Source organism: Monodelphis domestica, chromosome 3, assembly GCF_027887165.1.
Source record: "Monodelphis domestica isolate mMonDom1 chromosome 3, mMonDom1.pri, whole genome shotgun sequence".
Lineage (NCBI taxonomy): Eukaryota > Metazoa > Chordata > Mammalia > Didelphimorphia > Didelphidae > Monodelphis > Monodelphis domestica.
The window spans coordinates 327,248,094-327,536,451 of record NC_077229.1 but is presented as its reverse complement, the minus strand read 5'-3'; the positions used below and the strand labels follow the sequence as shown (position 1 = coordinate 327,536,451).

General features: G+C 34.4%; 1 protein-coding gene across 2 annotated transcripts; it reads right to left on the bottom strand.

The window, feature by feature from the left end:
* Positions 1-75,190: 75,190 nt before the first annotated feature.
* Positions 75,191-260,361, bottom strand: HNF4G (hepatocyte nuclear factor 4 gamma). 2 transcript variants are annotated; one of them, XM_007486938.2, is made up of 12 exons: positions 260,049-260,361; positions 184,279-184,424; positions 153,252-153,363; positions 97,034-97,205; positions 93,729-93,823; positions 90,666-90,772; positions 86,856-87,011; positions 83,224-83,311; positions 80,705-80,857; positions 80,097-80,333; positions 78,985-79,107; positions 75,191-76,099 (listed from the first exon to the last, which is right to left on the bottom strand). In XM_007486938.2, exons 4-12 carry the CDS (start codon positions 97,177-97,179, stop codon positions 75,978-75,980), a joined length of 1,227 nt encoding a protein of 408 aa, XP_007487000.1. In that variant the 5' UTR covers positions 97,180-97,205; positions 153,252-153,363; positions 184,279-184,424; positions 260,049-260,361; the 3' UTR covers positions 75,191-75,977. The 2 variants fall into 2 exon arrangements, with proteins under 2 accessions (XP_007487000.1, XP_007486999.1); XM_007486937.2 differs by lacking the exons at positions 153,252-153,363; positions 184,279-184,424; positions 260,049-260,361 and adding an exon at positions 99,042-99,258.
* Between the last annotated feature and the right edge of the window lie 27,997 nt (positions 260,362-288,358).

Sequence of the window (288,358 nt, the reverse complement as noted above, 5' to 3'; positions counted from 1 at the left end):
CATTTAGAAGAGTACTATTCAACAGTGTTAGTGCTAGCTAAAACTCTATGAGATATTGAATGAATCAGCATAGAAGAAAAATGTTTTAAAATACATTTTTGCAGATTATAAGATTACTTAGAAAAATTTAGTCAAAAATTAACTAAAAGCATAAGGTCAGCATAGTGAAGAATATAAATGAAATCTAGACAAATCATCAACATTCCTGTATGTTACCAAAAAGCAAAACAAAACAAAACTTGGCTGAGCTAGAAAGTGAAATTCCCTTCAAATTACTTACTATCAGGCATTTTTCAGAAGATGATATCAAAGATATCAATAGTCCTATGAAAAATGTCATAAAGTACTAATAATTAGGGGAATGCAAATGAAAACAACTTTATACCACCTCACACTCAATGATTAACATAACATAAAAGGAAAATGGCAAATTCTGGAGGTAATATGGTTACATTAATGCACTTTCGGTGAAGCTATGAACTGACTCAATCATTCTGGAGAACGATTTGGAACTATGGCCAAAGAACTGTAAAATTGTGACTGCCTCAGCCATACCACTATCAGATATATAATTCAAAGAGATGAAAGAAAAAAAAAAGAAAAGGCCCAATATATACAAAAATATTTATAACAGTCCTTTCTGTGGTGTCAAAGTATTGGAAATTGAAGTGTTACCTATCAATTGGGGAATGGCTGAACAAATTATGGTATATAGTTGTGATATAATGATTTTGTACTATAAAAATGAGAAAAGGATAATTTCAGAAAAACCTAGGAACTCAAATAAACTGAAGTGAAAAAAAGCAAGAGAACAATATACATAGTAACAGCAGTATTATTATGATAACTACCAGCAAAAGACTTAAAAACTCTGATCTGTGGCAATTCCAAATATTCATGATTAAAAAATGCTATCTACATATAGATAACTGATAGGTTCTTACTTAAGTGATTCCTTCCTTCCTTACTCACCCCTTCTCCTTTTCCATTTCCTTTTCTTTTTTTCTTTCTTCCCACAATGTGAATAATGCTGAAATATATTTTGCATGACTTTATATTTAAAATAAATTTCATATTTCTTGCCTTCTCGGGGAATGGGGAAGGAGGAGAAAGAGAATTTGGAAGTAAAAGTAAAAACAAATAAAGTGAGATTTTTAAAAATTTTTTTAAATGACTACAAAATATTTGGGATCCCAACTATCAAAATATACCCAGGGACTTATAGGAATTCAGTTCTGAAATACTACTCGATAGAAAGTCATACCTAAAAACTGAAAAAAAAAATTTTTTTTGAGCCAACCTAATAAAATTAACAATATAATTTAAACAAATTTAATTATTAAGTGCTATACAAATAAAACCCTCAAAATGCTTTTAAAGAAGTAAACAATAATAATAAAACTTGCAACATCTATAATTTAAAGGGTAACAATAACATTAAAACATAAAAGGGAAGGGGGATAGGCATCTTCTCAGTACCAGATCTAAAATTAGCCTACAAAGCAGTAATTGTTAAAATCAATTTGGCGTTAGTTAAAACAGGTTGATCATTAGAATAATTTAGGTACACAACTTTCAAACAAACATTTTTTTAAACCTCCAGGTTTTTCCATTACTGAGGTATTTGACAAATCTGTTTAGAAAATCATAATAAAGATTGGCAGAAATTGTAAAATAATAAACATTTCATAGAACATATGAGAGGAATAACCACCTATTTATATTCAAAAGAATCTTGAACTGTGTTAATGCCACAAAGGCACTCAGGAAAATGGCTCACGAGTCAGTCTTAGAGGTGTTACAGCCAGCAAGTACAAGAGATGCAGGCTCTCTTTTATTAACATAAATCAGCCCCACCCCTCATTCACCATTGGCTGGTTTCTAGAGAGTTATAATCTAGTCACAAGAGCCAGCTGATCAGAATGCAATTTACAAAGGAATTCATTCACATTAAAGTAAAGCATCTTCACCTGTTAGCTTTTTGTTTTGTTTTGTTTTAAATTTCATTTAGTCAATTTAGAACATTATTCCTTAGTTACAAGAATCATATTCTATTCCTCCCTCCCCTCCCTCCACACTTCCCATAGCTGACGCGCGATTTCATTGGGTATTACATGTGTCCTTGATCAGAACCTATTTCCATGTTGTTGATGTTTGCACTAGGATGTTCATTTAGAGTCTACATCCCCAGTCATATCCCCCCTCGACCAGTTAGCTTTTTAAAGGCAGTTAATCTATCATGTGTGCCTTGTCATGTCCTATTGATGTGGAGATGGAGAAAAGAAGCTAAAGCTAAGAACATGAAACTTAACTCAGTTTTCTTTTCTCCTTACTTTATTAAATGGGCTTATGAGAAGAGTCCACCATCATGTCAGGACCTGTTCTCCTCACAGGATACCAATATAAATTCCAAGTTTTTTTATCACTCAGATGTTATTGATACCATAAGCAAATCAGAGGAGCAAAGAATAAGCTACCTTTCAGAGATAAATGATAGAGGATAACAAAAGAATAAAATAAGCATATAAACTTGATTATATAAAACTAACAAGTTTTTTCACACACACACACACATTAAAAAAAAAAAAACACTAACACTTTTAAGATTACAAGGAAAGCTATTACTTGGGAAAATAAATGGCATCGATAGGACCAGCTAAAAAGGAAAGCAGTGCCTGTTGATACTCATAATATTTAGTAAGACCATATGTTGAAACTCAGAAGACTCGTGGTTACTTCATATCATACTACTCTCTACTACAATTACAGTGAGGAACTGGCCAGGTAGAAATGGCAGCCCTGATGGTAGGGGTTCTGCTTCTCTCCCTTTAGAACAGGTGGCCTTTACCCATCTGTATTATATGTGCACATAAAGAGAGAAATGTGCCTGTGCAGATGGCAATGGCAAACAGAGGACTTATGAGGAAGGGAAGGGGGGAGATTTCTCCTCCCAGTCTATGAATTGGAGCCAGGACCACCTTGATAATAATGTTTATAGGCCTCTGTGCTCAATAAGCACCCTTACTTTTCTAGGAGACATAACTACTGAAGGTAAAGTTGTATAAGTCATGTTGTTTGGACCTCTCTGCCAATTATAACAAAATAGTAAAAATAGGTCACATTTATGTAGCATTTAAAGATTGTTATATTGCTACAAACATATTATCTCACATGATTCTCAAAAGGAGGGAGGATTTTAATATTCCCATTTTACAGATGAGGATACGAAGACTAAGAGAAATTAAGTGACTTGTCTAGGCTGTTAGAAGGTCCCTGAGATAGGATTCAAGCTTTGGACTTCCAGGAATCTTGTAATATGTTTTTTGTATATGTCTAAACTCATTAACTGTACGAACTCCTTAATGGCAGGAACTTTTTTTTTTAATTCATCTTTGCTTCTTCAGTGCCTAAATAGTGCCTTATCCAAAGCAGTTACTTTATGAATATTGGAGTAGTACAAATCACACACTGCTGAGATTCAGAAATATTTGATGTGAATGGGGATGGAAGGAGGACTTCTTGAAGGCTCTCTAGTATAATGGTTTGGGTACTTGACTTGTAATCAAAATACTGGAGTAAAAATACTATCTCCCTCATTTGCTAGCCCTGTGACAGAGGGGATGGACGTAGGTGCCCCTAAAGAACATGGATGACATAAAACCATCAGAACCTGCCATTGAAAAGAAATAAATTAGTATAAACAGTAGATAAATGCATACATGCATATGTAAATGCCATGATAGACTTGCCTGCTTGTAAGTAGTGCCATTTAAACATGACTAGTTCATTATCTGATGTAATACTATTTTTCTTCTCATCACCCAATACCTGGACAATTACAGCAGCTTCTGGATGAGTTGATTTAGCTCTCTGTTGCAAGTCTGGACCCATGCAGGTCAATACTCCACTCTGCTGTCAAACTGATCTTCCTAAAGGCCTAACTCTGTCATTTCCCCAATCCCACTTCAATAAACCCCAGCTGTTTCCAATCCCTTCCAGGATAAAATGCAAAATCCTATGTGTGGCATTCAAAGCCTTCCTAGTCTGATGCCCTTCTCTCCCTTTCCCATTACTTACACCTTCTTGCTCTAATTATACTTGGAGATTCAAAGGTATTGACTTCTTTGCTGTTTCTCCCACAAAGCATTCCATCTCCACATTTGGGACATTTTCATAGTCTGTCCCCATGCTGAGATTCTCCTCCTCCTTATGTCTGCCTCCTGGTTTTACTTGCTTCCTTCAGATCCCATTTTAAAAGTCCCCTTCAATGTGAATCTTTTCCTAATTCCCCTCAATGCTCATGTCTTGGTCTCTATTATTTCCAACTTGTCCAGTGAATATCATTTGTACGTAGCTAGTGGCACGTTTTCTCTCCTTTAAACTGTGAACTCCTTCAGAGCAGGCACTTGTTTTGCCTTTAAAAAAATCTCCTAAGGCTTAATGCTTGTTATAATGCTTGTTATAATGCTTATACAAACTAAGCACTTAATTAATGCTTGTTGACTAACCAAATGGTTATCAGCAGCAGTACATAAAGTTAGTATGGAGTTATTGTTGTCTGTCTCTCTTTTCTTAGAGAACCAAGGATATCATGGGGTGAGGGTTTGACTTGTGCATGAGTGAGACTTAAATGAGCCACAGCTCCACAAAGACATCAGCCACTTTCTTCTCTCTTCCAGAGTCAGCAGAGACACATAGGAAGCCAAGAGCCAGAAAGACTAGTAATGGCAGGGAATACAGTGGATGACCTTGGAAAATCTGATGTCTGACCAAGCTCTGAGCACTCCATGGCACCTGCTTCCACCACCCTTATGGCCATTGGAATGGCTTGCTCCCATCTGCCCATTTCAAGAGGGATGTCTACACTTTCTTGGAGTAGACATTTCCCTTAACTCTTTGAAATCTTTGAGATGTATTGACTGCCATCAATCTGGTTTAGCCCTTCTCTTGAGATAGTTTTATGAGGATGTGACTGCTGCACTTGGTACAGCTTTTTAGAGCTACAGGGGAGAGTTGGGGGAGAGGTGGACACTAAGCAGATGCCAAGGTGGATGAGCAGCCTTGAAAAGGACTCAGAAAGTCCTTTAAAAAGAGGTTCTAATCCTTCCTGAACACTCCAAGTCCCTCTACCAATATGGTATAGTGATTAGAATTAGATTAAAGCTCGGAGGACATGAGTTCAAGTGAACAAGTGACATATGCTTGATTTCTGAAAATAGGAGAATTATTTAGAGAAGGTATTGATCTCCAGTGATAGTAGTTTCTGTAGCTGGGGTTTTCTTGTTCCAGTGAAATAACAGGTTCAGTTTCAAGTCATCACCGCCCATTTAATGCCTTTTCCTATTAAAAACTAACAAACAAAAAATTCTCTTGTATTCTCATCTAGTTTTATAATTTGTATCTCATTTAACAACCATGTGACTTAGACATTATTGGATTCCCTTCTTATTTTGATCATACTCTCCTGCTTTCCTAGGTTCTACTAGACTGTTTCTGAGCTAATCATTTAACTTCTATGGCTCTCTGAAAGCTATAAAAACTATAAACTTTGTTTCCTTTGGAACTTTGACTCATCAGGAATTTCTTCTAAGCAGATCACACTACCTACGTGGATCACGATTCCACCCCACATACCTTCTCATCCTGTTTGATTCAGCAACATGGAATTTTCTCTTCTCTGTCTCTCTGTCTCTTTGTCTCTCTTTCTCTCTCTCTCTCTTTCTGTCTGTCTCTCCTATCTCTATGACTTCCTTTCTCTTTTATGTATGTACAGATATTTGTATTTATGTTTATACCTATATGTATATAAACATTATAAACAATTATAAAACATATGCATGCATATATGTATATGTAATATTGATTTGTTTATACAGAACAGACAATGTTGCTTTTTATATTTTCTATAACTCGCTATTGTACTACTATAAAGATGAGTAAACCTGCCTGATTCCTTCTTATATTCTTCATCAAGGCTAGTCTTGATTTTTTTTGACAATTATTGTGAAATTTTGAAAAAGGAGAAGGTAGATCTATAATTTAATAATTAATGATAGGAAGACACATGTCTAAAATGGGCATTATAATATTAATAGTATTCCTAATAGTATTGTTGCAAGGAAAGCAATATGGAAGATGGTAAATAAATAAAGTATATACAATTGTCCCACAGCTATATCATGGTTCACTGTATTGTGGTTTTTTGTTTTAATATATCTAATTCTGTATCACAGAATTTTCACCTATATAGCAGGATTTTGCAGATGAATGCTATACTGTACACAATGGAAATGCAATACACCACTACAGCTTGTGTAAGTTTGCCAACATGAGATTGTACACCTCAAACTAATGACTACTGGAATGAAAGAGGACCAGCTACAGTGCTGTGTTCTGTATCCTGGGCACTAATTGGCTCAGTGACTGTAGCATTGGTCTGTTTGCTCTTCTGCTACTTAGCAGATTTTCACCTGTTGCTGGGGGCTCTGAAACATAACTCCTGTGATAGGTGAAGGATCACTGTAATAGTCTTTTATACAGAGGAAGTTAGGGTAGGGACAAAGGGTAGAGCTTAAAGAATATATAGTCACAGAATCACACTGTCCATACATTTGCTCTAATACATACTAGTACAAGAATCTTCTCTACAATATCCCTAGCAAATGATCTCCAATGTAGGGGCACTCACCAAAGAATCTCGTTCTACTCCTTGATAGCTCTAACAGTTAAAAAGCTTTTCTTATATCAAGATAATCTGAGCTTCTTTAAAATTTCTACCAGTTACTACTAGTGCTAACCTTTGAGGTCGATAAAACATCCTGTCTTTTCTACTAGATATTTCTGCAAGTTCTGGAAGACAGAAATCATGTCTCTTCTAAGTCGTCTCTTTTCTAAATACAGTATCATTAGTTCCTCTAAATAAACCTGGTAATGAACAAATAAAGCCCCTTGTCACCTGTCTTATCTTCCCTGAATTCAGTTTGGTGTAACAATTCCCTTCCTAAATGTGGAATTTTAAGTCATATATAGTGCAAAATGGCAGAATAGTTTCTCACATACATCTTCAACCTAATAACCTCAAAATGATCAGATGTTTGGTAATTAAAAGTGAATTCACAAGTTAGAAAATAAAAGCACCAGGCAGTAATAAAACTTCCTGTAATAATGGTGAAGAACATAAATATGTTAAAGTTCTCATATTTTGGCAGTTAATTTAAGCAATTATACAAGTTTGTGTTTCATATTCAACTTAAGTGACTTTTTCCTAGTGTACTTATGGTCACAATTCAGTCTGAATCACTCCACACAGAATTATAGGAAAATGTTCATACTGCCAATCCACATGAAGGGATGGGAATGAACATGGTACAGTATGGAAGAAGATTTGGCTAAGACCACAGAAACTAAAAACCTTAATAGTTGTTATTCTCCCTCCATGAAATTGACTGCAGCATGACCCATTTAGGTCATCTCATCCACAGATTAAGGAGGTGAGGATGCTAGAGGCCCAAGCAAGGAAAAAAAAATGTATGAACCATAGTCACAGATGGGAGTGGGATGAGAAACATGAGGAGAAACCCAGACACCGGACACTATAAATATAAGAAAACATTAAAAGAAAAAAAGTAAGAGAGAAAGGCTAAATGTACAGTTTGTTACTCCATAGATAAACTAGGTGGCATTCATAGATAGAAAGAAAATGACTCAAAAATGGCATAATATCTTGAGTAATAAATATAATATGAAGGAAACTGTATTATAACCCACAAGTAAACTATAGACCACAATTTAAAAGAGAATCCTGGAGAGAGATCATGGAACAGTTAGAAGGGTGAGGATAATTATTCATCAATTAATTTTTTAGAAATTTTATGTGCCAGGCACTGTGCTAAGCTTTGGGGATTGATAAAAAAGCAGCACAAGAAGTAGCATCTGGTCTCAAAAAGCTCACAGTCTAATGTGGGAAATAACATGCAAATAACCATCTATAAATTATACACACATGAAAATATACATACAAATAATTATAGAGAAGTCACATGTTTATTGAATGGGATGTATGTGACATCATTAGACTACTTTATGGAGATCAGTTAAAATAATCAGAATCCAATTAAGTCAGAAACTAAAACTCTTAAGGTGAAAGTAACTAAGAAAAACCAACGTAGCAGCTAATTTGGAATGTACAGTAGATCCTCTCTTTAAATTCACAGAAGTTCTAAAAAAAGAGAATGAAAGATTTGGACCATGAAAATACAGACATGAAAGAAAATTTGGCATAGGAGAAATAAAAAATTAGATTGCAATAGCAAATGAATTTTGTGCAAACCAAGTGGTACACTTTGATTGGATGTGCAAAGACAATCTCAGTATAATGGGTCTAAGGAAAAAGGCAAAATGACAAATTTCAATACCTAAATATGATATTGTGAGAAATAAGACAAGAAAATAGACAAATTTTGAATATGAATAACAAAGTACTAGTTGATTAAATTGTCATAAAAGGATACCAACTGTTTTTAATTCAAGCAACAAATGAAATAAGGTCATTTTTTTTTTCATTCAAGGTTGCAAACTAAAGGCAGGGAGAAGCATTGGTAGGTCATCAAAGATGCAAATGTTTCTGTGGAATACCTGTGCCTCTGAATAAAAAAACATTTTTCATGGCTTCTTGTGGTCTACAGAAAACACTTAAACATACTAGATTTGCAACCAGTCAGCCACTGACTTTTCTGAATCAGTTTTGTATTCCAGTGGAAGCTATTGAGACTTTACAATGTGCTTGATTATATTTGGACTAAGGATCTATTAGAGTGAGAATTCTAGGTTTTGACTGCACATTGACAAGCATTAAAATTTGCATCAGAACATAGAGGTAATATGTGAATTTTTTCTTACATTGAAATTGTAGCTTATTCTAATAAGGCTTGATTCTTGTCAGAGAGAATTCATTGAGTCTTCTCTTTCAAAGACACACCCCAAAATCCTTAAAATCAAATGAGAAACACTCCATTTGATATTCTAAGAAATGTAAGTGTAAAATTCAAATATCAATTCCAAACACATTTTAAAAATATACAGGAAAATGGTCTAGGTTATGAAGGAAAAAAAATTAAAAATTCAAATTTATTCCACATTCATGAAAAAAGAGAAAGTGAAATACAAGATTCAAGCTCAAATGACAATTCTCCTGAAGTTATGCCTTATCAATAAGAGAACAAAGAAAAAGACATACCTCCAACAAAAAAAGGGTCACCCGATGAATTCAGTAATGGGATGTGGGTTGTGGTACAAAAAGAAAATAATCTAGCCCATGGATGGAAAACAGATTAGCTAATGAAGAGAAACACATTAATGTACTAGAAAGATCAAAAAGCTCTAAACCAGGAGACTTGTGGAGTAGGGGTAGAATATTTTGTTTCTAGCCCCAGCTCTGCTTCTCATTTCTTAACCTTAGACAAGGTATTTTACCTGTTTGAGCTTTAGTTTCTTTATTTATACAGTCATTAGATAAACCAAAATTATCATTGAGATCTCTTCAAGCTCTGCCATCCTGTCATTCAACTTATAAACAATTGAAATTGATGAAATTTATAGGTATAGTATCACTACTTTTGAATTTTGTAAGTGCATTTTAAATTCACAAAGAAAGAAAACTAGAAAGGGGTTGAATCTAATTCTAAAATTTTAATGTATTTAGGAATTTATGTATACTTTTGATTCATAATTCTATATGTATATAATTTAAAGGAAAACATTACATTCCCAATGGGCCCAGTGACTCCAAAAAAATTGGAGCTGAAGTAACATTATACTTTTCCAAAGACTTGTGAATATTTAGGAAGAAGTGAATTATTTATTCTTGTTAAAATACAAAGTACTGTTAATATGTGTATTCAGTGACTCGCTAATGAGAATCCAAGATGGAATTTTTTTCAGTGATCCTACCTATTTAACTTGATGGTTTGACACTTAAATTAATTAAGTTCTAAGGTCACTGAATTATAGAATTTCACTTCGAATTCTAAAGGAACAGTGAAGACATCTAGTCCAACCAGTACCCGAAAAAGAATTCCTTCTGTCACATTGCCTTTGTGATCAATCCAATTAAAATTAACCAACCTAATGAAGTACCTACTGTGTGTAGGGCATCAACCTAGGTGTTAGGGACACAAAACCTTTTTGTTTTTAAAGAATTTCTGTTTCAAAACAGCTTACAGAGGCAAGAGATTTAAGTATATTCTTTCAAGATTTTTATTTCTTTGTTTATATTTTACATTCCCATTTGCTCCATGGTCAACCAATACATAGATATTTAAACCAAAGAAAATTTAAGAATCAGAACAACTAGAGAAATCCTGAGAGGCAGTAGAAAGTGGAAGCAAAATTAAGCCTTAAAATACACTAAGGATTTTAAGAGATGGAGATGAGCAGGGAGCTTCCCAGTATGTTAGAGAACAAAACAATATTAATGATTCTAAAAATTCAAGTCAATTATGAACTAAATAATCTCTAGATCCCAAATGCAAACAAGAAAGCAGCTATCTAATAATAGCATCAATTAATATTTTCCAAACTCCAAAAGTATAACTTTATTTGAAAGCCAAAAAATCTTATCGACAAAATTACATATTATTTTCCTATATTTTGCAAGTTCTTATAAATAATATATCAGTTATAATATATTCTGTATATACATATATAAATAATATATCAGTTAGGAACAATATATATATATATATATCCTTCTTTGACACTTCTACACTCTGATATAGGGGTTCTCAAACGTTTTGGTCTCAAGCTCCCCTTTATACTCTAAAAAATTGAGAATACCCCCAAATACTTTGGATTTTTTATTGGTATTTATCATATTAGAAATTTAAAAGTCTCAGTATTTGTATGAAAACATTTTTGACTCCAGTATAAAAATATTTTGGTCCAATGATCCCTAGAGCATATTTTTGAGAGCTGTTACTCTGATAGAACTGTGACCTCATTAATGCAGATCCTCCAGGGCCATCATCAATAATTTTGATCCCAAGATTAAGTTTCACAAATCACACTGGGGATACACTCAAATTTACTGTTGAATAAAATGTTTGTTTCAAGGGCACAAGGCTCTTTGAGAGATTTTAATCCGGAGATATTGTGAAAGGCTGTATGAGGTAAGCAAGGGAAGTATTTCTTGGGAGGCCCTCACTTATGATAGAGAAGAAAAGCACTCTCCATTGTTTTTTAGTCTCAGTAATTTTTTTTTGGCTAAGTGCATTCTTGTACTAAGAGGATACAATGAAGTCATTGATGAGGAAGTACAAGATTTTTAAAAATTAAATACAAAGAAATTTGGTGAAGACTAACAACTAGGAGAACTAGATAAGTCTCCTTGTGGGATTTGGCACTTGAGCCATGGCTCAAAGAGGAAATGAGAAGGGAGAAAAGTTCAGCCACAGAGAAAAGTCTGGTGAATAGAAATAGTCCTGGAGAATAAGTGTCATATGTGAAACATGCAACTTACTTGCCACATATTAAACAGGTGGCACATATGAAGTATATGCTAGAAATAACATGTGAAATACATGATATAAATATCTTGTTTGGTCATTGTGAATACTTCTGTCATTTATGAAATGTATATGCAACGTCTACATGAAGTAGATGTTCATCCCTGCTCTATACAGACTGTCATTTACATCAAAATTCTTTCTTTTTCTTCCTCTCAAGTAGATCATTTGTCCTATCCTGTGTCTCTTCATTTTAAGTATGCAGACTTCTCCCCAAAATCTACAACTTCAAAATGTGGCCACTGGCAATGAAACACAGTGATAGAAAGAGAGAAGAAACCCAATTATCTAGAGTGCTGTGTGGCTACCATATTAATATTCCCTGTCATTTTTATTCAGGTGCATGAATGATGTACTATACGAACTATTTGATATTCACTGATAATATGACTATTCTAATTAAAATGTGTCAGTCCAAATAAACATTATAGGATAGCTTGCAATTTTAAATGCAAATTGAATAAAATGATTTCCCTTCATTCCAGTAGCTGAGGTGTGTTTTATTATTTAGAGTGCAAAAACCTTTAGCTATAATATGATGATTTGGCATGAATTCGTTACAGTTGTACCACTTCCATGAAACCCTCAGGACCCTTTTATTTTTGACTAGCAGTGTCAGTAAGTGGGAAGTATGTGTGATAGTCTGTTTTGTGTTGCATAGGATAATTCTAAAATTTCAAGGTCTACAACTCAAAGGTTATTATCTGACCTATATTTTTAGAAACATGTGATGGAGTTTTTTTATGGGATCATTGAATCCAAGAATTGGAGGAAGAATCTCCAAGATAATTCAGATATTTCATTGATGCATTTGTTAGAATTTTGACTTTTTATTTACGGTAACTGGCATTAAATTCTTAGGAGTAAGGTTCATCAGATAAAAGCTAACATCTAGAATATCATATTTAAGATAGAAGACCTGATCAAGTTCAGTTCCTAGCTCTTCCATTGAATCTCTTTCAAAACTTGGGCAAGATATTTAACTTCTCTAAGTTCTCAGTTTCCTTATTTCTACACATGAGAAAGTCACTGTATGATGAGCTCCAGGAAATTTCCAGGCCTTAATCATACAATTCAATGATCCTTCTATAAACCTTGTGTCAGAAACTCTCAAGACTAAAAGGACTCAGGTACACTCTAGGGACTTCTTTGCTCTCTTTCTTCATAATTCTCACCCCAAAAAACTTGGTAGAACCAAGAAGCATCAACTGTGTACTGAGACTGACTCCTCACTTAGAAAGGAACAGTTTACAGTGTTAACGAATGAAGTTTTATTTTGAAGAGGAAAACCACAGAAATCAGTAACTTGAGCTCTTGAAAAAAAAAAGACACCATTCAAAGAGTGAGTGGCCCTCTTTGAAAGATCTGAAACTCAATTTATCCTTTATTTAGAGTCATAAGTAGATACTGTTCCAGACAAATGCTTCCTCCTGTTATCTGTGCAGATACCAGCAGGCAATGACAGGTATACCTCCTCTTGGTCCAAGCAGCTTCCAATAGACATGTTCTGCACCATCTTAGTGGCATGCCTCCAGAGGGCTCCTTGTCTGGCAGTATCATCTCTTTCTCTTGATTTCAAATCTCTAGTGATTCAATGCCAGATAAAATAAAGCCTTCCTCACAATGAAGTAATTTCCCTTTACAACTACCCTTACCCAACCTGGTATCAAAAATTTTTTTCCAAGTTGAAAAACATCCAACCACCATATTCAAGAAAGCCACATCCTCCAAAACTGGGTCCAGATGCTATGACTACAAAATTTAATGTCTTTAAAACTTTTTAAATCCTTTTGGTTTTTTGTTGTCATTTACAACCCATAATTTGCTGATACACCTCATACATATTCAGTCATGTAATAAACAACAATAGTGGCAAAGAAAAAAGAGCTTTGTGACAGAGAAAAATACTTAAGCAAAATTGAAAAAAATTGGCAATATCCATCTGATGAGATATAAAATATTCATTCACTGTAGTCTGACACCTCCATACTCAGAGAAGAGGAGTAAAACGTGTTCATTATCTATTCTCCATGATAGCATCTTCTACAATGTGTTATTGTGACTAATATAAATATAGCTCCTTTTCAATATTTTTGTTTACTTCGTTTTAGTCATTGTTTATATGGCTCTCCTGGTTGGGCTTACTTAATCTACATACATTCATGCAAATCTTCCTGTATTTCACAGAATGACTCATATTCTGTATTTCTCAAAGCTCAATAATATGAACTCCACTTGAGTTATTGTTCCTCATTGGTTTGGGAACTGACAAAGCAATTTGATTTCTGCAAAATTTTCTCTCTTAAGATTCCTAGTGAATGTCGATCAGCCTACAGAGGTAGGATTTATTCTTATTCCCCTAGACTATATCCAACTACAACTAGATTTTTGTGACTGAAAAGAAAGAATATTGTCTGAAGACCAGCTACCCTAAGTTGGGTATAAAATTAAGCAATATAAAGCAGAACCAGAAGAATACTACAAAAATAAGTCATTTAAATAAAAAAAACAGTAAATCAAATCTGAATGTTTTATACATTTATAGGAACCAATAAAAGATATTTTTATTTGAGAATTAGAGGGGAAGGCCCTCAGTTTGTGGGATATTGAATATATTAGCAGTTACAGTAACTCACTGGGTCACTTTGCTTAATTGTTTGTTATCACAAGTTCAGTGGGAGGACCTATGGTTTCAAATCAAAACACTTCAATAATTTTTAAACCATATAAAATAAAGTATATAAAATAAAGTAAAATTGAGTTTACCTGCTTAAAAGTACCATCTTCATTGGGTATTGGTTACACATCCTAGCAGTATGATTCAATAAATCCACAGTGCCATATTTTTCTTTATTTAAGATAAAACTCTGCTTTTATCACTTTCTCCCTCATTTATCATGGTCTCTCTAATCAGATCATTCATGAATATGTCATTGCTCTCCAACCTCTAAAAATTTCATTTAGCAAAGAAAACAAATATCCAAGTTCCACTATGAGTCAGACTCAGCCTGCCCAAGCTGGTCTAAGAGAACATTGATGTTTAAAAATGTGCTTTCCTCCTTGTACTTGTGCTCTCTCTATCTCAGCCTTTAGAATTGTAGCCTAGGTACTGTCAGAGCAGAGTAAACATTTTTGTCATCACTTCTTTGACAATGTCCCTGTGACTCCTAATTATTTTACCCCTTAATCTTTGAAGGCAGCCTTGACTTTTGCAAATCATTATGTGGGAGATTTTATAATTCTTCCTGCTCCTTTTTCATTACATGTTTGAACAAGGGCATTTGAATGAGTATCTGGGGAGCTTTGCTTCTAGAATAGCTTCTGCCAGAGCCTGAAATCTGCTCAATTGCATTGCTACCCTGCAGCAGTTCTCAATTATTTCACTTGAAAAGACAAACTACTCTTTTAGGCCTGTGCAAAAGTATTAAGCCCAAACTGGGAGAAATTAATCTAGTCTGGGGATTTTTTTAAAAGCAAAAGCAAAATCCTGAAGTTTAACTCAGCTCTAGGTCCCTTCTCTTTTTTTCCCCTCCTTTAGAGATAGTCCACATATATATTTTTTTCTTTTCCCACCTAAATACATAACCCACATTCTTTCATTACAATTTAGGTTTTCCTTTCCTTAACTTCTAAAAATGGGTTGTTCATCCAGTTCCTCAAGTGCAGTCTTTCAAAAATATTCTAATGAAAGAAGGCATCAGATTGTCTTACCCATCAGTGCCACTGAGCAATGGGACACAAACTGATTTACTTAGAAGGGTTTGTCTTGCACCAAGACATTCTGGTGTGGTCAAGAAACTAGGAGGAAAGAAAGGAATAGGCCCCTAGTAGGTGCCGGGTACAATGCTAAATATTATTTTATATGATCCTCATAATAACCCTGCAAGGTGAGTACTGTTATCCCCATTTCACAGTTGAATAAACTGAGGCAGGTAATAGTTAAGTGGCTTTCTTAGGGTCTGATACTGGATTTAAATTCAGGTCTTACTGCCTCCGGGCTCAACTCTCTATGCCCTGTACAACCTAGCAAAGAAATCTTTTGTCAGATATCAAACTGTGATTACTATTTTTGTTTCTGTTGTTGTTAACATCAGTAATTATAAGACAAATTTACACAGTGAATGAAAGCATGCTCAGTTGAGTAGGGATTTAGCCTAAGAGCCTGATCTTGGCTCTGGGCAAGGTGCAACCTTTCACTGTCCCAGACATTGGTCTGAGTTCGTAAGTTGCAGAGCAGGGCCCGATGGTCATCTACTGACCAGGAGGGGAAGGGTTCCTAAGGAACAGATATGGTCAAGGTGTATGAACCTCTCTCTGCTATAAGAAATGAGGAAAAGTCCATCTCAAAGAGATATGGAAAATCTTTTAGGAAGTGATGAAAAATGGAGAGCAGAACTGTAAGAACAATTTATGCTCTAACATCAGTGTTATAAAAGCAAACAATTTTGAAAGATTTAAGAATTCTGAATGATGACATGATAAGCAATGATTCCAAAACATTTAAATTGAATTTCATGAAAAAGAATATCAACCTTTTAAGAGAGATATGATGAACTAGTGTACAGAACTAATTAATAGATTTAAAAATTCATTTTTTGAGGGGACACAGGGAGAATATGTTCTGTTTTATTCTGATTGTGTATGTAATAAAATATTATTTCTTCTTTCCTTCCTTCTCTCATCCTGAGCTATGAATGTTAATGAAATTACAAATCCAGCCATAAGAAATAATAAGTAAACGAGTAAATTAAAAAATGGTTATGTAGATGCATGAAAAAATAATGGCTAAATGAATTGATATATAAGAAAATAAATAGATGAGTGAATAGATATGTGAATACATTCATGGATGAATAGATAAATGAATGAATAAAGCACTCTGATCTCATCCACCATGCTATCACAGACTCTTTCAAGCATGAAGTTCATGAAGTTAAAGAAAATCCTATTGAAAAAACTGAGGAAAAAGTAAAAGCTAAAATAAATCCCATGGAGAAACCATTCCATGAACCACCATCTCCCAGAAGTTTATTAAAATTCTGAGCCTCCTACCATTCCCAATCAGCTGATTCCTTTTCTTGCTGTTTTCAGCAACTATCATCAGGTGTGAGTTTACTTGAGGTTCTTTTCAGTACACTCCTCAAATGCGGTTTTCTTTAGGTAAGACCCCAAACCTCTGCTAAAAGGAATATCTCTCTTCTGCTAGCTTGAACCTTTGCCAACACATGGGGTAAGTCCTCCTGCATTTTCCCTGCCTAGCAAGAAACACAGTTCTTCCTGTGTATACTCTGCTAGACCATGGGTTTTTGTCATCAAAGGCTGTTTCTCTTATCTTCCCCTCCTCCTAACCTGTACTTTCATAAGCCCTTGTCCAATTGGTCTCTGCTTTACAGAGACTCCTAGTTACCAAATCCAGGTTTAGATAAAGTTATTAAAATCTTAAGACCTTTTCACCTTCTGATATGCCAAATACTCCATTCCTCCCAAAATATGTCCCACATGTTCGGGATCCAGTAAAACAATGGCTCCCAAAGGGCTCATTACTGAATAAGTCAAAGAATTTTGAAGTTTTGTTTTTGTAGATAACAGAAAATTATAAAATTCATTTAATATAACTTTTCCTTACTTAACATGCATAGATAAATGTAGTAACCCCAAACCACAAATGTAATAGAAGACTATTAACTAATAAGATCCCATTCCTTAAGAATGTATGAAGAGCAGGGTCTGATGCAATCCTCTGACATGAACTTCTTCACATGCTCAGGTATTTTGATGATTTTTGCTAACTTACTTTGTGGTGAAGAGGGACATTTTTAATTGACTATTGACCCAGAATTTAGTGTACTGACAAAAGAAACTAACAGGACAGATTGATCTTTTTTTCTTCTTCCTAACAGCAATGAAGATAAGACATTCTGAAAGATTCTGAGTGGGGAGCAAGGCTTTGGGAGCTTCTCTCTCCACCTGCACCAAAGCCAGTTAGTTACCCCCCTGCTATGTTGAGCCTCTGCTACGGCTGTCCTTTTCTTACTCTTTGGGGAAGGAGTATTGATTTTAGCCATAATTGTGTCAGCTTCAAAACAATGGAAGTTCACACTAGAATCTCCCAGAAGACAAATGTGGTGAGCCATGGAAATTTATTGAGCTTCTCAAACAAGTCCAGTAACTGATGTAAAACTGATGTACTATCAGCTATACCTGGTGAGATACCAGGGACCCAGAATAGTAGGATACCTGCAGCAACCAATACACTATGCCTAAAGTTAAGATGTTAAGCCACATTTAGAAGGGCGATCGATGAGTCAAACACCTGGTAGCAAACTATTGAAGTTTGAAGCCAGACTCCCAAAGGATTAAAGTAGCAGATGTACAAGTGTCCTTAGTTTGACAGAGGATGTGTTTGTACTTCTAGTCTCATTTTACCTTCTCGATAAATATCCCTGTTGTAAAGGCTAATTTGTGTTACTTGGTTAAATAATATTTGGGAGAAGAACTAATCATTGGATCCATTAACAATATGAGAGATGCTTAACTGGTTATTGATTTGGGGGATAATACACTAAAATGGAGGCTCAAGTTAATGGAATGAGAGAAAATCCCATAACCCCTTTCTGTAACTTTCTAGAGTCGGAACGGAGATGGAGTTAGTCAACTCTCAGGGGACCCAATTTTTCAATGTAAATAGAAGTTGGAGTAAAGACTCCACCATTTGAAGATCATTTAATGAGTAAAGACCCCAAAATTTGAAGATCATTTCATGTATTCCCAAACCTCAATACCTGTCAAATATTGAACTCCCAAAGAACAACAAAAATATGACTTCTTAAAGGAGAGAAATTGTTTACTAGCAACTTAAATATTCAGTAGGATTCATTTTCTTACAGCAAAAATACTTACGTAGTAAGTGAAAACAATAGAAAACCATTGCAATTCAGTTTCTCAATTTCTTCCTAATAGGTATATACTAAGTAATCAAAGCTCTTGAATTGTTTAGATTGTTCTAGGTGTATAAGTGGAAATTTTCCTATCCTTTGGACTTCATCTCACAGCATTCTTTCCTCATCCCCAAATTCCCTTATCCCTTTCTATTTACATGCATCCTTTACTTTATGAGTTTTAAGCTGTGGGTTACTCCTCTCTCATTCTCTTTTCCACGTGAAAAGCTAGTGAGCTCTCTCCGTTTCTCTAGCCTTTTACTTTCCCTTTGCTTCAAGTTAAATATTAACAAATATTTTAAAATATAATACTTGGAATATTGAATATTAATTTTTAAAATTTACATTGGCAACCCAAGCTGTTTTAAAAATAGAGGAAATTGGTTCAATAAGGTTTAAAGGATCAATACATTCTGTTCTTCATCCCTAGAATGCAACTTTTTCCCCCTGACTCATAGACTCCCTAACTTCCATCAAATCTCAACTGAAGTGGCCCTCAAGACAACTTCTATTGGAAGACTACTTTGATCCCTTCTAGTAATCAGTACCTCCTTCATGGATATCACTGCTATTTAGTAGTTTTTAGTCATGGTCAACACTTTATTACCTCATTTGGAGTTTTCTTGGCAAAAATACTAGAGCAGCTTATAGTTTCTTTTTCCAGATCAGTTTATAAAGGAGGAACTAAGACAAATGGGTTTTAAATGAAATGCCTGGGATCATACAGCTAGTAATTATCTTGAGGCAAAATTTATATTCACAAAGATGAATCCTTTCAGATCACAAGTCCAGTGATCTATACCCTGGGGGCTACCTAGCTACTAGTGGGTGTAACCTTGACCATATTTTTGTACTGAATTTTATGTTATTTCCCCAAAAAGAATATAAGAACACTGACGGCAGGGACCCAGTACTTAGAAATTGACTGATACATGGTAGGTGTTCACTGAATGTTGTTAAACTGAATAGAATCATTCTGTCACCTATGTGACCTTGGGCAAATCATTTATTAGTTTACTTATCTTTAAAATAACAGTCTTGCATTTGATAACTTCTGATGTCCTGATACTTTATATGAATTCTCTGATTTTGTAAGCTTTATAGTAATCTATGGTTCTATAAGTGAATTGAGTTCCAAATATAATAGCTATTATATAAAGGACTTTGAAACCTATTGACCTCTTTTGGACCTGTTTTTCTCTACTGTGTATGATGTCTTTTTGGAAGGCATTACATCTTGGAGTTATCTTTCTAAATATAAATATAGTCACACATCATTTCTTTATCTGTTAAAGTTAAAATTAACTAGAACTCATAAAATTTTATATTTAATTGAATAACTATCTATGGCATATTGCTACCCCATTGAGAACTTGCTGCTATTCAAGAAATATTTCTACTCAATGGCTTAATAAATCCCAAACTCATAAAAAGTATTTCAGATTTTTTCTCTCCTCTCCTCCCCTCTCCTCTCCTCTCCTCCCCTGTCCTCTCCCCTCTCCTCTCCTCTCCTCCCCTGTCCTCTCCCCTCTCCTCTCCTCTCCTCTCCTCTCCTCTCCCCTCCCCCCTCATTCCCTCCCCTCCCTTCCCTCCCCTCCCCTCCTTCATAACCTCTCATTAAGATGAATATAATCCTCACAAAAATGAATCCTATTCTTTTAAGATTTAATTAATAAACTAATTTTAGTTACATGTAGAAAGAATTTTTGACAACTGTTTTTTGACATTTTAGGATTTCCATTCTCCCTTGCCCATTCCCCGAGGTGTAAAATGGTCTAATATAGCTTATACCAGTACTTTCATTCAATATATATTTCCATATTGCTCATGCTAGGACAGAAGGCATGTGCCACACGCAAAAAATGATGAAGGAAATGAAGTGGAAGATTATATGTTTTGCTGTGCAATAAGATTCCAGTAGTTCCTTCTTTGGCCATGGATAATATTTTTCATCATGAGTCCTTTATGGATATCTTTGGAACTTGCTTTGTTGATAATAGCTTAGTCCTTCACAGTTGATCAAAATATTTGTTATTGTATGTATTCTTCACCTGGTTCTGCTCACTTGAATTTACATCAGTTCATATAAGTATTTCCAGGTTTTTCAGAACTCATCCCGTTTGTCATTTCTTATGACACAATAGTATTCCATTACAACCAAATACCACAACTTGTTCAGTCATTTACTAAGTGATGGGCAACCCCTTAGTTTCTCTGCCACACCCTAAAAAATCTCTTTTAAAAATATCTTTGTACAGACAGGCCATTTTCCCTTATCTCTGATCTCTTAGAGATACAGACCCAGTAGTGAAATTACTTGATCAAAGGGTATATACATAGTTTTATGATCCTTTGAGCCTGGTTCCATATTGCTCTCTAGAATGGTTGTGATTCCATCTATTCTTCCTTCTGTTTCTTCTTGACAACTCTAGGACTTTGCTATAACAAAGTTTCTCACAAATCTTTCATTTTTCCCTCATCTCTGCCTGTATGCCATCTGACTAAAATATTTCCCCAATACATAAAATATAGAAAAATTTACCCATATCTTTTAGCCCCACTTCCCTCTTTTTTATTTCATTGATGAACTTCCTAAGAAAAATATGTTGGCTACCTTATGCTTACACTTCCACATTCTCTCATTCTATTATTCCTTCCTCTCCATCTTATTGCTTCTTCAGTTATGCTACTGAAACTACTCCAATGACATTTTAATTTTTACATTTACTGACATTTTACTTATCTTAACTTTTCTGAAGCATTCAGTTCTTTGGCCACACATTTTTAGTAAATTTGTCTCCTCCCTTGGTTTTTGACTCAGTGCAGTCTTATAGTTCTCTTCACCTCTCTAATGTTTTCCTCTCTTTGGGATCCTTTGATCACTCTTTATTATATCCCAAATTTACTCTAATGTGGGTATTTATTAAGATTCTGGCTTTGTGTCTCTAATTTCTCTCCCTTAGCCATCACATTTGTTCTTAGGACTTTAAATATCTCCTCCATGCAAATGAATCTTAAATCACTATGTGCAACATCAGAGGGACACAGACCTTCATTTTTTTTAATTCAAAGATACGTTATTTTCCCAATTACATGTAATAACAATTTTCAACATACATTTCCCAAAATTATAAGATCCAAGTTGTCTCCCTTCCTCCCTTCCCTCCCCTCTCTCAGAGATAATAAGCAATTTGATCCAGGTTATCATGCAAAACAGAACTTCCACATTGGACAGAACTTCATTTTTAACCTGCATCAGCAAAACTTTTCAACAATATACTACAAAAATATGAAAACAACTAGATGTGTGGCAATATTGTGACATCATTATTATAAGGCTATGGACATTTACTTAGATGTACAAAGGGACTAAGGATACCCTAAAAGATTTACTTTACTTGATATAATCACAGGAACTTCAAATTCAGTGTCTATAATTGAGCTCATTATCTTTATCCCTAAATCTGCTCCACTATCTGACTCACTGTTTCTGTCTGTGGCACCACCATTCATTCTTCTAGCCTCTCATATTGATAACCTTTATGTTATCTACTCAAGTTCTATTGATTCTACCTCCAGAAGACCCATTCTATCCTCTTTATTTCCCCTGTCACCCCCTCATTACCTGTCAGTCCCTCTTACAATGCACTTAGACTATTAAAATAGTCTCCTATAGGTTTTCCTGTCTTTCTCTCCCCACTCTATATTGTCCTTTAAATCACAATTGTGAACTTTAAAATACTCCACCCTTCTTAGATCTTACTTTATGGTGAAGATAAAGTTGTAATCTCCTGACTGAACAATGAAGGTACTTAGTTCTTACTTTATAGTGAAGCTAGAACTTTAAGCTAAGTCTATTTTTAGATCTTAATACAAAAAGGTGTTAAGTAACTATAAAGGTTAAATTAATCACAGAAAGGTTAAGTAGCTAACAAAAGGTGAACTTAACAAAGAAGTGTTAAATAACTCAAAAAAAGATATAATCTAATCAAAGAAGATGAGATCTAAAGAATGGGCAGTCCTGGAGAAAAGCCTCTGATGTGATTGGTAGACATGAAAATTTAGAGAAGGTGACACAAAAGTAAAAGGTCTATATATTTCACATCACTTCCTCTCTCTGGTACCTTTGGCGGAGAGAGGTGGTTGGTGGCAGCGTGCTTGGCCTTTCGGCATCTTGGTGTGGTTACAGGTATTGTCTGACTTGGTGGTGAATTTCTGGCTGAGTTTTTCCCTCCTTTACTTTTCCAACTTTATCATCTTAGAAGTCTCTAATCTTCTTCAGAGACCTAGTGGCTGAGATCTTGAACTCCCCTGGCATAGGCCAAGAGGGAGAAATCCTATACTTTCTTCCTTCTTTCTCCTTAAATCCTTCCCTCTATGTTAATTTAAATTACCATAAATTTCCAAACTGACTTGGATATTTTATTTGGGATTTTTCCTTGGAGACCAATTAATTTAGATTTTAGTCACAACCCTGAAATTATCTTTACACTACCATGAAAATCTTTATTATCTTGATGATATATTCCTCCTAAAAAATCATTCACATATTCCTGTAACTCAAGGTCCTATTCCAATTGTCACTACCCTATATTTCCAATATTTTTTCCTAATATTCCTGCATTTTGCCCCTTTGTGTATTCTAACTTCCAATCAAACTGGATTACTCTCTGCTCCCAAAGCATGTTCTACATTATAATTACTTCATACCTTGGTCCATGCTGTTCCCTCCACCTAGAATATCTTCCTTCCCTCACTTTGCCCATTAAATTCTTATGTACCCATTAAATTCTAACCCAAGTGGCACCTGATCAATGAAACCTTACAGGAAACCCTGGCTGATTACACAGAGCCTTCCCATCAGGTATAACATACCCTACTGCTTCAATCTGTGCTCATGTCTTATTTTCTTGATGTACTACTACCTTTTTTTGATCACACTGACAGAGACTTTTCTAAACTTTGTCTTTGTGAAGACTCAGCACACTGATCCACACGCAGTAGAGGCTTAATAAATATCAGATGTTATTATCACTATATAGTTATGAACAGTGATTTCATATTTTCAAAAAGGCCATTTCAAATTATGTCATAAAATTGGAATTGTAAATATTTATCTCTTATTTGACAGTGTGTGGAAAAGTATAATATACATACATGCTTAATAGATCTTTTAATAATAAACTACCATTATGCATGTGATGTATTTGGAAAAAACCCACATCCCCAGAGTAAGAATATCATGGTTGAAGTCATGGTTTTTCGTTTTAGTATCTTGAAAATGACACTAACCTGCTCAGTTTTAGCATCCTGGTCTACAAAAGAGGTAAAAAAAATACTTCTACCACCTGTTAAAAGCAAAGTGGTATAGAAGAAAGAACATGTGATTTGGACTCATACAATTTCATTTCTAGTCCTGGCTCGGTTATTTTCAGCAAAATGTTTTAAAATATGAAGCAAAATATATAGATAACTAAGGAAAATACCCTCATTAAAATAGTTACCAAAATATATATTGAAAAACAAATAAGTTCACTGTCTCTATGTTAAGAGCTCTTGAACTAATTGATTTCTTTACTCTAAATCTATGATCTCTAGGTTTTCTTCCCAATATAGTTTCACTGAGGGCTAACTGAGATAATATATTTTAAAATGTTACATATGTGTCAACTCTTGCTTTATTATTATCATATCCCATATAAAAGCTTCTTGATCAGTGATTGGTGTGTGTGTGTGTGTGTGTGTGTGTGAGAGAGTGAGGGTGTTTTCAGTAACATTGTGAATACACAGCAACAAAAACATATTGGTCACAAAATCTAATTTTATCATTTTTTTGCCAATACTTCTTTTGTGATTTTTTAAAGTCAATGATAAAGACTTCTAAGTTTGTGTTGGTGTAATCAGCCACATTTAGGAACACTATACTTTGTCCCTAATAACGTGATGATATGTTGGTCCTCCTCCACTACAAAATGCAAGTAACCATCCACCAAAGAAATGTTTAATCCCTTGTAGTGTAACTTCTCCTCGCTTTATTCAATGCAATTCACAGCACCAATGAATAGCACTTAATGTAATTTTAATTTAATTAAATTAATTAGTCAATTAACATTTATGAAGTGCTTTGTCAGTCATAGTGTTAAACATTAGAAACATTTATATACTAGTCACTGTTCTAAATACTTTATGAGGGATACAAGGATAGAAATGAAAAAAAAATAGTTCCTAAAACTGAAGAGCTTACATTCTATCAGGACAGTTCACATATGTCTCCCATTAGGAAATTAAAATTCAAATAAGTTTACTATGGGCTTTAGTCACTAAAAATTTAGGCAAAAATTATAGCTAACTCACTTCTATTCAGTATAATGTGCATGAAGATCTCATCATTAATGGCTAATTTATTTATTTTGTCCTGCAAATATAAAGCAACTCTAAAATTTTAGCCCCCAATCTGAAATGGCTGATAATGTTGAAAAGAAGATACAGATCTAATCAAGCACTGGAACATTGAAATTGGATTCTCTGCTGAGTGCCAGAAAAATAAATGATTCAGTTATTATATTTTGCTGTCTGACTTTCCACATTAGAAATTTGAAAATAATGGTCTTATATTTCCAAATGTGTCCTTTCCCATTTGCTAATCTTTCAGTTCAGTTATCATCTCTTTCCTATTATTGGCCAACAGCTCATGTCCATCTGTATCCCTATGTAGATCAAAATCCTTTCCCTCTCAAACACTGTCACTTCACCAGTGCTCACAGGATTTTTTCATTTTATGTGATAACATAGACTTTAGAATTTGGAAGGATCATGTAGTCAAGGCACTTCATTTTGTTAATGAGAATTTTAAAGCCTATGAAACTTTAGTGGTTTGCTCAAGATCTCACAAATAATAAACAGTAGAGCTGAGTGTTGAACTCAGGCCTTCCAATGAAATATACAATATTTCATCAGAGTGCATGTGCTAGGGATCCTTTTTTGTGTTTTGGATAAATTGTAGAATCACCAATTTATCTCAATTGGAGTTTTGGAAGAGACATAACTTTGCTTTTGTTCTCCATTCTCTTCTAATCATTGATCCACACTGTTTTCTTGTTTAGATGTATGAAAGCATTATTATTAGTATTATTATTGAGTGTACAATAAAAAAACACTCAGCAAATGCATAATAGGAAAGAAAGTGAAAGAGAGTAAGAGGAAAGAATTTCTTGCACTTTTTGTTGAAATTATTACTAAAATGTACTCATTTTATGATTTATATACTGCCACCATATAAACCCTTTTCATCCATATATGAACAATGAATGGTAGCCACATTTTTTCAAGTATGACAATCTCATGGAGTATGTTATTTTTTCCATTAGAACACATGCCATTAAATGCATTATCCATTCTTGTTTCCTTGTCAACGCAATCTGTCTCTTTGCTTTGCCACTATTAATGCCACATTGAAAAATTGAATCTGTTCCTCAGTTAGTCTCTAACCTTTTTTTATTTGAAGGAGGACTTGATGTTTGTGAATGTGCTAAGGGAAAATGAATTTTTCACAGGGTGCATACCAATGGCCCAGACTTCTTTGCTAAAAGCCTTTATTGTGTGAGATGGCGTGTTAGTCCAGATCTTTATTTATCCACTTAATGATATATAGAATGTAGGCTCATGAATGTAAAGATTGAGTGTAGTATAGTGGTCCTCTTATCCTATATTCTTATTTTGCAGATAAGGAAACTGAGTCCCAGAAGAACATTAAAGGAAGAGGAAAATTAAATCATTTTACAAATGAAGAAGTAAGTCACGATGAATTAAATTACTTACCTGTGATCACGCAGGTAATAAATAGCAGAACTGAGATTTAAACCCATTCCTCTGATTCTAAATTCAGCACTCTTTTAATTTTAACATACCACCATGACCCTTACCCCTGTCACCTATCTCTCTCCCTTTCTTTCTTTAGGTCTCTCTCTTTCTCTGTCTCTGCCTCTTATTTTCTTTCTGCCTCATTATCTCTCTTTCTGTCTCTGTCTGCTTCCATCTCTGACTGTTAACATACTCATACACAAATATACACATGCATACACACAGAGTGCCCGTCTTCTTTTTCCACTATTCCTTCAAGTCACCAGTCAACAAAGGGTTTTTATAGGGAGTAGAAGAGAGAATACTTCCCAAGTAACTCTTTCTCTGTCTCAACACCTATCACTCCATAATTATAATAGACATATGAGTTCTGGCAAATCTTTCCAGGACTCTATTTCCTTGATTATAAAATGGGAGAGGATGGAGAACATTCAGTGTTGCCTGAGTGGTTTACAGCTCTGATTCTAATAGCTTAACAAACCATTTTTTTCCCATGAAAAGGATACACAGTGGTGTATTGAAAAGAGCACTAAACTTGGAGTTTTCCACTTTTATTTGTTGATTGTATGAATTTGGACAAATCATTGAGCTTTTCTGACCCTAACTTTTATCATCTATAAAATGACAATGACACTGCTCTCTCTGTATGCTCATGACTTTGTAAAGAGGATCAAAATGATAAAATGTGGAAATGAGGAACACAAGTGAAAGAAATTACAGATTTATAATACACATTATGAAAGTATGATAAAGTGGATAGAGAACTGAACTCAGTCAGGAAAAAAAAATGAAATCCCACCTTTGATACATTCTGGCCATTTGATTTCAGGCAAATCAAGGAAACATATAATTTTCCAAGGCTTAATGTTGAGGAAATTACCTAGAGGTTAAAAAAATTACATTATACCTAAAGACAGTTAATAGTCCTGTTGACTGTAGAATATGTGAAAGAAACTAGTAAGAGATAAAACTACATGAACATGATGTAGGCAACATAGGATTTTGTGGCCCACATGTAACTGTGGCCCACATGTATCAATAGATTTGGAATCCTCTCTCCAGATCAATGAAACACTGAAGTTCCATCTTTCTGAGGACTGAAAAGATGGTTGTACCCTGGCCATAAATTCCTTCTCTTCTATTTGAGATACAAAATATGACACTTGTGATTTTTAAATTTCCTCCATCTTGTTTGCATCCAAGAATGTGCACACCCACACTACACGGGCATGTGCTAGCTAATGACAAATCTGAAACAACTAATTCCCCCCTTGGGCTGACCTAAGCCAAGCTTGAGCCACCATTGACACGGGTGAGGCGCAGGAAAAGAGGTAGAGAACAGCCTCTGGAGTTCGCTGACTTCCTATGGAGAGGCCTTGATGACAGTTCGATCCTGGAGCTCTAGCTGGGAGGAGGTCTTCAGACAACTTTCCTTCAGATCAGTCATGTGAGTGATAAGGACTGACTCTCTTCTCTGCCTTGGCTCTCCAAGGCCTTAAACTCCCTCTGGCTCAGCCGGAGCCAGAAGGTTGAGTTAACCTCTTTCCTTTTCTCCCTCTTTCCTTCTCTCCCTCTCTCTTTCTCCCTCTAATAATTTCTTACTCCTGTTGAAATTAAATTACCATAAAACTCCATTCTGACTTGAGTGTTTCATTTAGGATTTTCATAAGTGAAATCCTTGGCGACCTATAATTAATATAATCAGTCTTTAAAACTAATTTTAACTGTTAACACACTTCAAATTTAAGCTGCCATTCAGAGCAATCTAGGAATATGATTCCTTTTGCGAAGTTCAAGATTAAAACCATGTTACCTAAGTATTGAAATATAAAGAAAAGGTGAGTATTCCTGTCTTTAACTTAGATGTTAATAGTCAACTTTATCTTGGTAGTTTAGATTTTGCTTCTGCCATAAGCTTATCATAAAAATAATAGTAGGAAGCAAATATATTTATTAAAAGAAGAAAATTAATAATTGGTAAAGCTATATTGATTAGTTTACTTTTGAGGTGCACAAAAACTGTACAGTTCTACCACTTGGGAACATGATAAAATCTCAATTCAATTAGGGAGAAAAAATTTCACCCTCATTTTAGCAGTGTCTAGTGTTGAAGACATCAAAAAAACAAGAGATAGGATGCCCATATTGGCATCCACATATTCACTGAAATCAACATCTTGCTTCCTCTGTTAGCTAGTCTCTCTCTTCTTCCTCATCTTAGCATCTCTTTTCAAAATCCCTTAGCAGGTCAGAAATGAAAACTCTCCACATTATGGATTCAGAGTTCTGCCCTTTAGAGGACAACCAGGAACCTAGACTTCTAAATGGGAATTGAAAGAAAGATATAGGTCCAAAAGACATTATGGAGGCAGAACCAATAGAATTTTATAACTGATTGGACTCAGATTTAAAACATAAATGTCTAAGAATATACTGATTTCAATAGAAAAACAAAGTGTTAGAGAAAAAATTTTTAAATAGTGATGTTATTTAGATATGTTGAATTCAAGATGATGGTGGAATATTAAATATAAATATCTAGATGGTGGCTGACGATCATTCACTAAAGTTCTGGGGAGAAATCAGTGTACAAAATTTTAGAACAATAGAAACTGGTAACATTGGAATTGTGAACCTTAAAAATTCTCAGACCCTACTTCATAAGGTTGGGTTAAGACCATTCCCCACTTTAAACAATGAAGGAACTTAGATCAGGAATGTGAGAACTCTACTTAGATCAGGAATGTGAGACCTCTACTCCACCCCTACTTAAGTCTGCCCTAGGGGAAGATAAAGTTGTAAACTCTTTGCTGAACAATGAAAAGTACTTAAACCCATTCTTATAGTAAGACAAAAAGTTCTTAGGCTGTACCTATTTTTAGGACTGATACAAAGGGGTGCTAAGTACCTATAAAGGTCAGGCAACTTGTGAACTTACAAGGAACAAAGAGGTGAGAAACTTACTCAGCGCTTTCCTGGTGTGAATTATTCAAAAATTTACAGCTTCTTAGGTGTGAACTAAGAATGGTCTGTCCTTTGAAAACCATCAACTGTGATTGGTAGATGTAAGAATTTAGGGGAGGTGACATAGGAGAAAATTCCCCTTAAATAGGAGCTCAGATAGAGCTGAAAGGATTTGGATTATTATTCAGATGGAGGATTGAGCTGGTGAAGTCAGCTGAGATGGAGCTGGCCTGGTGTCACTAGAATCCTTGCTTGGACAGATCTTGTGGTGAGTGATTAAGGACTGACTGATCTTTTCTCTTTGGGCTTAGGCCTGGGTTGGCCAGGACTGGCCAGGGCCGGCTTATCCCTTTCTCATTATTCCCACTTTTTCTCTCTTTCTCTCTTTCTTTAATTCCTCATTTGTATTAATTAAAATCTCTATAAAACCCAGTTAACTTGGGTATATTTCATAATTGGGAATATTTCCCTGGAGACCACCTTATATATTGATTTAAAAACAAGACACTGTAGTGAAAACATATTTTCTGAGGTCACAATTTACTCATCCACTCTTTAATCTGCCATCAATTTAAGTCTTCCACTATTTTAATCACTACAGTTTATGGCCTCAACTATTTTAACTATAACAGATTATAAAGAGTAAAATATTTTGATCATTGATGTAGACTAAGAAGGATCTTGAGATGCCATGGAGAAAAGCATGGTAGGGGTAACACTAAGGGGCTAGTTAAAGAAGTTTTTACTACTATTGAGCTAACTGCATTTTATTACTTCATAATTTACACAAATTAAATAGCTGAATTGCTCTTTGCTGAAGGATATGGCATCTGAGTTCTTGCGATTATCCACTCCTTACAGTATTGAATAGATTATTCTTTAGGGTTGCATGTTTGATCTAGGCTACCATCACTAAACTATGGCTCTCTATATTTTCTTTACTCTTCAATAATGTTTTGTTTTCCCAGTTACATATAAAACATTCTTTGACATTAATTTTCCAACATGAATTCCAAATTTCCTCCTTCAGTCTCTCCTCATCCCTTTACCAGAGGGTAAGTAAGCAATTTGATATTGATGTTATGTGTGCTTTCATTCAACACATTTCTATATGTGTCATGGTGCAGAAGAAATAAAAACATGAAGAAAATGAAGTGAAAAATAGTATGTTTCAATCTGCATTGATACTCCATTAGTTCTTTTTCAGAAAGTATATTGCATTTTTCATCATAAATTCTTTGGGATTATTTTGGATTGTTGTATTAATGACAATAGCTAAATTATTCACAGTTGTTCATCATATAATATTGCTGTTACTGAATACAATGTTCTCCTGGTTCTGCTCATTTCACTCTATATCGGTTCAGATTAGTCTTTCCAAGGTTTTTTCTGAAATCCTCCTGCTCATTATTTCACATTACACAATAGTATTCCTTTTTATTACATATCCCTTATTCAGTTATTTCCCACTGATGGGCATCTCTTTGATTTCCAATTCTCTGCCACCATAAAAAGACTTGCTATCGATATTTTTTTTTACAAATAGGTCCCCACTCCCCTTTTAAAATCTCTTTAGATTACAGACATAGTAGTGATATCACTGAATCAAAGGGTATGTATAAATTTATAATCCTTTGGGCATAGTTCTAAATTGCCCCCCAGAATGGTTGAATAAATTCATAACTCCACCAACATTTTCATTTTCATAGTGTCTCAGTTTTACTATTCCCCTTCCATATTTTATTATTTTCCTCCTCTGTCAAATTAGTCAATTTTTTTATGTATGAGACGGTACCTTAGAATGGTTTAATTTTGCATTTCTCCAATCAATTATTATTCAGAGCATTTTTTCACATACATATAGATAGCTTTGATTTCTTCATCTGAAAACTGCCTTTTCATATCTTTTACTGTCTATCAATTGGAGAATGACTTGTATTTTTATAAATTTGTCCTGGTTCTTTATGTATTTGAGCAATGAGGCCTTTGTCAGAGATGCTTGTTATGGGAAAAAACAAAAACAAAAACAAATATTTCCCAGGTTTCTATTTTCTTCTAAACTTGGTTGCATTGATTTTGTTTGTGCAAAATATTGTAGATTTAATATATCTCCCTACTTTTTAAGTATTTCAAGGCCCTGTTCAAAGGAATGGAGACACAGACAAGATATGATACACTACCATACTCAAATTTTATAAATAAATAAAAATTGTATTGTAAGCTTACTTTGGTCAATAAAATATTTTGCATTTTTCATTTAACTTATCATAATTTTGGAGGGTAATGGGAAATTAAATTACTTGTCCAGGAACAGGCAACTGAACTTGCAAATCTTCCTGACTATACGACTAATCTTTTATAACACTAGTTCACTTTTGCATGCCAAGTTCTCTGAAAAGAATTATTTGGTTATGAACTGACATGTAATCTGACTATGAATTCTATACAAACCAAAGGGAGAATCATCAATATTGATTATCCTATTTTAAGAAATATAAAACAGTCTGTTGTTCAAACTGACAAGAATTTAAAGTTATTTTTGCAGCTGTAATTTATTTTCTATTATCTGTGCAATTAGGAGTGTGTTCATACATTTGCCTATTTGATATGCTTCTGAAGACTGACAACTTTATTGACTAATATCCAGTTCTTCCAAGTGACTTTTGAGCTTTTGACTATGAGTTGTATGCAGATGCAGTGACAATGAGGGTCAACTAGGTGATACATAAGTCAGGCACTAGAAGTGAAGTAACTCAGGACATTGCAAAACAGCTAGTGTGCCTTGCTAAAGCATGGTAGCATTGTGACACATCACTTGGGAAAAGTAATATTCAATGTGTGTGTGTGTGTGTGAGAGGGGGTATTCTTATCCTACATTCATATAATATTCCCTATCTGTGGAAATAGATTCTAAGAGGTATGCTTTCAATACTTTAGGCCTAGCTATCTTCTGGAATATTAGCAGTACTGATCCTCATATACTTTAAAGATTCATATTCATAGAGAATTTTGGCCAAATTTATTCCAAAATTTGAAACTGAAAAATTTATTTTACAGTATCAAAAACAAGCAAAAAATAGTTAAGACAACTATCACTAGTATCACATAGGAAATAACTAGTCTCAGAAAGGAAAAGAATTGCTTTGGAAAGTAAAGTAGGAGTAAGAAAAATTTTGCAATGAGAAAAATCTAGGTTTGATCTAAGGCAGGAAAAAAGTCCTAGTCTTTACAGCTTGCCAAAAGAATAAAAAGCTGCCTCTGAATTTGGTGGCTTCTCTCATCAATTGATTATTCTGTGCAAAGGATATCAATGCTTGCATTTAACTAGAAGGCCACAGAGGTTCAACTTGGATTCTGTAAATTATCATGCCCTCAATTCACTTCCATAGTTTGCAAATGAAACACAATCTCAGTGTTCTTGGAAATTATCTTTGTGGTTGTAACAAAATAATCTCATATTTATATGATGCCTTATAAGATATCTCAGAGTTGTTTATAGCCATAAATAAAATGTATAACTGAATTGAATACCATATAATTCACTGGTTTGCTAATAGGACACACCCAAGTTCCAAGTCCATATCAGTCAAATTAGTCATTACAGTGTCACGTGGTATCTCTCAAAGGCCCTGGGCAAACAAATTGGTTCTATATTTTATTTCTAATGTACTAACATTTACTTCCCAAAAGCTACTTTTATTATTTGTGTCTAAGATTACATACACTGCGGTATGCCTTGCTCATGTCTGCAAGAATAAAATGAATAACTGAAGCAATTATATGGATTATTAAAGGTAAAAATTACACTTTGACTTTATTTATCTCTATTTAAAAAAAAAAGATTTTCAAACCTAAAAATCTGGAAAACAGTCTGAAATTTCCACTTTAATTCTCATTTTCATTTGAATGACACTCGCAAAGTGAGTTTCCACCCTTGAATATACTCTTTTGAACGAATGTTGTGATTTAGAGCCTTAAAATGGCTAATACATCTGCTGAATAGTTTGCTGTAGCCTTCATTTCCATAAACATTTAACATACCTAAAGCAAACACACTTTCTCAAAATAATGTAAAGTGTGATAAATGACTGCTATGAAGAGCTAAAAAGTCCAATCCTTCAGAAAGCTTTTGGGGAGAAAAGCAATAGGATACTTTTTTAAAATTATCACTTCTTATGTTTCCATGTACTTTTCCTTTCCCTCCTCAAAGTAATATAAAATATCTCAGGAAAACTCATGTCTTTAAACAAAATAAATTCAAAATAGAAATGTAAATTTAAAATAGAAATCACTGACTCAGAAAAGCTGAAGAATGTCAATGGTGAGAGTGGGGTCTCAAAGCCATATCAAAGAGGACCAAATAGAAATGGATACAATGATTATGACTATAATTTATTTAAAGGGATTTTTAAGAAAAAGAGAGGAGAGATATAGGGTAATAGAACTGAGGTAGAGGCAGGGATCAAACTGCTTTGAAGCAGTAAGGAAAGAGCCATTGAATACAGAAACTGGAGATAATATTGAAGAAGGAAATGATTAAAAGGGAAACTCATAAAAGATAGGAGGGAACGAAATCATTGGCACAGGTAGAGGATTTGTCTTTAGCAAACAAAAGAGCTACCTCTTCCCTTGACATTAAGGAAAAATTCAGATATGTTGAGGGTATTTATATGACAGGAGTTGGATAAGAGGGAAATTACTGTTGGATGGCATAAATTTTCTTAGTAAAATATAAATATGGAAGATGGTAACTTCATGTCCTTTTCCCAATTTAGTCATTCTTACCATAACCAAATAAAAATAATTCTGTTGAGTTTATCCAATCTTTATACTAGGTATATATAAAAAGTATATAATCATTTAAGAACTCTTTGGAAGCCATTGGATAATATGGGGCAGGCTTCCACAAGTCATACATTGAGATTGATTGAGGATATTTGGTCACACTTTGTGACTTTTGTATCCTCTATACAGACAATTAATACTTCAAAATTCGAGTGAGTATCGACCAGGAGAGGGAAATTCCAAAGAGTCTCTCATGAGAAATCCCATTGTTGTTGTTGTTTTTTTAAATAGGGTAGCAGAGATTCTTGGCCACAGATCTGATTTCCACCTCCTCCCCTCAACATTTTGGCTTCAGGAAGACATGAACTTTAAAGGGTCAGAGGATTTTATACTTCCTATCAACATTCTTAGTACTAGCAACCTCCTTGAAATAGCTAAAGCAGTATTTGTATTAGGATCAAAGGATAAGAAGGGAATAAAATGGAAAGATGGCTTTAAAAGTCCAAAAGCAGCTGAGGCAAAAACTTCACCAAAATAAACTTCACCAAAGTGAACTACTTTGAAATTTCAACAAAGGGTAGAAATAGACTTCCAGTAACCAGTGGCTTACTCCATTCCTGTGCATGCTCTCTAAATTCGAGCCCACTTCTTCTTTGAAACTGTTTGTAATAAAAGAAAAGTTTAACATGGATGCCCTCATCTGTAAAATGGCGGAAATAATAGCATGTACCTCCCACCATTTTGTGACTATCAAAGGAGATGATATTTATAAAATGCCTGGATCCTGAGAGTTCCTTCATGTTTGTTTTCTTCCAATTATTCCTAAAATAGCACTGTATCTATTTTGTACCAATTGTCCTCATTATTGTGTCCTAGAAAATATTTCTAAAAGTTCATTAAATATGGATAACTAATTGATACAAATAGATTATCATTGTCGATGCACCATGGCTAGTGCACCTGAACTATGTAACATTAAATATATGATTTCCACTCCTCAGGGCAACCTGTAACAGAAATATCAAACACATGACCAATAGGTTTCCTGCAACCACCATCACTCCTATGTACTCCTCAAATTAGATGAAAATGTAATTAGGAAATGTGTAACAAAATAAATTTTAAAAATTCTAAAACATATGATGATGATATATGACTTTCAAAGTCAATATATGTATCTGTATATATACATTTATTGATATAATGTACATTTGCATGTATATATACATATATTGCATGTATAAAATATATACATATACATATACACATTTCTATACATATAAACGTTTTTGTCTGATATCCACCTAAGATCCACCACAACATAGTACCACTTTAAATTCCATTGTTTTATTACAAACTGTAGCTAAACTAAATTTCTTTGGATTAAATCAATTTTTTTTACTTAAAATTTGTTCTTTGAATTTCCAAAATTTACCCCTTTATATCTCCTCCTCCCTCCTCCAAGAGAAAACTAATCATATAGTATAGAATAACATCAATGGGGGGAAATAATTGTTTCTTTTTAAATTAAAATGTATTTACTTGTTTGTTACACTAAAATATATCGAAGTAATTCCCTTCTCCCCCCATTAGAGAAAGAATAATTATACAAAAAAAATGTTCATACATATAACTGTATCTTATTTTTTATGTTTATCAGTTCTTTTTCTGGAGGTGGACATACAGAAGTCATTCTTTAGATAGTATCTCTTGGTTTCATCCTTTTCACTCTTCATAATTTATGTCACTTTCCATTTTTTAAAATTAATTTTCTTCTCATTTCTTATGGTGCTGTAATAATTCATCAGAATCAATTGTTTCTTATAAATATCTTAAAAAATATGACAATGTACACAAAGTTCCACACTGTGCACCACTAGTGACCTTTTAAAAATTGTATTTGTGTGTGTGTTTTCATATCTCTTTTTTTAGGTGGATCATATGTGTCACTTGTAATTTTGTGAAATTTACCTTATATTCTTTTATTATTGCTTATTGTATGTTTTTTCATTGTCTTTATTTCACTATGTATTAGTTCATGCAACTCCTATATCTTTTTATATTTTTATATTGATTGTGTCTTAAAGAATAATGGCATTTAATTATATTTATGTACCACAATTTCATGAGATATTCCTCAGCTTCTGATTTCTTTTAATTTTTTTTCCTTCTAAATTTAGGCTGGTTTAAAACTGTTTGTAGAAATGATCACTTTTTAAAAAATTAATGACTTCTTTTCTATACATATGGAATAGTGAAATGTCTAGGGCAGGGATACACACACACACACACACACGCGCGCGCACACACACACACACACGTTTATTTTCTTAATTCTCAACTGTTTTCTAAATCCCTTATATTAGATCATTGCTCTATAAAAAATGCACTAGTGTGCCTATCTTCTGTAACCATGAGCACTTTAACTTCTCTTTTGTTTTCTATTGATTATCAAATATTCTTCCGCTATTTAAGGTGTTTTCTTTTTATTTCTTAAAAAAAACACTTGTAATTGAATCTAAGCAAATATTCTGCATATTTTGGTAGATTGACCCGAAGTGTTTTATGTATTTCATTATGTAAGTGTGGTTTCTATTTCTATTATAACCATATAAATTTTGATGTTATCATGCAGAAATCCTCTTTTTAAGTATTTATTTTGTAGCCCTAAGCTCTGATGAAACTTTTAATAGTCATAATTTGTATCATTGAAGATTCTTTAAAACTCTCTTGGTAAAACCAGCATGTCATAAGCAAGTAAGCTTAGTTTCATCTTTGATTAGACTAAATTTCTAATTTTGATCAATGTCTTTTACCCAATGAATTTGCTAGTATTTCTGGAATTATAGAAAATAAGAAAAAAGGGAGAAAGCATCTTTGTTTTACTTCTGTATTTCCAATGCATATAATGAATGTTTTCAGTTTTAGAGAGATACTTTTATGATATTTTTGATAAAAGTTTCACTATGCTAATAGTATGTAAGATTTTAACACAAATGAGCATTTTACATTGTCAGAGACTTTTTCAATATCTACTAAGATAATAATGTGGTGTGGGATTTTTAAAAATATTATTAAGGTGAATGTTTTCCTAATATTAAAACAGTCTTATAAATTAGCATAAATATAATTTGGTCATAATGAATGGATTTTTGAATGCAGTTTTATAGTCTGACAAGTTTTATTTAAAACTTTTGAATTACTATTCATTAACAATAAATATTGATTTGTAGATTGCTTTTTTTGCTCTATCTTTCCCTTGTTTAGGTAATGAGTCTGTATTTGTCACATAAAAGAAGTCCAAGAGTAGCTAGTTTTATTTCCTTTCCTAAGAATGGATTAAGTCTATTTGGTCTTAGGTTAGTTTGAATATTTCATATTTTAAGGTAATCATTTCTTTTTGTATTTTTTCCTTTTTAAAAATATAACTGCATATTGTTGGAAGTCATAATGTTTTATTCTTTCTAGGTCTGTTGTGGTTTCATCTTGTTCATTTGCCATTTTATTGGTTTCATTTTCTATACTTCCTAATTTGGTTGGCTAACAGTTTTAAGTTCTGAGTCTTTTCTTTTTCTTTCTTTTTTTTTTAAAATGTAAAATCCCTTACATTATGTCTTGGAGTCAATACTGTGTATTGGCTCCAAGGAAGAAGAGCGGTAAGGACTAGGCAATGGGGGGTCAAGTGACTTGCCCAGGGTCACACAGCTGGGAAGTGTCTGAGGTCAAATTTGAACCTACGACCTCCCATCTCTAGGCCTGGCTCTCCATCCACTGAGCTACCCAGCTACCCCTAGTCCTGAGTCTTTTCAAAGAGTCAGAATCTAGTATTATTCATCATTTCAATATATTTTTCACAGTTTTTCTCCATTAATTATCAATATATTCTCTTAGAGACTTCCTCTTACATGTTTGTCTATTGAGTTTTATTAGTTCATTAAACTTATTTACTTTCTATGAAAATATGTTGATGATGCATATACAAGAAAAATACTTATATGCAAAGAAATACACAATTTCTCTGTGTGATCCTCTTTATCCCTTGTTTTTTTTCATAAACTTTTTCCTCATCCATAGGTGAGAAAGGTATTGTCATTTAAGATGTTACTCTTTATTTCTAATTCCTGTATATACTGTAATATTTTCTTTAATATGTCATGAGATATTTGTTTATGTCTAGTTTCAGGCTTCCTTATAGCTAGTTTTGTCATTATTCTCAATAAATAGTGAATTTTTACTTCCTTATCTGAGGTCTTTGGGATATTTAGTATACTAAATTTATCCTACTAATTAACTTCTTTCTTCATCAGTATTAAATTACTGCAATGATTATTACGTTTTAGAACATTTTGAGATCTAATGCTGGGTCTCCTATTTTTTTTATTTTTTGTTTCATAAAATTTTTTCTTGAATTATTTACCTCTTATTTCCCCGGATGAATTTATTATTTTCTCTAACTATTTTTAATTGCTATAATATGGGGAAAGTATATTAATAATGGCAGTATTAGCATTATATTAGTATGGTCATTATATAATCAATTAATTTTAATTATTTAGATCTCTCCTTGTGTAAAGAATGTTTTGAGCTCAGGGACAACTAGGTGGCTCAGTGGATTAGAGAGCAGAAGGTCATAGGTTTAAATCTTATCCTGGATTCTTCCTAGCTGGGTGACCCTGGAGAAATCACTTAACCCCTATTGCCGAGCCCTTACCATTCTTCTAGCTATTGGTTCTAAGGCAGAAGGTAAGGGTTTTTTGTTTGTTTGTTTGTTTTTTAGGAGTGTTTTTTAGTTGTGTTCATACAATTACTGTGTACATGTAATATACACAGACAGAAACGAAAATAGTTTGAATTTTGTGTAGTCGTTATATATTTATTTCTATTTCTTGCTGCTACATTTTATTGATAATATATGGAAATGTTGATTCTTAGGTAATTTTGCTTTATATTCTGAATCTTTGAGAAAGATATTGATTCAGTTAATTTTAATTGACTTTCCAAAGTGCTCAAACTTTATTATAACATCATATGCAAAGTCATCATTTTATTTCCACATTGTCTATACTTATTCCTTCAAATTATTTTTCTTATCTTTTTTGGTACAGGTAACAACACTCCAAATACTATATCAAATAATAAACAAACAATGATGATAATAGACCTGCAAGCTTTACTCCAACCTTACTAAAAGGTCCTTGAGTTTATTTATGCCCATTATTTATAGTGATGACTCCTCATTTTAGATAAATACTATTTATAATATGAAGACAAGATTATTGTATTCCTTTATTTTTCACCTATTCTTTTAATAGCAATGGCTATGGTATCATGTCAATAGATTTTTCCTCTATCTATTGCTGTAACATAAATACTGATTTTCTTGTTATGAATATAGTTTATTCTGTTGATATCTTCCTAAAATTGATCCAACAATGCATGCAATCCAGTTATAAAATTCTTGTATCAATGAACTTTAGGGTTTTTTCTTCTATAGGTTACTTTAGTTTATGGATTGATCTTATTTCCATCAAAGAATTCATTGATACTCTTAGGTCTCATTTAAAATATCAAATAATTTAATATTGGAATTAATTTTCAACTAATCAAATTTGCTTATTAATCAATCTAGCCTAAAGTTTTATTTTTCTCTTTTTGAGAGGATAATATTTGTTTTGCTTAATTGTTTTTTTATTATTTGATCATTTATATCTTCTCTCTCTTCTGATGTTAGTCTGGAAATGTTATATTTTTGTAACAATTCATCCTTTTCATTTATGTTGTCCACTTTATTGGCATGTGAGAGAGTAAAGTAAATTCTAATAATTTCCTTATTTCTTCAATAACTACCTTTTCATGTTTGATATTGGTGATTTTTAAAAAATAAAATAACCAAGTGGATCTCTATTTTATTGTTTTAATGGCTTCTAATTATATTTATTTATACAACTAATTTTTATTTCAATTTTATCCTCATTTGTAGAAATTAACATTTTTATTTTTTTTACTGATTTTGTAAAATTTTTCCTTGATTTTTTTTTTACTAAATTAACTTATCTGGCATTTCTCTCTTATTGATGAAAATGTTGAATGATCCAAATTTTATTTTAAGAAGCATTTAGGCTACATCTCAAAATATTACCTTTAATTTTCATGAATTACAAACATATTTCTTGTAACACTATATTCTGGAATTCAAATTCCTAATCAATGTTACTGTCTTCTTCCAAATCATTTGTAAGTCCATCCCCTTGCCACTCAAATTACGAACATTAGTTTTATCTTTTTCTCCACCCTACTATCTCTTACTTTTTCTTCCCTTTTTTACTGTGTGAAATATTTGGTATGGATCCATTCAGCACAATTGTGTGGTTTTCTCCTGCTTCATTCAGCAGAACATGAGTAGGAGAGAAGGCAGCAGATTTAAAAAAAAAATCCAAGAAGGTGATTTAGCAGGACAAGACTGTGCGAGTTATTGAGATTGTATATAGTTCTGAATGTAATCAGTACAGTGCCATGATTTTCTCCAGTTCTGTTCAGCAATGTAGAAATAGGAATAAAGGAGGAAACTCATGAGAGTAATCCATGGTTAGGATTTGGCAAGGTGTGGATATCCACCTGAGAAGGGGGCAAGGAATTTAATTGTTGAGGATAATGTAAAGTTGTACTGTTTCATGAACGGATCAAGATAGGGAATGAATTGAGGGGGAGAGAGAGTGGAGGTCATGGTAAGAAGGAAAAACAGTTGTATCCATGATGCATATGAGGAAATGAAATAATAAATGATTATGATCAATTAAAGAAACTTCAGAGTTGATATCCCTGGAAATACAACAATTGTGGGTCTTGCAATATCAAGAATATTACAATCTCCATGTTTAATGGAGATGAAAGAAGTAAATTGCGGGAATTGAGTAAATTATGATTTGGGCAAATTAAAGTAGTTGAGGAACATCAATACACATGTTGAATTCCCCTGGTTTGAGAGTTATGGTGAAGACTGAACTAGACACTGAACTCACTGGGAACAGAAAGAGATTATCCCGTGAGGTAATAAGGGCCACCAGGATCTGGATCAATTGATTTATTTGGATACTGTGAATCTCAAAAGAAGAGATATTGCTAAGTGTTTTAAAGATAATTTTAAACTGGCAAAAGAGAGTATAAAGTATTCCAGTTCCACCATTATCATCAGTAATCAGAGATGTAAGTAAAAGTATATCAGTATTTGAAAAATATGTGCAGTATCATCAAAAAGGAACTCTGTCTCAGGGAGCCCATAAGTATTAAATGACGGAAAAAGGAAAAATAAAATAAAAGCAAAAGTGTTAGCTATAATCTAGACATTCCAGAGAGCACAGGGCAAAGATCAGTCATATCTGGGGGTACAACACTGAAGGTTGAGGAGGATGGGAGTGAGGGAGTACACAGATGGGCACAGGGGACAGGTTACTTATTGGGGACCAGGGATTCTGAATAGCTAAAATCAAAGATTTTTGTAAGGATAGAAATACACTAACTATTGATGAGGTTAGGGAGGCAGAACATGGTCTATAAGGGAGTGTCAGGAGGAATGAAACAAGTCCTTGCACTATGTCAGAGGCTAGAGGAAGATTTCTAGGTTTTGAAGCTGGTGCAAGGCTCTGGGGGCAAGCAAAGATTAATACTTACATCTGAGTTCCTGAAATGTGTTGTCTTCTTGTGTAAGATTACAAAAGTGCCTTGAGAGCAACAATTGCCTTAATTGTTTGTATTTGTAAACCTCGTGCTTAGTGCATTTCCAGTACATAATAAGCACTTAATGAATTCTTCCTTTCATTCATTTCAATAGTTGTTGGAATAGATGAGTTTCCTTCCAATGGACGACTCAGAATCAACTCTAGAGGTATATATTAGAGGTACTATTAATTTGGATTGGAAATCTGTGATTTTGTGAACTTCAAAATTGTCATTATTTGACCCATATAAAACCCAGTGGAATTGCGTGTTGGCTACAGGGTGGGGGAAAGGAGAGAAGGGAAAGAACATGAATCACGTAACCGTGGAAAAGTATTCTAAATTAATTAAATAAAATGTTTCAATTAAAAAAATAAAAGTAAAACAAAAAAGCAAAATAAAATAAAATAGTCATTATTAGCCTTTTCAGGAGAAAAGAACAAAAGGAATAAGCATTACCTACTATGTGCTAGGCAATGTGCTAGGCATTTAAATATTATCATATTTGATCTTTGTAACTGTTAGGTAGATGGTAATATATTCTCATTCTGCAGTTAAGAAAACACATTGCAAGAAATCTACTTCCTTATAGAATGAATTTCAGGTTTCCTTTCAACAACATGTAGAAAAATTACAGTGATTAGGACATATCCTCAAGCATAGATGAGATTATCAAGAGAGACAGACAAACAGAGAGAAGAGAGAGAGGCAGAGAGAGAGAAGAGAGAGAAAGAGGCAGACACAGATAGAGAGAAGATAGAGCATTTAAGGATGTTATAAACCTCAACAGAGATTTACAAACCAATATTTGACTCACGTAGAATTAGTTGCTATGAATCAATGAAAGAGCCAAGTAGAAGAGCTAAATCAAAATCTGATTGTCATTCCCTGGTGCACACATAAGGACGACCAATAAATGAAAGTCTTAGCTCTCCAAGAAGAGAGAATAGAGTGGTACAGTGGGAAAAAGAAGGCACAGGAGAATGGTAGCAAGTAAATGTCTTTGAGTAACCAAAGAACACTCATAGATACCAAATATTCAACTAAAATATATACCACTGAAGAGGATTTTCTTACTTCCTGGCTTTATAAGAACTGGTTGCTTCTAAATGGACCAATGTCCTGGTTCCAGGAATCAAGTCTCTTTTTCTTTCTCTAAACTTAGCTATCATCTTTTCCTTATTTCCTTTACTCATCTTTTGCTTTTCAGCAGTCCCTCCCCAACTGTCAAGAAACTTGAAAGTGCCCGTCATCATTGGCATCTTTTCTTATCTCTGCCAGATACAAGAAGTATAGTTTCTTTTCCTTTTTATACTTAAGGGAAAATTTTATTGTGTTGAATGTTCAATGCCTTGGGGATTTTCCTAGTTGGAGTGCTAATGTTCTTACCTCTAAGATTCATGGTACAGTTACCATGGATCCTGACACTTAAAAAATTCTGCACATAACTACTCATGGGAGATTAAACTAAAGGAGATGAAAAGTGATCTGTTATCCTATTTTGGGGGCATTATGCTTCTTTAAAGTATTTTCATTTGAGAAACATAATTTTGCATCAGGAAGAGAAAAAGTGAATAATAATGCAACCTCAAGACATCAGACCTAAGTCCATTAACACTCACAAATTCCTTGTGGTATTGATTACCATAAAATTAAAATAAGAGGCCAGTGGCATTCAAAGTGAAACTAATTTTCAGGATCTTTTCCCCCAGCTTTCATTTTTAAGTTCTAAGACATTCATATCTACACTTCTGCTTTATAGGCTGTTAGAAGCCAGACTTAATCATGCTGACACAAATACATTGTTTGCATTACAAAAAAAGCCATTTTATTTACACAAAATAAATACTAAAAAAAAGCGTAAGTCCCCATAAAGCTAGGACTGTTAATTGACACATGCTAAAGATGAATATGCATTGAAAACTATGATGTGACAATATTAAAAGACCAGAATTATGTCAATATATCAGATTCTCTATGCATAGTTTTTAAAAGACATTATTATCAAGAAATACCACTAATAATACAGTGAGAAAAGCTTTGAAATAAGTTTGCCTTTAATTTTCATGAAATATTTTTAAGAACATCATAGATACTAGAGTGTTGTATAAATAGGGAAGAAGAAGGAGAATGACTCAGACTGGAAATCAATCAGTTTATAAGAAAACATTTAAGTTTATACTATTCATCCTTCCCCAGGCTATACTCTGAATGTCCTCAAATGCCCCAGATCTTCATCCTGAAGCGTCTTTCAAGGTATGGAATTCAATTCCTGGAAGAATTCTCTGCCATTGTGGTCTCTGTCTGACTGGTGGCTTCTCACAGAACCTCCACTTAAGGAAGGTGCCTGCACATTCATGCCTGTGCCTTATTCCTCTAGAGGCTGCACTCCAGATTTCTCTATCATACCTTTGTACTGTACTTTTTTCCATACACCATGCCTCCTTTTCAATTTCCTTTTACATACTGTCTTCCCCTTTTAGGAGGAAAACTCTATGCGAACAAGGACTGTCTTTTTACTTGTATTTTAATTCCTGATATTTAGCAAAATGCTTCATATATTTTGTTGTTTAGTCATTTCACTTGTTTTTGATTCTTTATTATCTTTGTGGAATTTTATTGTCAAAGATAAGGGAGTGGTTTGCTATTTTCTTCTCCAACTCAAATGAGGAAACTGAGGCAAACAAGGTTAAGTGACTTGCCCAGGGTCACATAGCCAGTAAGTGTCTAAGGCCAGATATGAACTCAGGAAAATGAGTCTTCCTAACTTCAGGCCTGATACTATATCGTACTGTGCCACTTAGCTGTTCATTGTCACCTAGATGCTTAATATTTAATAAAATAATGTTGTTTGTGACTGAATGTGAGTCACTATGCAAAATGCTAGAAGCACAAATAACAAAGTATGAAAGACTTTCCTTGCTAGAAGCTTACATCCTAAATCAAAGTCAAACCAAAGTGGTGAGGTGCCCCAGTAAAGAGAGAGTGGCAGATCTGGAATTAGAAAGATCAGAGTTCAAATCTAGATTCTGACTCCATTGTTGTGAGGCTCTGGGCAAATCACTTAAGTTCTGCTTGCCTCAGTTTCCTTTAAACAATAGCATTTTCCTCCCAGTGAGGTTGTGAGGATAAACTGGCATAATATTTATAAAGTGTTTTTGCAAAGCATAGAGCACTCTATAAATGCCAGCTGTAAGAAATAAAATATTGGATCCTGGTCCTTGGGATTTTAATACAGTTTATTCAATTTACTTGAATAGGTAAAGATCAGAATTAGGTCAAAGGATAAAAGTAAAATGGCCTAACCTAAACTACCACATGGGGGGTCTCAGCCTGGCCCTCTCGGCTCTGCCATTCTCCTAAGCATGCTCACCAGTCATAGAGAGAACCTTCTTTCTTGTCTTGAACCTTTTTGCCTCCCTCTCCTTTCCGGGTCAGCTTCAATCATGGCTGGTTCAAATTTAGTCAGGTAACCATTTCTAGATGAAGTAACTAGGAGCACAGGGACCAAATGTGCTATCCTGGGAGTGGGTTCCCCTCATACACAGCTATTATATTGTGTGTAATTAGAAATCTGTTACCCTAAAAACTGTGATTCCAGGAGCCATTGACTTCCTGTTGTCATGCCGATATAGACAGGAGAATAAATAAAGTGCTCTTCTACGGCCAGCTCTCTCTCCTTTCTGGGTCAAGACTGTGGTGGAGCAGGCTGCTTGAACAGGTAGATTAGCCAATGAGATGTGGTTTTATTTTGTTACCTTTTTATTCCTTTACTTCTAATGATTATTAATAAATCTTATAAAATATAATATTTGAAATTATTGTATGTTAATTTCAATTTTTACAATTGTTATTATCATCCATCAATGCTGGAGATTTGAGGCATCATTAGAGGAATACTAAAACATTTCCAAAAGGCAGAACAGAAAAAAAAATCACCCAATTTTTTATAACCTGTACGAAAACACAAAACCTGTTCAAATGTATAAAAACATTTTATGGGTTTGAATCTCTCAGAGATAAAGATTATCTCTCAGTAAAGAGATCCCTCATCATCTGTGTTCCAAAGAACTTAGTTGCCAGCACTCTGATCCACAGGGCAAGAAGTCCGTGAGAGACCTATATGTAACCTTATGCCACTTACAATGGTGGTTTTAGCAGAGTGAGAAAGTTAATTCTTTGAGAAGACTCCTTCAAAGGAGCCTGCCAATAGGTGTAAATTAGAGAGAGGGCAATGATTAGCACCTTGAGCTGGGAAAATCCATTGGTACTCTTGAGAATGACTATTACCATTTCCCTGGGAAGACAGTTTCAGATTATTCCCTTTTATTGGGAGCAGACACATTGAAAACCCACAGTAGAAAATGCCTCCCCTACAGTGTTCACCTAATGAGTTGATGAACACTAGAATTCTCTGTACACATTTTGGATAAAATGGAAACGAGAACATCCCTTACATTTCATCGTGAACATCTTCTCCCACATGTTCTTCAGCAGTTAAAAAAGTGCTCTATTGGCTTTCCTCATTGTCTCATACATGTTGTATATTTGTGAGACTCATTTGTCATTATATTTCTTTAAATAAGTAAAAGGAAAGCCAGTGCTCAAGTAGTACTAAATGTAATGAATCCCCTTCGATCCTCGTTTCTTCATGCTTGTCACCTATTAAGGTATGTTAAGATTAAAATTTAGGGGAAACTGAGGCAAGGTAGAAATTAGTTTCTCTGCAAGGAGTATTATATTTTTAGAGGTTTATTAAAGATTAAGAACTTAAGAATATACAAGAAAAGCATGTGCGAAGGAGGGCCAACAGGCCCATTCAACCTCACCTATATCATGAAAGACCCGTCTGCTTGCAAGCGGAAACAGGAAAGAGACCCAGCTGTAGGCGGAGACTCTTTAAATAATAATTTGCTCTCAGCCCAGGTGAGAATTCAGTGAGGTTACAAAGCATCCTGGGAAGTGGAGCAAGGACTTCTGGGGGAAACTGAGTCCTAGATTCAAATCTCCATTTTTACAGATATGGATACTTAATGTGCCCTTGTAGGTTCAGATTTGTCACAGACTAAACACTTATTTTCCTTGGTTGGAGAAATTAAAACAGTTAATTTAACAGATAAGTTTGAATGCTAAGCAAACACGCTCATGTTTGTACTTTAGATCCAGCCACTATGGGGCTCTCCCAGTTCTTTGTTTGGTCCCTTGTTCCTTCATGAATTTGGCTCTGCTTTACTGATCCACATCAAAGGAGTCCTTCTAGTCCCCTCCTGACTACAACCTCTACTTTGGAGTCTTGCTCCCTGATGGAAGACCTCCATAATGATCACTGGCCAGATTCTGTCCTAGACTTCTTAGTACCAAATTCCCCGACACCCTACAATGCTTGTCTACTTAGCTCTCTAATACTTTATTTCACATTACTTCCCTTCAGGGAGAATCAGTTTAATTTAGTGGAGAGAATGTTGAATTTGAGGACAGACCACTCAAATCCTGACTTAGTAACTTATTAATTATGTTATCATGGACAAATCACTAACCTCTCTGAGTTCATGCAACTCCCAAGATTTGTCTACCGTTAAACACAAGTTAAAACAACTCTGAGGACCAACTTACACATACAAATTGTCTAACTTGATCAAAAAGAAAAATGATAAATCTTGGAGTGGATATGGAAAAACTGGGATATCAATACATTATTGGTGGAGCTCTGAACTGATCCAACCAATTCTGAACAGCTATTTGGAACCATGTTCAAAGGATCATAAAACTGTGCATACCCTTTCAACCTAGCAAACTCATTACAAGTTCTATATCCCAAAGATATCAAAGAAAAAGGAAAATGACCTATTTATACAAAAATATTTATAGCAATATTTTTGTGATGACAAAGAATTAGAAATTGAGATTGTCTATCAGTTTGGAAATAGCTGAAAAAGAGATGGCATATAAGTATAATGGAAAACTATTGTGCCATAAGAAATGATGTATAGAGTAATTTTAGAAAATGCCAGAAAGAAATATAAAATGATGCAAAGTTAAGTAAACAGAACCAGGAAAACATATTAAGATTAATCTTATATGATGATCAACTATAAATGATTTAACTCAACAACTCAAGGTTCCAAGACAACCCCAAGAGACTTTTTGTGGAAAAGGCCATCCACTACCATAGAAAGAACTGATGGAAATGGAATATAGATTGATAACATTTTTTTTACTTTATTTTCTTCATGAGTTTTTTTCTTGAATTTTTATATGTCTTCTTTTACAATATGACAAATATGGAAATAAGTATTGCTTGATAATACATGTATAATTTATATTGCTTTCCTCCTAGGGGATGGAGGAAAGGAGAGGTAGGAACATAATTTGGATAGCAAAATGTCACAAAATGAATATTAAAAATGTTTCTGTATGCAATCTGGAAAAAAATACAAAAGTAATACAAAAATAAAAAGACATTTAGTGTTATATGGAAGTTAATAACTGCATTTTGATTCATTTTCTAGATAAACTGACCTGTTTGCTACTCCTTAAAGCCCTTATTCCATCTTCCACCCTCTCACTTTGGAATAGAATATACCTCTTACCTAGAATACAATCTCTCTTCATGCTCTTGGAATCTTTAGCTTCCCTCAAGTTTCCATTGAGCTGCAACTGCTATGGAGGTGACACTGGCTCTGAAAACAGAGGAAGTGACCTTCTTCCCCACCTCTGACACTACCTATGTGACCTTTGGCAGGTCATATAGTTAGATTTGAGTTTCCTCATTTATAAAATTAATGGATTGGGCAGGTCTGACCCTGAGTTTCCATCCAGATCTAGATTTATCTCCTGCAGGAGAACTTTACTAAACATCTCCATTCCTGAGTACTCTCTTTCTCTCTCCAAATTACCTTTTATTTGCTTTTCTATGGTAAAATGGAATTTAAGCTACTTGAGACAAGTCTATTTTCTATTGTCACCTTTCCCCCCTAAAACATAGCATAATTCATTATACACTGATAAATTTTTGATAGATTGAATTAAATTATGTACACTGAACCACAGTGTTTAATGCTTATTAGGAGCCTGGCGACAGCCTAACCTGTCCCTTTACAAACTGAGGAGCAACCTGAATAGGCCCTTCAAAACATAATTGTAGCCGGAGGTCCACTTTTAATACTTGACTGCTAACATCTTCTAGCTAGCTTCTGTCCATTAGCCATTTCTCAATGCTGGCTGATCTATTGTTTTCTTGGATTGTCTCTTTGCTTAGTCTCAAAGCCTAATAATCTTTATGATAACTGATCATGTTAATAAGTCAGCCTATCATCAAAAAGAAAAATCAAATTTTATGAATTAGTTATTCACTGAAAGGAGCCTATCAGACATGCATTAGACAAATTGTATGATTTATAATCTGGGGGAGTGTTTTTGCCATATTGTTGGACTTCTATTGCACCTGAGGTAGCTAAGTCCCTTTCAGGCCCCTTGAGCATAAGCATGGAAAAAGGAAGGAATGATGCTATCCAGGTAGCTAGAACACCATCTGTGAGAATACAATAGAATAGAAACAAACCAATAGAAAGGAAGCCTCACCTCATCCCCCAGAACACACCTACTCTTCTCTAAAAGGGCAGAAATCAAGGGAATGATAAAGGAGTGGATGAGTATTCTGTTTCATGTACCCATAGAATTCTTGCCACTGAAACCAGCTATCGCATAAACTTCTATGATGTCTCTCTCTCTAGAATATAAATTCTTGATGGCAGAGGGTGTTTCAGTTTTCTTTATCATCCCAGTACCTAGCACAATGCTCAGAGCGTGGTAGGTGATAATACATACTACTTTATTTGTTGGACTATCCTGCTGCAAGCTTTCCTCTGGGATCTCACACCTATGGAATAATCAAGTGTTATCTGAATGCATTTTCCTTCATAAACATTGTGTATCTTCTGCCTTGGAACCAATACATAATATTGATTATAAGGGAGAAGCTAAGAGTTAAAAAAAAAAGCAATAGACTTTTAAAAAAAGTAAAGAATAAATAAATATTACTATTGTGTGGATAGAACCTCCTCCGACCCAGCTCATCTTACCCAGCATCCCATTTGCGTGCTTACGCTGCATGAAAGGTGTGTGAATGGACAGAGGATAAAAGTTTGGGTGTGGCACCGCCCTCTCTCTCTGTTTCCCGGACTCAACTGGGGAGCTTGGCTGAGAGCCAAACTCTATTCTATCTACACACTTCCACCTGGACAATTGTAAATTGTTCTATTTTTTTAATTAAATTATGAAATTTAGACACTATATTACTTGAATTTTCTATATTGATATTTTCAGGCAGCAATATGTAAAATTCTATCAATTAGTATTTTAAGGTGTATATTCAAAAATCCTATGAAGTTTTCTCATAGGTTCAGAATTTTTAAAAAAATAGATCACCTTTCTTTACACTGTATTCAAAAACAATTGCTTTGGCTTACATTAATGTATATGTGCTTTGAAACGTTTTGTCTTGGGCTTCTCTTCTTTGAAATTTTCTTCCTCTGTGGTGTTTGCATCTCAAATATATGATATTCTCTTTTTAAAGACACCACTTTGGAGAGATTCTGCGTTGTGTTCTAAATTGCCCACTGCATTGTTTTTATTCAATTTTTCTGCTTTGGGAGCTCTAATGTCATTTAATTTCTATTGTAATATCTTGTTAAAAATTGTATTTTTCCTTTGAACTATTTGGCAGATAGATTCTTGGTGTTGTTATATGATACCTAAGAAAATGAGTGAATTTTCTTTTTCATTAGGAATTTTGCTTTCATTTTCTTTAATATATAGCATATATCCAATGTCTTATAGTCTATTAGAAAAATTAACACTCATTTTTACTACTATTAGCTTACCTGTTTGGGATCAAAGCTAGCATATTATCTAATTTTCTCTCAGTCACTTTATTTTCCACCTTTTCCTTCATATTATCAACATATTGCCTTTAGTTTCTATTCTTTTTTTTTCATTGATCAGTAGGAGGCCAGTTTTTATTTTTTTAAACATTTTATTTGGTCATTTTCAAACGTTATTCATTAGAAACAAAGATCACCTTTTTTTTTCCTTCCCCCCTTCCCCCACCCCTCCCATTGGCGATGGATGATTCCTCTGGGAGTCACAGCATCCTCAAACCAAGCCCATTTCCATGCTATTGGTTGGGTCCCTAGTAGGGTTTTCATTCAGAGTCTCTCCTCGATCATATCCCCTCCACCCCTGTAGTCAAGCTGTTATCCTTCCTTGGTGTTTTTACTCCAACCATTTGTCCTCTGCTTGTGGGTAGTGTTTTTTTTTTCCCCTCCTTGATCCCTGCAGCTTGTTCAGGGACATTGCACTGAGACTAATGGAGAATTCCATTACTTTCGATTGTACCACAGTGTATCAGTCTCTGTGTACAATGTTCTCCTGGTTCTGCTCTTTTCACTCTGCATCACTTCCTGGAGGTTGTTCCAGTCTCCATGGAATTCCTCCACTTTATTATTCCTTTTAGCACAATAGTATTCCATCACCAACATATACCATAATTTGTTCAGCCATTCCCCAATTGAAGGGCATCCCCTCATTTTCCAGTTTTTTGCCACCACAAAGAGCTCATCTATGAATATTCTTGTACAAGTCTTTTTACTTATTGTCTCTTTGGGGTACAAACGCAGCAGTACTATGACTGGATCAAAGGGCAGACAGTCTTTTAGCGCCCTTTGGGCATAGTTCCAAATTGCCCTCCAGAATGGTTGGATCAATTCACAACCCCACCAGCAATGAATTAATGTCCCCACTTTGCCACACAGACCTAATCTCTCCCATACTGTCTTCCAGTTTTCCCAGCAATTTTTGTCAAATACTGGATTTTTGTCCCAAAAGCTGGGGTCTTTGGGTTTGTCATAGACTGTCTTGCTGAGGTCACTTACTCCAAGTCTAGTCCACTGATCCTCCTTTCTGTCTCTTAGCAAGTACCAAATTGTTTTGATGACCACTACTTTATAGTATAGTTTGAGATCTGGGACTGCAAGGCCACCTTCCTTTGTGTTTTTTTTTTCATTATTTCCCTGGATATCTTTGATCCTTTGTCCATCCAAATGAACTTTGTTATAGTTTTTTCTAATTCAGTAAAACAATTTTTTGGATGTTCAATGGGTATGGCACTAAATAGATAAGTTTGGGTAGGATGTTCATTTTATTATATTGGCTCATCCTACCCATGAGCAGTTAATGTTTTTTCCAATTGCTCAGGTCTAGTTTTAATTGTGAGGAGAGTAGCTGTGTTCATATAGTTCCTGTGTTTGTCTCAGGAGATAGATTCCTAAGTATTTTATTTTGTTTAAGGTGATTTTAATGGGATTTTTCTTTCTAATTCTTGCTCCTGAGATGTGTTGGAAATATATAGGAATGCTGATGACTTATGTGGGTTTATTTTGTATCCTGCAACTTTGCTAAAGTTGTTGATTATTTCCACTACCTTTTTAGTTGATTCTCTAGGATTCTTTAAATAGACCATCATATCATCCACAACGAGTGATAGCTTGGTCTCCTCATTGCCCATTTTAATACCTTAAATTTCTTTTTCTTCTCTAATTGCTACTGCTAGTACAATGTTAAATAATAGAGGTGATAATGGTCATTCTTGTTTCAATCCCCATTGCAGATGATGTTTGCTGATGGTTTTAGATATATACTGTTTATTATTTTTAGGAAAGACCCTTCTATTCCTATACTTTCTAGTGTTTATAATAGGAATGGGTGTTGTATTTTATCAAAGGCTTTTTCTGCATCTTTTGAGATAATCATGTGGTTTTTGTTGGTTTGCTTGTTGATATGGTAAATTCTGTGGATGGTTTTCCTAATATTGAACCAGCCCTGCATTCCTGGTATGAATCCTACTTGATCATAGTGAATGACCCTCCTGATCACTTGCTGAAGTATTTTTGCTAGTATGTTCTATGTTCATTTGGGAGATTGGTCTGTAGTTTTCTTTCTCCATTTTTGATCTACCTGGCTTTGGAATCAGTACTATTTTTGTGTCATAAAAGGTATTTGGTAGAACTCCCACTTTGCTTATTATGTCAAATAGTTTGTACAGTATTGGGATTAGCTGTTCCTTGAATGTTTGATAGAATTCACTAGTGAATCCATCAGGCCCTGGAGATTTTTTCTTAGGGAGTTCTTTGATGGCCTGTTGGATTTATTTTTCTGATATGGGATTTTTAAGAATTCTATTTCTTCTTCTGTTAGTCTAGGCAATTTATATTTTTGTAAATATCCATCCATATCACCTAGATTGGCATATTTATTGCTATATAATTGGGCAAAGAAGTTTTTAATGATTGCCTTAATTTCCTCTTCATTGGGAGTAAAGTCCCCCTTTTCATCTATGATACTGTTAATCTGTTTTTCTTCTCTCCTTTTTTTAATTAGGTTGACCAGTACCTTGTCTATTTTATTTGTTTTTCCCAAGTACCAGGCTCTTGTCTTATTTATTAGTTCAATAGTTCTATCACTTTCAATTTTGTTAATTTCTCCCTTAATTTTTAGGATTTCTAATTTGGTTTTCTTCTGGGGGTTTTTAATTTGTTTGCTTTCAAGTTTTTTGATTTGCATGTCCAATTCATTGATCTCTGCCCTCCATAATTTGTTACTATATGCACTCAGGTATATGAATTTTCCTCTGAGTACTGCTTTGGCTTCATCCCATAAGGTTTTGAAGAATGTCTCATCATTGTCATTTTCTTCAATGAAATTATTAATTGTTTCTATGATTTGTTCTCTAACTAACCGGTTTTGGAGTATCATATTATTTAATTTCCAATTGATTTTTGGTTTTCCTCTCCACGTACCCTTACTGATCATTATTTTATTGCCTTATGATCTGAAAAAGGTTGCATCAATTATTTCTGCTTTTCTACATTTGTATGCCATGTTTTTATGACCTAGTGTATGGTCAATCTTTGTGAATATGCCATCTGCAGCTGAAAAGAAGGTGTATTCCTTTTTGTCCCTATTTATTTTTCTCCATATATCTATTAACTCTAATTTTTCTAAGATTTCATTCACCTCTTTTACATCTTTTTGATTTATTTATTTATTTATTTATTTGATTTATCTAAATTTGATAGTGGTTGGTTCAGATCTCCCACTAGTATAGTTTTATTATCTATTTCCTCCTTCAATTCTCCTAGTTTCTCCATTTGAAATTTGGGTGCTATACCATTTGGTGCATACATGCTGATTAGTGATATTTACTTGTTTTCTATATTCCCTTTTATCAGGATGTATTTACCTTCCCTATCCCACTTAATCAGTTCTATTTTTGCTTTGGCTTTGTCAGATATCATGATTGTTACTCCTGCTTTCTTTCTGTCAGTTGAGGCCCAATAGGTCTTACTTCAAACCTTAATTCTGACCATGTGAGTTTCTACCCACCTCATGTGTGTTTACTGAGGACAACATATGGTAGGGTTTTGGATTCTAATCCATTCTGCTATTTGTCTACTTTTTATGGGTGAATTCATCCCATTCATGTTCAATGTTATGATTGTCATTTGTGAATTCCCCAGAACTTTGATATCCTCCCCTAATTCTGACCTTTCTTCTTTTGCTATTACCTTTTAAACCCGTTGTTTATTTTAAATCAGTCCCCCTAGTCCACTCCCTTGTTATGCTTCCATTTCAAGCCCCTACCTTTTTGTTCCCTTCCCTTCCCCTCTCTTCTTTCCTCCCTTTATGTGTTCCCTCCCCCACTACCACCCTTGGTTTTCCCTTCTCCTTACCCTGTTGGATAAGATAGAATTCAAGATCCCAATGGATTTAGACACTCTTCCCTCTCAGAGTTGGTTTTACTGAGAGTAAGGTTTAAGTAATACCAATTATCACTCTTTTCCTCTCCTTCTTATAAGAGAATTGTTCCCCTCCCCTTCCTGTGTGTATCTTTTTTTTTTTAAATATATTTTATTTGATCATTTCCAAGCATTATTCGTTAAAGACATAGATCATTTTCTTTTCCTCCCCCCCACCCCCCATAGCCGACGCGTAAGTCCACTGGGCATTAGATGTTTTCTTGATTTGAACCCATTGCTTTGTTGATAGTATTTGCATTAGAGTGTTCATTTAAAGTCTATCCTCTGTCATGTCCCCTCAACCTCTGTATTCAGGCAGTTGCTTTTTCTCGGTGTTTCCACTCCCATAGTTTATCCTTTGCTTATGAATGGTGTTTTTTTTCTCCTGGATCCCTGAAAGTTGTTCAGGGACATTACACCGCCCCTAATGGAGAAGTCCATTACGTTCGATTATACCACAGTGTATTAGTCTCTGTGTACAATGTTCTCCTGGTTCTGCTCCTCTCGCTCTGCATCACTTCCTGGAGGTTGTTCCAGTCTCCATGGAACTTCTCCACTTTATTATTCCTTTTAGCACAATAGTATTCCATCACCAACATATACCACAGTTTGTTCAGCCATTCCCCAATTGATGGGCATCCCCTCGTTTTCCAGTTTTGGGCCACCACAAAGAGCGCAGCTATGAATATTTTTGTACAAGTCTTTGTGTCCATTATCTCTTTGGGGTACAGACCCAGCAGTGCTATGGCTGGGTCAAAGGGTAGATATTCTTTTGTCGCCCTTTGGGCATAGTTCCAAATTGCCCTCCAGAATGGTTGGATCAGTTCACAACTCCACCAGCAATGAATTAATGTCCCTACTTTGCCACATCCCCTCCAGCATTCATTACTTTCCTTTGCTGTTATGTTAGCCAATCTGCTAGGTGTGAGGTGATACCTCAGAGTTGTTTTGATTTGCATCTCTCTGATTATAAGAGATGTAGAACACTTCTTCATGTGCTTGTTAATAGTTTTGATTTCTTTATCTGAGAACTGCCTATCCATTTCCCTTGCCCATTTATCAATTGGAGAATGGCTTGATTTTTTGTACAATTGATTTAGCTCATTATAAATATGAGTAATTAAACCTTTGTCAGAGGTTTCTATGAAGATTTTTTCCCAATTTGTTGTTTCCCTTCTGATTTTAGTTATATTGGTTTTGTTTGTACAAAAGCTTTTTAGTTTGATGTAGTCAAAATTATTTATTTTACATTTTGTGATTCTTTCTATATCTTGCTTGGTTTTAAAGCCTTTCCCCTCCCAAAGGTCTGACATGTATACTATTCTGTGTTTACCCAATTTACTTATGGTTTCCTTCTTTATGTTTAAGTCACTCACCCATTTTGAATTTATCTTGGTGTAGGGTGTGAGGTGTTGATCTATTCCTAGTCTCTCCCACACTGTCTTCCAATTTTCCCAGCAGTTTTTATCGAATAGTGGATTTTTGTCCCAAAAGCTGGGATCTTTGGGTTTATCGTATACTGTCTTGCTGAGGTCGTTTTCCCCCAGTCTATTCCACTGATCTTCCTTTCTGTTTCTTAGCCAGTACCAAATTGTTTTGATGACTGCTGCTTTGTAATATAGTTTGAGGTCTGGGACTGCAAGGCCCCCATCATATGTGTTTTTTTTCATTATTTCCCTGGATATCCTTGATCTTTTGTTCTTCCAAATGAACTTTGTTATGGTTTTTTCTAAATCAGTGAAGAAGTATTTTGGTAGTTCAATGGGTATGGCACTAAATAGATAAATAAGTTTGGGTAGGATGGTCATTTTTATTATATTGGCTCGTCCTATCCATGAGCAGTTAATGTTTTTCCAATTGTTCAAGTCTAGTTTTAGTTGTGTGGCGAGTGTTTTGTAGTTGTGTTCATATAGTTCCTGTGTTTGTCTTGGGAGATAGATTCCTAGGTATTTTATTTTGTCTAAGGTGATTTTGAATGGGATTTCTCTTTCTAGTTCTTGCTGCTGAGCTGTGTTGGAGATATATAGAAAAGCTGATGATTTATGTGGGTTTATTTTGTATCCTGCAACTTTGCTAAAGTTGTTGATTATTTCAATTAGCTTTTTGGTTGAATCTCTAGGATTCTTTAAGTAGACCATCATGTCATCCGCAAAGAGTGATAACTTGGTCTCCTCCTTGCCTATTCTGATGCCTTCAATTTCTTTATCTTCTCTAATTGCTACTGCTAGTGTTTCTAGTACAATGTCAAATAGTAGAGGTGATAATGGGCATCCTTGTTTCACTCCTGATCTTATTGGGAATGCATCTAGTTTATCCCCATTGCAGATGATATTAGCTGTTGGTTTTAGATATATACTGTTTATTATTTTTAGGAATGACCCTTCTATTCCTATGCTTTCTAGTGTTTTTAATAGGAATGGGTGTTGTATTTTATCAAAGGCTTTTTCTGCATCTATTGAGATAATCATGTGGTTCTTGCTAGTTTGCTTGTTGATGTGGTCAATTATGTGGATGGTTTTCCTAATGTTGAACCAGCCCTGCATCCCTGGTATGAATCCTACTTGATCATGGTGAATGATCCTTCTGATCACTTGCTGGAGTCTTTTTGCTAGTATCCTATTTAAAATTTTTGCATCTATATTCATTAGGGAGATTGGTCTATAGTTTTCTTTCTCTGTTTTTGACCTGCCTGGTTTTGGAATCAGTACCATGTTTGTGTCGTAAAAGGAGTTTGGTAGAACTCCCTCTTTGCTTATTATGTCAAATAGTTTGTATAGTATTGGGGTTAACTGTTCTCTGAATGTTTGATAGAATTCACAGGTGAATCCATCAGGCCCTGGGGATTTTTTCTTAGGAAGTTCTTTGATGGCTTGATGGATTTCAATTTCTGATATGGGATTATTTAAGAATTCTATTTCCTCTTCTGTTAGTCTAGGCAGTTTGTATTTTTGTATATATTCATCCATTTCTCCTAAATTGGTGTATTTATTGCCATATAATTGGGCAAAGTAATTTCTAATGATTGCCTTAATTTCCTCCTCATTGGAGGTGCTGTCCCCCTTTTCATCTTTAATGCTGTGAATTTGCTTTTCTTCCTTCCTTTTTTTAATTAGATTGACCAGTACTTTGTCTATTTTGTTTGTTTTTTCAAAGTACCAGCTTCTTGTCTTATTTATTAAATCAATAGTTCTATCACTTTCGATTTTATTAATTTCTCCCTTAATTTTTAGGATTTCTAATTTGGTTTTCTGCTGGGGGTTTTTAATTTGATCGCTTTCGAGTTTTTTCAATTGCATTTCCAATTGATTGATCTCTGCTCTCCCTTGTTTGTTAATATGAGCTTTCAGGGATATGAATTTGCCTCTGATTACCGCTTTGGCTGCATCCCAAAAGGTTTGAAAGGATGTTTCGCCATTGTCATTTTCCTTGATGAAATTATTAATTGTTTCTATGATTTCTTCTTTAGCTAAACGGTTTTGGAGTATCATATTGTTTAATTTCCAATTGGTTTTAGATTTGGTTTTCCATGTACCATTACTAATCATTATTTTTATTGCCTTGTGATCTGAGAAGGCTGCATTCATTATTTCTGCTTTTTTGCATTTGTGTGCTATGTTTCTGTGACCTAATGTATGGTCAATTTTTGTGAATGTGCCATGTGGTGCTGAGAAGAAGGTGTATTCCTTTTTATCCCTATTTATTTTTCTCCATATGTCTATTAATTCTAATTTTTCTAAGATTTCATTCACTTCTTTTACCTCTTTCTTATTTATTTTTTGATTCGATTTATCTAAATTTGATAATGGTTGGTTTAAGTCTCCCACTAGTATGGTTTTATTGTCTATTTCTTCCTTCAATTCTCCTAGTTTCTCCATTAGAAATTTGGGTGATATATTATTTGGTGCATACATGTTGATTAATGATATTTCCTCATTGTCTAGAGTCCCTTTTAACAAAATATAATTACCTTCCCTATCCCTTTTGATCAGGTCTATTTTTGCATTGGCTTTATCAGATATCATGATTACCACTCCTGCCTTCTTTCTATCAGTTGAGGCCCAAAAGGTCTTACTCCATCCTTTAATTCTGACCTTGTGGGTGTCAACCCGCCTCATGTGTGTTTCTTGAAGACAACATATGGTAGGGTTTTGGATTCTAATCCATTCTGCTATTCGTCTACGTTTTATGGGTGAGTTCATCCCATTCACGTTCAAAGTTATGATTGTCATTTGTGGACTCCCTGGCATTTTGATTGCCTTCCCTAATTCTAACCTTTTCTTCTTCGGCTCTACCTTTTAGTCCAGTGATTTACTTTGAATCAGTCCCCCTTGTCCCCTCCCTTGATGTTTCCCTTTTTAGTCCCTCCCTTTTTGTTCCCTCCCCCTCCCCCCCTCTCTTTCCCTCCCTTTTTGTTCTCCCTCTCCCCCTCCCCCCCTTGGTTTTCCCTTCTCCTTACCCTTGTTGGGTAAGATAGAATTCAAGATCCCAATGGATCTGGATGTTTTTCCCTCTCAGAGTTGATTTCCCTGAGATTGAGGTTTAAGTAACCCCCCCCCTCTCTTCCTCTCCTTCTTATAGGAGTTTTCTTCCCCTCCCCTTCCCCTGTGAATCTTTGTGTGAGAACCATTATTCTATTTGGTCTTTCTTTACCCCCTATTTATACATTACATTTTCCCCACATATTAGTATACATAGGTTGATATAAATGTAGTCCTTATAGAAGAGAGTTTGAGTAAAAGAAGATAACATTTTTCCCCTTTCCTTAATATTTACCTTTTCAGGTATTCCTTGCTCTTTGATTTTCGGTATCAAACTTTCCACAGAGCTCTGGTCTTTTCTTTGCAAAAAGTTGGAAGTCTTCTATTTTGTTGAATGCCCATACTTTCCCTTGGAAGTATATAGTCAGTTTTGCTGGGTAGCTGATTCTTGGTTGGAGACCCAGCTCTCTTGCCTTTCTGAAGATCATGTTCCATGCCTTACGATCATTCAGCGTAGAACTTGCAAGGTCTTGTGTGACCCTGATTGGCATTCCTTTATATCTAAATTGTCTTTTTCTGGCTTCCTGTAGGATTTTTTCTTTTGTTTGATAGCTTTGGAATTTGGCAATTACATTCCTGGGAGTTGTCTTTTGGGGGTTTAGTGTAGAAGGTGTTCTGTGAGCTCTGTCAGTGGCTGTATTGCCCCCTTGTTCTAGAATCTCTGGGCAATTTTCTTTGATTATATCTTGTATCACCATGTCCAGTTTGGTGTTTATTTCTGGCTTTTCTGGGAGTCCAATTATTCTTAAATTTTCTCTTCTCCCCCTGTTTTCCAGATCTATCACCTTGTCGGTGAGATATTTTATGTTCTCTTCTAATTTCTTGGTGTTTTGGCTTTGCTTTATTAGTTCTTGCTTTAAAGCCTGGTTTTCTTTTACAGTTTGGTCAAACTGGTTTTGTAGATGCGTGAATTTCTTTTGCATCATTTCCCACTTTTCCTCCCAGAGGGCTTCCATCTTTTTGGTCCTTTCTGATTCAAATTCTTCATGGGTTTGTGGAGAGTTTCTATTTCCTTTGGAAGATTTTGGAGAATTTTCTTGTATATCTTCTTCTATCTGCTCTGTATTTTGTATTTTGGCTCCATAGAATGTGTCCAGAGTCGCCCCTTTCTTCTTATTTTTCTTGGTATTTTTGGGCTTCTGTGCTTCTGTGGAGTTTGTCATCTCTGAACGTGGAGGATTGGCTTTTCTTGTCTTTGTCTGGTGATCAGAGGCTTTAGTCCTGGGCAGATGGTTCTATGACTTTCCCTGGGTTAAACTGAATATGCCTCACTGGAACTGGAATGGAAGGGTCGGACCACGAGGCCACACTCTCCCCCTGGCTCGATTTCCGGAAGTTGCCTTCAGAATCCCTGGCCGTGAGGCTGTTTCGTCGGCCTGCGGGGGGATGGGCTGCCGCTTCCCCAAGCTCCGAGAGCACAGACTTTCACTGAGACTTGGATAGCAGGATCCAGCCTGTGAGGCTGTCTTGCCCGCCCTGAGGGTTGCTGTTGTTTTGACCAGCTCTCTGCAGCGGAGGCCCCAGGCAGTAACTTTCACCCGGACTGGGACTTGGGTAGAAGACCCTGAGGGTTGTTGTTCCTCAGACCCTGCTCTCTGAGCCCGGCGCGGCTGCGGCTTCCGGGAGCCTTGGACTCTGCGCTCCTACCCCTGAGGTCCGAGGGATCTCGGGTTCTGGCTTTTAAGGGGAGCCGTACCTTTTGAACCGGGTCCAGGTCCAGGAGGAGGGTTCCCAGGGTCTGTGCTGTTGATCGTTTTGAATTTCGGCGCCTTAGGAGCTTCTAGTTTGAGATCGGTCGGGAAGGGTTTTCCGGAGATCTGAACTTCAGCTTTCTCTAAGCCGCCATCTTAACCGGAAGTCCCCCCTGTGTGTATCTTTGTGTGATAAAGATTGTTCTATTTAATTTGTTTCTATTTCTTCAAGTATATCTTAGTACCATCATTGATTCCCCCTTCCTTTTTCTTTCTTTTTTCTCCCTCCCCTCAAAATCATGTTAATGCACCAAGCTTTCCCTATGAGTGATTCTTCTGATTACTCTATTAATGCATACAATTTTTGAAAGTTGCAAAAACATTTCCCCCATATGTTAATATATATATAATTTGATCTAATTGTGGCCCTTATAGAAAAGATTTTGAAGAAAAGGAAAAAAAAAGCACTTTTCTCCTTTTCCCTTTCTTTCATATTTACCCTTTAATGTTTCTCTTGCTCTTTGTGTTTGAATGTCAAACTTTCCACTGAGTTCTGGTCTTTTATTTATGAATATTTGGAAATCTTTTATTTTGTCGAATGCCCATACTTTCCCCTGGAAGTACATAGTTAGTTTTGATGGGTAGCTGATTCTTGGTTGAAGACCCAGTTCTCTTACCTTTCTGAATATCGTGTTCCAGGCTTTATGGTCTCTTAGAGTGTTTGCTGCTAGGTCTTATGTGATCCTTATTGACGAGCCTCTGTATCTGAAGTTTCTCTTCCTAGCATCTTGTAATATTTTCTCCTTATCTTGGAAGCTCTTGAATTTGGCAATTACATTCCTGGGGGTTGTCTTTTGGGGATTTAGTATAGAGGGTGTTCTATGAACTCTTTATATTTCTATTTTTCCCCCTTGTTTGAGAACATCATTTCAATTCTCTTCACTGATTTCTTGTGGTATGGCATTGAGGTTTTTATGAATCTCTGGTTTTTCAGGTAGACCAATGATTCTCATATTCTTTCTCCTTCCTCTATTTTCCTGGTCTGTCACCTTGTCAGTGAGATATTTTATGTTTTCTTCTAATTCATTATTTATTTGACTTTGATTTATTAATTCTTGCTGTTTTGCAAGTTCACTGTCTTCCAGTTGCTTAATTTTGGTCTTTAAGGACTGGTTTTCCTTTTCAGTTTGGTCTGCCCTTCTGTTAGTGGCTTCCAGCTGTTTTTCCAATCGTAAATTTTTGTCGGTCAGGCTGAAGACCTCTTTCTGAATTTGTTCCCATTTTTCTAGCCAGAAGGTTTCCATCTTTGGGATAAGTTCCATTTTGAGTTCTTCCAGAGCTTGTGGATGATTTCCTTTTTTGGGGACATGTTTTGATTTTGTTTGCATTTCATCCTCTTTTTCGTCTGTAGCCTGCATTTTTCCTCCGTAAATGTTTTCAATAGTCACTTTTTTTCCCTTTCTTCTTGGAGGGTTGATCTTGGGCACTCTGAGTAATCCCTTTGGTGGTTTTCCCTTTCCTTTTAATCAGGAATCTGGGTGAGGTGGGTGGATTTTGATGTTTTTGTCTCAGGCTGATTCTTCCTAGCCTCTGAAGTTTGTTAGCGTGCCCACCCACGTGGTCTGTGGTCTCTTCTCTCCCATGCACGCAGGCTTCCCCTGTAAAACTGCTCTGATGGGTCTTTCCCTGCTAGTCCTTGTTAGTTCCCAAGGACCCTGGAGTGCCCCCCCCCTCACTACAGCGAGGAGGGGAAGAGATTTTGCCTCAGGCCTTTTCTAGAGCCTCCAGGGTGTTCACAGTTTGCAGGAGCCCCCATGGTCTGCACACTCTCCAGTGAAACCACTCTGAGGGGTAGTTCCCTGGGAGTCCTCATTAGATCCCAAGGACCCTGGAGTGCTCCCCACTCACTGCAGAGCCATTCCTCACTCACTCACTGTCTCCGGTGAGTGAGCTGGTGAGGGCACTGGTCCCTACTATGGTTCCATAGGTAGGGTGGGGGAGGGAAGCTCAGCTCAGGTCATGCTTGGCAGCGAGCTTTCTCTCCCTCTTATAGTGTGGGGATGTTCAAACTCCACATACCTTCATTGATGTGGGCTGCTGGAGAGTCCCTCCGATCTTCCAAAGATCATTTTTATTCTCTTTTGAGGTAGGATGTTTTGTTTGGCATGGGGGAGAGGAAGCAATTCGGGTCTAGATTGCTGCCATGTTTGCCCGGAAGTTTTTAGTTTCTATTCTTAATTATTGTTAATTCTCGTTTAACTGGTATGACATAACTTTTCACTTGTAGGGACTACTGTGAATGGATATCTTTTTGTACTCTTTGTTTAGATGTACTTTCCTTCTAAGTGCAAAATGTGTGATATTACTAACTGAAGCTAAATTTCTATGCTATGCCACTGAACTTCTGCTTTTTCTCTCTGCAACACATGCGCACACATATAGAAGCACACACGTACACACACAATTGTTCTTTGGGTCTTTTTATAGCAGTAGAAAATCATCATTTTCCCCCTTTTGAAGGACTGGGTGGAATCAGACTAAGAGACTAAGAGGTAAGGTGGAGGGTATGGGAAGGATGGATCCTAAAACCAATAGATCCTAGGTGTTATGAAATGGCTTGTTCTGGGAGGGAGAGAGAGACAGAGACAGAGAGATATGAACCCTGCACTAGATATTAAAGGAAAGAGGTGATGGACAAGCCATGAGTCCAGATATCAACTTTGGATAAGCTTAGATATTCTTATTCACTTTGGGAAAAGTGCAAATGGTATCTTTTTAAAATGAATTTTAAAGATTTACCTATGTAAATCCTGATTTAGTTGACTGTCTTCAGACACATCTAAGTGGAAACATTACTCTCATACATTCACTCTACTATGTAGGTTTTTGTTGACATCCTGCTGCAGCAACAAATTCAAAGCATAATCAACTTGTATTATATCAATGATACTTTAAGCAAAACTAAATATTTCTAGTAACTGATTTACACTTTTCATTTATGAAATACACAAATTTTGGCAATTATCTTCACTTTAATGGTTAATATAATTCAAACAACCTTTCAACTTTCTTTCTTAAAATATTTAATTTTAGGATAATCATTAGTTTATATGGGCATACTCTTTGAAGTCAGGTTTTTTGGTGGCTATTTGTTTCTGTAAATATAAGAAAGTCTTTTACATAATGTACAAAATGTGTTTCACACTCTTTAGAAATCTGATGCAAACAAAGTACAACTTACAATGATTCAGAGTATCATTCTATGTTATTGAGAGCAGTGGTGTCAAACTCAAATAGAAACAGATCCCTGTAGGCCAGTATTGATTGTGATAACAAATTATGTCTATGTAGGATTGTATCTTTTATTTTGTTAAACATTTCACAATTATATTTTAATTTGGTTCAGGCAACACTTCAGAGTAGAGTTTCACACCTCTGACTGAAAGGATGTACAACAAGCTACTTACAAGCTTTTATTATTGAGTCATAATAGTTTCTTCCTAATGTGCTATAACAGAGAGTACTACATTTGGAATCAGAGAAACAAAGTTTAAATTTCATTTTTGCTACTTATTTTCTCTAGGACCTTGAAAAAGTCACTTAACCTGGCTAGACCCCTCCTGTTTCATAATCAACAAATGAGGAGGTAGCTAAACTATATGGTCCCTGTAGTCCTCTCTAACCCTAGACCTCTGACCCAATAATATTAAAATCATAGCTTAGAGATTTAAGGAGAGGATTTGGGTTTTTTCTGATTTCCAAAAGTGTTAGGGAAACTGAGTTTGTTTTTCTCGTTCATTAGATTATCCATTAGAGTAGATAATTTGGTTTATCATAAAGTCCTTTTGAAAAAGGCATGAATATTTTATTTAGCAAGCAAAATGTCTCTAACACATTTCCCAAGTGACCAAAATAATAATATGGTGTCAGTTGGAAAAATATCTAAGAGATGTTCCCTAGGTCTTGATTTAAAAATAAGCTATTATATTAGAAAATGCAGTTTAAAAAAGATTTTCTGTTATGAAGCTTCAAGTGTAAATTATTCAGAAAATTATTTCCATGAAATAGCTCATATAATAAACTTTTAATATGTTTCAATATATTTCAAAATGTCCTCATTTATATCACCCAGATACCTATCCCATTATCTCCTCAACTCCTATCTAACAAAAAGCCTTCCTTTCTTTGACAAGGCAAATCCCCATATAAACACAAATTATCCCATTCCATCCTATTTCCACCAGTGGGTTATTAGCTTCCTCTCCTAAACCCCCAACATTCCTACTCTTTCCTGAATCTTCAATATTTCCCTACATAGGGCTCCCCTGCAAAATGACTCATATATGCCACACTTAAAAACTCTCTGTTGATCCATAGCTAGCATCCCATAGATACTCTCTAAGTTTTGTAGCTAAGTTCATTGAAAGAACCATAATAAAGTGTCCCCATTTCCTCTTCTCTCAAGGTCTCTTAAATCCTCTAGATCAAGTGTCTCGTTTTATCATTGTACTAAAAATATTTTCTGCAAAGGTGCCAACTGATCTCTTTAAAGCCAAATCTCATGGTCATTTCTTAATATTCATCCTTCTCAATCTCTCTACCACTTTTCACATCAATTATCATCTTCTGTATGCCTTCTTTTCTTTAGAAGTACGAGTTCCTTCCCTGCATCTAAACCTCTCTAATATCCCCTCCTTTTACTTCACTATATATTCACCTTTATCATGCCCAACGAGGGTTTCCCAGTAGGTGTGTGTGTATGTAGACATAGATACATATACTCACATGCATATATGCACAGGCATATATGGATGTGTAGATTTTTATGTAAACAAAAACTGTGCACTAATAGAAAACAATAAAAAATTGGCCATAGAATATGATATGAAGAAACAGTTCTCAACGGAATTGCAAGCTATTCCTAGTCATATGAAAGAATGTTACATATCACTAATAATAAGAGAAGGGCAAATCAAAACAAGCTTGAGGTTTCATCTCATGGTCTTATAATTGGCAGAGATGACTACAGCTGTGAATAGTCACTATTGGATGGATTATGGAAAGATAGGGACACTCTTGTACTGTTGTTGAAGCTATGAATCAGTACAACTGTTTTGGAAAACAATTTGATATTTTGTAAATAAAATGTATAAAATGTCCATGCTGTCTGATCTAAATATTCTGAAATTAGACTTACTAAAGATGGAGGACCTTAATAACAAGAAAGTTCACCTACAAATCAAAAAGTTTATATTGACAATTTTTGTGATAGCAAAGAATTAGAAACAATGTACATGTAGATTAATATGAGAATGGATAAAAATTCTGGTATGTATATGTAATGGAATATGATTGTTCTATATGAAAAGATAAATATGATAAAAAAAATCAGAGTAGGATTTACATGAACTGATGGACTGACAGAGCCAAGAAAAGAATACATAGGACCAGAGCAATGCAAATCAAAATAAAAAACATGCAAAAAACTCAAAAATGCAAGTTGCAAAATGAAAAAGAATAACCATGTTCCAAAGAAGAGGTATGAGAATATATTCTCACCTCATCCATTTGCAAATGTAGAGTGTCTGTGTTGGATACTTCACACATATTTTTAGATTTTTCTTTTATATTAATCAGTTGTACTATTTTTTCTCTGTGTTTTATTTAATTGTTACTTTATAGAATGACTCCATAGGAGAGGAATAAGTATGGCTAATGGAAGAAATTCTATTGATGAAAAGAAAAAGATATCCATTAAAATATATGTTTAAATGTGAAAAGAGAAAAATTAGCACATGTTCACTACAGAACAAAGTGCTTTCTTTTCATTTCATATATATATATATATATGTATATATATATATATATAGGCTAAAATGCAGATACCACAGATGCATTTGTGACATTAATGTACTTAAAATACATATTTTTAGTATAAAGAACATGCTATACTATATCATTATATAGTTATGTGTGTGTATTTCTTTTTTCTGTCTTACACCCCTTTGGCAATGGAATGAATTGTGTGAACTCCTCTGAATAATGTTTTTAAATCTATACAATAAGATATTGAGGAATACAAAAAGAACAATTCAACTGAAATACACTTTAAAATAATTTTTAAAATGATAATTTGTATATCCCAAGTTAAGAACCCTTACATAATATTATTTTAATTTTTGATCTGAAATCTTGTGATTTCATTGGTGTTTCACAATACCGATTTGGAAATTCCTTTCATTGATATAGAATGGCATTTTACCTGTCATTTATAATTTTAGGAATTTCCTAGGGCCATAAGAGTTTGTGTTTTGTATCCATGATCACATAGATAGCATATTTCAGGCAGGAATCTTTTTGTGTGTTTATGTAGTTTTCTGAAATAAAGTAGTTTGCTTCATTTAGTCTTCACTAATTCATAATGTTGACTATTACAACTAAACTGATTTAAAGTTTGTCTTTATGTTATTTGTGAAGAAATTATTTTCAAAGCAAATCAACAATATCAAGAATATAACAAGAGAGAATTAATCTACTAAAGAAAATAAATGTTTCAAGTATGTTCACAATATCGATCTCAATGTAAATGATTAATGTGGCAATTATGACTGTCTTACCCACTATTTTTACAGCTATCACATATTTTGCCTCCTCTACTATTAAAACCATTTGTTACTTAAGAAATCTCAAATTCAGCACTTTCAAAGTGGGATTCATTACCTTCTGTCCCAAATCTTCATATCTTTCAAATTTCTCTATTCCTGTCAAAAGCACGAGCCTTCTTTTGATAGGTTCTTAAACTCAGAATTACCATTTTGTCCCAATTTTCCCTCATTTTGTATATGTAGTCATTTGTTAAATCTTGCTACTTCTACCTCCACAATATTTCTGTCTTCCAACACTTTCTCTCTACTCCTAGACTGCACTTCAAGCCCTCTCACTGCTCTCCTGGATGATTGTAATGAATGGCCCTAAAATTAGTTTCCCTACCTCAAGTTATCTGCTCAATCCACTTCATCTTCCACTTATCTGATGAAGTGAATTACCTTAAACTCAACTGTGACCATGTGACTCAGTTACTCAATCAACTCTAGTGGCACCTAGGAAAAAGAAACCCTTCATAACCTTACCCCACCCAGGATTTACAATCTCTTTATATGGTGCTCTCCTTCTAGAACTTTATACTTCAGCCAAAATGGCCTGGTTTTTTTTTTTTTTTTACTGTTCCTCTCATTGTAATCCTATTGACTGAAATGCATGTCCTCCTCACCTCCATGCCACAGAATCTCCAGTCTTCCCTGAAGATACAGTATAACCATTACCTTCTTTAGGAAGCCTTTCTTGAACCTTTGAATTGCCAGTTGCCTTCTGTACTTAACTACATTGTAGTTAAGAGTTATTCATTAAATTCATAATAGGTCATCTATAAATGCTTATTTTCTTATTTCTTGTTACTTTTTCTTTCCTACTTTCATGTCATTGTTTGATATTCTTTTTTTTCTCTCTTCTTTAGTTAAGCAGAACCTCTCTTCCTCTCATCCCCTTCAACTTGTCCTCTTTATTAGTTTTATTTTTAATTAGATTTTCTGTTTTTTTTTCAAGTATGTTTCTTTCCTCTTTCTTCCTTATCTGCTCCTCCCTTTTTATCTACTCTACATCTTGAGTCTGGTTCATGGCCCTTATATATAGTTTTGCTCTACTTTGCATTTATGATGAAATTCAAACCTCTGAAGTATCCATTCTGGCTATCCCTTCTAAGTAATTTCTGCTTTGTAGAGCTTGCCCCTCACATCAGTTCCACTCCCTTTTCCTTTGTGCTTCACGGGCAGAAAAATGTCAGGTCCTTCAGCTAGTCATCATTACAAAATCTCCTGCATTTCTGATTTTGCAGGCCACTACTGTTTGATGTTTGGCCTCTCCTTGGTCACATATTCTCCCCGTTTGCCTCAAAATCTCTTCCATAGATCAATTTCCTTCAACTCTCCTAAATCCCTGGTGTCCTCAGGATCTCATTCTCCCCCCACCCCACCCCATGATGATGAATGTTCTCTCTAAGTACTAATTGCTCAAAGACAAAATTCAGTGAAAGATTCCTAACTCCCTCATAAAATAAATCATTACCCAAAGGTACACTTTTAACCAATGGCACGCCTTTGTAAAACCAAGACAAGCACTCCCTTCACCTTTTTCCCAACCCTTGCCTCAATTTCTGCTTTTTCACCCATTCTCCAATAGACTCTCCTATTCTTGAGAGATTATGGGAGTTACTACCCCCTAACTGCTATGCATTATTCTATAACCTCTTCTCCTTCCCATTTCCATGCTTCCTCACATTTTATACTGTGCTTCCTCGTCCCCCCCCCCCCCCGCCCCCAATAAAAACCCCACAACTTTGATTCACCTGTAAGCAAGGTCTATGGAAGTTCAGTCTATTATGCCACAGTCTTGCCTCTCCACCTTCATCTTTACCTGACTTCTGCCTTTACTATTGTCTGTGTATATTAAGAAAGAAGTTTCTTAATAGTCTCTCTATTTTCACACTGTCTATTGGTTTTCTTGGCTGTTGTTATTGGCTCTTCCTATCTTTCTGCTGTCTGAGATGCTTGAGAAGTTTATCATATTTTCAAGTATGGTTTTCTTTCTAAGAACATTTTGAATTAAATATGTATGTTTTTTCATTCATGGTAAGGTCAGATTTATAGTATCTGGCAACTTGAGTTGAGCTTCATTCCTCTTCAGAACATAGTATTTTATTTCCTCCTGTTTACTGATTGATTTTGATGAAGACTTCTAGTCAATGGCCAACTCTGTCATTTTCCAGCAAGACTATCAAAATATTTAGTTTCTTTGTTTCTATTGTTTTAATGTAAAATTGAGCTAATTAAATTGAAACCTATACTAAATGAAGAATTCTGATTCACTATCTGCCAAATGCCCTGAGCTAAGGAAAGTTTCCCAATATTGTTTATATGGATTATCATTCTGTCTAAAACATGACTTCGAGATAGATATGGAGCCAGAGGAGCTAAGTTTGATTGCTAGTTCTACGACTACCTATTTTGAGTAGTTTTCTTCACCCAGCTGTGCCACAGAGATTCATGTGGGCATGAAAGAAACTTCCAGAATAAATCAAGGAAGTATTATTAACTGTTACAAAGTTTGAACAAGAAATTTAATACCATAATGCCACAACTGAGTTTTCTCGCTATTTCTCTAGTTGCCTTCCTGAAGGTAGAGGATGATGAAAAATAGGGGGTTTAATAAGGAAAATCTAAGGAAGTGATCTCTTAGATAGCATGAGCCAGCTCTATTACACCACTGTATCATCCCCATGTTTATTTTGACTAATTCATATCTGGACCACCATAAGTTTTTGGCATCATAGTTTAGAAAGGGCATTGATTAAGCATGAGTATATTCAGGGGAAAAAACAACCAGATGGTAAAGATCCTTATTATATAAGGGCCAATTGAATGCACCAGAAATGTTATTCATCCTTATTAAGTTATGGGATCAACAAAGGATGAACTCATGAAAAAAATATGAAGCCAAAAATTATTTGATATACCTGGGAATCTGAGTAAAAAAAGAGAAAGGTAAATTAGCACATTTAGTTTCATCTTCTTATACTGAACATGTGCCTCCCCAAATCAGTAATCCATGATGTGCTTATTAGAAGAACAGAAGAAGAGCTTCCAAACTTTCCACTGTTGCTCAATTTCTAGTTTTCCTTTTTGTTTTGTGCCTCACATCCACTGCCAAATCACCTAGTGGAAAGGTCATTTGATGGTACTGAAACTGCTTTAAAAAAGGAAGATTTCCTGTTAGGTCAAGTAGTTGTTGAATTGGACAGATTGAATAATACCTTAAATGACATTTTTTGTTTTTACAGATGACACAAAAATGCTTACTAGGGGTGTGAACAAGTCACTTAATGTCACTAGTCCCAAGCCTCTTCATGTCAAATGAGGAGTATTGATTACCATCCTAAAATATCTCAAATTACTGGCATTCTATAATTCGGATTGTAGTAGAACATGCCAGAATATTTGAAGAGGGACTATAGAATATAGGATTTTAGAAACTTAGCCATAGTAATTAATTTAGGAAACATCTATGTGAATCATTCCTTTTCATAGATGATGCTACCTGAATGAATCCCAGATAGTTGAAATTATTTTGCCAAGGTGACACAGAGAAAGAGAAACAACTGGAAACAGAGTTGTGTTTTGTTTTTTTAATCAATGTCGGGTGTTCTTTCTCCTTTGAAAAAGAATCCATATGATTTAAGAATTTCAAGACTATTCCAACAAAAAATTACTGTAGACTCCTTAAAAATATACAGATGTGTCAGCACCATCCTAACCCCATTGCAATATTTTAGTGTAGTAACCACAACTTCTGGCCAGTTATTTGCCATATATAACAATGTATATTCTTATGTGTATATATTTATATATATGTATGCTAAAGCAATATGTTTAACATCAATCTCTATATAAGAATATGGATGCAATAACATCTAATTCATATCAAATAGCAAATATACACGTATGTCTATATACATGTGCATGTTATACGCATACACATACCATGTATATAATTATGCATATACTTATAAAAGTGTACCTGACCAAAATGTAAATGAAATTAAAAATTGTAAAAAAACAGCAGACCTCAGAATGTTTTGACTTCAGAAATTAAAGTTATTTTGATGAACCCAACCTTTCTCCCTAGAAAAAGGTCTATCTTTTTAATATCCACATTATTCCAACATTATTGTATGTCTTTGATTCATAGAACACTACTATTTCCAAAGAACTGAAATTAAGTTTCATGTAAAGGTCAATGGAGAGGCTTAAGGTGTGATGAACAGACTTCCACATAGTATAAACAAATGATTCTAAAGGATTTCTATTGTAAGGATAATATTAAAAATAAGTATTGTTTTATTACTTTAGAGAGAAGTAAGGTGGCTGGCTTGAGAAAAGAATTGTAGTTTGATGCAGAGCTGAGAGAGCATGTTAATTTTAGATGTGACAGTTATAACCATTTTTCTGTGTCAATTACTCTCTGGCAGTTGGCAGAGACACACTCTCAGAGGCTCTCAGGACTGGAGAAAGAAACATCTTTGCCTCTCTCTGTCTGAGGGAAAGACCTGAAGGAGCTTAGTGTTTTCCTTTCCCAACTTGGGAAACACTACTGAATATCTATTGTGGTTTTTAAAGATTGATTGTTTTACTCTGAGAAGACCAAAGGAAAATCTGGTCTTTGGTTTGGAGTCTGAGTCTGTTAAGATTCAGAGTCCTAACTTGATTCTTGTTGAGACTCAACCAGCTAGCCTTTGCTATTTTATACTTTGAAGGTGAAATTAAGATTTACAAGGATAATAGCAGTAGTTTTTATTTAGATAGTATAAATTTGGGTTAGTCTGATCAGGGAGGATTAGTGTAGCCTGTGAATCACAGGAGAAGCAGTTTTGCAGAACCAGGGAGTTTATTTGGGTGAATTTAGAATCCCTTAGAATTAGAAATCCTTCTTTATCCTTATATATTTCAATTAATAATTTATTTTTATAAATAAAGAGTATCTTTTGCATCCTTGTGCCTGGCTCTGATGGAAAGTTCACATTTGAGATTCACTTCATCACTGAGGATACTTTTGATTAAAACTATCAAAAGTATCCAAACAGTTTTGAACCTATATTGAACAGTTTTTTTTTTTGATATAAATATTTTATTTTCATAACTCACAAATTTATTTTTACACTATAAAAGATGTCATGAAGTAAATCAACAAAACATGGTTCCATGAACTGGAACAATAGTAAACATATGTTGTATTACATTGTTATATTCCTAATTTTAAGTAAAAAGTGAGACTACCACCATATTGTAGACCACCTCTAATGAATTTATCAGAACGCATGGCTGAGTATTACAAAATGTGGTGGCATAAAAAAGATTTATGCTTCATTCAATGGAGTATCAGTAAGATGAGGTTAAAGACCCCTTGGAGTGTTACTTTTGACAAAGTGTCTGCATCTGTTTCTGTTGAATTGCTTTCAAATGAAGAATGGTATTCAGTAGATTAATTGACTTACCAATTAACTTGCTAATTACAAAGCTTGAAAATGGAAAAATCATGACAGTGGTTAGAATCTCAAGCTCTTTTGACCATATACTACCATATCTACATAAAAAGTTGTCATGTTAGCCTAACTACTTGCCAATACTTTCTAAGGTATTAAATAGAGAATATATGTTTCTTGAGGGCAGCTGCTCTTTCATTGTGCCTTTGCCTTTTCCTTTCTAGGATATACTATGGTCTCTGGCACTGTGATCTCTGCCCTTTGGTGGAAATGCTAGAAATCAATGGTCATAATTGATTCTTAGTCAGATATTGCTGCACAATAAAATTACCAAAGTCAAACATGTTTTAAATATATTATCTTTATGTTCTCCTATTTTCTTTTAGCCACAGGATAACACAGAGAGGCACATGTCATCATTATCATCACTTTATAGCTTAATTCCGTGAACTCAGAAGAATCTTGCTCCAGTAAAATAATAACTAAAGGAACAAGCACTTTCATATTAACAAGTACTAACACTTAAAGATTTGTGAAGAATTTTTCTTAATAGAATTAATTGTTCAAATGGAGTTAAGGAGGGTAGTCTGGAAAAGAAGGAAACACTCACAATTAACCATTTAAATGCTTAACACTACAACCAAAAAACAAACTAAATAATTCTAGATTATAATTCGAAAAGCAGAAATCCTTTTAAAATATAAATTCCAATTCATTTTGCAGAACGAAATTTCAAAGGAATATTGAAATACATATGTGTGTAGGTCTGAATTCCATGGATTATGAATACTATGATTTAGAATTTACTAATTCATTCTCTATATCCTTGACAAATCGAATATCAGAGATGATAATAATATATTTCTATGAATGAATATATTAAAAAGTGATTATTATTTACATAGTTATGCCAGCATTTATACTTGCTGAAAAATAGTCCATTTGAGACTTTTTTGTTTTTTTCTTTATTTATTCTCAACGCTTAATGAAACAACATGGTATCACAGTTTGGAAAAAAATTTTCATTTAAGTATAATTTAACATTTGACAAATCTAGTCAGTTTTGATTTTTAACAAGGTAAATTATAAAAATAATTTACATTTATAAAATAAATCAATATTTCACAATAAATTATTTATTTTCATTATATGAAAAGGTTTTGAATTGTATAAAATAGATAACATTGTTTACCTATAAATCGAGAATATCTTGAAACTTAGAGTGTCTATGCCTAGAGTTTTTTGGCAGTTGAATATATAAAAATATTTTATTATATATATATGCTCATATATATATATATTCCCTGATGAATAAAATTTTATAATTTTATAAGTTCAATAATGTGGCTTCTTGGTAAATGTATCTGGATATGTACATAATATACTAAAATTAATTCTATATTATATATTTTAAGTCATATTCCAATGTGTCTTAAAAAAGCAAACCATACAAAAAAGAATCAAGGGTTACCAAAAAAGATATGGCCAGCAACATAAATCAAAGAATCCTTACACATAGAAAAATGAAACACTCTAAAAACAAATATCCCAAAATCAAGAGTTCAAATAATTTTTCTCCTCTCTCTCTTAACAGGCATCTTTAGCAATCCACAATGGAGTTATACATGATATTTAAAGGCATTTTGTGGATGTCTATGAAATCACTCTGAGCTTTTAAGTTATCTGTTTTCTAAAACTTCATTCCATTTGAAGAGCCAGTGAGTTAGCTGATACATTTAATGAAGGCATTCAGAGAATCATAGCATTAGAATGGCCCAAGTTCCTTCTATAAACCTCATGACATGCTAATCTGGCCTGGGCTTGAAAATAAACAGGTAGAAAACTGTTCTTGGGGGCAACCCAATAATGTCTTCTTACTCTTTTTTTAATAATCATGATAATATACTAAGTACACAATGTAAACATTTTGTATTGTTCTATTAAAGAGCAAGTTTTTTTTTTCTTCCAGTTAAGAAAAAAGCACAATTGATCATCTCCAGAAACTGCGCCATGTCTTTGATGAAAGGTACGGTATTCCCTGAGTCTTTTAGTCATGTGGTATTTGAAAATCTCCTAAAATGAATGGGTTTTTCTATTAAAGTTTTTTCCAAATACTGTAGCTATTTCCTTCTCTGCTTTCTTTATTCTAGAGAGTAAAGAAGTATATGAATGTATAGTTATCTCAGACTCCTCTGTATGTTAAAAAAATACAAATAATGCTATGGCTCATTTATTTATGTGTGAACCCATGTACATTCATGAGGTCTCTCTCTCTCTTCCTCTCTCTCACACACGTGAACATACACCACACACACACACACACACACACACACACACACACACACACACACACACAGAGTAGCTCAAGTATTTCATGTTCCAGTGCTTCATTGAACTCTTTTACGTGAGTGAATTAGCCTTCTTAAATTCTCCAAACAAGTTAAACATAGTAAAAGACAATTTCTGATCAAATACATGGAACTTTGGGGTCAAAGATATGCTTCAAGGTCACATAATGCCTACAAGTCATATTTTTTAAATGAAATTGGTTCCATTATACAATAGCTGCTTTATTTACTAATGTACAAGTTTATAATTTATCAAGTCTTGGTTCATGTTTTAACTGAGACCTTCTAGTCGACCATTCACAGCAAAAAAAGTACACTTAGTTCTGCATCATGTCTCAATGAAGAAATTATTTACAGATTTAAAAGTATATTAAGAAAGTAAATGGAATATGAGATTTAACTGGTCCCCAAACTGTGCAAAGGCAGTGAGAGAATATACACAACTAAGAACAAGTTAAAGCATTACATCCAAACTGAGAATTGTATTATTACTCTGTGTCTTAAAGCTTTCAAAGATTAAAAAAAAGATAATGAAAAACCCTCATAAAACAGCACCATAATCCCTTGGCCAAGGTATCACCTATTATTCACATTAAAGCAGTGCATATTAAAAATTATAATGCAACAAATATTATCACAATTGCTTTTGTTTGGGCATAGACTGATGTGAAATGACCGAAGCCTGATTGGTGGGCATTTTGTACTGGTCTTGTCCAGAGCCTTGTGGTGGGGAAGGTAGTGGGGTTTCAGGAGTTGCTGTAAAAGAAATAGAAATTTGTTCAATAAAACTAACTAGGAATATTAATAAGATTTTGAGCACATAGTATAATATACATTATACTATAATGTACATTGTTCAGGACTATCTCAATGTATGTTTCTTTTCATTGTAAAAGCACCCAAGAAAAGTTTTCATTACGTGAAATCTAAAAAAGGAAAAATATTTGTCCTTTGCTTCCATTGAAATTTTAGGAGTAGCCACAAAAAGTACTGAAGTTAAAATTAAAGTCCTACTTATGAATTTTAATTAATATTCTTATTATCATAAACATTGATTTAATTCTTTGGGTACTTCATGTAGAAAAATCTTAGGTGAACAATCATGAAATCAAAGGAGCTTTTAATCTTAAATACCTATCATTTTTGAATTAATTAAAATTAAATAATGAAATATTTTTCATTTAGATTCTACTTAAATAAAATTTTAATTGTTTTGATTTTAAGTGCTTGCTTTGTAAACTCACTGTAAATTGGATATGACTAACCTACAAAACATGAATAAACACAGTAAATCATATTTCTATACTGCTTTAAGGTGTCCAAAATACTTTGTCACAACCCTAGTTCAGTAGTACAAGTTTTATTATCCTCATTTTACAGATGACAAGACTAAGTCTAAAAGTTAAAATGACTTGCCTAGTCAAACAACTATTAAGTGTCTGAGACAAAATTTAAATACAACTCTCCTGAATGAAAGTCTCTCTCACAGTCTACTAGTTTTTCAGCCATTTCAATTTTGCCCAGCTCTTTGTGACCTCATTTTGGGTTTTGTTGGCAAAGATACTGGAGTGGCTTGCCTTTTCATTTTCTAGCTTATTTTATAGGTGAGGAAACTGAGGCAAACCAGGTTAAGTGACTTGTCCAGGGTCACACAACCAATAAGTGTCTGAGGCAGAATTTGAAGTAAGATCTTAATCATTCTATTAGATCACACAGTTTTTTCAGGCCCTAGAAAGTCAATTTGTATTTTTTTAAAAAACTTTCTGCTAAGGCACAAACAAGTCATATTTATTTATTAAAGATTTTTTAAAGGTATGACATTATTCCTTTTTCTCTACTCATCTTTTCAGAATAAGTGTCCAAGTTTTTTTTTTTAAACATTATATAATGCTGTTTTTTCCATTTTTAAAACTTCTTTCTTCTGGTTATGATGAATTAAGCGAGATTTAATACAAAAACAAATCACTGTAACTAATGAATTTTTCTGATTCATTTCTTGTTACTGATGTTAGGAGACACAAAAATACATATATTTTCCATAAATATGAGAAATATGTACTCTGTCACAGTGACTAGGTTACTCCTCAATAGAGAAGAGACCTTGGTGCAGGGGAGAAAACATAGGATACAAAGTCAGTGGACCTCACTCTGCTTCCTACTACCACTGGTAGGTGACTGTGAATAAGTCATTGCAGTTGTCCTGCCCTCAACTATAAAATGAATAGATTATGCTAGATGATCTTGAAAGTTCCTTCCAACTCATGATCTTTATCACTGAATTTAAAATCTGGAAAAAAACATAGCCTGATAATCTGTTGTCAAGGAAAGAAAAACAAAAATCAATTAATAATTTGCTACTTCTTTGTTAACCTTAGTGAATGAACTATTATTTTTAAGTATGCTATTGCTGGCCATCAAAAATATTCATAGACCATTTTAATAATATATTAGAGGCTTCTTTTCCCTTCTGGCAATTATTTATGGGTCTATGATTATAGAGGCAATATAATATCTAGTGAAGTCCTGAAAAGAGGTTTATGTATGAGACTTAGATATAATTTAAAAACAATTTGTCAAATGCACAAAACTAAAACTTCTACAAATGAACAGATAAGCTATAAAATGATCTTCCAATTAAATATTAGGTTGTAATAGAAAAAAAGAAAGGGGTCTAGTGAGGCTTAAATTTTGGTTAGAATACCAAACAGTTTTTGAAAAGTAGAGGATTGGTGTTTGTTTTTTTTTAATTAAAAAGAGAATACAGTTTCTGTATTATGCTAATTGATATTTTATGCTAATTAGAATATTGGCATGATTTGTCTTAAAAGTTTATGAATAACAGGAATATCACTGCCATAGACTTCTTATGGAGCCTTGTGCTACTTAGGGAAACTTCCTTTTTTCCATTGCCCTAGACACAAAATACAAAAACTATCATCTTTGGAGAGATGAAAAACAATTGATGTTTTTAAGTTACTCTAAGGCCCCACTGATGTCATATAATTTCTAAAATGGTTATCTTCCAAGTATTGTCATTAAATTATATTGAAATTGACTACTTAGTACCATGAGTTTAGAAGTAATAGTACTTATAATAATGGAAACATCAAAATAAAATCATTTATCTCAGTGACTGCAGTAGTTTGACATATATAGGTTGGATGTCTTAAGGAATTTGGGATTAGTCATATCTTGGCACTGATTCAGAAGAGGATACTTCTTATGTTATTTGTCATAAAATTAGGAGATTGCTATCCCATCAATAGATTAGTGTAATGCAATTGGTTCCTTTGGCCTCTATAGATATAATGTGTTCAGATCAAATGAAAATATGCAATAATGAATCATTATATTGATGGAATGCTTTTAGCTTTAAAGCAGATTCATATTATCTTATTTTCTTCTCACAACAAACAAAACAGTTAGAAAGGGGCAGGTTGCTTCATTGTCATCTTCTAATGGGCAAACTCAGATTTAAGGACCTTAGGTGACTTGTTGAATGACTCACTGCCAGTATGTCTTCAAATAGATATCAGTAAGCAAGAGTTTTTTTTTTTAAAGAAAATTCCAGCCTAGGTTCTTTTCATTGAATGCAAGCTTAGGAGATAGCAGGAGGGAAAGCTCGAGCACTTATTACTTACAGATCTGTTCTGTATGCACAGGGTTAGACATAGAGCTTATAAGTATAGTTTGCCCAGTTAATGGATCCTGGGATAAGTGAGGATGCACAGGATGATGAAGATGGTTAGTGTCATTGGAAGTACCTAAAATATAATGAACATGCTAGTGTTAGTGATATTTGAGAATGGCAAGATCATTCTGGACCAAACATATTTATTAGCATCTCTCAGCGAAAGCTTCTATTATAAACTGTCTTTCAGGAATTCAATCATAAATTAATGAAAACACTACCACTTTAAGGACAATGTCTGTCTTCACTATATCCTGCCTGAATTATTGTTGTATTTTATGATGCTTCCTATGAATAAAGAGCCTTGGATCTCTTTTCCTAGAATCATTAAAGAGTTTGCTTGCCATTAAAGGAATTCTAAGAACCACTTGCCTCTTGTTAGTAACATTTGACATGAGCCTATTATCAAGAGCCCTTTTTGCTTTTAGAATAAGGACATAAGCCCTAAACATCACATAAAGCCAAGAAGAAAATAATGGGTGAAAAGGAATTTTTACAAATCTAATCTAGAACAAAATAACAACTTTTTTAAATGGTCTTAATTAACTCCTTGTACTTAATGCATTGATGCAATAGGTTTATGTTTTCCTTCAATGATTGCCTAGTAACTCTTGCTGCTTAAGGAATTGTTTATAAAGTGTTTATAAGAAATTTCAACATGGCATTGCAACTTCTGTGTCCTTGATGTTGTGAAAAAGCAGAGTACATATCTAAAGGAAAACTGTAACTTTCTTGGTGGTAATGTCAAAAGAAAAAGTGAATTAAGTTGATCATGCTTTGAAGGAAGTGTCTATTGTGAAAAGAGTGTATGTGGAGCAAAGGTGACATAGCTAGTACTCACATGAGGATATTTCAAATACTTTGGTCTTTCTTCAATCCATCATTTTTAAATATGCAAATTAAATTCTACATATTATTGAAAAATGGATGCAAAATAACTCACAGAGATTTCAAAGAGCAAAATAAATATTGCCAAAAGATAATAAGGGCAAACTAATTCATAAGTACTTAATGAAGTGTTAATGGATATAATAGAAATTCTTGTATTGAAAATATGTTTACCTCCGAGTAACATTTCCTGAAGTAAATTGTCAATTTTAACCATCCCGAACAATTTGACAAATTGTATTTGCTCAATCATTTGCCAAGTGATGCTTTGCAATGTGGGCAGAAGCAAAAGCAACTCGCCAAACCTTCCCCTGGAATCATATTGCCTGTCATTGATGTAGTCCTCTAAACTGATCTGCACTTGGAATCGCATGTTCTTTATTTTTACTGGATCACTTAATCCTTTTGCATCTGAATAAAAAAGAAAGGAAAAAAATTACCAAGTTTGAATTGTAGAAGGAAAGTGAGTATGGCAAATAGATAGGATACTGAATTTTGAACCAGGAAGACCTGGCTCAAAATCTTCTTCTGACACTCAGAAACTGGAAGACCTTGGCCAAATCATTTGACTTCATTGAACCTCATTTTTTTCTTATCTGTAAAATAATTGAACTCAGTGGCCACTAAGGTACCATCCATTTGTAAATGTATAACTACATATTTTTTCATTTGTGTTGAGGAGAAGCAAAGTGTGGCATGACAAAAATATCATAGCAAAGTAAAGTCAGTTCAATAAATTATTTCATTGTGATTTTCCTTTAAAAAGCAATCTGAAAACAAACCTGGATCAAAAAATACAATTGCCTTCAGACAAGCATATTCATTATCATCTATCTGGATTTCCTGAAATGGGCGGACTAGCTCATCTAGAATACGATTGGCTACACGACTGATCTCCACTTCACAGCTGTTACGATGAATGATGTAGTTGTTACCTGGAGAGGGGAAACACAAACAATATACTATCATCAATTTTTTTCTTCTAAAGCTAAAGGCCTTTTAAAATGGCTAAACTTTGGAAGATTCCTACAAACATTGCCTATGGGGGAAAAAAGTTCAGAAAAGAAAATATTCAGGACCTCCTAATGGATCAATAACATATATAATGTGATTTCATGTATTTGAATAGCCTCAGTCACTGGTGATAACACTGGAGAACATGCTAATAATGAACTAAACATCTGTAAAAGAAAATAAAACATAATGATTAACTTTCAGTTCTGTCATTCATCTCTTAAAGTCTAACTTATTAATGAGGAATATATAAAAACTAAAGCACCTTTAGAGATGACAGTTAAGTCAGAGCTAAGACTGCTTTGGGTACTGGTTGTGTTTCCAAATAATTGTTATTGCATATTAATTCTCAGAAGCAGAGGAAAATAGTTGTTACTTTCAAATACCAACATGATTTTTAGCATAGTTAAATTGAATACTTCTTGTGTAACTTTAAATCCTCCCATTCCATAATTACAAGTAAGGGATTAAATTGTGAAATAAACATTGGACTGTTAACATTAGGGAATTATTTCTTAATAAAATGTAAAGGGGGCAGCTGGGTGGCTCAGTGGATTGAGAGCCAGACCTAGGGACAGGAGGTCCTGGGTTCAAATTTGGTCTCAGACAGTTCTAGCTGTGTGACTCTGGGCAAGTCACTTAATCCCCACTGCCTAGCCCTTACCACTCCTCTGCCTTGGAACCAATATAGAGTATTGATTCTAAGATGGAAGGTGAGAGTTTTAAGAGAATTAAATGTGAAGAAATGAGGCCATTACCCATATGAAGTACATGTTAATGGGAAAATATAAGTAAAGTGATTTGCAAACCTTAAAGCATCATAAAAATATTAGCTATTCTTAGTAGTGGTATTAAAATTGTTCAGATATTTGTGTGCAATAGTGATGTTACATATGTATTTTTCTGACTACTTTCAAAGATCAATTACCTAAAAATGCTAGGGTAAAGTAGTTTACAAGGAATTCATTACACCTTTTTATCCCCAAAATACAAATCAGTTTTAAGATGCTATAACTTCTATAATTTTATTGGTGTTTAATTTTGATCTTACCCTACTTATCCAGGGATGCTGGTAAAAGTTTATCAACTGCCTTTTCAAAATTTCTTGCCATCCTTTTAAGTTTTTTTTTTTTTACTTTTACTTTAGCATTGACATGTCCTCCGTCACTTTCTTAAATCTAGGCAACCAAAAAAATAAACCAAGCCCTGATTTGTAGTGTTTGCTGATGTGGGGAGGGAGTGTAAATGCTGAGGCTAAAGATTTATCAATTAGGTTCCATGAATTGGTATAAACTGGGTCTAGCCCATCTCTGCAGTACTTATATTTATATTCAGTGCCTAAGTTATAACAGGTGACAAAACAGCTACTGAGTCAGATGTAACTAATATAATTATGTTCAGGGATGATAATAACTAATAACAATGATATTGCAGAAATATGAGGAAGGAGGGTTAGGCAAAGAAGTATATTATCTTTCAATAAATCTTCAAAAATTTTGCTGCCTAGACTTCTTTATAGGCCAAGGTGGGGGGTTAGATTGAGGAAATGCTAAAAAGTAGAAGAAATTTATTACTCTATCATGGGTTATTGATGGGTGGTTAATATTAACACCTCTCCTTACTCTTTTATGGTTAAAACCAAAATCATAGATCTGGTAATCTATGAGGTGACTGGGTATTTTTTGGTTTATTACATATCATTAGGATCATATAAACTGTAGATGAATGTGTTCCTTGCATCTATTTTTAGGATAATAATTACTGATTTAGAACTGAAAAGAACCCTAGAAGGTATCTAAATCCTTCATATTACAATAAAAAAATTGAAGCTGAGAGATGTGGGGCAATTGCCTATTTCATAGAACTAATAAATATTGGAACAAAGATTTGAACCAGTATCTTCTGACTCAAAATGCTCCACTTTTTCCACTGTTCTATGCTCCTTCAAAAACTATTCAACAGCAATTATAATTATTCAGCAGAGAACAGATTACAGAATATTCAAAAGCATTGCATCTTTAGAATCATATAGTTATGAAGGAATTAAGAGGACATTAACCAAGCAGGTTTCTATTCAACACTAAAGGCAAAAGTTGGAGTTAAAATTAATTGTGTGTTCTGGTTTTATCATCTAAATTCTCCAGTTTCCTAACAAGTAAGTTCATTAATCATAGAAACAAAAATCTGGAGACTTAAATTGTTAATCTCACAAAAATCAACATAACACCAAACATATACAAGAAAGCATATCATGCTTTGTTCATCTTGGAACTCTCTAGATACTTACCCAAAAGTAAGATGTCTTTATACATCATGGATCTCTTTGTGGCACCCAGCAATAGATGCTCTCCTGCATGTGCTCTCAAAAGTGCAACCTTAATGAAAAATCCAAATATTTTTGTTATAAATTATTGCTATTGTTTAGCAGCAATAAAATACTTTCTGGTTTTTAAAGAGCTTTAAAGAAAATGTGATCTTCAAAAAATCCAATGAATTAGGGGCTATTTGACATTCCCGTTATGGGACAGCTAGGTGGCACCATGGAAAGAGTGCTTAATTTGGAGTCATCTCCCTGAGTTCAATTTTGCCTTCAATATATATTGATCAATATCAATAAATAAATGATTATTTAATACTGTTTCCCTCAGTTTCCTTGTATGACAAACTACATTAATTCATCAGTGACAGAACCCGGGTCAGATCAGACTGTGGAACTTACAAGCTAACTTTTCCACTATACCACGTTGCTTTTCTACTGTAGTTTACTTAAGCCATCTAATGTCTAGAAACCATGACACTGCTACTGAGGATTGTGTGAAATATGGGGAAGTCAATATTGCCAAGACAAGCAATAGAATATATCAGTGGATCTACAGATGGGGCATCCATCAGAAACCATTGAAGTGAACCTTGAAAATAATATTGCTCAGTAAACCTCCAGTCACTTTAAATAAAACGAAATAAAAAGGAATCAAGAGTATAATTATGTTCATCTTTGCCTTTTTCTGAGACTCTCAAAGCTTATGATGTTCACCAAGAGCATGGGAAACAAAATCATATCAAAGCTCTTAGGGTTTCATGAACTACATACACCTTAAAAGCATCCAACCTTTAATTGTTGTTCTCCTAGATGCTCTAGTTCTGTGCCTAATGATGTTCCCCTTTTCAACCATTGTTTACTTTGGTACATTGCTTACAATTAGAGAACTGTGATAATTTTCATATCTAAATAGTAATTAGCAATAGGTGGTCACATAAGAGTCAGGAAGATTTGAGTTCAACTCCAGCCTCAGACACTTATAACTGGGTGACCCTGGGCAAGTCACTTAACCCTTGTGGTCTCACTGTAAAATGAGCTGAAGGAAGAAATGACAAACAACTCCAGCATCTCTACCAAGAAAACTCCAAATTGTGTCATTAAGAGTAAGATATGATTAAAAATTGAAACATTAACCCCATTTTACAGATGAAGAAACAAACTGAGAGAGAATAATTTTTTTGTGCAGAGACACATAGCTAGTAAGTTTCTTGAATTAGTATTTGAGCCCTGTCTTTTTGATTGAAAATCCAATACTCTATTCACTATACCACCTAGTTTCTTAATAATCATACTCAGTAATTAATAAAACATATAGTATAATAAGGAGCTATTTACTAACTCAACTATTAACTAACCAATAGAATTACTTAACTAAATTGTTGCTAATTAACTAATCAAACTCATTAATTTACAGAGTTTAGTGTCCCATTAGTTATTTTAATGAACTAAAATAATCAAAATATTCTGACCTTAAAATCAGAATCTTGGTGTTACCAATCTCCCAATAACATTCCTTATTTCCTACCTTTTATATTCATATTCATCACCATTAATTCATACCTTTATTCAGCAAACATTTGTTAAGCACTTATTCTGTGTCAAGTTATGGTGTGAGACACAAGATACAGTGACTAGAACTGGTGATCTAATAAATGCTGCACACTAAATGAAGGAAGAAGCACAGTGTCTGTCCATTAATAAATGGGAGCTACTTTTAGGATGTGGCTTCATTTCCACCTTTAAAAAATTAGTAATTGTTTGTGTTTTATTTTTCTGTCAATATTTTTTAGGAAGGATATCCATAAAAACAACATTGACATGCAAATGTTAAAATCCTGGTCGGGTTGTTTAGGTTACAATACTGGTATGTCTCAGCATTTTTGCTATCCAAAGCCTAACAAAAACTAAAGAACAAAGCTATCTTTATGACAGGTCAATAAATGTGATTCATAGCAGGAAGGTTGTTAAGGGGAACATTTTAAAAATCATTCCACATTCTGTACTTCTGACCACTTAATGAGAAGCTTTTTGTCAAAATTTAAGTTAAACTTTCCAAGAAATTTTTATTTTTGAATTGTATAAATATATAATTTTTATTTTTAATCATTTAAGGGGTTTTTAAGTCTTCTTTTCTTTTTACTTCCTTAATTCTAGGTCATAGAGATAAAGATTATTTGCAAAGAGGTGTGGAAATATCACTACACTGGGTGTGTGACATATTACCTGGGAATTTTAAGTAGAGGAGAATAGGGAGAGCATAGATTTTTTTAAGCTGTATCACAAAATAGAAATGATTAACTTATTAAAAACAGGATATGGAGGTTCTTTTAATGTGTGTGAAACTAAATATCTAATTTTAATTGTCCAACAGATTTTATGAATCCATTATCTTCAGTTTTAAAACACTGAGTAATATTTACAGAAAAAAATATTTTCCAATTTGATTTCCTGCATTCTTTTTTTGTGAAAGTTATGTCAATACGATATCTTTAAAAAGTTCATGTAAAAGCCAATACACCATTCACAACAATGAGAACCAGAAAAGAAATATCTCAATGCTAACAGAGCACAAAAACAAGCTCACACACTGGGCACTCATGATGTTCTGGCACAATATCCTGGTGTGGATTCTGCCCCATACTGACGAGTCTTTTTGAGCTATGATCATAGCCTACTGACTTGAGATATACAAAACCATAATATCAATATTTTGTGGGGCCTTTCTTTCCACTATCCATTTCTCTCTTACTTGGAATTAGACTATAATATTTTAGAAAATCAACTCAGAGGATACCAAGGTTTATATTATTTTAGAGATCATCTGGTTGAGTGCTTGTACATTGTGGATAAGAAAACTGAGGTCCAGAGAAGTTGAATAATTTATTTACTCATAGTCACACATCTGATTGGAGGCAGAACCAGTACTGGAACTCCAGTATTGATCCTGTGCTCTTTCTATTCTGCTCTGAGGCCTCCCTGTCCTTGTTATTTAAATAGAATCTTAGAATTGCAAGGTACTTCAGAGGTCATATAATCTAACCTTCTTTACCTGAAGCATAGATCTCCTCTATAATACTTCAGTCAAAAGGTCAAGCAGTTTTATTGGCCAAATTCAGTACTTCTAGAACTTGAAATAGTTTTTAGGACTTCCTTTGTATGAGAAATTTCAAAGCTGTCCAAACTGTACAGTTAAAAAATACTGCATTTTGATCTTTACTCTAAGGTATCTCTTTAAGAAGTTTTAATTCATATAATTCTTTGACTTACAAGAAAAAAAAAAGAATAACCAACATCCCTGTGAGTGATAGAAAAAAACAGCAGCAGCACTATTTGATGATTGCATGAAGACTACACACACATAAACACAGACACACAAATACACACACATTTGCTTGCAACATTCATTTAATGTGATAAAATAACCATATAAACCTTGTGTCTAGAATCCCAGGGAAAAAGTTACTAAACATCTACTTGTCTCCGGGAAAATATTTTAAACCTTATTAAAAATAATAAAGGCTGCTCGTCGATCTAATTTAATGAGTAGAAATACTAATCCAACAGTTCATATTTGTTTTTAGGATTGGCTTACTGTGTACCTGATCATCCAATGGTAACTCACAGAAGGCTGGGATATATTTAGCCCACTCCACCAGGACTAATAGCTGCTGCTTCATAGATTCACAGACATCACCAATACTTGCAATTTTCTTAACATTTATGTCAGTATTTGCATTGGGGCTTGAAACTGGAATCTACAACAAGAAGAACATAACATTCAGCAGTTACATAAATACTTTTAAACTCAATATTTTTATTGGCCAATTGTTAATAAGCAACTGAGACTATGATAATAAAAGTCAAAATACCTTGACATTATGCATATGTTTGCTCTTCTTCCTGTATGAGGTTGTTCAAAAGAGAACTTCAGTTCAACAAATAATAAATGGGAAGCCACTTTGTGTAAGGAATTCTGTTAGGTCTTATTCATTGATAGGGTTACTTGATGTGGCATCACGCATTGTTCAGTTATTTTGCTGGTAATATATATATATGTATATATATATATATATATATATATATACACATATACACATACATAATGACAAAATATATGTATTTATATGCACATATATATGTATATTTGTTGGTTGCCCAAACTATCTTTCTATCATCATTATAATTACCTCCTTTTCACCCTGTTATCCATTTAGACTAGTTTGTTTCTTTATTTTACATATACATATACACACCAACATGGGCACATGCACACACACAATATACCATCTCCTATCTTCATTCCTTTTGCAATAGCATCCCCAAAGCCTGGAATTTATTCACTACTTCCTTATTTCTAACTTAGATAATTCTCATCCTTCCAGAACATTTTTTTCCTATATATTCTTTCCTGATCCCTCAAACTATTAATTTTCTCCCTCTCAAATCATCATGTATTTAACTATTTTAGACTTATTCTCCTTAGATTTATTCTATATTTAGTTATATAAAATATGTACATGTAGATCTTAAATTGTGGTCTCCTTTATTAGAGCCTAAGCTCCATGAAGGTAGGGAGGGGCTGGTTGATTCATATTTGTATCCCCAAGACTTAGCATAGTACCTGAAACAGGTACAAATGCTTAATCAAGACTTGCTGATTGTTTGATATAATTTCTTTGTAATGTAGGACATTTATAATTTTGGGGGGTGGAGAGTGACTTAGGTTACTTCTCATTCAAAATAACTTTTCCCCGAGATGTGTGGCCCAGGGCCAGTTAAATGCTAGGGTTTGCTCTCTGAATGAGAAAAAAAAACTGTTTCAACTACAGAAATTCATTAACAAGTTGTGAAAGATTTCGGTTTCAGTAGACAAACTATATCAAAGTGCCATGCCAAGTTTAAGTAATAAAGTCAGTGCAATACTAAAGCTGCTAGAAGCCCAGTAAATATAAACAAAGGACTATGTTTTTTACACAGGTAACTAGGTAGAACAGTGGATAAAGCTCTGGACCTGGAGTCATGATTATATGAGTTAAAATCCTAACTCAGACACTTACTAGCTGTGTGACCTGGGCAAATCATTTACCCCTTGTCTGTTTCAGTTTCCTCATCTGTAAAATAGGGGCAATGATAGTAACACCCCGGATTGTTGTGAAACAAAATGAGATAATATTTGTAAAGGTATATATATATATATATATATATATATATATATATATATATACACACTTAAAGTGTAATATAATTTTGCCAATACTGTGTTAGGGAATTAAGTCTAAAGAATAAGCATTTTAGCTTATTTACATTCAACACCCATTAAGTGTCTCCTATATTCAAAGCACTTTCTGAGTCTTATGGAAATAAAACTTATATTAAAGATAGTAAAAGTAAAGAATAGCAATTATAAATTTATCCTAAGATATTGACATTTAAATGATGTAAAATTTTAATGACTGAGCTTAGTGCTTAGCAAAAATAATAGAAGAAAATAGGAAGGCACTAATTATTTTTTAACAATTAGCCACCCAGGAACCAGTACTGCAATGAATCCTCTCCCCTATTTAACAAAACTTGTCTTTGGTGTATATTGTATTATTTTCATATTATTAATTACAACATTCACTTGGTGGAGCATTTAATGCTGATTACTAGAGATGCCAAGTTTTCTAGTTATAACTTTAGAAATATTATCCCCTGATAGAGCTTACTGTGACTGAGAGGGTGTCAAAGCAATTAATTTATAGAAAAATCAGTGGTAGGCTTAAATTTCATGCAATAATGACTTGTTAAAAATCTACTGTATTCCAGTTTATAAACTGGTGACTCTGAAAGCTAACCTTACATCCAAGTGGACCTACAGTCCAGTGACACTGGCTTCTCTTCTATACCTTGAGCAAGATCCTCTATCTATTGCCTCTGGCCCATGTAAACAATTTTCACTGGCTGTCCTCCTTGCTTGAAATACTTTCCATCAACATCTCTGCATCCTGGATTCCCTGGCTTCTTTCAAGTATCTGCTAAAATCTATGTTCTACATGAAGCCTTTCCTGATCTCCCTTAATTCTAGTGTCTTCCCTCTGATGATTATTTCCAATTTATCTCAATTTGTATCTATTCATCTCCAATTTATAAGTCTTGTTTTTTACATAGTTGTTTGAATATTATTTCCCCAATTGGACTGTGAGCTTCTTGAGAACAGGGACTGTCTTATGCCTTTCTTTGTATGTCTAGTGTCTTACATAGAGTACATACTTAATAAATGCTTATGAGTGATTGAAATCAATATATCTAAAATGATCTAGTAAAGTGAAAAAATCATGATTTGACATTCTAAGCTTCTATTTTAAAAAATGTAATGACTTCTAAAAATACTCTATATATGATACATTTGTCTATGTGATATCCTCACTTTTTTACCTATAGTTGAGGATAAAAAGTATCAGATGCTTTATCCCAGATACAGAATCACAAAATGCAAAAGCAAAATTGATCCTCTCCTAGATTTCTTAGAAAAATGTTTCCTAGTGGATGTACCTCTCTTTGTAATTCTGTTTCTACCCAAGTTGGAAACTAATATTACTGAATTTAGTAGGCAAAATGAACACAAAAGGTGGAAGTCAAAGTTGATAATTCTATTTATATTCATAAAAACAAAGTCATGGATTCATTTTATCCACATTTCCTTGAGTAACAAATACAATGGCAAGAATACGCATTTATAAAGCTTCCAGGGAAATATCTTCCCAAATTAGTGAGATATATTTTTAAAAAACCTTCTTTCTAGCACTAACAACTCTTTGCCCCTCAGAATAAAAAAAATCTGCAGAAAGTTCAACTGATTCTTATTCCTCAACCCTATACAGATAATATTTAGACCTTAAAAGAAGTCCAAAGATTTTTATGAGGAAAAGTCCATGTAAAATCATAGCCAAGAGCACACTCAAAGACCAGCAAGGAATAACCTCAAAACACTTAAGTGACCAACCTGATTAGTCAGCTTGAAGTTCTTTCTACTCTCATCCCCTCCTAAATTAAGCCAAAATAGAAAACCAGTGCCCTCACCTAGGATTGAGCCATGGCTCATCCCTTTTGCCTACTACTTCCTCTTCCCTACTCCAGTTCTGGGGAATGCTTCATCTTGGTACTCAAGGTTTTCTTTAGGTTCATCATGACCAGCAACTAGATAATAAAATAAATCTACATAGGTTTATTTTTGAATGATTCCTTCAAACTTGGCAGTATGTCCACAAATAAAGACCTTTAAACCCCAAGAAACTGCAGCCTCCAACACATCAACCTCATAATTGGTGCTATCTTCCACCTCCCTGATGAAACATTGCCCAGTAAACCAAATATTAGTCTCCTTCAAGCAGGATGAGAGATGAGGGTGACATGTATCTAGTACATACCTGACGAGAAAGAGCTTCGGCTTGTGCCAAGGTATTAATAGAGGGAATGTTGCTGCCTTCAAAGTTGTTTCTCCTTGTGCTTATCCTATCTCGTTCATTTTGCACAGCTAGAAAGCAATAAGCACATGATTTATTTACTTGAAAGTTATGTGTACACAGATATGTGGCAGGGATATGGGATTCAGAACAACAATAGTTTACACTTACATAGTATTTTAAAGTTTGCAATGTCTATATTATTTTGTTTGATTCTAAGGCAGCATTGGGGAATAGGTAATTTATCATCCCCATCTTACATAAGAGGAAACAGAAACTCAAAAGAGGTTAATTTATTTGCCCAGAGTCACAAGGATGGTCAGCAATAGAATGCGAATTTGAACCAAGATCTTCAGATTACAAGTGGATCCATTTTTCCCAGTATCACTTTGCTACCAGACCTAAGTGGTAGAAAGCCCTGAGAAGGGCAACCCTGAAAAGTGGGAAGGTATGACTTATATTCTTTTAAGCTAGTATTTGTCACTTTAAAAAGTAGTAACAGACAGCCTTGTCTCCAGAGATAATGAAACTGGGATTTAAGGTGCTTTATGTTACCACATACTGCAGAAAATGTTGAGTCAGCCAATTCTGCCCTGCTATATTTTGAATAGTCTGCATTCTACTCCTTTCTAAGTTAATAAAACTATAAGATAACTAGAGAAAAGGAATTGCCAGTGATGCTGACTAGGTCAAAGAGTAGAACACATTCACTGACAGAAGATGTGAGTCATGGAAATTCTAAAATTTCTTTTCTTCCTGTGAGAAACATCATGGCAAGAATAGGAAATAAACTAAATCTATTCTTATGGTAATTTTAATGTTGTGATTCTCCTTGGGGATCCTGAATTTTTGAGGAGTTCACTAAACATTAGTGCAGGAAAAAGTTTCCAGCAGGTGGCTTTTTCCCTCTAAGACTCCAGAACGGTAGAGGAGAAAAAAAGGGGGTTCTTGAAAGCTAAGAAATCTCAATGACTGCCCTTGGATCTCCTGAGAGAAACCAAGCTTACGTCATTCATCTGAGAGAGGACAAAAAGACAAACTATGTAAAATTGCATTTCCCATAAATGATTACACAGATTTGGGTAAAAAAAGTATAAAAAAAGCTCTGAAGAAAGATTTTATTAAGTTACATATGTGTGATCAAAAAAAAAGGAATCTTAGTGTCTTTTAGGTATAGTGTATACAGTCACATCTACTTTATTCAGGATGACACCCTTCGGTCCCTAAGTAGTCCTTCACTTGAATCACCTAGATAAGCAATTTTGGAAAACTGGTTATATAGATTGACTAGCTGCCCTACAGAGAGAGAGATGATAGATGACAGAGAGAGAACCAGAGACAGACAAACAGACAAATGTGTATGTCTTTCATGTTTTGCTGCATATATCTAGTATTAGATTATCGTGTCATTTGATTAGATAATTTTTATAAAACAAACCTACATGCATAGCAGAATTTAGAAGAGACATGCCCACCACTACAAGTCAATATAGCATAGTAGAAACAGTACTAAGTCCAAGGACCCGAGTTTGAATCTTAAATTTGCTACCTATGAGTTTGGTTTGATATATCTGGGTTACGTTCTCCTTAATTGTAAAATAAGGTGCTCAGATTAAAATAATGACTGAGATCCCTTACAACTTTGCATTCTATGATCTATTAATAATCAATTACATGATCAAAGGAGGGAAGCCATGATTTTTTTAAGAAGTTAACTTTTTTACCCAATTGAAAATGAGTTTTTATTATTGTTAAAGAATATTTACTGGTAAAGTCTACCCTTGTCCTTTTTTGTTAACTAAGCTGTTACTTTTCAGAGGAAAACATTCATGGAGCAAAGATAAATAAGAAATTGGATCATGAGATTCTGAGTTTCTTTTAGGAGCAATCTTTAAATAAAAATTAAAAAATCTAATAGTGTGGAGAATTGTGCATTCTTCAAACATCTTCTGAATTAATTCCTGAATACATATGTTTTCACAAAATAATTTTCATATATAAAAATTAAGTTTATCAACTTTTTTAAAAACCCCTTACCTTCCATTTTAGAATCAATACTGTATATTGGTTCCAAGGAAGAAGAGTGATAAGGACTAGGCAATGGGAGTTAAGTGAGTTGCCCAGGGCCACATAGCTAAGAAGTGTCTGAGGCCAGATTTGAAGGCAGACCTATTTTTAAAGTTTTCTTATTCAATGGAATTAATACTTAAATAATAGTTCTGGTTAAAGCAGAAGTCATAATTTCTAGATTATCACAAAATAATTATTTACATTTTACATGTTCTTAATATATATTTAAATGTACACATAACATAAATATACATTTAAAAAAGGCAAGAGCCTCAGTTTTAAAAAAAAATTAGAACCAAGATGAAGGATTAGGGTTGGTGGTGAGACTTTGTAGTAATCATTCACTAAGTCACCAGTTGATTTCTTAACCTAATAAAGTATAATCTTTTAGATAACTGTTGTGTTAAAAAATATTGCAAGTAGTATAATGTTGCTGCTTAAAGCTATGTGATTTTTAGTTTTCTACTTTCTTTTGTGGGCACTATGCTGACAAAATTAAGAAAAAATTTGAAATTTAAACAGGGACAGAAAATGGGTGTATAATGGTTTTCTTTGGCAAATTTATCACTTTAACGTGAAAATTCTTTGGTTAAGTGCTTCATTTTTGGACCTTCCTTTTTGTGTGTGGTATACATGCTGTGAAACTGATAGGCAGAAAATGTTGTTCCTATTATGGGTTTTCAAATGCTCTGAGTTTTTTGAACACGTATGTTCTTAAATATATCCTATTTAGTATGTAGGAAAATACATCAGAAAGATCATTTTATATCTATTATTTAATCTGGAAGTGAATTTTACAATACTATTATTTAAAATTAAAAATTGATGATTTAAACCATGTTGGTAAAATCACTGTAACCTGCTGTTAGTTTGTCTTTTCTTTTCTTAACACTAAATTGAGGCTTCATTTGGATGATGATTATGTTGCTAGGCATATTCCAACAAAAGAAACATTACCTTCTCTCTTCATTCCTGCTCGAAAACACTTTTTTAAACGACAATATCTACACTGATTCCTCTTGTCTTTGTCAACAACACACTGTCTGCTGAACCTATATCATTAGGGAAAAGATGGTAAATTATTCTTTTGTTAAATCCTATGTAGTAAGAAAAATAGAATACATTAATGCATGTAAATATTTATATACATTTGGAATAAATGCATATATGCACATATATTTATATTAAGTATATTAAATATTTTAATAATTTTATATAGTATATTCATAAATATTAAACACCGTGAGCATAGATGCATAATGAAATTGAATTCAATGAAAAGACCGAGTCATTCCCATTAACTATGTATTGTCTATAAGGACCCTGATATCATTGCAGATCTGGAAATCTCACCCTTTGTGGATCCATTATAAATATGAGTTAAAACCATCACATAGTTTATATAGTTGTTACCACATAGACATGATGATAGCCAGAATGTGTCATTAAAAGCAAACCTAGAAAAATGATACTTCCACCCTTAAGCTTCCTACTACATGATGCAGGTAGAACAGAGAGAATCTAGCATCACATATGACAAAGGAGCCCAGAGTCCTGGGATAGATAATCAAACAGTGGACCAAAAATAAAAGATTCTTACTTCAAGTCTTGCCTCTGATTCTCATTATGTTACTGTAATGATGGATGAGTTACTTAACTTTACTGAATTTATTTGAATTACAAAATGAAGATGATGATAATTATATTATTTATCTCAACAGCTTGTTGTGGGAAAGTTTTATAATTATATATATATATATGTATATACAAAATATTTATCTGTGTATATTTGTATAAATCTGTGTGTGTGTGTGTGATGATCAGTTGTTTCAGTTGTGCTTGACTCTGTGATCCCATTGGACTTTTCTTGCCAAAGATATTGGGTACTTTGTCATTTCCTTCTCCAGTTCATTTTACAGATTTAAAAAATGAGGCAAAAAGGATTAAGTGCTTTGGTCTGAGTCCCATGGCTAGTAAGTGTCGGAGACAACATTTTACTCAGATCTTATTGACTCCAGTCTTAGCACTCCATCCACTAAAACATCTAGATGCCATATATATGTAACTTATTGTTATTCCCCTCATTTCCTCAAATCTTATTTCTACAATTTACTACAAAGCAAAAGAAGTTAAAACTAACCAAATGAAGTTTAATTTAAATATAAAAGAATACACCTGTTTACTCATATTGAAATGGTCATTTTTGTAATTGTTTTCCCTCCATGACTTCTTTAGTTATCTCCCTTGAGAGTAAAAGAGTATATTTTTATGTTCTAAAGTTCAAATAAATTGTTTGGCCACTTAAAACAAATATTTGAGACTAAGGTAATGGTACCAAAAAAGAATTCAGAAAATAAGTTGGTTTTATCTCAGGCCAAGGGAGAAAAAAAAACAAAAACTATTTAACTAAATTGACTGATACCTTTAAGAAGCTCAAAAGGCATCCACAAATGAGGAAATCCAGGTTAGTGAAATTCTAGGTAACCAATAATTCTAACTAGAGAAAGCGACAAATTGTCATTCTGTCAATTTAGAAGAGATGGAATACTGACTGTGGGAGTATAGTTTAAGGTACAAAGTTAAAGAAATGTATTTGAAACTAGCACTAATTAGTCTTTTTAAAAACATTCCCTTTATTTTCAATGTCTCTTGACCTTTGCTCATAAAAAATCCTAAAACTTCAAAGTGAACTAATGTATAGAATTTGTCCAATTTCAATTTTTTTTTCAAAAAAGTGATTGATTTGATGGACAGCAAGAATTTAATTTGGAATTTGTCTTAAGTCCCGAAATTTACTACAGAAACCACGACCCCACTTTAGAGAGAATAGATTAACAAACTTCTGCTAGTTAAGTATGCTACTTTTGCCCTTTCATGAGATATAAGGCTAAATTTTTTTCAATCCAAATGGCAGTATCTAAAATAGATACATTTCTGAAAAAATAGATATTATATTTTCAGGTGGAAATTAATTGTATTTCACATTTGTTAGGACAATTTGGTATTTAAAGTAATTATGTGATAAATTAAGTATTCTTAAATTTATCAGACATTTAAATTTAGGTTTTCCAATATAAGGTAAGATTAAATTGGAAGTATTTTTTAATTAAGAAAAAATTTTAAATGTGAGAAAATATTTATTTTTAAAGCACAGCAACACACTTGAAACAGAGCAGCAGAACTCAGCTGATTTCTTTTTTTTGAGATGTCAATAATAAAGAGATTTAAGGCACTAACATGCTATTGTGAATACAACCAAAGTAAGATGAAATTGTTGATTTCTTAGCATTTATTTGTGTCCCAAAGGACCCAATGAATTTGCTTTTCATCAGCAAGGGAAACACAACAACATTATCCCCATTCTAACCTTGCCTTTTGTAAGATGGCACATATTTATAAAAGAGAAAGGTAACATATATTCAAGCCCTGGTTTAATTAGATAACCAAAGTGTCACACTTTATACTCTACCACTAGGTGCTAATTTTAGAAAGAATAGAAAAATAATAGTTCACATTAATACAGCATTTTTGCTTTCTATACAAAACTCTTGTGAGATTCTGTGAATATACTTATCCTTGTTTTACAGAGGACACTAAGATTAAGTGCACATTCTAGGCCCAAGAGTTATAAGATTCTTCATTATTGGGGGCAGCGGGTTAGCTCAGTGGATTGAGAGCCAGGCCTAGAGACTGGAGGTCCTAGGTTGAAATCTGGCCTCAGACACTCCCCAGCTGTGTGACCCTGGGCAAGTCACTTAACTCCCATTGCCTAGCCCTTACCACTCTTCTGCCTTGGAACCAATACACAGTATTAACTCCAAGAAGGAAGATAAGGGTTTAAAAAAAAAAGATTCTTCATTATTCTTTCCACAGTACTATACTTGCTCTCACATACAAGACAGATGTGATACACTGAAGTCATGAAAGTTTTTTTTTAATGACCTCCAAATTTCATTTCTTGTCATTACATAGTCTATCTTAAATATCTATTTACCTGGGGGGAAAGTATGGTAGAGAACATAAATTTCACCTTTTTGTGCTAAATGTTAATATTTTATTTTTCCTGAACATTAAAAAGCCAGAGGATTATATTGTGCATGTGTGAGTGTGTGTGTGTGTGTGTGTGTGTGTGTGTGTGTGTGTGTGTGTGTGTACAAGCTATATGTGACTTGTTGTTGCAGAAATATTTTTTACGGAAGCCTAGGAACCTCTGAAGCTCATCTAGTACGTTTCTGTCTTGCAAAATGTGGCATTTCAAGTACCTGCAGGAATAAACGTGACTCTTCCGAATGCTCCGTCTGAAGAAACCTTTGCACCCATCACAACTTGAGGCACCATAGTGTTTTCCAGTTGCTCGATCTCCACATATGGCACAAAGACTATTGACTCCGTTGTCTGGAGTATTCATGCTCGTTTGTTCAGTGGCAGAACCGTCTTTTAGGGAAGAAAATGATATACTCTAATTGGAGTAAATTGCTTATATTGATTTCTTCAGTAAATATTTCTCACGTACTCTTCACATTTTAACCAAATATTCAATGTAATTTGATAAGAATTCAGAACCATTGAAATAAATAACAATAAAACAGAAAACCACTCTGTTTGGGGCCTGAAAGGAGCCTTAAAGATATATTTTCCAGGTTTTTCATTTTGTATAGACTGAAAGTAAAGCCTAGAATAGTTCAGGTACTGTCCCAAGGTCACAAAATGAATTAGAAACAGAGTTTGAACTAGAATTCAGGTTTCTCAACTCTCACTGCAGTATTCAACCAACTGTGCCGTACTGTATTTTCTAAAACCATAAAAAATATTTTTATGGACATATAAAAGAAAATGTTGTTCATAATGAATTTAATTTTTATAAAATGGTGCATTAGAGCCTAAAAGTAAGAAAAGGGAGAAAAATAGAATGTTAAAAATTAGACATTTCTAAACATCATGTTCTATACAACCTGACAAGTTTATATTAATTTTTAACTGGGATATTCATACGACTTATGACATAATTTATAAGAGTATGGAATGAACAGTTTTACTGATAATTGGAATATATCTGTTGTAGATGGTGTGATTTTAATGTATTTTCTTCTGTTTAGATTTGCAAAGGTACATCAGTTGATATAAATTTTTAAATTGTTGTTACTAAATAATATATAGGTTATAATGCACTGTATGTTATTTGTCACTACATGAATTGACTCATATGAAGGTAAGGCACCAAAATCTAAATGAAGAACTTTAGTACAAGTTTATTTAAGCTATTTCATTTTACTTAATGAAAAAAAAAAGACATTTTAGAATTCCATACTGAAAAAAAGAACTTTAGGAGAAAATTACTTGAGAAAATCAAATTTAAAGGAACACAATTTCTAGAGCACCAGTTTAATGTATGTTACTAGAATTACAATTATACAAACTTATGATATGCTTGAATATTATGAATGCCCTGGATAGATCCACATTCATCAACCTGAAATTCCATACAGATATCTATAAATACCCTAAAACAACCTCGTGAATTATAAGTAGTTAATAAAATCGGCAGACATAATTTAAATACATTTCTAAATAGGGTTGTTTATCTGATGAAGTATATTGTCAATTTAAACAATAATAGCAAACTAAATTCTGTATAGACATTTACTCCAATCTGATTTAAAGTTAAAGTGTTACACAAGAAAAATAACAAGAGCTTCTTTTGGCTAAGCATTAGCTCGTAAGGAGGCATTCTGATAAAAACTTCAGTCCCTTCCATATTATTGATCTTTAGAAAAAGCAATATTTAGATGTATAATATTTTCTCACTAAAATAGTCAATAATAAGATCTCTATGGATGATAACTAATGGGGCCAGCAAATCAGTAAAATATTTTAAAATATCTTATTAGACTTTGTTATACCTCTAATGCCTAACATTGTTCTCCCCCAAATATTTAATGATAGGAAATTATTATTACTTCGTGCTATAATTTATAGTCAATTAAAGAGCTGCCCAAAGTTCCCCTTCCCTAGCCCTATCTAACTAGCTTATGACAGGGCACTGCTGTTACTTTATTACTTTGAACGAGGATTTGCTTTTTTAAGTAAACCTACCCTTAAGTTCTGAACTCAGATTTTGTGATGAAGTGTAAAGACCATGATTGTTGCCATAAAAGTGGTTCCCACATTCCCCACTAAAACAATATGCCACTACCAAGTTGTTTTGCCCAGTTTAACTTTTCCTGTTAGCTTCTTCCTTTATGACACATCAATGAGTAGAGGAGAACTCACCACCACTTGAATTGTAGAGAATCTGCATAGTTTCAAATTCCAAAGTAGTATAAGTTGGGTCTAAGACTTCACTGTAGTTTGCTATCTCCATATCCAGGATTGGTTCTGATCCCCTCATCATTGAATTGAGGAATTCACAAGCAAGTGTCCCAGGAGATCCAGGGTAAGGGAGTGTGAGATGACTGTTTTGCTTGCAGTCCCTGATTGATCATCCAAAGTTAACTGTAACTTAGTGACTTATGTGCTGCAATGGGAGGAGCTGTAAAACTGTAAACTGTTTCTACAAGGCACTTTCTGCTTGTTTTTTTTTTCTTTTATGGTATACGAAAGCAATTTCTTGTGATAATCTTGGAATGTTTCATGGAACAACTACTCTTATCAGAAATACTTAGTGGCCCAGTAAGATTTCTTAAATTGATTTACAGCAAAAGATAACTGATGCCAGTGACAGAGAGGCTGAAAAAAATAACTTTGGGGTTTCAAACTATAGCTTGAAATTATTTTTTAAAAATTGAAATTAACCTAGTTGGTTTTAGCGCTAGGGGAGTAGTTGAAACTTGATAAGAATTATAAATGGCTTTATTCATACGCTATTTAAATCTAGGGAACATTTTCAGGGATTATTAAGCCCTTAGAATAAGGTTAACTGTCAGTGACTTAAACTGAGTTCAGAACTTCCTGATTCTCTTGCTGGGTGTGAAGGATCAAATTTTTCTACCCATAAAATGATAATAATGTTTTTTAAGCTTTTACAAAAGAATTTGGGATTTAAAATCAGGAGCTATGTGGGTATAACTTCTCTCTTTATATATTTTGATCTATATATCATAATCATCATCATGAGAAACAACATGGAAGAATAGAAGCTGGATTGGATTGGAGTCAGAGGACACAGGTTCTAAACTTGACCAGTTAATACTTGAATCACCTTGAACAATTTGCTTTTAAAGGTCTATGCACCTCAGCTTCCATATGTAAAATTAGGGGCTTTGTTTAAATGGCATATAAGGTCCTGAGCATCTCTAATTTTATCTTATAATAGAAATAAATCATATTTACATAGAAATTCAAGGTTTTAATTGTTCATATATAGAAAGTGATGTGCAGTATAATAGGAGGGTATTTTAGGACTATCTTTGATTTAGTATATATAAAATATTCAAGTAGAAGATTAATAACAAAAGATTATAACAATTTTTCTTCAGCACAATTGAAATTAATGAATATTCTAATTATCTAAGATGTATAAGGTGATTTATTTTAAGGAATGGAAATATAATAAAAACAAAACAGTCCTTGACCTCAAAGAGCATGCATACATCAAAATGAATCATATTTTGACAAATATTTTATTAATTTCTTAGATTAGTTGGCACTTCACTGTCTTTATCAAATGCCTTGTGCCACGGTGTCCAATGAAAATACTATATATTTTCCTTTCCCCTAAAAGTATTGTATTTTGGAAGGACTATCTTAGTTCTAGTGGACACATTTTTATTTGAAAGCCATGCAATTTGTTTTTATTTAAACCAGTGTAAACAAAAATCTTTCACATATGAAAATTCTAAAAAAAAATTATTCTTGCTCTGTGACATTTTATGGAATTCCATTGCCCTCATCTATAAAATGGAAAGAAATACAGAAAATGTGAATATGGTGTAACAGCTCACAATGGCAAAAATGTCAAGTTCTTTTTGTCATGCTCGGTATAATAATACAGTCCTGAAGTTTCATGGAATTCTGAATTTCACAAATGATAAGGCAAGAAACTAATTTTGAAATCAAAGAATTAGAGGCAATTAGGTGGCTCAGTAGTAGATAAAGAGCCAGGCTTGGAGATGGGTAGTCCTGGGTTCAAATCACCCCTAAGAGACTTCATAGCTCTGTGACTGGATAACTTACTTAACCCCAAAGGCCTAATCTCTACTACTCTATGCCCTTGAACCCAATACTTAATATGAATTTTAAGCCAGAAGGCAAGTGTTTGGGGAAAAAAAGGGAAAAAGGACAATTTTAAGAGCTGAAAGGAACCCTTAAGAGATCAAATTTAATCCCTTCTCCTTTTCAGAAAAAGAAACCTTGACCTGGAGAATTTCAAGGAATGTTCCAAATTCTGATAGCTAATATTTAGGAAAGCTGGGCATAGACACAGTTATATCAAATGCTAAGGCAGTGTTCTTCCCACTGGATATACTATGGTAACTAGGGATTATATTACATTAATTTTATGCTTTATTTATATATTTTAATATTTCTCTTTGCTTTAGTATTAATATTTCCTCTTTAAACCTGATTCTTCCTTTCTCTCACTAAATTCAATTAGATTTACTTCAGAATCTTTTTGTGTAGCAGAAGAGAAAATGAAAGACTACAGCATACTGAAAGATTACAGTTTTACAGCTCATTCCCTTGCAGCACATAAGTTACTCAGTTACAGTTAACTTTGGATTATTAAGAACAGGCTGCAAGGAAAACAGACATCACATGTCACTTTGGATCCTCCAGCCTGGGCCTTGTGAATTTCGCTTCTTAATGTTGAGGGTATCAGAACAAACCATAGACACGAAGATAATAAACTACAGTGAAGTCTTAGACTCGGTTGATTTTAGTTTGGAGTAATTATCTTTTCCATATATATATTTCCAGACTGGAAGCTCTAAAGCTTACATTTTATTACAGACAATTTTAAGAATTATTTTCCAAGTTTGTTAGTTTCAAAAATGAGAATGTAATTCAGTATAGATTGTCAGCATTTACTCTGAAGCCTATTTGGATAATAATAAACACATTTTGGACAAGTATCAAAATAATTGAGTTTAGCTTTAATTATAAACATCCACTCAGGCTCAACACATCAAAAGTTTTAATCATCATTTACCCCCTAAAATGGACTTTTATTCAATTTTCCTTGTCTTTCTGATAGTCCTACCATTCTCCTTATCACCTCAAGCTCCAAATGATAGAGTTGTATTGGCTATTTCTTTCTACCTCACTCTACAAATCGAATCAGTTGTTAAGTCCTATTGATTCTTCATTCACAGTATGGCTCACATCAATTTTCTCTCCATTCACATATCCACCACCCCAGTTATGGAATTCATCACCTCTCACCTAAACGATTTAAAAAAACCCTCCTATCTCATCTCTATGACTTCAGTCTCTTTCCCTTTTCAATATATCCCTCTCACAGCTACCAAAAAGATTTTCCTAAGTACAATATGTTACCATGCCATCTCTACTCAAAAACTCTCAGTGGCTACCTAGTACCACCAGAATAAAAGGAAACATGGAATGAATGTTCCTCTATGAGTTAGTTCCAATCTAACTTTCTAGCTTTGTTTCACAATATTCTCAAAAATAAATTCTATATTAAAACTGAAATACTAACTGTAGCTACCTCCTAAAACTAGCATCTCATCTTTTACCTCCATGAAATCTCTGAGAGCCAAGTCACATATCTATTATTCACTTTATCATCATCTCTTACTTCCAGATTAACTTCGAGAGTCCCCTCCTCTATGAAAGTTCTTAATCTCCACCCAGTGCACAGCTGAGTTTTTCTTCTATTTTCCTTGAGCAATTTTCACCTTTCTTTTGACCCATCAAGTTTCTGTTATAATTACCCAAATAATTATCAAGTGATCCATAGTAGCATATAATTTGAAGACTTTGAAAGCTACACACACACACATATATTATATATTATATATATATATACACATATACATATATATGTATATGTATATATTATATGCACACACACTGTGACAGATATAGATATATGGTTTAAATAAAATGAAGTCATTAGTCTACTATTTCTGTACACACAATCACACAAAAACATCAGTTTTTTTTAAACCCTTACCTTCCATCTTGGAGTCAATACTGTGTATTGGCTCCAAGGTAGAAGAGCTGTAAGGGCTAAGCAATGGGGATTAAGTGACTTGCCCAGGGTCACACAGCTGGAAAGTGTCTGAGACCAGATTTGAACCCAGGACCTCCCATCTCTAGACCTGACTCACAATCCACTGAGCCACCCAGCTGCCCCCAAAACATCAGTGTTTTAAAAAAGATTTATACTCATTACTAATTATAGCAGTAGTTCAGAAAATAATGTAAGGAACGTATTTTGTGAATTGTATATATTATAAAGTATACTTACTTTTATCACAGAATCATAAAATTTTAGCAATAGAAAGAACCAGGTATGCCATCTAGTTCATACTATACCTAAAGAATTCCTTCTATGATACCTAATACCTGATAAGTGGTCCCATATAGAACCTTTCCTTGAGGACCCCATTTAAGAGGGGGTCCACTACCTTTGAATGTAGCTCATTCCATTACATCATAGATATAATTAGTAACAAGTTTCCGTTCTCCACACATCAAAGTCTCCTTCTGTTTATCCGCAACATCTAATCATTTCTAGTTTGTCATCTCAGGCCAAGTGGAACAACTATTACATCTCTTCAATATAAAAACTCTTAAAACACTGTAAGAGATCTATTATGTACATCTCAAGCCTTCAACTTATTTTTGTAGGTGATAAAGTCCTTCACACTGATTTCTCTCCTCTTAATATTCTCTAGCTAATCAATGCCCTTCCTAAAATTGGAGCCCAGTAGATACAATATTATAGGTAAAGTTTTAACTGTGGTAGAGTCAAATAAAAGTATCATCTTTCTAATCCTAGATAATGATTTCCCTATTAAGTATAGCTAGTAGATTTTAGTGCCATATTTATTTATATTTATATTTCAGTCTGGTTAAATTCCTAAATCAGTCATATGAACTTCTACATAGCCATGTCATGTCAATTTTCCATTTATGAAACTCTTAATTCAATTGCCTTATTGAATTTCATCTTATTAAATTTGTCCCAATATTCTAATCAGCAAGATTTATGAATCTTGATAAGTTAGCCATTATCTCAGAAGTTTCTCATAGGTTTTTGTCATCTATAAGTTGGGATGCCATCTATAGGGCCAAGTCCAGATACCTAGGGTATTCCTTCAAAGTTGTTATTAAAAAATCAATAATAATCTTTTGAGTCCAGATATTTAACCAGTTCTGAATCCATAAAATTGTACAATTATGTAGATCAGAACTCTCTCAATATTCTATAGTAATGATATAAACATTAGTAAATTATTTCTGAAACATCTGAGTAATAAACTATACTTGTAACTGTCATAAAAAGGAAGTTAGATTATTTTCCATTAACTGTCCTTCATGAATTTATGTGGATTCTGTAAGACTTTCCTTTTATAAATGTTCATTAACCAACACTTTACTAATAAATTCTACATATTTGCCAGAAATCAATTTCAAGCTAAATTCAGTGGTATATAGTATATAGTATCTCTTCTCTCTCTCTCTCTCTTTCTCAGTCTTTGTGTCTCTGCCTCTGTCTGTCTATCTGTCTCTCTGTCTCTTTCTTGCTGACACAGGCTTGTCTCAAATCCTATGGTATCTCTTATATTCTCCACTATTTGTACGGTATTGTGGATACAAATACATACACACATAAACACATATATTTACATCCATATAAAAGAGCTATAAAAGAAATGAAAAAAATGTTAATATTTTATTTAATTAGTTAGGTAGACAAATTCCTTGAATAAACTTGAGAAAAGCATAGGGCAACTAGACATTTAATGACTGACTGAAGTATTGGGCACATTTCTTTTGACCATTAAAAAGCAAGTCATCCAAAAAAGCAGTTATGTGGCTCAGGGGAAAGAGACCCTAGAGTCAGGAGGACTTGGGTTCAAATCTAGCCTCACTCACTTACTACATAAACTCCAATTGCATAGTTCTTCTGTCTTGGAATCAATATTTAGTATCAATTCTAAGAAGGTAAGGCTTTTAAAAAAATAGCCATTTGCACAAATATTCACTACAGAGTCATCTTTGGCATTTAAGAAGTGAGCCAACTATGGAAGAGTTACACAGCTATTGATAACTCCATGATTTCCCTTTCTGCCTCAGTCAGAGGCAGTGGAGTTGAGGAGGGAATCTTCTTCCTTCCTAAACCCTATCGGTAATGCCATCATGCAGTAAAGCAACTTAGCAAATGTGATTCCATTTATCCTGAAGCAATTATCATGAGCACACCATGGGAAGAAAAAGAGCATAACTGTCTTATAAGAGTTGCTGTGGATTGTTTTGGCCATGTTTGAAACAATCACCCCACAAAAAGAGGATTGTCACTGGAATTAGAGGACCTGGATTCAAATCTTGCTTTTGATGCTTAATACCTGTGCTTAGGGACATTAAGTAACTTCTATAACCCTCTTGTCTCTGTAAACCGGTGTCCTCTGCATATAGGTTGCCCTCTGAGGTCCTTTATAGTCCTTTGTATGTGATCTTCTATCTCCACAAATGTGACTCTATTAATTTGCTATTTGTGTTTGTCAGTTCTTCCCACTGATGCTTTTCTATTTTGGGGGGAGTGCAACCCAAATTTTTGTGAAGATGAGAATGATTGGTTTCTATTTTTATTCATCCATTTTGCTAAAAGGCTTTTCTTTGTGTTCATTGTGTTTCCTAGCTAACTACTAGAAGTAAATGTATTAACAAGAATCTGTACATTATACCTTTAGGAATGAAGACCTATCTAGCACCTTTAAGATGCTATGGCGGCCATCAATATCCTAGGCACCAAACTAAAAAGGAGAAGCATGAGATTGTCTGAGTAGCAGGCACTACACAAATATACATTTTTCATGGATAACTCTGTATATACATAAATTCATAACATTATAGATTTGAGGTGGGAAAGGACTTTGAAGATAAATTCCAACCCCTTGAATTTACAGATGATACTGAAACACAGGGGGTGGGGGGAGCTATGACTTGCTCAGGATCTCACTGCTGAAAAATGTCTAACTATGAACTTAGGTCTTTTTAACTTAAATATAGTATCTTATTCATTACAGTGATCCCTCACCTATCAGGGGAGTTATGTTCCAGAGGCCACAGTAATACATGAAAATCTGTGAGGTAGCAAAGTTATATTTATTTCATTATTTGCATCTAGTTTAAGACTTTATAAACTCTTCCCACTCTCCTATAAACCTTTTCCACACTCTTATTAACCTATAGTCATTGAGCCAATCAGCTCCCAGGATATAGAACACAGCTCTGTGATTGGTCACCTTTCATTCCATTAGCCAATAGTGTGTCAAGATAAGTGTAACTCCACAATACAGAATTAGATTAAAAACAAAACAAAAAGCAACCCTCCATACACTGAAGCCAGATAAGTGAACCACAATATAGTGAGGGCCAACTGTATACAACATGTTGCATCACAAGTACTTCCAATCATGAGTTAGAGTAAAATTGGTTTGGAATTGAGGATGAGGTGGGGAGATGCATTGCGTCAATGTTTTACAGATTTCTACCTCAATGATATGAAAATACATTGTAGCTTTTGAGGAAAATCTTCAAAGACAATGGGATTTCTTCAACTGAGCCTATATTTAGTATACATTATTCTTATGCTACAGGACAAGCTCTTCACTCAATAAAATTGTTATTACTGCCTTTATTTGCTCTTATATGTATTTTAAGGAGAAATAAAGATAGTTGTGAAGTCTAAATAAAGATAGAAATCTAGATTATCTCTTTTGATAATGTACCTTCTGTAGGGTAGGAAAAAGGCAATGGTAACAGTAATTACTCTACTTGCTGTTATACTTAAAATATATGTAGTATGTGTAAATTCCTAACTTAATGTACTAAGGTCTGGATTCCTAAGTGGCACTCTACTGTGGTTGGTTCATGGAACACCTTCCATGAGGAGAGCAAAATGTCATTTTTAACTTAACTGTGACCTCATGATTTATAGGAGAAGATGTGTTTTTAGAGCCTGTCAGGACAATTGCCTCAAACTGAAAGGAAATATTACTTCCAGCCAAGCAGTTGATTTCAAATGGAATAACCAGCCAACCTGAAAGATGTTCCTCTGGGAGAAATGATTCTGTAAACTGACGTACAAAATATCATGTTATTTTAAAATTATTTTGAGTAATGCAGCAAGGGATGAAAATGGCACGATACTTAAAGAAGACAACAACTCAGTTCATTATTGACTGTTCAAGATAATAGCAGAAACATTCCTATCTTATCTTTAGGACTATTAAGCCTGTTAACTTGTTCTATACTTTATATTAGATTTAATCATTCCACCAGAGCATGATTTAAAATAGAACACAAGCTAATAAAATCAAGGTTATTTCCATAAAAGGCTTTTCATGGAAAAAGAGTATTAAAATTTTCAGATTCATTTTGAACGGAGTTATTTTGAAATGCATGGAGTTTTGCCTCTGGTTCCATTTGCTTTTATTCCATTGATGGAAAACTAGAACAAATCCCTAAGGTAGAGCTGAGATTTTCTTTAGTATATTTTGTACATTTTACAAATATGAATTTGAACCCACCCTTTAGCATCAAAATCTAGATGGTGAAGAATGAAAATCTAAATTCATTCAGCCTATTTGAGTGTGTAAGAAGGAAATAAGAACCGAATAATTCTACTCCTCAGAAAGACATTCATTCCAAATCAAAACTATCTTTTCTTTTTCCAAGTCTTTATTAATTTTCTAAAGATTCTTCCTTGTGTCTCCACTTAACAAAACACGACTACCAACTTAAAATTAAAATGTCAAGGTTTCTTATTCTTAGCAATACTGATATGAAAACAGCAGCAGCAAGAACAATACTCATTTTCAACTGATAACATTTCTGCAACTGAATATTAATAATTTATATTGCTGGATATTTATTTTAAAGTTATCTAAAACTGACAATAATAAAATATTTTTTGTCTGCAAAATGATTGAAAATTTCCATGTAAATATCAAATACACTGAGGATATAGTGATTCTTAATGTCTTTAGAGATGGAAATTTATCCCTTCTTCCCTCTTTCCCTAGCTGTCCCTCTCTTCCTTCTCTTCCTCCTCCACCTCCTCTTCCTTCTCTCTCTGTCTGTCGGTCTCTGTCTCTGTCTGTTTCCCTGTCTGTCTGTCTCTGTCTATCTCTGTGTCTGTCTCTGTCTGTCTGTCTCTGTCTCTGTCTGTCTGTCTCTGTCTCTCTCTCTGTCTCTCTGTCTGTCTGTCTGTCTCTCTCTCTCTCTCTGTTTCTCTCTCTCTTCCCTCTCTCTGCCACTCTCATAGGTCAGATCCCATTGTTGATTGACACATATGTTTTAATTTGTCCTCTTTCTGATCTGAATCTGTTTGTCCCACTTTAGGCAACCTGAAAGTTCCCATATCCAGTAGCAGGGAAGGGTTGGGGGTGGGGAGTAGAGTAAATGGCGGGATTGGTTACTACATTGGTTCTAGACTTAGTGTGGATATTGCATTGGATCTAATCCTATCTAGTTAGCAGGGAAAAACACATACACTGTGCACAACATAGCTTGTTTAATTTTATTTTTTCAATATACACAGATCCACCCCATGTAAAAGTGCTAGAAAAAATGTAATTAACTTAGATACAATAAATTTAAATAAATGTATTTGTATAACTCCTTTGTATAACTGAATAACCCATGCTGGAATAAGAAGTATTTTCAAACTCACATTTGTACTCAAGTTATAATATTTCTCCATTTATGAATATAAATTATAGAATGTGACAGCAGCAAATTGTTATTTTGTTCCTTAAATGTCTTTAATATGTTTAATGAATAAATCAAAATTATTACTTCTTTATAATATAATAATATTCTTATTACATAATAGAAGTTGATAGTTTTTTAAGTCCTACCTCTGCACCGCTACTAGGTCAATTTCTTGACTCAGTTTCTCACTTGTAAAAATGAAAGTCTTTACTAGATGGTTTGAGATATCCCACTCACTTTCTAATATATTACCAGCATATTTAGTAACAAATTATTGAAAAATTAAAATATGGTTTTGAAAAGTTCCAATTTAAGCTTAAGCACAGGAAAAACCATCAGGGCATAATTACAACAGATATCCAAAAGAAAAAGGCCAGAGGAAGGATCAACCCAGCTGATCTTTTTATGAGATCAAGAGAAATTATGCATAGGAACTAAGAGTTGATACATGAAGTCTGCAGAGTGCACTGTATATATTAAATCTCTTCTCAAGGTCAGTTAGCTTGTGATTCAAAACAGACGCTCCTTTTCAAAAGATAAGGTGGTGATTAGGACTAAATTATTAACTGGAATCAGAAAGATTATACTGGTCTGGAAAAAATAGGCATCAGGAGGAGGTCAGAATGTGATAATATATTTACATTTCCTATAGAGCCTTTTACGATGGGCATTATCATTATAGGCCCTGCAATTTAGCAATGCTAGTTTGATCATTTATGACAGCTAGAGCTGGATACAGCAACACTGCTTAGTATAAAATGGAGCAAAAGAAGTAACATGATTTAGGCCATCAATGCTTCTAAATAGGCAGTGGAACATTCAACAATGATACAATGCTCATGTGTGCGGCATGTAGAGATGATTAGTTTGAGCAAGTGACTATCAACTTTGAGTCAGATGAATTGAAAGTAACAAAAAAAAAAACCCTCAAAGTTTACAGATTCAGCGTGTGTATGTGTGGGTGTATTTTAATCCAAATTGGAGCCCACCTATATATGAGACCAAGCTGGCAAGAACTGTTCTTGTTAAGCAGTCTTCTAGACTTTTCACTACATTGGAGAATAAAATTTCAGTGTTGCCTCTGAATGCCAAAGGCAAACCGCTATGTGTATGTATCTTCATGTAACATGGTATGATTTTAGAGGTTCAAAGGGTCAATAAAAGCAGGAGTTTGGTTGACTATTAATTTGGTATGATGGATGCATCACATCAAATGCTGATAAATTGTTCAAGCAAATTCAATTTTATATTTGTGACATTCGATAATTTTATAAGACAATATGTTTCAAATAAAATAAATGTAATGGCATTTATAACTGAATGATACAAATTCAAAGAAAACCAAACGAGGTATAGGAAAGTACATTATTAGCAAAATATGAAGGTAAAACTCTCCTTCATCATTGTCAAATTGTTTTAAATATTCACCCAAATCAAATAATTGTACCAAACAGATCTAGATAAATTGGATAATTTGTTTTAAAAGATAGAATGAATTTCAGTGAGGATACTTGTCTTTCCAAAGAGAATACACTTTAAAGGAATCAGTATATATAAAATACATCAGAAGAGGTGACTTTATGGGTTTAGTTTCAAAACAACAAAAAAAAATCTCTTAAGGTTAAAGTAAACCAGTATGATTAGAAGACTTTTTGTTAAACTAACTTTTATTAAAGAAAAAGAATTTCCAAGTTAAATGGTCTTTATTTACAGACAGAAGTATCTTTTAACCCTTCTCTAATATTCTTAAAAATTTTCTGCATCTAGAATAATGGGGAAAATCATTATTCTACATGATGTTGCCTATTATTATACTTCTGAAAATATAAAGTGCAAAGAGTGTTGGGTTTGAATTCAGAAGTTCTGTATTTGACTATGAAATCTAATGGTTACGATGTGACCTTTGGAAAATAATTTTACCTCTCTAAGTCTCAATTTGTTTAATCTTTTAAATTGGTTTACTGGACTACTACTCAGCCTCTGACATTACTTCCAAATCAAAACCTATAATTTTTTATAGTGACCCTTCATTTTATTTTTATCTATAGTATATATGTAACATAACAATAATACAATACAAATTATTTATTGTAAATATGTAAAAAGTATAATAAATAAGCTCATCCAAGAGAAACAAAATCTCACAGAAGCTATGTCCAAAAATCTATGACTTATTCATGTTTTTACCCTCTCTCCTTTCCCCCCTTCCCCCAAGAAGGCAGATAATATGTTATAACTTATACATATATTATCATACAATTCATATTTCCCCAAGACATGTATTGTTTACATTAAAACCTTTTTAGTTTAAATTCAGCTCAGGCACTAATGAGAAATGTCTGGAATATTTCAGGACTTTTGATTCCCATCTCCCTCCCTGCTTCAGAAAAATATATATTGTCATATTGTCATTATCATCACATCATCATCCTGATCAAAACATATACACACATTTTTTTTATTTTGTGCTTTTAAAATGCTTTCCTTAAAAAACCCTCAGGAGGTCGGTGATATAAGCACTAGCCCCTCGTTTTTCAGCTAAAGAAATTATGTGAGCCTAAAGGACTTTGATGGTAAAATTCTAGGTTGAAATATTTCAAAAGATTTTTTTTTCTGAGAATTTAGAATGGGAGGATTTTATTACTTAAGAGACAGCATGATATCTTAAACTACAATGTGTTTCTCCAGTACATCCTCCATTAAGATACCTCCTTCCAAAAGAATGTATGTTCTACCTACTACCTATTTGGTGGAGGAGGAGAAGAAATAGGGAGTTTTATACAGATGATCTGGCATCCCAAAGCTACTATTTTTCTATACTTCCTATATAAAGCCCATTATATGACAAATGGATTCAGAAGACATAAAAAGAAATATAAAATTTGGTTACCAAGAAGTTAATTATAGTATATCAAACTCCTGTTGGTACTCCTCTACTTCATTTCTATGAGGGATGGATGTAAAAAAATGTAGCATGTTCAAAGAACAAAATGGGATAAATAAATATATGTGTATATATAGTTCATATAGAAACCTTAAAATGTATTCAATGACATGTACACATATTCTTATATATGATGGGTATGTATGTCTGTAAAATACCATTGCTCTTCATGACAACTCAATGTGATAGATACTGCCAGTATTTATATTCTAATTCTAACTGGCTAAAGTGAGACCCTCAAGATACTATTTTTTCTAGATTTAGTGATATACAAGTGGCTATTAATAATAAAGTTATAACTAGAATTTTTATTATTAGTCCTTGTTACCATTGAAATGTTTCTTGAAAACAGTAAATAATATCTTGAAAAAAATCCAAAATTTTTCCTTCGAGAAGGGATGACAGGAGCATACTCAGTGGATAGACAAGCAATGCCTGGACACAGAAGGTCCTGCGTTCAAATTTGGTCTCAAATACTTTGTAGCTGTGTGACGATGGGGAAGCCACTTAACCTCAATTTCCTATACCTTATACCACTCTTCTGCTTTGGAACCAATACTTAGCATTGATTCTAAAATGGAATGGAAAAGTTTAAAAAATTATTTAAAAAAAACAGAGATAGAGGGCAGCTGGGCGGCTCAGTGGATTGAGAGCCAGGCCTAGAGACAGGAGGTCCTGGGTTCAAATCTGACCTCAAACACTTCCCAGCTATGTGACCCTGGGCAAGTCACTTGACCCCCCATTGCCTAGCCCTTACCACTCTTCTGCCTTGGAGCCAATACACAGTATTGACTCCAAGATGGAAGGTAAGGGTTTAAAAAAGGGAGAGAGAGAGAGATAACTGGGAGAATCCTGATACCTCCCATAAGGTACAAGAGAAAGAACCATGTATGTATAAGGAAAAGGCCTATGTTTGATCCTGAGTCTCCTAAACATTTCAAGACCTTGATAGTATGATTTAACCTTTCCAAGTTTCCCATTTCTCATCTATAAAATGATCAATTAAAAAATATTGACTAAGAATATACTTTCTAACTTAAAATCTTATGACCTTATAAATATTTTGAAAAATCTTCATATGGAAGAGATATGGTAGGTTTGCTTTGTGTCTCCAGAGTGCAAAGATCAGTCAATAAGTATTTATTATGTACTTACTCTGTCTAAGGCTCTATCCTAAGTGCTAAGAATATAAAAAGAATCTAAGGATAGGCCATTCCCTCAAAGAGCTCACAAACTAATAGGAGCCAAATAATGTACAAATAAATGTATCAGAAAATAAGTATGTACAATCAAGTTATATGCAGAAAACACTGGAAATAATTTAACAAGCAAAGACACTAGAATTAGGTGGGATTGGAAAAGGCTTCCTTTAGAAGACAAAATTTTTAATTGGAATTAAATGAAGCTAGTAGTCATAGAGAAGAGAGAGAGCAGTTGAGTCAGAGGGGATAGTCAGAGAATATTTTTGGAGCCAAGAGATGGAGTGTCTTTTTCATGGAACAAAAAGGAAACTTTGCATTCAAACTTTTGTGGCAAAGCATAAAGAATATGAGCAACTAGGTAGGACATTGGATAGAGTGCCAAGCCTGGAGGTGGGAGGACCTGGGTTTAAATCTGGCCTCAGACACTTCCCTAGCTGTGTGACCCTGGATAAGTCAACTACCCCACTACCTAGCTTTTCCCATTCTTCAGAAAATTCGTTTTTTAAAAAAAATAGTATAAAGAGTTTTTTTTTCCAGAAAACTGGAAAAGTATGGGTGGTCGGGTACTAAGTTTAAGTTGTCTCTTGGACATCCAGTTTGATTTCTATGAAAAGTAGTTGGAAGTGTGAAATTAGAGGTAAGCAGAGAGGATTGGTAGATTAGAGAATCCTAAACATGAATATGATAATGAGATCACCAAGTGAAATAGTATAGAGGGAGAAGAGAAGAGAGCTTAGATCAGAACCCTGTGGCACACCTGTTCTTAGAAGCATGATCTGGATGGGGATCCAGCAAAAGTGACTGAGAAAGAACATTTATCTTATAGAAAGGGGGTGAGTGAAGAGAGAATGGTGTCCTGAAAGCCTAGAGAGAAGAAAGCATCAAGGAGAAGAGGATAATTACCACTATGAAAGACTATAAGAGGTAAAAGAGAATAAGGATTGTTAAAGAGCCATTGGACTTGGCAATTACATCACTGGTAACTTTAGAGAAAACACATCTGGTAGAAGGATGAGTTTAGAAGGCAGATTGTAAGAGAATGGGAGGAGGAAAAGTAGAACTTACAGTATATGGCATATTCTTTCTTTTTAAAGATTTTGATTAATTTGTTTTTTGTTACATTAAAATTCCCAGGAATCTTCCTCCCCTCCCTGCACTAGAGAAGGTATTGTTTGACAAAAAGGTATGTGTGTATGTTCACATACACACACACACAGGCACATATATAAACTATGTTGTGATTATTTCTATTAATTAGTTCTTTCTCTGGAGATGGGCATATATGTTATTCTTCAAACAGTATTCTTCTGCTGATGTACAAAACATTTTCTTGTTTCTGCTAAATTCATTTTTCATAATTTCATGTAGGTCTTTCCATGTTTATTTTTTTAATTAATGTGCTCATTATTTTTCATGGAGCATTAGTGTGCCATCACAATCATAAGCAAAGACTTGTTTAGCAATTCCCCAATTGATTAGTATCCCTATAACTTCAAGTTCTTTGCCATCACAGTGAGCTGATTTAAATATTTTAGAAAGTATAGGTTCATTTCCTTTTTCTCTTTTCACCTTAGGAAACAAACCTAATAGTGCTCTTGCTGGATACAAAAGTAGATACAGTTTTATCACGGTTTGGGCACAATGGTAGATTGCGCCTCAAAATGGTCAGATCAGTTCACAACTTCACCAGAAGTTTATTAGTGTTCTCATTTTCCCACACCCCCTCCAACATTTGTCATTTTGCTCTTTTATCATTTTAGCTCATCTGAAAGATGTAACATAATATCTGAGTTGTTTTGATTTGCATCTCTTCTGGAAAGGAAACTAGATTAATAGTTTGTGTAGGGGAAGGGCCAACTGGGGGTGGCAGTTGGGTCTTGTGACCAGCACTTCCTTCCTGCCTTGTGGGACTTGGTCCTAGGGTTGGAGGAGAGAGGAGTTTGTTCAGCCCGGTCTGGTGTGGTGTGCTGCCTCATCTTGGTTCAGCCCGAAGATTCAGGCCCATTCATCCCTGAAGGTCAGACCTTGTTGCTTTCTGTGTACTGCTAAGATTCTGAATTAGAACAATGAGAGGAAACGGAAGTGGGACAAACCCTCCGCCAGCCTCTAGGGCCTGGCCCTATACTCTGAAGCTAAGGAAAAACTCCAATTCCAACTGGATTATTAAACTTTATATTATTTGAATTCGCAGTCAGATAAGTGGACTATCTTTTCTGGTCATAGAGGGAGCTGAATTTCAGTTTTAGTCATTCAAAGACAAACCATCCTTATTGGACCCCTGCTGTTTCCTCTCAGCAGGGGGCATCTCCCTCCTTTGCTTCACCAAGCTATATACCCTCCCTACCCTCTCTCCTCCATACCCCATACAAACCTCTGATTTATCCCCCATTTTTCCAATCCTATTGCCTTTCCCAATAAATAAAACAGTTTTTGGCAGAGCCAGCTAGGTTTTCCAACCTATTTTGTCAAGAATTTACAAAAGTCAGGCCTGCATACATTTCAAAAGCCTGTGTGACTGTGAAAAGTAACCATTTTGAGAGCAGTGCTGAGTGCAACTAATCTGCCTAGTGATACCACGCCCAAAAGAAACCACTCCTCTTGAAAGGAGGAGGGGACTCTTAAAGGGCCAGACTTAAAAACATTTTTTCTGTTGCAAAAGGCTTTTCAAGATACAAGACGGAAAAGAAACCATTACTTGCCATGGGTTATCTAGCCTGGATTGCATATTTCTTTTATATGTTTTACGACTTATTTTTTGTCACGATTCCGGATTATATTTATTTTCTGCTTAGCATCTATGAAACTTTGCAATGGCTGACTATAAGTATGTATCACTTGATTTCATTCATTCCCACATATGCTGGAGCATTATTCTTCGTAACCAAATTATACTATGCCATAAAAATAGGTGTGCATCTAATTTTTGGGAAAAAAGCAAAAGATAATGAAAGGGCTGTGACGATTTTAGCTATAAAACAGGAGATGATGCAACTAAAGGAAATGATGAAGCAACTGAGTGAAGAGATACAATGTTGCAAAGGTATTAACACACAACAAGACATACCTAAAAATAACAATGTAGTTCAGCAAGAAAATACAGATGGGGCTGAAGGTGGAATACCAATATTGCCACTAAAAGATCAGACAAGCCTATAACCAGATAGCAGCATAATTCATATTAAAACACATAAACCATTTAAAACAGCTGACCTTGAAAGTCTGAAAAGACAGATGCCTTCCTGGTTTTCAGAACCAATGAGATGTTTAAAATAATTTAAAAGAGCAATTAGGCTTTATGATCCAGATTTCCAGGACACTGAAATTCTTCTCTCAGAATTATTTTCAAAAAGGGAAAAACAACAATTCCTTGATGAAACTAGAAAAAATCCAAATTTAACATCATGGCCAGAGGAAGGAACAGACTTAGAGTTATCTAAAATGAAAACCTACGTTACCTAAGAAAGGCCAGAGAAGATTTATTAGAGGCAATGAAAAGTTTTTCAAAAAGACCAGACACTTGGGGAAAATTTGAGAAATTGAGACAGAAGAGTGGGGAACATCCATCAAAGTTCCTCAATAGAGTGATTGAAGTAGCAGAGGATGTGCTTGGATTTGAAAATTTAACTGAACAAAATCTCCAACACATAAGGAGACAATTTGTGAAAGGCAGTAACACACCTATTAGATCATATTTTAAACTTCAGTGCCCAGATTGGGAAACACTAAGTTTGGAAGATTTAAGAAAAACTGCAACTTACATATTTTCAGGTCATAAAGAAATGCTAGAGGAAAAGGATGAAATAATAAAAGAGCTTAAAGCCAAGCTCAAGGAGGCAAATAGCACAAGTAAATGTAAAGAAATTGAAGAAATAAAAAATCTAGCCACTCTGCAATCATAAAAAACCCACAAGAAATTAAACACAAAGTAATCAAAGGAGAAATTTACCCAGATGTTTCCGAAAATAGGCCACATGGTTTGAGACTGTTATTTAAAGGCACAATTATTCCAACCTAATAACAAACTGAGGTCTTGGAAAAGCAATGTAAAGTATAGCAGCAATAATACACAAATAAATGCAAATTTTTGTGATTGTAATTGCAAGAAATCATTGCAAGCACCAAATTTAGAAACCATGGAGAGATACATCCAACAAGGAGCAAAACCACGTTATTCGCAAGTAGTCTCAGGTGCTGCAAAACAAAGTCAGTTATGAAGCCAGGTACATGGGGTAACATCAAAAGGGAAAAATGGGAAAGGAAAAAGGAAAAATGAAAAGGAAGGAGACTGCATGCAAATAGAACTTGGTGTTCCAAAAGCACAAAATAAAACTAAGGAACAGATAGAAAAAGAAATCCAATTAGATAATGATGTAACAGAGATTAAAGAGAAAATTTTTGGAAAAGTGGAACAAGCTACAAAGAAAGAGGAAGAAACAGAACTGGCAACAGTCTGTAATACACAAACTACAAATGAATTAATTGAAGCATATGAGCAAACAACAGAAGGGTCCAATGGGGAGGAAAATACAATAACAGAGAACGTTCAAATTAGCAGACCTCCTGGAGACAATGGCAGGGAAAGCAGGGATGCTATTACCAAAGAAAATACCAGTGACATAATAGAAAAGTCAACCTTAAATCCTTATGCAGAAGAATTGCAACCAATAGTAACTGCACAAAAAAAGCAAACAATGTAATGCTCCTATCACATCTTCCTTTCTCTGACGTAGAACTTCTCACAAACTAGACTGTCAATTAACAAAATATATACAAGCTTTACAGACAAGAATATCAGAATTGCATGAAATGGGCTTGATACAACAAACAGTACCCCTGGATTACAATTTGCACAACATCAAACCAGGAGACATAGTATACTTAAAAAATTTCAATAGAAAACTGGCTACAGACATAAAATGGACTGGACCACATTAAGTATTGCTTACTACCCCAACAGCTATAAAAGTTGCAGGGAAAGACTCATGGTTTTACTGTTCCCACGTGAAACCAGAAAAAGTTCAACACCACTGTAACTGACATCAAAGATAATTAGACATCAGATAGTTCAGAGAAATGAAAACAAAAACTGATTAACTTAAAAAGTACACCACAAAGAAATAATAGTGAAACATAATGTTTGAGACAACTTTCCAGCCCAGAGGAAAAGCATCCCAGAGGAAAAGCAACCCAGAGGAAAAGGATCCCAGGGGAAAAGCAACCCAGAGGGAAAGCATCCCAGAGGAAAAGATTTTAAACCAGCCCAGAGGAAAAGCATCAAGAAAAGATGCTGGAGACAAGAAACAAAGAGGAAAAGCTGAAATGGACAGCTAAGACTTTGAAGTTGTAAATTTGTTTATATTAGAGGACAGATGGAAAACGAGACATATGTAAGATTGAGTGTATTGAAATAATAAAACAAAAGTAATTTCACATATTAGGGAAATAGCATGCATCACTACATAACATGGAAGAAAGAAGAGATCCATCAGTCAACATGAGAAGTGGAAATCTGAAGAAACTTGATAAGTATTATTTCAGCACAACATTATTAGACACAAAACACAAAATCACTAACATATTGAGAGACCTTGTTTGTATAAACAAGTGTCTGAAATTGTATTTATGCAAAATGTAAATATGTATATAGTTAATTCCATAAGTCTTGGGCAATAGAAAGATCAATAGATATTTCTATTTGACATCAGGATGTGGAACAATGTATATTGTTGTATTATATGTAAATAATTTCTGTAAATAATGTATTAGTTTTAGTTAGAATAAGTAGTATTATCACTAAGATTCAATTTTTTGTAATAGTTTTGTTCAACATTTATTGTACTGAATTTAATGTAAAACCCCAAAATTACTCTTACCCTTACTTTCCCGCAAATAATCCTTAGAGTAGATTTAGTATATTGGTAACTATAATATAAATATGTGACCTTGGGAAGGTCACAACAAAAAAAGGGGACGATTGTGGAAAAGAAACTAGACTAATAGTTTGTGTGGGGGAAGGGCCAACTGGGAGTGGCAGTTGGGTCTTGTGACGAGCACTTCCTTCCTGCCTTGTGGGACTTGGTCCTGGGGTTGGAGGAGAGAGGAGTTTGTTCAGCCCGGTCTGGTATGGTGTGCCACCTCTTCTTGGTTCAGCCCGAAGATTCAGGCCCATTCATCCCTGAAGGTCAGACCTTGTTGCTTTCTGTGTACTGCTAAGATTCTGAATTAGAACAACGAGAGGAGACGGGAGTGGGACAAACTCTCCGCCAGCCTCTAGGGCCTGGCCCTATACTCTGAAGCTAAGGAAAAACTCCAATTCCAACTGGATTATTAAACTTTATATTATTTGAATTCACAGTCAGATAAGTGGACTATCTTTTCTGGTCATAGAGGGAGCTGGACTTCAGTTTCAGTCATTCAAAGACAAACCATCCTTATTGGACCCCTGCTGTTTCCTCTCAGCAGGGGGCATCTCTCTCCTTTGCTTCACCAAGCTATATACCCTCCCTACCCTCTCTCCTCCATACCCCATACAAACCTCCCATTTATCCCCCATTTTTCCAATCCTATTGCCTTTCCCAATAAATATTACACTCTTTTTTTTTTTTAAACCCTTACCTTCTGTCTTGGAGTCAATACTGTGTATTGGCTCCAAGGCAGAAAGAGTGGTAAGGGCTAGGCAATGGGGGTCAAGTGACTTGCCCAGGGTCACACAACTGGGAAGTGTTTGAGGCCAGATCTGAACCTAGGACCTCCCTTCTCTAGGCCTGGCTCTCAATCCACTGAGCTACCCAGCTGCCCCCAAATATTACACTCTTTAGTTAATAATTTTCAAATAATTACATATAGCTTTTTTTATCCAAAAACCTACATTCATAAATTTTGACCATTTATCAACAGATGAATAAGTAATATTCTCATGGGACTTGAGAAAGTTCTCTGTATATTTTAGAAATGAAACCTCTATCTAAAAAACTGTCCAGAAGTCCTCCCTCCCATTTTTCTGCTTTCCTTCAAATCTTGGATATATAAAATGCCATCTATATTAATTTTATTTTTTTTATTTTTGTACCAATAAACTTAATGTAGATAGCCTTTAAAGTAGTTTATTCATAAAGGGCATCATAGATGTAGGATGATAGTTTAATCTTGATGGAAGTGTCAAATTGTTTTTCTTTTATGATAGAGGAAACATAAATATGTTTTTACAATAATGGGTGAGTATCCAGTAAAAGGAAAGAGATTGAAGATAAGTGATAGAATGGGGAAAGCAGAGAGGGCAAACTGCTGGGAGGTGGGATGGAATAGATACCCTTGTCCAGTTAGACTTAATAGCTCTAATATGGAAGGAGTAAGGCAAAACTAATGTAGGTTATAGGGAAGCAGTTTCTGACTCAATATGAGAGATTTCTTAATTAAAGCTGTTAAAATATTAAATGGGTTTGCTAACAGTGTAGCAAACTAGTCTTTACTGGATGTCTTCAAACACAGATTGATAAAAAAAAATTAATTGTTATTGTTCAATCATATTAATCATATCTGACTCTTTGTGACCTGATTTGGGGCTTTCTTGGCAAATATACTAGAGCAGTTTGCCATTTCCTTCTCCATCTCATTTTACATATGAGAAAACTGAGGCAAAAATGATCAAGCAACATGCCCACAGACACACAACTCGTAAGTGTCTGGGGGCAGATTTGCATTCAGATCTTCTTGACTCCAGGCTTCACACCCTAATCCACGAAGCCCTTAGCTGCCCAATAATAAATTGGGATGTTGTAAAGTATCTTCAGACATCAGATAGGCAAAAAAGTTTTATTACATGGCCCTCGAGTTCCCTATGACTCTGAAATTTGGTTACTTTCATTCTAGGTCATTTGTAGTCTTACTATACCACATTGTCTTAGTTCAAACTCATCAGCTAAGTGACAGAGCTCTCTAATAAATTCAACAATGTATCTATGGCATGCGTAAATATATGCCAGATACAATGGCAAATACTTAATATGATATTGCCATTGTAGCATTTATGTGGCATCTCGGAGCATATTTTGAATATGTCATATCTTCAGGCACAACTCCTTCCAAATATCCCTCTTCCATAATGCCTGTAGTTAGAAATTAGCTAGTAAACAATTCACAAAGAAGCTAATCATTATACCTTCCCATATTGACTAGATTAAAGATAAAGACATCCATGAGCTGTTTAAAGCTTTCATTCAAGAATTTACAAAGGAAAAAAAAGGGGGGTGGGGGACTGTTCCTGTGCAGAAGTCTGCATTGATTTCTTTGAGCTCCTAAATCCTTACCAAATAACAGAGGATAAAAAGGGTTTTTTGGACAAAGTAAAAAGAGGAAATACTGAATTCTCTTTAGTCCATAAAGAGTAGAGAAAGTCTTTATTTAGAATGACTTGATGTTAAATTCTATAAATAACAAAATAGTCAATGTTTGCATTATAAGATTTGTCATCTACCAAAATTCATAGTCATATAGCTAACTTAAGAAATCCCATTAAAATTTGTGGTATTCAGATTTAGCTAAATTATAAATAATTGAGTGAAAATGGCAAAATTCCCTAGTAACTCCTAATACCACACTATTAAAACATTTCATTCTAATATCTTCAGCAAATATCACTAAAATGTCTAATTGTTCTTTATAATAGACAACATTACTGAGCATGTAGAATTGAACTTTGTAAAAATTCTCAATGATATAATGAATAAATACATTTGGCTTTTTCTACAAGTATACTTTTTAAAGACATATGACAATATATTTAACATTTGTTATGTGGATGGATAAAAAAATAAAGAATTCAACATCAATCCAAGTCTGCACTTTAAGACCTGAGAAGGAAATAAGAGGAGAGATGGCTTTCAGAAAATATAGGATGTAGAAAATTTCTGATCATGTATATATAATTACAAGAAGTCTAACTGAATGCAAATATAAATGAATTAAGTGAAAATGAGAAAACTTGATCACTGTTAAGAGAAGTAGCTAGAACTGCCATTTCATTGCAAACCAAAAATAAAAAGGGAGTACTAGATAATATCCATATTTATATCCAATGCTTCACAGTGAGGCATGAATTACTAAAAAAGCAACTTACCAGTTTACTCTCAAACCTAAAGTTAGCCTCATTTCTTAATTAAAAAATCATGTCTAGTATTAAAAACTGTAGACACCAGCTCCAAATATAGACCATGTATATATTTATGTACCTATACAAAATGATCATAGCCTATATCACACAAACACAAATACACATGCATATATACAACCAAAACTATAGTTCTTACAAGAAAAAAAAAATATACGGCCAAAGAGCACAAAAGATGTACCAAAAAATCCTGTAGACATATAGAATAACTTCTTATCAGTTTATTAATCATTGAATTAACCATCCACAAAGAACTATTAACATTAATGCAGCTTTTATTAAAATCTGAAATGTTTTTGATTCATATCTTAGTGATATACCATAAATATATATAAAGTTCAAAATAGTGAAAGTATGGGTGTATTTGATGTAAACAGAGTAAAATTTCCTTTATTTATAACAAAACACAAACAGAATAATATCAAGAAAATTTCATATAAAATACTGTATTTTGTCATGATGATATTTTAAACCCCTTACGGTCCTACTTAACCATAAATTCATCACTTCTCCTAAATCAGTCAATAAACATTTATTAAGCACTTATTGTGCATAGTCACTGTGCTATGTTCTGGTGATACAAAAACAAAGAAAAGATTATAGTGTAATGGGGAAAAGAACATGCCAAAAATGCACACAAAGTAATATATTTACTGGATAAAGAGGGAATGATTAAAAGAAAGAAGGTACTAAAATTAAAATCAGTCAGGCAATGCTTCCTGCAGAAGATAAGATTTGATTTCTGACTTGAAGAAAGTCATGGAGGTCAGTAGCCAAAGTGGAGGAGAGGAAGGGTTTCAGGCATAGTGGACAGTTAGAGTAAATATCTGGAGTCCAATGAGTGGATTCTTCCTGGAACCGTCATATGGCCAGTGTCACTGTAAAGAAGAATATTATATGTTGAGGAATAAGGTGTAAGAAGACTGGCAAAGCAAGATAGGATTTGGTTATGAAGGCTTTTGAATGCCAAATACAGCACTTTATATATGCTCATGGAAGCAACAGAAAGTCACTGGTGTTTATTGAATAAAGAAGTGAAGACTAGATCTGAATTTTAGTGGCTGGATAGAAGATGGGGTGTAGTGGGAAGAGACTTAAAGCAGATTGACTCACCGACAGGCTACCACAATAATCAAGGCTGGAGGTGATGGGGACTTGTATCAAAGTAGTGTCAATGTTGTGGCATTTAAAAGAGTGGGAGACATAAACTGTAATAATTAAAATGGTTGAGGCCTTAAACTGTAGTGATTAAAATAGTGGAAGACTATAAATTGTGGTAGATATAAGAGTGGGTGAGTAAATTGTGACCGCAGAAAATATGTTTTCACCACAGTGTCTTATTTTAAATCAAATATAAGGTGGTCACCAGGGAATTATTCCCAATTATGAATATACCCAAGTCAACTGGGTTTTATAGAGAATTTAATTAATAATACAATGAGGAATTAAACAGAGAAAGAGTAAGAAAGGAATAAGTACGAAGGGCCTTAAGCCAACATGGCCTAGACCTGAGTCTTAAGAGAGAGATCAGTCAGTCCTTAAACACTCATCACAAGATCTGTCCAAGGAAGGATTCTAGTGACACCAGGCCAGCTTCATCATCTCAGCTGACTCTACCAGCTCAATGCCTGAATCTGAATGTGTCCAATGTCCCTGAGAGAGTCCCAAGAGAGAGACCCTTCAAGGCAGCCTTGGCTAGCTGCCTCCTTTAATTCAGCCTTTCCCAGCTGACTGTTCCAGAGAGAGCTTTTCGTCTCCTTTTAAAGGGCATTTTCTCCTTTGTCACCTCCCCTAAATTCTTACATCTACCAATCACAGTAGACGTTTTTCAAAGGACAGACCATTCTTAGTTCACACCTAAGAAGGTGTGAACTTTTGAGTAATTCACACCAGGAAAGCTCTGAGTAAGTTTCTCAGCTCTTTGTTCCTTGTAAATTCACAAGTTGCTTGACCTTTATAGGTACTTAGCACCTATAATTTATAAATTTATGATAGAATAAAACACTTCTGAGATGTCTTCAAACTCTGCAATTCTTTAATTCTGTTATCATTTCAATTTCTGAGCCCTCTCTTTCCCAAGTATCTAATCTTTCATGACATTATATGATAGCTTTTTGGTTCATTAAAACCTGTTATGTTCCTCTAGAGGAGAGTGCACCATAGAATGGAATCAATTGGAAATAAATAACTACATTTAATTATATGTTTTGTTTTGTTTTTTTTTCTGTGTTTTCACTGTCTCTCTGTTTCTATCTCTGTGGGTATGTGTCTGTGTATGTTGTGTGTTTTACTTCAGGGCAATGAGCCAAGGAACATATTCACCTGGACTGCTCCTGCTGACAGGGAGGAAGTATGTCTGGTACATAAAAAGTTTCTAAACTGCTGTGGGAGGTAGAATAATTTCCGGAAAGTAGATAGCACCATTTCATCATGGGTTACTATTGGACACGGGAAGAACTACTCCAGAAGGAGGTGGTGTCATAGCCTTCCAAATTATTCACCTAAAGACAGGTCTTAATTATCCCACTTCTTTTACAATATTTACACTACAATTTATCAGTAATACAGGTAAGGGCTTCAGGTTTTAGTTTGTCCAGGGATATCTCTTCCATGACAAGAAGGAAAGAGAAGTGGGAAAGCAAGGTTGCCGAGACATTTTAAGAAATGGAGAAAAAGGGTTGAAAAAGCTTCAATAGAGGGGTCTCAATCTTCTCTATGAAATAGGGGTTTAAAGAATCTGCTCTAAGATTAGTGTCAAGGTAGAAGAGGTGAGGATTTGGGGAAAGATGATTACTTTAACAAGACAGTCAAGAATGGCCACTCTTGTCTCTTTTCATCAAACATATTTGTAAACTAACAATTTGAGTATGAAGATATTTTCACCTGAAATTTAAATGTATTCCTGGTTCAAACACTGAGTGAAATGGACAAGTTACTTAATCTCTCAGTGCCCTAGGCAACTCTCTAAGACTGTAAATTGCTGAGTAGTTTTGCCATCCCACTCACTGAGGGAGTTTCCTCACTGGGAGTTCCCTTCATCAATGATATCTGTGATCCAAAACTTAAAACAACAATAAATCTGAATCACAGTGACCTCTTAAGGAAATATCTTGATTTGTTGCTAGGACAAAATCATAGTACTTTATTGCCTAAAGTGATTATAAGGGTATTTAAATATTTGTCCTAAGGAGACCTAGCCTAGAATTGAAGAGCTAATGTTTCAAGAGATACAGATTCTGAGAAATAACATGTGACATGCATCTAGCCTTGTATCAAAGGAAAAGCTTGGTGTAGCATAGCATTTCAAAGTTTTCTCTCTTTCTGCTTGTGTTTCCATAAAAAAATCTCAGTCTGATAAACAAATGGAATTATTCACATCTTGATAGTGAATGCAGTCAAAACTGTTGACACAATTAGATCATCCTTTTTCAATATTTTCATCATAGAACATTAAGAGATTTTAAAAATATATACCCCAGAACAAAATGCTTTTTGTCATAAAATTATGTTGAAAACACAATTTATAATTTATTTGGCGATAATTATAAAATAATGAAATATTTCACTCCCCCCAAACAATTATTAATTTAAGTTTTAATTTGACAAAAGGATCTTAGTGATCACAAAGCTGCCTCATTTAATATCTCTGATGTAAAAGAGTGTTTGTGTTGGCACTCAGTAAACAGAGCATTTATACAAAAGATATCACTTGAAAAAATAAAATCCTTACATGCATGAGACAATGAGACACTGAACTGACATTCCCATATTCAGTGAACAATCTCTTCTGCCAAAATACCTTTTGTGAAATGGCCTATCTATAGTTGGAGACAGAAGATGAAGGTGAAACCATTGAATCTTTCCTTCTCCTCTCCAGGAGGGCTGGCGGCACAGAACAAGGAAGGCTCTGTTTTTGAGCATTACACATTGACAGTCTGGTCTCCACTTTGGATGAGGAAAAAAGCATGTGAGATTTCATGTTAACTTTGTTCCTGTAGCTCTTGAAGCTCTCATTGCCCACTCAGGCCTTTTTGGAGTAGGCTTGTTATCTTTTCTGCTGTCACCATTGCAGCACCATTATGAGCATGCCTGAACTGTGTCTGTTAAGTCAAAAAAAGGAATGGTGTGACGTTGCCATCAGAGCAATTCCTGTTAGAATTACATTAAGCTTCTGAGCAAGAACCCATTCTTGATAGGATTGTTCCCACATCACAAAGAGAATTTTTTTTAAATGCTCAGAATTATCCTTCATTGTGTATCTTTTTTATCATTGATGTGAGACTTAAGTCCAGTACATGTTTATTGCTTCTGTTGTTTCCAAAGAGGCTACAAGATGGCTCTAGTCATTCTCAACGCCATTCCATATGGCTGCCTATTAACATTTGGTTATTTGGTGAACTGATCAGTAAGAGCAGACATTTTAATAGTCTGAAAATCCATGGAGAATTCACAAGCTGAAACATTTCAGTTAGGCAACGCTGCAGATTGTAGAATTTTGTAGTAGGTATCATGTATAAAAGCTGATTGAATCCCATTCTCAGGAATTTCATTTCTTGATGAATATTTGAGGAATATTCTATCAGTGGTTGGAAAAGGTGCCAAAAAAAATCAGTTGAGAGGAAAAAGGTTTAGTTAAAGAAAAAAGTACAGAATGCCTTCTTAGATGTTTGTACACATTTTAGAAAAGGAAAATTTTACTTTGAGGAAATGTCTCACTAAGTACTCAAGTTATGTTTTTTTAATTCTAAAATATAAACATAGTATTAATGATAATCTAACCTTTATTGATTAAAAATAATGATGCCAAATATTCTTGTTGGTAAAGTTTCCTTCTAGACTCCTCTCTTATGAGTCCTTTTATCTCCTCTGACAATACAACCATTCTGATATAGAAACTCATTAACTCACACTCAGTTTACTGTAATAAGCTTCTAGCTGGTCTTCTTACATACATCATCTCTCCCCATGCCAATCTATCAACTGCTCAACTGTTAAATTAGTCTTCCTTATATGTTTGTCAAACCATATCAACCCTCCTATTTGATAAACTCCAATGGATCTTTATTACCTCCCTAATCAATGGTAAAATCCCCTTTTAAAGCTCTTCATAACCAATACCCTTCTTACCCTTCTCATTCTTGTATACCTTACTGACCACTACATATTCTACAATCCAATGACATGCTACTCTTTGAACTAGATGCTCAAACCATCAACAGATTGCAAATATTGTCACTGGTTTCCCCCATGTTTACAGCACTCTCTTTCCTGATCCCTGCCTCCAGGCTTCTCTGACTACTTTTATTTTTATTTATTTTTAATTTTTTATTGTCATGCAAAACACACTTCCACATTGGTCATTGTTGTAAGAGCACACTCATTCATAGCCAAAACCCCAAAATAAAACCAAAGACACACTGATCTGAAAGACGACATCCATAGTTCTGTCTCTGGAGGTGGAGGCATTCCCCGCCTTAAGTCCCAGAGCACTGCATTGCTGAGAGCAGCCAAGTTTTTTACAGATAATCATCATCCAATACTGCTGTTATCCTGCATAACGTTCTCCCAGTTCTGCTTATTTCGCTCTGCACCTTACTCACTACTTTTAAGTCTCAGCCAAAGACCTACATTCAATAAGAAGCCTTTTCTAGTCCTCCTTAATATAGAGTCTTCACACTGAGAGACCCTCCCATTTATCATTTATACTCCTCATTGTATATAGTTGTTTGCATGTTGTCACCTCCACTAGGAATTAGCATTAAGAGGAACTAAGAAAGACTTTTTGCAGGCAATATATTATCTGAGACTTGAAAGAAAGCAGAGAAGTTAGCAAGCATAGATGAAGAGGAAGAGGGCCCTGGGCATGCAGGACGAGTGCAAACACCTGAAGTCAGAAAATGTAATTACTGGTCCATAAGCAATCAAGGAGGCTAATGCCAATCTGCTCAAGAGTCATTTATTTATTATTGTGTGGTGATGGGTTAAGCAATAAGAAGATAGAGAAATACTTTTCATGTATATCTTATATCAACAAGTATCACAAGTGTAATTCCAAATCAGGAGTTCAAAGGGGAGAAAAAAGAAAATTTTCCAAAGGACTATGTGATTTCCTAGAAGAAGAGAAGCAATGATTTTAGAAAATGAAATAAAAGTTCTTAAGGATAAAACTGGAAACAAAGAAGTAGTTTAGGGGGAAATGGTAAAACATAATAAATGCAATCCCCTCCAAACTGAATAAAGCAAATAGACATCAATGACTTTATGAGATATTAAAAATATTAAAACAAAACCAACATATTGCAAAATAGAACAAACTATAATATCTACTAACAAAAACAACTGACAAGGTAAAAAGGTCAGGAAGAAATCATTTAAGAATGATTCTACTCCCGACTTCCGGTTAAGATGGCGGCTTAGAGAAAGCTAAAGTTCAGATCTCTGGAAAACCCTTCCCGACCGATCTCAAACTATAAGCTCCTAAGGCTCCGAAATTCAAAATGATCAACAGCACAGACCCTGGGAACCCTCCTCCTGGACCTGGACCCGGATCAAAAGGTACGGCTCCCCTCAAAAGCCAGAACCCGAGATCCCTCGGACCTCAGGGGTAGGAGTGCAGAGTCCAAGGCTCCCGGAAGCCGCAGCCCGGCCCGGCTCAGAGAGCAGGGTCCTCGGAACAACAACCCTCAGGGCCTTCTGTCCGAGTCCCAGTGAAAGTCACTGCCTGGAGCAAGACAGCCTCAGGGGCTGGATCCTGCTATCCAAGTCTCAGTGAAAGTCCTTGCCCTCGGAGCTTGGGGAAGCTGCAGCCCATCCCCCAGCAGGCCTACGAAACAGCCTCACGGCCAGCCATTCTGAAGGCAACTTCCGGAAAGCAACGTGGTCCGACCCTTCCATTCCAGTTCCAGTGAGGCATATTCAGTTTAACCCAGGGAAAGCTCATAGAACCATCTGCCCAGGACTAAAGCCTCTGAACACCAGACAGAGATAAGAAAAGCTAATCCTCCACATTCAGAGATGGCAAACTCCACAGAAGCACAGAAGCCCCAAAATACCAAGAAAAATAAGAAGAAAGGGGCGACTTTGGACACATTCTATGGAGCCAAAATACAAAATACAGAGCAGATAGAAGATAATATACAAGAAAATGCTCCAAAACCTTCCAAAGGAAATGGAAACTCTCCACAAACCTATGAAGAATTTGAATCAGAAATGACCAAAAAGATGGAAGCCTTCTGGGAGGAAAAGTTGGAAATAATGCAAAAGAAATTCACACATCTACAAAACCGGTATGATGAAACTGAAAAGGAAAACCAGGCTTTAAAGGCCAGAATCAGGCAGCTGGAAGACAACGATCGTGTAAAAGAGCAAGAATTAATAAAGCAAAGCCAAAATACCAAGAAATTAGAAGAGAACATAAAATATCTCACCGACAAGGTGATAGATCTGGAAAATAGAGGGAGAAGGGATAATTTAAGAATAATTGGACTCCCAGAAAAGCCAGAAATAAACACCAAACTGGACATGGTGATACAAGATATAATCAAAGAAAATTGCCCAGAGATTCTAGAACAAGGGGGCAATACAGCCACTGACAGAGCTCACAGAACACCTTCTACACTAAACCCCCAAAAGACAACTCCCAGGAATGTAATTGCCAAATTCCAAAGCTATCAAACAAAAGAAAAAATCCTACAGGAAGCCAGAAAAAGACAATTTAGATATAAAGGAATGCCAATCAGGGTCACACAAGACCTTGCAAATTCTACTCTGAATGATCGTAAGGCATGGAACATGATCTTCAGAAAGGCAAGAGAGCTGGGTCTCCAACCAAGAATCAACTACCCAGCAAAACTGACTATATACTTCCAAGGGAAAGTATGGGCATTCAACAAAATAGAAGACTTCCAACTTTTTGCAAAGAAAAGACCAGAGCTCTGTGGAAAGTTTGATACCGAAAATCAAAGAGCAAGGAATACCTGAAAAGGTAAATATTAAGGAAAGGGGAAAAATGTTATCTTCTTCTTTTACTCAAACTCTCTTCTATAAGGACTACATTTATATCAATCTATGTATACTAATATGTGGGGAAAATGTAATGTATAAATAGGGGGTAAAGAAAGACCAAATAGAATAATCATTCTCACACAAAGATTCACATGGGAAGGGGAGGGGAAGAAAACTCCTATAAGAAGGAGAGGAAGAGGGGGGGGGGTTTACTTAAACCTTACTCTCAGGGAAATCAACTCTGAGAGAGAAAAACATCCAGATCCATTGGGATCTTGAATTCTATCTTACCCAACAAGGGTAAGGAGAAGGGAAAACCAAGGGGGGGGGGGAGGGGGAGAGGGAGAACAAAAAGGGAGGGAAAGAGAGGGGGGAGGGGGAGGGAAGAAAAAGGGAGGGACTAAAAAGGGAAACATCAAGGGAGGGGACAAGGGGGACTGATTCAAAGTAAATCACTGGACTAAAAGGTAGAGCCGAAGAAGAAAAGGTTAGAATTAGGGAAGGCAATCAAAATGCCAGGGAGTCCACAAATGACAATCATAACTTTGAACGTGAATAGGATGAACTCACCCATAAAACGTAGACGAATAGCAGAATGGATTAGAATCCAAAACCCTACCATATGTTGTCTTCAAGAAACACACATGAGGCGGGTTGACACCCACAAGGTCAGAATTAAAGGATGGAGTAAGACCTTCTGGGCCTCAACTGATAGAAAGAAGGCAGGAGTGGTAATCATGATATCTGATAAAGCCAATGCAAAAATAGACCTGATCAAAAGGGATAGGGAAGGTAATTATATTTTGTTAAAAGGGACTCTGGACAATGAGGAAATATCATTAATCAACATGTATGCACCAAATAATATAGCACCCAAATTTCTAATGGAGAAACTAGGAGAATTGAAGGAAGAAATAGACAATAAAACCATACTAGTGGGAGACTTAAACCAACCATTATCAAATTTAGATAAATCAAATCAAAAAATAAATAAGAAAGAGGTAAAAGAAGTGAATGAAATCTTAGAAAAATTAGAATTAATAGACATATGGAGAAAAATAAATAGGGATAAAAAGGAATACACCTTCTTCTCAGCACCACATGGCACATTCACAAAAATTGACCATACATTAGGTCACAGAAACATAGCACACAAATGCAAAAAAGCAGAAATAATGAATGCAGCCTTCTCAGATCACAAGGCAATAAAAATAATGATTAGTAATGGTACATGGAAAACCAAATCTAAAACCAATTGGAAATTAAACAATATGATACTCCAAAACCGTTTAGTTAAAGAAGAAATCATAGAAACAATTAATAATTTCATCAAGGAAAATGACAATGGCGAAACATCCTTTCAAACCTTTTGGGATGCAGCCAAAGCGGTAATCAGAGGTAAATTCATATCCCTGAATGCTTATATTAACAAACAAGGGAGAGCAGAGATCAATCAATTGGAAATGCAATTGAAAAAACTCGAAAGCGATCAAATTAAAAACCCCCAGCAGAAAACCAAATTAGAAATCCTAAAAATTAAGGGAGAAATTAATAAAATCGAAAGTGATAGAACTATTGATTTAATAAATAAGACAAGAAGCTGGTACTTTGAAAAAACAAACAAAATAGACAAAGTACTGGTCAATCTAATTAAAAAAAGGAAGGAAGAAAAGCAAATTCACAGCATTAAAGATGAAAAGGGGGACAGCACCTCCGATGAAGAGGAAATTAAGGCAATCATTAAAAATTACTTTGCCCAATTATATGGCAATAAATACACCAATTTAGGAGAAATAGATGAATATATACAAAAATACAAACTGCCTAGACTAACAGAAGAGGAAATAGAATTCCTAAATAATCCCATATCAGAAATTGAAATCCAACAAGCCATCAAAGAACTTCCTAAGAAAAAATCCCCAGGGCCTGATGGATTCACCTGTGAATTCTATCAAACATTCAGAGAACAGTTAATCCCAATACTATACAAACTATTTGACATAATAAGCAAAGAGGGAGTTCTACCAAACTCCTTTTACGACACAAACATGGTACTGATTCCAAAACCAGGCAGGTCAAAAACAGAGAAAGAAAACTATAGGCCAATCTCCTTAATGAATATAGATGCAAAAATCTTAAATAGGATACTAGCAAAAAGACTCCAGCAAGTGATCAGAAGGATCATTCACCATGATCAAGTAGGATTCATACCAGGGATGCAGGGCTGGTTCAACATTAGGAAAACCATCCACATAATTGACCACATCAACAAGCAAACTAGCAAGAACCACATGATTATCTCAATAGATGCAGAAAAAGCCTTTGATAAAATACAACACCCATTCCTATTAAAAACACTAGAAAGCATAGGAATAGAAGGGTCATTCCTAAAAATAATAAACAGTATATATCTAAAACCATCAGCTAATATCATCTGCAATGGGGATAAACTAGATGCATTCCCAATAAGATCAGGAGTAAAACAAGGATGCCCATTATCACCTCTACTTTTTGACATTGTACTAGAAACACTAGCAGTAGCAATTAGAGAAGATAAAGGAATTGAAGGCATCAAAATAGGCAAGGAGGAGACCAAGTTATCACTCTTTGCGGATGACATGATGGTCTACTTAAAGAATCCTAGAGATTCAACCAAAAAGCTAATTGAAATAATCAACAACTTTAGCAAAGTTGCAGGATACAAAATAAACCCACATAAATCATCAGCTTTTCTATATATCTCCAACACAGCTCAGCAGCAAGAACTAGAAAGAGAAATCCCATTCAAAATCACCTTAGACAAAATAAAATACCTAGGAATCTACCTCCCAAGACAAACACAGGAACTATATGAACACAACTACAAAACACTCGCCACACAACTAAAACTAGACTTGAACAAATGGAAAAACATTAACTGCTCATGGATAGGACGAGCCAATATAATAAAAATGACCATCCTACCCAAACTTATTTATCTATTTAGTGCCATACCCATTGAACTACCAAAATACTTCTTCACTGATTTAGAAAAAACCATGACAAAGTTCATTTGGAAGAACAAAAGATCAAGGATATCCAGGGAAATAATGAAAAAAAACACATATGATGGGGGCCTTGCAGTCCCTGACCTAAAACTATATTACAAAGCAGCAGTCATCAAAACAATTTGGTACTGGCTAAGAAACAGAAAGGAAGATCAGTGGAATAGACTGGGGGAAAGCGACCTCAGCAAGACAGTATATGATAAACCCAAAGATCCCAGCTTTTGGGACAAAAATCCACCATTCGATAAAAATTGCTGGGAAAATTGGAAGACAGTGTGGGAGAGACTAGGAATAGATCAACACCTCACACCCTACACCAAGATAAATTCAAAATGGGTGAGTGACTTAAACATATAGAAGGAAACCATAAGTAAATTGGGTAAACACAGAATAGTATACATGTCAGACCTTTGGGAGGGGAAAGGCTTTAAAACCAAGCAAGACATAGAAAAAATCACAAAATGTAAAATAAATAATTTTGACTACATCAAACTAAAAAGCTTTTTGTACAAACAAAACCAATGTAACTAAAATCAGAAGGGAAACAACAAATTGGGAAAAAATCTTCATAGAAACCTCTGACAAAGGTTTAATTACTCATATTTATAATGAGCTAAATCAATTGTACAAAAAATCAAGCCATTCTCCAATTGATAAATGGGCAAGGGAAATGGATAGGCAGTTCTCAGATAAAGAAATCAAAACTATTAACAAGCACATGAAGAAGTGTTCTAAATCTCTTATAATCAGAGAGATGCAAATCAAAACAACTCTGAGGTATCACCTCACACCTAGCCGATTGGCTAACATGATAGTAAAGGAAAGTAATGAATGCTGGAGGGGATGTGGCAAAGTAGGGACATTAATTCATTGCTGGTGGAGCTGTGAACTGATCCAACCATTCTGGAGGGCAATTTGGAACTATGCCCAAAGGGCAACAAAAGAATATCTACCCTTTGACCCAGCCATAGCACTGCTGGGTCTGTACCCCAAAGAGATAATGGACAAAAAGACTTGTACAAAAATATTCATAGCTGCGCTCTTTGTGGTGGCCCAAAACTGGAAAACGAGGGGATGCCCATCAATTGGGGAATGGCTGAACAAACTGTGGTATATGTTGGTGATGGAATACTATTGTGCTAAAAGGATTAATAAAGTGGAGGAGTTCCATGGAGACTGAAACAACCTCCAGGAAGTGATGCAGAGCGAGAGGAGCAGGACCAGGAGAACATTGTACACAGAGACTAATACACTGTGGTATAATCGAACGTAATGGACTTCTCCATTAGTGGCGGTGTAATGTCCCTGAACAACTTGCAGGGATCCAGGAGAAAAAAACACCATTCATAAGCAAAGGATAAACTATGGGAGTGGAAACACTGAGAAAAAGCAACTGCCTGAACACAGAGGTTGAGGGGACATGCCAGAGGATAGACTCTAAATGAACACTCTAATGAAAATACTATCAACAAAGCAATGGGTTCAAATCAAGAAAACATCTAATGCCCAGTGGACTTACACATCGGCTATGGGGGGTGGGGGGGGGGGAGGAAAAGAAAATGATCTATGTCTTTAACGAATAATGCTTGGAAATGATCAAATAAAATATATTAAAAAAAAAGAATGATTCTACTCCCTAAAATTGATCAAAGAAAAAAAGTTTAGAAATTATTTTCAAGTTATCATAAATAAAAACTGCCATCATCTATTAGACCTGGAGGATAAAGTAAGGACAGAAATCATCTAGCACTCCCTGACAGGAATTCCAAAAGAAAAATCATTAAAATGTCATAAAATAAATTCAGGGCTACCAGACAAGAAAAAAAAATACTTTAAGAATGGAGAAAGGAATGCAAGTATCAAGGAACTACAGGGAGGATCGCTTAAAAATTTGTAGTTCCTCCTAAAAAAGAATATATATATATATATATATATATATATATATATAACCTGAAATATAATTTTTCCTAAGGACAAACTATGAAAACCTATAATTGTGAATAATTTACCCTGGAAAGATAACTACAGTCCTATGGGGGTTTGGGAAAGATTTGAAAATTGACTTTTAATAAAATAGCATTATTAATGAAAAGATCAGAAATGAGTGGAAATTTTAAAAAGCAAAAACAATAATCTAGAGAAATTGAAAGAGAAAACTACCTGCTCAATTAGTTCTATGAGGATGTAGCACTAAAATTCTAAGGGAGGCAATAAACAAATTTCCCTTCAGACTCTTAATGTCTTCAATGGCTATTGAAAACATTGAAGAAGAAAACAGAATTCCTTGGGTGCACTGGTTCTGTTTTGAAGTCATTAAAATTGTAAAGAGAATGAAGAGTTGGAAGCAACATCCTTCTATAGAAAGGATTAAGAAGGAGGTATATAACTTTCTAGCCCTCATATTGAAGATATATAAGAAAAATATACAAACTTGGAGGGAGGTGTCAGTCAAATTGTTTTTAACTATCTATCTACTTTAACAATAAATATACTAATGAACTCCTTTCCATTTCCCCAAAAGAAATGTAAAAAACATTTTATAGGATTACAATTTTTAAAAATTAACAAATATTAAAGTCACTTCTACTTCATTAGACTAGAAGACCATTCAGTCCTGAAAGGTAATATTACTATTTTTTCCTGGTTCAGAGAAATAAATTTCTGGCTGCTAATATCTCTTTCCTACATTCCTTCAACCCTATTTACTTTTCCACAAAAGCACAAAATCAGCAGCTGTTATTTAGCCCAAAAATGATTCTTGTTTTCATTTGGCTATAGAAACATCTTGAATTAAGAGTTCTATGGAATTATCATCTCTATAAAACAAATCATGGCTATATAGTAGGGAGGAAAGGGGGATTTAATAGGGGAATGGTTAACATGAAAAACACTTTTGTAATTTCAAACTGTGATCAACATGTGGTAATTACAACTAAATTTCATGGATCAATATTGAATTATGAAATTGATAAAGCTCTGAATAAGGATAGTCCTGTCACAACCAGGAAATGTAGGTTTTTGAAGGAATTAAGGGACATGAGAATGGTGTGGTTTGTTAATTATTTCCTCAGATTAAGTAACTTATTTGTATCTCACGCACATTCAAAAATTAATCAGAATCACTGGCATAGTGCTATGCAAAGGGTGAAATTAGGGAAGAGTTCAAGAACAAGATAAAAACAACTATTTACAACTTAAGATAAAACTTCCTGCTTATTAAAATCAATATTTAGTCATTAGAATTTTCTATTGATAATATTCTCCTCAATTTAATTTGTAAACAACTTTTTCAAAATTATAAAGTTAAGTTGTACATAAAATAGCCCAACTTTCAAACTCAAATGCCTACAAAGTGGGCTTTTGGATTATTGCCAGATCCATTATCTGATCCTGGGCAGGTCTTTAACTGATGGTCTGTAGTACAGAGCTAATAAAAGACAATTACCTATATGATGCAAATTATTTTAATTATACTTCATGTTATCTTTGTAACCTTAATAGAAGTACATGTATATATGTATAAAACAAAATATATGTAAGTTTTATGAGTAGCATAGTAGAAAAATTAAAATTCACTCTAATGGATGAGAGCTAAAATGTGTAGTTTATTCAAAAGACCTTAAATTTTCATTGATACTGTATTCATTAGTTATTTCTTTTGTTAATTTTATGCTTTTATTCATTAACATTAAATGAATTGTGTCATGGACTCTAAACAACCTGATATGGATCAGTCGACACATCTTGAGTGTTAAGCAGAGTTAATTATTCAAAGCTAGTATATCCAGAAAATATTTAAAATTTAACTAAAGGTTCAATGGACTCATCACATTCTTCCCTGGAAGATTTTATACTAGGTAAACTACAAGACACAGGAATTCTCAAGCATGTACATGATACAGTGAATATCTTTTCTCTTCTCCAGTTATAGAAGCTTGAAGTATAATCTGGACTGAAAATTTAAAGGTAAAACATTCTTGTCTCTAGTAGAATGCAAATTTGAATTTTTAGAGCAGAATGAAATGAACTGGAGAATAGGGGAATGAGAATTTGGAAAATAGAACCTGAGTATAGATACACTTTAATTTTTTCCACTTTTCCTTTTTTTTTATTTTCCTCTTACAGAAACATAAATTGTTGGCTTTAGTATACACAAGACAATTCTTTTAGAAGAAAATTATTTCAAATTTTATAGTTTTGTTTGGTTCAGAGCCTTTCTCCTTTCTGTATTGTTTTTACAGAGCTAGAGGGAATATTAAAGCTAAGGCTGGGTGCTAAATTTACCAAGGTTAATCCATCAATATCCATTCACAAGAGTTTTGTCTCCCCCAAAATATGTCCTTTCAATAAGACAGAAATAATCATTGAGAATAAGAATTTAATAAAGGCACAAAGTACTTTGAAAAATACTTTAAAATTTAGCCCAATCTCTTAATATTATTCATGAGAAATTAAGATATCACATTCTCTGTATGGCTATATGCCCAGTCCTAAATTCTACCCAGATCTCAAATCCATTCTCTGCTTTCTGGGCATCTCTATATAGATGTCCTTTTGCTGTCTCAAACTTTATAGGGGGAAAAGTCAATTTATCTTCCCTCTCTTTCCTCTAAACATGCTCTCTCTCAAAATTTATTATTTTTAAATTTATTTAATTTTGTTAGGCTATCCCTTATATTACCCACAAGGTCCTCAACACATCTCACATGATCTACTAAATTGGCATGCTAAATACTGTCCTTTCCTCAAATCTCTCCCCACTCTGATCTATCCTCCACACAGAAGCAAATGTCATTTTCCTAACATATAGGGTTGACTATGTCACTTCCCTACTCAACAAATCCCAGTGATGTATATTATTTCAGGAATCAAATATAAGAACTTCTGGTACTTAAATTTCATTCCTTCTTATAATTACAGTCTTTTGACACAATACTTTCCTCCATGCTTTCTACTGTCCAATCATGCTGGTTGGTTGTTTCTCACATAGATTATTACATCTCCCATCTCCATTCTGAGAATCCTCTCCCTTTCTGCCCTCACCTATAAGAATCCTTTCCTGACTTCAATACTCATTTCAAATTACAATTTTCATAAGAGGTCTTTCTTAGCCATCACCCTCACCACTGCACCCAACCCTATCCCAGAAAGAAATTTCTCCTCAAAGGTTACCTCTCCTCTCCTCTTCCATATCTCAAATGTACCTATTAATGTACATATTTATCTCCTTGTTAAGAAGTAAGTTCCCTGAAGGAAAGGACTATTTTTCCTTTTCCCTTTGTATCCTCAATGTATAGAAAACTATCTGGTACATAATAATTATTTTTATTCATTGAGATTATAGATTGTATCACAATCAGCACTGTGGAGAGTTCTTCAAATCAAAGATCTCGTCAAAAAAAAAAAAAAGAAAAATGTCTTCATGTATAACTTCTATTTTCTTTCCCATGTCCCTGAGGCCACTTTCTCCTCCACCATTCCCCTTATTAGTTGTCATATCCCATTAGAATGTAAGATCTCTGAGGCCAGGGGATGCCTTTCTTACTCAATTTGTATCACCAACCCTTAGCATAATCTGAAGCATTTAGTAAATGCTTTTTGACTTGACTTGATCAACCTCTTCTCAACTCCTACAGAGATGACAATGGTTTTAGTTTAGGTCCTTCTTATCTTTCACCTAATAGTTCCTCCTTCAAGCCTCTCCCTTCTCCAGTTCATTTTGCATATCTTGTCAACATGATATTCCTAAAATGTAAATCTGACCATATTACTCCTCAATAAATTCCAATTTACCTTTTTAGACATAATACATATGATTCCATTTCATATACTCTATACTCTAGTCAAAATGGCCTTCTTGCTATTTCTTATGCACAGTATTGTTTTTCCCACTGCCATGCATAAAGTTTTCCCAAGCGTCGAATGGACCCTTGCATCTCAGAATCCCTTACTTCTTTCAAAGTTCAACTCAAATAGCACTCTCAATATAATAATATATGATAATAATTACAATAATACACAGCATTTTAAAGATATGTTAAAGTTTGCAATGTACTATATAAATATTTTATTTTGTCCTCACAACATAATATATCTATATGCACATACCTGCTCATATGAATTTATATGTACACATTCTATATACAGTGGCAGTGTCAAGAATGGTGGATATAGAAGAGATGTTACAAAAGGGAAATCAACAGTTCTTGAAAATCAATCGGATATGGGTTGTGAGGAATAATGAGGAATCCAGGATGATTCCTATGTTGCAAGCCAGAAGAACTAAGGGGATACCATTGCCCTCTATAGTGACAGGGAAGATAGGAGGGGAAAAAGGTTTGGGCAGAAAGATAATGAGTTCCATTTTGAACATGTTGAATTCAAAATGTCTACTGGACATCTAATTTAAGATATCTGAAAGGAAGTTAAAGATGTAACATTGGAAACCAGCAGAGAGTTCTACTGTAAGGGACAGGAGAAGTAGATTGGAGAATCTACTCATCAACATAGAGATAATAATTAAATTCTTAGTAATTGATAAGATAACCAAGTGAAATAGTATACAATTAGGAAGGAAGAAGACCCAAGCCACACTGCAGAATGCTTATGGTGATTGATAGATAAATAGACAGACCGACCTAAAGAAAGAAAAATAGATAGATGATAGATAGATAGATAGATAGATAGATAGATAGATAGATAGATAGATAGGTAGGTAGAGATACAGATATATACAATATAAGAAAGCAAGGCATAGTCTTTGGTTCCCATCTTACCTTTGATCCTGTATAAATCTGGGCAAATCTCATAAATAATATTTCTTTTGAGCAAATTTCTCTTATTTCTCACTCCCTATTATTCTTCAGCAAATTAGCAACTGGTTATAATCTCCCTTAGTGGAGGTGCTTCCCTATGTTAATCTTTAAAATTTTCACCTATTTTATCATATCCTTCAGTTTCAGATTGGAAAAACCTCTGTTTGCATGACTATATTCACATAAGGGAGAGACTCAGCTGAGTAAATTAAATCTGATCACTCCACTTAAAGTAATGAGCATTGTCTTAATCAATCAATGAAACGAATCTGGAAAAGTCCTTGATCTATTGGAATTACACATAAAGTATTAAAGGATTGACTGAGAAAATCTGTTTTCTTCCAAGTACTCAACTATAAAATATGAACTCAAGAGATAGTAGTGACAGTTTGAGCTAAGGTACAGTGTCAAAGGGTCAGGGGAGGGAGGACACAATGAAGTGAGAGAAAGTCTTGGCTTTAGCCTCAAAGTAGTTCTCCTTCCCTTCCTTCACCATAATGTCTAGAGAATTTTACAAATTTCAAGATGGTATATTAAGAAAAGTAACCAAAGTTAGAATTAGAAATATTTTTTCTCATAAAGATAATTGCCTTTCCCTTAAACTAAAGGGATGAAAATTATGTCCTACAAAAGGACAATAGGAGGTGGTGCAATGTATATAGTGCTGGGCCTAGAGTCACAAAGACCTGAGATCAAATCCAGGTTTAGACACTTACCAGCTAAGTTACCCTAGGCAAATCACTTTACCCTATTTACCCCAGTTTTCTCATCTATAAAATGAGATAGAGAAGGAAATGGAAAACCATTCTAGTATCTTTCTCAAGGGAACTCTGAACTAGATTATGAAGAATTATAGAAAATTGAACACAATTGATGCTTTGGGAAAGCTAAGCAACAAAGAGGACAGAGTGCCAAGCTTGGAGTCAGGAAGACTCATCTTCCTTAGTTCAAATTCAGTCTCAGACATTTACTTGTCATATGATCTTGAAAAAATCACTTAATCCTATCTGCCTCATTTTCTCTAGAAAGTCCTAAAGAACCAACTCAAAGTCTAGTTGAAATACAGTTGTATAGGACAATTCTGAGGGACTTATGAGAAACAATGCTATCTACATCTGGAGAAAGAACTGTGGGAGTAGAAATTCAGAAAAAAACATAATTTATCACTTGTTTATATGGTTATTTGATTTGGGGTTTTGGTTCTTGAAAATTACTCTATTACTAAAATGAATAATATGGAAATAGGATTTGAGTGATAATATATGTATAACCCAATGGAGAGGAGGGGGACAAGAATCATGTAACCATGGGGAAAAAATTAAAATAATTAAATAAAATAAAAAACTAGTTGAAATAATAACATTTATTAAGTTGTAGGACACAAAATAAACCCACATAAATCATCAACATTTCCATATATTACCAAAGGAGTTCAGCCGCAAGACATAGAGAAATTCCATTTAAAATCACTCTAGACAATATAAAGTACTTGGGAATGTATTTACCAAACCAAACAAAGAAATTATATGAACACAATTAAAAACACTTTTCACACAAATTAATATGTAAATTACTGGGAAAATATTAACTGCTTATGGGTAGGTCAAGCTAATATAATAAAAATGACAATTATACCTAAATTAATTTACTTTTCAGTACCATAACAATTAAACTACCAAAATTATTGTATAAAATTAGAAAAAACAATAACAAATATCATGTGGAAGAACAAAATATCAAGAATATCAAGGAAATTAATGGAAAAAAAACATGAGAAAAGATGGATTAGAGGTACTAAATCTTAAAACTGTACTATAAATCAGTAATCATCAAAACAATCTGGTTCTGTCTAAGAAATAAAATGTTTGATCAATGGACTATATTAGATAAAAATTATATAGGGGTAAATGGCTTTAACAACCTAGTGTTTGATAAACTGAACAATCCCAACTTTTGGGGAAAGAACTCACTATCTGACAAAAACTGCTTAGAAAACTGATAAAAAGTGTGGCAGACACTAAGACTCATAACCTATGCCACAATAAGGTCAAATGGCTATATGATTTAGACACAAATTTTGATATTATAAGTATATTAGGGGAACATAGAAGAATTTACCTGTCAGATCTATAGAGAATGGGAGAATTTATGACCAATAAGAGAGAGAGAATATTACAAGATGTAAAGTGAATAAGTTTGAATATATTAAATTAAAAAAGCTTTGTACAAACAAAACCAATGTAAAAGATTAAGAGGAAAATGACCAACCATAAATTAATTTCATAACAAATTTCCCTGATAAAGGTCTCATTTCTCAAATACATGGAGAAATCAAATTTATAAGAAGATAAGCCATTTCCCAATTGGCAAATGGTGGAGGTAGGTTTTCAGATAAAGAAATCAAAGCCATCAATAATCATATAAGATGTTTTATATCACTGATGATTAAATAAATGCAAATGAAAACAACTCTGAGATACCACCTCACACCTATCACATAGGCCAAAATGACAGTAAAGTGATAAATGTTGAGGGCATGTGGCAAAACTGGGACATTAATGGCATTTTTAATGCAGTTTTGAACTGATCCAAACATTCTGGAGGATAATTTGTAACTATGCCCAAAGGGCCATAAAACCAGGCATATTCTTTGATCCAGTAATACCACCAAGAAACCTGTATCCCAAAGAGTTAATGTTCATCAGTTGTGAAATGACTGAACAAACAATGGTATATGATGATGATGGAATGCTATTGTGCTGTAAGAAATAATAAAAAGGATGCTTTCAGAAAAGCCTGGAAATATCTACATGAACTGACACTGAGAAAAATAAGTAGAAGCAGGAAATATTCTATATAATAGCAACAATGTTGTATGGTGATTTACTGTGAAGGACTTAGCCAGTCTCAGAAATAAAATGATACAGGACAATTCTGAAGGACTTAGGACAAAGAATGCTATCCACCTCCACATAATGAACTGTTTGAGTTGGAATGTAGATAAAAGCCTACTATTTTTTCACTTTAATTTATTGGAGCTTTTACTTTAGAGTTTTAATTTTATATGAGTATTTTCTTACTATCATGAAATATATGGAATATGTTTTGCATGATAATGCATGTATAATGAAGAAAAAAAAAGCAAGCTTTGTCTTGGTTATCATTGCCCTCTCCATTCTTATGAGGAATCTTACTTCCATTTTTTTTTCTCCAGACATAAACATTTCAAAACAAACACAAAACCCATCTTCTTGTCCTTAGCTTTCTTTAGCTAATTTCTGACATGTAGTGTTCCTTATATTAAACATAATAAACTTATTAAACTTATATTAAACACATCTGTAAGAATGCCTGCATCCTATTCTTTTATCTCAATTTGTTCAGCTATTCCCCAATTAATGAATGGTACTGTGCTATAAGAAACAATGAAAGACATAAGAAAAATATGAACTGATGTAGGGGAAAGGAAGTTGAACCAGGAAAACAATACTGTATATGCACTAACAATAATATAAAATATATGATCAATTCAATTATCAATGATGATCCTAAAGCAGATGTGTCAAACATGGGGCTGAAAGTTGTTACAATATTTTTGGGTACAGTGGAACCAGAATTCAGAAACATTTAACAGACAGGTAATGTTAATGATAGTTTTCTAACTGCATATGGTTCTTTAGGCATCACTAGGTATGGGGTAGTGGATCCTGATTCTATCTGAGTTTGGCATCACTCAGTTAGAGAACTGATGATTATCACCTACTTCCTAACAGTGATATATTCAAAATGCAGAATTAAACTTTAAAAATAGTTAATCTGGGAATTTATTTTTTATTCTGCTTAATTATTATAAGGGTTTTGCTTTTCTTTTAATTGATGTTAGAGGGAGAAAAAATAAAATGTTGTTAAAGAATTTGTTAATAAAATGTAAAAATGACACTTGCTTTCTATGAAGTGCATTATAAAAATGAAAAGCTTTATAAATGTAAGTTAATCTTCATTTTCTTGACTCTGATTTATGGGTTTCCATAAATAATATTTTGACATAAAATACCTCTATGCCTACTCTTTTTTTAAAAGTTTATTTAACTAATTAATTTAGACTATTTTTTACATGGTTACATGATTCATGTTCTTTCCCTCCCCTTCTCAAATTCCCCTCCCATAGCCAAAGAGCAATTCTGCTGGGTTTTACATATGTCTTTGATCAAGACCTCGTTCCATATTATTAATATTTGCACTAGGGTGATTATTTAGATTCTACGTCCCTAATCATATCCCCATCATCCCATGGGATCAGGCAGTTGTTTTTCTTCTGTGTTTCTAATCCCACAGTTTTTCCTCTGGATGTGAATAGTGTTCTTTCTCATAAATCCCTCAGAATTGCCACTAATGGAGAAGTCCATCACATTCAATTGTACCACAGTGTATCAGTCTCTGGGCATAATGTTCTCCTGGTTCTGCTCATTTCACTCTGCATCACTTCCTGGAGGTTGTTCCAGTTCACATGGAATTCCTCCAGTTCATCATTCCTTATTGCACAATAATATTCCATCACTAACAAATACTACAATTTGTTCAGCTATTCTCCAATCAAAGGGCATCCCCTCATTTTCCAATTTTTCGTGGCCACAAAGAGAGCATATGCCTACTCTTTACTCATTCTTTTGGACAAAACATACTTTGATTTTAACATCTAAGCAATGGCTAATAAGAGGGCATTACACCAACTATAATAGGTAAGGAATAGAATTATATCCCATACATGTTTAAATAATAATATAAATATTTTTAAATTTAAATTTAAATAAATTTTAATTTTTAATTAAAATTTAAATAAATCAACTCTACATGACTGGCACTAATTACTGGGGAAATATTTCCAATTGGATTATCTGGAGTACAGGCCCAGAATAGTCATATGGTTGATATCTAGAAAAAAGTTAATCTCTTCATGGAGAATATAGGATCTGCCACCTCCATCTTCTCTATCCTGCTCTGCCTAAATTTGAAGAAATCACCACATAGGCTTCAGCATAATGTTTTATTAAGCTTGCCTTTGAAGACGAGTTATCTAACTCAGGAAACACAACTACCTTATCCTAGCACTAAATACACCAATTTGGTCTGATTATTATGAAACTTAAACTCAGATACTTGTTTTGGACAATTGCAACTAATCATGACTCGAATATTCAAATCTAGCTTTATTATACCTTGTAAATAATCAGTTCAAAAGTCAGACATGTACAAAATCATGAATAAAAGGGGACAAGCTAGCTGAGAGCTACAAGTACTAGAAATTGATTATTTTTGTTTTATTACATGCCATTAATATTTTATCAGTTCTTTCTTTTCAAAATTATAGAAAATAGGATAAGCTAAGTAACTTATTGAATAGAGCACCAGGCCTGGATTCTGGAGGCCCTGGGTTCAAATGTGACCTTAAACACTTCCTAGTTGTCTGACCCTGGCAATTCACATAACAAATTAACTAAGCCTTACCTCTCTTCTGCCTTAGAATTAATGCTAAAAAGGCAAGGATTTAAAGAAAATAATTAAAATGTTATTTTTTTATCTTGGAGGTATTTGACATGACATCATCTGTTCCAAATCAGGAATTGTCCCTGCAAAACCCATGATTGAGGAACTGGACTCTGCTTGGTTTGTTGAGTATTTCATTTTATTGACATATAGATACAATATTTTCCAAAAAATGTTTCTTCTCTACAACTCACAAAGTATACAGGTGCACTTTTTAGTTATAATTAGGGCTAAAATAAGATATTCTGACTCTGCTTTAGACCTTTTCCTATAATAACATGCTTCTTGGAAATATATATTCATAACTGGGAGGGATCTCTCAGACCATCAATTCTGAATTCCACCTATTCTCATTTTACAGATTAGGAAAGCAATGCTCTAAAAGTCTGAGGGACTTGCTCAGGGTCAAATAGCAGGTAAATGCCAGAAGCCAAGTTTGAACCCATATTTTCCTGAATCCAAAATGAAAAATCTTTTCTTTTCACCAAGTATACTTCTTACTAATATTTATTTTTCCCGTCTTTCTTGCCCCTAACTGGTACACCCACCTTTCAAAATCTTTCTCTTTTGATGGATCAACTGAGGTGACATCATTGATCTAGTTATCACCAATGCTCCCAGATCAACATGTTCTTTCTGTGCCCTAATTTACTATTGCACTTTGTCTCTCATTTGCTTGCATTATTATTTATTTCATATTACACTTACTGGTATGTATATTATTTTGTTTCCCCATTTTCCCCTATTTCAATTTAAATTTCTTATGGCTGTACTTGTGTCATTTTTTAAGAACTTTTTTCTCTTAAGGACCTAGCATAGTAGGACCTTTCTAAAGATTTGTTTGAAATAGAATAAAATTTGTTCTGTTCACTAAAATTTGCTAAAATTATATAATGAGTTTATTCCCACAGGAGAGCACTTAAGATATTTGAACACAATGTATCAGAACCCACCTCTCCCTCTCCCCTTTCCCAATAATGTATTCTCCAGCTTGAAAATACTTGGCATTTTAATTTTTCATCACATTATATGAATTTTAGACCTATCTATGTTCTCTTTTGCTTCTAGAACTGATAATCATTTATTGATGTCCATTTTAAAAGGCAGTACTCATAACCACATAATGTATACTTCTTTGTCTTCTGGCCAATGAAGGGTGCATTGGAACTATTATTGCTTTTTAATAATGCACTTAGTAGGAATACAGTCTGTGATTACATCATTAAAGAATCATTGTATATCAGTGTTGGAACCAGGATCTGAGATCACCTTTTCCAAAGCAAAATACTTGACCCAGCATTAGAATATTTAGTAGTTATGTCACACTGTCAAGTCCTATTGATCTTGCAGTCAGCTAAAACTCCCAGATCTTTATCAAAGGAACTCACTTAACATTTTCGCTCTTCTTCAACTCACTAGTAACACTGCTCCTTTTCTTCAAGTACAGGTCTTTAAATTTAATTTCCTAGAATTTGCTCTATTTTTCCAGATTAATGCTAGTTTGAATATTGGTCCTGCTTGTCATTCAGTTCATTAATTAGTCTTCCCAGTTCAATATCATTCACAAATATGAAATGAGTACCGAATGCGTGTTCATTTCAGCTGTTGATAAATTTGCTGGAAAGGACAGAACTGTATAGCAGTATACGAATCAAGTTGACAGTGATCCATTAATAAATACATTTTGGATACAGTACTTAAAGTAAGTACAAGCCACTTAAATGTACCACCAGACAGCTTGCAGCCCTCAATCTTATTGACAAGGGTATTTCTTTTACTTCACATGAATACTAAAAATGGAATTCTTTTGCTCTATCATAAAAGAAATAAGTTTACTTTGTCATGATTTGTTCTTAATGATTTTATACTATTAGTAGTGATCAATATCTTTTTAAGCATTTGGAAACAACTATTGTTATAATTTGCACCATAATTTTTTCTGTAAATTGATGTCAAACCTGTGAATCAAAAATTTTAGTCCTATTTTTGTCCTTTTTTTAAAAAACTCTTACAAAATTTTCCCATTCTGCATAACAATCATTTCTATGGATCCTTTGATAATTTTTATACTTTTCAATTTGCCATTCTAAAATAAAAAATGAAATAAGTTAAATAGCAATGGTTTCTGTCATCTATTAGCATCATAACATTAGCCCACTTGAAACAATGAATATGTCTTTTTCCTTATTCTTTTCACTCTACAAATAATTAGAATGGGTATCAATAAAAATGTGAATGTTTTTACAGAATTTTTATTTACAGACAATATTATTGGGAGACCACAAAACATAAACACATATATGTGCATGTATGTATATATATAATGAATCAAGAAGTGTTTTTAATTGTTATAGTGAAATTTAATGACCTATAACAATTATTTGAAAAGTATTTTTTTCCAAAGTCTTAAATGTGAAAGTCTATATGGCTATGAAATACCTAAATCTTGTTTTTTAATTGCTAACTACCTATAAATTCAAGTGCTTATTATAGTAATCCTTTATAACTACACTTTGATTAAATAATACAGTGAATATTGTTGACATTTCCCAAATATTAAAAACACACCAAAATATTAAATGTTGTTTAAATTTAAATGCTATTGAAATTGATTGAACTAGAATTCACAAAAATACAAATCTTCTTCCTCAAAAACATACCATAGGAATCACATGAACAAACTTAAGCACATAATAATATCAGACATGAATACAGGAACATCTGGAATCTGGGGAAAATAAAAAGGACAAGATCAAGATGTTTAGGGAGGATCACAGAGCAACTCTGAGAAAAACAGGAAGAACTTGATGATGCTGATTAAGATGAAATAAAGATTTTCCGTCCTGAATTAATAATACTGTGCTTCACTTAAGCTGTACTATTAGAAAAATTGTTATTTTTCCCAATAGATTATTTGTTAGATGTACCATTTCCTGTGATTTACACCTCCTTCAGTTTCTCCATTATGATTAGCACTCCATGGTCAATCAGTGGTTAGAACTCACTTTTCAAGCATGGTTATGTAATAAGATGCGATATCATTTGGCTAATGACAAAATGCTCTTCCAGTCACAGCTTTTGACTTTCTGCCAGTATTGAGAATAGATGTAATTAAGCAAAGATCTCTTATGTGTCAAATGATATTTCTGAGCAGAATCACAGAATTTTAGAGTTCAAAAGGACCTCAGCATCAATCTATTCCAATCTCTGTTCAAAAAAGAATTCCATCTCTAGCATCCATGATAAAGGGTACTATAGCCTTTCTACTTAAAAATTTCCAATAAAGAAGATTCAAATATAGCAGCCCATTTAGATTTCAGACATTATTTTATGGTTTTTGTTTTATTTTGTTTTATAATGGAGAATAAGACAAGAAGGAGATTAAGAGGAAAAGGAGAAAAGGAAAGGAGGAGAAGGAAAGTATGAGGAAGAGGAGCAGTGGGGAGGAAGTGAGAGGGAAGGAAGGGAGAAAGGAAGGAAGGAATGACATGGGTCCTAGACAACTCCTAGAGGCTCACATGGGAAAAAAAAAGATATCCACCACCAAGAAGAAAGAGACAGAATCTGTAAATTTAAACATGCCATTCTTTTCTCTGTTTATTACCTGGATTTTTCTCTAGTGTAAGCAATAGTGTCTTCTTTCACAACATGAAGAATATGGGAATGTGTATTATATGATCATATATAGAGAACTTTAGCATATTACCTATGTTTTAGGGAGGGGGAGCAGTAGGCATTGCAAAATACCATGAAACAAATATTAAGAAATTGTATGTGAAGACAAGTAATCTGGAGAAAATAAACATTTATAATTTTTTTAAAGAGCTAGAGTTGAATAATAACATTGGGAATAAAATAAATTTGACAAGGGAATGGAAAACCACACCAGAATCTTTACCATGAAAACCCCAAATGGGGTCATGAAGCTGGGCACAACTGAGAAACAACAGAATTACAATAAATAGATAAGCGACTTTTCTTCTTATAGAGAGGGAAGCTAAGCCATTTCCTAAGAAGCAGTTTTTTGTGCTTCAAGGAATGAAGAAATGGATTGTAGGTATTGTCTTCTGAGATACCATTCAATGATGGTCAGTAAAATAAAAGGGAATAGTGATGGTTGTTTACTACTCTGCATCAGGCACCATGATCAGTTATAAAGACTAAAGGTTTGCTATCTTCTGTGGGCATGAGTTCAGGAAATGATAGAAAAAATTTTTGAGAAATACCAAACCTGACAATCAATACTCACTTTTGATGATTTCTAAAAAGGCAAATCATAACACCACTTTGAAATAGTCTGAGAATTACCAAAATATGGCACAGAAATATGATGTTAGCACTCATATTGTTGGGAAAATGGTGCCAAGTACTTTCTCTGAGTGTTCCTCTATGTCTAGAATATTCTTCATCCTCAATTCTGCCTATTTACTTCCTTTCTACCTTGAAGTTCCAACAAAAATCTTATCTTTTACAGGAAGCTTTCCCTATTACCTACTAATTTTACTTCCTTCCCTCTGTTCCTATTTATCTTGTATATTGTACGTTTCATATATTTATTTTTGTATATTGTATCCCTTCTTACATTCTTGTATATTGTTTCCCTTCTTACATTACAAATTCCTTGAAGACAAGGGCTGTCCTTTGTCTCTTTTTGAATCACCAGAACTTAGCACAATTCTTGGCAAATAGTAGGTGCTTAATAAATGTTTATTGATTGAGATTGGATATTCTTTATAATATTGATTATGAAAATGTTCTGCAAATAAATTATCACTTCCTACATGGAAATGGAAATGAAAAAAATAAACTGGGCCCAGAAATGAGTAGGATGAACACAGTTTTCATTAAGAAATTTGAGGAAAATACTGAGGGAAATTTTACAGCCTTATCAATTTTCCAAATTTTTCAAATTTTCCAATTTTTCAAAAATGTCAAAAAAGTTCATCACTTAATCCCAACATTTTCTCAGAAAGATCATTATACCTGGGAAACATAGAAATTTGTGACTTCAGAAGAATACTAATTACAATTTGCACAAAAGATAATTGAAAGGAATTTGATAACTATGCCTGGGCCATAAATGATGACTTATGAGAAAAAAGTAATTGTAGTCTATTAACTATAATCTAATCTAACAAATTAAGCAATTAACAAGAACTTATGAAGTGCTTACTATGGGACAGACCCTGAAAACTGTAGGGAATACAAGAAAAATAGTATAAAACTTTCCACCCTGAAATTCTACTCAAATTTAATACAAAAGAATTTGTAGGCAGAAATGTTGAATGGAAAAAAGCATGATTATGAAGTTAGAGGACTCATATTCAAATCTTTTCTCTAATGTTGACTTGCTCTGTGATCTTCAAGAAGGCATTAAACTTCCCTGGACCTCAGTTTTCTTGTCTGTTTTTAAAAAAAATGGTGTTGAACTAGATGGACTTCTAAGTCCCTTCCAGAGTTGTTGATCTATTATCCTTTGATACTATGAATACAAATAAATCTGGAAATACATTTGTGAAATAATATAAAGAGAAAAAATAGCAGTGCTAGAAGATTTCTAGCTATGATTCCATGAGGAAAATCAAATTAAAATGAATGAAAAAAGAATTATGATGGAGACAAACTAACAGAAATTATGTAATAGTTTAGGCTTTGAAATAAATGTAATTATAAAGATTACTATTATCTTTGCAAATAACAAATATATTTCTTTTCAATTTTATGTTAAAATATACACCCACACCCACATATATACAGGTATATGGATATTGTATAAGAGAGAGTTAGATGGTTAAAAGGATGGAGTAATGGGTGTGGAGTCAGAGTTTGAATTTTTCTTTAACCACTGACTAATTGTGTGCCATTGGGTAAATCACTTGATCTGTCTTAGAAAGTTACCTACTTTGTAAAATCAGAATAATAATAATAATAACATCTTTTTCACAGGAATTGTGAATATAAAGTGTTATAAAATTTAAAGAAATATAATAATAGCAATGATTATTAATGCTAAAGAAACTGTAAATTACATATGTAATAATTAAATGTGGTGGCCTAGTCATGAAATAAGAATGAAAAATGGTAGAACAAATGAAAGGGTATATTGGAAACTAAAGATATCAAACCAGTAAGAAGACTTCCTTTGAACTGTATAAATTTCGATGAAGAAGATTTAAAGAATAGCATTACAAATATAGGATCCATAATCTGCACTAGAACACAACAGTAAAGGAATAAAGGGAACAGCTAAAACAATGTGCTTATAGGTATATTTCCATAGGTAGTCAGAAGATTTTAATAAAGTTGGGGGAAAGGAGGGAATAGAGTGAATCCAGACATAGAAGAAGGAAAATGTAGGTTCATAGTAGATAAAAATTTTTTTCAATGTCATGGACTTTATTTTTTAAAATATTTTTTAGATTCAATTAGAAAAAAATATGTTGACAATTTTAAGGGAATTTTTGAATTTAGATTTTCTCCCTCCCTATTCTCTTTCCCCAAAGCAGTCAATAGTCTGACATAGATTATACTTATAATTTCATGTAATACATATTTCCATATTAGTCATGTGATGATAAAAGACACATATAAGATAAAATACATATATACAACATAAATCTCATGAAGGAAATATAGTGGAAGATAGTATGCTTTGATCTGCACTCATACTCCAATGGTTCCTTTTATGGCAGTGAGTAGCATTTTCATCATGAGTCCTTTGTAGTTATCTTGGAATCTTGCTTTACTGATAATGGTTTAGTCCTTCATAGTTGATCATCATATAATATTTCTGCTATTGTATAAATTGTTCTCTTAGCTCTGTTCACTTCACTTTGCATCAGTTCATAAAAATTTTCCAGATTTTTCTGAACTAATCCTGTTCATTGTTTCTTATGTTGCAATAGTATTCTACTACAACCTATATCACCACTTATTCATCCATTCCCCAACTGATTGACAGCCTCCCCCCCCCAATTTCCAATTCTTTGCCACTATAAAAAGAATAGATTCAGGAGGACTGAGTGAGTGAGGCACAGGGGAAGATGAAGGACAAGGGATGTTATATAGTAGATTCTATGTGAGGTACAGTTCAAACCAAGCAGACAGCCTTTAAGGTACCTGATGACTGAGATTCTCTTGATTGCCATGCAGTTGACAATTCTCAAATTAAAAATAAAAGCTTCCTGTATAATGGTGGAATTACAACTCACATACTCTGTTGTTTTATTTTTTAATAAAATCAACATTTTCTATGGATTATTCAATTTAAAATGTTTATTTTTGTAGCATAGTTTTTAAGTGAATCTACATATTATAATATTTTAAAAAGAGGAGCATAATTGCATAGTGGAGAGGGAAATGAATTGATAATCAGAAGCTTCAAGTTTAAATCTTGGCTCTACCAATAACCAGTGCCTACCATGTTTAGCATGGCCTCTGGAACTGAGAGCCTAATACAATTCTTCTAGTCTTAACTTCTTGTCTTAAAGTACCATTTCACTGCATGTCGCTTGCATCATCTGTAAAATGAAATGACCATACTAGAGAATCTCCAGATTCCCTTATGGATCTAAATTCTATAATTTCAAATAAATTGAGTTTTTGAATTGATATAACACCCTAAAAATGTGGCAGCGTAAAACACAAATCATTCTGTTTAATATAAAGTAGGAAGAAATAAAAAAAAATAGCAGAAGACAACATAATAAAAACAATTTTTTTGTAAAGCTTTCCACAAAATCTGAGACATGAAATAAAGTAGGCATGGGTTAACAACAAAAGAAGCCCTTACTCCAGTCATCAATAGCTTACAAAGGCAATGTATATAACCTTGCCAGTGGTCACTTACAAGACAGTGGTAGAGAGCCGTACTTGAATTTGTTGGGAATCAATACAGAGAGTAAGCTGTCAACTTTTTCCACAGGGTCAATAGCTCAGACTGGCTGCTTCCACCGAAGCTCCTGTGGAAACAATTTCCAAAAATATACAACTGAGTGACATGTCATATAAATTAAATGATTGACTTGCATCTACTAGGTATATGGAAAGAGAATGGAAAAGGCATCATTAAGTGACTGAAAGGCTGTGAAGACAGAGATACCATGGCATAATGGATAAGGACTGAATCTTGGAGTCAGGAAGACCTATATTCAAGTTTGACATGTAACATACTTTGACATGTAACTGACCCTGGGCAAGTCACCTAACTTTTCAGGGTCCTTGGCAACTCTTTAAAACAAAATTGGCAGAGAAGTCACTTTCCTATATGACGATGGAAAATTACTGTAATTGGAGTTCTATTTACAAATTAAATCACAGGTCTGATCTCAAGATTTTAAAATTGTTTTATATATCAGGAAATCTTAAAAAAAAAAACAGCCAATGCTAATGCAAACAAGGGGCCACTAGGTAGCACATGCATTGATTGTGAGGCTTAGAGTCAGGAAGACTCATCTTCTTGAATTCAAATGTGGACTAAGACACTCACTAGCTGTGTGACCCTGCGTAAATAAATCACTTATCCTTGTTTGCTTGTTTCCTCACCTGTAAAATAAGGTAGAGAAGGATATGACAAACCATTCCACTGTCTTTGTCAAGCGAACCCAAATGGAGTCACAAAGTGTCAGATACAACTAAAACAATTTAACAGCAATAGCAAACCAAAGAAATTTACATAGGAAATGCTTATGATGAAATTACAATATCTGGACACCAAAGATAATCTTATCTTGACTTTTTCAGGTGTAAATATTGAAGAATGTGCTAAAATTTGAAACCCTCCCCACTCTTGTTTCAGTTTGTTTTTCCACAATGATTCCATCCTATTTGCCTTCATAATTCCTATCTAAATTTCAGCCATACTGACCTACTTTACTCTTCCCTGTATATTATATTCCCTCTCTGCGCCTGGGCTATACTCAGTATATGGCATTTTCTCCTTTCTCATTTCTATATCATGAAATTCCTAGGCCAGATCAGAAGCTAAGTCATGCATGAGGCCTTTTCTGGCTGCCAAAGATTTTTAGGAAAGCAATATTTTCCTCACCAACTGAAATTAATTTGTATATTATAATTTCATACAGATTTTGTATTTATTTACTGGCATACATATTCTTTCTCCCTGATAGAATTTTAATTTTTGTCTTTGTATCCCTAGCACCCAGCCAAGTGCTCACAAACAGCATATTGTATTCAAGTAATTCAGTGTTATTTCACTTAAAATGCTTGATGAAATGAATCTATTAAGCTAAAAACTGATTTCCTTGTTCATGAATGTTGAACTGAAAAAAATGATAGATACATGATGTAATAAGACCTTATCAAATTTATTTTTTGATATGACTTAGAACCCATTAAAATATTTATTTAGAATAAAACAATACTTAGAATGAATAAAAACTTAAGTAAAAGAAGATGATGAATTTATATTTGCTACTATTTGATTTTTTGTGAAAAATGTTTCACTACATTTAGGAAATATAAATTTTGCTATTTGTCTTATCACTACAAAACTTCAGTGACCTTGGGCAATTTAATACAGCTCTTTGGCCTTCAGTTTTCAATCTATTTAATACATAGTTTAGACCACATGATGTCTTTCTGCTCTAAAAGTCTCTGACTTTTAGATTAATCTAGAAAACCTTGGAGTAAAAGTGATGCATATATTTAAATGTTTTAAAATTAGGTTTGAAATTGTTCTAATTAAATGAGTGGTGAAAAAATCAGGTGATCAGAAATATAAAATTTTCCTTGATTTCATCATTTCCAGAAATTTATCTTTCTGCAAAATGAAATCAATTCAGAAACTCAGATTCCACAGATCATTTCCCAATCAGACTGCATCATATCACAATGACATATAATGTCCCCTCCACCAAATTTTCACCTTCATTTTAATGTGTTGTTACCCACATCATAACATGAGCTACTTGAGAATGGAGACTATCTTGTGCTTTTATTTTTATCTCCAGCCCTTAAGAAATAAATCTCTAATGACTATGACTGATTCAACATAGGAGAAAAAAGACAAGAAAAATAGTTTAATTATTTTAAATTTATAGTATCATGAAATTTAAAATTGGAAAAGAAGTCAGATGTTACATATAACAATGTATATAGACACACACACACACACACACACACACACACATATAATTCCTCTTCTTACAGGTCAAGCATTCTCATAAAGATTAAGTAGGTAAATGAAATTTAAATGGACCTAGACTTGGGAAGGCTTGAGTTCAAATCAATGCTCAGCCATTTACTAGCAGTATGACTCTAAGTAAGTCACTTAAGCTCTGCTTCAGTTTCCTCAAATGTAAGACAAAAATAATAGTAGCATCAACTTTGCAGAGTTGTTGTGAGGATCAATATCTATAAAACTTTTAGCACAGCACCTTGGCATGTATTCATCCAAGTTGAACTACCTGTGTGAAGATATAAAGTATTTTAAAGAATGATTTAAAATATGAACTACCATTGCTAGAAAGAAAAGTATTCTCTTCCCATATTTTTTGATATACAGTTAATCAATTGAGGGCAAAAGTCAGGGGGAAGTTAAGACAAGGATTAGGGAGGGTATTACACAGTAAATTATCATCATTATCATCAACAACAACCTATTGTATTTATTTTGCCTCAGAACTGGGAATGTGGGTGGGAAGGATTCATATATAAGAAAAACCTACAAGTAAACATTAAATAATTCATGAAAATTGATTGGATACTATGGTGCTGTAGTTATTTGAGCTATAGAATTAAACTTTTCTGACTATTGTATGAAGTCAAATACGCCTTTGTTAATGATTCCCTTAAATTAAGGCTGGAAGGAATAAGATGTTGGACAGAAAGGAGAAGAAGAATCACTTCATTTATCCATCAAGAGGAGGATCATTTTTTCAAAATTATTCAAATTTCTTGATTATAATGTAAGCAGTGTTTTAAATTTATTTATTTGGAATATTTTTCCATGGTTCCATGATTCATGTTCTTTCCCTCCCCAATTCCAGAGGTGAAAAGCAATTCCACTGGGTTATACATGTAGCATTGTTCAAAACCTATTTCCATACTATTCATATTGTAGTAGAGTGATATTTTAATGCCAATACCAGAATCATACCCATATCAAACCATATGATCTATCATATGTTTTTCTTCTGCTTTTCTACTCCCACACTTATTTCTCTGGATGTGGATAGCTTTCTTTCTCATAAATTCCTCCAGATTATCCTGGATCATTGTATTGCTGCTAGTAGAAAAGTCTGTTACACTTGATAGTGCCACAGTGTATTAGTCTCTGTGTACAATGTTTTCCTGGTTCTGCTCATTTCACTCTGTTTCATTTCCTGGAGGTCTTTCTAGTTCACATTGAAATTTTCCAGTTTATAGTATTATTTTTAATGGGAGTTAAATGAGAGGGAATGGAAAAGGAATAAGAATCTATATGGAGTCTTATGTAGCAGCACTGTGTTAAGTCCATACAAATATTATCTTATTTGTTCCTCACAACAGCCCTGGGAGATTAATTATTATTATTATACCCATTTTATAGTTGAGGAAACTGAGGGAAACAGAGCATGCCTGTTGGGTGGAAGTATGGAAAAGAAACTGAGTATTTTGATTCTTAAATATTCAGTGTGTGCAGACTGAAAGGTAAAAGTGTAACTGTGTGTGATAAAAAGAGACAGGATGAGAAAGAACAATTAAAATTGACAATACCATCAAATCTTTTAGTGCCCTTTTGTATGATTACATCTAAATAAAATTGTATAAAGGGAAAGAAAAAGAATAACAGAATCTAATACAAACTGTTGTTTTCAAGGTTAACAGGAGGAACTACAATCAAAATCTCAGATTTCAAGGTAATGGTTTTTATTTGATCTCCTTGTCAGCTAAATAGTTTTTTCATTCTCTCATAAAATAATAGTGTATTTGTAAAATGTTCCTTAATTCCTCACTTATTCTGGAAGGTTTTTATATCATTTTGAGAGGGACTCAAGTAGGAAATTCTCTGGGGATAAGAAGCATGTGTTTCTATCTGTGAAGATGGCCTATCTACAATTTGATCTTCTGGAAGTGATATTCAGATGGTATTTGGCATGTATTTTTTTACTTGTTTCTATTAAAAACGTGAGTTTCAGTATTATTTACCAAAAAATGTTAAAACATCCAAATAGGAAAGCAATTCATGCAAAATTCTCACTATATGGGAAACTGATGAAAATGTCAAAGAATTAAGTCAGTTTTGAAAGAAAAAAAAATGTGAAATATCAACAATCATATGAAAGACTACTCTTAAGTCATTAAAAAAAACAGGGAAATTGAAATTAAAATAACCCTGAAATTTCACCTACAACCATTAAAAAAGATGATAAAAGACATGATGTATAATATGAATGAATGAATAACATTTATTAAGTGCTTATTATGGACAAAGCACTTGACTAATCTCTGGGGAAACAAATAGTAAGTAAGCAAGAAAGTGCCTGTTCTTGGGAACTTATGTTTTAATATAGAATGAAAATAATGTAAATATATTAGTGATTTCAGCTGAATTAGATAGACGGGTATAGCAACAAAGCAGGTGAATAGTATTGCATTTCCTTTAATGTAATTTCCTTTCAATAAAAGTTTCTCATGTTAAAACATTTTAAATGCTAATGATTTTTGTGAAAATAACTCTCTTTTCTGCCCCTGGAAAGTTAGAGTCAGAGAAAAGGTCTCACATTTTAAAAATCAATTAAAATGACCCTTTTTGGTATGCATACCAAACTGAGGGCAAAGTGGGTGACCAACAGTTGGAGAACAGATAAATAAATGAAGGCAATCAGAAAGAATGGAACATCATTGTGTTGTAAGAAAGAAGGGTGAAGACTTTAGAAATTTGGTAAAACTTGAGTGAATTGAAGGAGAGCAAAATAAACAGAACCAAGAGAACAATTTACTAGAGACTTCACCAATTGAAAGGAAAACATTGTTTTGAGGTTTTAAGAGGTCAGAATAGTTTTTCCCCCCATAAACCTATCCAACATGAATGACAACAACAACAAGAAAATGGGTGCCAGATTAAGGAAAAAAAAGTTAAATCTCTAAAACAAGAGGCACATTGCACAAGTAAAGGAAAAAAAAAGTAAAAGGTAAAAACCTCTGAAGTAACCTTGAAGAACCAAAATACTTGTTATCCAGCATTCCTATTCTCTGTCCCTACCTAGGAATCTCACAATAGTAACTGAACCAAGATGAAGACACACACACACACACACACACACACACACACACACACACACACACACACACACACACACACACACACACATTGATTCTTCTCCATCAACAAAAGAAATGGGAAAGTAATTTTTAAAAAGTAGAACCGAAGACAAAGCATCAGAGAACTGACTAGAGGAGCAAAAACTTCTCTTGCCTCTGGAAATGAGAAATAGAAATCCACAGAGGCCACGTAAGATATCAGACTAGCAGTCCCTCCCTCTACAATACATGGTGCTGTGTATGTCCAGCTGCAATTTATGAAGCTGTGGAGAGCAGAGAGATCAGAGATTGAGGATGGAGAGAGAAACAACTAGAACTACAAGAAAAAGGTGAAGGGACAATAGTTGAAGGGGAGAAAGTCTGTGTATAAAACTAGCATTTAAGCATATAAACTAAGGAAGTTGCTCATAAAAGCAGAAAGAAAATGAATTTTTTTAGGTAGGTAGGTAAAGGTAAAGGAAGGTAAAAATACCTTAAGCAAGAATTATAATACAAAGGCAAGTAAATAAATCACTGATTAAAAAAAAAAGATCCCTGTGGACAACAGAAACAATAGCACAACAGCAACCTACTTGAAATGTTTAAAATAAATAATGCATTAAAATAGCACATTATGAATGATATTAGTTTGAATATGAAAGTTCTCTTTGCTCAAAGAAAACAAACAATATACAAAAAATACAACATATAATTTAGTAATTCTCCCAAAAATATTGAGACTTTGAAAGAGATAATGACAAATTTGAAACATGAAAAACACATCGGTGAATGAAAATTCTGCAGAAGACAAGGAAATGGCATCAAGTTTCAAAGAACATGTGGATTACAAAAAAGTCTGCCAGGATCCTCCAAGTTAATTTAAAGAGAAATAAAGAAAAAGTAAATAAAATCATTATCAATATAAGGCCAATTAATGGAATCAATTCTGTAACAGTTTTTTTAAAAATAGAAACAGTATTAAAAGAAATAACTAAAAGAGACCCCCCCAAAGGGGTAAAAAGAAGAGAAACTTTAAAGATTCTGAAGGCATAGGAAGAGATGAATTGATATTGATGGATTCTCCATTCTCCTATGAATGAATCAAATTGGAGGGCAGAAGAGATAGATAAATAAGAGTTAATAGACTGAAATTGTATGAATAGGGAAAGGCAATATAAAAGATTGGAATCAAATATGTATTCCTCACTCATGAGGGAGATGAACATCAAAAGGCTCATGACTACTTTAATTTCTCAATAAAATGAAAGATTGTGAGGGGGCAGCTGGGTAGCTCAGGGATTGAGATCCAGGCCTAGAGATGGGACGTCCTAGGTTCAACTCTGAGCTCAGACACTTTCCAGCTGTGTGGCCCTGGGCAAGTCACTTGACCCCCATTGCCTAGCCCTTACCACTCTTCTGCCTTGGAGCCAATACACAGTATTGACTCCAAGATGGAAGGTAAGGGTTTAAAAAAAATGAAAGATTGTGGAAGAATGGGGAAAAAGCAAATATAGGGTAGAAGCAAGGTTAGAAGGAAAATATTCACCCTAAAGAAGGAATGGGAAATAACACCAAAGTAGATTTTTCACTGGAGAAGCCTGATTTTATGTTTTAAATGAAGCAAATATCCACATTAAACTCCCCTCTAGGAACAGAAAGTGCCTTTTATCATTGAATCCTCAGCCAGGAGAGTGTCTGCAATAGTTCACAAGCACTGTCAATAATTGTGATCAGAAAAACCAAGGGTTGAATATCTGCCTTGTAAATAGTGAATGATAAGGGTAAGGGTGAGGACTTCAGACACGAGAGACTCACATTGTTTCTTTCCAGAATTGCTTCCTTTGTGAACTGATGTTTCTGTGAGCAGAACACGTGTAGTTTAGAACTTGATTGGCAAAAGCAGTAACAAAAAATAGAATAGAAAAAATGTCAAATTTATTATTAAATAACATCTACTTTTTGAAGGCCAGAGAGTATAAAAATGAATAACTAAGGGTAAAAACACTGAAATGAAAAACAGATTTCATAATTGTTGAGAAAGTAAAAGAAATGAGGAGGAAAAAAGTGAAGAGTTCATAGAAAATAATCTTACTCAACAGTTTAAGAGGAGGAAGAATTTGAAGAAAAATATCAAAAGGTGGGGGAGGAAATAAAGAAGAAAGAAAATGAAAACGAAAGAAAACGTCATTGAAACACATGAAACTGTAATCAATGGAGTGAAGTCCATCGGTGGAGTGGATAAAGTATGGGAAAGCAAAGGTTGAGCTGAATTTGGGCAGGGAGAACTCACAATTCTTAGACTTAACTCCTTTCTCTGCAACACTTTTCAGAATAAAATGGTACCATTAAATTACTTCTCTTCTTATTCATTTTAATGTCAGAATTTCACAGACTGGAGAAATTGAAAGAATGGAAGCTAGTACAGGCACAGTCCATCAGAAAGTCCTGAGTTTGAACCCTGTCTCAGACACAACAATTATTTTGATATTGTAAAGTCACTTTAGTTTTTTTCTGTCTCAATTTCCTGTTAAACTGTGGATAAGTAGCAGCTAGATCATAGGTGACTATTACAAGGATCAAATGAGATAAAACACATAAAGCATTCTACAAATCTTAAAAATTTACAAGTACAGGCTCTTTATTAATATGTCATGGGTCCCTTTGTCAATCTTCTAAAGCCTAAGGACACCTCATTAGAATCTTTATGTGTATTATCTTTATGTGTATTAAAATACATAAGATTACATAAGAAATTAACTATTTTAAATAGTTACCAAATTATAAAAAATAGGTTCACAAGCTTCTCTTCAATATATTTTTGTTTCTTAGTCCTCAATTAGAAAACTAGTGTCCAAGTATATCCCTTTCCTCTAGGCAGAGAGACTGTACACTGTTATTGTAGAATGAAGCATGTGTTTTCAAAAATGGGTAATATATTGGTTTGTTTTTCTTAAATATAATTCTTTGTTAAAAGGGTGGGTACTATTGTTGTGGTTGTGGTTGTCATTGAGAAGTGACAGTGAAGGTTTAAAAAAATCAAAACTAGAGTTAGGTTGTACACTAGATAAAATGTTATACCTGTAGAGTTAGTCCATCCATAATTCAAATCTAGACTCAGACACTTAGTAGCTAAGTCACTTGACTGCTCTTTGCCTCAGTTTCCTTTAACTGTAAAATGGGGATAATTATACGACCTACTTCCCAGGGGTATTGTGAGAATAGAATGAGATAATATTTGTAAAGCTCTTTGAGAAATTTTAATGTGACACACATACATGTGTATGTACACACACAGTACACGGTAGTATTAAAATACTTCAATTTAGTTATAATTTCTCTCAAAATATTTTTTTCTCTTCTCCAACATAAACTTTACTAGTCCCTTCGACCAATCCTAATATGGTAATACTCTCTGAATTTCCTTCTGTAGTCAACCACTTTTGGAAGTACTCTACTTTGCCTATGCTTTTCATAAACAGTGACCACCAGACTTTAACACAGTATTCCCAATATAGTCTGACAAGGCAAGAATAGAGCAGCATTCTGTCATCTCCTGAGCTCTTGTTGTTTTCATTCTATTATGTATATATATATATATATATATATATATATATATATATATATATATCCTAAAATTTTGAAACTACCAAGTCATACTTATCTTATTAAACAGATATTTTCCCCAGCAATTCTTTTCTCATTCCTCATTCATCTTCTCTATGTGCTATGATTATTCTGTCTTAAGTAGAGGAAGATATGTTTCTCTCTATTCAATTTCAGATTAATAGAGTTGGTTCATGAATAAAGTTTATTGAAATATTTATGAAGTTTGATTTTAAGTTTTATAACAGTAACCACCTTTCACAGATTGGTGCCACCTAGAAATCTGATAAGCTTACGGCCAATGATTTAATCCAAGGCAAGAAAAAAAAAAGAAGACAAAGCACATCTCTTGACTACTACACCAAAGAAATAGATAAATATAATGAAGCAACAATTTGATAACTCAAAACCAGATATATAAGTAAATGATTATTACAAAAGAAAAAAAAAGGTAAAATCAAAGCATAGGTCATATAGTCTCCTTCTTTATGTTCAATTCATTCACCCATTCTGAGTTTATCTTGGTGTAGGGTGTGAGATGTTGATCCATACCTAATCTCTCCCATACTGTCTTACAATTTTCCCAGCAGTTTTAGTGGATTTTGGTTCCAAAATCTGGGATCTTTGGGCTTATCATAGACTGTGTTGCTGAGGTCATTTACCCCAAGTCTACTCCATCGACCCTCCTTTCTGTTTTTTAGCCAGTACCAAATTGGTTTGATGCCCACTGCTTTATAGTATAGTTTAAGATCTGGTACTGCTAGGCCACCTTCCTTCTCATTTTTTTTTCATTATTCCCTTGGATAGCCTTAATCTTTTGTTCTTCCAAATGAACTTTGTTATTTTTTTTCTAATTCAGTAAAAAAGTTTTTTTGGTCATTCAATGGGTATAGCACTAAATAAGTAAATAAGTTTGGGTAGGATGGTCATTTTTATCATGTTAGCTCATCCTACCCATGAGCAGTTAATGTTTTTCCAATTGTTTAGATCTAGTTTTAATAGTGTGGAAAGTGTTTTGTAGTTGTGTTCATATAGTTCCTGTGTTTGTCTCGGCAGATAGATTCCTAGGTATTTTATTTTGTCTAAGGTGATTTTGAATGGGATTTCTCTTTCTAGTTTTTGCTGCTGAGCGGTGTTGGAGATGTATTCTGATGACTTATGCGGGTTTATTTCATATCCTGCAACTTTGCTAAAGTTGTTAATTATTTCCACTAGCTTTTTGGTTGATTCTGTAGGATTCTTTAAGTAGACCATCATATCATCTGCAAAGAGTGATAGCTTGGTCTCCTCATTGCCTATTTTAATACCTTCAATTTCTTTTTCTTCTCTAATTGCTATTGCTAGTGTTTCTAGTGCAATGTTAAATAGTAGCAGTGATAATGGGCATCCTTGTTTCACTCCTGATCTTATTGGGAATGTACCAAGTTTATCCCCATTGCAGATGATGTTGGCTGATGGTTTTAGATGAATAGTTTATTATTTTTAGGAAATCCCTTCTATTCCTATACTTTCTGGTGTTTTCAATAGAAATTAGTGTTGTATTTTGTCAAAGGCTTTTTCTGCATTTATTGAGATGAATAACCCTCATGATGACTTACTGGAGTCTTTTTGCTAGTATTCTATTTAAGATAATGGCACCTATATTCATTAAGGAGATTGTTCTATAGTTTTCTTTCTTTGTTTTTGACCTGCCTGGCTTTGGAATCAGTACCATATTTGTGTCATAAAAGGAATTTGGTAGAACCCCTCTTTGCTTGTTATGTGAAATAGTTTGTATATTGGGATTACTAGTTCTTTGAATGTTTGATAGAATTCACTTGTGATTCCATCAGGCCCTATGGATTTTTTCTTAGGAGGTTCTTTGATGGCTTGTTCAATTTCTTTTTATGATATGGGATTATTTAAGAATTCTATTTCTTCTTCTCTTAATCTAGGCAATTTATATTTTTGTAAATATTCATCCATAACACCTAGATTACCATATTTGTTGCCATATAATTGGGCAAAATAGTTTTTAATAATTGCCTTCATTTCCTCTTCATTGGAGGTGAGGTCTCTCTTTTCATCTATGATGCTGTTAATTTGGCTTACTTCTTTCCTTTTTTTATTAGATTGACCAGTATGTTGTCTATTCTGTTTGTTTTTTCAAAATACCAGCTTTTAGTCTTATTTATTAGTTCAATAGTTATTTCACTTTCAATTTTATTAATTTCTCCCTTTATTTTTAGGATCTCTAATTTAGTTTTCATCTGGGGACTTTTGATTTGTTCGCTTTCAAGTTTTTTGATTTGCATGCCTAATACATTGCCCTCCCTAATTTATTAATATATGAACTCAAGGATATAAATTTCCCCCTGAGTACAGCTTTGGCTGCATCCCATTGATTTTGAAAAGATGTCTAATCATTGTCATTTTCTTCAATGAAGTTATTAAAAAAATTGTTTCTATTATTTGTTCTCTAACTAAGTGATTTGGGAGAATATTATTTAATTTCCAATTAATTTTTTATTTGCCTCTCTATGTACCCTTACTGATTTTTATTTTTATTGCATTATGATATGAAAAGGTTGCATTTATTATTTCTGCTTTTCTGCATTTGTTTGCCATGTTTTTATGCCATAGTACATGGTCAATCTTTGTGAATGTACCATATGCTGCTGAAAAGAAGGTGTATTCCTTTTTTTCCCTATTTATTTTTCTCCATATATCTATTAACTCCAATTTTTCTAAGATTTCATTCATATCTCTTATCTCTTTCTTATTTATTTTTTGATTTGGTTTATCTAAATTTGATAGTGGTAAGTTCAGATCTCCCATTAGTATAGTTTTACTATCTATTTCCTCCTTCAGTTCCCCTAGTTTCTCCTTTAGAAATTTGGATGCTATAACATTTGGTGTATACATATGGATCATTGATATTTCCTCATTATTGTCTATACTCCATTTTATCAAGATGTAGTTACCTTCCCTATCCCTTTTAATGAGATCTATTTTTACTTTGGCTTTGTCAGATATTATGATTGCAACTCCTGCCTTCTTTCTATCAGTTGAGTCCCAATAGGTTTTGCTCCAACCTTTAACTCTAACATTGTGAGTGTCTACCCACCTCAAGTATGTTTCTTGCGGACAACATATGGTAGGATATTGATGTTTAATCCACTCTCCTATTTGTTTTCATTTTATGGGTGAGTTCATACCATTTATGTTCAAAGTTATGATTGTCACTTGTGTATTCCCCAGAATTTTGATATCCTCTCCTAGTTCTGTCATTTCTTCTTTTGCTATATCCTTTTAAACCAGTGGTTTGCTTTTAATCAGCCCCCTAATCTCTGCCCTTAATGACAAGAAGGAGAAACTTAGCTGAAGAAGAAAGAAGATCTTGAAAAGCCATTGTCCTCCATCTCTCTGTCTCAGAGTCACATTTTGTGACTAGAGTACTCCCTCAAACATTTCTCAATCATTCATTTAGAGTAGGGACTTCCTCATCGCCCTTACTTCAGTTTCCCATCCTGTTATCTCAATAAACCCCAAGAAAATTGGAATATTTTATAATTCACTCAGGGGGGAGGGAAAATTGGGAGGAGAAGGGTGGCAGGAGGAAGAGGGTTGGAAGAGGGATTGAGGGAGGAAGGAGATTAGGAAGGAGATCAGTCATTGTTAGGGATAAATAGGCAGATTCCCCCAGAGCAGTGTCCCCTGTGTACCAACATCCCTGTGTGTGACATCCCCTAGTAGCATTTCTCTGTCATCCATTGCAAATAAGCAGCATCAGGTTCCCTCAGCAGTTTTAGGCCCCTGCAGCAGCCTCTCTAGACATAGCCAGCCAGAAAAGAGAGCCATAGCCATTGTGAAGAAACAGATTCCCCCATCAATTTACCTTCTCTATTTCAAGAAGTAAATTGTTTCCACTCAGCACATTTCTTTATTACACCCATCCTTTTTTTTTGCATATCATCTTATAGCACTTATTATCCCAATCTATTCCTGTGAATGATTCTTCTAATTACTATAATGGTGAATATAATTTTTGAAAGTTACAAATAACATTTCCCCATATACTTACATAATTTGATTTTATTGGATTCCTTAAAGAAGAAAGTTTAAATAAAGAAAAACATTTTCCCTCCTTTTCCCTCTCTTTCTTATTTACCTTTTCATGTTTCTCTTGATCTTTGTGTTTGGATATCAAACTTTCCACTTAGTTCTGGTCTTATCTTCTGGAAATCTTCTACTTTGTTGAATGCCCACACTCTCCCCTGTTAGTATATAGTTAGTTTTGATGGGTAGGTGATCCCTGATTGAAAACCCAATTCTCTTGCCTTTCTGAATATCATATTTCAAGACTTGGGGTCCGTTAGTGTGGAAGCTCCCAGATCTTGTGTAATCCTGATTGGTGCTCCTTGATATCTAAATTGTTTCTTTTTGGCTTCTTGTAAAATTCTCTCCTTAGCTTGGAACCTCTTGAGTTTGGCAATTACATTCCTGGGAGTTGTCTTTTGAGAATTTAGTGTAGAGGCTGTTCTATGAACTCTTTCAATGTCTATTTTCCCTCCTCGTTCAAGAACATCAGGGCAGTTTTTTTGAAGAATTTCTTGTAGCATGATGTCAAGAATTCTGTTTATTTCTGGCTTTTCAGGTAGACCAATGATTCTCAAATTGTCTCTCCTCGCTCTGTTTTCCTGATCCATCATCTTTTCAGTGAGATATTTTATGTTTTCTTCTATTTTGTCAGTCTTTTGACTTTGCTTTATTAATTCTTGCAGTTTTGCAAGATCATTGGCTTCCAATTGCCTAATTCTGGTCTTTAAGGACTGGTTTTCCTATTCAATTTGGTCTATCCTGCTTTTTGTGGCTTCTGGCTATTCCTCCAATGGGGATTTCTTGTGTTTTAAACTATTTTCTTTTTTGAAATATTTATCACTTTTATTGCCAAAGGCTTCCATTATTTTTGATAAGCTCCAATTTAAATTCTTCAAGAGCTTGTGGACAATTTCCATTTTGGGGGGAAGGTTTTGGTGCAGTTATTTGAATTTCCTCTTCTATTCCCTCTGTAGCCTGGATTTTTCCCTCTGTAAAAATTTTCCAAGGTCAACCCCTTCTTCTTGTTTGTCTTGGTGTTGGGAAGTTGTTATTCCTGAGCACTGTTTGCCATTACAGTGGTGGTTTTTCCTTCCCTTTCCAGTTAGAAATCTGAGTGATATGGGCAAGCTCTCTGTATATGGAACTAAGGATCAAGGATTTTGACTGAGGCCAGCTCTCAAGTCTCTGCAGCTTCCGCTGTTTGCTGTCCCTCTCTATGCTACCTTCTTGCTGTTTCCCACATTCTGAGCTCCTCAGTCTGCTGGGGCCTCAGGTCTAGCTACTCTCAAGGGTAGGTCCTCAGAGGTCTCAGTCAGCAGTCAAGGACCCAGAGGTGCAGAGATGTCCCTCATTCGCTCCAGAGGTGCCCCTCACTCACTCACTGATTCTAGCACATGCTGGCTCTGACTCTGGCTCCATGGGTGGGGTAGAGGAGGGTCGATCAATTCATGTTTTGGTGGAAGCTTATTCACCCCCTTATGGTGTGGAAATGACCACATCCCACATATGTTCAATTATTGAGTCCCTTTGTTCACATGAATTTTTTTTTTGGCTTTTTGAGGTAGTCTGTATTGGTAAGTGGTGAGGAGAGGAAGAGTCCTGCATCTAGGGTGCCTCCATGTTTATCCAGAAGTCATAAAATCAGTTTCTAATTTTTTATGAACATTTTGGGGGGGGGGTTAGTTCATAAAAATAGATTTTTATATTTTTGAAGTAATTTTTTAAAGTTCTTGGGAATCATTCACTGGCCAAAAGACTATTTATTAAGACAGCTAAATGTTATAGAAATGGGGATAAACTTCTTTTTAATATGTTTCATATGATTACATATACACACACACATACATATATATATATACATATGTATATATATATATATATGTTTTTCAAAATTAAAGTTTATTTTTAACTCCCAATGATTTAAACAGTTGAAGACAATTGCAGGTCTAACATATTCCCAAGTATTTATTTAGGCCTGATGCAAAAAAATCAGGTTCATTTTAATGGTAGTTCAGGGGAACTAAATCTGTTGACATATTTTCTGTGTTATCTAGTTTCTAGTATACAAGCAATCTAAATTCTAAAAGGCTGTAATTCCTGGAATTGTTCAGTAAGGGGGAGGGGATTCCAATAAGGTAGGCTACAGTTAATCATATAGCACAAGTATGATTTTCATGATTAAATATATCTAAAATTATAATTAATTTCAAAATACTAAACTTTCCAACTCACAAAAGATATTTTTTCACTTCTGCTCAAGAAAATCCAGATAACTCTGTTGGATTATTAAAACTAAGAATACAGTTTTTCTGCTCTGCTATCGAGTTATAAAGGTTCTACTTGAGATAAAATGAAACCTTAAAGAAAATGCTTAACTCATCATACAATGTTGTTGGGTCTTTTTTTTCCTCTCATTTCTTAGAGGGAAAAAAAAGAAACTGCTGAATTTCTGCCACTTCTTGAAATACTATCTTCAAGTTAATGTGGTAGGATAATATGTAAGGATGAAGAGACAAAAAGTATCCAAAAACTGCTGAACAGTGGACACAGGAGAGACTATGAAAAAATATCTCCCCTCTCTTGAAGACAATAGTACTTAGGTGCTGTGTAATCTACATTTTAAAATAGGACTTGTATCAGCAAAGCATGAAAAAAGGGATTGATTTAATTCATATCCAAACCATTATAAAGTATATGAATCTGCTCCCAGTTCAAGGGCAAAAAACCAGTATCATTTTAGATAATAAAATCATATTCTTTTGTTTATGAGGTAAAAGTAAATGACACCCTCCTGCACACAAACACACACACACACACACACACACACACACACACACACACACACACATGCACACACACTTGCTGTAATGACAAGAAGTCTCAATTTTGCAGACACTAATTTTGGGACAGACCCATGAATTTGTGAAGGGCTAAGCTTGGGGAGGCTTGAGCAATAAACAATACTTACAGAAGACAAACGCTGTGCTTTTTTAAAGGAGATTTCAATAATTTACAGACAAGATTCACAATTTCTCTGAGAAAATCTGAACCGCAAAAACAATTTCTCTTGCTATTCTGCATCAAAATGCCAGGGCTGGGGTAGTTAGTGGTAGTGATGGATAGGATGCTAATAAAGACACAGAACGTCAAGGCCCACAAAACTCTAACCTGCCCATGAAAGTAATTGTAGATGACTCATATCCCTGGGCCTTTATGAAGCTTTTTTATAAATTACTCAGCACCCTACCTAGAGTAGATGTGTTTGTATATCAAATTGCTAATGTGAAATATGTGATGTCACCATTTTTCCATACTGAAAACAGTTTCAAAAAGGGGAGAAGGACTTCTCTACTTATTGGGTCTCTTTTAGTCTATAATAGATTTGTGGATTGTACAACACCCCAAGCACATGTCAGAAAATAAGTATTAAAAATTGTATTGACATAATTTGAAAATAAATAGAGGAAAAAATGTCCTCACCATACAACATATTCATGTACACATACATATATACATAGGACATATGCTTAAGGATATTCAATAAGTAGAGATGATCCTCCATTTTTGGAACTGTTTTCACTATGGAAAAAATAATGATGTTACGTATTCTGAATAATTCTCTACACAAAGTCATCTCCGATGGGTAGGGCTCTGAGAAATTTGTATAAAGCTTTACAAAAGCTCATGGGTATAAGTCCACTACAGGTTCAATAAGGAGAAGAGGTGGGGAAAGGAGGTGTATTTTCTGAGGATTAGTGAATTGAAAGAAACAATTGCAAAAAAGTTCAATTGTGTGGGATCTTGCTTGAACTAGTCTCTATCTTATTAGATAAGCAATGGAAAGTCACTAGATGTGGCAGCTAGGTGGCTAGTGAATTGGGAGCCAGGCTTAAAGATGAAAGATACTGGGTTCAAAAAAGGCCTCAGATATCCTAGCTGTGTGGCCCTAGTAAAGCTAAGCTCTGCCTAGCACTTACCACTCTCCTGCTTTGGAACCAATACACGTTATAAGAGTTGTAATAAGTCTTTAAAGAAAGTCACCAAAGAGTTCTGAGCAATTGAATACCATAATCAGGTCGGTGTGGTAACATTTCTTAGGAAGCAATAATGTTGACTGGATCCAAAAAGGAAGAGACTGAAGGCAGAGATATATTGGAAGCCTGGTTGAATCAATAAGTAGTGCACATGAACAGAGGCATAGAGAATGGTAAGGAGAAGAAAAATTAAAGATTTTTCTTTGTAAAGATTCATTTATATTAACAAGGCATTTATTCAACTCAGTATACTAAGTCACTACATACTAGGCACTGTGCTAAGTGGAACTATTCCACATCTAGCAAATCCAATTTTATCAATTAAACTAATCACATTTTTTATGTTTTGTAAAATATTATACAGTGGTCACTGCATTTAGATATAGCTATTTTCTTTAGTGTTTTGAAATATTTAAATCTCAAACTGAAACTCAAAATTCCAATTCAGAAACTTTCTCTTCCAATGAAGATCAGAACCTTCTCTTCAACTTAGAGTTGTAGAAAGTCGTCGGAGTCACTGAGAGATCAAAGCACTTGCTTTGTGTCATACAACTAGTATATATTAAAGAAATGACTTGAACTCTTCCTGACTTCAAAGTTAGCTCTATTCACTACACCAAAATATTTCAAATGGAAGAGAAACGGGTATCAAAACTGGAGAGAAAGGGGAAACATGCATAGTAAACTGACAGGTAATCCTATTTTCAAAGAAGCTTTCCATGTTCCAATAAATGTCAGCACCATGTAAAATTAGTTAAGTAATGGCAGAAAGAAGCTCTGACCATCCTAAATCTCATACATATGACTAAATTTTTTAATCTCAATATTGTCATAGAATTATTATAATGGATCTTCCAACTAAATGGAATCTCTATATGAAAAACAAATGAACACAACAATTATATGAGAGGAATGTAAAATGGTACTATTTTAATTTCCCCTCAGTTTGAGGGAGGAAAAAAGAATTGTAGTGTCAGATGGAAAAAAATTCTTTCCGCACATTAGAATGAGTGGGTTTCATGAACCAAGGTGTAAGAGTTGATTTCTGCTACCCTGGGCCTTTTAAAACCACTTTCTAAACTTTTTAAATGACTGGAACTTTAACATTTTGAAGCCAAGAAGAAAAGGATTTTTTGCTTTTCAATTTTAGAGACAGATAGAAGGAAACTCTGAGAAAGGAGTAAACAAGTTTTTGGAATAAGAATCAAGATACAGTGTTAGAGTGGCAGTCTGAAGAACTAAAACACATTTGCCCCATCAAAGTCCTGATTGAGAAGTGTAGCTGAATTGTTTTCTCCAAGAGAAGTGGGGAAAATGGAATGCTTCAGTTTTTAACTGTCTTTCTCTGGACTTAAGATATAAGGCAACTTGTCAAAAGTTGTCATCCATTTTTATTTCTTATTCTTTTTTTAAACATCATAATCATGACAAAAACTGTGATTAATCACAACTTCTCTGCAAAGTGTGTCTATATTAATTGGGGAGAAGGGAACAAGATGCAATAGAGAATACCAGGCAATCTCTGGAAATATACAAAGTGGGACAAGGAAAGGAGAAAGGAGTATGTATATATTAAGTGCCCGGTGCATGCCAGACACTGTGCTAATTATTAATATATCAGCTGACACTCAGAACAAGGCTAAGAGGTAGGTGTGCTTATCATTCCCGTGCTATTGTTGAGAAAACTGAAGTTGCAAAGTGACTTGCCCAGAGTCATATAGCTAGTAAATGTCTGGAGTCACATTTGACCTCAGCTCTTTCTGAATCACTTTCAGTACTCTTATCCAGGGCTCTACCAGCTGCTTTCACCAGCAATAATGACTACTGTATTCTAACACAGCTTATAACACAGGGTTCTCAGGGAATCTCTGGCCTCTGAGCATGAGATGCGATAGAAGAGTGGACCAAAGGAAAGTCAAATCTCCTGGGAGAAAAAGCAAGGTAGTCTAGAAATAATCTACCTCTCCCATTTACCAGGGGGAGGGGGAAAAGTCAGAGGAGTGACTATATCTTTTAGCTTTGGTTTTACTTTCAATTCTAAATGTCCAAACTTGTGCCAGGTAGCAACACCTGCTGGCTGCTTTACCCAAATCATTTTTTCTTATGATTTAACTTATTTCCAAAGTACTACCTCCTTGAGAATAAAAGGCAAGTCCTTTGGCCAATGCAATATATTGAATAACAGCATGGCTCTCCAAGAAATATTATTTTATACCTAACATAGAGATGGAAAGAAAGTTAGGTGATAGAAACGGATTTTATCTGAAAGAGAAATGGATGTGTGCACTGGTTTCGCATGACAAGAAAGACAGCTCCATTGAGTTACAGTTGTGTGGTCTCCCGTTTTATATGCTGTAACTATATGTATCCAGTCTAGCCTAGCAAGGAACAAATGGGACTTCCCACTTTGGCCATTTGGAGACTCGTCGTCAGCACAGTGCTTCTAGAGAGAGTTAGAGTACAGAGAAGAAGGCAAGAGAGATGGATAAGGATTCAGGATTATTTGGTTTCTTTACCTTTCTGCTTTTGGATATGTTCGCTTTGTTGGAATATCCTCTTCATGTTATGTCAGGCTTCCTTGAGTTTGGGCATGGAGAAAAAGAAGCAGGCCATGTCCCTGGGTTAGCAAAAAGCTCTGTCTTTTTCAGGGCTTTCTAATACATGGTTTCTCCTTAAAGGGATATTTATAGTAGATGTTAGGGAAGCCTGGTAACTGGCAAGTTTTGTAAATGAGAGTATAACATGTTGGCTTAATTCAAAATTGCTTAAAAAAGGAGAGACTAATGTACCTTTTAGTAAAAATGACAGTAAACAACTGATACGTGGCAAGCTCCTCTGCCGATTAGAGGAGAGAGCCAGAATTTAACCAAAATAACATTATGAATTTGCAAACTTTTACCCTGCTAGCTCCATGAAAACTTTATGGCCCTTTCATTGCTCTCTCTCCGTTGGAAGTTAATGGAAACATAGAAAATCACTTACTTGACACCAGGGACAAATAGCTCCCCTCACCTAGGCCCTATAGAGCTTTAGTCATGAGCTAAGAGTCTTACAGTCTAAGCTGTGGGTCTGCTGAGACACTATATTGTTTATTGATCTGGTAAACTGCAGCACATGCAAAATACAAAGCAGCACTCATTAACCAATCTGTTCTGCCTGCACTCACAGTCAAGACTTCTAGATCAGAGGGCACGAATGATTTTGGCAATAAGTTTAATTTAACAATTAAAATATAATATTAACTATTATTAATTAATTAAATTAAATTAAATTAAAAACTAAAATAAAAGATTTTTTTTCTCAGGTAAGTCATACAGATTGCCAAATTTTAAAATCTTTAATTTGCACTAGACAAAACAAAAACACCATATATATGTCTGCTCCATCACAATCAAAATGGAATCAAACCCTACCATTTGCAGTGCAGGGTCAGGAAAAGGAAGGCTCTCTCATAAGCAGACACTTTTCTTTGTGCCCTCAAACTCTTGAAAACTGGACATTATGAGGAGTCATTAGCACAGCTAATCCCTAAGCCATTAGTAGAGTCATAAAATGATAGAAGCAAGAGTAAAATGATGATAACCCTGAATGTTTATTTAGTTGGGAGACATAAATGAGAAACCTTTGAACCTATTCATGCCTGGAGCCAGAGAGTAACTACTTACATATTTAGTACCTCAGTGTATTTGTGATTACATGAGTGGGTGCACGTGTGCTCTTGCAAATTCTTTTTAGGTATAGGATGAAGGTGAGTGAAGAAAGGAAAAGAGAGGAGGAGAATAGGGGAAAGAACCTAATTGAATTCACATTGTTACTAGAACTTTTCCTCAAATAGCTGTTTGGGGGTTTTTTCTCCCTCATTTGGTAGAAGGAGCTTTCTTTAGAAAAGTTCAAACTCAAACAGTAACATCAAATGAATGAAGAGATCCTCTTAACCCAATCACTGTCTATTTTTATAGTATTTGACTCTTTCAAAAACTTGAAAATATTTGAAGAACAAGTAAGATTATAATTGAAATCACTGCTAAAATAAAATTAATTGGTTTTTATAATAAACTCCTACTTTGATCTCTCTTAGCTTCCTCCATAACTGAAATAGTTATTTAAATTCAATTTTCCAAAACAACAACCCTCCCACGATTTTCACAAATCACTGAAATTCATATGCTTTTCTCATAATTTTATCTAATTTGACAATACTTAAGGGCCTGTTGGGGTAGTTAGATGGCACAATGGATAAAGTGTAAGTTCTGCAGGAAGATGAGTCTTCCTGCCTTTGGATCTGGTCTCAGATGCTTATTAATTGTGTGACCATTGACAAGTGACTTAATCCTGTTTGCCTCATTTTCCTCATCAGTAAAATGAACTGGAGAAGGAAATGGCAAAGCATTGTACTGTTTTTGCCAAAAAAAAAAAACCCATATGGAGTCATGAAGAGTAGGACATGATTTAAACTACTGAAGAAGTACTTATTACCTTTAAGGCACTGAGGATATCACATATACCATAAAATGAATTAGAATTGAAATTTATTGTGAAGCAATGTTCTACTTTTCCACCAAAATATCTTCGATGCCAATAGCATAGCTCAGCAAGGAAATGAGCTTGGAGTTCTTGAAAGACAGTACATGAAAGCATAAGATCTGTCAAATGCAACCAGGTTGATAAAGTTTCAATTGTACACAGGATTGTGGACTGTCTATCTGCTGTCCAAGAACCAGTCTAGTCGAGCTTACGGAATCTCATCACCAGGTTCACTAAAAAATAACAAATTTGTCACAATATATACCAAAGACCATCAACTAAGTCCCATGGAAGGTGTTATTGGTAACAGTAGAGGGAGTGCCTAACACTGGCAAAATCATAGAAAACTTTAGACAAAGGAATAGGGAAAGAAAAAGGGAGAGAGAGATGGCTACTGATCTATATAGGGAACTAATAATGTGGTAAAAGAAGAAGAAAACATTGAAGAAAATAATTCCTTAAAAACCAGAATTGGCCAATGTAGTAGGTTTAAAGTAATATCTCAGAGATGACTTAATTTGCACTTCTCTTTTCAAAATGTATTTAGAGCATTTTTCCTATCACTATATAGCTTTGATTTCTTTATCTGAAAATTTCCTGTTCAGTTGGCATAAATGTTCATGTTTATTCTATTAAGTTTAAATCAGCTCCACAAAATAATGAAAGGATAAGAAAAAGGTTGCACCAGGGGCAGCGGGAAAGAAGTAGAATCGGGAAAATGTTCTCACTTAAATGAGGTGCAAAGAAGAACTTTTTACAATGGATGGGGAAATGGAGTTGTGGGCAATGCTTGAACTTCTTCACCAATTGAAGAATGACCTTTTTATAAATTTAACTTAATCCCATGGAAATGAGACCTTTATCAGAGGTACTTGTAATTTCTCCTCCCCCTCAGTTTTCTGCTTTCTTTCTAATACTTGGTTGCATGGGTTTTGTTTGTACAGAAATCTTTTTAACTTAATATAATAAAAATTAACCATTTTAGATACCATAATGTTTTCTATCTCTTGTTCGGTTATAAATTTTCCCCTTACCCATAGATGTGACAGATAAACTATTCAAAGCTCCACCAATTTGCTTATGGAAATACCCTTTATTTCTAAATCATGTACCCAGGTTGAGCTTTTGTTGGGGTATGGTGTGAGATACTGGTCCAAATACAGTCTTTACCATACAGTTTTTTTTTTTATTTCCGCAGAACTTTTTGTCAAATAATTCTTGTCCCAAAAGCCTGGAGATTTGCCAATATGACAGGAAAGGAAAATGATAATTGTTGGAGGCATTGCAGGAAAATTTGGATACTAATGCACCCTTGCAGTTCTGCCTTGTTCCAATTCTTCTGGAATTATGCCTAAAGGACTTTCAAACTACATATCCATTAATACAGTAATACCATTACTAGGTCTGTTTCCAAACGAGATAAAAAAATGGAAAATGACTCCCTTTTGAAAAATGAATGTTAAATGTTAATGCTAAAAATTGGTTTTATGTGTAACTGAGGGAAAAGAAAATATTTAAAATATATTCTTCAAAGTGTTTTTAAAGTTTATTATTTATTTTAACCTTTTCTTCTTAAATTATGAGTTCCAAATAGTCTCCCTCACCCATCCATTGAGAAGGAAAGCAATGTGATATCAATTATACAAGGGTAAAACACATTTCCATACTGGCCATGTTCCCAAAAAGGCAAGAAAAATAAAGTGAGGAAATTATACTTCATTTTGCAGAGTACTTCAGTTCTTCCTTTGGAGATAGTACTTCTTTCATCATGAATCTTTTGGGATTGTCTTGAATGATTTTGTTGATCAGAGTAGAAAAGTCTATCACACAAAGTCATCATTAAAACACTGCTGTTACTGTGCACAATGAACTTTTGTTTTTTTTTCACTTCACTTTGCATCAGTTCATATAGTTCTTGCTATGTTTTTTATAAACCACCCCATTCATCACTTCCCACACATATTAATATTCCCTTACATGCATATGCCACAACTTATTTAGTCACTTTCCAAATGATAAGTATCCTTTCAATTTCCAATTCTTTGGCACTACATGAAAGAAAAAAAATTCCTAGAAATAGGTATTTTTCCTCTTCCTTTGATGTCTTTCGGGTGCAGAAATACTAACTGTATTGCTGAGTCAAAGGGTATGCACAGTTATATATTCATTTGGTCATAGATCCAAATTGTTTTCCAGAATGGTTGAACCAGTTCATAATTCCACTAACAGTTCATTAGTGTACCCAATTTTTTCCTCATCCCCTCCAGCATTTGCCCTATCTTAAAAGTGTGAGGTGGTATTTTAGAGTTTTTTCATTTGCATTTCTCTATCATTAGTGATTTAGAGCATTTATTTGTGTGACCCCAGATAGCTTCAATTTTCTCTTCTGAAAATGTCTTGTTTGTGTGCTTTAACTATTTATCATTTGGGAAATGGCTCTTATTTTTATAAATTTGATTCAATTCTATACTCTTGAAAAATGAGAATATTGTCAGAGAAACTTGCTGTAAAAATGTCTGATATTACTTTATCTATGATAACTTTTATCTAAATAAACCTATTTTTCCTGGTTATTCCTTTTAATTAAGTTTAGATAGGACTATCATTTTAATTATTTTAATTATATAGCCTCTGTCCACCCATGAATAATTAGTATTATTTAATTATTTAAATCAGACTTCCTTTATATATAAGAAGTTTTATAATTATGGTTTATTGTAGTTCCTTAGTTTGTTTTGAAAGTATACCCCTAGGTATTTTGTTATGTCTGTGGATATTATAAATGGATGGTCTCTTACTATCTCTTCTTGTAGGACATTGTTGGTGATATATAGAAATTCTGATGATTTATCTGGATTTATTTTATATTCTAAATCTTTGATAGTTTCAACTAATTTTAGTTGCATCTCTAGGATTTTCCAAATATACCATCATATCTTCTGAAAAAAGAGATTTTTATTACCTCTTTGCCTATTCTGACTCCTTCAATTTCCTTTTCTTCTCTTCTTGTTATTTTTAGCATTTCTAATATTAAATATTCAATAGTATAGGTGATAATGGGAATCCTTTTTTCATTCTTGATCTTGAAAGGGAGACTTTTTATTTGTGCCCATTTCAAATAAAGTTTGCTGATAGTTTCAGGTATATAGTTATCATTCTAAGGAAAAATCTTTTTATTCTTATGCTTTTAAATATTATAATAGGACTATAATATTTTGTCATAGATATATTGTTGTAATCTCATGGTCAAAATTTTATTGAGGATTTTTGCATCTTTATTCATCAATGAAATTGGTCTAGAATTTTCTTTCTTTGCTTCTTCATGGTTTAGGTATCACTATCATCTTTGTTTCATAGTTTGGCAGGATTCTTTCTTTTCCCAATGGTTTTCAACAATTTATTGAATATTGGAATTGGATGGTCTTTAAATATAGAATTTACTTGTAAATCTATCTGGTTCTAATACTTTTTTCTTAGGAAATATATTTATTTTCTAAAATAGGTTTATTTAGATATTCTATTTCCTCATGTTAGTCTATGCGGTTAATATTTTTGTAAGTATTCTTCCATTTCACTTAAATTGTTAAATTTGTTGGCATATAGGTGCTCAAAATAACTCCTAATAATTTATGTTATTATGTTGAAGTTGGCATCTGCTTATGTAGGTGCGGGGAGGCACTGTGCCAAACTTTAGTCTTTTTCAATATGCTATTTTCAGAGCTAGCCCTGGAGATCCGCAAGTCTGGGGTTCTCCCAAATTGGTCTGAGCACAGAAAAGTATCGTCACTGTTCTATTGCTCTATACTGTGATCTTTACCCAGGAAGGATCCTGCCACTCTATAGTCAGAAGTTCTTGTGCTCTTTTTGCTTTGGAATTGGAACCAATGCTCCTGTTCCTTTTTGATCAAACAGCAGTCCTTCTCTACACCATGGAATCGTGACTCAGGATTGATTATGGGCAACAGAATTTCCAGTAAGTGCCAGTAAAGTGTCTCCTATAATCTCTTTCTGACAGGCGTTCTAATTTCCTTTCTATATCTGTGCTGGGAGATCACAAAGCAAAAATAGCAGCAACTGCTGCCAGGTGTGTAGGCTCCAAACAGGTTTCAACCCCAGTGTTACAAACTTCTCCTGGCAACCAACTAAATTTTCTTTTTCTTTAGGTGGAAGAAAATCTAAATCTGACTTTTTCTTTTTTATATTTTATTTTATTCTTTAATCACATAAAAACTATATGTATACATATATATATATATATATATGTACATTTTAAAAGTTTGAGCCAAATTCTCACCCTCTCTCCCTTCTTGGCCTCCCCACCACTCCCTGGGACTGCAAGCAATCGGATATAGATTTTATATGTACAATAATATAAAAGGTTTTTCTTATATTCATTTTATTGAAGATAAGTCTAACAAAAAAATGAAGAAGGAAAGTGAAATATAGTATTTCTCAGTTTCCATTCACTCCATCAATTATTTTTATGGAGACAGACTGCATTTTTCAGTAAGAGTCCTTGGGAACTGTTGTAGCTTATTATACTTTTAAGAATATCAGTCATTCACAATTATTCATTATATAACATTGTTCTTATTGGGTACAGTATCCTCCCGGTTCTGTTCACATCTTCCTGTATCACTTCATGTAGTCCTTTCCAGGATTTTCTGAAATACATCTCATTATCTGTTTGACTCTTCCCTTATTGATGCCTATCCCCTCATTTTCCAATTCTTTGGTATCACAAAAAGAGCTTCTATAAATATTTTTGTCCAAATTGTTCCTTCCCCTTTTTTTATCTCTTTGGGATATAGACTGAGAAGTGGTATTACTTGATTAAAAGATATGCACAATTCTAAAGCTTTTGGGGCATAATATCAAATTAATATAATTTTGGGCATAATTTCAGCTAGATCTATTCACAACTTCACCAACAATTCATTATTGTCCCAATATTCCAGCACTCCCTCCAATACATATTATTTTCTTTTTCTGTAATACTAGCCAACCTAAAAAGATGTAAGGTGCTGTCTCAAAGTTGTTTATTTTGCATTTCTATAATCAAAGGTAATTTAGAGCATTTTTATGTGACAATAGATAGCTTTGATTTCATAATCTGAAAACTGTCAGTTCTTATCCTTTGACCATTTATAAACTGGGAAATTAATTATATTCTTAAAAATTTGACAGTTCTCTATATATTTGAGAAATAAGGTCTTTTATTAGTGATTCTTGTAAAAAAAATTCCCAGGTATTTATGTTCTTTTTCATCTTGGTTGCATTAGTTTTGGTTTTGCAAAAGTGTTCAATTTAATATGATAAAATGTTCATTTTATATTCTATAATGTTTTCTATATCTTTAGTCATAAATTCATCCTTTATCAATATATCTTATAAGTTAAGTATTCCATGCTCACCTAACTTGTTTATAGCACCATCTTTTATTTCTAAATCAGGTAACAATGTTGAGCTTGTTTGGATATATTTTGTGAGATGTAGAGCTATACCCAGTATGTTCCATACTTTTTTCCGTTTTTTCCAAGAATTTTTGTCAAGCAGTGATTTCTTGTTTCAAGAGCTTAAATATTTGGGTTCATTGGAGAGATTAACTGAACTTTCTGCCACCCTAAATTTGATTTGAGGCAATATTTTAAAGTTGTTAGGAGGGGAATACAGACAGAGTTTAGCTTTGTTGGCTCCAGTCTGCCATTTTGGTTCTGCCCCCATCTCTAAGACTTGACCAAATGTTGAAAGAGGTATAAAACTTGCCTGAAGAAAATAGTTATTTAAAAGTTCATTAGGCAAATGGAAGCTAATCACTCTATAAGATTACGAGAAGCAATAAAATGTCAAAAGAAGAAAAAATAGAAGAAAAATGTAAAATATAGGGGGAAGTAATTGAGTTAGGAAATAAATACAGAAGAGATAATTTAAAAATTATTACACTGTCTAAAAGCCACAATAAAAAGAAGCTAAATATCATGCTTCAAACAATCATAAAGGAAAAATGCTTTGCTATCTTAGAACCAAAGTTCACATTTGAAATTGAAACAATTTACCAATCTACCGTTAAGAGACTCCAAAATGAAAACTCCCAGGAATATGATAGCCAAAGTCAAGAGCTCCAAGTTCAAGGAGAAAATACAAGCATCCAGAAATAAATATTTCAAATCCTGTAGAGATGTAGTAAAAATCAGACAAGATTTTGTCAAATCCTGTTTTCCCTGATGTATGCTTTCTAATCCTAATCCGGTGTTCTCTCAATCATTAATGTATTTATATATTTTAGAGCACCAACTTCATTATTCATTTGCTGCCTATGTGCTATCACATACTGTTATTCAATTTTTCATGTACAAACATTCTCTAAACTATCAGCTACTTAAAGTAAGGAACTATAGAGAACACTGATTTTTTTCTCAATAGCCCAAATAATGCTCAATTAAATTCATATGAATATTAGGAAAAAAACAGTTTGTTGCTGATGATACTACTATTGCTGCAGTTGAAGCTATTGTTGATGGCAGGGATTTATAATTGTGATAGAAGGTGAAGAGGAGAGAAAGGATAATTTTCTAAAATGTCTCTCATTAGGAATTAGAAATAAACAATGATGAAGATGACCATAATAATAGTATGTAAATAATGCCTATTATATGTCAGACCTTTTGCTAAGCTATTTTGAAATATATTTTATTTGATTCTCACAACAACCCTGAAAGGCAGGTACTGTTAATTTCTCATTTTATGGCTGAGGAAACTGAAGTAAGGAGAGGTTAAATGACTTGTACCAGGTCACACAGTGAGTGCTTGAAACTGGATTTTTACACAGATCTTCTGAACTACAGTCCCAGATTTATCTAGTATATAGATATAGCTACTATATCACATAATTAACTAAATTATAGAGTATCTAGACCAATGGAGATAATATAGCTAACCCCCTTCATTTTCTGGTCATAGAACCATTTCCTTTCACATATTTTATAGCTCCTCTCTTTTACTTTATCCTTCCCTCCTTCCTTCCTTCCTTCCTTCCTTCCTTCCTTCCTTCCTTCCTTCCTTCCTTCCTTCCTTCCTCCCTCCCTCCCTCCCTCCCTCCCTCTCTCTCTCTCTCTCTTTCTCTCTCTCTCTCTCTCTCTCTCTCTCTCTCTCTCTCTCTCTCTCTCTCTCTCTCTCTCTCTCTCTCTTTCTTTCTTTCTTTCTTTCTTTCCTTCCTCCTTCCCTCCCTCCCTCCCCCTATCCTTCCTTCCTTCCTGGCAATGATATTATTTTAATCAATATTTATTTACTATATATTCTTATTAATTAATAATAATTTAAATATCTAGATCATTTTAGGCTTCTGATTTTTGCTATATATACATATATGTTTTTAAGAAAAGACCAAAAAGGGACATTGGTGATTCAGTGAATTGAGAGCCAGGCCTAGAGATAAAAGGTTCTGGGCACAAATATGAACCCAGATACCTCCTAGTGACCTTGGGTAAGTCACTTAAACCCCATTGCCTACCCCTTAACATTTTTTTGCTTTGGAATCAATACACAGTAATGATTCTAAGACAAAAGGTAAGGGTTTAAAAAAAAAAGAAAACAGAAAACCTTGATTAAACATAAAAAACCTAGGTCCTTATTGTCATAAAGGGATTACAAGGATATCCTGAATAGCTAACACCCCTCACCTCTAGTCTGTGATATGTATATATACACTTTCAGGAACTCATCTATTGAATAAAACTAGGTATATTTGTATTTGCTTTATTTGGAAATGTTCCTAGCTTTGATGGCAAAGGAGTTACATAAAAAATAATGACATGGCTACAACAGAACTTGATAGAAAAGGATAAGTTGACAATCTTATAATTAGGACAAGGACTAGTTACATATGTTCCTTCCCTTTCATGATATACAGTAGCTACTGTCACTAGAATAATTTCAAATTTCAAATCTCCTTGGTTTTCATCACAAAGTTGATAAAAGAAAATGATGAAAAAAATTAGTATTTTAATGTCTTTTATGCTGTGTGAAAAATAATAGTATGCCACACTCCTTTGACCCTGAGAGCATCCTTTATTTTGAGTGTCTCACTATTCTCTGAAAGATTGTCAGGTCTTTATCAGGGAGATCCTCCAAACAAACTAGCACATTATTAAGGTTGCAACAGTGCAGTAACTCACAGAATGTATGAGTGATTAAAAGCCATGCAGTTGTGACAAGGACCATAAGGAGAGCCGAAAAAGAAGTAATATGTCTTTTGATAAAAAAAAATACTGAACCTGGAATGATTTAACCCATTCTCATTTTAAATCTGATTTTTTTGAACTGTGATCCAAGGGACCTTGAATGCTGTGGATTTGAGGGAAATGTAATTACAAAGGAATAGCTCAATCAAAAATTTTGAGGGAGGAGGAAATTTATTGAGAGTTTATGTATATAACAAAGAAGTTTATGTGCTAATCTCTAAAATATCTCAATCTCTCTCCCTCCTTCTTGCTCTCACTCTCTCTCTCTCTCTCTGTCTGATATATATATATATATATATATACACATATGTATACACAGATCTTGTTTTTCTTTTTATGTCCTCCTGATATATACATTATATTGTTTATATTTCACTCTGACTTGCTCTGTCTGGCTCTGTCTCTGTTGTCTCTGTCTGGCTCTCTCTTCTAACCTACCAAATTCATATTCTTCTCTAGAAATTTTATTTTATTGTAAAATATGTTAAGGGCCAGGGTTTTGCCACAGGTGTTAGAGAGGATCAAGACATAAGACTTTTGCCTTTTCACTGTGTCATACATCTAAAGGAGATAATTACTTCAATGATTCAAAGATCTATGATTTTTCCCATGTCGGTGCTTCCTTCACTGATGCAGAACACAACTACTCTATGCTTTAATAGATGGCCTGCATGAGTTGCTCTGGCTAAACACATTGATCACCCAATAGCCAATTAATGTAACAAAATGCTTTGGCACAAGCCCAACAATTGTCTCTTCAAAAGAAGTGGTGCTTCTACATGTATCTAGGCTTGTAATTACAGTGAATGAGTTCCCTGCAGGTCCCATGAACTAATGGACATTATAAGATCATCTCTTCCATTTATTCAGTTTTTCCTTATAAACTCAGATTTTATCTCCTGGATACATTAAAAAGTCAGGATAATTTAACCAGTAAATTTAAAAATTGAATTAATTATTTTCTTGTATTTGTACATGGAAGAATGTACCACATACACACCCCAATCTGTATTCTTCAATGAATATCTAAGAAAACTAGATATAAGCGATGGAACTAAGTTTAGAACAGAAAATCCTCAGGAAAATGTATAAACATGTATTTCTAGAAGGCTTTCTTTAAATTTACCTTCACATCTCCAGACATTCTTACCTGTCCAGGGCAATCAGGAGGTAATGGAACCAACAAGCAGCCTTAAGTCCAATGGGGAGTTGTAGTTAAGCATCACTCATCCTTTACATCAGGAGTATAGAAAAGCTCAGGAGAGAAGGCTGTGTTCCCCTTCGTTGTGCACACCTCTGCGAAGCAAGTGACCCTTTCTGGTTAGTCAAGTTTTAAATGAAAACTGAAATTCTGTCTTAGAGTATTTTGAAAGAAATACAGTAAGTAAAGGACCTAATGATTACCTTTCCCTAATGAAATATGGGAAAAAAGGAATCAGTCTTTGGCTTAAAATGATCTGGTGAGTCATCTCTATCTCTCTGTATTTGATTTTGCTTTCATTCACTTCACCTAGTTCTACCTCTTACATTTCTGTCACAACTATACTAGGAAAAAGAAAAGAGCTGTTCAAGGAGAGATTAAGAATTTATGAATTTATGTAAGGTTCTATGCATTGATGATCAATGTTAATATGTAAAAGCAGTGACTAAGCTTTACTTTCTTGTGAAATGTAATATAATACTCATTGATATTATCATTTATGGTGAGGAATCTAAGATGAACAGCCCTTGGAAAGGATAATTATTGCGTACTTCAACACTTCAAGAACTTTTGGTTGCCAAAGTCAGTAGATAATGTACAATAGATGAAGGCTTGCTTCCAGATCAGGAAGAACTGAATTCAAATGAGGCCTCAAATACTAGCTGTGTGACCCTGGACAAGGCATTTACTCTATTTTCCTCAGTTTCCTCAAGTATAAAATGGAGATAATAGAACCTGCCTCCTAGAATTTTTTGAGGATCAAGTGAGTTAATATTTATAATAATAATAGTTCTTAGCATAATGCCTGGCACATAACAGATGCTATATAAATATTAGCTATTACTATTGTTAATGAGTATGGATATTCCTTCCTCATAAAGGTCATGACTCAAAATCTGATTTAGTGAGCCGCCATGGGGAAAAAATCATACCATGATGGTGAACAAAAATCAATATAACATGATGGTCATTCTATAAATTAGACTCTCCAAAAATGATTTATATGTCCTTAAGACGACAGATTGCTCATTCCAGGAACCATTCTTGACAAGATACACCAGAGCATAGACTCTGCTGGCATATCACCTGCCAGCATATAGGACTCAATTTTATCTTAGGGCAAGGTACAAGAGTAGGATTTCAATGTAGGCATAAAAATGATGGCAAAAAATAGGGCTATAACTATGCACTATGTCCTATTAATGAATTGAGTAAATATTCTTCCTTCCCACTCATGTTATACTACATATACTATACATATATAGTATATATGTTATACTGAATCTCAAGATTCAGTCATTTATACAGGAATTAAACATGTTACATTTTTATTTGTAAGACTGACTTTGTGCTGCCAACTAATATGATTCTAGTATAGTAGAAATAATTATAATAAATAATAACAACAATAATAGCTAACATTTATGTAGTACTTTAAGTTTTAAAAAACATTTCTGTAGTGTAATTTATTTGAATTCAATAATTCTGTGAAGTAGGTATGATAGACTTCCTTTTGACATCAGTTGATATTTATTATTTTTCTTTTTAAAAATGTTAACATTTTTAAAATTTTGAGTTCCCAGTTTTCTCCTCTCTTACCCCTTCGTAGAGAAGAAAAGCAATATGATATTAATTATACATGTGAATTCATACAAAGAATATTACCATATTAGCCATGTTAGGAAAAAAAGGAGGAAAAATAAAGCGAAAAAATATGGTTCATGTACAATTCATCAATTCTCTCACTGTGAGTGGACAGAATTTTTCATGATTAATCCTTTGGAACCATCTTGCATCATTGCCTTGATCAGAAAAGTGAAGTAATTCACAAATTCAAAAATCATTGTTACAGATTACTGTTATTGTGTACAATATTATCCTGATAGGTCTTTTGAAACCATTCTACTGGTCGTGCTAATCACTTCTTTTAAAGCAATAGAATTCCATCATAACCATATGCCAAAGCTTTTTCATTACTTCCCCAGTAAATGGGCATCTCATCGGTTTCTAATTCTTTGCCACAACAAAAAAGAGATCTGGTATAAATATTTTGGCATAAATAAGCCATTTTTCTTTTTCTGTGGTGTTTGGGGGATTCAGCTCTAATGATTATATTGCTAGGTGAAGTATTATGTAAAGTTATATGTTCCTTTGGAAATAGTTCCATATTGTTCTACAGAATTGTTCTCTAGTTCACAACTCCACCAGCAGTGTATTAGTATCTCTATTTTTCCACATTCCCTACAGATTTTATTATGTTCCTATTCTGTCATGTTAGCTAATTTAATAGGTGTGAAGTGGTATATCTCATAGTTATTTTAATTTACATGTCTTAAATCTGTAATGGTTTGAAATATTTTTCATGTGACTGTGGAGAGTCTTTGTGAACACAGAATAGTATACTTGTCAGATCTTTGGGAAAGGAAAGACTTTCAAACCAAGCAAGAGCTAGAAAAAATCTCAAAATGTAAAATCAATAATTTTGATTACATCAAATTAAAAAGTTTCTGTACAAACAAAACCAATGCAACCAAACTTAGAAGGGAAACAACAAATTGAGAAAGAATCTTCATGACAAAAGCCTCTGACAAAGGTCTAATTACTCAAATTTATAATGAGCTAAATCAATTGTACAAAAAAATCAAGCCATTCTCCAATTGAAAAATGGGCAAGGGGCATGGATAGGCAATTTTCAGTCAAAGAAATCAAAACTATTAATAAGCACATGAAAAAGTGTTCTAAATTTCTTATAATCAGAGAGATGCAAATCAAAACAACTGTGATATTAACTCACAGCTTGCAGATTGGCTAACATGACAGCAAAGGAAAGTAATGATTGCTGGAGGGGATGTGGCAAAGTTGGGTCATTAATGCACTGCTGGGGGAGTTGTGAATTAATCCCACCATTCTTGAGGACAATTTGGAATTATGATGTCTGCCCTTTGATCCAGCCATAGCACTGCTAGGTTTGTACCCCAAAGAGATAATAAGGAAAAAGACTTGTACAAGAATATTCATAGCTGTGCTCTTTGTGGTGGCAAACTTTTGGAAAATGAGGGGATGCTCTTCAATTGGGGAATGGCTGAACAAATTGTGGTATCTGTTGGTGATGGAATACTATTGTGCTCAAAGGAATAATAAAGTGGAAGAATTCCATAAGAACTGGAATGACCTCTAGGAATTGATGCAGAGTGAAAGGAGCAGAACCAGGAGAACATTGTACACAGAGACTGATACTCTGTGGTACAATTGAATGTAATGGACTTCTCCAATAGTGGCAATGCAGTGATCTTGAACAACTCGGAGGGATCTACGAGAAAAAAACACTATCTACATTCAGAGGAAACACTGTGAGAGTAGAAACACAAAAGAAAAACAACTGCTTGAATACATGGGTCAAGGGGATATGGTTGGAAATGTAGACTCTAAATGAACATCCTAGTGCAAACATCACCAACATGGAAATAGGTTTTGATCAAGGACACATGTAATACCCAATGAAATTGTGCATTGGCTACAGGAAGGGTGAGGGGAGGGGAGGGAGGGAAAAATATGATTCTTGTAAACAAGAAATAATGTTATAAATTGACTAAATAAATTAATTTAAATTTTAAAAAATAAATCACTATTGTTTAGAGCAATACAATTAAAAGAACTCTGATATACCAAAGCATATCTATCAGGTATACCAATGTAAAAGAAAAGGAAAATGATAAATGCTAGAAGAGAAATGGAAAAAAATAAATGCACTAATGCATTTCAAGGGGGAGTTGTGAACTGGTCCAATCATTCTGGAGAACAACTTGGTACTATGCCCAAAGGGCTTTAAAACTGTTCATATCCTTTGATCCAGCAATACTACTACTGGGTCTATATTCTTAGGAGATTAAGGTAAAGGGGAAAGGACCCATCTGAACAGAAATATTTATAGCAACTCTTTTCATTGGCAAAGAATTGGAAAATGAAGGGATGTCCATCAATTGGGGAAGGGCTAAACAATTTGTGGGTTATATGATTGTGATAGAATACTACTGTACTATAAGTAATTATTAATAAAATGGATTCAAAAAAGAAATAAATAAAATTAAAAAATTGCTTTTTCAATTTTCCCATCAATTTTTGCTAAACATTGATTTCTTGCCCCAAAAGTTTGGATGTTTGGGTTTATCAGTCACTGTACTACTGTGGTCATTTACTATTATATATTGTGTACCTAATTTATTCCATTAATCCACAACTCTATTTCTTAGTACCAGATTGTTTGCAAATCACATTAATTCAATTTTAATGGCATATAACTGCATAAAATAATTACTAATAATTGATTTAATTTCATCCTAATTGGTGATAAATTCACCCACCCATATAACTTTTGACAACTGGTAATTTGATTTTCTTCTTTAAAAAATCAATTAACCAATATTTATGTATTTTTTCCATAAAATCAGCTTCTATATTTATTTATTGGTTTAATGATTTTTTTACTTTTCTGTCTTATTTATCTCTCTTTATTTTTAGGTTTTCCATTATGATGTGTAATTCTTTTCCTAGTTCCTTTAGTTGAATGTCCATTTCATTAAACTGTCATTTCTCTCTTTTTCAGGTATTTAGTGATATAAAATTTCCCCTAGTTACTACTTTGGCTACAACCCAAAAATTTCAGTATATTTTCTCAATGTTGTCATTCTCTCTAATGAAATTATTCATTGCTTTTATGATTTTTTCTTTTATAGTCTTTAGAATCAGATTATTTTCTAATTAATTTTATTGTATGCTTTCAAGGGTACTTATTGAATAAAATTTTTATTGCATCATGATCTGAAATGGGTACATTTAATATTTCATTTTTCTGTATTCATGAGGCATTTATGCCTTAAAATATGGAAGATTTTTTATGAAGGTGCCATGTACAACTTTAAAAAAGGTCTACTTTCTTTTTCCATTCAATATTATCCAGCAGCCTATAATATTTAAAATTTCTAAAATTCTATTCATCTTAACTTGTTTTTTATTAATTTTATCATTAAATTCATCTATTTTTGAAAGGGGATAATTGAGGTTCCCACCCACTAGCATAGTTTTGCTCTCTTTTTCCTCCTATGATTTATTTAACATTTCCTTTAAGAAAATGAATGCTATTTTAGTATTTTTATTTATTCATTGACTGGTTTTTTAGTAAGATATATTTTTTCTGCTTATTATTTTTAAGTGTCTATTTTCGTCTTTGCAGTCTGGAAACATTATTATTACTCCAAGCTTTTGTAAATTCAGTTAAAGCATTCTGTTCCTGTCTTTTATTTTAATTCCATGTGTGCCTCTCTTTTTCAAGCTCATTGTAAAAAGAATATTATTGGAGTCTGACTTCTAATATATTCTGCTATTTGCTTCCATTTTATGAGAATATCATCCCAATCACATTCATGATGATCTTTACTAACTGTGCATTTCTATCTGTCTTATTTTCTATAGTTTATTTCTTTTCCTCTCTTATTACCCTGTCCCTTCTTAAGTCTGTTTTGCTTCTGACCACTGCCTCCCTTATTCTGCTCTCTATTTTATTACACACCACTCCCCAACTTTTCTTAATCCCCTCTCCTTCTACTACTTATTTGAACCCTCGTTGAACTAATTCTGATGAGAGTGAAGTTGAAGCATTACCAACCCCACCATTTTCCCCTCCACTGTAATAGCTTGTATAGCCTGGGAGCTATGAAATTTGGCTACAATTTTCCTGAAAGTTGGGTTTTCACTTTTTTATCTCTTTTGTTTGGTGATTTGTATATTCTTTCAATCACTATTTTACCATCTTCATCTAAGATACAAAATTCTTGTCCTTTATAACTTCTTGAAATATGATGTCTTTGATTGTGGCTTCCATCTGGTAGCCAAATAATTATTAAATTATCTCTCCTCTATATAATTTACCTGTCAGTTTGTTTTTCAATGAGAGAGTTATAATTTTCTCTTTTTCTTTATCCTTTTGATCTTTTTTTATTGTTACTTGATGTCTTATATAGATATTAGTTCCAATCGCCCAACTCTAATTTTTATAAAAGTATTTTCTTCAATGAAGTTTGAACCTCTTTTATCCCATTTGGCCAATTCTGCATCAAATATTAATTTTTTTTCTTCATCAGATGTTTGAGCTCTTTTTCTTTATCTAAGAGGTCATATCGTATTATTTTATTAATACCATTGCTATTGGTTTATTCATTTATGCTACCATATTTAATTGAGTTTCTTCCTTCTGAGATTTTTTTATAATTTCAGTCTTTTGTACCCCTCATTCCCTTATTACTCTCTTTCTTTCTATCGCCTTGGATGGCAGCTTCCCTGGAAGCTCGATCTCAAAGCTCTTGTTTCACTTCTACAAATTCCACCACTTCACTCACCACTCTGTCCCAAGTAGTCTAGTGAAGGGGGAATTGATCTGGCTTTGGTTAGATTCTAGGTCCTTTGCTTTAGACCAGTAATGGCAAGCCTATGGCACAGGTGCCCAAAATAGCACACAGAGTGTTCTCTGTGGGCACTTGACCACCCTCCTCCCACCCTTCCACTTGGGTGGAGCCGCTCCCCTCTCCCTCTCCACCAAGCCCAACAACAATTTTTCACATCACTTGCTCCTCTGCCCAGCAGTCCAATGGGAGCTCAGAGAGGGTATGGTGGAGGGGGGGGGGGGACTCACGGGCAGTAGATCTGGTGGAGAGCAGAGTGCTCAGGACACTGCCCTTTCTCTATATACACTCCCTGCCGACATTACTCACTTTATCCACTCCTCCATCCAACAGCCCAATGGGATCTCTTTCTCCTCCTATGTGGGGTAAGTGGGGGATAGGCACAGCACTTGCTTATTGCAGGGGTGCAGATATGGCACTTGGTCTGGGGGTGGGGGGACAGGGCTGGGCACTCCATTTCTAAAAGGTTCACCATCACTGCTGTAGACAAATTACCAATGGTCTGGTATTCTGCCCCAATTGCTTATTTTTCTTCCTTCTGTATCTAAGTAATGTTACACTACAGAGTACTTCAGTCTTAGGCAGAGAAAAAGCCTCTGCCTTCTGGTATTCTGGACAACCCAAGGAGAGGGAGTAGAGTTTTAGCCTTGTGCAGCTAAGCTATGCCACATTGTGGTGGGCAGCAATGGAAAAATACTGAGTGATTAGAGATTAGGCTGCTTTTCACCCATCAGATTTTTACCTCATCAGGGTTTTTAATGTTTTAGACAATGGGGAAAGTTAAAAGTATTTCTCTCTTGTGCATATCTTTCATTTTGGAGAGGTCTGAGAGGTCATAAGGTTAGGATAAAATGTCTATTCTTCTATCTAATTGATATGATGTTACTGAATGCTTTTGAGCAGGAGTAACATGGTTAAATAGATGATTTATAAAGATTTTATTGTTAGCTATATCAAAGCAGTTAAGTTGTTCAGTGACAGAATAATGGACCTGGGGTCAGAAACACTCATCTTCCTGAGTTCAAATATAGCCTCAGAAAATTACTAGCTGTGTGACTCTGGACAAGTCACTTAATCCTGTTTGCCTCAATTTCCTCATCTGTACAATGAGCCAGAAAAGGAAATGGTAAACCACTTCTTTATCTTTAGCAAGAAAATCCCATATGGGGCCATGAAGAATTAAACATGACTTAAAAATGACTAAACAATATAGAAGAATGATTAGAAAGGACCTCAGTGGTCAGGGTGTGATTAACCATATCCAGATCTAGAGATGGTTCTAAGAATCTATGATTATCCTAACTCTGTCCAGAATCGTATGAATGTCAATTTTGAACTATGCCTTATTTTTTCCCCTAAGCTACATATTGGTTTATGGATGAACCAAACCATAGCACCACATACACACTTCAGTAATAGTTCCTTATCCAACATTACCAGAGAAAAGAAAGCAGATGCTATGGAAAATCTGCCTAAATTGTTATAACATCAAATGAAATAAAATACTTTGCAAACCTTAAAGCACACTGTTATTAGAAGTCAATTTGTTATTTCTAATATTAATAATCATAAAAGCGAGGGAAAATAATTGATGTCATGTACTTACATTTCATTAGGGAATGGAAATGACTCTTAGGACTGGTAGGATAAAGAGGCATTGTCAAAAATTCCTACAAACTGGAAAGATAATAAGAGTTTGGGGCAGGTAATTTCTGTTTTCCTAAAACCAACTGATATAAGTCTGTAGAGATTTATCCCCAGTTTGATTGTGGTAAATATTACAAATGTAGCAGCTCTCAAAAAGTAACTATTGAGTCACAAATGGTTGCAAACTGAATTGTGAAGAGAGTATCTAAATTAAGGAACTCTCTGATAACTAACTTATTAAAGAAGACAGAAAGATATTGAAATATTTTACCTCAGAAATAGTATGCACTCTGATATGTCATTGATTAAAATTGTCACCCCTTAGCTGTGTTGCCTCATAGAATTACATTATTCAAAGTTATGATTATGTACAATGCATCACAGAACACTTAAGTGAATATAAATTATATGAAAAATTCTCTTTAAATGTACAATACATGTAAAATGGGCCAAAAGATGACTGTTATCAAGTGGTCTGAAAAGTTTCTCTACTTTCTCCATCTTATAATAATAAGCCAAGTCGATTAGGGCTTGTATAGATTTTTTCATTCTTTTGCTCATTTTGGTTGCTGTGTCCTTTGCTCCTCTTACCCAGCCCATTTATTCAGGTTATACTATTAGCACAAGGGAGAAAATTGCCTAGTTTTTAGTAAATTTCTCATAAAAATTTCTTAAGACATATAAGAGGCTGTGGAATACAATGGATAGAGAGATAGATTCAGAACCAGAAAGTCTGGAGTGTAAACATTATCTCTAATTCATATTATCTGTTTGACCCTAGGCAAGTCATTTAATTTTTCAATGTCTTAGGAAACTTTCTAATAATACAAATTAAAAAGAAGGTGCTGAAGTACATTTGGCAAGTGGGTTCACCCAGAAATTTCCTCTATTAATGAAATAACAAGACGACAAAATCTTAATTCATGCAAGTTTCTACCTCATAAAGCTATTGTGCAAATTAAACAAAATAATATGTGGACTTTGCTAACAACTTCTAAGAAGTTGTTAAAAATAATTATTAATAGCTTAAATACAAGACAGTCTAAGCTTGGGTTTTCTTGAGTAAAAATAAACACCTTGAAATTAACCAAAGGCTCTATAATATTTATATGGTAACTACTATAAGATTTATAATTCCTTATACATCTATAATTATAAATAGTATTATTTCTAATACCTTATACATGAAACAGTTGTTCCTTCATTCTTATTAAGGCTATGGAGCTTTCCAATGATAGAATGATACTATGTGGTTGGGACTTCTCAGAAGAAGAGAGACTTTATTAGTATTTACCTAAAAGCTATTGCATTCAGAGCCATAAAAGTAGGGAAGTTCATGAATTTAGAGCAGGTCTGGTCTGCTGCCTCTTTCCTAAAGAGGCTTGATATTAAAAATGTTTTGAAGAACTTAAAACATGAAGAAACTGATGTGGAATCAATTTTTGTCCTTTCAAATTTTAACTTCTCACCAATTATTTTTTTAGAATAGTGGAGTACAGTAAAAGGACAATGTACTTGGGATCGTAAAATCTGAGATCAAGTCCTGGTTTAACTGCTTACAAGCTACATAAGAAACTTGGATAATTCATTTCTCATGTCAAAGCTTTTTTGTTCATCTACAGAATGCCAATAGTCATACCTGTCCACATTACTTCAGAAGAATATTATGAAATTTAAATGAAACTCTTTAAGGGAAAATAATTGTAAACTGCTGAACTAATAACAAATGATTATACATAGTCATAGAAATAATATATTCTAAAGAGCAAAGAAGTTATCAAGATTAAATCGAGTGACAATACCTGAAAACTTGAGACTTACAATTAATAAAAAATGAGATGGAAATTTATTTAAAAAGAGGGTTTTGAAATTTCACTCATTAGAAAACAAAACACAAATTCTTGGCTTTTCAAACAAATGATACAAAAGAAAAACAGGAAAGATAGGCAACAAAAATATACCTACACACATACATATGTATGAATAATACTTAGTAGGCCTCCACTATCTCTACTATTAAAGACTCCTAGTATTGATATTTAAGGCTCATCACAATTTAGCAAAAGGAAGTTCACAAGAATTCATCTCACAATTCTCTATTACAACGAACTAGCCCAAGAACTTGAAATATGATATCATATTTCCATGCATTTAGAGGAAACCATGTTCATACCTGAATTTCAACTTCTCTCTCATTTTGTTATTTTTCATTTGTTTCAATCATGTCCTACTCTCCATGATCCAATTCGGAGTTTTTTTGGCAAAGATACTGATATGATTTGCCATTTCCTTCTCCAGTTCATTTTACAGATGAGAAATCTGAGGCAAATAGTTAAATTACTTGCCCAGGGTCATACAGCTAGTAAGTAATTGAGACCACATTTGAACTCACAAAGATAGTCTTTCTGGCTCTAGACACAGCACTTTATCCTCTATGTCATTTAGCTACTTAAGAGGCCCAAGTATAGAATATCAAAATGCAACAGAATTCTCAATATATTTGAATAACAAATCAATAGAGGTCTGTATTCAAATACAGTCTCTGGTATTTATTAGCTGTGTGACCCACAGTCAAATCAGTCTAACATCTAAGTGTCAGTTTCCTCAGCCATAAAATATAGATATTATAAGAATGTGTATGAAGACTTTTGCAAACATTAAAATGCTTTCTTAATATCAATTATCTGAGTTATGAAAGTGGTGCACCCAGATAATTGGGAAACAGAATAAAAGGAAATCATCAATAACATTATTTGTGAGAAGCTTAATTTACTGAATTTATTTCCAGCTCATCTTTACTTAAATGGAATCATTACTAAAACAGAAACCTCTCAGTAATGATATCAATTATTATTCTTTTATTGGTTTTTATTCATTTTCAATAGTGGATATGTTTTATAGTTATTTTTGTCCTCTGAGTACTTCAAACAATTTAGCCATAGTTTCATGGGGTGTGAAATTTGCTATTACTTAAACTATGTATTTCCCCTGCAATTACTCAGGCTCCCCACTTTTTCTTCACTCCTACAAAAGGAATGAGTTTTCCATAAAAGAAGACAAAGTAATGTCTGGTACCTTATTGGGTCTGGCTTCCCTCACAGAACTCACAGTTCCCTAACATCTCAGTCACATGGCAACTAGAATCCTCCAATGTAGTGGATTTCTGAAGATCATGTGAGTTACCATGTCCTTCAAAATGTCCTGCCCTGATAACCAAAATCACTTCTATTTGATGATGATAAACTATATCTTTATTGTATATACTTGCTGTTAGGGAATAGTACAACTCCTTTTGTTACTTGATCAATGAATAAAATAGAAATGGAAAGAATCCACTGATTACTTTCTGAAAGAGATCCTAAAAGAAAAACTCCCAGGAATATCATAGCTAAATTGCAGAACTCCCAAGTTAAAGAGAAAATACTGTAACCCATTAGGAAAAAAAAAACTATTCAAATACCACAGAGCTACAATCAAGATCAAACAAGATCTAATAGCTTATACATTAAAGGACTGTATGGACAGGAATATGACAATCGAGGAGAGAAATAAACTAGGATTACAACCAAGAATCATATACCCTGAAAAACCGAGTTTAATCCTTTGGGGGGAGAAATGAATATTTAATGTAATAGAAGACTTTCAAGCATTTTTAATGAAAGGACCAAAATAGAATATAAAGTTTTACAATGAAGCAGAAATATCAAAGGAAATGTAAAAAGGTAAATAGCAAAGAATAATCATGAGGAATTTAATGAAGTTAAACTTTAATTTTTATCTGGAAAGATGATACATATAAGTCTTAAGAACTTTTAATTACCAGCTAAGTAAAAGGAGTTTACATAGACAAAGGGAATGATGTGAGTATATCACATTGGAATGATCTCCAAAAAATAAAGGGGTAAGAAAGTGAGATGAAAGGGGTTGGAGAAGGTATTGGAAGGGGAAAGGTAGAATAAGGAAAATTTCTCACAAAAAAGAGGTGTGTGAGGAAGAATTTAAGAATAAAAGAAAAATGAGAGTGTGGTAGGAAAAGATTTAATCTCACTTTCATTGAAATTGGTTTAAAGGAAGAAGAATATACATACACATTCAAATGTTATGGAAATGTACTTGTCCAATAGGAAAATAGATTGGGAAAAGGATGAGAGAAAGGGAGAATGATAAAGGGGATAGTATACTTAGGGAGAGAGTGACTAGAAGCAAAACAGACTTTTGAGGAGAGAGGGATATGATAGAAAGAAACAGAAATAATGGGAAGGAAGGAAACACAATTATTAATCATAACTGAATATGAATGGGATAAAAACCCATCAAAAAGAAGCAGATAGAAAAATGGATTATAAACCAAAATCCAACTTGATATTGTTTACAAGAGACACACTTGAAACAAGGTCTTGAAACAATAATCTAATATGCTTCAATTGAGCAAAAAAAATGAAAAAATGGCAGAGGTAGTAATCACAATCTCAGATAAAACAAAAGCAAAAATAAATCTAATTAAAGGAGAAAACCAGGAAAATTATACTTTGCTAAAAGATACTACAGACAATAAAGCACTATAAAAAATTCAGAAAATTTCAAATACCTCATTTCTTAAATATACAAGTCAAATTTATAAAAAGAATAGTCCTTCACCAAATTATAAGCCATCAAAGGATGTGAATAGGAAGTTTTCAGAAGAAGAAATCAAAGTTACTTATAATCATATGAAGAAAAGTTTCTAAATCACTATTGATTAGAGAAAGGTAAATCTAAAGAATTCTGAGGTACCACTTTATAGTGGATAAGGAAAAAATAGGTACACTAACAAATTGTTGGTAGAATTGAGAGCTGAGCCACCCACTCTGAAAAACAATTTGGAAATATGCCCAAAGGGTTGTAAAATTGTGTATATCCTTAAACCCAGCAATAACATTGCAGGATTTGTATGTTAAGGAGATCAAGAATAAAGGAATAGAACCTAAATGTATTAAAATGCTTATAGCAATTCTCTTTGTGATAGCAAAGAACTGGAAATCAAGTGGTTTTCTATCAATTGAGGAATGGCTAAATAAAATGTGGTATATGATCATGTTGGAATATTATTATGCCATATGAAATGATGAGCAGATTAATTTAAAAAAAACTTGTGAAGAACTACATAGGATAATGAAGAATGAAATGAATAAAACTAAGAGAACATTATGCATAGCTACACATTTAATATTTTAACAATAAATTATGAATATTCCCCTCCATAGAATGAACTGAGAAGTGCAAACATAAAAAATATTATATATGTCTACACATATATAAAGGTTTGCAGGATGATGCCTTCTATGATATGGGGAGAGAAAAGAGCTGAGAGCTGAGATACCTGGAAATAAATTATATTAATAAAATAATAAGAGCAAAAAAATGGACCTTGAATAAAATTTTAAGTATCCCTAATGAAAAGTCTAGACCTGCATAAAAACTCTGAAGTTTAAACAAGGGAATAAAGAAAAACATAAAGATATAAACAATAATGTTCAAAGAAAAAGGAATAAACAAAAATATAGTACTTACATTCAAACATGATACAATTTCATATTCCCTTGAGGATGTGTCACCTCAGAACCCTACCTTCACTGGAGTTCATTAAGATAGTTTTAACATACAGAAGTCCTAAAACTGGTTCTGTTATATCTTGATGATCTCGAGAAAAGAATGAAAAGAAAGGGGAAGAGGAATAAAAGTGGGAAAGAAAGGTTAGGAAAAACTATCTCACATAATCAGGATACAAAAGTAGACATATATACAAACATAGAATAGAAGTTGGGACAAGCAGCTGACATTTGAAGTTTGCTCACATCTGTACTGGTACTAGGAAGGAAGACCACACACACACACACACACACACACACACACACACACACACACACACACACACACACAGAGGTAGGTAAAGAAATACATTTCACTGAGCAAAGAAATGGGAGGGGAAATATTAGAGGGGTAGAATTTGAGGGAAGAGACTAAATTAAGGAAAAGATTAGTCCTAAGGAAAAACATTAGAATCTGAAGGGGTGACTATAATTTATGGAATGATTGAATACATTATAGTATATAAATATGAAATACCATTTTCTGATCTCTTATTAGTCTAATGACCAAATGGGATTCCAGAATATCAATGATAAAGCATGCTACCCATCTCATAATAGGAGAACTCAGTATGTAAAATAGTATTTTATATAGATATAACATATAGATCATATATATGGATATATATATATATGGAGAGGGAAAGAGGGAAAGAGAGAGAACAAAAGAGAGAGAGAGAGAGAGAGAGAGAGAGAGAGAGAGAGAGAGAGAGAGAAAAGGAGAGAAAGAGATGGCCAATGTGGAAATTTGTTTTGATCAACTATGTGTGTTTGAATTCAGTTTTACTTTTCTTGTGTTATCAGTCACTGGGGGAGAAGGCAGAATTTGACTGATTAAAATAAATAGCTTTATTAAAAATAAAATGAATGAGAGAAGAAAGGGAGTATTATGGTTATCTTTGGTTCTTTTTAACTTTCACTTTCTCCTTTAAAATAACTCATCAGATGAAACCCTCTGTCTATATCTCTTTATCTTTGACCACCTGTCAATGCTGAAGCAATTGAACTATGCTCCTGAATGCTGACTTACATATGCAAATGAGTACTTCTTCACAAAAGTCCTTTCATATAATTGATCACTATTCCCCTAAAAAACACATCTTTGCATATCTAGTCAGTCCATCAGGCAATGGGCATATATTAAGCACCTACTAAGAAGTAGGCACTACACTATGTGTTGGAGATAGAAAGAAAATAAAAATCATGTTTCCTATTCTTGAGGAGTTAACATTCTAATGGGAAATAAAACATGAACTAAGTACCTAAAAGTATGAATTCAAGTATAAATGGAAGGTAATTTCAAAGGGGAAATCACTGGAAAGGAGAGAAATGTAGCTATCAGGAAAGAAGGAAAGGCTTCTTGGAAAATATGGGATTTGTGCAAAAAAAAAATACTTTTTGAGTTTGCTCTATGTTAAATATATTCATTGTCCAAAGGAATTTAAATGACTCCCTACCCTTTGATCCAGCCATATCACTGCTGGGTTTGTATCCCAAAGAGATAATAAGGGAAAAGACTTGTACAAAAATATTTATAGGACTTCTGGGTAAACATGGAGGTAGTGGAGACCCAGGACTCTACCTCTCCTCACCACCTACCAATATAGACTACCTCAAAAGGCAAAAAAAAAAAAATCAAATTCATATGAATGAAAGGACTCTATATTAGGGTGCACCATTGAAGGTATGTGGGATTTGAGAATGTCCACACTATGAGGGGGTGAATAAGCTTCCACCAAAATGCTAAATGATCAACCCTCCTACAGAGCCAGAGTCAGAGCCAGTGTGCTAGAATCAGTGAGTGAGAGAGGGGCACCTCTAGAGCAAGCAAGGGGCACCTCTAGGTCCTTGGAAATTGATTAAGACCACCAAAGACCTACCTCTGAGAGCAGCTAGACCTGAGACCCCAGCAGGCTAAAGAGCACAGACCTTGGGTGCCTGTGAGGAGCTATAGCCAGTAAACAGTAGAAGCTGCAGAGAATCAAGAGGTGGCCTCAGGCAAAAACAGTGCTCCTTAGCTCCATATACAGAGAGCCTGGCCTCCTCACTCAGACTTCTGACTAGAAAGGGAAGGAAAAACCACCATAGTGATGGAAAACAATGCCCAGGAAAAACAACTCCCCAACACCAAGAAAAACAAGAATAAGGCACTGACCCTGGATAATTTTTATGTAGGAAAAATCCAGACTACAGAGGAAATAGCAGAAGAGGACATACAAATAATTGCATCCAAAGCTTCAAAAAAATGGAAATTGGTCACAAGCTCTTGAAGAATTTAACTCAGAACCTATCAAAAAGATGGAAGAGTTCTGCCAAGAAAAGTGGGAAATGGTTCAAAAAGAAAACAACAGCTTAAAGGACAGGAACTCCCAATTGGAGAAATAGGTGGAAGCCACAAAAAGCAGGATAGACCAAACCAAAAAGGGAAATCAAAAGATTATAGTGGAAAACCAGTACTTAAAGACCAGAATTAGGCAACTGGAAGCCAGTGATCTAGCAAAACAGAAAGAATTAAAAAAGAAAAGTCAAAAAGACTAACAGAATAGAAGAAAACATAAAATATCTCACTCACAAGATGATAGATCAGTAAAATCAGTCTCGAAGAGACAATTTGAGAATCATTGGTCTACCTGAACACCCAGAAATAAACAAAAATCTTGACATCAAGCCAAAAACATTATTCAAGAAAACTGCCATGATGTTCTTGAACAAGGGGGGTTAATAGACATTGAAAGAGTTCATAGAACACCCTCTACACTAAATTCTGAAAAAAAAAAAAAAACAAACCCCAGGAATGTAATTGCCAAACTCGAAAGCTTCCAAGCTAAGGAGAAAATTTTACAAGAAGCCAAAAAAGAGGAAATTCAAATATCAAGGAGTACCAATCAGGATTACATGACATGTGGCAGTTTCCACCCTAAAGGACCACAAGTCTTGGAATATGATATTCAGAAACGCAAGAGAATAGGGTCTTCAACCAAGAATCACCTGCCCAACAAAACCGAATATATACTTCCAAGGGAAAGTATGGGCATTCAAGAAAATAGCAGAGTTCCAAGTATTTGTAAAGAAAAGACCAGAACTAAGTGAAAGGTTGATATCCAAACACAAAAATCAAGATAAACATAAAAAGGAAAACAAGAAAGAGAGAGGAAAGAACATTTTTAATTTAAATTTTCTTAAGGACTTCAATAAGATAAAATTGTTCATATTAATATATATATAAATGTTATTTGTAACTCTCAAAAATGATGAGACATCCTTTTAAAAATCTATGGGATGCAGTCAAAGCAATACTCAGGGGGAAATTTATATCTTTGAGTTCATATATTAGCAAATTAGGGAGGGAAGAGGTCAATGAACTGAACATGCAAATAAAAAAACTTGAAAGTGAACAAATTAAAAATCTCCAGATGAAAACAAAATTAGAGATCCTAATAATTAAAGGAGAAATTAATAAAACTGCACGTAAAAGAACTATTGAATTAATAAATAAGACTAGAAGCTGATATTTTAAAAAACAAATAAAATAGACAAAGTACTGGTCAAAATAAAAAAAAAGAAAAAAGAAAACCAAATTAACAGTATTAAAGATGAAGAGGGAGACCTCATCTCTAATGAAGAGGAAATGAAGGCAATCATTAAAAACTATTTTGCCCAATTATAAGGCAACAAATATGGCAATCCAGGTGATATGGATGAGTATTTACAAAAACACAAATTGCCTAGATTAAAAAGAAGAAATAGAATACTTAATAAACCTGTATCAGAAAAAGAAATTGAACAAACCTTCAAAGAACTCCCTAAGAAAAAAATCCCCAGGGCCTGATGGATTCAAAAATGAATTCTATCAAACTTTGAAATAACAACTAATCCTAATAGTATATAAACTATTTGACATAATAAGCAAAGAAGGAGTTCTACCAAATTCCATTTATGACACAAATATGGTACTGATTCCAAAGCTAGGCAGGTCAAAAACAGAGAAAGAAAACTACAGACCAATCTCCTTAATGAATGTAGATGCAAAAATCTTAAATACAATACTAGCAAAGAGACTCCAACAAGTGATCTCGAGGATTATTTATTATGATCAGGTGAGATTTCTACCAGGAATGCAAGGATGTTTCAATATTAGGAAAACCATCCACATAATTGACCATATCAACAAGAAAACCAACAAAAATCACGATTATCTCTATAGATGCAGAAAAAGCCTTTGACAAAATACAACACTAATTTCTATTGAAAACAATAGAAAGTATAGGAATAGAAGGGTCTTGCCTAAAAATAATAAACAGTATATATCTAAAACCATCAGCAAACATCATTTGCAATGGGGATAAATTAGAAGCCTTCCCAATAAGTTCAGGAGTGAAACAAGGATGCCCATTATCACCTCTATTGTTTAACATTGTACTAGAAACACTAGCAGTAGCAATTAGAGAAGAAAAAAAATTGAAGGTATTAAAAGAGGCCATGAGGAGACCAAGCTATCACTCTTTGAGGAGGATATGATGGTCCACTTAAAGACTCCTAGAGAATCAACTAAAAAGTTAGTGGAAATCAAAAACTTTAGCAAAGTTGCAGGATATGAAATAAACCCACATAAGTCATCAGCATTTCTACTTTATCTCCAACACATTTCAGCAGCAAGAATTAGAAAGAGGGGCCAAGAGAGAGGCCATAATATTTAGAATTGGAATGGGCCCTATGGAAGTTTGTTCCCCAGATTTCTGGAAGATGGTGGCACCTTCCTGGGAAATGGAAACCACAAACTAAGCAGTGCTTATGGGTTACAAGGACATAGTCACAGGTAGTTAAGGAGAGAGACGGAGCAGCAGGGTGATGGAAAACAAAGAGGGGTAGGGAGGATGGTAAAATGCAGGAACCAGTACAATGTCACCAGTTATTATCCACATATCACATTGGTCTTCCTCTCCTAACCTAAGAGCCTTTCTTTCCACTGGCTCGTTCACTACCAAACTTCTGTTCTCATCCCCGTAGGTGACAATGAAGTTTTTAACAATCCATTCATTCTTTTAAAATCTAGTAGGATTTCTGTTTGGGTAGTGGAAAGTCCTGTGCATTTGAGTTCTAATCACCAGTATAATTGCTTCTTTCTGGGACCTTAGGTAAATGACTTTACTTTTTAGCCTTATTTTACCCATCTATGAAATGAGAGGGTTGGATTAGATGGTCTTTGTGATTCTTCTCCATCTCTAAGCCAATGAACCTTTCCAGTTCTAAATATTTGATCTTTTTTTTCCAATGAATAATGTTTGAAAATTACCCATTTAAAATCATTTTAGACAATATAAAATACTTAGGAATCTATCTTCCAAGACAACCACATGAACTATATGAACACAACTAAAAAACACTTTCCACACAATTAAAACTAGATTAAAATAATTAGAAAAACTTTAATTGCTCATGGATAGGATGAGCTAACAGAAGAAAAATGCCAATCCTACCCAATCTAATTTATTTATTTAGTGCCCTACCCATAGAACTACCAAGAAACTGTTTTAGTGAAATAGAAAAAACCATAACAAAGTTCATTTGGAAGAACAAAAAGATCAAGGATATCCAGGGAAATCATGAAAGAAAAAAAAAGCAAAGGAAGGAGGACTTGCAGTCCCAGATCTCAAACTATACTATAAAGCAGTGGTCATCAAAACAATATGGTACTGGCTAAGAGACAGAAAGGAGGATCAGTGGAATAGATTTGGGGTAAGTGACCTCAGCAAGACGGTCTATGATAAACCCAAAGATTCTAACTTTGGGGGCAAAAATCAACTATTTGACAAAAACTGCTTGGAAAATTGGAAGATAAAATGGGAGAGATTGTGTTTGGATCAACATCTCACACCCTACACCAAGATAAATTCAGAATGGCTGAACGATTTGAATATAGAGAAGAAAACTATAAGTAAATTCGGTGAACACAGAATAGTATATTTGTCATATCTTTGGAAAAGGAAAGATTTTAAGACCAAGCAAGAGTTAGAAAAAATCACAAAATATAAAATAAATAATTTTCATTACATTAAATTAAAAAGTTTTTTGTACAAACAAAACCAATGCAAACAAAATTAGAAGGGAAGCAAGAAATTAGGAAAAAATTTCTTCATAACAAAAACCTCTAACAAATGTCTAATTACTCAAAGTTATAAAGAGTTAAATCAATTGTACAAAAAAAAATCAAGTCATTCTCCAATTGACAAATGGGCAAGGGACATGAATAGGCAATTTTCAAATAAACAAATCAAAACTCTTAATAAGCACATGAAAAACTGTTCTATTTCTCTTGTAATCAGAGAAATGATAAAAAAAAACAACTCTGAGGTACCACCTCACACCGAGCAGATTGGCTAACATCTGGCAACATTGGCTAACATTGGCAAAGGAAAGTAATGACTGTTGGAAGGGATGTGTCAAAATTGGGACATTAATGCTTTACTTGTGGATTTGTGAATTGATCCAACCATTCTGGAGGGGAATCTGGAACTATGGCCAAAGGGCACTAAAAAACTGTCTGCCCTTGGATCCAGCCATAGCACTGCTGAGTTTATACCCCAAAGAAATAATAAGGAAAAAGACTTGTATTAGAACATTCATAGCTGTGCTATTTGTGGTGGCAAAAAATTGGAAAATGAGGGGATGCCCTCCAATTGGGGAATGGCTGAACAAATTTTGGTATATGTTGGTGATGGAATACTATTGTGCTCAAAGGAATAATAAAGTGGAAGAATTCTATGTGAACTGGAATGACTTCCAGGAATTGATGCCAAGTGAAAGGAGCAGAACCAGGAGAACGTTGTATACAGAAACTAATGCATTGTGGTACAATTGAATGTAATGAACTTCTCTAGTAGTAACAATGCAAGAATCCAGAGCAATTCTGAGGGATTATGAGAAAGAACACTATCCACATTCAGAGGAAGAACTGTGTGTGCAGAAACAGAAGAAAAACAACTGCTTGATCACATGGGTCAATAGGTATATGATTGGGGATTTAGACTCTTAAGTGATCACCCTAGTGCAAATATCAATAATACAGAAATAGGTTTTGATCAAGGACACATGTAAAACTCAGTGGAATTGCACATCGGCTATGCAAGGGGTTGAGAAGAGGGGAGGGAAAGAATATAACTCTTGTAACCAAGGAAAAATATTCTAAATTGACTAATTAAATAAAATTTAAAAAATATTTATAGCTGCTCTCTTTGTGGTGGCAAAAAATTGGAAAATAATAGGGTGTCCATCTATTGGTGAATGACTGGACAAATTGTGGTATTTGATAGTAATGGAATGCTATTGTGCTGAAAGGAATAATGAACTGGAGGAATTCTATGAGAACTGGAAAAATGTCCAGAATTGATGCAGAGTGAAAGGAGCAGAACCAGGAGAACACTGTCCACAGAGACTGATACACTGTGACATAATAGAATGTAATGGACTTCTCTACTAGCAGCAATGCAATGATCCAGGGCAATTCTGAGGGACTTAGGAGAAAGAACACTATCCACATCCAGAGAAAGAACTATGGGAGTACAAACAGAAGAAAAACACCACCTTGATCACATGGTTCGATGGGGACATGAATAGAGATGTAGACTCTAAATAATCAGTCTATTACAAATATTAATAATATGGAAATAGGTCTTGATCAATGATACATGTAAAACCAAATTGAATTGCTCATTGGCTAAGGGAGGGGGGAGGAAGGAGGGGTGGGAAAGAATATGAATCATGTAACCATGGGAAATATTCTAAATAAAATAAATAAATACATTTTAAAATATTCCTAATAATGCTTTGATGCTGGGGCCTGTTTGAAAAATAAATCCTGGTAAAACAGTTACTTATTTGGGGATATTTCCTGGTGCTCATCTCACTTATACTCTCAACTCCCTGCTTTTACAGCTAAAGGAAAGTAGATATTAAATTCATAGAGTAATAACAACAGATAACACTTACATAGCACTTTCTAGGTGCAAAGCACTGTGCTAAACACTTTACAAACATAATCTCAATAGTAGTAGTAGTGGTAGTCTCTCGGTGACCGAGAATGACTATTGTCTTTGTGCAGTTTCATCTACAGTGTACCCTCATGTGGCTTTGGAGTCCAAAGGCTGAGGCGCACAGTTTGTGGCACACGGGGCATGGGATGCCAGTTGTTATGGGAGGTGCGGTTGTGGCCTGGTGTCGGCGTTCATGCCAAGTTGCAAGACGTCGACGTCGTTCATCTTCAAAGGTGGTGGCGGCATGGTTAATGTGGGTTCGCCAGCTGCTTCTGTCAGAGGCAGCGAGTTCTAGTTGCTTTGGTGTCATGCCAGCCCACTTCAAGTTGGACTTTAGCTGATCCTTGAATCTTTTCTTTGGTCGGCCTTGTTTCCTGAGTCCAGCTGACAGTTCACCATAGAATACCTGTCTTGGTATTCGCTGTGGGTCCATGCGGATGACGTGTCCAGACCATCGTAGCTGGGTTTGGAGGACCAGGACTTCGATGCTGGTGGAGTTGGCTCTGTCGAGGACTTCCTGATTAGTGATTTGGTCCTGCCATCGGAGCCTCATGATTGACCGGAGAGAGTGTTGGTGGAATTGCTCCAGGTGTTTCATGTGCTTCCGGTACAGTGTCCATGTCTCACAGCCATACAGGAGCGAGCTGAGGACCACTGCGTGGTACACTTTGAGCTTCGTTGCAGTGCTTACACTGCTGTGTTGGAAGACTTTGCAGTGCAGCCGCCCGAGTGCCTGGCTGGCCTTTTGGATCCTGGCATTGATCTCGTGGTCTAGGGACCCGTCGTTGGCGATGGTGCTGCCCAGGTACTTGAAAGTGTTGACGTTAGAAAGCTGCGTGCCGTCGATTGTAATGCACGGCTGGTTTGTTGGCCTCCCTGGTGCAGGTTGGAACAGCACCTCTGTTTTGCTGAGGCTGATAGTCAGGCCAAACCGTTTTGTTGCGGTGGAGAACCTGTCCACAATGGTTTGAAGATGATTTTCTTGGTGGACCATGAGAGCACAGTCATCTGCGAAGAGAGCTTCCAGGATGAGTCTCTCTTTTGTCTTTGTTTTTGCAGTCAGGTGGCGAAGGTCGAATGGCAAGCCATCCAGTCGGTATTTGATGTAGGCGCCCAGGTCTAGATCCATCACAGCATGTCATAATACTTGGGTGAAAAATAGGTTGAATAGTACCGGAGCGAGGACACAGCCTTGTTTCATGCCATTGGAGATGTTGAAGCGATCAGAAGTCTCTCCACCAGATAGAACTTCCCCTGTCATGTTGACATGAAAGAGCTGGATCAGTTTGACGAATTTTGCTGGGCAACCAAGCTTGCTGAGGATCACCCATAATGCTTCCCTGTTCACTGTGTCGAACGCCTTTGTCAGGTCTATGAAGACAATGTAGAGACTCAGGTTCTGCTCAAGGCATTTTTTCCTGCATTTGCCTCACTGTGAAGACCATGTCAATGGTGCTGCAATCTGGTCGAAAGCCACATTGTGATTCAGGCAGGTTCTCCTCTGAAACAGATGACAGGAGTCTGTTGAGTATAACACGGGTGAGGATCTTTCCAGCGGTGGAAAGTAGTGAGATGCCTCTGTAGTTGTCACAGGCGGCTTGTGGGCCTTTGTTCTTGTATAGGGCTACGATGGAGGCATCTCTGAGTTCTGGGGGAATGTCTTCGTCTTCCCATATGCTGTTCAGCACTATGTGGAATGCCTGGAGCACCTTTCCATTTAAGGCCTTGTACACCTCGGTTGGGATCCCTTTTTCACCGGGTGCCTTACCTGCACTCATTTGTTTAATGGCTTTTTGGACTTACTCTATTGAAGGAGGGACGTCAAGTTGTTCAATGGTGTGGTTTGGTAGGATCTGGTCAAGGGCACTTTGGTCGACTGAAGAGGGTCGGTTGAGAAGCTGACTGAAGTGTTCTTTCCACCTGTTGCTGATGCCTTTTTTATCTTTTATGAGAGTGTCACCGTCAGAGGATAGCAAGGGAGTGGTGGTGGTTTTTAATGGCCCATAGACAGTCTTGAGGGCATTGAAAAATTGTTTGTAGTTTTTTGTGTCAGCAAAATGCTGGATTTCTTCTGCCTTTTTTTCCCACCATTGGTCTTGCATCTTCCTGATCTCACGCTATGCTGTGGCTTGGAGAGACTTGAATCTGTCCTTTTTAGGAGCAGAGTTTGGGTTATTTTGCCACTCCATAAAGGTTTTGTTCTTTTTGCTCAATAGGTCTTCAATAGCAGTGTTGTTCTCATCAAACCAGTCCTGGTGGTTGCGTTGTTTGGGGCCTAGGACTGCCTTTGACATTTCCTTCACTGCGTCTCTGAACTGGTTCCATTTCTCGGTTGAGCTTCCAGTGAGTGGTCCCTTGGCAGACAGCTTGTCGTCCAGGCAGGACTGGAATGTTTGCAAATAAGATGGATCTCTAAGACGACTCACATTGTAAAATGGGCAAACTGTCTGGGCTCTTTTTGGATGGCGAGGCTCAATGCGCATTTGAAGAGTCGCTCTAACCAATTGGTGGTCTGTCCAGCATTCAGCTCCTCTCATGACTCTGGTGATCTTTACATTCTGGATGTCTCGCCGGTGTACAATTATGTAGTCAATGAGATGCCACTGTTTTGATCGTGGGTGCATCCACGTTGTTTTATATTTGTTCGCCATTCTGAACACAGTGTTCGTGATGGTGAGTTCGAACTCTGAGCATTTGCTGAGTAGCAGTAGGCCGTTGTTGTTTTCCCACGCCGTGTTTGCCGAGCACTCCTTTCCATCTTTCATGGTCCTGGCCAACGCGGGTGTTGAAGTCTCTCAGTAGTATTAGCTTGTCATTTGTGGGCACTGAGTGCAGGATGGCACTCAGGTCAGAGTAGAACTGCTCGATGGTCTCCTCTGTGCTGATCAGTGTTGGGACATATGAGCTGATGATTGTGGCATACTGTCTTTGCTGAGAGGCAAACGGATCTTCATGAGCCTCTCGCTGATGCCCACAGGCAAGTCTGGCAGCTGTTTGAGCAAACAGGTCTTGATAGCCAGGCCAACACCATGGATTCTGTCTTCATTTGTGGCTATACCTTTCCAGAAGAAGGTGTATCCAGTGGTGGGTTCGCTGAGTGATCCCTCCTCTGGTAAGAGTGTTTCACTTAAGGCTGAGATGTCGATGTTATATCGTGCCAGTTATTTACAGATTAGAGCTGTTCTTCTCTCAGGTCTTGGGGTATTCTCTCTATCAAGTAATGTTCTGATGTTCCATGCTCCTAGTAGGAGTTTCTTTGTATTTTGTTTCTTTTGATTTTGACTGCTTAAAGGGATGACCTGCCAGTTGCAGTGTGCTGACTGGGTGTTTGTAGGGCAGGCAATGTTTGGGACACCTTTTCTAGTCTCCTCCCTTGATTAGGGTGAGCTGTGCTGTCCTAGAGAGGGCTGCTCAGTCACCCAGGATGCTGCCGAACGTCCCTGCTGCCCTACAGGGCCGAGCGACCACTGGTCCATGAGCCGCCTACGTGCAGGATCGTGACTACAACTGCCAGTGGTCACCTCCACCTGTTGCGTTGCCACTCCCCCATCGCTGCAGGTCTTGAAGAGGGTGGACGGGGTTAGGATAGATGAGTGTGCACAAAGACACTTGTGCGTGAAGGCGATTTAAGTGGAAAAGCTGATGCACAGAGACAGTCCCACTCTCTCGGCGTTGGAAACCTGGGTCCAGTGGCACGAAAAGTCGTTACACCTGGAGACTTCCTCAGCTGCATTGGATGGCCGTGTTGTCTTTTGTGCTCCAACATGCCCTAAAGCACTCCACAGTGCCTTGCTGCGTCGCCATCTCAACTGTTGAACCTTCTTGTTGGTTTCTTCCGTCTGTTGAGCCGAAGCAGTCTTCACATGCTGGGTGAGCAAAGCCCTGGTTCACCAGGGGTCAATGACCCCATGGCTATCCTCACAAGGTTTAGCCAGCCTGTCGAAGCTGTTGCCCGGGGTGGGGCCGCTGCCGCATGCTAGCAGCTACTGGGAGCCACAAGTGAAAGCTGGGTGTCAGGTGGGGGTCAGAGGCTGGAGAGCTGCCCTAGAAGGGCACGACAAGCCCTCCATACCAGAGATACTACTCCTCCCTGAGCACCCATAAATACCCTGACAGGTAGGTGCTACACTATACCCCTTTTATGGATGAGGAAACAGGTGAACAGAGGTTGAATGACTTGCCAAGGTCACACAGCTAGTAAGTGTCTGAAATCAGATTTGAACTCGAGTATTCCTAACTCCGTGTCTAACTTCTCCTTTTATTCATATATCTTACTTATAGATATAAAAGTATAGTATAAATAAAAGTCAGCATTTTCTTTTCTATAGCCATTCCTTCAATAAGTTCTTTCAACTCTAATAACCTCAAATGACATTTCCATGTGGATAACCCTGTAATTTATATTTCTCACCCTAACCTTTTAATCTCTAAGCAGACATATTAAGGTAAAGATAAAGCATACTTCAGAATCAAGATGAGTTACCCTCAACAGAAAGTAGACTGTCCAACTTCTCACTACCTAGTTTAGTATAAACCTAACATTCAATCCAAATTGAATAATGACCAAGAAATATGTTGAGAGTCTATAGTGACTAATTCTACAGCAGAACTGCAAAATATTCATAGATGATCCTACAAACAATAGGTTAATGGGAAAGCAGCCTGACAGTTCTACATCAGACAAAAGACTTTTGCCCTTCAGGCTGACCAAAGAAATGCTAAAGACAAGGAGAGAACATAAAGTTCTGTGTTTGGAAGTAAAAAGAGGGGAAAACAGCCCTGAGAAAACTTCCAAATGGTTTTAAAACCACAATGCAGGGCTTGAGAAGAAGAAGAGATCTCAAAAATCTCTGAAGTCCCTTGTACCTGACTGAGAGGCTAAAGAGTTCCCTGAAGATTCAGCACTCTGAACACCAAAAATCCAAGGAGACCCAACTAGAGAAGGAGAAAGAAAGTCAAAGCAGAAGCAGAGGGGACTCAGATTACAAAAACGGAAAACCAGCTATACAATCTAAAAGTATGCCAGGAAGGATATACTGGCTCTTGCCCAAAACCTCAAGTCAGGAACTAAAAAGCTGAATAAAAGAGTAAACCAAATAAGCCATTAGCTAATAAGATAATGATTGGAAAGCTAGAGAAACTCCAAAAGAAATAGTAAATCCTTTAAAAGACAAGCAGAGGCTCATAGGAAAAAACTAATTTTTTACAAGGACTACATAAATACCAAGAAGAAATAAAGATTTTGAATTTAAAAAATAGCCTCCAATGGCCTTTGGGAGGAGAATAAAGAGCTTAGAAAAGGAAGTAGTAAACCTTAACTAAGTAGTATCTCCATGAAAATTTGAATAGGCCATAGAAACTAATGATTCTCTTAGACAACAGTAAATAACATAAAAGATAAAGAATAAGATATCTACTAGTTGATATCAAAAACAACTTATCTGAAAAACAGGTTTAAAAGGGACCATTTAAGATTCAGTGAAAGCCCTGAAAATGATGTTTTTCTTCAATGTCTAGAAGCTATACATAAAGAAAACACAAAAAAGTAATTATCCAGAGTATAAAATAAAGGTAGAAAGAATTCATTGATTACTTCTTGATAGAAAGCAGAAAGTCTCAGGAACATCATAACTTAGATCCAGAACTCCACATCAAGATAAAAATATTATCAGCATCCAGAAAGAGTACTTAGGTACCATAGTCAAGTTCACACATAATTTGGCAGCTTCTACTAACAAATGAGGGGAGATATTAGAATGTACTATACCCAAACCCAAAATTTATAGGCTAATTGCCAAGAATAGCTTACTTAGCAAAGTGAAGTATAATCTTATGTGGTAGAGGTGGGGTTAGAAATCTATGTTTAAAGGGATAAATGACTTTAAAGTATGTTTGATGCAAAGAACAGAGCTGGGTGGGAACCTTGAAAAGCAAACACAATAACTGGTACTAGATCTCAGAGAAACCTATCAGTGTAGATTCATTTGAGGAACTGGAAAGAGTTGGATGATGACGTAGTGCTAACATTATAAAAAAAGAACCAAAATTCCTTCAGAATGTTAATGTCTTCAAAGGGTACTGAGGAAGTTAAATAATAAAAAACAGGGGTCCTAGGGGTGAATTGATCATATTCTTAGAGTTTTTAGAGGAGAAAGAGAAGGGAGAATAAAGGAGAACTACACTAATGTAGAAATGATAGAAACTACTAGTCATAAATGAGGTATATGTGAGAATATACACTTCCCCACACTCACACACCCACATCCATAAAAAAGCCATTCCAACCTTACTTTGGGGAAATATTTTTAGTGAACTGGGAAGAAAGAAGTTCAGAAGGAAGGACAGATAAATATAGTTTTGACAATAACATTTAGAAAATACTATATACTTTTTTTTAAAGCAATATGCCATGAAATTGAGCTTCATGGTTTCATATAGATGATTCCTTTTGTGTTCTGCAAAGTGAATGAAAAATGTTAGGTACAACATAAAAAATTAAATTTAAAAATAAATTACTATGTTGGTAATTTCCAAGTTCAGAAATAATAAAATATATTTTAAAATATTTTTAAAATTATTTATAAATGCTACCACCTGTTTTCCTTGTTTAAGGAAACTCATTCCTTGCTATCATTGCATCATCCCAGCATACTTGCAACCAAATTTACTTTCTTCATAGAAGTAGCAATGTTGATTTTAAAAAATCATTGAAACATTTCAAGATATATACATCAGACAAGAGACAAAATTTCAAAAAAATAGAAACAAGATAGCCTTGAAATCAATATGTGGAATTCATTTTATATATAAAACTGCATGAAATTAAAATTCATATTTTCACATACAATTCTCTTTTAGTCTTCTACTTTTATATTAAAATACTCTTTTTTGGTATTTAATTCATCTCTTCTCCTTTCCCCTACTTTGACTTTACCACCTCTTCTCTGTTTTTTGTTTTGTTTTTTTGTTGTTTTTTTTTTGAGACTAGGTCTCCTTGACTCACCCAGGCTGATAAATGTTCCCAATTACAATACTAATTACGCAAAATCTCTGACCTATTTCATTTCCAACTTTGGTCTGTTTATTCCTCTGTAGACTTCCTAGTAATCCCCCCCCCAATTCCTGGGGAATCATCATAATACTGCACAGATTTCCATGGATACTCAATCAGCTCTAACCCAATTGCAGCTTATAACTCCTAGATTCAATTGATCAACCAGTCTCAGCCTCCTTCAGTGTGCTACAGTTATGTACCTATAACTAAATACCACTCCAAGTTAGTGCTAAACTTTCAAAGAAAACAAAAAAGGAAGAAAAAAGACAAAAAACCACTTGTCATGTGTGCAACAGTTTATCCTCTTCCCAAAACTAGTTCCTTTTTCTAATATCTCCATTGCTATGCACAATCAACAAAACCTTCTACCCTGAACTCATTTGACCTCTTATAAGGAAGAAATATCTCACTACTAATCCCTGCCAAGCCTGACTAAACCTGACTCATTCTCATAATGTGTTATATGGATGAAATTGTTCTTTCTTGAAAAATGAGAAGAATTTAGCTAACTCTAAAAGTCCTACTAAACCAACAGATTTGGATAAAAGATGCTGCTTCAAAGTCCAGGTTTGGCCTTCCTCATTAATGGTTTCCTCATTAATCCACTTTATTGTTTTTATTTTATTTTTAAAATTGTATTTATTCTTAGAATATTTTTCCATGTATACATGATTCATTTTCTGTCCACCCCTCTTCCCTCCTTGTTCCCAGAGCTGACAAGCAATTCCACTGGGTTATACAAATGTTGTCACCTGATACCTATTTCCATATTATTCAGTTTTACCATAGAGCAATTTTTTAAAGCCTAGACCCCAAATCAGATACCCATATATGCATGTGATAAGTGATATTATATGTTTTGCTTTTGCATTTCTACTTCCATAGTTCTTTCTCTCAATATGGATAGCATTCTTTTATATAAGTCCTTCGGGAGTGCCCTGGCTCGTTACATTGCTACTAGTAGCAAAGTCTATTACACTAGATTTTTCCACAATGTTTTACTTTCTGAGTACAATGGTCTTCTGGTTCTGCTCATTTCACTCTGCATCAGTTCATTGAGGTTCTCCCAGTTCATATGGAAAGCCTCCAGATCATCAATTCTTACAGCACAATAGCATTCCATCACCATCATATACCACAATTTGTTCAGCCATTACCCAATCAATGGACACCCCCCTCTTTTTCTAATTTTTTTGCCACCACAAAGAGTGTGGCTATGAATATTTTTGAAAGAGTATTTTTTCTTATTGTCTCTTTGGGGTACAAATCAAGCAGTAGTATTGTTAGATCAAAGGGTATGCATTCTTTTAAAGCCTTTTACATATAATTCCAAATTGTCTCCCAGAATGGCTAGATTAATTAACAATTCCAATTTTGCAAAATCCCCTCTATCACTTATTATTTTCCTTTACTGTCATATTGGCAAATCTTTTTAACATTATTTTATTTGGTCATTTCCAAACATTATTCATTGGAAACAAAGATCATTTTCTTTTCCTCCCCCACCCCTCCCACCACCTGTCCCCTAGCCAACACGCGATTCCACTGGGTCCACATGTGTCCTTGATTCAAACCCATTTCCATGTTGTTGGTACTTGCACTAGAGTGTTCACTTAGAGTCTCTCCTCAGTCATATCCCCTCAACTCCTATAGTCAAGCAGTTGCTTTTCATTGGTGTTTTTACTCCCACAGTTTATCCTCTGCTTGTGGATAGTGTGTTTTAGATCCCTGCAGATTGTTCAGGGACACTGCATTTGCATTAATGGAGAAGTCCATTACCTTCGATTGTACCATAGTGTATCAGTCTCTAGATACAATGTTTTCCTGGTTCTGCTCCTTTTGCTCTGCATTACTTCCTGGAGGTTGTTCCAGTTCACATGGAATTCCTCCACTTTATTATTCCTTTGAGCACAATAGTATTCCATCACCAACATATACCACAATATAATCCCCAATTGATGGGCATCCCCTCATTTTCCAATTTTTGGCTACCACAAAGAGTGAAGCTATGAATATTCTTGTACAAGTCTTTTTCCTTATTATCTCTTTGGGATACAAACCCAGCAGTGCTATGGCTGGATCCAAGGGCAGACAGTCTTTTATCGCCCTTTGGGCATAGTTCCAAATTGCCCTGCAGAATGGTTGGATCAATTCACAACTCCACCAGCAATGAATTAATGTCCCTACTTTTCCACATCCCCTCCAGCATTCATTACTTTCCATAGCTGTCATGTTAGCCAATCTGCTTTGTGTGAGGTGATACCTCAGAGTTGTTTTGATTTGCATCTCTCTGATTATAAGAGATGTAGAACACTTTTTCATGTGCTTATTAATAGTTTTGATTTCTTTGGCTGAAAACTGCCTGTTCATGTCCCTTGTCCATTTATCAATTGGAGAATGGCTTGATTTTTTGTACAACTGATTTAGCTCTTTGTAAATTTGAGTAATTAAACCTTTGTCAGAGGTTTTTATGAAGATTGTTTCCCAATTTGTTGCTTCCCTTCTGATTTTAGTTACATTGGTTTTGTTTGTACAAAAACTTTTTAATTTGATGTAGTCAAAATTATTTATTTTACATTTTGGGACTCTTTCTAAGTCTTACTTGGTTTTAAAATCTTTCCCTTCCCAAAGGTCTGACATGAATACTATTCTGTGTCCACCTAATTTACTTATAGTTACCTTCTTTATGTTCAAGTCATTCACCCATTCTGAATTTATCTTGGTGTAGGGTGTGAGGTATTGATCCAAACCTAATTTCTCCCACACTGTCTTCCAATTTTCCCAGCAGTTTTTATCAAATAGTGGATTTTTGTCCCCAAAGCTGGCGTCTTTGAGTTTGTCATAAACTGTCTTGCTGAGATCATTTACTCCAAGTCTATTCCATTGATCCTCCTTTCTGTCACTTAGCCAGTACCAAATTGTTTTGATAACCATTGCATATTGGCAAATCTGATAGGTGTGAAGTGGTACCTCGGCATTGTTTTCATTTGCATTTCTATCTAGAACACTTTTCATGTGCTTATTGACAGTTTTGATTTCATTATCTGAAAACTGCCTTTTCATATCCCTTGACCATTTGTCAAATGGGGAATGGCTTGATTTTTTTTGTACAAGTGATTTATTTCCTTATAAATTTGAGAAATGAGACCTTTGTCAGAGGTTTTTGTTATAAAAAATTTCCCCATGTGTTGTTTCCCTTCTAATTTTGGTTGCATTGGTTTTGTTTGTACAGAATTTTTTTAATTTAAAATAATCAAAATTATTCATTTTACATTTTGTAGTGTTTTCTGTCTCCTTCATGGTCTTAAATTCCTTCCTTACCCATACATCTGACATGTATACTATTTTATGTTGACCTAATTTGTTTATGATTTCCCTCTTCATATTTATACCACTTTCTCCCTCCCCTTATAAGAGTATTCCCAACATGAGCCTCTTTATGTGGTATAATTTATCCTCATTTTTCTTCTTCCTTCAAATGTCTGTTAGTACCATCCTCTCCCCATCCTTTTTTACATATCATCTTAAACAACTTAGTATCACAACCTCTGCCTATGAATAATTCTTCTATCTACTATGATAATGCAAACAATTTTTAGAGTTACTGATACCATTTTTCCATATAGGAATATAATCAATTTAACTTCATTGAAACCCTTAATACCCCCCCTTCTTGTTTACTTTTTTATGGTCCTCTTGAATTTTGTATTTGGCCATCAGATTTTTATTTCGTTCTGGTCTTTTCTTTAGGAATGCTTGGAAATCTTCTGTTCTATTAAATGTCCATATTTTCTCCTGAAAGTATATAGTCAGTTTTGATGGGGAGGTGATTCTTGGTTGTAGCCCTAATTCTCTTGCCTTCTTGAATATCATATTTCAAGTCTTGAGGTCCTTTAGTGTGTAGGCTGTCCAACCTGTGTGATCCTTACTGGGGATCCTTGGTATCCAAATTTTATCTTTCTGGAAGCTCTTGAATTTGGCTATTACATTCCAGGGGTTATCTTTTGAGTATGTAATGTAAGGGGTGATCCATGAATTCTTTCAATGTCTATTTTGCCCTCTTTTCAAGAATATCACGGCAGTTTTCTTGGATAATTTATTATAATATGATGTCAAGGCTTTTCTTTTTTTCCAGGTGTCAAGGTACACCAATACCAAGGTACACCAGTACACAAATTGTCTCTCCAGTACCTGTTTTCTATATCAGTTGTCTTTTCAATGAAATACTTCATGTTTCCTCTATTTTGTCATTTATTTTTATTTTGCTTTATTAATTCTTGCTGTCTCATGAGATCATTAGCTTCTACTTGCCCAATTTTACTCTTTAAAGATTTTCAGCTATGATCTTATGATTTTCCTTTTATGTTTGGTCTACCCTGTTTTTCATGGTTTCATCATATCTTTTTTACTTTGTTCTTGAATTCCTTTTTGAGTTCCTTAAGAGCTTGTGACCAATTTCCATTTTTTTTAAAAGTATAGATGTGTTTTCTTATTTGTTACTCTCTGCTATTACTTCTATATTTTGTTCTTTTTCACCATAGAAATTATCCAAGATCAAAAGCTTTTTTTGCTGCTGCTTATTCCTTGGTGGACAATTACTTTCTTAGCTTCTATCTCCTAGGGCTTTGCTTTGGTAGTATTTCCCCTTCCTAGTCAGAAGCCTAAGTGAGGAGGGCAGGCAGTTCTTTGTGTAGTATGCATTAAAACATTTTGTCCTGATGCTATTTTTCCAGTTCCTGCTGCCTCTGCTGTGTCCAGACTTGTTTCTGCTCAGTCTCTGCACTCTTCTGCCCACACTGTGCCCTTCAGCCTCATCTTGCTGCCAAGGCCTTGTACTACTCTCAGAGGCAAGTGTGTGGTACCCTCAGCCAGTCCCTGAGAATTTAGAGATTCCCCAGCCCCTGCTCTGACTCTGACATGGTAAATGGTGTAGGGGAGGGGTGATCACCTTGCACTTTGATAACTATAGTTTCGCCCCCTTGTGAAGTGGAAATCCCCCAAAACTGCCTAACTTTAAAGCTGCATCCAGTGGAAGAGCCCCTTTATTTGCCTGATTTTGGCTTCTGTCCTTTTGAGGCATTTCATAATGATCAGTTGGAAGGAGATTCAGAAGGCTCCTGCTACTCTGCCTCCATCTTAGCTCTGCCCCTAATCCACTTTAGGCAATATGATTTGGTCAAATTTATAGGTTGCTATGAGAAAAATAGTTTTGTTGTTTTATTCATTCATTCAACAAACATTTATTAAGTGCTATGTTCAATGGGCAGTAAACAAACAACAGTCAATAAATATGTATTAGCCACCTACTAAGGCCTGGGTGCTGGCTAATATAAAGTCAACATTTGAGTTGCCAGCAAAAATACTTAAAACCCAGGGAACTATAAAGGCAACTCCAGAAGCAGGAAATGGTACTAGATTAGAAACTACAAAAGCTATATTGACTCCCTTGTCTTTTGCTCTAGCAGGGATAGTTTTGTTATTTGTGTAGAACAACAATGAGAAGATTAAGAATTTTCTCACCTTGGATCAGTTTGTGCTATTTTTGTTTAAGGCAACAGTTCTCAACCTGTGGGTCGCAACCCCGATAGGGGTCCAATGACCAAAACACAGGGGTTGCCTAAAGCCATTGGAAAATACATATTTCCGATGGCTTATCCACTGAGAAATCGCGCTACATTACAGCAAGATCTCGGAAAGAACGGGGACCCTGCTGCCCGCACATTGTACTAATATTAGTTACCTATCAGTAGCCCTCCCCCATGAGGGGCGATAGATTTACCCTGTTGCCTGGAGACAGGACTCAAAGAGAGACTCAGAGAGAGCACCAGGGTGCTGGCTCGGGAGGGGTTAAGAATGAGTCCTGGAGCTGATAACTCCTGGAGCAGATAATGGAGCCGAGTAACTCCAGCAAAGTGAAGCCCCAGCTCACGCTGGAGGGAGACAACAGGAAGATGAAGACAGTGTCTGTGGACCCCCTCCCCAGGCAGGACTTACCTCCCACCCCAACACTCAGGCTGCCTCCTACTGGATGAATATTTCTCAACATATAATTAAATATTGTTTTGTGGTTAATCACTATGTTTAAATTATGTTTGATTTGTAGCAATGAGAATACATAATGCATATCAGGTATTTACATTCCGAATCATAACTGTAGCAAAATTACAGTTTTGAAGTAGCCACCAAAAATTTTTTTGGTTTGGGGTCACCCCAACATGAGGAACTGTATTGCTGGGTCATAGCATTTGAAAGGTTGAGAACCACTGGTTTAAGGAAATTTGAGCTCTGGAGATAGTTGACTGGGCAGAGTTTTATGACAATATATATGAAATAAAATGGATTTGTTATCAAAAGTTAGATGATACTTAAATAAAGGAGGAGTGGAATTTATGAAATCTAAGAAGAGTCTAAGAAGTAAGAACTCACCTTGGTTTGAACATCTTTCTCCTGGTGTGGCCTTTGAGAGAAAGGCATTTTTATCCACAGTCTGATTACTGACTAAGGAAAATTTCTACACAAGGATAGGATTACTAATCATAAATCTACAAGGAGGTAAAAAGTCAAGTATCAGGTGGTCATGAAGATATCAGCGTGAGTTAAGAGCTTATGGAGTGGAGAGGAGGGTTTGGAAGGAGAGAGGGAATGTTCTGTTTTACTTTATTATATCAGATCTTTTCTGTGAACTCATTTTATCCTCTGGATGAAAGTATCCATAAAATCATAAATTTAAGAATTAGAAAAGATCACAGTGGTTCTCTGATCCAACACTTACATGAAAGACATTTATTCCTATAATATACCTAACAAGTGGTCATCCAGGACAATAATAATAATAGGTTAACATCTATATAGTGCTTATTATGTATGTGCCAAGCACTTTATTATTATTATTATCTCACTTGATCCTCACTACAACCATGCGGAATAGGTTTATATTATCCCCATTTTAGGAGGAAACTGGTAAATATAGATTGAATTAGTTGCCAGGATCATGCAGCCAGTGTATGTCTAAGGATATTTTTCTACTCGGGTACACCCGAGTTCAACTCCTTACATTCTATCCACAGTATTGTCTAATTTCAAAGATTTGCTTGAAGAGAAAAAAATGTAAAAGCAAATACATTGATGGAGAATTTTGAGCTGTAGTTTTTAGAGTATTCTGACACATAAAATGCCATCAATGTATGATATCTAATATAGGTGAGGACATCTTGAAAGGCTAAAATTTTATGCTGTGATCCATGTATACAAATAGGAATTTATTTTTGTACCTTTACAATACTGCTTAGGAAACTGCAATACACCCTCAAATATCCTTTAAATTCAGATTTGTAAAGATGTAATTCATTCAATTTTTTCATTCATTCATTTAAATAGCTTCTCTCCAGATGGCTATACTCTACATGACACATGTGAAACCACTAATCTCTTTAAAACAAATGAAACTAGAATTCGAAATTCACACCAGCAAAAATAGTTAACAGATCTTCATTTCATTATCTTTGGGGAGAATATTTCCTTTTTTTTTTAAGGTTTTGGTGCTTTTTTATTTTATACGCAAAATGGTGATAATAATAGCATTTTCCCAATATGGTTATTCTGCAGATCAAATGAAGTAAGATTTGAAAATGCTAGGAGAATATTTCTAAGACATTTCCCATGTAAATTTTAAAATAAATAGGACTAGTCTTTAATAAATAGCCCCAAATAGGCTAATATCTAAACATAAACCAATGTGAAACCCAAAAGTATATAGAAGAAATGCCATCTATTTCTCTCCATTTCTCTCTTCCTCTCTCTGTCTCTGTCTCTGTCTGTCTGTCTGTCTGCCTGTCTGTCTGCCTGCCTGTCTGTCTGTCTGTCTGTCTGTCTGTCTCTCTGTCTCTCTCTCTCTTTCTGTCTGTCTCTCATAGTGATATTCTACCAGAAAAATATACTTTGAGGGGAAATTTAAAAAAATAAAATAAAAACATAGTAACATGCAAAAAATTTTTCTAATAGTCACAATTTCAATTTTTTTTCTGATACTTCTTTCTCATCCCCAGTTTAAACTTCAATGTCATTATGTAGGCAGTGGAAAGACTATTAAGAATGAAAAGACCATGGTTTTATTCTGAACTTTCATATGATCTATCTGTGTGAACTTGGAAAAAATCACTCCAGCTCTATGAAACCCTGTTTCTTCACCTGCAAAATAGAGATAATAATAATGGTATTACCTAAAAGGTTTTCATGAGTATGACTAAAGGTGTTTGTAAACTACAAGGCACAGTGTAAATACTACCTATTATTTTTATTCTTGAAAAGTGCTCAATAAGCACTTAATTGATCCTCTCTGTTACCATTTCATGTACTAGATCCATACTAATGACTTCAAAATTAAATATTATTAGTTGCATGTCATTTTATTAAATGTTAGGAAGGAAAATGTCTCAAACCAATAGATAACTGGGCACTCAAAAGGTTTAGAAGATTTGTACTTATGAACAAGGGAGCCTTCACCTAGACTCAGATAAGGAGTGTACTTTATGGTCCTACACACCACTTAGTTGCTGTAATCAAAAGGTGGGAAAGTTCACATAACCTGTTGAAACCAGTTCTGGTTTCAGAAAACACACCCGTCAGAGTCATTTCTTTTAGCTGTTGGCACTCCTAATAGGTCATTAGCTTGATCACTAACAGAGATGGGCAACACTGTACTGATGACAACAGAAGACAAGGAAACTATACAACTGCTAATGCTTAAACACATATATTTCACTTTATTTTTCTTATTTTTTGTGTTTTTCCACAACATGGCTAATATGTAAATGTGCTTTGCTTGACTTCACATGTATTGAAAAAAATCCTATTGCTTGACTTTTCAAAGGATTGGAGAAGTATGGGAGGGAGGGAGAAAATTTAGAATGTAATGTAATTGGGAAATGGTTGATATAAATAAAATATATTTTGTAAAACTTTAATAAGGAGTTAAAATAATTGATAAATATTTTATTTCATCTTTTCAATCTTTTAGAGAGAAATTGAGACAAACTTAAAATGGGAAATGGATCGCAAGAATGATGGCTTTCAAGAGATCACAAAAACATCATTGCTGCTTAATGTTTAGTGTACTGGAATTTCAAAGAACTTGAAGACAGGTGACCAGAAGTTTTAGGCTAATCAGAGTAAATTAAAGTAGAGGAGTCTCCACCATTCTCTTCCCCAGGCATATAAATTCAGTTTCCCTGTTCTAGCTCTACTAACTACTACCTGATAAGACAATTGAGGTAGGTATGATGAGAAAGTTTATAAATTATGAATATGAACTCAAGAAAAAACTTGTGAGACAGAGATGCAGTATCAATCCCCTAACTTACTCCTTAAATGAAAGAAATATGTGACAAAACTTTATCAGCTCCCTATTTGAAAACAAAAAGTCAATTCTTATTTATTATTATATAACCTTCAGAAGTTTCAAAACAAATATTAAATGCTGGCTATATTTATTTAAAATCTATGTTACTGAAGACAACTGTAAGCAATATTGAACTGTCAGTTTTTTGAATATCATTTTGCTATGTTTACATAAAATTCAGAGTATCAGTAAAAAAGGAAATGCACGCACACATACATATGCATATACATAAAAATCAATCTTCCAATTTTCCCAGCATAAGATTCCTTGCAGAATCATAGAAATGTTAAATTCCTTAGAGATCAACTATTCTAACATACCACGCAATGAAAGAATCTCTATGCTTACATTCTGGTCATATTCCTATATTCCTAATTGAACACTTTCATTGAAAGAGTTAATTAACATTTAAAATTCCAATGTAAAACAGCTCTACTTATTAAAAAAAAAATCCATCCTTATGTAGAGTCCAAACTTAACAGCTTTGGATTCCACTCATTGTTTGGCAGACTATTTTATTCCCAAAGAAATGCCCAGATGCTGTATAATTGAGATAGGGGGAAATACTTACACTGCTTAACTCACAGGGATGAACTTCATAAATATAATAAATGTCAATTATTGTTATTAGTAATATCACATTAAACATGGTAATATAGCTTACTAGTCCAGACACAAGTAGACAATATTTACTTGTTGAAAATATGCAACTGAAAAGGAAGTCAACTCTATTGAGTATTTTGTTCTTAGAACCCCTAACCTATTTAAACATGCTTGACACACAACATATTAACATAATCACACATTCATTAATCCACAATATCTCCCATTTACATAAGAGTTATGTGTAACTGCCATTGGCACTGGAAAATCACTTTTATTTCTAAATTTAAAATGCCATCTGGGACATTCCTTCTCATAACTAGGACCCCTAAAATAGTTATTTTAAGTGCTTTTCCTCTACAAAAGAAAAATAACCTAATATTTAGAGGTAATATAATTTTTGACATGTTTAATGAAATTATAAATTAATCATCTTAGCATATCAATGACTAAGAAAAGGTAAGTTTTTTCTATATCTCACGTATAGAATAGTCATGTAATATATATTTTGAGAGACTAACTAAATGACACAGAATTTTTCAAATCATATTTCTTTTTATAACAAAGAGGATGAAATAAATATCCATAAACTAGTAGACATCATCATTACTAAAAAGATACTTTTTTTCAAACTGTGCAAATTAGGAATAAAAATGGTAGGATAAAAAGAAGTACAGCCTAGCTTTCTCATCAAACCTCCTCTACAAAAATGCTCCACACAAAATTTTAATCAATAAATCCAAGGGGAAAGAGGTTATTAAGTCACATTTTCTTTTATCCCACTACCATAGTTAACTAACATTTCTAGGACAGTATCAAAAAGTAATGGTAAAAAAGGACATCCTTCCTTTACCCCTGATTTTACTGGAACGCCTCTCTATCTTTTTTCTCATTATAGATAATGGTGTTGTCAATTGTATTGGTAGATTTCCCAATATTGAACCAGTCCTATGGACCTGGCATAAATTCAAACAAAATAGAACATTGTATAATATCTATATGATATGTTGCAGCAGTCTGCTTGCTAAAATTTTATTTAGAATTTTTGCATCAATATTCATCAGGTATATTAGTCTATAGTTTTCTTTATCTGTTTGAGCTTTCCTTGGATTAGATATCAAAACAATATATGTATCATAGAAGGAATTTATTGGGAATCTTTTCCTTAATTTTCATACATTTTATATAATATTAGAATTATTCTTTAAATGTTTGGTAGAAGACAACAAGAAAATGTAATTATAACTTTTTTTTCAGATGATAGGAGAGTTTACTTAAAAAAAAACAAGTTAATTAGAAACCTAAGAGAAAGAATGAAGTTCAGCAGACTTGTAGTATATAAAATAAACCCACCCAAATCATCATCATCCCTGCAAATTACCAACAAAATACTTCAGTAAGAGGTAAAAGAAATATATGAACTATATACTTGGGAATTTACTTTCTAAACCACATACAGGAACTGTATAGAATAATTTTACAAAACACTTTACACAAAGGCAAAAGTAAATAACTTGATAAATAGCAATTGCTTATGGATAGATTGATTCAATATAATAAAATGATAATGGTATCTAAATTAATCTGCTTATTCAGTGCTGCATCAATCAAACAACCAAGTGACTGACTGATAGACTGAGTAAAAAAAAAAACAAAACAAATTCATCTAGAAAAACAAGTTCAATATCATCAAATAATTAATAAGAAATAATGAGAACAAAGAGACCTTGCAGTGCCAAAACTCAAAATATACTACAAAGTCATGATCATCAAAAACAAAACATTACTAGAAAAGAAAGACTGTTTGATCAGGGGAGGTATACAACATATAGAAGAAAATAAACACAATAGTAATATAGTGTCTAATAAACCCAAAGTCGCAGCTATTGGGTCAAAAACTTACTAGAAAAAATGTTAGGGAAACTGAAAAGTATTCTGGCAGAAATTAGTTATAGACTAATATTACAAACCTTATAACAAGATAATGTCCAAATAGATATTTGGATGTAGTCATCATGATTACATTTATGACATCTCTGTAGTCATAAAAGATCATATCATGAATATATTAGAGGAGCATGGAAGCAACTACTTACCATATTTCTATATGAAGAGGAGAGAGTTCAAGACCAAATAGATAGAGAGGTTCTCAATAGATTAAACAGGCAATTCCTATCAAATAATTTAAAATATCTATTTGTTCAAACAAAATCAATGTAGTTAAAACAAAATGGGAAATTGGGAAACTATTTACAATGATCAGATTATATAAGGAAATGAATCATGGTATATGAATGCTATGGAAAATGGTTTGCTATAAGAAATGATGAAAAGAAGGGTTTCCAAAAAAATTATTGGAGGTGATATTGAGATCTCACAAATCTTAATATCTTCCCTTGGTACAAACTAAAATTTCCCTCACATTTCCCTTGGTTTTCAGAGAATTGCCCAGGTAGAGATTTATAGCAGTATTGTATACATCAGGACACCCTCACATCAACATCTGGCACAGTGGAACATAAAATTCAGGTTAAAAAAAATTTAGTTTGAAGAATTTTATTTGTTGTACAATGTTTATGGTACTGTAAATTTCATATATTGGGAAGTCAGTATTGTCTCAAATTGTGTTTTTATTGAGATTTTAAAACAAAAAACAATGGAATACTAAGGAATTCCTGGCAAGAAAAGTTTTACATGTTATAAATTTTTACTGCATTTTAAGTACCTTTGTGGTTACTATCTTATGAAAATTCATATGATCAAAATTAATGTTTTTATTTAAAATGGTATGTAGAATAGTACATTTCAGCAATTTCTAATGAAAGATTAAACTTTTTATTAGTCATGTGAATCTAACGCTTGTTTCCCATATTATTACTTTTTTTTCAGTGTTCATGGGAATCTAATTCCTATTTCCCATAAGTTAATTGTAACAGCATTCAGGTTTATTTTTTTAACTTTGATGCTGTTTTCTACAAATGTTAACCTTGAAAAGTTGAGGGCTACCTGAATTTAAGGGATTAATCAAATCAAGTTAAAGGGCAAGTTGCTATCCATGGTTCTGATTCATTTCTGTACTTGAAAATAAACAACTGAGCACTAATGGAAGCAAACTGTACTGTCTCGACCTATTAGCCATGATTTCTTCCCCATATCCCTTGGTCTACCCTGAAAGCATTCATATGATCTGCTTCCTATAATATTCAATATAGGAGACATTTATTGCTAGTCATCATGCATAATTTTCTTAGAAAGATTCTCCTAGAAGTATTTCAGTTTCTTGTATATTGACTTAAAACCAATCATGATGAAATGACAGAAATTGGGTTCATCAAATTGTAATCTGAGAGCTACATGGTACCATGTAGTTGCACTTCTTCCTTTTATAAATCAGGAAACTGAAACCCAGAGAAGTGACTAGATAATATATTGTAAAAATGGTCTATATATTTCACATCACTTCCTCTCTCCGGCTCTTTTCATGGAGAGATGGCTCTGGCTCTTGTGGCAGAAAGGTGGCTAGTGGCAGTGTGCTGAGCATCTTGGCATCTTGGCATGGCTGCAGCTATTGTCCAGGTTTGGTGGTGAGCATCCTTGATACAATACTGGGAGAAGCTTAGTAGCCTAGTTCAGGTGAGGCATCTTCTCTAAGGTCTTTTGGAGTTCAGGCTGATTTTTTTTTCCTTTACCTCCTAAAAACACCATCCTCCTAGGAGGCCCCCCATCTCAGAGGAGGCTTCATGGCTAGAAGGTCTCTGAACTCCCCTTGGCTCAGGCTAGGCTGGAGAAATCCTATACCCTTTACCCTCTCTCTTCTTCTTAATTCCTTCCCTCTATATTAATTAAACCACCAAAAAATTTCCAAACTGACTTGATTATTTTATTTTGGATTTGAAGTAAATCCCTAGCAAACAATTAAATTTATATTCAGTCTCAATCCTAAATTTACCCTTACAACCCAAATCCTGTGCTTTTATATGTCTTCCAAAAAACTGTTACCAATGTTTGTTTATGATTTGAATCTCACTCTTAAAGTTATCTTTCCCTTGAATTAAGGTGTCCTCATGTTTCCATAATACAAAGAATCTTTTATCTAGGCAAAACTGGATAACATAACATCTTCCTTGTGTAGCCTTATCAGTCTGTGTGTGATGTTGGTGACTATAAGGTATCAAGACTTGTTCCTGATTAATTAAACTAGTTAAAGGTTAGTTAAAGCTGATTGGTGACACTGTCAGTTCCTAGATATTGCCAATGATACAACATATTGAGATCTTATCCCTAAAAGCAATAATTGGAGAAGAATGTGGGGAAAAGGAAAAGCTATCAACTACATAAACCTACATGGGATTAATATTTAGGACCTGCTTATAATTTGCCAGTCCTTCTAAACATTTCAGTAATCTGTAAGGTAGTCCTAAATAGCCTGCCAAATGTTTCCCAAAAAAGTGAGATATTTGTCTTTATCCTTTTTGTCTTTATTAATAGAGTTTATCTCCAAGAACATCAGTCCCATTCTCCTCTCCTCATATCATAGAAAGCATCATGGGGCAAACATGTGTATATATAGATGATGTCTTTTGTGTTTCCACTTCTCAGTTTATTCTCTAGAGTTGAACATTCACAAGTTATTCTTCAAATGCCAAATTTGTAGCTATATATAATGTTCTCTTGGTTCTACTCATTTCACTATTCATTCATTCATTCATGTAGCTTTTCCAGGATTTTAAAAATCTGCTTATCATTACTTATGGCCCCAGCAATATTCCATCACACCTCCCCTTAGACTTGGGTAGGAGCTCTGGGATTTACTCTGGGCTTACACAAGTCAAGAACACTGGATACCTTAAGCTAGCATTCATTTCCTCAATGTAGACTTAGGCAAGAGCTCTGGACCTCCCCTTGGACTTGCACCACCTAGGAACACTGCTGACTGCCTTGTACTGAATAGGGCTTGAGACCGCACTTTGGACTTAGGCAGGGGCTCAGGTTCTACAACAGCAAGGACCACTGCAGACTGTCTTTTTCTAGGAACTGGGATCTCATTGCAAGCTTGGAACTGCTGTTGACTTAGGCAGAGTCAAGGGTCTTGAATTTGGCTTGGAACAAGGTTCAGAACCTGGAACATTAGATGTATGCGGGGTGGGGGTGGGGCTTGCTATTGGCTTGTACAGGTTTTAGTTAATGTGACCTTGCTGTGGGCTGTACTTTCCTCTTTTCTCAGTGAACCAGACCATCACTGTCTATCTTTAAAGTTGTTTATTTCTAGTGAAGCAAGAAAATTGCTTCACTCCTCCCCTTGTTGGTTCTGTCACTCCAGTATTCATACTGAAGTGTTATTGTAAGGTTAGATGAAGAGAATTATCAGAATTATTTAAGCTTTTCCTGCCTCTACTCCACCATCTTGACTACATTTCCCTCAGAAAAATTAATTAAAGCTCTCTATAGTCACATAAAGTACACTAGAGTAGTATTAATTAAAGAAATTCAAGTTAAAACACCTCTGAGGTACCACCTCATACCTATCATATTGGCTATTATGACCAAAAAGGAAAATGAAAAAACTTGGAGGAGGTATGGAAAAAGTGAGATATTAATGCACTTTTGTGAATTATGAACTGATTCAGCCATTCTAGAGAGCAATGTTGACCTATGTCCAAAAAGCTTATAAAACAGTACATATTCTTTGACCCAGCAAATACTATTACTAGGTTTGTGTCCCAAAGAGATAAAAATACAAAAAGGGGAAGGTTGTGTATGTTTAAAAATATTTAAAGCAGTTCTCTGTGGGGCAAAGAATTGAAAGTGAGGGATACTCATCAAATGGGGAATGGCTGAATAAGTTAGAGTATGTTATGGTAATGGAATACTATTGTGCTATAAGAAATGACAAGCAGGAGGAGCTCAAGAAAACCTAGAAAGATTCACATGAATTATTATTAGTAGTAGTAATTAATTATTCACAGTGAAATAAGCTGAACCAAGAGAACACTGTATATATAGTGACAGGAATATTGTACAGAAAACAACTGTGAATTACCCTCAGCGATACAATGATCCAAAACTACCCCAAAGGACTTTTGATAAAAAAAATGACATGTTTCCAGAGAAAAAGAATTGATAAGAGTCTGAATCTAGACCAAAACAAACTTCTTACTTTCTTTCTTTATTGTTTTATTTGAGTTTCTCTCACCAAAAGGATTAATGTGGGAAAATGTTTTATATGATTGCACATGTAAAATCTATGAGATTTCTTACCAACTCAAGGGAGAGGGTGGATATGGGGGTAGGGGGCGCAATGGAGAGAATTTGTGACTCAATAGTCTTTTAAAAAATCTTAACTCTTTTTACATGTAATTAGGGGAAAATAAAAAAAAATTAAAAAATAAATCAATATTGTTTCACACTGACATTTCATTAGTATCTCTAGTCAAACTTTATAAACACTTCCTTTCCTAATACAAATTCTACTTACAATTCTCCTTTTCGATGCTATGAATAAAAGTAAATTTAAAATATAATATAATTAACATAATTTTAAATGACAAAAGAATATCTACTTCTTCAAAATGGACAAGAAAGTCATTTTTCTCTCTCTTCTAAATATGTAACTTTAGGCAATCTAGAAACTTTTTAATTATTTCATCACTACTAGAAACTCCTGACTCAAACTCCTTCTATCATAATATCCCCTGCCAATCCTAGCCAGTTCAATATTCTCTCTCTTTTTTCTCTCCTGTTCTATGCCCTACCAGCCCCTATCACAGAGCCCTATGGATTAATTTTTCTATTGTTTTCAGTCATCTTTCAGGATTTTCCAGTGAGTGGTTCCTTTACTTCTTCATCTTAACTGAACTTCAGCTTTGGGCTGACAGCAACACTTTTTTTTTCCTGTGGTGCTTAATTGAAGAACTACTCCTTGCATTTATTCTGGTTAAGAAGGAAGTTTGCTGTTTATCACCACTTCTTGACAATTGTTAGGCCACTACTGCTCAGGAAGCTACGAAAGCAAGGAAGTAATGGCACTTGAACTTGACCTTAAAGAGTAATTCAAATTTCTTCTGGCAAAAGATTGGTTGTGTGTAAGCACAAGGAAAAGCAACAATGGTGAAAGTCAAAAAGATAAAGACACACACATAAAGACACAAAAAGATAATGCACACACAGAGAATATGAGGGTTGCAGTGGCAGTGCAGGGTGGGGAGGGAGTTCTGACATAGGAACTAACATATCTGGTTGGCTGTTAGCTAATTTCTTAACTTTTTGGAGCATCAACTTTCTCATCTGTAAAATAGGGGGTTTTAATACTAGTACTATGAACCTTGGTAATAATGAAGAAAGGGCTTTGTGAACTCTAAAGCACTATATAAATGTAATGTTCTCAAGAACAACATAGAAGCTCAGAGAAACTCAATTTGGGGAAAATAATTTTCTTCATGTTTAATTTTAAAATGTTTGCCAGATAAACAAGTAAAATATCTAATAGGGAGTTGCAAATGTGAGTCTGGAGCTCATGACACAGGTTGCAATTATATTGATATAGATAGATATAGATATAGATATAGATACACAACATATACATGAATATAAAGAATATTTATATATACATACATATACAATATATAATGTGTTTCATCTCTATGGATATGTATATTTTAGTGCTCATCTTCAAGCATTAAATCCAAAAATAGATCCATGTCTTTTAGCAGGTGACCTGGCCACTTGACTTTTTGAGAAGGTTTAATTAAATTGTTTAACCACCTTCATTTGGCTACTTTTCAACCTTTAATAGTTTGACACTAACCCCCACCATTTTCTCTATGAATTTTCCTTTGCTATTCCATCTATCTCTGTCTATTATTCTTTCTCTTTCTAATTTCTAATTTTACCTTATTCCTAATAACAATCTAATGCTTACATTCATATATATATATATATATATATATATATATATATATATATACGCACTTCCTTTCTCAGCCCTTTGATTTATTCCTCCATTATTACACTAATTTGATGAAAACTTTCATATTTGTATTATTTTAATGATCTTCTGTATGTCATGGCTCCTAGACCATTTCATCTCACCTCTGCTCACAATCCAAATTTACCTACTTTCAAAATAATCTTCTAAATGTATGCTATGATTATGTCACTCCCCCCCCAAAAAAAAACAACCACAATTCTAATGGATCCCCCAAAATTCCTGTATAATATCTGGAATGCTTACTCTGCCATTCAAAGCCCTCTGCAATCTGGCCCCCAGCTGGGTTTCTGATCTTCATACACATAATTCTTAAGAAAGGATTTTAGACTAATCCCTATTCCCTGATTATACAGTTTTAATTAATGAATTAATTTTAATAGTTTTCCATGGTTACATGATTCATGATTTTTCCCACCCCTGTTTTATCCCCCCTTCCTGAGCTTCCAAGAAACTGAATATACATTGTACTTTTCTGACTTCAAATCTTTCCCAATGCCATTCTTTTTATCTAAAATTCTCTCTTCTACTCAGCTTCATCTATCAATCTCTTCCATATAACCTCAAGGACTAATACAAAATACCATCTTTTCCACTACATATTCCCTTGATTCATATAGCTCAGTGTTCAATGACTCATAGAATTTTATAGTCCATCCTTCACTTTCAGAAAGAAAGAAATTGATATTCAGAACAATTAAATGAAGCCTTCCTCTATGGTCTCATAGGATGTAGTTTTTAGTACTCATATGGTCTTTATATAATAATTCAGGTTTTCAAAAATCTTACTTTATGTGTTCTATCCTCTATACAAATCTATAAGCTACTAGAGGGCAGGGGCTTTGCCTTGTATGTCTCAGTATTCTGAACCAGACCTAGTCAAGGGGTTTGTTAATAGTAGCTGTTCAGTAAATATTTGTCAATTGAAAGATGTGATAGAGCTTGTTTAAACAGTAAACTCGGCAGTCTATAGAAAGTAATTGTAGGAGGGAATTAGCTAGAAGTACATGATGTCCTCGAAGATTTTCTTTGGAGTAGAAAAACAAAACAAACAAACAAAATAGAAATGCATCCCTTAGCCCAATTTCTTTTGCTATATTTGGTTAAGAATGGTCATATCATGCTAGAAAAGCCCAAGGAGGAAATGTGAGACCTCAGGTACCTTGGAGAAAACCATGTAAGAGGAGTTTAAGGGTAAATTTCTCTTTGAAGGTGCTATATAGGTAATTAGACCTAATAGCATTAGCAGGAGGCCAATAGCCACTTTCACATAAGGCAAGAGATAATTAAGGGATTCTGAAGTTGTTTGAAGCCCCATCTGAAGCAAAGAAAGCTCAAATTCCAAGCTTTGATTCCCAGCTATATTATTCTGAACTCTAAAGGTCTGAAACAGCAAGTACATCTTCAAGAGAAATAAACATCATTCCTGGTATTGAAGGTCCTATGATTTCAGGTGAAGGGGAACCACAGAAATCATCTTACCCAACCCTTTCACTTAACAGATGAAACCAAGTCAGAAGGAGGAAAAAATAGAAGGGCTAAGTGATGTTTTTGCTCAATGTCACAAAGGTACTAAGTAGAAGAACTGGAATTTCATTCCAGATTATCTACTTCCAGATGCATTTTTTTCCTTAATACCAAAGCCAGTTTTTCATATTCCAAAAAAAAATTTCATGAGACTGAAGGTTGATTTCTGTTTATTCCTGATAGAAAACCAAAGCTAAGTTAAACAACAATTTTCAACTTGAATTTTAGTTAGGAGTTTGCGTGTTTTAATTTTTTATCTATGTCACACTTCATATTAACAAAGATGAACAACATTCAAAATGTGTATTTATCATGTTTAAAGAAGCAATATCAATTTCCTTTCAGTATTCTTAAAATATCAATCATCTCTAAATTTACTAAAATTCCATTCATCTGCTCAACTTCTTTTGTTGTTGTTTATTTTATTATCAGATTTATTTAGGCCCATGAGTGATAAAGTGAGGCTACTCAGTAATATAGTTTAACTTTCCATTTCTTTCTTTAACTCATTTAACTTTTCCTTCAAGAATTTTGATACTCATATATTTTGTTCATATATGTTAAGTACGGTATTAATATTCATTCATTTTGTATGGTAACTTTTAACAAAATGAGTTTCCCTAAATATAGCTTTTAATTAGTTTTACTGTACAGTTATGATCACAAACTCTGTACTTTCCTACATTATATCCTATTCTATTTAACCTTCTCTGTTTTACCTTGTTCCCTCTTTTGACTATTTTGACCACTCTGGCTTTTGACCATTGCCTCTTTTAATCTACCATCCTTTTTACCACCTTATTTTTTTCTCTCTTTCCCTCTTACTTTCCTATTAGGTAGGATGAATTTCTACAATGTGGGTTTATATATACATTTCCCTCCTTGGACCAATTTGGATGAGAACTGAAGTTTAAGATTTTCCCATTTACCCTCTTACTAAACTGACATGGGCAGGAAAAATAATCCAATTTGGCTCTTTTAATTAATTTTCCCTCTCAATATCCTCTAATGTTATCTTTGGGAGAGAGACAAAGCCAAAATGATAAAGAAAAGGCAGAATTTTGCTTATGCATTCTCAAATTCTCTTCCAAACAAATTCAAAATGAATTCTCAAATAGTAGAACACACACAAATATGAGGTGAGATAATTTTCTAGTGCAAGATCACTTAGAAGGTTAGTAAGAAATAAGTGTGGTGAGAGTGGAATGCAATTTAGTATATACAACCCTCTGGAAAGATAATAGCAGCAGACTGCTTTAGTAAGCCAGCAATGAGAACAAAAGCTGTGAATAGTAAGTAGACCTTGGGAGCAATTGAATAGGATTCCACGGATTTGGGAGCTCTCAATTTATACACAGTAGTTGGAAAACTTATAAGGCAATTGTAGATGTCCCATTGCTGGCACTAAGTGCAACAGATGATCTATATGTGGATCTGAGTCGTTGCCTCAAGGTAAGGAGAAATATAAGAACACCAGAGCTTGTGTCCATAGAGGAGGAATAATCCTGATCATAGTTCCAGGGCAGAAAATAGTGTTTGTGGTCACTCAGAGACAAGTGTACAGACTCCAGGAGAGTAGTAAATATGCCTCTTCTTATGTCATACCACCACAGAAAAACTGAAAACTTATAGAATTCCAGAACAGGCTCTGAAAATAGCCAAACAAAAATCCTAAAGCTCAGCATTGTTTTCTCTACTCTGGAAGCAGAGCCCAACTTTAATAAAAAGTTAAAAGTCAAGAAAAAGGCTGAGAAAATGAAAAAAATTAAAGGACCCAGTAATAGGAATAAGAAATATATATTTTTAAAAATAGCTACATTGAAAGATTCAAAGAAAAAAATGTATATTGGTCTCAGGCCCAAAAGTAATCACTGGAAAAACTAAAAGGATTTTAAAAATTAAAGAGAAAGAAGAAATTAAAAAGAAAAAATGTAATAAAATCATAAAAAGAGTGTATAGCTTAGTAAAGGAGGCACAAAAATGTTATTGAAAAAATAACACCTTAAAAACATAGAATAGGCCAAATGGTAAAAAATATAGAAAATTCACTGAAGAAGTACTCCTTAAAAAGCTAAAACTGGCCTCTGTAACAGAAAGTACAATAGCTCACTGAAGAAAATAATGTCTTAAAATTAGAATTGGACAAGACAAGGCTAATAATTCCATGAGATATAAAGAAACAATTAAACAAAATCAAAAGAATGAAAAAAAGAAGAAGAAAATGTGAACTATCTCATTGGAAAAAATAACTGACTTGGAAAATAGTTCTATATAACTACCTAAAATCCATGACCAAAAAAAAGAGCTTACACATCATATTTCAAGAAATTATCAGGCAAAACTTCTCTGACATCCTAGAACCAGAGGGTAAAATAGAAATGGAAAGAATCCACCAATCACTTCCTGAAAGAGATCCCAAAGTGAAAACTCTTAGAAATATGATAGCCATAAACCATAGATCCCACATCAAAGAGAAAACATTCCAATAACCCAGAAGAAAACAAATTAAATATCATGAAATCAGTATAACACAATATTTGGCAGCTTTTACATTTAAGGACTGAATGGCTTAGAATATGGTATTCTAGAGAGCAAAGCAGCTATGAATACAAACAAGAATCATTTACCCAGCAAAAATGAGTATAATCCTTGGGGGGGAGGGTAATAATCTTCAAGAAATAGAGGACTTGCAGACTTTCTTGTTTAAAAGACCAGAGCTGAATAGAAAATATGACTTTCAAATGTAAAACTAAAGAGAAATCATAAAGGACTCAATGAGGGTCAACTTTTATATTCTCTCCATAGGAAGATGATATTTAGAACTCTTGAGAATTTTATGAACATTAGGGCAATTTGAAGGAATATAATATAGACAGAGGGCATGGGTAGGAGTTGACTATGATGGGATGATTCATAAAAAATAAAATTAAGGTATGAGAAAGAGGGATGTCCTGGGAGATTGAAGAAGGGAGGAGTAGAAGGGGATAAATTATCTCACATAAAAGAGGTGCAAAAGAGTTTTTCATGGAGGAAAAGATAGGGCATGCAGCAGACAATGCTTGAACATCAGATTTGACTCAGAGGGAGTAACATATACACTCAGTTGGGCATAGAAATCTAACTTATCCTACAGAGAAGTAGGGCAGGAAGGGGAAAAGAGAAGGGAGACGGCTAATAGAAAGAATGATTGATTTGGAGAGGCAATTGTCAGAAGCAGGACACCTGTGAGGATGGACAGCATGAAAGGGGAGAGTTCAAGGAGTTGCGGTCAAGATGGTGGCTTAGAGAAAGCTAAAGTTCAGATCTCCTGAAACCCTTCCTTACCAATCTCAAACCAAATGCTCCTAGGACACTGAAATTCAAAACGATCAACAGCATAGACCCCGGGAGTCCTCCTCCTGGACCTGGACCTGGATCAAAAGGTATGCCCCCCCCAAAAGCCAGAACCCGAGACCACTCAGACCTAAGGGGTAGGCAGAAGGAAGGTCCTAGGACCCATCCCCCCCAACCCAGAGCACTGAGTCCTAGTCCGAGGCAGCAGAGGCAAACTCAGAGCCCCACAGCCTGCTATTCTGAAGGCCGCTTCCTGAAAACAACCCAACCCAGTGGAGGGGGCACCCAGACAGCAGGGAAACAGAGAGGGACAGGGGAGCTCTTAACCCCCTGGGAGGAGCCCTCGGAGCTCCGGGAAGCTGCGGCCCCTCCCCCTCAGAGAGCAGGGGCTTCTGAAACAACAGCAACCCTCAGAACTGGCAAAAGGGCCTCGGGAGCTGGCTATTCTGAAGGCCAAATCCTGAAAACAACCTAACCCAGTCAAGGGGCACGCAGAGAGCAGGGAAACAGAGAGTGAGAGGGGGGAGCTTGTAACCCCCTGGCTGGATCCTTCCATTGGAATCTCACGAAAAAAGTCCCTGCCTCAAGGCATACTAAATTCAACCCAGGGAAAGCTAATCTCATTAGGAGCCCTTGGAGCTCCAGGAAGCCATGGCCCCTCCCCCCACAGAGTGCAGGCCGGCTAAGGCACAGGAACAAGGGCCAAGCTAGGCTTAGAGCGTGGAAGTAAGGCAACAGAGAAGCATCAGGAGGGTGCTGAGGAGAGGAGGAAAGTAATAGGGACACACCAGCAACTCCTAGCTTCCCGGGAAGATAGAACAACAACTGCATAGAACAGACAATCTGCCTAGGGCTAAAACCTCTGAACACCAGACAGAGATAGGAAAAGCTAAACCCCCCCCCCACTCAGATAGAGATGGCAAACTCCACAGAAGCACAAAAGTCCCAAAATTAAAAAAAAAAACAAGAAGAAGGGGGCGACTTTGGACACATTTTATAGAGCAAAAATACAAAACACAGAGGAGATAGAAGAGGAAACACAAGCAAATGCTCTGAAACCTTCCAAAGGAAATGGAAACTCTCCACAGACCCATGAAGAATTTGAATCTGAAATGATCAAAAAGATGGAAGCCTTCTGGGAGGAAAAGTGGGAAACAATGCAAAAGAAATTTATGCATCTACAAAACCAGTTTGACCAAAGTGAAAAGGAAAACCAGGCTTTAAAGCAAGAACTAATAAAGCAAAGCCAAAAGACCAAGGAAATTAGAAGAGAACATAAAATATCTCACTGACAAAGTGACAGATTTGGAAAATAGGGGGAGAAGAGACAATTTAAGAATAATTGGACTTCCAGAAAAGTCAGAAATAAACAGCAAACTCGACATCATAATCCAAGAGATAATCAAAGAAAATTGCCCAGAGATTCTAGCACAAGGGGACAATACAGCCACTGACAGAGCTCACAGAATACCCTCTACACTAAACCCCCAAAAGACAACTCCCAGGAATGTAATTGCCAAATTCCAAAACTCTCAAACAAAAGAAAAAAATCTTACAAGAAGCCAGAAAAAGACAATTTAGATATAAAGGAATGCCAATCAGGGTCACACAAGACCTTGCAAGTTCCACTCTGAATGATCGTAAGGCATGGAACATGATCTTCAGAAAGGCAAGAGAGCTGGGTCTTCAACCAAGAATCAGCTATCCAGCAAAACTGACTATATACTTCCAAGGGAAAGTATGGGCATTCAACAAAATAGAAGATTTCCAACTTTTTGCAAAGAAAAGACCAGAGCTGTGTGGAAAGTTCGATATCGAAAATCATAGAGCATGGAATACCTGAAAAGGTAAATATGATGGAAAGGGAAAAGAAAAAAATGTTATCTTCTTCTTTTACTCAAACTCTCTTCTATAAGGACTACATTTATATCAATCTATGTATACTAACATGTGGGGAAATTGTAATGTGTAAATAGGGGGAAAAGAAAGACCAAATAGAATAATCATTCTCACACAAAGATTCACATGGGAAGGGGAGGGGAAGAAAACTCCTATAAGCAGGAGAGGAAGAAAGTTTTTACTTAAACCTTACTCTCAGGGAAATCAACTCTGAGAGGGAAAAACATCCAGATCCATTGGGATCTTGAATTCTATCTTACCCAACAAGGGTAGGGAGAAGGGAAAACCAAGGGGGGTAGGGGGAGAGGGAAAACAAAAGGGGAGGGAAAGAGAGGGGGGAGGGAGAGGGAACAAAAGGGGAGGGACTAAAAAGGGAAACATATCAAGGGAGGGGATAAGGGGGACTGATTTAAAGTAAATCACTGGACTAAAAGGTAGAGCCGAAGGAAAAAAGGTTAGAATTAAGGAAGGTTATCAAAATGCCAGGGAGTCCACAAATGACAGTCATAACCTTGAATGTGAATGGGATGAACTCACCCATAAAACGTATGTTGTCTTCAAGAAACACACATGAGGCGGGTTGACACCCACAAGGTCAGAATTAAAGGATGGAGTAAGACCTTCTGGGCCTCAACTGACAGAAAGAAGGTAGGAATGGTAATCATGATATCTGATAAAGCCAAAGCAAAAATAGACCTGATCAAAAGGGATAGGGAAAGTAATTATATTTTGTTAAAAGGGACTTGAGATAATGAGGAAATATCACTAATCAACATGTATGCACCAAATAATATAGCACCCAAATTTCTAATGGAGAAACTAGGAGAATTGAAGGAAGAAATAGACAGAAAAACCATATTAGTGGGAGACTTAAACCAACCATTATCAAATTTAGATCAATCAAACCAAAAAATAAATAAGAAAGAGGTGAAAGAAGTGAATGAAATCTTAGAAAAATTAGAATTAATAGACATATGGAGAAAAATAAATAGGGATAAAAAGGAATACACCTTCTTCTCAGCACCACATGGCACATTCACAAAAATTGACCATACATTAGGTCACAGAAACATAGCACACAAATGCAGAAAAGCAGAAATAATAAATGCAGCCTTCTCAGATCACAAGGCAATAAAAATAATGATCAGTAATGGTACATGGAAAACCAAATCAAAAACTAATTGGAAATTAAACAATATGATACTCCAAAATCGTTTAGTTAGAGAAGAAATCATAGAAACAATTAATAATTTCATCGAGGAAAATGACAATGGCGAGACATCCTTTCAAACCTTTTGGGATGCAGCCAAAGCGGTAATCAGAGGTAAATTCATATCCCTGAGTGCATATATTAACAAACTAGGGAGAGCAGAGATCAATCAATTGGAAATGCAAATAAAAAAACTCAAAAGCAATCAAATTAAAAACCCCCAGCAGAAAACCAAACTAGAAATCCTAAAAATTAAGGGAGAAATTAATAAAATCAAAAGTGATAGAACTATTGATTTAATAAATAAGACAAGAAGCTGGTACTTTGAAAAAACAAACAAATAGACAAAGTACTGGTCAATCTAATTAAAAAAAGGAAGGAAGAAAAGCAAATTAACAGCATCAAAGATGAAAAGAGGGACAGCACCTCCTATGAAGAGGAAATTAAGGCAATCATTAGGAATTACTTTGACCTTTGGGAGGGGAAAGGCTTTAAAACCAAGCAAGACATAGAAAAAATCACAAAATGTAAAATAAATAATTTTGACTACATCAAATTAAAAAGCTTTTGTACAAACAAAACCAATGTAACTAAAATCAGAAGGGAAACAACAAATTGGGAAAAAATCTTCATAGAAACCTCTGACAAAGGTTTAATTACTCAAATTTACAAAGAGCTAAATCAGTTGTACAAAAAATCAAGCCATTCTCTAATTGATAAATGGGCAAGGGACATGGATAGGCAGTTCTCAGATAAAGAAATCAAAACTATTAATAAGCACATGAAGAAGTGTTCTAAATCTCTTATAATCAGAGAGATGCAAATCAAAACAACTCTGAGGTATCACCTCACACCAAGCAGACTGGCTAGCATGATAGCAAAGGAAAGTAATGAATGCTGGATGGGATGTGGTTGTGAACTGATCCAACCATTCTGGAGGGCATTTGGAACTATGCCCAAAGGGTGATAAAAGAATGTCTACCCTTTGATCCAGCCATAGCACTGCTGGGTCTGTACCCCAAAGAGATAATGGACAAAAAGACTTGTACAAAAATATTCATAGCTGTGCTCTTTGTGGTGGCCAAAAACTGGAAAACGAGGGGATGCCCTTCAATTGGGGAATGGCTGAACATATTGTGGTATATGTTGGTGATGGAATACTATTGTGCTCAAAGGAATAATAAAGTGGAGGAATTCCATGGAGACTGGAACAACCTCCAGGAAGTGATGCAGAGTGAGAGGAGCAGAACCAGGAGAACATTGTACACAGAGACTAATACACTGTGGTATAATCGAATGTAATGGACTTCTCCATTGGTGGTGGTGTAATGGCCCGGAACAATCTGCAGGGAGCTAGGAAAAAAAACACTATGCATAAGCAAAGGATAAACTGTGGGAGTGGAAACACTGAGGAAAAGCAACTGCCTGACTACAGAGGTTGAGGGGACATGGCAGAGGAGAGGCTCTAAACGAAACTCTAATGCAAATATTGACAACATAGAAATGGGTTCGAATCAAGAACACATGTGACACCCAGTGGAATCACACGTCAGCTAAGGGGGGGGGAGGAAAAGAAAATGATCTTTGTCTTTAATGAATAATGCTTGGAAATGATCAAATAAAATATTATTAAAATAAAAAAATTAAAAAAAAGAAAGGGAGAGTTCACTAAGCAAGGAGGAAACAGGATAGAGGGAAATATTCATTTAGGAATTATAAATGTAAAAAAATGTGTAGCAAGCATCTATGATAAAGGCCTTATTTCTTAAAAATATGGAGAATTGAGTCAAATTTATAAGAATACAAGTCATTCTCAAATTGATAAATGCAAAGGAATCAAACCTATCTAAATTCATATAAAATGCTCTAAAACTCTGCTGATTAAAGAAATGCAAATTAAAATAACCCCAGAGTACCACCCTATGCATATCAAAGTGGCTAATATGACAGAAAAGAAAATGACAAATATTGGAGGGAAAGTGGAAAAATTGAGAAACTAACATACTGCTGATTCACCCACAAAATAAATGAAAACTATATAAGATATCTTGATTAACACAGTGAGGTATTACTGCTATTCACAAGAGGGGATAAATTTGAAGTCATTTTAAAGCATCAAAGAGTATGCTTCAACAGGTAAAAATTAAGAGGTACAAAAAACTATTTTCAATATATAAACATGACTTAATAATAGCATTGAAATTACTTCCTATCCTACTACAAGAACAACCTGTTCTTTTAAAGAATCTGGAAGTTTTAAACCATTATATTTCTGCAATTTGAAAATATGCCTCATAGAAATAGTTTCATAGAAAGACTGATTGTCTTCAACTTTTATTATAAAACAGCTATTTTGTGTGTTTCTTTTGGGGGAAAGGGTAAATTGTAACACCTTTACTACAGTTCCTGTTAGGATTACACTTGGGAAACTCTAAATAAATATGATTAATGAAAAACTTCCTATTACACACATTGCACTTTATACCTTAATATCTATGTGTATTTGTGTTCTGCAGGAGAATTGGGAAAGAAGGGACAAGTCAATGTGCAAAAAGTAACCTTCAGATATCACTTGATACTATTTATTTTCCTACGAAGACACAGAATTCAGCCAGACATCTCTTTCCCCTATAATCTAAAAGAAATAATGTCCAACTATCTCTAAAATAATAAATATATTTCTGAGTTAAGTGAAATTTTTTCAAACTCAATCATGAGAGCAAATAATGTATCTTGAGACAATGAAGATAGTATTATAGAACAGAAATGCAAACTATTTCTACAAAATGCCCACATGGTTCATGATGTTGGAGTACTAGTTGAGTTTTCAGTGTTCTCTAATTCCCCAATAGCCTGCTGATACAATATGTATTTTTCTTCTAATGCTTTATCAAAAAATGATGCTTTTTACTCAGCAGCAATATCTGGAAAGAATAAGACAGTATATAAACCTATCTCAGCCAACCTGGAATGCTTATATGAAATCTCGTTTCAATTTCAGGTGATCATCATTAGTACAAATGATCTGTAGCAACTAGTTTCTTCTCAAGTAACACAATAACATTTTGTACCTTAAATATGAAATAATTAGAAATATATAAGGAAAAGAGGAATCAATGATTGAAGGAGAAAGGAGAAAAAAGGAAGAAAATTGCACACATAACTAATACAAATTATCATATTTTATTCAGAAACACATAGACATGTCTATCTGCTGATAGCTTAATTGATCTGGAACTAAAATTATAGTCATATACTACCATTAAAATCCATTAAGACTTAGTTTTGTTTAAGTTCATGGAAATGCTCAAAATTAAGAAAAGTCTCTCATATTTATCTATTCTTTCAAATGAACTAAATAAAATTTTTAGTGATTACAGACCTCCAAATACTATTATCCACTTTTCTGCCTTTTGAAATAGCACCTATCCTCAAAGCACAGGCCAAATGCCACCCACTTCATGACTTCATGAAGGCATCAATGAAACTATGAACTGCATATGGTGTTGCTTTTCTCCAAATTTCCAGAGACTTTCATTATCCCATCTCATGACTCTTAGAGGCAGGGGAGATGACCCAGTGAATAGTGCTAGAATTGAAGAGTCTTCCTGACTTCAAATCTGTCCTCAGACATATACTTGCTAAGTGACTTTAGGCAAGTTCCTTAACCCTGTTTGCCTTGAGTTCCTCATCTATAAAATGAGATGGAAAAGGCAAAAGCAAATCAAGCCAGTAGCTCTTCCAAAAAACTCTAAATGGAGTCAAAAAGAGTCAAAGGAAACTAGAAAACATCCAAGCAAAATGCTAGTTATTATTAGTAGTAACTTCTTCAGTTTGTTAGAATTATTTATAGACATCTATTTTTTTTGTTATAAGCTCCTTCAAACATGAAGTATAGATGTGGTGATCAAGTCCAATGTTCAATAAATTGGTACATCCAGGAAAAGGAAAAGGAAATCCACCAATTTGTACATGAGGATGCTTGGAAAAGAGCTAAAGTAAATATTGTTACTAGAGATTCACAGGAACTTAACAATTTATTCCCCACAGGAATAATTATCCAGTGTGTGATAATTTATTGTTCACAATACTTTACAGAATATAACTACTGTAAATTACAAGAATTCACTATAGGTGTATACATATATTAAACCACAATACATAAATGTATATATATATATATGTGTGTGTATGTTTATATATACATATATCATACATATAGGTATATTTAGCTATACATATATCACCCATACATAATATTCATATATAAATGTATTAAAACACATATATAAGAAAGTGAGATAAAATTTTTGAAGGAAACATATTATCTTCCCCAGAATTACTGTACATTGTTTCATTCTCCATTATTCCACTACTACAATACTTTGTGCATCCTCATGGCTTTTCTATACCTTCCTTTTTAAATAAAATGACATGATCTCACCCCAAAAAAATCATTGCATAATAACAAACTCTTCGCAAATGATACTCTATACCTCACTAGTATAGTCCTCAAAAAAAAAAAAAAACAGAGCTAATTCATTGTTAAGTCTATGAATTAAAAGCTTGTCCAATTTGGTAGCATCTAACTGAATAATTTCATTATGAGAATACATTTCCAGAACTTAGGGTCACCTCTAGCTCACAAGAAGACTCCTGAATAGGACTTTAGTAAAAGTTTCCATTTTCTATTTGTAGGTGATAAAAAACTATACTAAACTCCATGTCTACCAAACTAATATTTAATTAAACTTTTAGATATTTCCTTAGGGAATCACAAAGTGAACAGGACTGTCTTTCTCTAAATATTTCCTATTTACCTTAATCCTTTCACCTTAGTTCTCTTTACATATTTGACATTTCATTATTTGGCCATTTCTAGAAGTCCTCAGGTAGTGGACATCTGACTGCTTTCTAGGTAACCTTTGTAGTTGCTTCCAACAACAAGATTTCATGATCCTTTCAGGAATCTGCTTAAAACTTTGACCATATTGTCCTCAAGTAATGAAGTTAATGGTCTAAATAGTGCCGTTAGTTGTTGTTCTTCAGGACTTTCGGTCATATCTGACACTTCATGACCTTACTTGGGGTCTTCTTGGCAAAGATACTGGAATGGTTTACCATTTCCTTCTCCAACTAATTTTATAGAAGACAAAACTGAGTCAAAAGGTAGCTGTCCCTGGCATAAATGTTTGTTCATTGACTGATTAAAATTGCTTCGTTTAATTCCATTATACTATTGTTCAAAGTTGTTATTTTCCTATAAAATATTTTATTTTTTAAAATATTTACAAGATTTATAACATCTTGAGTATGAACATGCTAGATAAAATTGATACCACTGTTTAATACTGTCAAACTGCTTTTTCTTCTTTACTTTTAAAATCACCTTAAATAAAAAGATGCTATACTTAGAAATGAATGTGATATAAAAACTAAAGGTATCAATAAAAATGATGTTTAAAGAAAAATAAAAATAAAAATTGATTTAAAAATTCCAATTTCTTTTAATAAGACAGAACAAATTAGAGTAATTCTCACCAAAGTAATAGAATGTTCTTTAAAAAGTAGTGTTCCTTCTTTTTGTCTGCTAACATTTTATTTTGTATTTAAATGTTGTGTGGGACAATAAATTCTTTTTTTGAAATATAAGAAAAGACCTATGCATCACAACATGATTTAATTCATCTTAACCAAGCTACAATAATCACTTCTATCTATTATCTAGCTACTTGTCTAATAAGGTACAGTACTTTCTGAGTAATAGTGCCCCTGAAGAGTCAAGACATGAAGTTAAAACAAAAGTATAAATTCAGGTTCCACCTCTATGATAGTTGAAAAATGAAAAAAAGATGTTCTGATCAGACTCCCTTTTAAAATAAGGAAAAACTGTGATATTGTAATATTTTTCAGTATTCTCCCCAATTGTATGGGGAAGAAATATTTAACATTTGTTTTCCAAGTTCTTTCCATCTATTCTTTCCCTTCTCCCTGAGACAATAAGGAATTGGATATAGGTTATACATGTACAGTCTTTAATACATATTTACATATTTATCACATTGTAGAAGACAGCTATCACTAAAAAAAATGCAAAAAAAGACTCAAAGAAAATAGACTGAAAAATGGTATGCTATGATCTCCATTGAGATTCCACTGATGGTAGTTGATAGCGTTTTTCATCACGACTCCCCTTTAGTTGTTTTGGATCATATAATGTTCCTTCTAAAGCCCTCCTTTGCATATTACTTATCCAAGAACGAGAGCATATATTTTATACTATTATTATACTTTCATACTAATAATGATGATAATTAATAAAGATAAATAACATTTCAATAGTTCTTTTAGGTAGACAAATAACAAATATTATCTCATTTTAATTCTCATAATCCTTCATGAGAGAAACATATTTGGGTAAAATTACTTTACAGATTATATTGTTCTTTTCTGATAATCTAGGCATGAACTGAGGAGCAATGTAGCTATTAATATTTTAGGTCAGGTATGGGAAAGGACCCCATAAGTGCATATACAATGATAAAACTCTATGTACAATATTTGATTAGTGTCACTATATGGATAATTTAATTTGCTTAAACTATAATACAAATATTAGTTGCTCAAAGAGTTGAGTTGTTCAGTTAAGCTAAAAGAAGAAATGAAAATAATCCTCAATAAATTTCAGTCTTTTTAAGTTGTAAATTTGTCCATACAAAATCTTAATTATTATATTATTCCTAAATACAAAATCAGACAGCTAAGGAGAAAATTAAGACCTTTCAGAGAGGGCAGGTGACTATTTAATATTTTAGAAGGGAGAAATACATCAGAGAAAGCATGAAATTCACTTAATAGGAATATATTATGCATTATAATATGCATAATATGCATTAATAGAGTTCATTCAATTAGCTGATCATCAAAATCTCTTCCAAACAAGGTTTCATGAAATAAGTATGTGTGACTTAAAAATTGGAAAAAGGAAAACACAGTCTGTATGTGTTTGCATCTATATTTGTATGTATGTAGAAATTATTAAAACATAGTTATCATTCCACAAAAATGTTTAATAGAACACTGAAAACTAGACCTGATGAGAAATCTTGACATGTCTTTATTCTTCATATCAGCCATATCCATATCAAAATGTTGTTATATATTCATCTTAAATATGATTTATACATGGACTTTTCAATTACTTTTTATATTTTTTACCAAGTACATCATGATGTCTTAATGATCACAGTCTTCTTTTTTAACTAGTGTTGAATAGGAAGTTTATATACACTAATTTTCTAACATTGAAAATTATCATCTGAGTTTAGTTAAATTCTATGATGATTCACAAAAGAAGAGATGATGCCCAAAGATAGACCCAAATGAAATGATTTTAACCTCTCTATAAGTTTATCCAAAAAGTTGATTAAAATTAAACTTTTATATTATGATAAATTTAAATTGTGGAAATATTCCTCATGTTATTTGCATGTATGCTATTTCAAAATTAAAATGAATATGTTTGACATTAGCCCTCTGACTGATCAAAAGGATTAGCATTATTAGTTCAATATTTGCATTTAAAAGTATAGATAACCTTGATAAATTGAACTCAGAAGAAAATGAGACATCATAGTGTTCAGGAAATAGTTCAGGATTCTGAATTAGAAGATCAGGGTTCAAATTTTGGCTTTGCCGTTTCCTATTTGTTTAACTTAAACAAAGCCTTTTAATTTGCCTGAAAGTAAGTTTCCTCAGATGTAAAGCAAGGGATTCAACTAGATGTCTTCTAAAGTTCCTTCTGGACCTGAATCTAAATATATGAATCTTTCTCCCTCTGCCTACACTCCTCCAAAATGCCCTCTTTCTCTTAAGAACACCACTATCCTCTTAAGTCGTTGAGATTTGTAACTTTAATATCATAACTCTTCCCTTTCTATCACCCTCTCAAACATAGGTTCTGTCATTGATTTCTCCAAAATATTTCTCCCAATATCCCTTTTTCTCCATTTACAAGACTAACACCTATTTCCAGGGTATTTCCATTCTAAAATATTGTTGCCATACAGGGTGTATATGAAAGATAGCAATATAAGACAATGATAGTCACATGGATAAATTGTGTTATTTGACTCATACTATCTAATTCTTTTCAATTATTCAGTCATTTTTCATTTGTCTTCCTCTTTAAGTCTTAATTGGTGTAGTTTGCCATTTCCTTCTCCACATCATTTTACAGATGAGGAAACTAAGTCAAAGTGGTTTAAATGATCTGGCCAGGATCACACCACCAGTGAGTGTCGGAGGCTTGATCTGAAATCAACAAGATGAGTCTTTCTGACTCCAGGCCTTGCACTTTATCCACAGTGCCTCCTTTACTTGCTCATAAGCTGATTATTATTTTATTTTAAATCATGGATTTTCATATGCCACCATTTCAAACATTCTGGATGGGAATATGTTTTACCAACATATATACATTTTATATGACAAAGGTGGTGAGAAATGGTGAAAAGGAGTGAGGAATTTTCAAATCTTCCAGCATACCCATAAAAAGGAGCACATTCAAGAGATCACTGAATGATGATCTTGTTCTGCCCATGATTTTTCTTTCATGTTACTGAAGTCAGCCTGAGGCAGGGTTGGTGTGCATCAGTGAAACAGGAAGAGGAAAAAGTCAGGGTATTGAAGACCAGACAAAAAATGCACTTTTAAGTCTTTTTTCTTCTTCTTTTTCCTTGAACACTCCAGTGAGGGCAAAGGACATGGAAACATGGACTGTATCTGAACAGAGAATTTAAGTGCTTTCTACCTCCCACAAGGACAGAAGGGGAAAAAAAGCAAAAAAGGGCATGGGATATAGTGATCATGAATTTCAAAAATTCTAGTGATGGTAATTGGTTATTTTATTTTTAATTAAAAGAATTACTAGCCCCTGTTTACCTATTTTAAATTCATTTTAAATATAGATTGAGATGTCAGTGAAGACAGGGGAAAATGAGCATACTTATAACTTTTTTCAGAAAATATAAGCAATGCTCTGGATTAATAGAATTCCAAGTACGTTTTCCCAATTATGGGACAAATTCCCCATCATTTTCCAGGCACTCATAACTACTAGGAGGATCATAAGCCAATATTTTCCAATATCTGTCGATTTGTCCATACCCATCAATTTTACAAGACATTGAATTTCCCACAAAACAAAGCACAATTCCTCCAATTTCACTATCCATTTTCAAGAATATTATATGTAGCTATATGTAACCTATTAGTGTACCATCTTATCTCCAATATACTTAATTCTATCTAAATCCTCCACTCACTTGAAAAGAGTAATAAGGAAAAGCAAGACAGAAGTTATTTACAACATAGACCTTTGTGTCACAAAAATGCATAAATATACAAGAGATCATGTGTCTATGCACACCTAAAAAAATACTGCATTGTCAGTGTACTACAATAACTTAGATTAAGATATTAAATATTCCACCATAGAAGTTTGAATTTTGATACTCATAGGTAAGAAATTAAAGTGTCTGCTAAATGTAAAAGCTATGGGAATGTAGGAATACATTACAGACAACCTTCAAATTAAAGAAAAACACTGTTAATTATTACAGAGATGAGTATACCCATGATCACTTAAATAATAGTTCAGAAAAATTATTATAGAAATCATAATAATAGCTCACATATATACATATAAAATTTAAAATTTACAGTGTTTTCACCCTGAGAGATAAGCAACAAGAACACTGTAATGATCTCTTTCTAATATAAAAACCCAAGAGCATAGGTAAAGTACAACAAAATAGATAGTCATTTAATAGTATATTATACTGTTATTCTTCAAATCAAAAGAAAAATGGTGTTAAAAATAAAACCATGATTTGATGACATATCTGCCAAGATTTACAAATAAAATAATGAAAGACTGTCTAGGTGACTCCATAGGATTTTATTTTCGCCCTAGATATGAAAATGATTCTTCCATTGGTTGAGCGGTATGTGCTTTTAGGTACATGAGGATATTTTCAAATGCATCTATATAATAACTCTTCTACAAAATAATACCAAAGAGATGTATTTTTATGGAATTTTAAAGTTACACACTAAATAGAGAATCTTAGGAAGCCGAAGGGAAGTAGACAAACAGATGATCCAAAAATAAGTGAGAAACAAAGAGGACTTTTGAAAGATGTAGATAGAAAGTAGCAAAATTAGTATTCGTACATTTCCAAAACAGAAAGATTGCCATTATATCCACTGACCATCAGTCTGATTTCAAATGATTTGCAATATCAATTAACAGTTTGCAGCAGTAATAGAAATAAGGTGCATGGAACATCCTTAAAATATCTGTTAACCTAACAAAAGTGGTGGATAATATCAGCAGTTTCTTGCAATTATTGACTTCTTTACACAGAGATCATGGCAATTTGAATACTTATCCATGGTATTATTTAAGATAGATTCATGGCATTCCACCTAAAATTTCCATGTCTCATTAAGTAAAGGCTGCATTTTGTTATATTTCTATTTTATAAAGTTCAAGTTTATGTAAAAGATCTTGTTAAATGACCATAGTAATCTCATATTTGACAAATAAAAAGATAGATACTTTTGAAACGAGAATTCACCATTTCATTTTACCAAAAATTACTGGGAAAACTGGAAAGCCATCTGGCAGGAATTTGTCATAGATTAACATCTCACACAATATATCAAGGATAAGGTCAAAAATGGATAAATGATAGAGAGTAAGAGTATAATTTAATGAGGAGAGCATGGAAAAATATTACCTATCAGATTTATGGATAAGGGTTCATGACCAAGCAAGAGACAGAGAGGATCTTGGGACATAAAACAGATAATTCTGATTACATGAAATTAAAAAGACTTTTGCAAAAACAAAACTGATGTAGCCAAAATTAAAAAGAAAACTTGTAACTAGGGGAAAAGATTATGCAGTAAGTTTCTCTTTCTGATAAAGGCAATATTTCTCAAATATATAGGAAATGGGGCCAAATATAAACATGAGAGCCATTTCCCAGTTAATAAATATTTAAATGATAGTTTCAAATAGAGTCTTTTCAGAATAAGAAATCAAAGATATTAGGAGCAACATGAAAAAACAATGCTCTAAATCACTGTTGATTAGAGAAATGAAAATTAAAACAAACCTGAGGTGCCTCCTCACAATGATCACATTGCCTAAAATGACAGAAAAGGAAAATGGCAAGCACTGGAGGGGATATGGAAAAATGGGAAGACTAATGCTGTGTTGGTGGAATTGTGAACTAGTTCAACCATTCTACAAGACAATATGGAACTATATCTAAAGAGATATAAAACTTCCCATACCCTTTGACCCATCAATATGACTACTAGGTCTGTATCCCAAAAAGATCAAAGCAAAGTGAAAAGGTCTTCATACAAAAATACTTATAGCAGCTCCTTTTGTGATGATGAAGAATTAGAAATTGATGGTCATTCCTCCATTAAGGAACAGCAGAACAAGTTGTGGTATATAACTGTAATTGAATACTACAGTGCTATAAGAAATGACAGAGCAGTTTCTGGACCTGTAAGAAACTCAGGGCAGATAATTATGTGATAATTGATCATCTGATAATTGATAATTGATTATCTGATATTGATATCTGATTGATAATTGATAATCTGATAATTCTGTTCTAGAAGAGCACTGGCTTAAGATTATAAACAATTAAACAGGTAGTGGCTTGCATCTCAGTTTACGTCTCCACCAATGGATAGATAATCACTTTTTAGGTATGTTGTAGTATGAATTTTTTCAATCAAGAGTGGGATTAAATAACTACATTGGGCCCTTTCAGATTTCAAACTGGATTATAATAAAGCATTGAAGCTTAGTTTAAAAAATCACATACCAACTTCTAGACATGACATAATTTGAATCTTTAAATTGTAAAAGAAGTTTAGGTCACATATTTCTCCTCTTAGCCACCACATGAATTCCAATTGAAATATCCTCAATAATGGATCCTCATTAAACATCACCAATGATGGGGAATTCACTACTTTATTAGGCATTCCATTTTATCTTGGAAAATCCTTTTTTTAAAAAACATTTTCCAAATATTGAACAGATTATTTCCTTATAAAACCTACTTCTTGGTCTTAGTTTAGTGCTCTAGCAGATGCAAAATAAATGCAATTGCTTTTCTACATGATAAGCTTTGAAACAGTAGCTACTTGTAACTCATGGGTCTTCTTTCCATGCTAAACATTTCCATATCCTTAAATCTTCCCATGGCAAAATTTTATGTTCTTTTTTCATCCTAATTTTCCCCAACCCACTGCCTCAGACAGAGACTATTTTGTCATTGTCCCTAAAAAAATGTTGTCCACAAAAGTGAACACTATACTCAATATATATTCTAACTAGGGCAAAGTACAAAGGAACTACAATTTCTCTTGTCTAATTTTATTTCAATCAATGTAATTTTAAAATCTCATGTTTTAAAAGCCACTTTATTACACTATTTTTTCAAAGTGAGCATAAAGAATGGCCTGCCCTTTCTCCTGCCCCCTTCAAATACCATCACCAACTATCTGGTTATATCTCTTCCAATATGCATTCTTGCAAATATTAATTTTATTACAAACCTTAATGTTTATCTTTATTAATTTTTTGCAGATTAGATCAAGTCCCCTTATTCCAGCCTGCTGAAATCTTAACTAATCTTGATTCATTCATTCAAGTTATTAACTATGTGAGGCAGCTAAGTGTTGCAGTGTATAGAGCTCCAGGTCAAGGCCTGAGATCAAACCTGACCTCAGATTCAGGGACCCTGGGCAAGTCCTTTAACTCATTCATTTGTCTCAGTTTTCTTATCTCTAAAATGAACAAAAGCAGGAAATAGGAAACCACTTCAATATCACTGTCAAAAAACCTCTAATTGGAGTTACAGAGACAAATATGACTAAAATGACTGAACAACAACAAATTAACTATGCATTCTGGATTTGTGTAGCCAACAAATTTTATAAGTTTGACATCTATATCCTCACCAGCATTGGTGTGGAACAGACAAAGCTCTGAACCATAACACTAGATAGTATTTCTAGTGTCTGTACCTCTAGGTTGACATCACTCCAATAATCACTACTGTATCCAGTCCTTCAACTGATTATGGATCTCCCTTATTTTATCATACAGCAACATTTCTCTAGCCCTCCTCTTAAATACATTGTGAATGACTTCTGTCAACTCCTTTGCTAAAATCCAGCTATACTTAAAATTATAGTGGTTCTCTGATTTGCCAATCTTGTAAAGCAAGTAAAAAAAATAGATTAGAATGTGGCAACTAGATTTTTACTTAAACTATGTTTATTGCTCCTTCTCTTTCTAACAAAACCCAAAAAATGGAATAATGAATTATAAAAATTTAATACAAAAGGAAATCATGTAAGTTGTAAAATATTACTTTCACTTTGGAAGAAAACTAAGGGAACATTTGCCTTTCTTTGGTCCAATAGCACACTCCCTTGTTCCATCTTTCCTTAGTCATCGCTTAAAAGTAGTTCAGCAACTACAGCTGCACATTATTTCATTTTGAGGTGTAATTCATTTTTATCAAGTGGCATGAACTCATTTGGTATAGTAAATTCTTCCCATGCTCTTTTTTAGCTGTCCTAAATTACTTTTTTAAACATTGTCACAGCCTTTTAGACTGAATACCCCTTCTGATTAACCAAGAAGATCTATTCAAAGTAGGATTTTTGTAGTCCCATTTTTTAATTCTATTAACATTAACATTGAACCATCTGCCCCAAGAAATAGGTCTATCCATTCCTTGTTCATGATGAGGGAGCTGGGCTTATACAAGAGTTTGTTAGGGAAATTTCTAGGGTTAATAGACTGTAAGCTCAATGAATTAGTGGCATTATGTGACACTCAGAAACCTAATGCAAGATATGTTATTCCCAAGAATAAGAAGGTGATAATTCTCACTGTATTTCATGTTGGTTAGACAATATCTGGAATGTTGTCTGTTTCTAGACACTGCAACTTAGAAAAGTTTTTGATAAACTGGAGACTATCCAGAAGAGATAATCCAAGGTGGTAAAGGGGCTGGGACTCATATCAGAGGAAGATTAACTTAAGTAAATAGATATATTTAATTGGGAAAAGAGGATATTCATGGGGAATATAATAATTATATTTAATTGTTTAAAAGAAAACCATTCCCTATATTGAATGTTTAAGCAAACATTTTTAAACAAAATACTAGCAAGAAAATTATAGCAATATATCACAAGGATCTATACTATGACTGGGTAGGTTTTATACCAGGAATGAGGTAACTGTTTAATATTAGGAAAACTATCAACATAATTAACAATATTGATCAGTTACAAATGTTTATTTCAATAGATGAAAAAGCATTTGACAAAATACAACACCCTTTCCTATAAAAAACACCAGAGAATATTGGAATAAATGAAATATTTCTCAAAATGATAAATAAAAAAAATAAAACCATAAGTAAACATTACCTATAATGGGTATATACCAAAATCTTTCCCAATAAGATTAGGTTTGAAACAAGGATGCCCATTATCAACACTACTATTCAATAGTGTATCAGAAATGCTAGGTATAGTAATAGAATAATATAAGAATTTAATATTTAAAAGAAGAATAAAAAAATTTAAGCAACAAGAATAAGCAAGGAGAAAATAATGCTACCTTTCTTTGCAGATAATTTGATGGTTTACCTAAAACCCTAGAGAATCAGTCAAAAAAGCAAACAATGAAAAACTTTAACAAAGTTGCAAGAAATAGAATAAACCCACAAAAATCATCAGAATTTCTTGATAATATCAATAAAGCCCAACTGAAGCAATGGAAAGAGAAATCACACTTAAAATAACTCTAGGAAATGTAAAATACCTGGTATTCTGACTTCCAGGACAAACCCAGGAACTATATGATCATAACTATAAAACATTTTTCACACAAATTCAGTTAGATCTAAACAATTTGTAAAAAATTAATTTCTCATGGGTAGGTTAAGCCAATATCATAAAAATGACAATTCTTCCTCATTTAATTTACTTATTCAGTGTCATACCAATCAAATCCCCCAAGAATCAATTTGAAAGATCTGGGAAAATTAATAATAGAATGCATCTTGAAAAGCAAAAGACCTAAAATATCAAAATAATTCATGAAAAAATTTGAAGAAAGATGATTTAGCTGTACTTGACCTCAAAATATACTATAATATGAAAACCATCAAAATAATTGTTTTCTAACCAAAAAAAAAAAAGACAAAAACAGGGGAATGACCAATGGAATGGATAAGGTACTCAATATACAATGTTAATAACCAGAGTAATCTACTCTTTGATAAACCCGAAGATATATGTTTCTAGAATTCACTATTTGACACACCTGCTGGGAAAATTGGAAAATTGGTTGGCAGAAATTAGACAAAGATTAATACTTCATTCCATATACAATGTAAAGTCAAAATGGACACGACAAACTGTGAAAAAATTGTTTTAGTAACTTTCTCTGAAAGAGTCTACATTTCTCAAATATATAGAGAACTGAGTCAAATTTATAAAATGCAAAGAATTTTTCCCAGTTAACATATGGTCAAAGGATACAAATAAGTAAATCTTAGGTGAAAAAATTAAAACTATCTTTAGTCATAAGGAAAAATGCTTTGAATCCCTATTTATTACACCGAAAAAAACTGAGGTAATATCTCACAACCATCAGACTGGCTAACATGAATAAAAAGGAAAATGCTAAAAGTTGGAGGGGATGTGGAAAAATCGAGACACTAATACACTGCTGGTGGAGGTACAAACTGATGCAACCATTCAGGAGAATGATCTGGAAGCATGATCAATGGGTCAAAAAACTTCATACCCTTTGATCCATCAGTACCACTCATAGGTTTATATCCCAAAGAGAATGGCTGAACAAGCTGTGGTATATGCTTTTAATGTAACACTTTGTGCCACAAAAAATAACAAATGACAAGATCACCAAAAAAACAACCCCAAATTAAAAGATATATGAAGTGATTAAAAGTGTAGTGAGCAGAACCAAGAGAATGTTGTACACAGTAGCAACAATAATGTATGATCATCCGCTGAGAATTACAACTATTATCAACAAGGCAAAGACTCAGGACAACTTCAAGAGACTCATGACAATAAAGTATACCATTCTTTACTTTATTTCCTCCATGAACTTTTCCCTAATGTAAGCAATGTGTATCTTCTTTCAGAACATAATGAATGTGGAAATATATATCACATGATAATATGTGTATAATCTATATCATATTATTTGCCTTTTGGGTCTAGAAAAATCATTATAATAAAAACATAAAGGAATATCATATAGAAGAATGATTAGACATTCTTTTTTATCCCACAAGAAAGTTGTGAAGATGAGTTAAATGATTTCAGAAGAAACTTCCCAACCATTAGAGCAGTCAAAAAGTATAAGTTTAAACATACAAAGCCATATTGGGTGTTTCCTAATAGAATATATTTGCACATCATCTAGATGACCATTTGTTGAATGTATTTTAGCTGTGACCCTTTTGGTGGGAGGTGGGGGGGGCTGGATTAGACTAGATAGTTACTTAGTCTCTTTCAACTCTAGGAATCTATGATTCTGTGAATTCTTCTATAGCAGTGGTTCTCCAAGAATGGTCCAGGAATACTTTCAAAGGATCTGCTAGGTCAAAACTTTTCATTACAAAACTAGGATATTTTAATTTCTGGTTTGGTAAATAACTATAGATAAAATCCACATAAACAAAAGTTCTTAATAATTTTGGTGATTGTATAGAGATCCTTAAACCAAAAAGGTTAAGAAATTCTTTTGCATAATATTAATTATTTGTTGTTAAAATTATTCAAAAAAATATTTTGCAAATTCCAAAAAGCAACAGCAAAGATAGAAACTTGAATCGAGAAAAGAAGCCAGTATTCCCTAATCCTGGAAAAAAATTCGTTTTAAAGTTTATCAGCCAGGTGCAATGATAGATAGCTGGCATATAATAAGCATGTAATAAATGTTTATTGACTGAATGTTTGACTACTGTTGAGAGTGAAACTAATAGATTACATGAGTTTGGGAGTTCTGGGCTTCAGTGAGTTTAAAGTCAGTCATATGTCTATGCTAATTCCAGTATTAATATGAGGAGCCCCAAACCTTACTAAGATGGGATGAACTGCCTCAGGAGGAAAACAAAAATGACTCAGGTCAAAGTTTCCGTGCTGCTTAGCAGTCGTATCAGACTCAAAAGCAGCCACTGCACTTCTATTCTAGGAAACCTAGCCTCATTAAAAACAAATAAACAAATAAATAGATAGATAAATAAATTTCTATATCAAAATGAAAGTGATCACATACTCAATTTTACGTAAAATCACAATCCTTGTATCTTTCACAAATTTCCAACTTCTTGAACAGTTTAATCATATAACCATACTGAAGCAACTTTTTTGTGGGGGGAGGCAGGGATAAGTACATAGAGCACTAGACTTGGATTCAGGAAGACTTGATTTCAAATCTGGCCTCAGAAACTTATTAGCACTGTGGCCTTAGACACATCACCTAAACTTTATTTGCCTCAGTTTCTTCATATTTAAAATAGAGTCAATAATAGCACTTATTTCTCAGGGTTGTTTTGAGGATAAAAAGAGGTAATATTTCCAAGCACTTTGCAAAACTTAAAGTGCAACATTAATAATAGCTAGTATTACTATTAACTGGTCAACTAATTAACACCTATAAAGAAATGGAATGGGAAAAAAAAATCTAAAAGGTCTCATTGCTGCTACCTAACAAATCCACAGAATCTCAGAGGATGAAGGCAGTTAAAAATTCCTAGAATCCACTTTGAAACATCTTACCAAAGTGAACATTCAGTACTATCTGAAAAATGTTACTCTGTCCCAGCATCCCACAGTTGTGCCATCATCTTCTTTGAATCTGTTTTTCAAATGGCAGTGAAGTGAGTCATTTTAATCAAAGATGTCAAAAAGTTTCAGAATGAAGACACAGAAACAGAGGTTAGTAACAGAAATAGCAAATGGCTACAAGTACAAATCAATGAGGGATCATAAGACATTTACAAATATAAAGGATCTCTAGTAAGGCATTGATAATGATCCAAATGGATCCTAACAAATTAGCGTATTGTTCAAATATAAAAGATTATATTTATGGGAGCACATATTAAAGTGTTACAATAAACCTTTATTTCATGGCTATTTTTCCTATCGGCCATATATATTTTCGGCTGTAATTATAAGAGATATATAAATTGATCTATCCATCAAAAGGAAAAGAATAAGAGAATTAACATTCATTTGGCACCTATTCTATGTCATGTCCTGCACTTTTACAAATATCCTTTCATTTTATTCTCACAAAAAATCATGTGATAGAGGTAATATTAGTATTTCATTTTACAGCTGAGTCTGAGCCAGACTTTCCTAGAGTCACACAGCTAATAAGTGTTAGAGGTCACTGTTCAACTCAGGTCTTGCCTACTCTAGACCCAGTACTCTATCCTCTGCCAAGCAGTCTCTCAAAATTTTAATGCAGCATCCAATAGTTGGAATAGGTGCCACTAACTCCAGTAAAGAATTAGTATGTCTACAGGTAATTAAATTCATAATTTAAGGTCAAAGGTAGATACCCCAAAGTATACTGGACTAACTCCTAAATTTCCAAGTAATCTTAGGATGACAGATAGATACCTGTTAGTCCCTTTCCTATGTCTAAAAATATACTTCCCATTTCTATGTGTATATGTGTGTTTGGTATATGTACACTAGGTAAATGTCTCTATGAGTAATCCAACCATAGTTAACTGAATCCAAGGGCTGATTGGAAAGGATGAAAGATAAATATTTATATTGATTAGGGAAGATGACTGATTATGTAAGTTCAATTCCTGTCTCGGGTTCTTACCATTTATATTGTCAGGAAAAGTCATTTAAACTGTATTCTAGACTCCTCATCTATTAAATACAATTCTGCACAGAATTTACCTCAGAACTAGTTTTGAGGCTTAAATGAAATAATACATGTAAACTAGTGCATAAAGGTCGACTGTAATTATTATTAATATTGTTATCTTTATTACCATTGCCAGGGAGAATTAAAACATGCCATCATCCATGTCTGACAGAGAAGGTTGAGGAAGAATAGAATAATACATACACACACACACACACACACACACACACACACATATATATATAGAGAGAGAGAGAATATGCATAGGAACAAGTAACAGAATATTAAGTATGGGTAGAAGAAATCAAGTAAGAGGTATATTATAAAAATTATAATTTAGAGGAAAAATAACAAAAGAGAACAGGTAAGAATACATAATTTGTAAGATAACCCTTTAATATTTTAAAGTTTCTGTGATTCTGTCTTCTAGACTTATTCCATAAAATCAGGCTTACAAGCGAGTTTTACTTTTTAAAGGAAAGTGGGCATGAATCTTCCTGGCAATGGACAATCAGTCACTCACACACACACACACACACACACACACACACACACACACACACACACCCAAGCCCTCATGAAATCAGTCCTACTATTTGGTCACATGTTGCCTTAAACCTAAGATGACTAAGTAGTGTGATGACTATGCCTATGTTCTTAAGTTTTTAATTAAAATGTTTAAACTAATATAAACTAAAGATTTATACACATTATGCAACATATTTAAGTATATACATATTAAAAGGTCACATAGAGCTGTGACATGATCTGCTAAAAAGAAAATTAGATTATACACAGAGCCAAATTTTAACCTCTCTGATTAACCATGTGACTTCTTGCAAATGACTGAACATCTCTGTACCTCAGTTTCTTGTTATGTAAAAGGAGGAGATTATACTAGATGATGCCACTTAAGCAACTTGATGATGAAATGGCCCTGAATTCAGGAAGAGCTTAAATTTGGTCTCAGACACTTACTATTATAACCTTGAAAGAATCATTTAGCCTCTGCCTGCCTCAGTTTCCTCAATTGTAAAATGAGGATAATAACAATACCAGCCTCACAGTGTTTCTGGTGAGGATCAACCCAGGTATTTGTAAAGCCATTTGTCTCTAATCAATGCTTGTTCCCTTCTTCTAGATAATCTTTGTCTCTGAAAGAGCTATCATTCTATGGTTTTAGGAAATTTCTGTTTTAATTTGCATTTGCATATATATGTATGTGTGTGTGAGTTTTATATAATGTATAATGCAACTCTTTCCAAATAATGGCCCTTTTCCCAAAAGTTCTTCCAAGAGCATCACTAGTAGATACTTGCAAGATAATGAAGTGCTTAGAGAAAGGAAAGGAAATTTTGTCTTGAAACAAGGGTCTCTCTGTGTAGCATCTTAGGGCCCCAAAACTCACACTTCTGGACCACCACTGCCCCCCAGGCCCAGATACTCTTGTGCCCCTGCTTCTTCCCAAGCCCAAAGAACACCCCCCCCCATCAGAATGGCACGTGATGACTATACCCATGTGCCTAAGTTTGTAGTTAATTTTTTTAAAGAGTTTCTAAAATTCTTGCTTCCACCCAAACAAACCCAACTTTTGCTTTGCTCAGGTCACTAGCATAGCACTCTGCTCCCCACTTCCTTTCCCAAATCTTTTTCCTCCTCTGGGATAGCCCTGGCAGGGAGCTGGCATGGGATCTCATTACTACCCTCTCATCTCAGAACCGACCTAAAGAAGGGGGTGTTAGCATTCACCCGCCTCGAGGTAGCCTTCTTACCAGATAAGGGAGAAGCAGGCTAGGAGCTCCAGGGCACATGGGCCCAACCCCCAAACAAGCCGGAGGCTGCGAACTGGCTCCTCATTCAACTGCTGCAGCCGCAGCAGGAAGACTGGGGGAAACTCACCTGGACAGAGGAGTTTCTTGCTCCCTGGGGCTCTGGCTTTGCAATCAGCTGGGCAACAGCAGCGGCATCTCCCAGGAGCAGATTCCCCCACCCACCCCCGTGCCAACTGTGTCCTGATCGGCACTTTTCAGGGAGGAGGCAGTTTGTAGAAACCCGGGGTTGGGGGATGGAGGTGCGGTAAGGTGAAGAGCTTTGAGGAACGGTTAAGTTGTTTCGTTCTTTCTTTCTTTCTCTCTCTTTTTAAAAGTCGCTAGCAAAGACTTTACCATATGCTCTAAAGAGTATTAGCTTTGTTCAATGGCGACAGGGCAGCAGCCAGAGTCCTACGGACCGATCGATTTACTAAACAAACTGAAACGTGGGTGGGGATGTTAAACAGTAACTAGCAGCCTCAATGAAAACTGAAAGCTGCCGCAGTGGCCACCCCGGGCTCATTTCCCTGTTCCCTAGGCCCCTGGGCATGTAGCGGGCAGGCCAGCCAGTTCCAACGCCTGCTTTCTTGGAAGGCTACAGTTCCCTTGGACCTCGGGTGCTGCTAGTTTCCCTTTGCCAAGTGCACGGAATGAACTTGTCCTGAGACTGTCCCTCCCTGCTGCACCTGCCACCAGACGTAATGGGTCACTCCTGAATTCCCAACAGAACCTCAATATGCGCGTCTGCTTGAACATTCTGGAGCTGCTTTTCTCCATGATTCCAATCTACCCCACCTCGGTAAAACACTCTCACGCCCTGAGGGCAACCATATCAGGCACGTCTCCAGTTACTGCCCTCAAGTCTAGGGCCTAGGTGCTTAATGCCCTCGTCGTCGCCCAGCCCCTTGCTGACCATGTGAGTCATCGCTAGTTCAGTGATGCATTCGAAATTTTCTTGGACCTCGTGAGGGGTGGGAAGAGTCTCTCATCCTTTCTTCTAGGGCTAGTAATGGCAGGGGAGGGGGTACCCTGACCCCCAGCCACCTACTTAATTTCAATAAAGTCCACTTTCACAAAACTAGAATTGTCAGTAAAGAGAATCAAGTAGACCCCTAGAGTTTGAACTATGATTTGAACTTCTCTTGAAGATTGAGCAAGATGCTCCAAGTCTATCTTGGGCCCGTTGAGTTTCTATTCAACAAATGGGGAAGCAGTCACTTTTCTCTGACACAGATAGGGGGAGATTTTTCTGGGCCCACTCAGTCTTGGATTATTGTGCAGTCCTTCTTGCCTCTTTAATTACGTGCCTGTTCTCTCTTTCCCCTGCTCTGCGTCACCCTAGACTCAAGGGACTAAAGAAATCCAGAATAGTTTCTCAGCACCAATAAAAGAGATACATGTGGACTTTTATCACACTGTATAAAATGCCAACAACATTGGAAAAACTTCACAATTTAATTGCGTATTTGCAAGAATTAGTGACTTGAGGTCAAACACCTAATTATCTTCATGAGATAGTTACATAATCCTCTCCTGAGGTTCCCGCCCTCCCCCCAATGGAGTCCAATGTTATTTTAAGTCGACTGTAATAACAATGCCACATAGATCAAAGGATCAGAGGGGTGTGTTTTTTTTCTTTTCTATTTAGATCAGGTTTACTAAACTTTCTCAGTTTCCTCCACTGAATCTCATGCTAAAAGACTCTTAAAAAACAAGTTGTTGGCTGTTTTTGAAATCAGAACAAAGGGGAGAGATCGTATTAAGAACATCTGAATTCCTTAAACAAAACACATTCTTGGGTGCTTCATAGCTAACACCTCCATGTGTATGAACTGTGATGCAATAGGGGCCGCTTTTTCATTTCGAGCCACCTAATTGTCGCCGTGAAGTCGCAGAGTTTAAGCGAAAATTAGCGAATTGCATTTAATTATGTAAATCGTCATCATCTATTTTAGTGAAAGATATTTTAAAATATCTCAGAAATTTTAGAATTTTTATGTTGTTATTTAATTTACTATTTCTCACCCATAAAATTACTGCTTGGATGAATCCCAAAACGCAAAGGATAAAGTTTCCTTTAAAGTACAAGTAAAAATCCCTTTTCCCAGTTTCTTCCTACGTACTTCAGTGCCATAAGAAGTTTGGGTTATCTAGCAATTAAGTGGTTTTTAAATATAATAGAGTCGGATGATTGTTTCCATCTTAGCATTTAGCTACATAGATTTGGAATACTAATTTTAAAAGGTGTTTTAGTAGTCTTGTTCTCTCCTCGAAGTCTGGATCCATATCTTGTCACATGCGACAGATGCCCTAGTTATTTATATGTACATCGGATCTAACCCTCTTATTAGAATATAAACTCCTTGAGGGAGGGAACTGTGACGTTTAAATATACCGGGGAAATTAAAAAATTTTAAAGGCTTTTAACTCATTTGAATTATGCCCCAGTCTCCCTCAGCTCCTAGCACAGTATTTTTTCCCATGAACCGCTTAATAAAGCATTTGTTGTTGTTGTTGTTGAATGAATGAATGGATTGGTCCTCCACGGATGAAAAGGTATTTGGCTTGGTCAAAATTACTTTGAAGAAAGTAAAAACTTCGCCCAATCAATTTACCACTAGAATCATAATTATCAAATAAATTTTAAGATGGAATTTGCATAAAGATAATAGGTAATATTTAAATCATTTAAATTTCCTTAAGAGGTTAGTTAAGGAAAATCAACTAAAAGAGGTTAGGTACTAGAGCCAATCTATTATTTGAGTGAAGTTTAAAAAAAAGGGAGTGAGGAAATACGGGGATCAGAGAATGACACTGGAAACTGTGGCAATTGGAGGAGCTGTAGGCTGATCAGAGAAGCAGCTGTTGTTTGCTGGATTTGGCAATTTCCAGTAAATAAACGAAGACCAACTCACCCGCTGCCGATCATCACTTATTTCCAACCTTACAATAATTTATTACCACTCTCGGTGGGCATGGGTTAAACTGCTGCAGATGAAAAATCTTGCTTCCTTGAGAGACCTGCACCTTGATTCATCATTTTATTAAGGGAGGGGGAAAGAAGGTGATTATTCATGGGGGGAATTTCCAAGAAAAAAAATAGTTTCAGATTAGGACTGGGAGTTATAAGAGGTAACAAAAACAAACAAAAAGAAAAAACAAAGCGTAACTATCTTCTCTGCTCTTTTAGAGTCAAAATTGACTCAAAATTACAAAATTTTCTGGTATTAAAAAAAATGTTTAAGCCTTGCAACTAGACTTTTTATTTCAGCTAAACACTTTTTTAGCCTATTAAATTCTTTACTACTGTAGTTAGGCTTCCTAAAGAAGTGGTTCTTCGGTCATTTGATTGTTTTGATAAGTGCTCTTCGTTCTTCTAAGAACAGTTTAGATATTAATTAAAATATGAGGAGGAAAAGTGAAGATGAGTGCGCTCAGGTAATGAGACTCCAGGCGTGGGAAGAAGAGCGGAGAAGGCAAGATATACGCCACCCCCACCCACCTCCACCCCCGCGCCACACACTCATACACACAGAGAGATTTGAAATTTAATTTTCAATGTATTTCAGGTATCTAGGGCTATGGATGTTTTATCCCCGAAACATCGCTATCTTCCGAGGACCTCAACATAGATACCTCCCTATATACCCCACCCCCACCAAAAAAAAAAAAGATAAATAAATGAAAACACTGCAAGGGACGATTATACCTTGCCTGACCTTGTTCTGAAAGTACGTCTTAAGATTTGATATCTGACTAACGGAAGGGTCATTCACTGACTGACTTGCTCCAGCTCAGATTATAAGAATTACCACGAACGTTTGCTTGGTACAGACACTGTCCCTTCCCGCGGGCGGGCTGGCTACTAAAGAGGTTTTCTCTGGACCACTTCAAAGGGACTTCGGTTTAATAGACTGTGAGAGGGGAAAGCCGCTGTGGGGACCAGATTGAAATTAACCAAGTCATAAGAGGTCTAGCATCAGGCGGTTCCGTAATGTAACGAATGGGGTCGTGTTTTGACCCTGGGGGCAAAGCGCCTGGTGAACCAGCTTCCGCGTGAATTTCGAAAACCCTCTAGAGGCCTCTGGATGTTTTATTCATCAGAGGAAAGTCAGAGATATCAAGCCACTAGGGGGGTGTGCTTTTGTTTCCCGAGTGAGGCTGTGGGGGATGGGGGAACAGTCAAAGACCACTTGCAGTCACGTTAAAACCTGATTACCTCGAATCTGGGCCGGCCGCCCTTTTCTTCGTTGCTGAGAACAACTTTGTTGTGTCTTTCCTCCTTGCCCTGCCCAGAAGTACTCAATCACAGCGTACGTGCACGCAGTCACACACAAACAAACATGCATATACATACATACTATATATGCACCCGCTTTTCAGAAAATGATTGGGACTTTAACTTGAGAGCACAGCCCAACTCGAAGCCTCTATAAAGCTCTACTCCTCGCACTATAAAGCTGTCTGGCGCCTTCCATGTCTCTCCGGAACCTTGGTGACGAGGGCCTTGGGGCCATTTCCTAGGATCCGAATCCGCTGTAGTGCAGAGGCTCTCTGATCAATTGCCTCCAGCGAGCTCTTTATAGCTAGGTAGCATGAGCCTGAGGCCGAAATCTGTGACTTGTGCCCAGGTCCTCTGGATTTCCCTTTCCCTGCCTCTCGTCAATCATTGATCTGGAGAGCCTTTCCCAGCTTGGTCACTTTTCTCTCATTAAATTGTATAATGTGGCAGAAGAGGGCTCATTCCCATTGTTCTGCACGGATCGCTTACAGAGCTGTGCCCTGACCTAGTGAGGCCTTAACAAGACGTGTAAACAGGAGTGGTCTTGGCCTCCAAGACGAGGATTCTTCATTTAGGGGCTTAGCCATACTCCACACCTGCTAAATACTCATCCTTATCAAAACAAATCATAGAGCAATAGTAATCACGATAGAGAGTACATAAGGTCACACATCCTTTATATAGGATCTGTGAATATGAATTCATAACCAATACTGGAAATCATTCCCGGAAACAGTTTTGAAAAGAAACTCTTTTGAGGGTTTTCTACATCAGGAAAATAACTATCAGTATCAGTTCGAGCTTCTAAAACCTCACACAAGCATTTTAAAAACTACAATTAGAAATGCTGGTGGGATTTTGTTTTTCCTGGTAGGTTACTTTCTTAAGAATTAATTGCCAAGGTCTTTCCAAAAGATTTGCAGACTTTTACAGTCATTTATGATACGTGCAATAAAAAAAGGAGGTGATATGAATACGCTGGCTCAAGGTGTAATGCAAAGATGTATTCTGTGCCCTAGGCAACTATCTTTGCGTGCTGTTTGTATTTGCGAACACACCCTTTTCTGAAATGAACACCTAGGCAATAAGAATTGAGACTTCATTTCCAGTTTCCTGGCCCCCCAAAAGAAACTCAAACAGCCTCGAGAGGAAGCTCCAGTCATTTAAAACTAAATTTAAGATAAAAAAGATAAAATTAAAAATCAAAACAGATATACCACAAGAATGGAAGGGGGGGGAGGGAGCGTTACTTTGGCTATTTCATGTATTTTTGTTTAGTTTTCACACACACACAAATGTGAATTGATTATCACGTTAAAATGTAATCTCCAACCTCCACTTGTTTAACAGGGATCTGCAGGACCTTACACTGTGCAAAGATAAGGAGAAAGATTAGATGAATAATACACACAAATTTGGAGCTATCTTCCTTAAGAAAAAAAAAAGTCATCTAGTCTCCTGGGGAAATTACGTGCACACTTAAGCATGGATTCATTACAGGATTTCAAGCTACACATTTATTGATGGAGACAAGTACTCCCAGGAGCTGTTACTCTTCCCCTTACCAACAGATATAGAGATGTAGTTAGAACTTAAAGGCTTCATTAGAAACCCTATATTCTTTAAGATTTTTTCTCTTAAAAAAAGTAGAGAAATAGGAGAATGGGATGGTGATTTCTACAGTTACCAACTTTGAAAGCTATAATTTTTATGATTCAATTTAACCAAATCAGTATTCATTTATAGTTCTGGCAAAGCAAAGATGACACATACACACTTGTAAAGGCATTTGGAAACCTATACATGCCATCTAGTGGGCATAAGGTAAAACACTAATGCCAGCCTTCTCAAGTTACTCATTATCCTTTCCTTGCTTTCCCATGCACAAATAAAAACAAGTCTGGGAAAGGACAAGGGAAAAAATGTCCCTGAAGCTTAAAGAAAAGAAATTAAATAAATGTGTTAGAATACAGCTCTGTTGCCCTTTCATTGCAGACATTTTTAGATCCTTTATTTTCTTTCTCTTGGGCTCTTTGTAATTATAGGGATAACTGAACAGTTCATTCAATTTAAGAATTTATTAACCACTTATTGTAAAGCAGATAGAAGATGCTCAAAAAATAAGTCAAAGGGGATTTTTTTTCTTCTTCATGCTTAGATATATCTCCTTTCTTTCCACTGATGAATGTCTTAGTGACTTCTTCTCAGTGCTCATCTTCCAAAGGAGTTTAGTACTAGACTGAAATTCAGCTAAAAACAAGCCTAGATGAAATAAAATCCACATTCTCTCAAATAGCAACATGGCATGAGGCCAATGAATTGACTTAATACATATAAATGTTTGTAATAAAACTAAGCACTTCCTTTACAAAATGTAAAGCAACTTAACTTGTTTTCAAAGGTCTTGCTACAGATAATAATTTACTTCTTTAACAGATCTTGAAACAATCTTGGGTAAAAGTTTCATCAGAACTGAAAGCTCCATTTCAAGGAAGTTTATACTCTAGGTCATCCAGCACAATGTAGTAAATTTATCATATGAAATAGCCATTTCATTCATTGGCTTTGTAATTTTTGTTTGTGTTTTGTTTGTGTGCAATAAAGACCACTTAATGTGCATTTGTAAGTATACTGCAAATTGTTCCATTCTGATAACCAAATGATTAGTAAAATAATGTTTAATTGTCTAGGAGAGTATTTTCAAAAAACGTCTAGCTGATAAAAGCTCATTCTTTCATGGTTATATTTCCTTCCTTAATTTGGCCTATGAATTCTTTCTTACTGATGATTTATAACGAGAAACAATTCTCCCTATTTGACAACAAAAGACTCCATGAGTATTACTTTCTGTTCTTTGCCTACCTTGGGCTTGGGTCTTACATTTTTGGTGAAGGAAGTTGAAAGCTATAACCTTGTGGATTTCAAAAGTTCAAAAAAAAAATGTCTTGCAGAACTCCAATAGTCTGGGTATCTGAGAGTCTAGTCCTTGCTATAGTTTGGAGCTATCTGAAGTACCAATGCCCCTAGGGACAAAGAGTGCCCTTTCATATATGACCCAGGTTAGCTCAGGCAAAGCGGGATGAAACAGTGATGTTTGTTTAAGATATGAACTTGCCAGAAACAATGCTATATAGAAACTCTCTTGTCTGAGCTCACTTTCCCCCGTGTCTAAGACAGCAAAAGAGAGAATATTTCCCTAAGGTTTGTGTGAGAAGGATGATTGTTTGTTGTTTGTAGTGATTTCAGTCCTCTCAGTTTCCTAAGTGTTAGGGGCAACATTTGGGTTTTACTTGGCAAAGATACTAATGTGGTTTGCTATTTCCTTCTCCAATTCATTTTACAGATGAGAAAACTGAAGCAGACAGGGTTAAATGACTTGCCCAGGGTCACACAGCTAACAAGATCTGATGTCAGATTTGAACTCTTAAAGATAAGTTCTTAACTCCAGAAGCAGTAAATATCCTTTTGTAAAAGCCAGTCAGAATTGAATAGCTATTCAAATGGTTGGATATTTAAATATCAATGTCCTGTAAGAGCTAGTGTATTAGTAAAAAAAATGAGATAGCTTTGGTGGACTAAAGAAATGGGTTCAAGGCTTGTTGTTACCTACTGACTATGTGAATGTGAATAAATGGTCTAATTTCTTTCAAACCTCAGAGAACTTATAAGATTATAAATTTGAAAGAATTTGCATTTGCATTTGTAAAAGTAGTCTCATCCAAGAGCACCATAATCTTCCCCAATTGGCAAATGGTCAAGGGATATGAACAGGCAATTTTCATATGAAGAAATCAAAACTATCAGTAAGCACATGAAAAAATTTTCTAAATCCCTCCTGATTAGAGAAATGCAAATAAAAACAACTCTGAGGTACCACCTCACACCTAGAAGATTGGACAATATGACAGCAAAGGAAAATGATAAATGTTGGAGGGGATGTGGTAAAATCAGGACTTTAATGCATTGCTGGTGTTGTTGTGAATTGATCTAACCACTGTGGAGGTCAATTTGTAATCATGCCAAAAGGACTGTAAAAGAATGCATACCCTTTGATCCAGCAATACCACTACTGGCTTTGTGCCCCCAAAGAGATAATAAGGGAAAAGACTTGTTAAAATATTCATAGTTACACACTTTGTGGTGGCAAAAATTGGAAAATTACAGGGTTTCCATCATTTGGGAAATGGCTGAAGAAATTGTGGTATCTGTTGGTGATGGAATATTATTGCCCTGAAAGGAATGATAAACTGGAGGAATTCCATGTGAACTGGAATGACCTCCAGGAAATGATGCAGAGTAAAAGGAGCAGAACCAGGAAAACATTGTACATAGAAACTGAAACACTGTGCCACAATCAAATGTAACAGATATTTCTACTAATAGCAATGCAATGACCCAGGACAATACTGATGAACTCATGAGAAAGCATGCTATCCACATTCATCGAAAGAACTGTGGGAACAGAAAAGCAGAAGAAAAACATGATTGATCACCTGGTTCCATGAGGATATGATTGAGGTTTGGGCTTCAAAAGATCACTCTATTGCAAATATGAATAATATAGAAATAGATTTTAAATGATGATACATGTATAACCCAATGGAATTGCTAATGGGCTCTGGAAGGGGGAGGGAAGAAGAGAGGGAAAAATCATGAATCATGTAAACACGGAAAAACATTCTAAATAAATTTAATAAAATGTATATACATATAGATATTTTTTAAAAGAGCCTCCTAATCAAGGAGAAAAACCAGGCATGAAATAGCCTGATTTTAAAATCACAAGCAAAATAAAATTCCTAATATTTTATTGAAAAGTCAATTGTTTTTTCTTCCTACCTGTGTGACCCTGGGCAAGTCACTTAACCTCCATTGTCTAGCCCTTACTGCTCTTATGCCAGATTCTAAGACAGAAGATAAGGATTTAAAAAATAAATTAATAAAACTAAAAATAAAAGTAGATTGTTTAATCAGTTAGAGCAAGGATATAGTTAGAATAGCATTGTTACATTCACCTATTTGCTCTACATTTTTGTCAGCATTTTTAAAAGTTTATATAATTCTCTTTGTCCATATTTGACTTACAACTTATGCCTAAAAACAATTTAGCTATGAATAATTAACTATTTGTTGGCTCTGATCTGATTATTTACTTCAGTGAAAGGTTCTCAGTTTAGTGATTATCCAGAAAAAAATAATTCCAGATTATCCTTGTTTGCATAAAATTACCTTAAACCATGAATGTTTTCTTTATTTCTTACACATATTGTCCCATCTTGTCTCTAAATCTTCCAAAATGGTCTTCATTTCAAAGAGTCTAGATCTTTTCATTATTTGTTTCCAGGTTTTCTACTGATTCTACATAGTATGACATTTTTTTCCATTTAAGCAAAACAGTACCATGTAATAAAATTGGTGTTCATTGAAGAAGACATATGATATTATCTAACTCTTTAAAGCACAATTGTTCTACAAATACCATAGATCTTAAATAAAAATAGGGGTTTTTTTCCCAAAATTTCATGATAAATTTGCATCATTGTAAGAGAACAAAATTTCCTCTACTAGCTACAGATTTGCTTAAATTGTATTCAATTTTAAATGCAAGTTCTCTTTTGGGGGTAACAATTGTTAAATGTCTTAAATCATAATGTTCCTTGAGTCTAAGCTATTTTTGTCATATGCAAGAATAATTTCCGGAGATAGAGGGGCTTTAGAAGTTCCTAGTAATTTGCCAAGAGGTACAATATGGAACCAAACTCCCTACCTAAGTTATTACTGTGGCTTTTGTTTTCACCTGCTACTTTGTTTTACTTAAACAATTCTGTTCATTTAAGGAGATTATACAGATTCCTTCTTCATAATGAGAATATTCCTCCCACCCATATAGCCATTACACTACTATTTCTGGCAGTATTCTTTTAATTGTTGTTTTTCGTTTTGATCTTCTCCAGTCTTTCCTCCTCCCTCACAAATGTAAAATTAATATTCTTAAAACACAAGTCTGATTCTCTCATTCACTGTCACAAAAATATTCTAAGGCTATCAATGACCTCAGGAATAAAATACAAAATACTCTGACTATTAGAGTCTTTCAGGATCTAGTGCCAACTCATCTTTCTAGCTTTCACATTATTGCCACTTTATATTCCTGCCAACTGGGCTATTGTCTATTCTCTAATGACATTCTATGTCCTAGTCTCTACTGTCTTCCCTGTAGAAAAGTTGTAGCTAATGCAAGGAATTCTCTTCCTCCTTACTGTTACATCTTGGAATCAATTGATCCCTTTTCAGGTCCAAATCAAGATTATTTTTTCCTTTTGCCAGTTCTTTTCTGTCTCTCTCTCTCTCTCCACAATTGGTCCATCAGCCTGAAATGACTGTATTTTTTTTATATTTATTTGTGTTTGTACAAATTGCCCTCCCCCCCAAGTTACATAAGTCAGCTGGGTGGTATTATTGATAGAGCACTAGTCCTGAATTCCAGAAGATCTGAGTTCAAATTTAGCCTCAGGCATTTATTAGCTATGAGATTCACTTAAACTTATCTGTCTCATTTCTCTCAACTGTAAAATGGGGATGTCACTTAACTCTCAAGGTTGTTGTGAGGATCAGATGAAATAATATGTGTAAAATATTTGACACAATGCCTCACATATAACACACTTAATAAATGCCAGTTCTCATTCCTTAAAAAATAAAGTACTTCAAGGTAAAACCATTTCATTGTTTTCTTTGTATACCTAGTGTCTGCCACATAGTACATGCTTAAATGTTTTTTAATTAGATCATTGACTTCCCAATATCACACATTTGTTTGCTGAGAACAGAGTGTTTGAAACTTATCATATGGGACACATTGCCCTTCCTAGCCTCATGGTGCATTCCCACCACTTAGTAATGGTCTGATTAATTCTGTTCTCTTCTACCATGACTTAAAACTATATGACTATTCATACGTCATTTTGACTGTTAGTATTTTTTTTTTGGTCACAGGAGTTTATAGCCAGCTTTACTTCATTTCATTGTCTTCATTGTTACAAATATTCCTGGACTTTCCCTTTGAACGTTTTCTAACCCTGCATCATCTTCATCATCTAATTTCTCTCCTTCCATTTCCCCTACATATTAAGCCTAGAGAAAAATCACAGAAATGTGATTTAGCACACCATGAATTAATCTTATTTTAACATTAAATGGACCTTCACTTTCAGCAGATAATTGTCTAATTTATTAATGTGGTTTCTGTGAGATTTGCTAATTTGCACTAGGAAATGGTTAACAAATATTAAAGATACTCAATGGGCTTGCCTATCCTAACTCTGTATACCTCTCTCTGCCTCTGTCTGTTCTCTCTCTCTCTCTCTCTCTCTCTCTCTCTCTCTCTCTCTCTCTCTCTCTCTCTCTCTCTCTCTCTTTATAACTCTCTAGACTGTATTTGCCTTTCATTGTAAATGGGGAAAAAAATAACAAAAAAGTCATCTGGAACAAATGTTCTCACAAATATATATGGCACTAGTGCAATGAGTAGGTACATAGACAAAATGAAGCATGTACATAGGAAACAAGAGTAGTCAGATATATAAATGGAAGGAAACCTGCTGGATCCTTCAGGGCTGCTCATCTGGTTTCTAGCTCTTCTAGACATTAGTCTAGTAGCTTATGTAAGATAGTTAAGTTTCCTATACACTCCAGATTTTGGCTTAGCTAAAATCCTCAGCTTTAAAATAAAAATAAAAATTCTTGTTCTCAGACTAGCAGACAACCACCTTTGTCATGTTTCCTTATAGTCTTAGTTGACATTTAGATTTTTTTTATCTCATTTGGAGGAGATTCTCAGTTTCAAATTACTAGTTTTGTTGTTTGTTTTTGTTTTTTATTAACAACTTCATAGTTCTCAGGAAACTTGCTATCATAGCTTGGTTTTAGTTTTAGGTTTGTTTGTTTTTTTTTAATTCCTCTTTCTTAGGCCAGGCTTATGTGTCCTGTTCATAGACTTCAGTATATATTTGTCTGTATACTTCCATTTTCATTCTGGCTAAGTTATAAAATAAAACAAATTTATAATAAATAATAAGACAAAAGAATTATTAATTATTTGCAGTGCTTAGTGGGAGAAAGATCAAAAGACCGAGCCATCTCTAAGCTTCATAACTCTCATTAATTTTACAATATTTATGGAACATAGTCCCACCTTTCAATGAAGCTAAGAACCAAAGTTCCTTAAGAATCTACTCAACATTTATCCATAATTTGAAGTTTAATCTCAGTCCTCTAGGGAATTTTTGTTCTTTCTCATCCTTATTAGTATCACTCCATCTCTTAGGGTAAAAACTTATTCTCTTTGGAAATAACAATGAAAATTAATCTTTCTAAATAGTAATTAAAACTGGAATCTTGAACATAGACAACAGCTTCAAGCCCATTCCAAGAGGTATCTTAGAAGATAGGCTGAGTTTTAGTTGTCGTATGTAAAATGATTAAGCTATTTGTTTCTTATTAAGAAGTCTGTTGCTTCAGTTCATTCAATTGATCCTCATATGTCATGAACTCAAGGCTCTTAAATATCTTAGTTGTCTATATTATTTGAATATTTGTATATACCACTTCTCAATATTTTTTAAACTATGAAATCCCAGACTGAACAGTATTCCAGATAAATTATGATAATGACATTTTTTGTTCTTGTTGCTGAGTTTTTTCAATCACACCTGACTCTTTGTGGCTGTTTGGGGTTTTCTTCTCGCAGATACTGGAGTGGTTTGCCATTTACTTCTATTCATTGTACAGATGAGGAAATTGAAGCAAGCACACTTAAGTGACTTGCTTGAGATCAAACCACTACTAAGTGTTTTGAATTTTTGAGGACAATTTGAACTCAGGATGATGAGTCTTAATAACGCCAAGTCTGTCACTTCACCCACTGCATCTCCCTATTTCTGAAAGTTATGCCTCTCTTAATAACAACTTAATTTTCTCATTAGTTATTTCAGCCCTTGTGTTATTCTGTTGATTCATATTGAGCTTGCAGTACTATTATATCCATGAATCCTTTTCAGAAAACTTTCAATATTCTAACTACACGGTTTTAATCCCCTCAAATAAGAAAATGAAATTATATGGTCTGGAATGGGCTAGATGAAGCCAAGATATCTCTTTGTAATCACAGATTTGCTTTCTAGAATTTGGACAATGACCCCTTTAATGATACTCTATAAAAGTTTCCCAGTAATCAAAATCTAAATAAGTGGCCTTTAGTCTACAAATTCTATTATTTTCTCCTTTTCCAAAATTGAAACATTTGCCCTTCTCTGATTTTTTGATACAACTTCCATTTCCCATGATATTTTCAATATTACTGTGAGCAATTCAACTATCATGTCTGCTAGCACTTGGGGGAGCAAAGTATTCACCTTATGTGGGCCAGGTGATGAATTTATCAAAGACAGCTAAGCACTCTTACTATTTACTTACTTATTTTAGATATCAAATCCCTGTTATTTAGTAATTTTTCTTCTGTCATTTTCAATGTAAAGGCCATTCTTTGCAGAGAATACAGAATCAGAATAGTAAATAACCAGGCAGGAGTTCATTCTCTTTTTTGTCAATATCATTGTCTTGTCTATGTAGTATAAGGCACTCTTCCTTTTTTATATTCCTTTTTCTCTCAATAAAATTACACACACACATATGCCCAGGCACACACAAACACACATGTCTTCTCTTTGTTCTTAGCTTCCTTCCTTATTCACAGTTCATTCTTAATATTAGCATTTGTGACATTTTGGTAAGTACATGTCATACTCCCATGAACTGAATAGGCAGCCAAGAATCATGGGGTTTGTTTGAGGGCTGATCACATCACATTGTAGGTCCTTCAGCCTCAGCTTGCCTCTTGACTCATTGCTATGGAAAATTGGTATTGTATGATTTAAATTAATATCCAATAACTCCAAGTATTATATTATAATATAATATTATATTATATTATATTATATATGTTATATATTATATAATATTATATAATATTATATTATATTATATTATATTATATTATATTATATTATATTATATTATCATATTCTTTATTACCTAGTCTTGTTTCCTTATTTTGAGCATTTCTTTTTAATGTGAATTCCCAGTGCATCCACATTCATTTCTTTAGAAAAATCCTAGGTTTCCAATCTCATTGGAATTACTCACATTGCATGTTTAGAATTTCATCATTGAGCATCTGTCTCCTATCCTTCCTCTGATTACTTCCCCTAGGAAGTGCAAAGAGGAAATCAATTCATGGTATACTTTCTTTCCTCTGTACCCACTGATATTGAATTACTTAAAATCGAGGATTCATATGAGACTATGCACAGGATAAACATACTACCAGAATTCTAGAGAAGTTGGAATGATAAAATTAAGTATATAGCAATGAGTCAAGAGGCGAGCTGAGGCTGAAGGACCTACAATGTGATGTGATCAGCCCTCAAACAAACCCCATGATTCTTGGCTGCCTATTCAGTTCAGGTTTCTTATAAACATTTTATCCATCTTATAACCTGTTATGTATGTGTCTATCTTGAGGCTAAAAGAGAACAAAATTAGAGAAGGCTACCATAAAGTTGAAGGAGGTCATTAACAAAAACAAAACAAAACAAACAAAAAAAAAACAGGACTCCATATATCTCCAAATATTTATAGCAGCACTTTTTGCAATAGAAAACAACTGGAAACAGTGTGTATTCCAACCATTTGGGGGTAGACAAACAAAATTGTGATGCATTAATGTCATGGAAAATTGGTATTGTATGATTTAAATTAATATCCAATAACTCCAAGTATTATATTTTAAAAGATTTATTAATAATCACTTGAAGTAGAAGAAATAAAAGGACAAAAGTAGAAGCCTGAGTAAAGAAAAGTTTTCCCAGCCGTGTATGTGGGAAAAGAGAGCACACAGACTTTATCTCCAAAACATAAGGACCTTGTGTGAAAACAAAAGTGGGATAATGGGATTTAGAGTCCAGGGAAGCAAATTCTAATTATACAGTATGATTTAAGAAACTACTCAAATCTGGCCTCAGACACTTCCCAGCTGTGTGACCCTGGGCAAGTCACTTGACCCCCATTGCCTAGCCCTTACCACTCTTCTGCCTTGGAGCCAATACACAGTATTGACTCCAAGATGGAAGGTAAGGGTTTAAAAAAAAAAGAAACTACTAACATGCTAAAATAGAGACACTTGGGGGGCAACTGGGAAGCTCAGTAGATTGAGAGCCAGGCCTAGAGATGGAGGTCCTGGGTTCAAATCTGACCTCAGACACTTCCCAGCTGTGTGACCCTGGGCAAGTCACTTAACCCCCATTGCCTAGCCCTTACCACTCTTCTGCCTTGGGACCAATACAGAGTATTGATTCCAAGATGGAAGGTAAGAGTGAAAAAATAAATAAATAAAACAAAATAGAGACACATGGAACTGCCAAAAAGTGATATAAGTAAAGCAATATACTAAGACTAAAATAATGTAAATGGAAAGAACAAGAACCACAAACAACAACAAAAAGTTTTGGAAATAAAGAACAAGCTTGAGCCCAAAGAAGAGGTAGGCAGAAACATCTTCCCTTGCTTCTTTGCAGATAGCTGAATACATGAGTATGGAATAGTGATGCTAACATGAGACTTTTTCAGTGTATTGATAAGCTTGCTGTATAATAGTTATAGGGAATTGTTGAGGATTGAAGAGGTACAGGGGGTAAGGAAGGTTTTGTGACAGGGAATGGAAGGGTTGAAGGGAGAGAGGGAATATGGCTGCTGGTGAGGTAAAAGGAGAGAGATGCCCCCTGAAGAGAGGCTACCTTTGAAAAATGGGTTTCCCAAGAAATGGGCCAATTATGATAGCCTAAGGGGATGTCTTCTCTATTGATTGATGCTGAAGATACGCCAGAGCAGGTAAACACAGAACCACTGAGGGAAAAGCCTCCCGCTAGACCATGGTTGCCCAGCAGGGGCTGATAAGGACCATTTAGGGTTGAAAGGCTGTCCTTAGGTTCATCTCCCTCTATGTTCCCCTGAAATGATAGTCCTCTTATCTGACTGTGGTTATTTAAATAAAGATGAATTTAAATAACAACTTTGGATTGGGCATGTGTCAGGGAAGAGGGAAGAGGGATGTCCCTAGATTGGATTTGAGTCTCTCTCAGCTTCTGAGCTTAGACCAAGCCTCAGCAGGCTGGTGGAGGGTTTCTTTTATTCCTATCTATGCTAATCTGTGCTAGCTTTCTTAAGTTCAAAGTCTTTAGCAGTAGACAGCAAGAGGAAGAAAAGGTTCTGACTTTCAGAGCTGGTCGGGCCTGTCTCTTTGGGCTGATGCCCTTAAAGACCAGCCTCACAGTTCAAACCACTCCCCTTAAATTCTTTTTTTTTTTTTTTTGATGACACAATCACAGGAATCCAGGTGGAGCACACACGATTGGGGAAACCAGTAATAGAGGCACTTCTATTCAGAGACAGGGAGGGAGGCTTCTTCCAGTTTGAGGGCCAGGAAGAGAGTCAAGAGACCCACGGTCACTCCAAGTACCCCTCCCCCCACCAACTGTCATTCTTGTCAATATCTTCTCTCTAACATTCCAACTGCTGTTTGTTCCACCTGAGTGGCAGAAAGTCCAGAACTTGCTTCAGTTTTTCTTTCCACCGCTGATATATAGATCTTTTTTCTTTTTCTTTAAAAAAAACTTTCTTATGAGAAACTAACCTCTGGAGAAGAGAAAAGGAAAATAACAAAATAGATTAAAATAGACATCAATTAAAAAACCTTAATTTATGCTTAAATTTACTAATATAATTTGTTTCAAGATATCTCAGCCTTATCTTCCCCTCTGAACACCATAGAAGGCATCACTGGGGCAAATAAATTTGTCTGTTCATTTTTTTGCCCATTTTTCAATTGGTGAATGAGTATTATTCCTATATGAGGCCTCTAAGAGATTGTCTATGAAAATTTTCCAGATTTTCTGCTTTCCTCCTATTCTTGACATTTGTTTTATTTGTCCAAAACTTTTCAATTTAATGTACTCAAAATTATCCCTTTTGTATCTCTTGATTTTTTCCATTTACTTAAAAATTCTTCTCCTACCCATAAATCTGATAGGTAATATGCTCCCTGTTCTTCTGAGAAGATTTCTCTTTATGTCTAAATCATTTATCCATTTTGATCTTGTCTTAGTGAATACTGTAAAATATTGACCTATACTTAGTTTCTACCAAACTACTTTCCAGTTGTCATGGAAATATTTACCAAATTGTGATTTCTTATACCAATAGCCTGCATCTATACTTTTTCACACTTTAATAAATTTTTTATTTTAATAACAAATTTTCATATAAGTTTTTGAAGTTATATGATCCAAAATGTCTCCCTCCCTTCTTCCCTCCCCTTTTCCCCCCCAGAGCTGCTTAGCAATTCAATTTGGGTTATACATGTATTATCATACAACAAATATTTCTATTTTGTTAATTTCTGTAAGTGAATAATCTTATAAAGCCCAAACCCTAAAACATATGCCCAAATAAAGAAGTGATAAATCATATACTTTCATCAGCATTTCTATTCCAATACTTCCCCCTGAAGATATAATTCTTTTTTAAGTCCCTCAGAATTATTCTAGATTGTTATATTGCTGTTAGTAGCTAAGTCTATCACATTTGATCATCCCACGATATTACTGTTACTATGTAAATTGTTTTCCTGGTTCTGCTTATCTGCATCAGTTTATGTAGGTCTTCCATCTCTTTCTGAAATTATCCTATTCATCATTCCTTATAGCATAATAGTAATCCATCACTATATTTGGTTCTATATTTTGTCAAATAAAAAATTACTGTAACCTTTAATTACTCATTGCTGTATGTTCTGTTCCAGGTATCTACCTTTTTATTTCTTAGTACCAGATAGTTTTGGAAATTAATGCTTTATTATATAGTTTAAAATCTGGTACTACTAGACTTTTCCTTTACTATTTTTATTAATTCTATAGCTGCCACAAATTAGTATATTTGTGGGTAGACTCCTGAGAAGTGAAAATGAGTAAAAGGGAGAGAGAGAGAGAGAGAAAGAGAGAGAGAGAGAGAGAGAGAGAGAGAGAGAGAGAGAGAGAGAGAGAGAGAGAGAGAGAGAGAGAGAGAGAGAGAGAGAGAGAGGAATAAAGACTCAATGACAAGAAGTTAAAAAACATGGGCTCCATCATGTGTGCTCCTCTGATGGTATTGAGAGAGAGCTGTACATGGTCCCAATCTTTTATTGTAAAATCTAGGAATTTGGAGTGGGAGGTAACTAATAATTGTGACATGGCATAGGATTTAACATTGGTTCAATTGACAACTATGTAATCAAAAAGGAGGAAATTAATCAAACATGTGACTTGTTAATGAATGTGGTCTAACAATGCGGTAGCTTGTACCCTGTGGCAGCTAACACCCTGCCCAGGAATTCTTTTTACCTTTGGACTGAAGATTTGGAAATACAATGATCGATAAGTAATGTGGAAAGGAAACTAGACTAACAATTTGTGGGGGAAGGGGCAACTGGGAGTGGCAGTTGGGTCTTGTGACTAGCACTTCCTTCCTGCGGAGTTGGACTTGCTTCCTGGTGTTTGAGGAGGGAGGAACCCATTCAGCCAAGTCTGGAGTGGCATGCTCTTCTTGATTCAGCCCGAGGACACAGGCTTCTGAAAGTTAGAACTGTTCTTGTTTGCTTTCTGTTTACTGCTAAGATTCTGAATTATACTAAGCAGGACTGATATAGAGTAGACGGGAGTGGTGGAACCCTCCGCCAGCCTCAGGACCTGGCCTCAACTCTGAAGCTAAGGAAAAAACTCCAATCCCAACTGGTTATTAAACTTTATATTACTTGAATTCACAGTCAGATAAGTGGACTATCTTTTCTGGTCATAGAGAGAGCTGTACATCAGTTCAGTCATTCCACAACAAACAGTCCTTATCAGACCTCTGCTGCTTCCTCTCAGCAGGGGGCATCTCTCTCCTTTGCTTCACCGAGCAATATTCCCTGTCTTTCCCCTCAACTCCTCCTTACCCCCATACAAACCTCCCTTTATTCCCCATTTTCCAATTCCTCATTTCCTTTCCCAATAAATATTACAGTAACATGACCATACATCTGATCTATGAGCACTTAGGTTACAATATCAATACATCAATAATACTTTCAACCTGAGAATATACATGGGATGCTACAAATTATTTTAATATTCTTAATCTTTGTTCTTAGTGATTTTTATTATTTTTCTAGATAAAAGAATTTTTGGTAATTTGATTTAGATGGCAAATAAACAAGTATATTAGTTTAGGTATGATTATAATTTTTATTATTTTGACCTTTCTCATCCATGAACAAGTAATATTTCTCTAATTGCTTAAATTTGACTTCATTTGTGTAGACAGATTTTTATAATTATGTTCATATAGTTTCTGGATATATTTTATCAGGTGTATTCCCAGATAGTTTATTGTGTCTATGGTAATTTTAATTGGAGTAACTCTCTTCTTGTAGGACTTTGTTAGTAATATGTAGAAATGCCAATGATTTATATGAGTTTCATTTATATTATGCTACTTTACTAAAATTATTGATGGTTTCAGTTAACTTTTTAGTTGAATCTCTAGATTTTTCATATATGCCATCATATCAACTGTGGGAAAATTATTTTCTATTACCTTTTGCCAATTCTGATTCCTTCAATTTATTTTTCTTCTCTTATTGCAATTGTTAGCATTTATGTATCTGTCCATCCATTCATCTATCTATCTATCTATCTATCTATCTATCTATCTATTATATACTTAATAACCACCATTAAAATAATTTAAATAAATTCATAAAGAGCTCATGTGCAGAACCCTAAACTAGATTATTTACAATTTATAAAATATATAAGTTATATATAAATGCTAATATATGTATCTGCTTTAAAATTTTAAATTTGGATACTTTTTTCTCTTGATTTTATCTCTATTTTTGTAATGAAATCATGATATTTATTAAACAAAATTGAAATTATAGGATTAAAACATTTATAATGCAGGCTTGGTATTGTGAATTTTTTATTTACTCCACCCTGCTTAGTCTTTATAATTTTAGCAACCAGGAATGTATACACACCCACTTAAGGATTAACTGTGGGGGAAGAAGGTCTATAACCCATGTGTGCTAACAAGTGACAAATTAGAAACAACTGATTGACCCCCTGGGCTGTCCAAAGCCAAGTTGAAGTCACTATTGGTACATGTGAGACACAGGAAGTGATGTAAAGAACTGCCTTTATGTTTTGCGTCACTTCCTGTGAGAGGGATTTTGATGATAGTATTTGGCTTGGAGGGCTGGAGCCTGGGATCTGAGGCTGCTTCCTTTAGGTGACCACATGGTGAGTGATAAGGCTGATTCCCCTTTCCCTTGACCTTTCTGAAGGCACCAGTCTCCAAAGAGGCCCCTGATCTTAGAGGAGGCCTCCTGGATAGAAGCTGAGCTAGATTTAATCTTCTGGGAAGGTCCCTTGGCTGAGGCCTCTGAACTCCCCCTGGTTCAGGGCAGGCCAGAGCAGATTTTCTTTCCTTCCCCCCACCCATTCCTAATTTCTTCCTTTTATTGTAAATAAACCATCATAAAATCCCATCGTGACTTGAATTTTTCATTGGGATTTATAATTTAAATTCCTGGTGACCACAAAAACATATATTCAGTCTCAACCCTAAAATTTACCCTTAACAATTCCATTACATATTATTACTTTAATGTTGTGGCTGCTAAGTCTTGTGTTATTCTGATTGTAGCTCTTCAGTATTTAAATTGTTTTTGTTGTTGTTATTGTTGTTGTTCTTGTTGCTTGTAGTACTTTCTCCTTTACCTAGTGACTATGGAATTTAGCAATGTTGTTCCTGTGTATTTTCATCTTTGGGCTTCCTTGAGATAGTGATTAATGTATTCTTTCAGTTTCTATTTTACCCTCCATTTCTAGAATTTCTGGGCAGTTTCCCTTGATGATTTCTTAGAGTATGGTGTCTAAATTACTTTTTTGAACATAACTTTCTGGGAGTCCAGCTATTCTTACATTGTCTCTCATTAATCTATTTTCTATGTCAGTTGTTTATGTGATAAGATGTTGCATATTCTCTTCTATTATTTTATTCTTTTAATTTTGTTTTATTATTTCTTGTTGTCTTAGGAAATCATCAGCTTCCCCTTGTCTAATTCTAGTTCTTAATACATGACTTTCTTCTGTAGGTTTTTGGATCTCTTTTTTCCATTTAAGTGACAGTTCTTCCACAATTTTCTTGATTTTCTTATATTGCTTTAATTTTTTTCTATTTTTTCATCCATGTCTCTTATTTGTTTTTTGAGGTCTTCTTTTAAGCTCTTTTTTGAGCTCATATCCATTGATTGTATCTCTTTGCTGTTTTTGCTTTGTTTTCTCTGGTGTTCTTACTTCACTGTTGCCTTAGTTTGAGCGGGGATCTTCTTTTCCCCCATAATAGCTATCAATATTTGTGTTCTTTCTCCTTTAGTTGTTAATTTATTTAAATTTTAGTATCACATCAGTTGACTTAATTATTGGTTTTCCCCCCAGAGTCCAGGGGTTCCTACTATGCTGATAATGTATATTATCTCAGGGGGTCAGGAATTTTGGAGTGTATTTGTTTTATCTTAGGTTCTATTTAGTCATTTCAATTTTTATGGTCCAGAGTCATACATACTCTCAATCCACTGCTCAAGCTGCAATCTATGATAGACCTCAGGTGCTCCAACTACAACTTACATACAGTTCTGTAACCACAGGTGGTCAATCCACCTTCTCCTCTGGCAACAACTAGGAACTCCACTATCCTGGGAGTAACCACAATTGATGGAACCCCTAGTCACTCAGCAATCACACTTACTTGTGTGTGCTCCTTCCTCACACTTCCTCTGCTACCACCAGCAGCCAATGACAAAGCAAATATCCATCCAGTCTGTATTTCTCAGCCCTTCAAAATTCCTCATTCATTAGTAATGAGGCTTGACTTCCTGCCCTTAGGTCCTAGAGTGCTCTATGACTCAGAGGTGTCCCCTTCTTCAATCCCCAGTCATAGGTCAGTTAAGATATCTGGAGCTGAAACCATAGCAGACATAGCTGTTCCTAGAGCCCTCTACCTACACATTCAGATTTCAGTGATATCTTCAGGGATATTGGCTTCCCAGACTGGGCAAATAAGGTAAGGTTTCTAAATCCTACCCTCTGGGTCTTCTGTGTCAATTCCTTCTGTTTGCTTTATTGCTGTCCCCAGGGTCTATGGAGGTGGGACTTAGGCCAAGGGAAGTAGGAAACCTTTCTCCCTAGTTGTCCTTAGCTGTTCAGTTTCATCCCTGACTCCTATCTGCTTTAACCATTTTTAATGTTGATTTTATAGTTATTTTGTTTTTGTGTTTGTGGTGTGGGGTGAGTTTTAGGAGGGGAAGGAAGCTTTACAATCTACTCTTCTATCTTCCCACAATGCCAGGGCCAAGCATTTCTAATAGGATGTTAGATAATATTGGTGATAGTGGGTACACTTGTTTCACTCCTGACCTTATTGCAAAGAAATTATTCCTCATTGCAAATAGTACCTGTGAATGGATTCAGGTTAAAAAAAAAAGAAAGAAAAACTTTTAAAAGAGAATGAAAACATACCTTAAGAGATTCAGATATTTTCTTGCCCCCTCATTATCTTTTAATAAAAAGTTCCTCTTGTGTTATTCCTCCTTTTTTTTTGTTTTGTTTTAAAAATAGAGAGGTTTAAATGTGGCATATATTTAGATCAGTGACATAAAATTCATGAAAGATTCAGCTTGTGAAATTTAAAATTCCTGGTATTTTTCCTCATTTTTATATAGCTAAGCACTATGAGCTGTAAAATAATATTAACACTGTGATAGCCCTTTGTTTCTAAGGTAAATTAAATTATTTCACCAATTTCAAAACTCCTAATTTGTTTTCAGTTTTTCTCCTTTTTTCCTGTTTATTAGATTCCCAGTAAGCATGTACTTTAGGGGAAAATATTGAGGAGTTTTATAGAACTAAGCTCTATCAATCATTTCATTTTTCTTCCACTCTCAAAGGAAAAACACTCCTTTTCAAAAGGAATACCTTCACTTTTGCTTTCTATTCCATGTTCTCTTGATTCATATGGGAATTGGTTCCCCCAGTAATCGCTTTCCTTGGAACACATATTAAATATCTTCCTTTCCACAGGGCATTCTCACTATTGCCACAAATATAAACATAGGATGTAATATTTTAGAGAAAACAACAGCAACAAAAACTTTACTATGACTCTGATACTAGATGCCTTCAATCTTATTTTTTTCTTCATTTTATTGCATAACTTCTTGAATAAGGAATGGGTTGTTTTGTTTTCTCACTAGTCATTAACTCTTTAAATGTCTTGAGTTTGAACTTTTCCCATCATTTTGGCAAAACCAAATATATGAACATCATGAATGACTTCATATGTATTTTTACAAATTAGAAACTTAACTTAAGAGTAAGCATTTTATACTCAGAAGCCAGGTTTAAATCCTTTCTTTTCCTTATTATCTTGGTGAACTTGGACAATTTATTTAGCTTCTCTGAGCCTATGGTTTTTTCATATGTAAAATGAAAGGTTTAAATTCTCTCAGTGTCAGTTCTAAGCACTCTAATTTGTTCTGTGGTACAAAGAAGGCTTCAATATGTATTATTTTCAGATATAGATGTCTTGATGTCTAATTCTTTAAGATTATTTAGTGTCTTAACTAACTGTACCTTGAGTAACATGGATTACATAATCAATGTAACCTTTAAAAGCTGTAAGTTTTTTTTTTTATAATTTTGAAAATATTATTAAATTAATTAATTTAGAATATTTTCCCATGATTACAAGATTCATGTTTTTTTTTTCCTTATTATCTCTTTGAGGTATAAACCCAGCAGTGCTATGGCTGGATCAAAAGGCAGGCAGCCTTTTAACACCCTTTGGGCATAGTTCCAAATTGCCATACAAAATGGTTGGATCAATTCACAACTCCACCAGCAATGTATTCCTTTCCCAATTTTGCCACATCCCCTCCAACATTAATTACTTGCCTTTACTGTCATGGTAGCCAATCTGCTAGGTGTGAGCTGGTACCTCAGAGTTAGTTGTTTTGATTTGAATTTCTCTAACTATAAGAGATTTAGAACATTTTTTCATATGCTTATTAATAGTTTTGATTTCTTTATCTAAAAACTACCTATTCGTGTCCCCTGCTCATTTATCAATTGGGGAACGGCTTGATTTTTTTGTACAATTTTTTTTGTATATTGATTTAGCTCCTTATAAATTTGAGTACTTAGACTTTTATCAGAGGTTTTTCTTATAAAGATTTTTTCCCAATTTCTTGTTTCTCTTCTAATTTTGATTGCATTGGTTTTGTTTGTACAAAACCTTTTTAATTTAATGTAAGCAAAATTATTTATTTTACAGTTTGTAATTTTTTATAACTCTTGCTTGGTCTTAAAATCTTTCCTTTCCCAGAGATCTGACAAGTATACTACTCTGTGTTCACCTAATTTACTTATAGTTTCCTTCTTTATATTCAAGTCATTCACCCATTCTGAGTTTATCTTGGTGTATGATGTGAGATGTTGATCTAAACTTAATCTCAACCATACTGTTTTCCAATTTTCCCAGCAGTTTTTTTCAAAAAGTAGATTTTTTGTACCAAAAGCTGGGATCTTTGGGTTTCTGATAGACTGTCTTGTTGAGGTCACTTACCCCAAGTCTATTCCACTGATCTTCCCTTCTGTCTCTTAGCCAGTACCATATTGCTTTGATGACCACTATGCAGTTTAAGATCTGGTACTGCTAGGCCACCTTTCTTCACTTTTTTTTTTCATTATTTCCCTGGATATACTTAATCTTTTGTTCTTCCAAATGAATTTTGTTATAGTTTTTTTTTCTAATTCAGTAAGAAAGTTTTTTGGTAAATAAGTAAATTAGTTTGGATAGGATGGTCATTTTTATTATTTTAGCTAGTCCTACCCATGAGCAATTAATGTTTTTCCAATTATTTAGATGTAGTTTTAATTATGTGGAGAGTGTTTTGTAATTTTGTTTGAATATTTCCTGTGTTTTTCTTAGCAGATAGATTCCTAAGTATTTTACATTTTCTAGGGTGATTTTAAATGGAATTTCTCTTTATAACTTTTGCTGCTGAGACGTGTTGGTAATATACAGAAATGCTGATGATTTATGTGGATTTATTTTGTAACCTGTGTTACAATCAAAGTTGTTGATTATTTCCACTAGCTTTTTGGTAGATTCTCTAGGATTCTTTAAGTAAACTATCATATCATTTGCAAAGAGTGATAGCTTGGCCTCCTCATTGCCCATTTTAATACCCTCAGTTTCTTTTTCTTCTCTAATTGCTACTGCTAGTGTTTCTAGTACCATGTTGAATAAGAGAGGTGATAATGGGCATCCTTGTTTCTCTCCTGATCTTATTGAGAATACTTCCAATTTATCCCCTTTGTAGATGATGCTTACTGACGGCTTTAAATATATACTGTTTACTATTTTTAGGAAAGGCCCTTCAATTCCTATACTTTTTAGTGTTTTCAATAGAAATGGATGTTACATTTTCTCAAAGGCTTTTTTCTGCATCTATTTAGATAATCATGTGATTTTTGCTGGTTTGCTTGTTAATATTGTCAATTATACAGATGGTTTTCCTCATATTGAAGCATCCTTGCATTTCTGGTACAAATCCCACCTGATCATAATGAATAACCCTCATGATCACTTCTGGAGTTTGTTTTTTTGCTAGTTTTTTATTTAAGATTTTTGCATCTATATTCACTAAGGAGAATGGTCTATTTTTTTCTTTTTCCTTTTTTTTAACTGCCTGGCTTTGGAATCAGTACTGTATTTGGGTCATAAAAGGAATTTGGTAGAACTCTTTTTTTTGCTTATTTTGTCACATAGTTTGTGTAGATTGGGATTAGTTGTTCTTTAAATGTTTGATAGAATTCACTTGTGAATCCCTCAGGCCCTGGGGATTTTTTCTTCGGAATTCTTTGATGCCTTGTTCAATTTCTTTTTCTGATATGGGATTATTTAAGTATTCTATTTCTTCTGTTAATCTAGGCAATTTATATTTTTGTAAATATTCATCCATAGCATCTAGATTGCCATATTATTGCCATATAATTGGGCAAAATAGTTTTTAATAAGTGCCTTAATTTCCTCTTCATTATAGGTGAGGTCACCCTTTTCATCTTTGTTACTGTTAATTTGGTTTTCTTCTTTCCTTTTTTATTAGATTAGCTAGTAGTTTGTCTATTTTATTTGTTTTTTTCAAAGTACCAGTTCTAGTCTTATTTTATAATTCAATAATGCTTTTGCTTTTGCTTTTATTAATTTCTTCTTTCATTTTAAAGATTTCTAATTTAGTTTTTATCTGGGGACTTTTTAATTTGTTCACTCTCTAATTTTTTTTTAATTTGTATGCCCAACTCATTGATCTTTGCCCTCACTAATTCATTAATTTATGCACTCAATGATATCAATTCCCCCATGAATACTGCTTTGGCTACATCCCATAGATTTTGATGGGCTGTCTCATCATCATCATTCTCTTCAATGAAATTATCGTTTCTATGATTTGTTCTTTGATTTTGGAGAATCATATTGTTTAATTTCCAATTAATTTTTCATTTCCCTCTTCATGTGCCCTTACTAAGTATTATTTTTATTGCATTATGATCTGAAAATGTTGCATTCATTATTTCTGCCCTTTTGCACTTGTTTGCCATATTTTTATGCCCTAGTACATGGTCAATCTTTGTGAATGTACCATATGCTTCTGAAAAGAAGGTGTATTCTTTTTTGTCCCTATTTATGTTTCTCCACATATCTATTAACTCTAATTTTTCTAAGATTTTATTCATATTTCTTACCTATTTCTAATTTATTTTTTGGTTTGATTCATCTAGATCTGATAGAGGAAAGTTCAGGTCTCCCACAATATAGTTTTACTATTTCCTCCTTAAGCTCCAATAGTTTTTTCTTTAGAAATTTGGATGCTATACCATTTGGCGCATACTTATTAAGTACTGACATTTCCTCATTGTCTATAGTGCCTTTTATCAGGATGTAATTACCTTACCTATCTCTTTTAATCAGATCTATTTTTACTTTGGATTTGTCAGATATCATGATTGTGACTCCTGCCTTTTTTTTAGCTATAAGATTTTAAGAAATAAAATGATAATAATTTTGAGTCAGTTAATGGAATTATGTTTATCCATGGGGAGAAAATGAAATTAAATAAATTACTCCATTATTATGTAATTCTTTACTTATAATGTGATTCCCAAATATATTTATTAAACAAAATTGAAATTATAGGATTAAAACATATATAATGCAGACTTTATATTGTGATTTTAGATTTACTCTACCCTGCTTAGTCTTTAGAATTTTAGCAACCAGGAATGTATATATCCCCACTTAAGGATTAAGTGTGGAGGAAGAGGATCTGTGATCCACTTGTGCTAGCAAGTGACAAATCAGAAACTATTGACTGACCCTGGGCTGTCCAAAGCCAAGTTGAAGTCACTATTGGTACATGTGAGACACAGGAAGTGATATAAAGAACTGCCTTTATATTTTTCGTCACTTCCTGTGAGAGGGACTTTGGCAGCTTTTTCCGGTAGGTCTTGACTTGGAGGACTAGAGTGTGGAGACCTGAGACTGCTTCCCTTAGGTGATCACATAGTGAATGTTAAGGCTGAATCCATTTTCCATGATTTTCTGAAGGCACCAGCCTCCAAAGAGGCCCCTCATCTTGGAGGAAGCCTTGTGGCTGGAAGCTGAGCTAGATTTAATCTTCTGGGAAGGCCCCTTGGCTGAGGCCTCTGAACTCCCCCTGGCTCAGGCCAGGCCAGAGTAGAACTTCTAATTTTTTCCCTCTTTCTCCCTCATTTTTAATTTCTTCCTTCTTTTGTAAATAAACCACCATAAAATTCTATTATGACTTGTGTATTTTATTGGGATTTAGAATTTAAATCTCT

Coding starts and splice junctions, on each gene's coding strand:
- HNF4G (XM_007486937.2), bottom strand. CDS start 99,162: ATGATGAGGGGATCAGAACCAATCCTGGATATGGAGATAGCAAACTAC. Junction 97,206..99,041: donor TCTCTACAATTCAAGTGGTG/GTGAGTTCTCCT, acceptor CTTCCCTAAAAG/ACGGTTCTGCCACTGAACAA. Junction 90,773..93,728: donor AGCAGGAATGAAGAGAGAAG/GTAATGTTTCTT, acceptor ATTGCTTTCTAG/CTGTGCAAAATGAACGAGAT.